The sequence below is a fragment of the Lissotriton helveticus genome, chromosome 7 (genome assembly GCF_964261635.1).
Source record: "Lissotriton helveticus chromosome 7, aLisHel1.1, whole genome shotgun sequence".
NCBI classification, from domain to species: Eukaryota; Metazoa; Chordata; class Amphibia; order Caudata; family Salamandridae; genus Lissotriton; species Lissotriton helveticus.
This window is the reverse complement of record NC_136068.1, coordinates 1,645,819,234-1,646,107,591: the sequence shown is the minus strand read 5'-3', so window position 1 is coordinate 1,646,107,591 and position 288,358 is coordinate 1,645,819,234. Positions and strand designations below refer to the sequence as shown.

Below are 288,358 nucleotides of genomic sequence, written 5' to 3'. Positions count from 1 at the left end.
TAGTTACAAAATCATTGAAACAATACATATTCACTTACAAAATCACCCAGGCACTATGAATGCAGTTCTGGAATAACCTATGCACTATGAATACACTCATGCAATAACACAGACAGTATAAAGTCAGTGCTTGAATCACCCATGCACTACCTATGCATTCTTGCAATCACCCAGGCACTACTCATACACTCCTTCGATCACTCAGGCACTACTCATCCACTCATGGAATAACCCAGGCACTACCCATGCACTGTTTCAATTACCCAAGCAATACCCATACACTTCTCTAATCACCTAGACACTACTCATTCACTTGTTCAATTACCCAGGCAATAGCCATGCACTTCTCCAATCCCCTAGATAGTACACATCCACTCATGTAATCATGCAGGCACTACCCATACACTCATGCAATCACCCAGGTACTACCCATACACTCTTCCATTCACCCAAGAAATACCCAGGTACTCATGCAGTTACCCATGCAGCACCCCTGCAATCCTCCAATCACCCAGTTAGTACCCAAGCACTCATGTAATCACTCTGTCACTATCCAAGCACTTATGAAATCACTCAAGCACTACCCGTGCACTCATCCAATCACCCAGGCACTACCCATGCATTCATACAATCACCCAGGCACTAGTTATACACTACAACTATTACTACAATTATCCACATATTACCTATAAACTTATGCAATCACCCAAGCTTTACTTATGAATTTAGAAAATCACCCAGACATTACAACAACACTGCTCCAATCACCCACGCACTATTCATCCACTGAGAAAATTATGCAGGCATTACCTATGCACTGCTGCAATGAGCCATGCACAACCCTTGCACTTCTGCAATGAACCTGCTGGTAACCATAGACTTATCCAATCACTCCACTAATACTCAAGCACTTATAAAATCACCACACACTACTCTTCCACTCGTGAAATCACCTTGACACAACCCATGCACTCATGCAATCATACACACATTACACATAAACTAATGCAATCAGTCAAGCATTTCTCATGTGCTCTTCCAATCACCAAGGCATTAACCCAGTAGTTATAAATTCACCCAAGCACTACCCATACACTTCTCGAATCACTCAGGCACTACTCGTCCACTCATACAATAACCCAAGCACTACCCATACACTTCTCGAATCACTCAGGCACTACTCGTCCACTCATACAATAACCCAGGCACTACTCATGCACTGCTTCAATCAAATATGCACTACCTATGCATTCTTCTAATCCTCCACATACTACGCATTCACTCCTTTAATTACCCAGTCAGTAAACATGCACTCCTCCAATTACCCAGTCACTACCCATGCACTTTTAAAATCAAAATGCACTATCCTTGCACTCCTCCAATCACCCAGGCACTACTCATCGACTCATGCAATAACCCCAGCACTATCCATACACTCATGCAATAACCCAGGTACTATCCATGCACTCTTCCAATCACCCAAGAACTACCTATGTACTCATGCAGTCACCATGTACTACCCAATGCAATCCTCCAATCACCCACTTAGTACCCAAGCACTCATATAATCACTCCACCACTATCCAAGCACTTATAACATCCCCCCGGCATTAACCAAGAACTTAAACAATCACTCAGACAGTAGTCATTCACTCCTTCTATTACCCAGACAGTTGCCATGCAGTGCTTCAATCACCCAGGCACTACACATGCACTAATTCAATCACCCAGCCATTACCCACACACTCATGCAATCACCCAGACACTACACATGCACTCTTCCAACACACAAGCACTACCCATGTACTCATGCAATCACCCAGGCATTACATGTGTAGTCATGCAATCACCCATGCACTACCCATGCAATCCTCCAATCACCCAGTCAGTACCCCAGCACTCATCCAATCTGTGTGAATGTCAGTATTAGTCTGTTAGTTGGTGTGTAAGCAGCTGCATGGGTTGGTGAGTAGCTACATGAGTGTCTATATGGGTTATTGATTGGTTTTCTGAGTATCTGTATGGGTGCCTGAGTGTCTGTGTGGGTGGGTATGTGACTCTGTGCATAGATGCGAGAGTAGGTGATTCACTGTGTGTATGGCTTCAAGGGTGCATCTGTGTAGGGCTGTATGGCTTGGTGAGTGTGTATACAGGTGTGTTGGTGAGTGAATGGATGTCTCAGTGGTAAATGTTTGAGTAACTAACTACACATGTGAAAGGCAGTATATGTGAGTGTTGTAGTATATAAATGACTATATGTGAGAGTGAGTGATTGTGAAAGTGTCTGTATGGATGTGTGTGTGCTAGTATCATTGTTTGTATAAGAGACTATGTATGTGTTAGTATCTGTAAGAATAAGTGAGGTGGTGTGTGTATAACAGTATAGGTGAGTAAATGGGAGTGTGATTGATTCTTTGCATGACTGACTAGGTGTGTAGGTAACTCTATGGATGAGTGGTGGTGTGTGAGTGTCTGTATAGGTGTATGAGTACATATGATAGTGTTGTATTGATGAGTGACTGCATGTATGAGGGACTGTATGGGTGAATGATTGGATGTGTGTATAGACCTAGGAATCAGTGACTGGGTATGTAGTAACTGGTATTGGAGTGTCTATGGTTTCAAAAATATGAGTGTGTATTTTAGAGAGGGTGTATCAAAGGTTATATTAGGTATGAGGAGGTGCATCAGTTTATCATGTGGATTATGTCATCAGTGATGTTATTTGCGATGTCATCAGTGATGTCATTGACCATGTCATGAATGATGTAATATGTGACATCATCAGCAGTGCTTTGCGCGAGTGCGAGTTTTAGTTAGCTCAACTAACTATAACTGTCACGCCTGCCAGTTCGCCGGACTCTCTGAGAACCCCTAGGAGCTTAATAGTTTTTCACGCTTGCACTCTCAATTTGTGCCTGTTTATCAAGTTGTGGCGTGCTCTAGGGTGTACCCTCCTTCTAGGTACTAGTAAATCAAGTGATGAGCGTGACCCTTAATTGAGTGACGTCCCCTAGTCACAGCAATATCCCAAATCAATGTGGGTTGTAGAGTTCAAATATTCCAAAGTAACAGTTCAGACTTGGTGAAATTCAAGATTCATTTATTCATATTGCAACGTTTCCAGGACTAGTTCATAACAGCATTCCAAATAATCCAGTCTTCAAAACAAAACTCCATTGTCCAAATTAATATTTCATTGTCCAATGCATTTCGGCTGGAGAACAGCCTTCATCGGGGACTGGACTCTATAAATTAAATAATCACATTAAGGATATATCAGGGATTAATTCTCAAATACATTCTAGATAATAATTTCTAGGAATATCAATCAAGTAGCGTCGCCTTTATCAGATAAGGACTTCGTGATATCATTACATGGAGAATAAGTGTATAACTAGAACCAAAGTGCCTTCAAAAGTTTGAAAAAAAAGGACGGAAACCAATAATTTATATCCCACAACCAAACGTGTAGTTCGAGTGGTTTTAAGAAAACACTCGAAATGCTTGCACCCTCTCCTCTATAAACCAACGGGTCTCTAGTACTCACTTAGTGTGGTCGTGCATAACTTCTGTTCAGAATCCCCACACACGGGAAACGTGGTTGATCCGATCGACATGTTAGGAGAAAGTTAAATCGTCTCCTATTTAGTGAAAAGTGAAAGTGGACTAGTGTATTTGTTGCATGGCGGCCATGTTGGAACAGTAATGAAATGGAAGCGAAACAACTATCTATTGTAAGGAGTGCTCCTAAATATGATAATGTGTGTATAATCAGATGAATAAAAGTTATCATATGAATCTGTGAGATAGGACTAATCACAAGTCTATAGGGAATCTGTAGAAAAAACTCCTCATGTTAATAAACAGTGAGAACAGACTAGGTTAGAGGTAACAACTCGGGGAGTCCTGATGAATACATTCGGTTTAACGTAGTTATTCAAGGGTATATATGGACATAAAATTGAAATCAAGCTGAAAAAATTAAATAAAAAATTAAATAAACAATAAATAAAAATTAGATAACAACCAACTTGGTCGACATTCATCACAAAATACTGTTTGTGCGATGCATAATAATCAGATATAGGCAATTAAAAGAAGAGACATCATGCTCAGAATTGTTCAGCGCTTAGTGGTGTTCCTCATAAGTAACAATTAAATTCAATCCGGTCATTCATTCCGGTGGGTTTCAAGCTTTCCAATTTAAAAATCCAAAAGTTTTCACGTTGTAATAGGTTCTTGTTGTTGTCAGTTCCCTCTCGTTTTGTCACAATTTCCAGCACCGTGAACCTTAGTTGACTGATGTTGTGAGAGGCCTCACAAAAATGAGAAGCAACAGTTGATTTGGATTGTTTATTACGAATGTTCGATTTATGTTCGTTCAGTCTTGTTTTTATTTTTCTCTCGGTTTTTCCCACATATCCCTGACCGCAGGGATATTTAAGTAGATATATGACGTTCATAGAGTCACAGGTAGCTGACACATGCAGTTTTATCTTGTATCCTTTACTTGGATGGGTGATGGTGTTCCCTCTGATGATACTGTTGCAATGACTGCAATTATGGCAAGGTAATGTGCCATGGAAAGTTTCTTCTGTCTTCTCCACCCTCTGTTTAATCATGCTTCCCAAGTTTATCGCCCTTTGATAGGCGAATAAAGGTGTCTCTTTAAAGATATTGTTGAAGTCGGTCTCTTGAGACAGTATTGACCAATGTCTTTTGATTATGCCCTTGAATGCTTTACTTTTAGTCGAGTACTTAGACACAACAACTATTCTGGTATTTTCCTTTTTTGGTGTTTGGATTAACAGATCCTTTCTGTTTTTAAGGGCACATCTCCGTTTGGCCTCATCCAATGTATTCTGAGGGTATCCTCTGTTCTTGAATCTTGATTCCATCTCTTTGATTCTCGTTTCTAATGTCTCCGGAGATGACACGATCCTCTTTACCCTTATCATCTGCGAGTATGGCAAATGAGTCTTTAAAGAGTTGTTGTGAAAACTGTTATGGTGTAATAGGTTGTTTCGATCTGTCAACTTGCGGTAAATATCCGTTATGAACTGTGATCCCTTTCTCTGTATTTCTACATCAAGAAATGTAATCTTGTTGGCATCAATTTCCGATGTAAATTGAATGCGTTCATCACGCATGTTGAGTTCATTAATGGCTTCCTTTAATTCAAGTTCTGAGCCGGTCCATATAATGAACATGTTGTCTATATATCTCAGGATTAGTTTAGTGTTAGACCTCCAAGGTTCTTGGTTCAAGATATATTCGGTTTCAAACCGTTCCATGAACAAATTTGCATAGGAAGGAGCTGCCGAATTTCCCATGGCAGTCCCAGTTAGTTGTAAATAAAACTGGTCCTTCCATTTAAAATAGCTGCGAAAGAGGGTAAAGTGGAGTAGTTCCATAAGAAAAACTTTAAAATCCAAATCCATATCCGTATTGAGCAAGGTCTGTTCTATTGCTTCAATTCCATCTTGGTGGGGTATCGATGTATATAAGGATTTAACATCCATACTGCATAGTATAATTTGTTCTTCTTCCTCAATTTCCACCATACTCAGTAATTCCAAAAAATGGGTCGTATCCTTCGTAAATGTTTTCATCCTCATCACGCTGGGTTGTAGATGTCTATCTAACAGTTGGCCTATGGGTTGATGTATGCTCCCGACTGTTGACACAATGGGTCGAAAAGGAGGATGTTCCAGATCCTTGTGTATTTTAGGTAGCATGTGTATTGCTGGGCTTCTAGGGTGATTTGTGATCAAAAACTTCCTCGTCCTATCATTGATCACTCCGTCATTGTATGCTTTGTTGATGATGTCCTTGAGATCCTTCGAAAATTGATCAGTGGGGTTATAATCCAAAAGCTGATAAACCTGATTATCCCTTAAGTGATTTTCCACCTCTTGTTCATAATGTGAAACATTCATAATGACTATGGCACCTCCTTTATCAGCTTTCTGACAAATGATATGTGGGTTCTTGGCAATCTTCCGAAGCACATCCATTTGTTTCTGTGTAAGATTGTTTCGCCTAGAGTTTCTTTTGTAACTCAATTTTGATAGCTCTAGTTTAACAAGGTTTTCAAATGTATCCAAAGTTTTATGTGATATAGGTGACTCATACGTGCTGTGTGGAGTTAATCCCAGCAGCTGATCTGTTTTGATGCCACTTTTATCGGTTACCACGTTGTCAAAGAAATGTTTAAGGCGTAATTTTCTCATCAATTTATAAAAGCTGACCTCCAACTCTAGTATATCTGTTTCAGTTGTGGGCACAAAAGACATCCCCTTTTGTAATGTCTCAATAGAAATCTGATCCAATTTGACATCGGAGATGTTAATAACCAAGTTATTCAGGTCATGGTTTTCTTGGGTTTGTCCTTCTTCCTTTCTGCCGTTACACTCCTGGTGTTTGGTGGATCTATTTCTTTTCCCTTTGCCCCTCCTGGGTCTTCTTTTTCTCGTTGGCCCTCCTCTAAAAAAGACTCCTCTCTGTTTCTTTGTGTCGAGTCTGGACCAGATCCCGATCTTTCTTGGAATTGTTCTTGTTGTGGTTGTTGTTGTCAGGGTCTGCCAGAGGTTTTTGGTCTTGAAGATTGGTCACTGCCGGTTGATGATGTATCCGTACTTTGAGTGTATGGTTTGTTCTGTCTGCGGCGGGGGTACACCTCTGCCCAGGTGTACACCTCCCCGAGTTTGTAATCCACAGTATCCCGTCGAAGTTTCCTGATTTTCCTGTCATTAACCTCCTGGGTGTGTTTATTCAATTGGACATTGATGTCATCCAAAATCTTTTTCCAGTCCTCTGGTGGTGTGCTCTTACTTAATTCTTCAGTTACCGTTTCAATTTCTTTTTGTAACTCTTCCAGGATGGTTGACAGTTCTTCTATAATTAGTAGGATGAGATCCAAAGAACATTTATTCAGGATAGCGAACCACTTGTCTTTGAACTTCAATGAATTTTTACCTAATGAGGGCTTGAGAGCTATCCTCAAACCCCGAGGAATTCGAAGTGCTCGGTGGTATTTAACTAATGTACTGGCATGAAGTCTTTGATTAATTGCCTTTTTCGAAAGGTAAAGTAATTGCCTGATGTTTTGTTCCTTGTTTTTGGGAGAAGTAGTCTCTGATGTATCCTCTTGGATCAGAGAGTAAATCCGACTTGCTTCACTGGCTGTAAATGCGAATGTTTCTGCTCGTTGATCAGTTATGTTTAAGATTTCATCGTACTGCATTTTCTTATAGGTGCTAAGCGTGTGGATCAGGAGAATTTATGAACAAAATAGTTTTTCACGCTTGCACTCTCAATTTGTGCCTGTTTATCAAGTTGTGGCGTGCTCTAGGGTGTACCCTCCTTCTAGGTACTAGTAAATCAAGTGATGATTGTGACCCTTAATTAAGTGACGTCCCCTAGTCACAGCAATATCCCAAATCAATGTGGGTTGTAGAGTTCAAATATTCGAAAGTAACAGTTCAGACTTGGTGAAATTCAAGATTCATTTATTCATATTGCAACGTTTCCAGGACTAGTTCATAACAGCATTCCAAATAATCCAGTCTTCAAAACAAAACTCCATTGTCCAAATTAATATTTCATTGTCCAATGCATTTCGGCTGGAGAACAGCCTTCATCGGGGACTGGACTCTATAAATTAAATAATCACATTAAGGATATAGCAGGGATTAATTCTCAAATACATTCTAGATAATAACTCTTAGGAATATCAATCAAGTAGCGTCGCCTTTATCAGATAAGGACTTCGTGATATCATTACATGGAGAATAAGTGTGTAACTAGAACCAAAGTGCCTTCAAAAGTTTGAAAAAAAAGGACGGAAACCAATAATTTATATCCCACAACCAAACGTGTAGTTCGAGTGGTTTTAAGAAAACACTCGAAATGCTTGCACCCTCTCCTCTATAAACCAACGGGTCTCTAGTACTCACTTAGTGTGGTCGTGCATAACTTCTGTTCAGAATCCCCACACACGGGAAACGTGGTTCACCCGATCGACATGTTAGGAGAAAGTTAAATCGTCTCCTATTTAGTGAACAGTGAAAGTGGACTAGTGTATTCGTTGCATGGCGGCCATGTTGGAACAGTAATGAAATGGAAGCGAAACAACTATCTATTGTAAGGAGTGCTCCTAAATATGATAATGTGTATATAATCAGATGAATAAAAGTTATCATATGAATCTGTGAGATAGGACTAATCACAAGTCTATAGGGAATCTGTAGAAAAAACTCCTCATGTTAATAAACAGCGAGAACAGACTAGGTTAGAGGTAACAACTCTGGGAGTCCTGATGAATACATTCGGTTTAACGTAGTTATTCAAGGGGATATATGGACATAAAATTGAAATCAAGCTGAAAAAATTAAATAAAAAGTAAAATAAACAATAAATAAAAATTAGATAACAACCAACTTGGTCGACATTCATCACAAAATACTGTTTGTGCGATGCATAATAATCAGATATAGGCAATTAAAAGAAGAGACATCATGCTCAGAATTGTTCAGCGCTTAGTGGTGTTCATCATAAGTAACAATTAAATTCAATCCGGTCATTCATTCGGGTGGGTTTCAAGGTTTCCAATTTAAAAATCCAAAAGTTTTCACGTTGTAATAGGTTCTTGTTGTTGTCAGTTCCCTCTCGTTTTGTCACAATTTCCAGCACCGTGAACCTTAGTTGACTGATGTTGTGAGAGGCCTCACAAAAATGAGAAGCAACAGTTGATTTGGATTGTTTATTACGAATGTTCGATTTATGTTCGTTCAGTCTTGTTTTTATTTTTCTCTCGGTTTTTCCCACATATCCCTGACCGCAGGGACATTTAAGTAGATATATGATGTTCATAGAGTCACAGGTAGCTGACACATGCAGTTTTATCTTGTATCCTTTACTTGGATGGGTGATGGTGTTCCCTCTGATGATACTGTTGCAATGACTGCAGTTATGGCAAGGTAATGTGCCATGGAAAGTTTCTTCTGTCTTCTCCACCCTCTGTTTAATCATGCTTCCCAAGTTTATCGCCCTTTGATAGGCGAATAAAGGTGTCTCTTTAAAGATATTGTTGAAGTCGGTCTCTTGAGACAGTATTGACCAATGTCTTTTGATTATGCCCTTGAATGCTTTACTTTTAGTCGAGTACTTAGACACAACAACTATTCTGGTATTTTCCTTTTTTGGTGTTTGGATTAACAGATCCTTTCTGTTTTTAAGGGCACATCTCCGTTTGGCCTCATCCAATGTATTCTGAGGGTATCCTCTGTTCTTGAATCTTGATTCCATCTCTTTGATTCTCATTTCTAATGTCTCCGGAGATGACACGATCCTCTTTACCCTTATCATCTGCGAGTATGGCAAATGAGTCTTTAAAGAGTTGTTGTGAAAACTGTTATGGTGTAATAGGTTGTTTCGATCTGTCAACTTGCGGTAAATATCCGTTATGAACTGTGATCCCTTTCTCTGTATTTCTACATCAAGAAATGTAATCTTGTTGGCATCAATTTCCGATGTAAATTGAATGCGTTCATCACGCATGTTGAGTTCATTAATGGCTTCCTTTAATTCAAGTTCTGAGCCGGTCCATATAATGAACATGTCGTCTATATATCTCAGGATTAGTTTAGTGTTAGACCTCCATGGTTCTTGGTTCAAGATATATTCGGTTTCAAACCGTTCCATGAACAAATTTGCATAGGAAGGAGCTGCCGAATTTCCCATGGCAGTCCCAGTTAGTTGTAAATAAAACTGGTCCTTCCATTTAAAACAGCTGCGAAAGAGGGTAAAGTGGAGTAGTTCCATAAGAAAAACTTTAAAATCCAAATCCATATCCGTATTGAGCAAGGTCTGTTCTATTGCTTCAATTCCATCTTGGTGGGGTATCGATGTATATAAGGATTTAACATCCATACTGCATAGTATAATTTGTTCTTCTTCCTCAATTTCCACCATACTCAGTAATTCCCAAAAATGGGTCGTATCCTTCGTAAATGTTTTCATCCTCATCACGCTGGGTTGTAGATGTCTATCAAACAGTTGGCCTATGGGTTGATGTATGCTCCCGACTGTTGACACAATGGGTCGAAAAGGAGGATGTTCCAGATCCTTGTGTATTTTAGGTAGCATGTGTATTGCTGGGCTTCTAGGGTGATTTGTGATCAAAAACTTCCTCGTCCTATCATTGATCACTCCGTCATTGTATGCTTTGTTGATGATGTCCTTGAGATCCTTCGAAAATTGATCAGTGGGGTTATAATCCAAAAGCTGATAAACCTGATTATCCCTTAAGTGATTTTCCACCTCTTGTTCATAATGTGAAACATTCATAATGACTATGGCACCTCCTTTATCAGCTTTCTGACAAATGATATGTGGGTTCTTGGCAATCTTCCGAAGCACATCCATTTGTTTCTGTGTAAGATTGTTTCGCCTAGAGTTTCTTTTGTAACTCAATTTTGATAGCTCTAGTTTAACAAGGTTTTCAAATGTATCCAAAGTTTTATGTGATATAGGTGACTCATACGTGCTGTGTGGAGTTAATCCCAGCAGCTGATCTGTTTTTATGACACTTTTATCGGTTACCACGTTGTCAAAGAAATGTCTAAGGCGTAATTTTCTCATCAATTTATAAAAGCTGACCTCCAACTCTAGTCTATCTGTTTCAGTTGTGGGCACAAAAGACATCCCCTTTTGTAATGTCTCAATAGAAATCTGATCCAATTTGACATCGGAGATGGTAATAACCAAGTTATTCAGGTCATGGTTTTCTTGGGTTTGTCCTTCTTCCTTTCTGCCGTTACACTCCTGGTGTTTGGTGGATCTATTTCTTTTCCCTTTGCCCCTCCTGGGTCTTCTTTTTCTCGTTGGCCCTCCTCTAAAAAAGACTCCTCTCTGTTTCTTTGTGTCGAGTCTGGACCAGATCCCGATCTTTCTTGGAATTGTTCTTGTTGTGGTTGTTGTTGTCGGGGTCTGCCAGAGGTTTTTGGTCTTGAAGATTGGTCACTGCCGGTTGATGATGTATCCGTACTTTGAGTGTATGATTTGTTCTGTCTGTGGCGGGCGTACACCTCTGCCCAGGTGTACACCTCCCCGAGTTTGTAATCCACAGTATCCCGTCGAAGTTTCCTGATTTTCCTGTCATTAACCTCCTGAGTGTGTTTATTCAATTGGACATTGATGTCATCCAAAATCTTTTTCCAGTCCTCTGGTGGTGTGCTCTTACTTAATTCTTCAGTTACCGTTTCAATTTCTTTTTGTAACTCTTCCAGGATGGTTGACAGTTCTTCTATAATTAGTAGGATGAGATCCAAAGAACATTTATTCAGGATAGCGAACCACTTGTCTTTGAACTTCAATGAATTTTTACATAATGAGGGATTGAGAGCTTTCCTCAAACCCCGAGGAATTCGAAGTGCTCGGTGGTATTTAACCAATGTACTGGCATGAAGTCTTTGATTAATTGCCTTTTTCGAAAGGTAAAGTAATTGCCTGATGTTTTGTTCCTTGTTTTTGGGAGAAGTAGTCTCTGATGTATCCTCTTGGATCAGAGAGTAAATGCGACTTGCTTCACTGGCTGTAAATGCGAATGTTTCTGCCCGTTGATCAGTTATGTTTAAGATTTCATCGTACTGCATTTTCTTATAGGTGCTAAGCGTGTGGATCAGGAGAATTTATGAACAAAATAGTTTTTCACGCTTGCACTCTCAATTTGTGCCTGTTTATCAAGTTGTGGCGTGCTCTAGGGTGTACCCTCCTTCTAGGTACTAGTAAATCAAGTGATGAGCGTGACCCTTAATTGAGTGACATCCCCTAGTCACAGCAATATCCCAAATCAATGTGGGTTGTAGAGTTCAAATATTCCAAAGTAACAGTTCAGACTTGGTGAAATTCAAGATTCATTTATTCATATTGCAACGTTTCCAGGACTAGTTCATAACAGCATTCCAAATAATCCAGTCTTCAAAACAAAACTCCATTGTCCAAATTAATATTTCATTGTGCAATGCATTTCGGCTGGAGAACAGCCTTCATCGGGGACTGGACTCTATAAATTAAATAATCACATTAAGGATATATCAGGGATTAATTCTCAAATACATTCTAGATAATAACTTTTAGGAATATCAATCAAGTAGCGTCGCCTTTATCAGATAAGGACTTCGTGATTACATGGAGAATAAGTGTGTAACTAGAACCAAAGTGCCTTCAAACGTTTCAAAAAAAAGGACGGAAACCAATCATTTATATCCCACAACCAAACGTGTAGTTCGAGTGGTTTTAAGAAAACACTCGAAATGCTTGCACCCTCTCCTCTATAAACCAACGGGTCTCTAGTACTCACTTAGTGTGGTCGTGCATAACTTCTGTTCAGAATCCCCACACACGGGAAACGTGGTTCACCCGATCGACATGTTAGGAGAAAGTTAAATCGTCTCCTATTTAGTGAACAGTGAAAGTGGACTAGTGTATTCGTTGCATGGCGGCCATGTTGGAACAGTAATGAAATGGAAGCGAAACAACTATCTATTGTAACGAGTGCTCCTAAATATGATAATGTGTGTATAATCAGATGAATAAAAGTTATCATATGAATCTGTGAGATAGGACTAATCACAAGTCTATAGGGAATCTGTAGAAAAAACTCCTCATGTTAATAAACAGTGAGAACAGACTAGCTTAGAGGTAACAACTCGGGGAGTCCTGATGAATACATTCGGTTTAACGTAGTTATTCAAGGGGATATATGGACATAAAATTGTACTCAAGCTGAAAAAATTAAATACAAAATTAAATAAACAATAAATAAAAACTAGATAACAACCAACTTGGTCGACATTCATCACAAAATACTGTTTGTGCGATGCATAATAATCAGATATAGGCAATCAAAAGAAGAGGCATCATGCTCAGAATTGTTCAGCGCTTAGTGGTGTTCATCATAAGTAACAATTAAATTCAATCCGGTCATTCATTCCGGTGGGTTTCAAGGTTTCCAATTTAAAAATCCAAAAGTTTTCACGTTGTAATAGGTTCTTGTTGTCGTCAGTTCCCTCTCGTTTTGTCACAATGTCCAGCACCGTGAACCTTAGTTGACTGATGTTGTGAGAGGCCTCACAAAAATGAGAAGCAACAGTTGATTTGGATTGTTTATTACGAATGTTCGATTTATGTTCGTTCAGTCTTGTTTTTATTTTTCTCTCGGTTTTTCCCACATATCCCTGACCGCAGGGACATTTAAGTAGATATATGACGTTCATAGAGTCACAGGTAGCTGACACATGCAGTTTTATCTTGTATCCTTTACTTGGATGGGTGATGGTGTTCCCTCTGATGATACTGTTGCAATGACTGCAATTATGGCAAGGTAATGTGCCATGGAAAGTTTCTTCTGTCTTCTCCACCCTCTGTTTAATCATGCTTCCCAAGTTTATCGCCCTTTGATAGGCGAATAAAGGTGTCTCTTTAAAGATATTGTTGAAGTCGGTCTCTTGAGACAGTATTGACCAATGTCTTTTGATTATGCCCTTGAATGCTTTACTTTTAGTCGAGTACTTAGACACAACAACTATTCTGGTATTTTCCTTTTTTGGTGTTTGGATTAACAGATCCTTTCTGTTTTTAAGGGCACATCTCCGTTTGGCCTCATCCAATGTATTCTGAGGGTATCCTCTGTTCTTGAATCTTGATTCCATCTCTAGGAGCTTGACAGCCCGATGGTGCGCATGCGCGAGGGAGGACAAGTAGAGCATAAAAACCAACCTCCCCTTGTACACGGCGCTTCGCGCTCTAGTGTATCTGGACTACGTCACTTCCGGGACTTCGTCGCGTCACTGCCGCTGAGCCGCCTATCTCCGCGTTCCGTTTATCCTAGCTGTCTGGACCCTTGTTGCCGTGTTGTTCATTCGCTGTTCTCCCAATTGGGGGATCCTGTTCGTTCTATTATCAGGAGCTACGTTTCCCTCAGTCCTCCTCCGTCATTCGCATTCCCGACGGACTTGGAGGCTATGTGTTCCTAGTTTTATCCAATTGCCGGCTTTCCTCTCCCTGTGTCTCCGGTGCCCCGTCTGTCTCGCGCGGTTCCGCTCACCGGCCGGACTTGCGTTCCGTCGGTTAGCCGGACCTGTTGAGGACAGGTCGAAGTTCTCGGTAGGCACAGGATTCGAGGTGGCCCGCGTGGAGGGTTCTTTTTTCTTTATTATTTTTCTTGAAATTGATTCGACTTCCCGGCCCTTTCACAACTGGCAGACATCACAGTGCTCCATTCTCGAAGACATGGTAACGCGCTTTTAGCGCCCTTTTTTTTGGCTTCATGTAGTGATTTGCCTGATATTGCTAATGCTTGTATTAATGTCTTTCAGATGAAACCGCATCTTTGAGAATCATTGTATAGACAAGTTACCTTTCCCAGTGTTAGCCCTGCCTCACCTTGTAAGAAACGCTAGAATTCAAAGCATTACTTATCACATTTGGTGCGGATAGATATTAACTAGCTGTCTTCTAAACAGGTCGGGGACAGCCCTCTTTTCGTACCATCGGTGAGAGGAGAAGCACATACATTCACATGTAGGAGTTGGAGACTCATATCCTGCATTCCTTAAAGTGATACTCTCGGCATTTCATGACTAGAGTGAGGTGAATACACATAGATTGTGCTATTCATAGTGCTTATTTGTTACTTGTTGTTTATTAACCTACACACTTTCTTTCTAGCTACTGCTTCCAGAGTGAAGGTACCAGTCCGTGGAGTCCTGTTCTTCCCTGCCTTCCCTTGTTTTGTTCCCTCCTTTCCCTCCATCTCACCATTGTGTTCTAGGGTTTGATAGACACAAGAGGTGTGGGGGGGAAGGGTTGGGCCAGTCTTCAGTTCCCGGCACTCCTGCGGAAACTACTCTGGGACCTTTACAATAACGCCCTAATTTCTCTGGTTTTGTATGAGTGAAATGTCCAACTAACTATAACGTCCCTATGGTTTTTTAAGTGAACATATATGTTCACTGAAAAAACTACAGGTTTGAGGGGTGTGAGATGTCATCAGTGATGTCACTGACCAAGTCATGAATGATGTAATATGTGACATCATCAGCAGTGGATTGCGGGCGCGCGAGTTACACTTAGTACAACTAACTAGAAGGGAAGAATTTCAATGGTTTTGCATGAGTGAAATGTCCAGCTAACTATACTACCCCTGAAACCTATGGTTTTTAGAGTGAATTTCTAATGTTTTTTTAAATGATAATTCCTAACTATAACATCCCTGAAAGTTATGTTTTTTTCAGTGAATGTCAAAGGTTTTTTAAAAGATAATTCCTTAGTATAACCTAATAATTGTTACCAATATATATTTCGAGTTTTGTAAAAAAATGAATCTGGAATTAGTATATGTCCACATTTATTTTACTGATAAATATGCACTCATGCCTGAAAAACTGACAGTTTTCCCTCATGTGAACACTCTTAGATGATAAACTATACATAACCTTCATATTCAAATGTGAAAGTTTTCTTATACGAGGATATATAATGCTCTTTAAGGCTCTTTACTAAAAGTTTTTTATTGTTTTTACCCTTTTACTTTTAGAACAACAGACCTATTGGCCTACTACTCATCATTGACAGCATTTACAAACGCTCAAAAAATAACCCAATTTCCGTATTTATCCACACTTTAAAATAAATACAGAGAGGAAAATACTTTTCTGTCTGCATTTTTCTGTAAAAATCATTAAAAACATAAATCAAGGAGCCCGACTTATAATTTAAGAATATTTTCAACTTAATTAGCAGTAATTAACATAAGTGTGATAAAAGTATGACGCAGCACCTATAATACCTGACTTTCAAGAACAGCTTTCACAGTTCGATTGCAAAGTCCATCAGCATCTTAGCCCACCACTATCTCACTGTAGGTAACACCTTGCTTAATCTTCCCAACGCCCCAAATGCCGGCACACCTTTGCAGGGTAGCTTTATGCTTTACAAATGCTGCATTTTTTTCATTAAAAAGCATAGTGATAACAAATATTATTATGTTCTTTTTTTTCTTCTATTGTAAACAATATTTTTTTTATATCTTCTATTTAGATGTTTTAAATCATGAAAATGCAAAGGACACAGTTTACCGGGTAACACTTTTTAAACTCTCCAACGTATGTAGATAATAAAGACCTTATACATGTTACCATGGAAATCGAAACTTTTACAGCTTCACAGTTTGTAACTTTTCCCAACACGTGCACAAGCAAAACAGTTAAAAAGTGAGCACGTGTAAACTGTAAAACGTGACATCTACATAGGCGGAGCCAAATCTTCCTTCAATAGACTACTTGTGACGGGGTCCCTCCGTCGGACACTGAAACACTATGCAATTGGTGGGACGCCACCCCCTTTCACCCCTTGCCTTTGGTTCCCAACAGCTGCCTGTCCCCACATGGATGGAAGAGCAAGACTCCGGTTGGCCGAGTGAGACGGCGGACGGAGGTCCCTTTAATTCTGCAGCCTGGGCTGACGAAGTCCCGCCCCACAGCCGGCCGGAAACAGGAAAAGGGAGACCGGCCCCAAGGCAGACGGACGGCGTATCCCTGGAGGAGCGAGGATGATCGAGAGTCGAGATCGGAGAAGAGGTGAAGAAGCCCGCCCCGTGGATCCGGTGAAGCAACCTGGAGCCACCGCGGAAGCCGCCCTTTGACCCCGCAGCGTTTGCACGGGAGCGGATAACTAGTAGACAGAGACGCTGTTACATAAAAATAAAACCCTCCTTAAAAGCATTGATTAAAGGCTCTGGCTCTATCGTTCCTTCTGCCCCCCTGGATAGTACCTCAATCCTCAACACTAGCTTAGAGGGTTCCCCTGACCTGGGACACTACTAAACAACCAAAAACTACATAATCCACACCTATTGTGTGATTAGTTTCATTTTCGCGAGTTATTTCTGCGTTGCCAATCTGTGATGCAGGTTCCCTTTTCTAGCATTGGATTCTTGTTTTGAGTCAACAAACATGTTCTGGAGTTGTAAGTTGTTTCATTATGGCATAGTAGATAGTTATCATTTGTGGCTATTTGTCAATATTTAAACATTTTTATCTAGAAAAAAGTGTTATTGCATGTTTTTCCCTTTTTATCTGTAACGTCAGCAGCTTGTTTTCAGAAGCAGATAGATTAAAACAAACATTGCTCCTTTTCTGGCTCCTTTCAGCCTATATATTGTGACTTTTCTATATTATAATATTGGCACTGTACTTCGCTTCAGAGGTGTTGGCGACCGGTCGGCGCAGACCCTAAACATTTACAATCAATGTCATCACCTTCCAGTTGTTAGTGTGTTTTCCTTTAGGGATTATATACTGTTAATATATATATTATAATATTAACAGTTATGCTAATCTCAGTGGAGTTCATGACCCGTCGTCACAAAGGGTAAAGATATATAAGCAACGTCATCAGCTTCTGGTTTTTAGTCTATTCCCTCTTTTGATCTTATACTATGAATATATATCTTATAATTTTCACAGTCATGATCTCAGAGGAGTGTATGACCCGTCGCCACGAAGATCAAACTTTTTGACCTCCCGGGGAAAAAAAGCTCAGAAAATAATTACCGCTCAAAAGTATTTAGTTATGGATGTTCTGTTAAATAGATAACTTTATTTTCCTTTTCTTTTTACTGTAACAATGGTATCAATCGTTATATTGTAATAGATTGTCCTATTGTTACAGGAGAGGAATATGAGATTTTTCGGCGCCATCTGTAATACAGATTAGGAAACATTAGAACGTGCTTGATCAGATATTTTTTTCAGGGAGCATATTTTACGAAATTGCAGAATAAAAAATATAGCTTTCATACATACTTTGTTACTTTAAATATTTGATAAACCGTACATTTCCGTATCTTATTTTCTAATCTCTATTCCTCTCATTTGCGGTTCCTATTCACCTTCTCCCTAAAGAATATATAGGACCAGTTCTCCATATTATAATAGTACCATCCTATATATTCTTAAGTGAGTATGTGATTTGTTAGTGGAACACTGTGCGACCTCTAATCACTACCGTAGAACTTTCCTGAATTCTATAGAATACAAATTTGAAAAATAATAATGCATATATTTCTATGTAATATGAAGTCACTTGTATTTAACAGTCTTTTACTTGTTCTCCTAAACTCAGATATTGTAGTGCGGAAGTGTTTGTTGTAGCACTTCTATTCTACTTTATCTAAAAGTAACTGATGCCCTCTTACATTATCAAGAATATGGGGCAACACTTTTACAAACTATAGCAGAAAAAAAGAGGGTATGGCCACGCTTAACTGATATTTTCTGAAATTGATTTTTAATTGTCACCCCTTTCATATATATAGCGTCAGTTTCTAAAGAAAGTTTATTTGTATTTGCTAAATAAAAATTGTTTCAAACCTAGACTGAAATGTTTGCTGCGCAACCACACCTCCCCATCAGAAAAGTAAACACCACATTATAAGTAAATAGTGCTCCTGGGAAGTATCCCACCCGCAAACTTGATAAAAAAACACCGCAAGACACTGTCATTTTTCCGCCGTGATTTGTACAGCACACGGAAATTATATAAATGGCCCTTAAAACATATAAAAACAATTTTTACCTTCATAATGCCTGTCCACCACCTTGTGACCACGGTACAGAGTTAATAGTGTTCCTAACCTCCCCTCTACTACTTTCTTTTCCCATACTCCTTTAGAAGTGCGTCACAAAATCACTGACAACAGTGAACCGTTCCCACCCAATAAAGAGCAAACTTGTGCTCGAAACACTTTAGCCAATAAAATGTCCATTTTGTTCCGCAGAGGAGGAAAGAATGACTGCCAAAACTTCTACTTTTAATGCTTCATAGCCAATGTACATTAAGCTTCATAAGATCCTGCTTGGAACACGTTACCCAATCAAAGGTCCCTATTGCTCCGCGAAGAGGGAAGAAATCGCTGACAACACTTCTACTTTCAACAGTTTACAGCCAATCAACTTTAAGCTTGGGAAAGTCCTCCTTGGAGCACGTCTCATATCAGATGTCCCTCCTACTCCGCAGAGCAGAAGTGAATGGCTGGCAACACTTCTACTTTCAATAATTCGCAACAAACCAACATAAAGCTCAGGAAAGTCCTCCTTACAACATGTAAGCCAATTAGATGTCCTTGCTACTCTCCGGAGCAGAAGTGAAATGCAGAAAACACTTCTACTTTCAATAGTTTAACAGTTCACACCCAATGAACATTAAGCTTGTTGTTGGAATACCGTATCCAATTAAACGTTAAATTTGTTCCACGCACAAATACAGAACACGCCCTCCCACATATTGATACATTTCCTGTAACAAAGTGATTCTATCCGTAACAAAAGTGAACACTGCCTAATAAATAAACATTATTCAACATTATATTAAAAGAAAAGCGGCAATAAGCCGCATTGTTGTTTTCCCGATATAATTTACACAGCCTACTGTACCCCCCTCCCAACATGAGTGAAGCCCCGGGACTGTGGGAGCTCCAGCGAACCCCGCTATTATTTTTATTATATTTTCCACTGACTTCTTCTATGACTAACAGTTCCTATGGAAAACTTTTAAAACTCCAGCACAGTAACTGTTTCGATTAGCAACATAGTGTGGTGAACTTCTAACCTCTGTGCTCACTTAAGTGTTCCATGAACTGTTAATACCTATGGCCCTGCTCGCAGGCAGGTCGCTCCCCACGCTGCTGCATGGCTCTGCCTGCATTGTTTTTGCCTAATCTTGTATTTTTCCCCTGTGCCTAACTTGCTTTCTTGCCCGGACTTGTTTTTATTCCCCTGTGCCTGTACTTCCTTTCTTGACCAGACTTGTTTTTATTCCCCTGTACCTGTACTTGCTTTCTTGCCCAGACTTGTTTTTATTCCCCTGTGCCTGTACTTGCTTTCTTGCCCAGACTTGTTCTTATTCCCCTGTGCCTAACTTGCTTTCTTGCCCAGACTTGTTTTTATTCCTCTGTGCCTGTACTTGTTTTCTTGTCTAAACTTGTTTTCCCTTCCTGTGCCCAGTTCTCCTGGGCCCCCGCCCATTTTTCCCGCCGCTGCACCCCTGTGGCCCCGCCCACCTGCAATCCCATTCGCCGCCCCGCTCCCGCCTCCCAGCTGCTCCTCCCTCCCACATCCCCTCATATGGAAGCCTCTACGTGGCCGCGCTCAGCGGGCGCGCTGCTGTCGCCCCGCTGGTGCACTGACGGCAAGCCCATCTGTGCCCATCCGTGCCTGGACCGCACCCAGCGCCAGGACCCCTGGACACCACGAACGCCACAACGTCCGACACCGCTATGATGCCAGAACCCTCCACGCACTCAACACCGGATGATCACACACCTGCTTCCTGGCCTCCCCGAAGCGCACCCACAGAGCTTTCACCTGCCGGATCTGCAGCTTCAGAAGCATCCGCCCCACCATGCTGCCGGTCAGGAAAGAACCCAATCACCTCAGATGCATCCTTCTCAACACCCGCTCTGCCCGAAAACATGCCGTTGAACTCTGGGACCTACTCGACTCAACCTCCCCAGACGTCGCCTTCCCGACGGAGACTTGGCTGAACCCCGCCTCGGCACCCGACATAGCCATAGCCGTCCCCGAAGGCTACAAGATCACCCGCAAGGACCGCACCAACAGAGCGGAAAGAGGAATCACCATCGTCCACAGGAACACTCTCAGAGTCTCGACCAACATCGACGATACCCTCAGGACCGCCGAACACCTGCACTTCCAGATCCACACTGACCCCAACACCATCCTCAGAGGAACCCTCATCTACAGACCGCCCGGACCCCGACCACAGTTCAGCGACTCCATCGCCGACTTCGTCAGCACACATGCCCTCGCCTCCACGGACTACATCCTCCTCGGGGACCTGAACTTCCACCTCGAGAACAATGACGACACCAACTCCACCACCCTGATCGACAACCTAGCCAACCTCGGACTCAGACAACTCTTCTCAATACCCACCCACTCCGCCGGTCACACGCTTGACCCCATCTTCTCCGCAAGCCCCCACGTCTCCTTCAACCATACCACCGAACTCCACTGGACCGACCACCGCTGCATCCACTTCACCTTCAAGAAACACACCACCTCACCCAACAGATGCCTCACCGCTGCTGGAGCAAAGTCACCGAAGACCAGCTAACAATCACCCTCGCCCAGAGCCCACCCGCCGACCATACTGACCCAAACACCGCCGCCCGCAACCTTAGACAGTGGATCAACGACTGCGCCAACACCCTCGCCCCAATCAAGAAACCCTCCAACAATCATACCAACAAGAAAGCCAGCTGGTTCACTGAAGGCCTCCGGGCCTCCAAGCAAACCTGCTGAAAGATCTGGCTCGTGAACGAACATCGGACAGCCACGCCGCCCACAAGAATGACACCCGCAGACACCATCACCTCATCAGATCTGCCAAAAGGGCCTCCTTCAAAGACCACCTAGACAACAACGCGCACAACAGCAAAGAGCTCTTCAAAATCGTGAAGGAACTCTCCAACCCCAGCTCCAACACCAACGACGTCCCACCCTCACAAGACCTGTGTGACTCGCTGTCCACCTTCTTCCACCGCAAAATCACAGACATCCACGACAGTTTCAACGCCACGACCGCCCCAACAACCATTGAGACCTCCACCCCCACGACCACCATCCGCACCAACCGCCTGCTCTACTGGACCAACATCAACGACGATGACACCATCAAGATCATGAATACCATCCACTCCGGATCTCAGTCAGATCCATGCCCACACCACATCTTCAACAAAGCCAGCACATGTAAATGTAAATGTAAATGTAGTATACTTGTAAAGCGCACAGCTGCCCCAGCAACGGGGCGCCCCGGCGCTGTATAACTCTGGGGAACCCGTCCTGGCTTTCCCTGTGGGATGGTCCCTTGCTGGGAGTCCCCAAGGTGGAGCCAGGCATCCCCGGAATTGGTGGGGCCGTTGTGGAGATTAGGCAAGCTAATGCCCAGAGTTGCCGAGTGGAACCCCTGATTAGAGTAAGCACCGAAGCGAGAATTATCAAGTCCGCTGACCAAGGTCCACGACCCTGCCGCGTTGGGAATTGAACCCTGGTCCCAGGCTGACTTCTGCTCTCAGGCCTGCCGCCTCTAACCAGTGAGCCACACTACTCCACTCCATCCATCGCACCCCATCTCCGGAAAGTCATCAACACCTCCTTCGAGACAGCAACCTTCCCGGAGAGCTGGAAGCACGCCGAGATCAACGCCTTACTCAAGAAACCCATGGCGGACCCCAAGGACCTCAAGAATTCCGGCCATCTCCCTGCTCCCATTCCCGGCAAAGGTCATCGAGAAGACCGTCAACTAACAACTGACCCTCTACCTCGAGGAGAACAACATCCTGGACCCTTCCCAGTCCGGGTTCCGCAGCAACCACAGCACTGAGACTGCCCTCATCGCCGCCACCGATGACATCAAGTCCCTGCCAGACAACGGAGAAATGGCGGCCCTCATCCTCCTGGACCTGTCAGCCGCCTTTGACACGGTCTGTCACCACACACTACGAACACGCCTCCACAACGCTGGGATCCAAGAGAAGGCCCTGGACTGGACCACCTCTTTCCTCTCCGGCAGAACACAGAGCGTCCACCTTCCCCCCTTCCGCCCCGAAGCCATCGAGATCATCTGCGGCGTACCCCAGGGCTCATCCCTCAGCCCAACTCTGTTTAACATCTACATGGCACCGCTCGCCCACGTCGCCCATCGGCACGACCTCAACATCCTCTCCTATGCCGATGACACCCTGCTGATACTCTCCCTCACCAAGGACCCCCACACCGCCAAAACCAACCTTCACGAAGGAATGAAAGCCGTTGCTGAATGGATGAGGAACAGCCGCTGAAGCTGAACTCGGACAAGACAGAGGTCCTCATCCTCGGATCCAACCCTTCGGCCTGGGACGACTCCTGGTGGCTGACCGCACTGGGAACCGCTCCAACACCCACCGACCACGCACGCAACCTAGGGATCATCCTCGACTTCACCCTCTCCATGACTAAACAGGTCAACGACGTCTCCTCCTCCTGCTTCAACACCCTCCGTATGCTCCGTAGGATCTACAAGTGGATCTCCACTGAAACGAGAAGAACAGTCACCCAGGCCCTTGCCAGCAGCAGGTTGGACTATAGAAACGCCCTCTACGCAGGAGCCTCGGCCAAACTCCTGAGACGGCTCCAACGCATCCAGAACGCCTCTGCACGCCTGATCCTCAACATCCCTCACCGCAACCACATCACACCCCACCTGAGAGACCTGCACTGGCTCCCGGTCAACAAGAGGATAACCTTCAAGCTTCTCACCCACGCACACAAGGCACTCCACAACACTGGACCAACGTACCTCAACAGATGACTCAGCTTCTACACCCCCACCCGCCAGCTCCGCTCTGCTGACCTCGCCCTCGCTACAGTCCCCCGCTTCCAAAGAGCGACCCCAGGCGGCAGATCGTTCTCCCACCTCGCCGCCAAGACCTGGAACACCCTCCCCATCCACCTACTGCAGACCAAAGACCTGCTGACCTTCAGAAAACTCCTCAAGACCTGGCTTTTCGAGCAGTAGCAGCATTCCCCACCCCAGTGCCTTGAGACCCTCACGGGTGAGTAGTGCGCTTTACAAATGATATGATTGATTGATTACTATGGTAACAGGCAGTAACAGTTTGAGGGTAGGGTTGAAAGGTACTGGCTGTAAAGAAACCGTTATATTTACCCAGGATCCTCTACATGACAGAAAGAAAAGCAAAGTAAGACAGAACACTGTGTAGCAGATTTACAAGCCCCTTGAGCCACTTTCACATCACTTTTCCCATCTTAAAAATGATGCAACAGTAACGCAATGAACTTGTAAATCTGCCCCTATGCACATTACGAGCAAAAGAAGTACACAACTCTTTCAATTCTTTATCGATCACAATTAGACAGTGTTGCTTCATGATTCACAATGCACTTCAAAAAATACTTCATGCCTATTTAAATGGGAGACAAGATTGTCGACATTACAAAACTTAAGAGCATATTTACAAATACGGCGTTAAAATTGTTGCCGCCTTTACGGCTGCAACCCACAACAAAAACGCCGAAAATGGACTTCAACATTCTTTGTTATCTTACCGGAAGATTTTCTCAACATTGCTGTTTGCTCTGCAACAGGGAGAGCCACCCACCAGAGCTATAAAAGAAATGTTTGGAGTGGGCTCCAAGCCCCCCCTGCAAAATTAGAAGTGGAAGGGCCTCAATGACCCCCCTCAAGCCCCGGGAACCACCACCCCCCGGGGCTTGGTGTATTGTGGGAGGGAGGCAGCGTGGCCCTCCGCCTGGAGCCCTCGAGGGCCCTGGGGACCTCCACCCACCACAGGGCCGGCTCCTGTTCTTTCTTTACGGTAAAATTAAGTCACACACCCAGGGCAGCGGTCAGTGTGGCCCCCTGGTGTGCACGTGCTGGATGCATGACTCATAATCTGTAGGGTGCGCGACTCCAGCGCCTTTGGTGCACAACTTCTACGCGTTTGGGAGCCGGCATTGCTTTTCTACATGGGGAACTACTAACATGCAGCTCCCCATGTGGAAACGCAATCTGATTTAGATTTTGAAAGAAATGACAGATTTCCTTGCTATGGGAGGGTGGGATGGACACCCCGGGACACTGCAGGAGCCGGCCCTCCCACAATACATCAAGCCCCGGGGACTGGTGATCCCCGGAGCTTTGGAGAACTTGCAGTCCCCCAGGTATTTTTTTTGTAGCCCCGGGGAGTAACGGGGCCCTCGAGTGCTCCGGGAGGGGGACCACTCAGTCCCCCTCCCACAATACATCAAGCCCCGGCGGGTGGTGGTCCCCGCGACCTTGGGGACCTTGGACCCCTCCCGCCACCAATTTTAATTTTTAGCCCCAGGGGGTGACGATCCCTGGGGTTGGGGGGCCCCTCTGGGCCCCCAACAAAACTTAATGATTTGGTCCCGGTATTTAGCCTCCCTGGGGGCTAATTATAAAGCTCAGTTTTATTTTTATTTATTTTACAGTCTAGTCCGCGCACCCTACACGCACCTGCCGGGTTTTTAAAAAAAAACCAATTGTGGGACCCCCTAAGCAGGTCTAGAGGGTAAAACTATTTCTACCCTGCACCCTTTCTACGTTTTGCACACATATTCCACTGGCTTCCTCAGCCTCACTTCTACCGAAGCACAAAATGGCTGACAACAGTTCCTGGTTTCGAATGCTGACAACCATTTGACAGCCAATTAGCATTCAGTGCGTGATCGGAAGGGTGCGCTTATGGTAGGATGACAATACACGCAGACTCCGCGCAGACTCCGCGGATCCACCGGGCCCATAGATATATAAATGACTTTAACTGTAATTTTCTCAGGAACTACTGAACAGATTGACACCATTTAAGCAAAAGGCACATGTCTGAACTAAGGACTACCTCTTTGCCAAATTTGGCGCAATTCCGTTCAGCCTTTCAGGCTGTAGCTGTGGCTAAAGGTCCTATGGGAAATTGCATCGGGAAAACACGTTTTGGGACCCGCTTGACGAATCACCCCGAAACTTTCAGGATAAAAGCGGACCAGAGCTGGCCAAAAGTTTGGAAAATTTTGCAAAGATTCATCAATCGGCGCCAAAGTTATTGGGAATAGCATGTTGCAGATTTCCTATGCATAATAGATCCTGACTATAACTACCTACTGGCGACCAGCAGTAGGTAATGCATATATATATATATATAGTTACGCACAGCCAGGAAGAGCGCCAAACTTTCCCATCAGGAACCACAAGATTCTGTCCGTGAAAGCATCAAGGGAAAGTGGCTGCCACCGAAGACTGTCTATGGTATGGCTTCAGAGCAGCTTTCAAAGTGAGTTGTCTTTGGAGCACGATTGAAGGCTGATATTGACTGCACAGAAAATAATGACTTTTAAAAAACGAAATGCACTTCCCAATGGAGGGTTTAAAAATGTGATTGCTAAAAGAACCACATGTACCAGCATGCCGTGAAATAATAACAATGTCCACTGGAGAGACAGAAATCACGAATAGAAGCAATTGATGTGAGGACTTTAATAATATTAAACAGTGCAAGACTTACCTCTGAAAAAGTTCACGTACGAACGAAATGCGTGAGGACTGCCATCGCCATTGTTAAATATAAGTGCAGGTCAGCCAATTGTGTGAGTGCGACTCCATTTCTCTACGTGTTGGAGAGTTGGGTATGATATATATATATATATATATACATATATATACATATATGTATATATTCACTGAAAAAACCATAGGTTTCAGTCACGTTATAGTTAGGAATTAGCATTTAAAAAACCTTAGAAATTCACTGAAAAAACCATAGGTTTCACACATGTTATTTAGCTGAACATTTCTCTCATATAAAACCATTGAAATTCCCCAGTTATACTTAGTTCAGCTAACTATAAATCGCACGCCCACAATGCACTGCTGATTACGTCACATATTACATCACTCAAGACATGGTTAGTGACATCACTCATGACATCACTGATGACATCTCAAATGACAGTGGGGGCAAAGTAAGGAGGTGGAGGGGGAGGGTGTTCAAGGCTTTAGCAGCGAGAAAGGAGAAGGTACGTGCTCTGACGCAGCAGCGGCGTATATGAGCGATCTGGAAAAGGGGTGTAGAGCAAAGTTTCTTGAGGGAGTGGTGGAAGAGCAGATGATGGTTCAAGCAAGTGGGCTGTAGGTCATGGAGGGCTTTGTAGGCATGAGTCAGGAGCTTTAAATGGCATCACTTCTGGACCCAGAGCTAGTAGAGGCGTTTCGGGTGCTGGGTGATGTAGGTTCTCTTGGGTAGGTTGGGGATCAGTCTGGTGGCTGCGTTCTGGTTCGTCTGGAATCTTTGCATGAGTTCGATGGTGGTGCCTGCATAGATTGAGTTGCCGTAGTCCAGTTAGCTGGTGATGAGCTCATTCATTACTGACTTCCTGGTGGTGATTGGAAGCCACTTAAAGATTTTACAAAGCATGTGGAAGCATGCTGAGGAGACACCATCGGCCTGATGTTTCAAGGAGAGTTCGCTATCTAGGATGATGCTGAGGTTGCGGTGTAGTCTTTAGGCGTGAGGGTTGGTCTAATTTCAGATGGCCACCAGGGGTTGTTCCAGAGGGTGGTGTGTTTGCAGAAGATAGGAACTTCCGTCTTGCTCATGTTGAGTTTTAAGCAGTTGTCCTATCTCCATGCTGAAATGTTCTTCATGTAGTTGTGGAAGTTAGACTTCGTTGAGGTGGGGTCAGCAGAGAATGATAGGAAGAGCTGTGTGTCGTTGGTGTAAGAAATGATGTTGATTTCATGCAATCTGACGATGTCTGTGAGTGGGTTTATGTACATGTTGAAGAGTGTTGGCCTGAGGGTAAGCCTTGGGGAACACCGCAAATGTTGTGCTTGGCTTGTGATGTGAAGAGAGGAAGGCAGACTTTCTGGGTGGGTTCTGTGAGAAAGGATGGCATCCATCTGAGCTCATTGTCTGTTATACCTATCTGGCGTAGGCGATCAATGAGTGTGTGGTGGGAGATCATGTCAAAGGCAGCTGTGAGGTCAAGCAGGATCAGGGTGGCTAATTCTCCTCTGTCAAGTAGGGTGCTGATGTTGTCTGTTACGGCGATTAGAGCTGTCTCGATGGTGTGGTTGGTTCAGAATCCTGATTGGTAGGGGTCTAGTAGGTTGTTTCTCTCTATGTGTTCGGGGAGTTGGCAGTTGATAGCCTTCTCCAGGAGTTTGATGGGGACAGGAGAAGGGAGATGGGATGGTAGTTCTGGAGATCGGTGGGGTCTGCTGGGGGTTTCTTGAGGAGGAGTCTGACCTCAGCGTGTTTTCAGGCATCAGGACAAGTGGCTGTGTTTAGGGAGGCATGGATGATGGTGGTGAGTTGGCAGCTGATCTCGGCTCTTCTGAAGTTGAAGAGTGAGTGGGGATAGGGGTTGGTGGCAGCTCCCGAGTGGATAAAGTTTAGAGGTGGATGATTGGAGGCTGAGAAGGTTGGAGGGTTGGGGATCGAAGTTCTTACAGATGGTTTCTATTTTAATGTGGAAGTGGTCGGCGAGGGTGTTGCAGAGTTCCTGTGATGAGGGGACCGAGTTTTTGGTGGCTGATGGGCAGCGGAACTCTGATGATGGTGAAGAGTTAATTGATTTGGTTTGTGCTGGTGTCTATCTAGTTGGTCAGGGCCTCCCTATTTGCCACTTTGATCTGCCGATGGCAGTCGTTCAGGGATCCTTTGAAGGTGGCTCTGTTGGTGTAGTACCTGCTGTTGCACCATCTTCTTTCAAGTTGTTTGCACCTGCATTTTGATGTACTGAGTTCCGGGGTATACCAGCTGGCTTATTTGAAGGGCCTGTGTGTTTTGGTGAGTTTGGTGGAAGTGACTTTGTGGCACTGGTGATCCAGTCGTTAAAGTTCTGTACTGTGTGGTACAAGTAGATGGTGTCCTTGCGCTGTGAGGTGTTGAGGGCATCAGTCCAGTCTTGCTGAGTGATCTTAGACCATCTGTGGAAGGGGCCTTGAGGTAGTTGGGGGCAGTGCAGGAGTCTGGTAATGGTGAAGTGTACGATAGAGCAGCAGCGGCCCGTGCATGTAAGGCCGGGTGAGGGGGGATTTCAACAGATGACAACGAGGGAAAATTAACTATTTATTTAATTTTCCCTCATCCTCTGTCGAAAACCCGCATCCAGCCCCACAGCTCTTACCTGAATAGGCTGCGGCTGCAATAGAGTGGTCGGACCTGGTGAGTTCCGAGGTGCAGTTGTAACTGATTATGTTGCTAAATGTGAAGATGTGGTCCAGCATGTGTCCTGCTTGGTGTGTGGGATCGATGACTAGTTGCTTGAAGCTGATGTTGTCCAGACTTTCCATAAGGTTGGTGGAGTTGGTGTCAGTGTAGTCGTCTAGGTGGAAGTTGAGGTCTCCCAAGAAGATGTAGTATTCAGATTTGATGGCGAGTCGGGTGATGAATTCAGCAATGGTGTTGCTGAGTCCAGTATATGGTCCTGGCGGTCTGTACACGAGGGAATCGTTGATGGTGGTGTTATCTTCGATGCAGAGCTGAAAGTTCATGTGCTCCATGATTGGCATTGTTTGGTCGTCGGTGATGGTGCAAGTGATTTATTCCTTGTGTATGATGGCAATGTCACCTCCATGTCTGTTGGTGCTGTCGCAGAGCTTTATCTTGAAGCCCATGTAAAGTAGGTTTGCACTTCCTTGCAGAAAGTAGGTTTGCACTTCCTTTGTGCTGAGTTGAGCAGCCTGGCAGTGAGGCAGCCAGCCATCACTCAGCCATACTTGTCCACTGACTTTGAGGGTGGCTGGTATTGCACTCTTTTCAATTATATTCACGCTCCAAAAAAGAAACATCAGTTTTCACTCATTCTGATGAGAAGCCACACATGGTTGCATGTCATATGACTTTAACTGCTACCTTTGATTCCCCAACTCAACATGTTGCTGGGCTTGTCTCAGACATAAATGAGACAGCATTTCAGGCATCACAACAGCTTCTGTGGAGTGCGCAGGGTTTGAAAACTCTGCTCTCTCCTTCTCATGTGTTGTTACAGGTGTGCAAACTTCTTGAAGAAATAAGGAATTAACTATCACTGGTGCCTAGGCTAATGGGATTAGATTATGTTAGTTGTTATTATCTGTTGAACCTGGCTTTCTCTGTCCGGTCACCCCAAATGCTTTGCCTTCACCCCTCCTGTTAAAAATGGGGATCTCTAGTTGGCATGTTGTTACCTTGTCCTAGTAGGGACCCTTCTTCCTAGTCAGTATAAGGGGGATACACTTCTAAAATAACCCCTGCTCACCCCTTTGGTAGCTTGGCATGAGCAGTCAAGCTTATCTCAATGGCAGTGTGTAAAGCATTTGCACATAACCAGAAGTAATAGACTGAAAAAACTACAAAAGGACACCACACCAGTTTTATAAAAATATCCAATATTTTATCTGTGCAAAACAAGACCAAAAATGATAACAAAAATCCACCATACAGTTCTTAGCAATATCAGTAAGAAAAAATAGACTTAAAATATGGCTCCTTGAAGTTGATATCTCTGTCTGGGCTATCACAGTGTCGTGAACAACAAATCCAAACAATTCTGGCTGACCGCGGTATGGCAAGCCAGCTACGGTGTCGGGAAGACCCGCAAAACAGAACCTTTAGAAATACAGGGAGACTGGGACCTCGCTGTGAGCTCCGAAGAGCCGGCGTCAGCAGGCGTCAGTTCCAGTGGTCGGTGCCAGAATCATCAGGTACTTGCTGTCACACGCGTTGCAGATCAAACTCCTTGCAGCTGAAGTTGGGAGCGCCTGCATTGGAGGACACCGGGGATGCAGTTTGCAGTGCAGTGGGGCAGCATGTTGTGCCCTCAGGTCGCGGTGCAGGCAGCGGCTCAGTGACGGGCAGCCAGCGGCATCGGTGAGACCAGGGCAGCAGTGCGAAGTTGTGCGGTGCTCATCATAGTGCATGTAGCGGCAGCATCGTTGCTGAAGCGCTGTCGTCAGCTGACGACCCAGAGTTGATGGCGCTGGTGTCGGTAGGCCAAGGCTGCGGTGTGGGACGGGGCGGTGCATTGAGTACTTTTCAAGCAGTGCCTTCAAACCACAGTGCAAGCAGTGGTGTCAATGTTGGCGTGGAGCAGCGGCCTTGGGGATACCAGGGCAGCGGTGTGAAGCGAGGTGGCGCAAAGTGCGGCACCCACAGGTCACGGTGCAAGCAGCAACTCAGTGGCGGTGGCGGGTCTCTTCGTCGGTGAGCCCAGGGTTTTGGTGCAAAGTGCAGAAGTGCCCTCTGTGGTGCCTCCAGGACATGGAGCTGGCAGCGGCGTTAGGTTGCTTTTTATTTAGTTGCAACACAAAACACAGAGTTTCCAGTGCTGGTAGCAGATGAACTTGAAGTCTTTGCTGTTACCGAGACTTCTTAAACAGGGGACAAGCTCTACTTCAAGCCCTTTGAGAAACTCATACAAAGAAGTTGTAGAAAGTTCAGTCCAGTCCTTTCTCTGCCCAAGACAGAATCAGCCACTGCAGGCCAACAGAGCAAAGCACACAGCAAAGTGGTAGTTCCGCCCCACAGCTTCTCCAGCTCTTCTTCTTGTCAGGTTCCTTGATACAAAAGAATTCTAAAGTCCTGGGGTCAGGGCCCCAATATTTATACCTCATTTTCTTTTTGTTCTCTTTGTGGGAAGGGTCTATGAGCCCAGTCCAAACCAGTTCTAGCCTCTCTGGCCCAGCTCCACTACAAGAGGTGGAGACATCATTGTGCAGAGGAGACACTGCCTATTCTGGAGCTAGGGACAACTCCTCTCACCACTCTAAATGCAGACCAGGCCTATTCAGCCCAACTATGAGTCACCCTGGAAAGGCAGGACACGCCTCAACCCCCCTTGTGACTGTGTACAGTGAATGCACATTTCCAGCCCCTGTCACTCCAAACCCAGACAGTCAATACACAAACCAGCAAAGGCACACAGAATGGTTAAACAAGAAAATGACTACTTTCTAAAAGTGGCATTTTTAAACACAGAAAAAATCTCTCTAAAAAGATGTGTTATTAAATTCTGAGTTCAGAGAGCATAAACTCCATTTCTCTATCTTGTCACAGTGGAAAGTAATACTTGTAAGATGTTACAAAGCAACTCCCATGTTAGCCTTTGGGACAGAGAGCCTTTCAATAGGGGAAAATTAAATTGCCAGTATTTCACCAACAGGTCATGTCACACACACCAGGATATGTTCTACCTCTCACATACACTGCAACCCTCAGGTAGGCCCCCTCGGGGGCACCAGGGGGGGTACCTTTGGGCCTACCTGAGGGGTGCCTTACATGTAAGAAAAGGGAAGGTCAGGGCCTGGCAAGTGGGTGCACCTGCCAGGTCGACATGGCAGTTAAAAACTGTGCGCAGACACTGCAGTGGCAGGTCCGAGACACCTTTGAAAAGGTACTTGAGTGAGTGGCACAACTAGTGCTGCAGGCCCACTGGCAGCATTTAATTTACAGCCCATAGGCACACACAGTGCACTATACTAGGGACTTAGCAGTACATCAAATAAGCAAAACATGTAAAAACCAATCCATAAACATAATTTACATGGAGCGCATATGTACTTGAGCACTGAATAGCAGCGGTAAAGTGCCCAGAATCTTAAAGCCAACACAAACAGTGTAAAAAACAGGAGGCCAAAAAGTCTGGGGGTAAACCTGTTGAAAAAGCCAAGTCTAACACCTCTTGTTCCCTGAACTCACTTTGTGTTGGCTTTATAACTCTGCACAATTTACCACTGCTAACCAGTGCTTCAGTGCTTGTGCTGTCGTCTTTAAAAATGGTAAAATTGGTGTACTCCCAATTGGCACATTTAATTTACTTGTTAGTCCCTAGTAAAGTGGTACTGCAGATACCTAGGGCCTGTACATTAACTGCTAATAGTGGGCCTGCAGCAATATTTGTGCCAACCACTTGAATTGCCATTGAATCATATCTCTGGCCTGCTATTGCAGGCTATGTTTGCAATTTTAAACTGCCATTTCGACCTGGCGAAATAAACATTTTGCCAGGCCTAAATCTTCCCTTTTTAATATGTACAAGTCTCCCCTTGGGTAGGCCTGTCATGTCCTTTAGGCTAGTCCTGTCATATATACACCTTTTTACAAACACATCCACACAACAATAACGGTTCTGAACAAGTGACCTTTAACCTAGTAGCTTGCTCCTGTGTCTTCGACACCAAGCTCTTAGTATTCTATCATAATCCCTGTACCTGATGTACATAAACATGTCCTCAGCACAGCATAATTATTCTGTATAAGGATTACCACTGATTGTTTTGCAAAACATATTGATTCTAGAAGAAACCCTGGACTGACCACTGTAGTATATAAGACCCTTATTCCCTCCTACAAATCAGAGGAGAATTTCTTCAAAGCTGACACGGGGTCCCGCATGCTGAATCTTTGACTAGCAGAGGTTTGACTTACCTTGAGGGGTGTCATCCTTGAAGCAGAGACGGGGTCTTTCATTCTCTATCATCAGGTGCGGGCTGGTTCTTCCCTATGGGGTTCTTGGCTACAGATACGCATAAAGCAAACACAAGGAGATGATGGACGGAGTGCTGGAACTTTTCAGACACTCACCCCCAGTCACAAATCTGGGTTGAATCTATCAATATTCTTTAGCTCATTTCGCCACCTCAGTTCAGACCCAGCTATATGCAAATCAGTCTTGACCCTGTGCCTCATGGGAACAGTCTAGCCCGAACTGCCAAACCAGGCCTTCCCTGAACCGGAAACAAGCATTCTGGGACCAGTTTCTGGGTAAAACCCTTCATCAGCCGGACAAGCTTGAATCCAATGGCAAAGTGAGCAAGGGACCCACATCTGGGCATACCCTGCCAACTTAGGGCGAACAAAGCAAACACAAGGAGATGAAGGACTGAGCGCTGAAACTTTTCAGACACTCACTCCCAGTCACAGATCTGGGTTGAATCCATCATATTTTTTTTGCTCACTTCGCCACCTCAGTTCAGACCCAGCTATATGCAAATCAGTCTCGACCCTGTGTCTCATGGGAACAGTCCAGCCAAACTGCCAAACCAGGTCTTCCCTAAACCGGAAACAAGCATCGTGGGACCGGTTTCTGGGAAACACCCTTCATCAGCCAGGGTAGCTTGAATCCAGTGGTAAAGTGAGCAAGGGACCAACGTCTGGGCATAACCTGCCAACCTAGGGTGCACAAAGCAAACACAAGGAGATGATGGAGGGAGCGCTGAAACTTTTCAGACACTCACCCCCAGTCATAGATCTGGGTATCGATTCTAGAAGAAACCCTGGAGTGACCACTCTAATATATAAGACTCTTATTCCCCCTACAAATCAGAGGAGAATTCCTTCAAAGCTGACACATGGTCCAGCATGCTGAATCTTTGACACGCAGAGGTCTGACATACCTTGCCGGGTGTCATCCTCAAAGCAGAGACGGGGTTCTTCCTTCTCTACCATCAGGTGAGGCAGCTGGTTCTTCCCTGGGCGTTCTTGGCTAACGATATGCATATGCATGCTACACACACAGATCTAGGCTAAGTACATTTAGGTAAATTACTTAGGGCGCACATTTTAGGAATATGCAAGTGCTACTGTTTTTATGTGAACAGCTTATGTTCATCTTAGTAGCACTATGGTAGAAATGTATCTACAATTTACTATATTGATACTTGCAATCTCTTTCGTATGCTTCTGTCTCCTGATTGTTGCAGCAAACATGTTTTACACAAAACTGATGCTGGACCAAAAAAATACTTATTGAAATGTCCTAATGGCCCTCTTGTTTGTTTTCTGAGATTAAGCAAGCACGAATGATTGAGCGAAAAGTACTGTACTATTTTCCATGATCCCTGAGGAATCAGGATTGTCATGTTCAGTGGTTGCCAGAAACTACCTACACCACTGTAAGACACAGGGGGGTGGCAGTGGCACTGTAGAGCTAGCTAGTTTAACTGCTGACATATCCGGTACAGGACACCAAGCCCTCAGTTTAGGTCACCCAAAAGGCACAGGTCCTGAGGATTCCTAGGAACTACATGACATGGCACCCAACGTTGGTTTGGTTCTTATATTAACAGTACAAATCTAAGTAGTTCAGTCTTGCTTTCTCAGAAAGCCCTACTTACACCTTTCAGAGACATCTGAGTGGGACAGGACCTGCGCCTCAGCTGAGCAGATTTACCCTGTGTATTGGCTGAAGGTTTAAACAACTTGAAAGGAAAAAGGTTCCCAGCATTGTGCAAAACTCTTAATTTATTTAAACCTTTATTTTTCTCCTTTTGAGAATGACTGAGTCTACGAGTGATGGTTCGATGTAGAAATATTGAGGTGCATAAATATGACGTCAAGAATATCAATGGTGTAAAATATCGAGGCACATTTTTTTGTTGATAAAAATTTTGATTTGTGTGTTTTAAATATATTGATTTTGAAAATATTGATGTAAAAATATTATTGTAAATAATATCAACTGTAGTTTTTTGTTTGATGTTTAATTTTTTTTTTAATTATTTTAGTCAATATTTTATATGTTTAACATTTTTTTTAATGTTAAAATGTCTGTTTTTATTGTATTTTCATTTATTTTTAGGAACAGGTTATTAGGTTTAAAGGGGATCCGGAGAGTAATTTAGAAATATTTATTTAAGCTATTATATTTTTTTCAATTTTATGTCGAATTTTAGGAGAAGGATGTTTGCTTTATAGGGGATAATGGTGGGGAGTAATTTAAAAATGTTGGTTTCAAATAAATATTAAATTTTAAAAAAAATTGAAACATTTTTATTAATTTTTATTAATTCAAAATTGAAATAAAAAAAATATATTTTAAAGGTTTTTTGGGGTGTAAATATTTTAATTTAAATTGTAAAACAATATTAAAAATGTTTTTTAAAAAGTAAAAAATATTTAAGTAAGTATATGATAGTAAAATTCTATTTTTTTTATTTATATATTATTTTTCATTGTTTTTGTTTATTTTAATGTTTTAAGTATTAGTAAAAATCCGCCCTACATCCTACCCCGCCCGCTTTTAGGGTCCCCTTGTAGGCCCCCAGAGTATTGGGGGGGGTGGGGCGTGCACATGGTCATGGACATGGTGGCAGGCACCTCGCGGTACCTGTCACCGTGTGCATGACAATGCACAGAGTGCATTCCCAGCATTGTGGCGGCGGTGCTGTGGAAAAAAAAAAGAAAATGTATTTTGTTTACATTTCCTTTTATTTTTCAGGTTTGTTGGAGCGTTTTTTCGGGCTAATTTTCTGGTTTTTGAGGGTTTCATTATTGAGAGGATTGCGATGTTGGAACCTTTTTTCTACAGTTGCATTTTTGCATTTTTTGGGGGCTTTCTTTTTGAATCGACTCGTGTTTCAGTTTATCTACTATGGATTTGTTCGTTTTTGAGTACCATCTACTGGGACATAACTGTTATTTTTTATTATTATGGGTGGGAAATGTTTTTGGTTACATTTGGTTTGTTTGTTTCTTTTTTATTTTAATAATTATATTATGTGATATATTTACATGTACATTTTTAATTTCTAAATGACATAATTATAATGATTATTAAAAAAAGTAGAATTATGTTGTTTAAATGTTTTGTCATTTTAAAATGCTTCATGGTGTTTGGTATTTATTTTTGTTCAAAGTATAGATTCAATAAAATCTTTTTATTGTGCTACCTTCTGAGTCCCGTCCTTTTCTAAACTTGGGGTGCAGGCACCACTAGAGTAACAAATCATGTCATGATGATCTGTATCAACATTGCAAAACTGTCTCAAGACTATTAAATGGAGGTATATTTGTGAAATACTCCTGTTTTTGCTCCCATTGTAATTTAAGGTTTTGAGTGGTAATTGCCAGAGATTTATATATTCAAGTGCTGTGCTGGCATGCATGGTGCACAAAGCCCTGGCTGAAGCACACAAAGATCTTGTCGATGTTTTTTCTCCATACTGGCTATTCTTCAGACTGGATAGAATTGGTAGACCAGCAGGAGATCTGGCGTTGGTTTATAAATCATGGCACCAATGTCACCTAGAAACTAACCTCTTCAGTAAATCATGTGAAACCTTTTTTCTTAAAATATAAAAACATCTCATAACAGCTCCTTTTCCAGAATGCTAAGCTACAGGCTTCCCCTGGCCATTTTTCCTGACTGAAACAGCGAAACTTATAGAGTCCTAAATGGGAAAGGGCAACATTACTATTTTGCGGGACTTTAATTTTCATCTCGAGGACAGTACTAATATTTATACTATAGCTCTTAAAGAGACCCTGGCCTGCCTTGGGCTGGCACAGATGGACAAGGTCTCCACTTACAAAGCAGTACAGACCCTTGATGGCATCTTCTCAAATTTCCCAAGTTGTCATTTCAGTCTGTGCTTCCCCTTTCTGGTCACATCATATGGCAGTCTCCTTCTCATTTACATTGGCTCCTCTCCATGGGAGGGACACTCCTTCCCACTCCAAGACCCTCAATCCTGGAAGTTATTCTTGTATACCGTCCTCCTGACTCTTCCCCCCAAGTTATACACCACGGTCGCCGACCAATCTCTTAAGCACTCTCATTTTACTATTTTAGGAGATTTTAACTTACATGTGTATGATACTTCATGCACCAAAGTGGGACTGCTCCTGGACACCATGGAGGGCCTCAATCTTACCCAGGGGGTTTGTGGCCCCACACATTGGGCCTGCCACACGCTGGACCTATTGTTCACCAATCATCCAAATCTAACCACCACGTCTCCCCTGCCTCTCAACTGGTCTGACCATTATGTAATCCCATTTAGTCTGGTTACTATCCTTCACTCCGACATTTCAGTTAAGGCCAGAGACTATGGTAGGAAATGGTTCAAAATCACTTGTGCCTCGCTAGCCCCGCACTCTCTAGTTCCACTTGGTAGTCAGTAGGGGACCTAGACGCGGATGTCTCAAAGTTTAATGCCCGGTTATTCTCAGCCATTGACGCTATTGCCCGAATGCGACCGATAGCTTCCTCTAGGCTAAAACCCTCAGCACCCTTGTTCTCCTCTGCCTTGCGTGCTGGGAAGAGTAATTGTAAAAGGCTTTAGTGGAGCTGGAGACAATCCTATGATCCAGACATTAAAGGCACCTATATATCCGCCATTAAAAAAATCCTCAAACTTAAACGTACCGTAATGAGAGAGTATTTTACAGGAAAAATCAGCTCTGCAGAAAACTCCTCTAAAACTCTGTTCAAAATAGTGAAAGAGTTTTCTAAACCCACTGTACTATCCAGTTCGACCTGCCCAGCCAAAGCCTCTGCTTTGGCTGGGCAGGTTGAACTGGATAGTACAGTGGGTTTAAAAAACCCGAAAAAAATGATAGATATTTTTGCTACATTCAATCAGCCCCTGTCAATCCCAGTTCTTGACTCCAGGGTACCCAAGGAGGAGGCTCTTACATCTTTCAACACTATCTCGACCGAAACCTCCTTGAAAAAAATGCTGGCGTGTAAATCTGGCTCCCATTTGGATCCATGTCCGGCTCGAATATTCAGCTCTCTCAACCCTCTCATCATTACCCCATTGAATTCAATCTGGAACACCTCATTACAAACTGGTCATTTCCCCACATCTTGGAAACAGGCCATGCTGATCCCAATTTAGAAAAAACCTGAAGCCGATCCTTCGGTGTTCTTAACTACTGGCCCATCTCCCTTTTACCTAAAACAGCCAAAATACTAGAGAAAGTAGTGCTAGGACAACTTTCTGACTACCTCGATTCTGGACGACTTCTTCATGATTCTCAATCCGGATTTAGGTCCGGTTACAGTACCGAGACTGCACGCTGGAGGTGACTGAGACTATTTGCGAATGCGTGGACGCAGGCGAGGCGGCTATGCTTGTGCTCCTCGACCTGTCCGCGGCTTTCGATACGGTCTCCCATGCCATATTGATAGAGGGACTATATAGTCTTCGGATTCAGGGCACCCTCTGGCATGGATTAGCTCCTTTCTAAGTGGTCGTACTCAACAGGTCCACCTTCAACCTTTTGTCTCAGAGAAAAAAAACAGTAAGTGGCGGTGTCCTGCCCTGAGTCCACTGTTTTTTAATGTCTATCTATCACCGCTGGCTACGGTGGTTGAATCATGTGGGGTCAGAGTGATCTCTTACATCGATGATACTCAACTTGTGTTTTCATTTAGAGATCACTCTGACGCTATTTTTTCCAACTTTAGACGCTGCCTGAGCAACATCTCGTCCTGGATGGCACTTAACACTCTCAGGCTCAATTCGGATAAAACCGAGGTGTTGTTTTTTAATCCACAAAATCCACCTCTAGCCTTACTTTGGTGGCCTCCTGGGTTGAACCCTCCCCCTTTACCGGTGAACTCAGCTAGGAATCTTGGTTTTCAATTTGACAATGAATTGTCTTGCAAGATTAAAAAAAATAAGGTCACCTCTGCGTGCTTTGGTAAGCTTTGCATGATTTGTAAAATTCTCCCTTCTCTGCCCATGGACACACGTAGGACCATCATTCATGCCCCCTTATAACATCACACCTGGACTATGCGAACAGTCTATATGTGGGAGCACCAGCCTATTTGATTAAACGCCTGCATATTGTTCCGAATGCGGCAGCAAGGATGATATGTAACATCCCTTATCGTCACTCAACTTCTCCTCACCTAAAATAGCTACACTGGTTGCCTGTGACTAGCCGCATGCAGTTCAAATCTCTGGTCCTGACATTTAGAGCAATAAAAGGTCAAGGGCCTGCATATCTCAGAGCCAGAATAAAGCTTGCCCAGGCTAATCGATCACTTAGATCAAATCATCTATGCCTCTTACGCTCTCCCCGATTTCGTCGCTCCAGAATGGGGGGACAGAGCCTTTGCAGTTATTACTGCTAAATCATGGAAGAGCCTGCCATTATCTCTTCGTATGATTAATCGGAATGCCTGTTTCGACGCAATTTAAAAACCTGGCTGTTTTCCAACCTATAGCCATGCTGAGATATTCACTGCTGCCCACTGTCTGTAGTGCCGGGACACTCCCATTGGGGGTAGCTGCATGCTTTAAAAGCTTCGAACATAAATAAATATACTGCAAATGGGGGCATTTCTGGGCCAATAAAACCCTGGTCCATGCGCCATTCCATACTCGGACAGGTTCAGACAGGTTTGCCTTTAGAGTGACTTTAGGCATGCTAGCAGCGTGTCCGCTGCACGCATCCTCTGAGCATTTGCGTCCTCAATCTCCTTAAATAGCATCTGTGATCAAAACGACAAGAGCGCTAACTTCCAAAATGCCCCCCTTAGCTCAACCAGGAAGTGGGCAGGGTATACCTTTCCCTCCACAACAATTGTTACCGAAATACCAAAGCAAACAGGGGAGAAGGTAGGACTAAGCAAAGTGCAAATGCGCTCACAAGTAAAACATCCCGCAATTAAATTAAAACAAAGAAATTAAAACCAGCGTAGACACTTATACAGCACAGGGACTATTGACGGTGCCAACTGTCAGTCCTAACCCCCCCAAGTGGTGCCTCTCAAGTCCTGAACCCTTAGAATTGGGGCTCTAGGTGCTCTTCCAGCCCAATAGTGGTCCCCATCCGAACCGGAGCAGTACAATGCAACCCGATGCAGCGGTCACAGATTCACATTGGAATCAACAGAGAACGCCGCAATTCAATGTTGGATGTGGCATAGCCACCCTTGCAGCTCCCCATCAGAACCAACGCAGTGCGATGCAACTCGACCCATACCTCACATCGCTCCTAGGAACGACCGCTATGTGATGCAACACCCCGCATACAAGACATAAGGTACAATTCTCAGGTGGCCCAACATGGTCTTTGCATCCAGCCCACAATCCATCGCGTTTGGCCTAAACTTGTGACTTTGCACTGGTCCAGCGTGACCAGATAACCACAGTTGGCACTTTGTGCTTCTAGGCACTATTTTTACCTAAATATTTCAAATTGAATACATAACATTTTACTCTATTATTCAAACTTCGTATGGAATTTTTCTTGTGTTGTGTTTTCACTGTATTACTGTTTGTGTGCTGCATAAATAATTTACACATTGCCTCTAAGTTCAGCCTGATTGTTTTTGTGCCAAGATACCAGAGGGTTAAGTGCAGGTTAATTTAGTGACTTTTAGTGGTTCACTTTGACCAAGATTGTGGCTGTTGCTTGAGAAGGGTTTCAAACTCCTCAACCAACCACCTTATTTCTCACAGTATCAGAATATGTAATTTGAATGTTGGGAAATTAGTGCTCAATGAAAACATTTGTAACCCAGGGCATAGCTATCAATGGTGCAGCAGCTACAACAGCGCCAGGGTTCAGAGGACTGTGGAGGCCACTGAGCCCTAGTAAAAGTTGTATTTTGCTACCCAAGTAGCCGTTTCAAGGCCAGTTTTGCCTATTCTAGGGCCACCTTTGCTTGGCCACTGTCTGGAATAACCTGAACGTAACTAGTTCAAACCCAGATCAGAGCTTCCTTCCTCCTTGAGTAAATGTAACATAAACCAATTGTAAGAACTATTTTTTACAGTGCTTGAAAAAGGCCTGAACTGACTCTACAACAACCGTACATACCTTTCAATACATCCATTGCACTTTACAGTACATCACTGTTTCAATATTTCACTCAAGAGCATTCAGAAACATCACCTACCACATTAGTCTAATGGGCTCATGACTTCATGAAAGTATCACCCTAATTGGTAAACCTAAAGGACAAGTTGTTGAGTGATGTAAGCAGAGGCTGATGGGGGTGATCTATGTGAAGCATTGGGTGGGCACTGTCTACTTGGGCAAAAACGGTGTATGAAGAAGATATGAGCTATATACACAGCTGTCAACTCACCATCAAATAGCGAGCATCCCTTTAATTTTGAAGTGGACAACCCCTTATCTGCAAAATTACTCTTTTCACCTGCAGTTTAGACAGATTTCTCCTTTTAACACTTTTGTGCTGTGTACCCTCAAATCTTTTCCTTATCAGTTTATTGCTGTCTATAAAACTTTGTGTACTTTATCCCTGCTAACCGGATTTGCATTTTCGGCTTACCTATAAATCCCTAGTATTTGAAATAATCTGAGCTTCTGTGGTCTTATAAAATTCAACTGGAAGGATGGAAGGCTGTCCTCCCCAGATACCTTCCTGGAGGCGCAGCATCGGTTGCTGATGTGATTTCCTCTACTGTGTTCGCAACTTCCAATTTTGCAGATTGTGTGGGGGATAGCCTTGGTATTTTAATGGAATTAAAAAAGCAGATTCAGTGTCTGATGCAGGATGTGTTTCAGCTGGGGAAGTGCTGGCTTGGCGACTCACCAGCAGGTGGCACGCTGAAGGCTGTATCCCTTGCTGCAGCAATGGGCGCACATGACCTCAACTGATTGTCAGCTCGTTGTTGACACAGGCCTCATAGTCAATTTAAACAGCCTAACTAGCCAGGCAGGTAATGGCCGGAGCCACACAGAAGCAGACACATACACTGGCCTATCAGTTGTGGGAGTGGCCATGACAGGGCCACATCCCATCTACTTAACCCCCTTTGCCGAGCCCAGCCCAGGGGTGCATGTGATGTAACTTAAGAATGGTGTGGACATTCCATGGCATTCTACACAAATCTCACCAATGTTGTATTGTATTTTATTGCAGAATTCATATAGCACTTACTATCCCTATTCGGGGCACTGAGGTGCTTGCCTACAAGGGTAGCATGCTACACTGCGTAGGGTATGTGGTTGGAAGGATGCTGTCTTTGGTTTGATCCTATGTGGTAAGGGTTTCCATGCTGTGCGTGATGATCACAGAGGTGCTGTAATCATGCTTTGAGATGTAGTGTGTAGCAGTGGGTATGATGATGAATTGTGAGAGACAGGTGCACAGTTTTTTTTCAGTATGCTGGTAGCTTCTTACACCTTGGCAGGTCTCTTTATGGTGTTTCATATGATGTAGTCTACTTAGCTGATTACTATGCTTGGATGTACAATATGAGATTTTGTGAATAGTTGTGGTTCTAAGCTGGCATAGTTGGAGGGAGAGAGAAGTGTAGAGGTCTTTTGGGATGGGCATTTGTATCATCCCATATCAGAGTGTCTTTGTAAGATCTAAAGAAGTGGTCAGATTGTATAGATATTTGGGGCTTGCAGTGGTGGACTATAATAAATTCCCCAGAATTATCCGGCAATCAGTGACAGATCTCTTCAGTTATTCCATGCCTGTTCATTTGGTGATGGATGACAACTAATTAGGATTAGTTTGATTTATTATAAAGCCAAAAACAACCAAACATAGAGACACCTCAATATAAGAGTGTAAAATACATCAAAATCCGCATAAAGCCAAATCTGCAGAACCAATTGAGACGATGTAGCATTAACAAAACAATTCGTTCAAGAAACAGAAAGCAGTGTCAGCATGTGAAAAGTTCCTAAGAAGTCTCTCCACCATCAATGGGACACGTAGCATTAAGTTACAGAGACAGAGCTTGTTTTCAACTGCTCTCTCTGAAGGCAGAAGAAGTGGACCCTTTCTCTACTCTCAACATCACATTATTGCAGGTAACTTTCCCAAGATTAATTGCGTATCATGCCATCTGCTCTGGATACAACCATAACAGTCGTTTTCCAAGGACAGCAGTGTCTTCCATTGCAACATTCTGTCCGTGGTTCCCAGGCCCTCTACTGTGTGAAACACACCGACCTTCCTTTATCAAGGCAAGCCACACTCTTGTAACTCCTTCTCTCCTTGCCTGACTAGTAAAACAAAGACATTATTCTAGCTAACAAGAGCACTTCTTTCACCACTTGCAACCCAGCCGTGAGAAAGAACAAATCTACATCATATGAAATTCAAACTGTTAATTCTAAAGCAAGAGTTTCCAGGGACTTGCATTTCAGGCCTACCAAGTTCAACTAACATAAGAAAGCATCATAGGAACTTTATGAAATTACATAGAAAATAAGGCACCTTTGATTAATGCGTTTAACTACATGTAAACGACACACAAATAATAAACATTTAGTACATGAATAATTGTCAGTTTCACAACACAAGTTCTTCACGTTAATGTTTTCAGCTAGTTACATTCACTTTCTACCTTAGTTCTCAATGTTACTTTCTAATGGCCTAAGCACATCACGTTTCAGGTTAATACATTCCAAAATTCTAACATTTCATGTTAATACAACAAAGGATTATATGGGAGCTCTACACATGTGATTATAATACCCCATACAAAATGTGATTTCCACTACATAAGTTCCCCCCTGATGATGTTGAGTCATCACAAAAACACTTAAATCCCTGTAGAGTAGACCGATCTAAACATACGTTGTAACTAGTCTCCTCTCTCTGAACTCCAACTGCTTCCAATTTTCATAAATGTCCATCTTGCAGTCTTTCCACCTTCTTCCTCTCTCCCTTAAGGAGTTTTCCATTTGCTTTGCTAAAAAACAAAGGAAAGGTGGAGAATCAAGATATACCGCGATTCGAGCCTTAGTACGTGAATGAGGGTTTTTACATTTTTTTTTTTTATCGGTACTAGAACGAATAACAACAAAACCCTGGTTACTCAGGACAAGTGATCCTTCCCCTGTTTGATTTTTTGCTAGGCACCGCCACCATTTTAGGGATGCAGCCAGGCAAACGGTCTTTGCTCCCGCCACGGTCCCGGTCTGAATCCTAATCTGGTGGGCGGTGAATCAGCGTTCAATGGCAGAGGGCTCGCCACCACACGGCTGGTGGTGGCGGGCCTTCCGCCATCCTAATGACTCCGTAAGTCCCCTATTTTTATCTTCTATTTAATCGACAAATGTATTTTCTATGTCTGTTAATATGCGGGTTAGGTTATGTCTAAGCGTGTAAGCAGTGTCTAATGTTACTGTGGGTGCAAAATATTTTCCCATTCTCTCTTCCTGCTTATAAATATCATATTTGTTCAGATGTCTATAGACTGGTATCTCTGAGAGCACCACATCATAATTTGAGAAGTTGAACTCGTAAAGACCTTTTCCATAAAACATGCTAATGAGAAGACATCAACTAATGTCATATGTCAAAGGTGATGGTATCTAATCCTTCCTCGACTGGAGCAGGCAATTGCATGCACACATAATAATCTCTCACATCCATAGTATTTACTTACTCATGAAGGAGCTTAGCATAATCATTCAGTATGTAATCCCTGTTAGACAAATGTACATGCAGGAAACAACTTATTTGCTCTAATAAGGTGTCGGAGGGATGGGCGGAAATGGAAACTAGGAGGCCTGAGTGAGGGTTGAATGGTGAGTTTATTACAGGGTTCACCGAAACAGTTTAGGAATTTTGTAGGATAGTGACAATGGTAGTCCAAGAGTTAGGTGGTTGGCAGGTGGTTTGCGATGGATGGTCAGGTGGTTGCGATGAATGGTGTCTTGTCTTGTTATGGGTTTTCCGTTCTTCTTCGTTCCGGTTTGGAGACAGCGGTCCCGGCAAGCTCAAAAAGAAGGAAAGAGCGGTCAGTAGACTGAAGGAGGTCTTATTAAGGTTCGCCGTCATCACACCCGAAGTGCTCAGAAAAAACCCAAAGACAATGGAATCCCAATAGGGACAAAACAAACTTAATCTTGGTTCCTCTTTTCTTTGAGGAAGTATTGTCTGCTTTCCACTCTCAAATGGGCCAGGGCAGCCAAGTTATGGGAGGACTTCCCTTTTTACCACAATGACTGGCTATTGCCTCACACACACGCTCTCCGCATCCTCCCCGACAGCACGTTCCTCGTCACTTGGCGTTTCCAGCGTCTTCTTTACTGTCTGCTCCTCAGTCGCCTCGAACTCCGCCGCGTCTTCCGGGTTCCTCCCACTGTGTGTCTCCTCTTTCCTGCGTCCACCTCCATAAAGGTAGTTGTCCCGCCTCCTCCGGGGAATGCGGGTTTCCCGATTGGCTGGCCTCCTGTTCCTTCACCTCGGCTTCCTGTAGAGGGGAAGGAGGGTTTCCCATTAACTCTTTCAGTCCCAAGTCTGTAGTCAGATGGAATATGACAGAAAGAGGTGAGTCCCCGTCTTCCTCTTGTACTTCTTCCTCACATAAGGCTTCATCAGATCCTAATGTACCCTCTTTTGTGGCAAAAGTGGTAGGTGTGGTTGTCCCATGTACCCCCACTTCATGTTCTTCAACCTTGTGGGTACTTATAATAGATTCTGTAATGACTACAGCTATTACTATAATTATTACTATAATGAGTATTCCTATAATACATTTGTGCCTACTATTCGTATTTCGAGATTCCATTTTCAAAGCGGCTGTAGCTTGTAAGGGGATCAACACACAGAGTCTCTTTTCTCCGCCTCTTATTCATGTACAACAAAAGACTTTGAGCAACTTTTCCTTTCACTCTTGGAAAGTTCTTTTAACAGTCTTGGCAAAATATTTACACAGCCTTGAAGACTTCCCTATTCCTCTTTCTTCTTCTAGATGGAAAATCCCTATTTATTCTTCTTCCACTCTGCTCTAGATTATCTTCTTTCGAGCAATTTATTTACAGTTCAAAGTTTAATTTACAACCCTTATGAGATGAGAGAATATCTTCAATGACTTGTTTTAATAGTTCGGCTCTCAATGCTACAATCTCTTCGGCTCTCAATGCTACAATCTCTTGAGGAGACTGTGGAGCTCCAAAGCGTGGGAATTCAATGTCTTCCAATATCAGAGTCCATAAACCACTGAACCTTGGTGGAAAAGGCACAGTCAATGACAGAATTGCCTTTGCCTCTATTCCAGGAACTCTCAGTAAGATCTCGACAATGTTTCAAAATCTCGGACCTCGCTCTCCCTGGCATTTGTAACCAGATAAGTCCACTAGGGAGAGGGATATCTCTGACACAGCACTCTTGCCCTCCTGGACCTCCTTACATTTCCTGTGGCTTGCTTGGACTTGTTTAAATCAGACTCGTAAGATTCATTTACTGGTGCAAGTCTCAGGTTCTATATTTTCAGTTTCACAGGCCACATTTCATTTGCGGCATCTTTCTTCCATGACTGCACATGACCAATTTCCATACCAGTCTCTTCTGTTGAGTCAAACTCTATACAACTTGCAAGGTTACTGTCTCCATCAGAGCCTATATCAGGGTGTTGTGTAGCTTACAGCCCTTCAGCCTGATCTGGTGGATATCCAGTCTCTTTAGGAACCTCCACAGCTTAGTTTTCCCTCTCCGGTGACCCCTCGGTCATGGCTGGAACTACTTCTGGGAGAGGAGCTGTTTAGTCAGAGGGACCTGTGACTCGTCAGGTACGGAAAGCATGGAACCAGTTCGGTACTGCTCCACACTTCACAGCAGTGTTTGTCACCAGTATCACCTGATATGGTCCACGCCACCAAGACTCAAGACACTTTTTCCTCACGTGTTTTTAGACAAGCACCCAATCACCTAGGCTCAGGTCATGGTAGAGGTCTTTCAAAGTCTGTGCAGTCGCTGATTCAACCTTATGAGACACAGAATGTCCCACATCAGCTAATCCTTTATAGTAGTCAAGGATCAAGTAATCTGTGATATTAATCAATGCAGTGGTGGGCACAGCAGGCGAGCACATTGCTCTTCCCATCAAGATTTTTCATGTGACGATAACCCAGTTCTCCAATCAGGAATACTACAAAAACTCATTAGAACCAAGGGCAACACATCTGACCATTACAGAGATGTTGAAGCACAAGCTTTCGCCAGTCTTGCCTTTAGGGTTCCATTAATTTGCTCACCTGTGCCAGATACCTCCGGCCTGTACCTACAATGCAGTCTTTGATCCACACTCAGGGCGGTACACAACAGTTTCATAACTTCATTGTGGAAGTGTGTTCCTCTATCCGACTCCAATGTAGTTAGAAAACGAATCTAGGAATGAGCTCCCTCAGCAATAACTGTGCTACTGTGAGACTATCACACCTTCTGGTTGGATAAGCTTCCACCCATCGAGAAATGATGCACACCACAACCAAGATGTACCTCAATCCATTACACACAGGCATCTCAACAAAGTTCATTTGGATCTGACTGAAGGGACCCCCCCCAATCTACCAATGTGGCTCAAGGCAACAAGTATTCTTCTTAGCATTCATTTGTTGACACCTCACACCCTGATGACAAACTGCTTCTGCAATCACACCAAACCTCGGATTGAATCAAGTCTGCCTGAACAATCTCACCATTGCATTTCTTCCTATGTGAGATGCTCCATGAATTTGACTTGCCATTGGATTTAACAAACATTCAGGCAACACTGCCCTGTCATCAGTTGAGACCATATGTCACTTTCTCCTTCATACAACCTGCTCCGATCCAACTCGCTGGTTCATGATCTGTTGCTTCCATTTGCATATGACTTACTTCATCCCATGTTTCTGCAACAGCTGGCATCATGCTGAGTTTGGTCTTCTCTGTACTCCCGCCAATATATTCCCCATTGAAAATACATGTGTGTCTAGCACAAAAGCGAGCAACTTCGTCAGTGCACCAATTCCTAGTTGTAACAAAGTTGTCTCCCCTCACATGGGCTGCGCACTTGAGGACAGCCACTTCCTTTGGTAATTGCAATGCTTCCAACAGTTGTCTCACGTGTTCTCCATTCCTAATGGGAGATCCAGATGACGTTAAGAACCCTCTCTGCGACCATAGCTGTCCGAAGTGATGAACCACACCAAAACCATACTGGCTATCGGTGTAGATGGTGGCTCAGGTTTGCTCAGAGACAAAATATGCATGGGCCAATACAATAATTTCAGCTACCTGTGCGGAGAGTACTACCTGTAAACAGGCAGCTTCAACCACTCCAGAGATGGTACAGAAAGCAAACGCTGCTCTCTAATTTCCATTATTGTCTCTTGGACATGAAACATAAACAAAAAGGGATTGATTGGGATCAGACAATGATTCACCGACAATGTCAGCTCTTGGCTTGGTGCAAAGCTCACATCAAGACAGTCATGGTTTCCACAATCTTCCCCATCAGCATTTGGAACAGGTAACAAGGTAGCAGGATTTAACACAGAACAGCCCTTAAGAGTCACATTCTTGACAGCGAGCAAAACCTGCTCATACCTTGTTAACCTGTTATTTGTCAAATGCTGTGTTTTGGTTCTCATCATCAGAAGCTCAACTGAATGTGGTACATATACAGTAAGTGGATGACCCACCACAATGCTCTCACATCGTTCAATACTGACACTTTGCAGCAACGGATTTGAGACATCCAGGCAACGCTGAAGCTACAGGATCTTATCTATCTGAAAAATAGGCCACTGATTTACAGCCACCGCCATGTGTCTGGGTGAGTACAGAAAGAGCACAACTTTCCCTCCTGTGACAAAATAATGGGAATGCTTTGTTGTAACCTGGCATTCCTAAAGCTGGAGCGTGCCAGGCACTCTCTCAACTCCAGGAAAGCAAGCAAGCAGTCGTTATTCCAAGGTACTCGATAATACACATCCTTGTGGGACGGCACTTGCAAAGGCTTCGCCAACAAGGAGAAATTAGGAATACATTATCGGCAGGAGCCAACCATTCCCAGGAACATCCTGACCCCTTTGTGTGTGCTAGGCGGATTCATTTTCATGACTTCCTCCACTCATTCTGGTGACACCTTCCTCTTGCCTTTTTCAATTTGATGACCCAAATACTGCACTTTGTTGAGAAAGTACTGAAGTTTACTCGGAGACACATTATGCCCAATGTCAGCTAGATGGTTCAATAAGGCAACAGTATCTTCCTTACAAGCCTCTTGCTTTCCAGACGCAATGAGGAGGTCGTCGATGTATTTGACAAGCACTGAGTTTCAGGATGAAATCAAGTCCTTAAGGTTCTTCTTCAGTACCTGGTTCAATAGGGATGGACTTTCAGTATACCCTTGAGTGATATGACACCACGTTAAGACACGATTCTCCAGAAGGAAAGTGAACAAAAATTGGCTTTCCTCATGCAATGGAATGGAGGAAAATGCCTGACATAGGTCAATCACCATGAACCACTCAGCCTCACAAGGAATCTGAAACAGGATCATAGATGGATTCGGTACCACTGGACAACATGGAATCACTATGTTATTGACCTTTCTAAGGTCCTGAATAATGCGATATTTACTGCTCAGTTTCTGCAATCCCATGATGGGCGAATTGCATGGACTTCCCATGATCTCCTTTAGAATGTCCTGCGTAATCATGGACTCAATTACAGGTGAAATTCCTGCCACCGTTTCTGGGGTTGGGTTGTACTGCATTAGGCTTGACCTGCATGTGGACTGGTTGGACTCCTCGAATTAGTCAGATCTCTTCTTCTGAGAAGTTCCATACAACTAGAGAAACGGTGTCTCTCAAATCCAGCGCCATGTCCTCTACTGTTAGCTAGGGAAACATGGCTGTGTAATGGTTCTGATTTAGCCAGTTTGAAAGCAATGTCCTCATCATTAGTCTGTAATTCAAGTCCCTTCAGTGTGCAATAGATGGTACAATTCAGTGTGCAGAAGCGGTCACTCCCTAGCAAACCGACTGGACTCGTATCACATACCACAATCTCTTCCGTCAAAGGATTTGTCATTCTTTTGGTAGAGACTCCTACAAATTACATTGATTTTCCTGAAAGGGGCAGGTTTGGAACTATTGCAGATCTCACAGTAGAACAAGTAGCACCAGTATCTATCAAGAATGTAATGGGATGACCATCTACGTCTGCTTCTACGTGTGGTCCACTCTGGTCTACCCCTAACACTGCACCTAGTGTACAGTTTTCCTCCCCCGCAGGCACCCTTATAAGGATGGGTCCTCCTCAAATCCATCCAGTGTTTCCATTAGGGTATCTGATGGTACATTCGATTTCCCTGTGAGATTCTCGGAGGTTGGGGCACTTGCACTAACTGATTCTGATTTCCTCCCGCACTAAGAGAGTCACTGTAGGTAACTGATTCACCACATCTGTCACTTCCACGAGTTCCCCTTCCTGCACCTGATTTGCAGGATTTAGATGACCCTTGCGCTTCCAATGCATGATCCTGTGACACAAATGGCAAGCAGTGGTCTTTTTCAGAGTAGTAAAATCGATCCCTGTCTTAAGATCTATGAGAAGCCCTCTTCCCAGCCCCGTGGATCCTGCGACTGATGTAACTTGGACATCTCCTGCAACATTCCCTTGACTGTGAACTACAGTTCCCCCTGTTGCCTGCACCTTCTCTCCCTTCTGTGCATGTCACATTTGAACCAGCATCAACTTCTCCTTTATTCTCCCTTTTTTGGAATCCATATCATCACTGAAACACCTGGCGTAGCTTAGAACTTAGACCACTGACTTATTTTGCCAGCATATTAAGTGTTGCTGGATCAGAAGGCTCATTTCCGGCCTAAGTCCTGTCACAAAGTTTGAGACGAATTGACCCAGGCCTTTAGGGTTGCAACAGTATCTTCCTTACAAGCCTCTTGCTTGCCAGACGCAATGTACTGTACTGCTTAAAGGCTTGCAATATCCTTTCGTAATAGGCATGCACTGACTCTTTACGTTCCTGGGTCGTTCTGTCTATCTTAACCCAATCGATGTCTTGATGGGCTATTTTGGACTGCAACTATGTGATCACCTGCTCATACTTCTTCATAACTGAGGGTGAAGGACCAGGAGCTACAGTATTCATCTCTGGCTCAGCAGCAGACCACGCAATAGCAATTATACAAACAGACCACAGATCACTAGGAACCACAATTTCAAATAGGGTATTTAAGTTAATCCACAACACCTTCGAGATCTTAACAAAGGGATCAACTTGCTTATACCAATCAGCAGGTTTCTCCCTCAACCTGGGTAAGTCATTGTGAATGCAGCTAGGTCACCCCTAATCCAAGGGACATGCACATACCCCCTCTCTGCACCTCCTGTAGTGGGTATGCCTCAACTACCGGTGTTCCCCCTTCAGGAGGTGGCGTTTCCCCTGTCACCTTCCTCACACTTTTTCAACCATCTTTCCTCCCACTTACGCACTATACTCCAAGCCCTTGTCCTATGATCAACTCTTGGATATGTGTCTTCAATCGCCGTCCCTCTCTTTTTCTCCAGCTCCTGGTCACTGTAGTGAAGCCTATGATTTTCTTGTAACATTTTCGTTTGAGACAAATCCACCCCATACCTGTTAGCTAACTCTGAATACTTCTTATGCGCTTGTGTCAGCCTGCGGGAGACATCCTTCAATAAGAATAACAGATCTTATGGCTCATAAGTCTCTATCCTATCCAAAGGTAAATTCCCACTGATGATCTTGTCTACCTTAGCCTTCAACCTCACCACATCCAATAGCTTTGTTTTCACTGCAGTCTTGATGGTAACCCGACTTGATGTATTACTCTGACTGTCCTTGCTGTTATTTCGATCACTCAACTAGGATTCGAAGTCTGAAGCATCCAAGACATGCTGATTACCAGCGACTTCCTGACTTGTACTTGCTTCTGAGGCCGCACCAATTGGTCCATTCAGTGGAATTTCCCACATAAGTAGGTCTGAACTAATGCTTGCCATAGGTATAGACTGTATAGTACTGGAACCAAAGCGTACGCCTGAAGGATCATCAGTAGCTGCTAAAGGGGTACTAGATTACCTAGGCACCAGAGATGGACAATTCCCATTTGCGCTCTTCCCAATCCAGTCCTTTCAACCTGTACGGGCTGACTCTGACTAAGGCTGACCACTGAGCTCAGGTCATACAGGGGAATAACAGGACCAATGGTGTCCGGTTCTGTATGAGCTTCCGGCAACCATGAAGCAGTGTTAGCTCTGTTCTGTTCCATATATCCAACAGTTGCAGCGCAAAGATTGGTCCTCTTAATTGATGCAATACGTCCAGACAAAATTAACCAAAGCGTGGAAATGAAAATTGAACCTCATTTTCAGTGATCTTATGCCAATTTTGAAGCCAAATTATAGTATGGAGCCCAACTTATGACACCATGTAATGTGCTGGAGTATCCTCGAGTACCAACCCCTTCACAGATCTCGCAACACACTAACAAATTGCATGATTTCAACTGCAATTTGTTCAAAATATTGTGACAGAACAATTCTTTTCCAACCACAACTTCCTGATGACTACCCACCAATCCCAGCATGGCGTTACACCAACCGACCTATCGCAACAAGACACTCTCTGATGTCATTCCTCACAGCAGTGCACCCTCCTTCACAGTTTCTCTGTACACATTCACTCACACAATCGTCTTAAAACCCAAAATTGCCTGCCACCTAAATGATCGATAGAATTCAATCATCCAAGAACATTCACACAAAGTGACCCTCGATGTGCGCTGGTCACCCGAATCAGTATAGCTCACCTCTGTACACAAGGTCCACTAAACGATTCCCATGCAGTCCATTCACAAAAGGTTCCCTGTCTTAGGTGGAACTGCTGATGACGTCTTACGACAACTCCTTAATTCTTCTGTCAGACAATCACAATCTCATTCTCGGTGTCTTCTAAACCTTTAATATATAAAACCTGGCTGTTGGACCTGGCCCTTTTGGCAGGTTCACCCTGAAACTTTTTGCTCTTGCCTATCCTGTTTCTGTAACCTGGTGTTGGTGATTTTAGGCCTCTGCGCACTTTTTCACTGTGGTACAGTGTAAAGTGCGTGAGCTCTCTGTGTATGTGTGGTGAGTGGCCTGCCCTCCCATAGGAATGCATGGGGAATATGTGTGTCCATGGTAGCTCCTGATGTGTGGGGAGTGAAGGGTCGAGTTTGGTATGTGCGAACTCGTGAGATTGAATGCTGCGCGATGATGTGTGCGGCTTTAATGTGTCTACTGTGGAAGAGCCACTTCTAGAAGTTGGTGTGTGTGCAGTGAATGTGCTGGCTTGTAATTGGTTGGAGCTGGCTGGTGTGCCTGGCTCCAGTAGTCAGGATGAGTCGGCCCCGGTGGTGAATGGGAGATCTGCATGATTGATGTGAGGGAGGAGTACACCTGGGACCTGAATAGGGCTGGGCTTTCCCCACACAATGCTGGCTCCGCCCCCTGTGGTGCGACTGATGACCCTAGCCTGACTAGTGAATGGGAAGAGGGGCTGAGAGCACCACACAGTGCTCCAAAACCAGTTGCATCTGGTTTTCCCTTCACCCTGTAGCCACAGACAAAGGGAAATGGTATATGAAAAGAGGCTGTGACTTCATTTAAAAGGTTCTTGTTTCTGACTTGAATCTGCCAGGGGCGTACTGCTGCTGGGGCCCAGGGGAAGGCTTGCCTCCCTGGGTCTTGCCCAGCCCCTGGATATCCTGGATGCGTGGAGGACTTTTCTTTGCTGAGGAGCTGGGTGCCCCATTTCCTTGCCCCAAGACCTTGCTGGATCTTCTTAGCACCCTGAAAGTGCTTTCCTCTTTATTCCAGGACCTCTGGTTACCTTTAGCGCCCTGGGAGCGCTGTGTGCATCATGCCCGCTTATTTTGATTCTCCTAAGCAGGTGCCTACCCTGCCTTATGTCCACTTGTTTTTATATTTAATTTGAGCAGGTCTAGCGAGTGCCCACCTCGCGTCACGACCGCCATACTGAATGCCTTTATTGATTTAACTTTGCACGGGTGCCACCCCGGTTATTTAATTACAGAACGGGTGCCCACCCCGTGTTGGTGTGCCTTAGCGAGTGCCCACCTCGCTTCTACATTTTAATTGCCTACCGAGGGTGCCCACCCCTCATTTGCCGACACGAGAAGCCGCCGCCGCGACAAAACCGGAAGTCCGGCCCGCGCCCGCCTGACTGTGGGCGGGACCGGGATTGTCTCACTTCCGCTACCCCCCTGCCTGGAGGAAGCCATGCCCGTTTTGCCGGTCTCCCGTAGGGAGAGGGAGACCGGGGATGCTGCCCGCCCACGCTACCTGAGGAGAAGGTGGTGCTGTGTGGGGAGGCCGGGAGCCTACCCCGCCTCCCCGAGGGGCCGCAGGAAGTCCCGGAGCCTTGCAGGCTCCATTTGAAAAAGTCCCGGTCCCGTGATGGGGACCGGGTGAAGACTGCGTGTCCAGAGGTGCCGGGCTAGCAATGGCTGCCGCCTCTGCCCCCCGCGCATTGGGAGGAGAGTCTCCCGCAACGGAGCCCGGTAAGAAGAGGGCTCGGGGGGGTTGGTTCCTAGAGCAGCCCCACTTGGCAGCGGGCTGCTCCAACAGTGATGGCTACCAGGAGGGCCCCCGCGGGGGTCCCAGTGTCGATGGCTATATCAAGGCGCATTGTCGGCGCCTGCGCGGCCCCGCTGGCGGGAGGGCCGCCCCAACGACAGGGTGGCATGTTTGCTTTAGGAGTCCCAGTGGCTCCCCCGCCCCCGTTATTTTCCCGAGGGCCAGGGGGGCCATGCTCTTTACCCTGAGGGCCCCAGTTCGAGGGGGAATATGTATTTTCAGAGCCCTGTGTGGCTCCAAGGATTGGCGCAGCTTTTTGTCCTGAGGGGCTAGCGAGAGCCCCCTGACGCAGTTTTGTCCGCAGCTGCCCAGCAAGTAGTGGGCAGCTGCACCGTTTAGGCTTTTATTTCTTTTAGGGGGACCTGTTCTTTGTGAATACAGGAGTGAGTCGCACTCCTTCGCCCCTACCTTGGCCTTTCACAGCTGCGCAGCACTTAGTGCCAGCTGCAGCGTTTAGGCCCTGTTCTTGTTCTCAGCTGCCCAGCAAGTAGTGGGCAGCTGCAACGTTTAGGTTTGCGCCGGTGGCGCACCCCTGACTGGCGCTGCGTTGGCAGCGCGCTCTGACATTCTGGACACAGGGCATTTGAGCCCTTTCTTGGACGGCCAGTTGGCCAGGGGGGCTGGTATGTGGATAGGGCGCAAGTCCCTAATGTGATTTTTGCGCAATGTGATTTTCCACTATGTTTATGATGATAATTGCCTAATGTGATTTATGGGCTAGAGTGATGTGGTGCTAGAAAATGTATTGTTTGGTATGTTTGGCGCACCCTGTATCTGATACCTCTAAAACTTTGGTTTATGATTGAGGTTGTTTTACCTTTGTAGGTTTATGCTATTGAGATGTTTTCACTCTGTGAGTTACGCCCCTAAATGTGATTTATTCTTAGGAGGCAGAGTCTAATGTGTTTAGACTAGTGAGAGATTGCCTACTGTAGTTCTACTGGTTAGGCCTAAATGTGATTGTTGCGTAATGTGCTTTGCCTTTATGCTTGTGTTATACTTCTAAATGTGCTCATGTTTAGAAGTTTACTTTGCCTAGTATGTCATACTAGTGAGTTTGTGTCCCTGCGTGATCTAGGCCTATGGTTATTAGTATTGCGTAGTGTGTACCTACCTTTACCAGTGGTTACTGGTGGTGTTCTACAATTGTCAGTTTGTGTTACAGTTATTCTAAGTGCTAATTCTGACAGTGGCCCACGTGGCCCTGTCTTGGTGTGAATAATCCCTTGTGAATATTGCCCGTGCCAGTTGGCACAATGTATATTGTGTGATTACTATCTGATGTGTTTTGACAATACAAAAGTTATTTTTATATAACCTTGTGTGGAGTTCCTTTTGTAGTGTGCCTGGGATGCTGTTGCTGTGTGCGTGTGCAAATGCTTTACACATTGCCTCCGGGATAAGCCTGTCTGCTCGTGCCAAGCTACCAAGGGGGTGAGCAGGGGTTATTTTGGCGTGTGACTCCCTTGCCCTGACTAGAATGGTGGCTTCTGCCGGGCTAAGGCGTGAGCCTTAGCCCACCGGTAATCCCAGTTCTAACACTGGGATATTAGGCCTCTTCGGACCTGAAACTCAAACCTCAGTACTTGGACCATGTCCGGCCCGAAACCACATTCACTCGAATCTCATGCAAGCTCCGCAAGACATCACACAATCAAATCATTCCCACAATCTAACACATAACATTCACCCTATTAATACTCACTTCTCTGTTCGCCTCTGATCTTGCTGCACCATCAATCTCCATCAGTCTCCGCTGGATTCTGTCGCCCTCCATTCTCCGTCATTGGGCTCTATTTTGTGACTCCAGGGTTCTAGGCTCCACTTTTCTAGACTCATTCTGAATTTTCACCTCGCTTCACGTGAATACCAAAATGAGTAAGTGCCTTCTGTGAATACTAAAATGAGTAAATGGTAGTAAGTTTAGGATTTTGTCTTAAATTAGTTCTGTGAATCGGGCCCAAGGTGTGCAGAGATTAGGATAGGCATTATAAATATTTGTAGTATTTTTACTATGTTGTCCTTATTGTGTCTGATTCTTTTGTTAAAAACACAGAAGGAAGACAATTTCTATCACAATTTAAAAGGTAAATGTTTCTGTGACCATTTTCTGAAATAAGTATCACAGTTCGGTACAACAAATGGGAAAAAATCGAGGGTCTGATTGGCAAAGCCATGTGCACACTAAGTTGGATTTATGTGTGCAAATGGTCTGTGTTACTGGTGTGAACTCTAGTTTTGTGTTCCCAAAATGTTAGTTAACATTCAGAAAATAATTTAATCAGAATAAATAATACCTGGCACAAATCATTTCTCGGGATAGGATATGGACATTTCCGAGGCAGCGATGTCTTGCAAGGTCAATGTACACTCACAAAACTGCAAGCTAGTGGTTTTTCAACTTTTAAAAGAAACATTTCCACCCTAGGTATGGTCTAAGAATCACTCTTGTCCAGGGCAAAAATAAATCTGAATCCATGGTGGAAATGCCCACAAAGACGGTTGGGGTGCAAATGAAGGGGTTTCTATACAAGGGAACATTTTAAAACACAATTTCAATTTTGTATTACGTGTACACATGTTCAAGATACAGTCCATATATAAATGGAAACCTGTGAAAGCAACATTGAAATCTAGAAAATAATTAATTGTACACCCAATCCTGGGGATTTTCAACTTGTTAGCCAGAGATGTACTCCAAATGTAGACGAAAACAAACGTTAGAACATTCCCACCTGTTTTTGCCCTAAGAATGAAAGCGTGAGAGAGAGCGTGTGCACGTTCCCTGTGTGATTTTCGTTCCCCAACCATAGCTCTGCAGACACTCTCACACTGCTAGTCACTCACTGCCTAACTGTGGAAGGCGTCCTGAAGTATGCCACTCAACGGCCCGGTTGAAGACTACAGCCTGTGCACCAGTGACGGTGCGTCCATTGGGGCGTTGCCTCACTAATCAGCATGGCCACATTCTTCCTCGTTAACTTAACGAGGACGATTAACTTCACCCGCCGGCATCCCACGGCCGGAGTCAGACGCGTCGCTGAAAGGGGTGGGCATGGGGGCGGGCCCGGGGCACCACTGCAGGGTTGGGTTTGTGTTGTACTTGTTGACTGACAGCAGCAGCAGGGCAGGCCCAGTGTGTATGTTCGGGTTTGGGCTGATCATTTTTCTGACCAGCCCGAACATGCGCACTGCAGTGCCCTGCATTAGGAAAGCGAGCGAGGGTTGCCAGTGGCCGCAGCCCCCGGTCTCCTATGGGCAGTCACAGTCCCTGCTCAAGCCAATCCTGGCGCTGCTGGAGCAGCGTCTGGATTGGCTGAGAGGGGTTGCCACCAGCCGCTCACGAAGGTGCCAACGCGGACCCCAGCCCAGGAGCACACAGCAGAAGCGGCGCGGACCGACCCGGCGGTCTGGTAAGTTTTCAAGAGTTTTTTTCTTTATTTATTTTTAAACCTCCCTCCTCCCAGCTCCCCACTGGTTAGTGATTCGATTGCCATGTTGGGCGCGCACTAGTAATCTAACCTCTAACTTTTTGCAATGCTTTCTGTTTTCATGCCCAAACAATGGCTGACATTGCAACTATGTCTTACTGCCCAGAAAAATACAAGAATCAGTGCAAAAGCTTTGCCTTAGCATTAAATATATTGGTGTCCTTCTCAGTAGGCCTATTGTAAAATGGGGACTACTTTCAGTGATAACACAACGTACTCGTGAGGCTGGAATGCTTCCATATTTAAAGTCACTACGTGTGTTTTGGCACACAGCGGCGATCGCTTTTGAGACGCCTGTGATTCGCTGGCACCAGACGGGCAAGTTTTCTGCAGCTGAAAGGAAACTTTTACGATGTAATAGACTATCATCAAACATATAGAGATAAGAACCTCTGCCTTTTATGTTATAAAGATCACGGTTTGAATTGTAAAGTTTTTTTCATGAGTGAGTCATTCCTCTGGTAATTTGTGAGAGGAAGCTGCACCTAATTCAAGCACCAGAAACAAACATCAACTCGAAGAACAAACGCTGGCAAAGCACACAGGTGTCTCTTGCGTTTTGAGGTATAAGACACACCTACTGGGATAGGCAATGCTTGTTTTAACAATGTTGGGGTAGTACCCCTCATCTACTGTCCTTCACTCAGAGGATTGCAATGACTCTCTCTAATAAAGAAAATAGACAGAATCTTCCCTGTCTATGTCCACTTGCTACTCTACGTTGTGTCTGACCCTTTGATCAGTGCTTTCATTTCAAACTAAAGGTAATGGAGGGAGGTGAAAGGGGTGTGTTGTGGGCAACATTAAATCAAATGTACAACACATATCAACATACTTCAGAGTTTACAGCTGAGCAATGGAGTAGCAGAAGTGCACTGTGCCCAACTGCATGCAAGGAACATGGGCGCCTATTCTCTAATATGATATTTAAAAATTGTTACATTCAGGGCCACCTTTAGGGTGGTGCGACCAGTGCGGCTGCCAGTGGTGGCTCCTCCACTTAGGCAGAGGAGCGTCACCTCACTGCTCTTTGAGTAGTGCAAAAAAAAAATAAATAAAAGGATAATAACAACTTGTGTCAACAACAGGTGGACAGTACACCTGTCGGCATACAGGCCGTGTATTTACAAATTTATTTTGAGCACAGAAATCTCTTGCCATGATTTAGTCCACTTTCTTTATTATCCTAAGCGATCTTTGTAAACGCTCACATGAAGATTGTAATTGTGTTTTCATATTAGAATCCGCATAATTCCTTTAACAAAATGTACATTACGTTTGTATTACAATTTGAATCTTCTACGTTGAAACTGTCTCAGTTTACATGCTGTTATCCAACTCTGCCTTTCATACTTTTGATAAAATAAATACCATTACTTCAAAAGCATGTGTTGTTTAAGGCACTGAGAGAGTGCTGAGTCTTCAGTTTATGGAGTAAGAGTGCTGTGTATTGTGTCCAAGAAGATAAGGTGCCGACTGAGTACTGATTAAGGGTGGGAGGTGTGTGAAGGAGGGGTGAGAGATCGACAAGAGAAACAAAGGGAGAGAATAGAGCGTGCAGAGGAAGAAGGAGAAAAGTAGTGGAAGAGGGGAGGAGAAAAGTGTGAACACTTGGAGGAGAGAGAAATATATGGAAAGAGTGACGGGGAGATTCAGAGGGAACAGAAAAGACAAACCACAAAGAAAGGAGAAAGGGGCCGACTAGAGTGAGGAAGCAGAGAGAGTAAGCTAGAGAAAGACAGGTAAATATTAGGAGGTGGGGAAAGAGAGAGAAAGAACAAAAAAAGAAAGAGGAAGAGAGGGGAGAGACAGAAGTGATATAGAGAAAGAATAGAAGATGAAGGTAGAGCAGGAGAGGAGCATAAAGAAAGAAAGACAGAAAGAAAGAGGAGAGTTAGAAGGATCGGGTAGGAGAGAAGAGGAGTCAGGGAAGACGAGAGAGAGAGAGAGAGACCAAGTGCTGCTATTTCAGAAATAAACACAGGATGATGGGCAGAGTGCTGAAACTTTTCAACTACTCACCCCCAGTCAAGACGGCTGGTTTTAATTCATCGTTCTTTTGGTCACCAGTCATCTGCATAGCAGCCTTGACCTGCTCCTCATGGAAACAGCCCAGCACAAACTGCCAGTTTGCTATGTTTGTCCTAAGTGGGACGGGTATGCCCAGACGAGAGTCCCATGTTCACTACCCCCACCAGATACAAGCTAGCCTGGCTGATGAGGGATGATACCCCGAAACTGGTTCTAGGGTGCCTGCTTCAGGTCCAGGGGAGACCAGGACTGGCAGTTTGGGCAGGACTGTTCACATGGGAGCAGCGTCAAGACTGATTTGCATATGGCTGGGTCTAACCTGGAATGGCGTGGCATGCAAAACAAATTGATTTAACGGAGATCTGGGACTGGGGTGAATGCTTGATTTGTTCTGCATGAAGACTGAAGGTGGGGAGCTGGTTTTGGGCGTGTTAAACATGTAATACACCCCTGTGTTTGGTTTCCAGTTACCTTGGTGAGGCAGGTATGCCCCTTAAACATGTGGGTGCTGCTGAGCTCATGTACTGGGCTGGGAAGCTTATGTTCAAGGCTATTTTTCATGTTTTTCATGTTTCCATATTGCCTCTTGGAGTCTTGGTACAGCACTGTGGCTAATAAAAAAATGCTTCCTTTGATATTACTCCGCAATGCATTGTATCTCGAAGTCTCTTATGAAGCTCTGTGGTTATACTGAATAAGTAGCTACCTAAGTTATATGACATCTGTTTAATAATATAATAACTGCACTTTCACAATTGCTTTATTAGCCTTCGTGCGTTCTCAAATTTGCTTGTAAATGCACCATTTGTCCATTCTTTTTTCAAAATGATCTCAGGGGGGAAACCACCGAACCCTCCTTAGGTTGTTTGGACTCACTCGCTCTGCTCGCTCGCTGCAGTGCAGTACGACAATAATTTTATGCATCACCACTTTCAAATGTCACCAGCCGCCACTGCTGTGCACAATTGAAATGTGCACCGTGAGGCATGTGAATCCTGCATGTTCACTGTGGCGGCATTAGAGGACAGTGAAAGCAGTCAATGTGCAAAAGAAGCCCCAAAGCAGGCTGCCAATGGACTGTCTGCAGGTCTGTGGGCCCTGCCCACACCAGCTCCTGTGTCCTTGGAAGCAGAAATTGCAGCCGTCAGTGCAGGCTTCAGCAGTTCTGTCTTTCACCTGCACACAGATCTTGATACAGAACTATTCCTTCCTCGAATACCACTCTCTTGTTGGGGGCACAGTGACTCTCCCTGTGTCACAGCATAGGTCATTATGCTGAGCTAATACCCCGGTTAGTTCAGCCTACAGCGTCGCAAGAAATGGGAAGAAGCCTGGTGTTATAGTGGAATGTAGCCTTTCATTGTGTTCTATTTCTATTACTGTAATTACTTGCCTGTCTGTATCCTTTTGAATGCTTTCATGTTCTGAAGAGCCATTCTAACTCAGTTACACTGCTGCTCTTCAGGAGGTGGATGCTCCAATAAACTACGCTTTAACTTCAAGAAAGACTTAATGGTTTTCATCCTATTACATATTGGCAACAATTTGGGATTTTCCTTACCTGTCTCAAGAAGCTGGAGCATTCACAGCGCACATTATTTGGATTGTTTTTCTCCTCAATTTCCTTGCCACCCAGCCACTCAACCCCCGCACTCCACAGTCCGCTCTCCCCAGACAACTCAGATCTTACTCTCCTCTCTACCACCCTCTGTCCCTTAATCCCTATCACTCCTTTAATACAGACTCTATCTAACATTGAAAGCCATCTCCTTACCTTGTCGTCCAAACTCTCTCAACTCAGGAAAGATCTTACCTTGTCGTCCGAACTCTCTCAACTCAGGAAAGATTTTAACTCCTTCTCCTCTGAGATCCTGCTTAACCGTGCAATCTCCCCAAACCCTGGCTCACAAAACACCACCATCCCTCAACAGTGGAGAACCTTCCCCCGCTGCAACTGTTCCCATAGATACCCACTTGCCTCGAGCCATCTCTCCCCCTCAGACCTCCTCGACCTCTGTAACTCTTACCTGCCTAAATACCCAAATGACCCTCCCGCCCCACCCCTACCATTCCCATGATCTTGGGGATGAGCAGAATCCCGTCCTCCCCTGTCTCACCTAGACCCCCAACACAACTTACCGCTATCTAATTATGCCCTCCCCCAATAAACAACCAGAAACCCCTCGCTTGCATGCTGGCTAACTGCTGCTCAGCTGTCCGGCATGCGACTGATATAGCTGAAACCATCCTCAGCGAAGACATTGCCATTGCCTTCCTTACGGAAACTTGGCTCAACGCCCACTCTACATCCATCCTTGACTTACTCCCCTCCCGGCTACTCCATACTCAGAAAAGATAGACACGATAGAGTAGGAGGTGGTCTAGCCATCATCTTTAAAAACGAACTTCAACTCTCGCTTGTTAAGAACTCTGACCCTATTACCTTTGTATACCTCGGAGCTGAACTTAAAATGCAGGGCTCTCCACCTATTCACCTACATAATATCTACCATCCTCCTGGCGAATCCCTTCCCTTAGCAGAGGAACTTTCCGACCTCCTCACCTAATCCTCACTTTCCAACTCTAAAAATCTCTTCCTTGGTGACTTCAACCTCCACTGGAATGATATTGAAGACCCTGCAGTTAATCTCCTCACAAATCTTCTGGAGATTAGTGACCTTACACACAATTGTCACTTTCCAACTCACACCAAAGGGGCCACTCTCGATGCCATCATCACTAATAATGATTTGGCCTCCCTTTCCAACATCATCCCCATCGACAGGTCCGACCATCACTTCATCCTCTTTACGATCACCACTACGGCCCCCCCTCCTCACCAAAAGCATCAAACACATGAAACTGACCAGAAACCTTCATCTTATCCCACTGGCGAACTGGAAGCTAAACTCAAAGCCCAATTTCTGCTCACTCCCCTCTCATAAAATGCTAACACCCTCACCGAACACGATCATAAATCAGTTATTGAGGTCCTAGACTTAGTAGCCCCTCCTAAACTAAAAACCCTAAGAAACATACCTTCTAAATCTCGGTTCAACTCTCATCTCAACAGCGAAAGACGCTCTCTTAGACAGTCTGAAAGAACCTGGAGGCAACACCCGTCCCCCTCCCATCTAGCCCTCCTCCGATCTGCCATGTCCAATTACAAAAAACACATCCTCAATAAAAAGTTCTCCTTATTCTGCGCACAACTTGATAGGGCCAAAAATAGACCTAGAGAATTGTTCAGCATCGTCAAAAAACAAACATCCTCTGCCCCCAAAAGCTGACTGCCTCAATTGAGAAATGCAAAGAAATTGCTAATTTCTTCTCTGATAAAATCACCAAAGTAGATCAATCCTTCCTCTTAAATCCCTTCTCTCCCAACCCACTATTTTCCTATGGCATTTCTCCTGAATCTCCATCCACACGAAACCATCTTCCGGTCCCTTCCCATCTCTCTTCCGTTACCTTCAACCCTGAATCTAACCCTTTTTCCCCCAGCAAAAAAACAATGCCTCCTGGCATAATTTTCACCCTGTTACCGAACATGAAGTCTACAACAACATCACTATGCCTAAACCATCCTCTCACATGAAAGACCCACTGCCCTCTAACCTAGTCCGAGACCTAAAACATATCATACTAGACCACCATTATAAACTCCTCCATGGCCAAGGGGTGTGTTCCTGCTTCCCTCCAACTGGGTCAAATCACACCCATCCCCAAAAATCCCAACGCAGATACCAATGACCCAAACAACCTCCGACCTATCTCTAACCTCCCTCTTCTCTCCAAAGCCCTTGAAAAATGCACCCTGCTCCAACTGGATAATCACATCAACACTTTGACCTCCTTGACTCACTGCAATCTGGCTTCAGAAAAGGATGCAGCACAGAATCTGCCATGCTCAATATTGTTGACGACATACATCACTCACTCGACAATGACGAGTCTTGCCTACTCATTCTCCTCGACCTTTCCACTGCTTTTGAAACAGTTAACCACACTGCCTTACTTAACACTCTTAAAGTCCGCTTTGGCCTCAATGGCCTTGTCCTCAACTGTTTCACCTCCTTTCTCCAACTTAGAACTCAACAAATCAAAATCGATAACTGTCTTTCCAACCCTACTCCAATCTCCCTTCGTGTCCCCCAGGGATCCATTCTCTCTCCTGCTCTCTTCAACCTCTTCAGGGAACCCCTTACCCTCATTCTCAAACAAGCAGGAATCAATTACCACTTCTATGCCGATGACACCCAACTTTACTATAAGATTAAATGCCACTCTGATGTCCTCCACCTCAATGACACCCTGACCAAGATCCAATAATGGTTCCACCACAATCATTTCAAACTCAACCCTAAAAAAACGAAATTATTCTCTTCTCCCCTAAAAACAACCCACTCCCAATACAAAACTGGATATTTGACCTAAATGCTCTCAACTGCTCTCTCACTACTTCCAACTCAGTTAAATCTCTAGGCATCACCATTGATAATAGCCTTACCCTTACTTCCCACATAACAATCTCAGCCAAAAGAACCCTCTTCACCCTCCGTCAGCTAAAGAAAATGAAACCCTTCATCACGGCTGATGACATCAAATCATTTATCCAGTCGCTGGTCCTGTTGAGAATCGACTATGGTAACGCAATCCTTGCTGGAACAGCTAAAGTCCACCTTGCTGCACTCAAATCTGTGCTCAACCTAGCTGCTAGACTTATCTTGGACCACAAACGTTTCAACTACATCTCCCCCGCCCTTAAAACCCTCAAATGGCTTCCGATTGAAGGCAGATCGACCTATAAGATTGCATGCTTCACGCACAAAGCCATTCACCAAAACACCCCACATTACCTCTCAGACAAACTCCACAAACCGGGCTGTGTCCGACCGATGAGGAGCACCAACGCCCTCATTCTTATCCCCCCTCTGCTAAAGAAGAAATGCACACAAGCTCGCTCCTTCTGCGGAAACGCTCCTTCCATCTGGAACTCCCTATCTAAAGACCTACGCTGTAACTCTTCCTCCTTCAACTTCAAAAAAGACCTTAAACTGCACCTGCTCAACAAATATTGGGGTCCTTAATACCTACCTCTGACACGGACTCCCTCTCTGCGCCCCCGTCAGGCTCCCCTCTATTGCCCTCCAATTCTCTCTCCTCCCCATTCTCCCTCCTAACTCCCCTCCCTCATGCTACTCTCGCATCTCCCCCTTAACCCCCCTCCCTGCCTCTATCTTTACATATGACATCTAGCCTTACACACAGCCTCCCGCTGTTCTCCAGTTCTCCTAACTGCTACTCTCTTTGTCCCCCCTCCTTTATCTTTTCTTTTTCTCCTTCACCCACCCAACCTAGCCTAATTACTAGCCTAATATGGCACTTCTATAAATAGCACTCGTATTTATCCGCTTCCTTTGGTATAATGGTTCTTATTGCAATGTTTTTGATCAAGTGTTCTTTGTCCCTCTCCTTTATCTTTTCTTTTTCTCCTTCACCCACCCACCCTAGCCTAATTACTCAAGGCCCTCTTTAGCTTAATATGGTACTTTTGTGAATAGCACTCGTATTTATCCGCTTCCTTTGGTATAATGGTTCTATTTGCAATGCTTGTTATCAAGTGTTTTTAGTACCGTACCTCCTCACACTCCAGTAAAGCCCTCTGATACCCCTGGGTCCAGCCAGTGCTATATAAAAGCTTTAAAATAAATAAAAAAATTAATACATTATTGTAGATAATCTATCTTCAGGTGTAGCAGCTATTACTGTAAAAGATTCTTATTTTATACCTGGTAATTTCAGAACTAAACCTAGCAAACTCTCTACATCATATAACCCTCTTAATAAACAAGTTTCAAACTCAGGTAAACTATTTTGCACTCATTGTGGTTCTAAATCTCATTCTTTCCAGTGAAGGCATTGCCCAGCAAGAGGTAAAGAGGGCTACAAATGTAAAAAGCTAGGTCATTTTGGAGCGTTATGTCAAAATAACAGGAGAGTGGCTAGTCTTGCTGATGAGAAACTGTAGATGAAGTAAATAAGGAACCAACTTTTGAAAACACCATTATTTGTATAACAGAAGATGATTCTCAACCTCATAAACTTGGTCAAGTCTCTTCCAATATTAAAAAAAATATTGATTCGGAACCTTATGTGCCTCCCATGTGTACCATTATTGTTGATGGCAAAAAGGTGGAAGTTATGGCAGATTCTGGTTCCCTCTATATAATCACTTCTGATTCATTTTTCAATAAGTCCTGGAATGACAAACTGCTTGAACCTAATGATATTCATGTTTATGGTTTTGGGGGTAAAGAAATTGAAATGCTGGGATACTTTGTTTCTGATATCTCTTTTAAACAAAAAATTATACTTGGGAAAGTTTATGTTGCTGTCGCTGAATTGCAGGTGCTACGTTGGAAATACCAAGGTAAATTTAATATTACTTTGTGTCCTAATTCTAAAGTACAATTATGCATGGTGGAAGATCTACAGGTTGTACATGATGATCTTCAAGACAATGAGAAAATGGTTCAAACTATTCTTAACAAACATAAGGAAGTTTTTTTAAAAGATTTAGGAAAAGTCAAAGGATTTTCACACAAAATGGAGTTTAAAAAATGATGTTCCGTCCAAACATGAATTGAGAAATGTTCCTTTATGTGTGAGGAATGAATTTGGCTGACATGATTAAAAAAAAATATGAACTGATGGGGTAATAGATCCTGTCATTGCTTCTGAAAGGATTTCTCCAATTGTTCTAGGTAAGAAATGGAATGGAGGACTTAGAATGTACATTGATTTGAGATCGGTAAACAAACAAATAGATATGGAATGTCACCCTTTAACTAAGGTATAAGACTTGCTAGCCAAATTGGATGGTGCAACAAGCATTGGCATAGCCAATAGGTCTCGCTTTTTGGACCCTATAAGTATTTGGTTATGCAGCAGAATATCCTTGGTGCAACAACACAAACTGTTGCATGGCTAAACACTTATAAGGTCCCAAATACGAGACCTATTGGCTATGTCAATGCTTGTTTAAGTTTGCTGGGCTTTAGAAGATCTTGTTGGTGGTCCCTGTCTAAGCTCCCACGGCAGCTCGACGAGCCACACGTCTTACATTTAGTTGAGCCGGAGAAGTCAGAGTGTTCACCTGACCTTGCATTCAGTGTCCAACATCCGAGGGAGTGGGTATCATAAAGCTGCCAGCTTGGACTATGTTACATGCACAGATATAGGCCCACGTGAACCAGTGTTGATGTGTAGTTTCTATCTAGTGCAAATGCTGATTATGATTCATTCAGAAACTGTTAGCATTGTCTGTATTTAAATAGAGTTGTTGGGGCGGAGCTGAAACTTTCGAGATAGAAAGACAATAGCGAAAAGAGAAAATGATTGTCCACATTTGAGTAAATAGCTCATGCCATGTTTCAACTTATTGATGATAACTCTAGTACCACTACTCGTGTTACTAGCACTACTAAGTATAACAATATCTTTTATGTTATGTAGCACTTCATGTTTGTAAATCAAAAATGGACTAGCCAAATTATCAAAAGAAAATAAATAAATTGTTTTAATTTATCAAGGACTCAAGTATGTTTCGTCAACGGTTGGTGGCACCTGGTAGGTGTGCTCATAAAGCCGTCACCCACCAACCTAGTTGGTGGCATGCTTCATCATCGGGCCCACCCAGTGACACCTAGCGTGTCCCGGGTGTGCTTCGACGCCTGAAGACAGCGGAGCAGGTATGTCGCTGTGTGTGCGGTGAAGACTGTTATGGAATGTGAGTTTAAAACGGCTTGGCGGGGATCCCAGTGCCCAAGGGCAAACACACTTTATTGGCTGGGTCACCGTCAGCGGTTAAAAATAAGGCTATTGGATGTTAGAGGCGAGTTACGACCTCCCACATCCTGGGGTGTGTCAACATGTTTCAGCCAGTGCCTTATGATTATGCTGGCTTTCTTCAGGACGGGTAAAAAGGGTGTGTGCAGTTAAAACTAGTGGGTGTATATCCAGACTATGTATATACACGCCCTAAAGTGTTTTTCTATGTGTGAGTGGGGGATTCCCATCTCAAGAAAACACACTAGTTTGTCAAAAGTGCTACTTCATGGTTAGAGAAGTGGCATGGGTTGACCAGAGTTCTTGGTCAGAGCCTGCCGTAGACCTGTACTGCCTCCTTCGCTGCACCGGTGCATGAAGTAGCACTTTTGACAAACTAGTGTGTTTTCTTGAGATGGGAATCCCCCACTCACACATAGAAAAACACTTTAGGGCATGTATACACATAGTCTGGATATACACCCACTAGTTTTAACTGCACACACCCTTTTTACCCGTCCTGAAGAAAGCCAGCATAATCATAAGGCACTGGCTGAAACATGTTGACACACCCCAGGATGTGGGAGGTCGTAACTCGCCTCTAACATCCAATAGCCTTATTTTTAACCGCTGACGGTGACCCAGCCAATAAAGTGTGTTTGCCCTTGGGCACTGGGATCCCCGCCAAGCCGTTTTAAACTCACATTCCATAACAGTCTTCACCGCACACACAGCGACATACCTGCTCCGCTGTCTTCAGGCGTCGAAGCACACCCGGGACACGCTAGGTGTCACTGGGTGGGCCCGATGATGAAGCATGCCACCAACTAGGTTGGTGGGTGAGGGCTTTATGAGCACACCTACCAGGTGCCACCAACCGTTGACGAAACATACTTGAGTCCTTGATAAATTAAAACAATTTATTTATTTTCTTTTGATAATTTGGCTAGTCCATTTTTGATTTACAAACATATAATCCGGGGGATAAGGACTAGCTTTCTGGTCCTCTCTCTCCATCTTGATACACGTATGTAGCACTTCATACCTCCATACCAAAACGTCATACCATATACACGGCAGCACAAAAGTATGTAAATGCCTGTATCCTTGTTGAATTTCTCTTCACATGCGACTGATATATTGTGATGCATGCGTTGGCCATGAACTGTAAGGAATTGATATCTGATAGTGAGTGTCCATATATCCACTGTGGAAAACTTGGCCATATAAACCGGCATCCGAGACTGCATTAATCACTAGCAAGATAACTCAGTGAGTTACTGTACCACCTGCAGAGCATTGTGTACAAACTGTGGGTCTTATTTTTTATAAATGATAGTCGGACCTCAGCCTTTCATCCACCTGAGATGGATGTGATGAGTACCAACAACATATCCTGTTAACTCATTATGGATTGCCTTTTCTTTTCCATTTGTGCCTCTTGTTTCTGCCATTATCTTTGTGTGTGGATATTGCAGTGTTCAAATACAATGTGAAGGAAAATAAGCATAAAGAATTTGATCAGTTTCAATAATGACAACCACTTTTAAATGCTATGTTATGGGTTCTTATGAAGCGCAGTACATACACAACAGAAATCTGGTGGTCACAAAGCTACAACGAAAAATGCAATTACTGATTATATAGCCCCCAAACAGTGTGTGACACCATATAAGTTATATGATTGAAGGTACTCCCACTGAAGTAAATTGATTTTCTCACAGTACGGGGTCTCTGAAACCTGAGTGGTTACCAGGTGAGGTGAGGCCAATACCTCGCACAGGACAGGTGAGTGTATCTGTCACTGCATTTTAATGATACGAAGTAAGAGAGATGTAATAACAGGTTTTATTGTTTACTATATTTTTTGTGTCACCATTTCTAACAGGAGTGAAGATCACCCTGCCTGTATGGAAGTATCAATTAGATAAACCACATTTTGTATAAATATGTTTATTCACTAATGCAGAAGCTCAATAAAGAAATGGTCCTGATGAAAGCCAGGGCAATAAGCCACCTTTTGGCTGAAACTAGTAGTCCAATAAGATCAGCGGCGTATTTGGTACAAACCGCTCCTGCACTATTTTAATAGGTTTGGAAGCAATACTGGAATAAAAGTGTTTGTCTGCTCCCATATCCTATTTAAATTTTCACACTAATTGCACTTTTCATTGACTGCTCTAGCATGGGATCGTAGGTTTATACTGTCTACCAAGTTGGTTACTGTCTTTTCAAAGGCTTTCCGTTCTTGAGGAATTGCCAATTACTAATACGTCATCCAATCCACATAGGCACCTTCTTTAACTATGAGGTGTTGTGGTAGGAAAGCAGGAGTTCCAGATGATGACACTGGCCACAAAGGGCAGTTGATGGAAATCATATAGCCATGTTCCTATGTTGTAGGAAGATCACACTAATGAGAGGTTATATGGTGTCACACACTGTTTGGGGACTATATAATCAGTAATTGCATTTCTAGTTGTAGCTTTATGACCACCAGATTTCTGTTGTGTATGTACTGTTATGGAACTGGGGATTGAATCTGTAGTTGGTCGGTAAACATTTCCCTTGGACCCTTGTTCTCTTGTGGAACTGTGTGTAGTGTTCTTATAAAGTGCAACAGAACTTGCTCCCATAGGAGTATCCTGGAGCTAGTGCTACATTCCAATGCACAATGTGGCGTTGCTGCCAAGCTTGCGGCTTTAGAGCGCTATGGGTTACATGTGCTACCATGTAATGTCAATTGTTTTATACCATCAATGTGTTTTCATGCTGCTGGGTGCATTTCATGTTGGTTTATGCCCTTGCTTGCACCCACACGTGTGTGATGAGATGGAACTGCCGTGCCCAGATTTCAACCCTTGCGCGTAGGAGTTTTGCTAGCTTGTGACTACCCAGCTGTCCCATGTAGGATGGAGGCATGCAGTTGTGGACATACCCCTTTTGGTGAGATCATTTCTTCAATAAGGTCCTCAGGAGAGCATGGTCTGAGTGAGTAGGCTTGATAGTAGCACTAGGTTGCTCCACCTTCAGTACTGGGCAGAATGCACGAGCCTGGGTGTCATCTTGAGACTTTCAGAACAGATACAGTGGGCAGTGGTCTGTTGCTATAGCAAAGACATGGAAGCAGAGCTCATGGGATCGCCTCACAGTTCCTTATGTATGGCCCACATACTGTTGCATGGTTGTGTGGTGTATTGAGTGGCTGCATAGTGTGTACCCTTTGTCGCTAGAAGTTACACTATCCTGACTTTTCACACTATTAGTGGAGTATGTTAAGTACAGTAAGCTAACGCAAGGAAGTGCAGCTCCTAACTTTGAACACTTGTCACACTTTTAGGCAGTCAGCGGGAGTAAGGCACCTAATGTCACGTGGAGACAGAGGACCCAGCCAGTGTTCAGGTTTCGTCCTCTTTATTGCTGTTATATAGAGCACGGCGTCATTCTTGGCTAAGCGTTTCACGTGCATATAAATATATGAAGGTACAACCTATGAGAACATTATTTTGAAAATCACGGTGGAGAAGTTTGCAAATATTATCACTTCCTTGAGTTCAAGCAGCGCTCTGGACCCTGATGATCTCCCTATTTTTTGTTATTAATGTCATTGTGGTCTCTACCCCTGAGGCGGAAAGCCGGGGGCTCGATTTACCATTTTAAACGTGTGCATTTGAATATTATTTGTGGCATTTTATTTGAAACTTTGTTCTCTTTTACCTGTGAGCCCCACCAGAAGGAAGCGCCGCTTCCCCACGCTCTTCCCAGATCAGCAGAGTACGTGCTGACGCCTGGGACTATAGCCGCCATATTGGGAGAGGGAAGGGTGGCGGTCCAGTAGCTGGACGCCTCCCGCCCTCCCAGACTATTTAAACAGCTCTGGGAGTGCAGCGCACCGACTTCATTGTGGTCTCTACCCCTGAGGCGGAAAGTCGGGGGCTCGATTTACAATTTTAAACGTGTGCATTTGAATATTATTTGTGGCATTTTATTTGAAACTTTGTTCTCTTTTACCTGTGAGCCTCACCAGAAGGAAGCGCCGCTTCCCCACGCTCTTCCCAGATCAGCAGAGTACGTGCTGACGCCTGGGACTATAGCCGCCATATTGGGAGAGGGAAGGGTGGCGGTCCAGTAGCTGGACGCCTCCCGCCCTCCCAGACTATTTAAATAGCTCTTGGAGTGCAGCGCACCGACTTCATTGTGGTCTCTACCCCTGAGGCGGAAAGCCGGGGGCTCGATTTACAATTTTAAACGTGTGCATTTGAATATTATTTGTGGCATTTTATTTGAAACTTTGTTCTCTTTTACCTGTGAGCCTCACCAGAAGGAAGCGCCGCTTCCCCACGCTCTTCCCAGATCAGCAGAGTACGTGCTGACGCCTGGGACTATAGCCGCCATATTGGGAGAGGGAAGGGTGGCGGTCCAGTAGCTGGACGCCTCCCGCCCTCCCAGACTATTTAAACAGCTCTTGGAGTGCAGCGCACCGACTTCATTGTGGTCTCTACCCCTGAGGCGGAAAGCCGGGGGCTCGATTTACAATTTTAAACGTGTGCATTTGAATATTATTTGTGGCATTTTATTTGAAACTTTGTTCTCTTTTACCTGTGAGCCTCACCAGGAGGAAGCGCCGCTTCCCCACGCTCTTCCCAGATCAGCAGAGTACGTGCTGATGCCTGGGACTATAGCCGCCATATTGGGAGAGGGAAGGGTGGCGGTCCAGTAGCTGGACGCCTCCCGCCCTCCTCAGCACTGGATAAAAAGGGATTGATGGCTCGTCCGCGCCGGCGGCGCGCCTAAGGCGCGCCAAAGGCAAGCCCGCCTGCGCCCGTCCGCGCCGGACACGCGCCCAGCGCCATGACCCCTGGTTCAGTGAAGCGACAGTGGAAGAGTTATTCCGCTGCCGATCTACACCACTTGAGACCTTGTAGGAAGCAGGGATGCCTCCAATACCAGCCCTATGATAGTGATGAAGTGAGTTTTTTCTGCTCTGGTTGTAAATACCATATGCCGCTTGTTGGTAAAAAAACTATATCATATCAAACATCAAACAACAAGCATAATGACATTATCATCTCTCTTATAAATGCACGGTCTCTGGGAAAACATAGACAGGAAATCACCGATTTAATCCAGGACAAGAAAATAGATCTTCTTTTTATTACAGAAACTTGGATGGGGGATACATCTGGCCCGGATCTTGTGGTGGCCGTTCCCAATGGGTTTTCTGTATATCGACAAGATAGACAGGGGAAACGAGGTGGGTGTTTGGCTATCATCGCCCGGAGCGACTTTTCAGTCAGAACTCTGTCCTTATCCTCGAAAACATCCGAAGCATTGCAGTTTTCCATCAAGCTCACTCCTTCATACAACCTTAAAGGAGTACTTATATATAGACCACCAGGAGCACGTGCTGAATTTTTGTCTTCTTTCCTGCCACTCATTGAACCTCTGGCAATTGATGATTCCTTCATGGTCTTGGGAGACCTGAATTTCCATTTGGAAAATATTTATGATTCCGAAACCGCTTCTCTCCTGGCTGATTTTGCTACTCTTGGTCTGACCCAGTTGGTCACAACATCTACACATGAGGCTGGTCATACCTTGGATGGCATCTTCACGAACATTAATGAGATAATAATAAAAGAAATACTACCCCTTACTTGGTCTGATCACTTTGTTATTATGAGCAGTATCAGTATTAACCAAACCAAAAAGACTAATCAACACCTCCCAATGCAAGAACCTTTTAGGGTTTGGAAGAATATTGATCAGGCTTTATTAAGAACCTCCCTTACTGACACATGGCCGAATATTTCGGAAAATGTTAATGTAGCGGTGCAACAATTCTCAGAGTGGCTAGGATCAGCGTTAGACATAGCTGTCCCCTTAAAAACATTCTCTAAAAATAGAAATACGCCGTCAGCTCCTTGGTTCACGGAAACATTAAGAAGACAAAAACAGATCTGCAGGAGCTATGAGAGAATGTGGCGAAAAACCTATGATACTGAGAGCAAAATACAATATAAACAGACACTAGTTGTCTACAAAAAAATGATTCTTGAGGCCAAAAAGAATTTTTATGAGGAACAGATAGAAACGGCAAAAAATTCCAATAGACAATTGTTTGAGATAGTAAAATTACTAGCGGGTCATTCACAGGATTTGGCTCCCCCACCCTCTCAGGCTTTTTGTAACGCCTTGGCAAATTTTTTCTTTTCCAAGGTAAATGACATCTATGTCGAATTTGCAACTATTAATAAACCAAAAGATTTGCAGTGTCATCCTCCTAATAGGCAAATTGAATGCTCCTTTACCGAATTCAAAAAGGTACATAAGGATCAACTTACACCTATCATTGGGTCAATTAGATCAGGGTCGGCCTTGGATCCATGTCCTCCCAAAATTTGTCCCCCTATAATTGACTTAATAAGTGATTTCACTATGCAAATCTGTAATACGATGTTCATATCAGGTGTTTTCCCTGATAGATTAAAAAACACTCTATTAAAACCGATCCTGAAAAAACCAGGTTTGGATAAAGAGTCATTAAAAAACTATAGGCCAATTGCCAGCCTGCCTTTCCTAGCCAAGGTGGCTGAGAAAATAATGAATATCCAGCTCTCAGAGTATATTGAACATAATGACCTACTTGATGAGTCACAGTTTGGTTTCCGGAAGATGCACGGAACTGAGACTGCACTCATCAAGGCAGCTGATGACATCAGGGCCATAAGAGACCAAGGTGGCACAGCGGTATTGGTGATGTTGCATCTGTCTGCGGCATTCGACACGGTCAATCACTCTACCTTGATTGACCGTGTCGGGGAGCTGGGTGTTCACTCTGGGGCTCGAGCATTACTCACCTCATTCCTGGCTGCAAGAACACAGGCAGTAACCCTGGGGCCCTTTAGATCGGCCAATCTAGCACTACCATGTGGAGTTCCGCAGGGCTCATCTCTAAGTCCGACCCTTTTTAACATTTATGTGTCGGACTTAGCTAGGGTGATTAAGATCTACCAGATGAGTCTCACCACGTATGCCGATGATACGCAACTGGTGCTAGCCATCAATACAGACGGAGAAGAGGTAGCAGCTCGGTTTCAGGAAGGCATGTTGGCAATTAAGGAGTGGATGGCCAGCAACTGTTTAAGGCTGAACTCAGATAAAACTGAGGTGATTATTTTTGGTAAGCTTTTTCCCATCTGGTCATCCATTTGGTGGCCTCCGCTCCTTGGAGTCTTACCATGTCCTGTGCAGAGAGTTCGAAATCTAGGAGTCATCTTCGACGAGAAATTAAATTTAGTCGATCATGCCAATCAAACAACGTCTACCGCTTTTTTTAAACTCAAAATCCTTAAAAAAATAATTCCATTTCTCTCAGAATCTGGAGGGAAAACGGTGGTGAGTGCACTTGTTTTATCAGCCTTGGATTACTGTAATGGTTTATTTCTCAATGCTCAAGCCCGTGTGATTGCCAAGCTCCAGCTTATTCAGAATGCTGCAGCGAGAGTGCTATCTGGGACTCCCAAATATAGACCAATTAAACAGGTAATCAGGAGCTACCATTGGCTGACGGTTAAAAACCGGATTAAATTCAAAACATTGTGTCTTACCTTCAAAGCAATTCAGCAGCATGGACCCCAATTCCTCAAACAAAGACTCCTGTTATATCGCCCCAATAGACATTTAAGATCAGTCAATTCCTTTCACTTGCTGGTACCACGAACCAGGACAGTTACTTGGGGAGATAGATCTTTTACTATCGCAGCAGCTAGACTCTGGAATACTCTTCCGCTAGTCATAAGATCAACCCCCACGCTGCTACAGTTTAGAAAACTAGTGAAGACATGGTTGTTTGACCAATAACCTTATCCTGTTATTAAATCCCACGATTGGAACTGTAATCGAGCATACTGAGATACCCATGAGTTTTTAGCGCCAAGACGCCCAAGGGCATACGTTGCGCTTTATAAATTTTAAAAATAAATAAATAAATAAATAAATAAATGAAATAAACAAGCATTTTCCAGCGCGGCAGGGAAATAAAATAAATACGCTGATTGCAGCAAAAAGAAGTGGATGCATGCTTGTTTTTGCTGTCAGTTCCCCCGGGACACAAGCAGGCATCCACTTCTGTCAGGACAGCTGATCGCAGCAAAAAAGACAGAAGTGGATGCCTGCTTGTGCCCTGGGGGGACTGACAAAAAAAAAAAACACGCAAAGCGTATTGGCACCAGATGGCATGCTGGGTGTTGAAAGGACTCCATAGGCGGCAGTTCTGTTTGTTTAGATATGAGTTTTCCGTCGCCATTTCACAAATGTAAAATAAACAAGGAAGTTAACCGCAGAGCCAAAGTGAAAGTGATCGCGGGGAAAAAATGCTACCACCAGCCACAGGCTTATAGTGCATGTGCGTGAGTGGTGCGCGCGCAGCAGTAATCACGCCATATGGTGCCTCAGCTAAAGCGCGCGGCCGCGCACATGCACTGCAAGCTGTAGCAGGCTGTAGCATTTTTTGAAGCCCTCTTTACTTAAGGTCTCGCCAGATCAGCGTAAGCGCTGGGTCAGGCGAGACCTAAAAATGTTTTACCACCATCGATCTCAAATCAGCGTATCATCAAATAGAGTTAACAGAGGATTTAAGAGACATCACTACTTTTATTACACCTGAGGGAGCTTTTAGATAGAATGCCCTTTGGCCTGTCACTGGCTACATTAGTGTTTCAGAGGCTTATGAATTGCTTGTTCGGAGACACTGATGGAGTGGTGGCTTTTCAGGACTATATCCTGATATTTTCTGATACTATTGAAAAACATCATGAAACAGTAGATAACATTTTATGTGTGTTGGAAGAAAAAGGTATGACCATTGGTCTAGATAAATGTAAGTTCTTTGCGTCCAATGTTGAATATTTGGGTCATCAAATTAATGGCGATGGAATTTTTTCAAAGAAGGATCTTCTTGTCTCTATTAAGAATAGGAGCAATCCTCAAGACAAAGAAAAACTTAAATCCCTCTTAAAGTTATGTGAAGGCTATTCACGGTTTGTTTCAAAATTCTCTGATATTGTTCTTCCTTTAAGACTGTTACTTAAAAAAGGAAGTACATTTATTGGGACCCCGGATCATTCAGAAGCTGTTAGTGCCATAAAATCTGCTATTATGGGGTGCAATCCCTTGTTTCCTTTTTCATCATCGGCTACCAATGTTGTCACTGTTGATGTGAGTGCCATTGGTTTTGGTGCTGTACTCAGCCAACTTAAAGCAGGCAATGAAGTCACCATTGCTTTTCCTTCAAGACCTTTGTCTATTGCTGAATCAAAGTACTCCACCATTTAAAGAGAAGACCTGGGTTGTTCCTGGGCAGTTGAAAATGGTAAAACCTATTTGTGGGGCAAGTCTTTTACACTTAACACTGACCATAAACCTTTAATCGCTCCTTTATCTAACAATGGTGTTGGGAAAGCATCTTCAAGATTAGTTCGCATTTTGGCTAAACTATATGAGTACAATTTTGAAGTCATTACATTCCTGGTACTCAAAATATGAGAGCTGATTGTTTTCAGACTCTCAAACCCAAAATCAAACAGAAGGTTTTAAAGAATGAGTTGTAGCATCTGTTGATGATATGGTCCTTTCAATGTCTCAAGCTATCTCATAAAGCGGAATGGTTGAAAGCCATGGCTGAAGATGAAGACTTAAAGATCTTACAAAAGTATATTGTTAAAGTTTGGCCACTAGAAAGAAAGTTACCCAAATAATTGCTGTATTTCGAAAAGTTAGAGAAGAGCTGCCTAACAATGAAGGTCTTATTTTAAAAGGTAATTCTTTTATAACTCCAATAGCCACAAGAAAGAAACGTATGCCTATTGCTTATTTAGGTCAGTCTAGCACTATTAAAAAGTGAGGGACCTGCTTTGGTGGCCTTATATAGACAGTTGTGTAATTAACTTTGTTAAAAATTGTCCATTGTGTGCTGATTCTGATAAAGTTTTAAAATGACTACACACAGATTTGGTGCAAGTCCAGGTTCAAGACAATCCATGAGATACAATTGCAATTGATGTCCTAGGTCCTTACGAAGGAATTTCGACTGAGAAGTTGTATATTCTAGTTGCCATTGATTACTTCTCTGAGTGGGCTGAAATCAAATGGGTCAACCAGTCTGATTCTTTATCTATTATTAAATTTCTGCAGGAAATTTTCAAAAAAAGAATGTTTACCATCAACTATTGTATCTGATAACGGACCTCAATTCACCTCATGTGTGCTTACTAATTTTCTCAAAAATGCCAATATTTTCCATGTGAAAACTGCTCTTTACCTTCCAAATATAAATGGCCATGTAGAAAGGTTATTTAGAAAGGTTTAACAAAACCTTAGTGGAGGGTATTCAATTGGCCATTAAAGCTCGTATTGATGTTAAAGCCCATGTAGCAGAACTTGTTTGGTCCTTTCTGTGCACTCCACACTGCACCGCTAAGTTTTCTCCTTTTGTGCTATTAAAAGGTAGGAAACTCAGACAAGAAGTATCCCTTTCATGGGCTAAATCTTTTGAACCTAGATTGGATATAAATAAAATACATATGTGAGTCAAATGAAATTGTAACAACTTCAAAAATCCTGATTATACTAAACAGCCTGTATTTATTATTCAAAAGGTTGGTAAAACATATGTGCTTTTTAACAATGGTTCTTGGTGGAATATTTCTAAAATTGCTAAAGTCAATGTAACCAATGCCAAAACATCTTTGTGTTCTTCCTAACCAGATTTTTCAAGTGATTCTGTAATTTTGGAAAAAGGAAGGGAATCAACATGTTCTCCGTCTTTAGTAATTGTTGATGTTAATAATGCTAATTCTCTTTCCAGTTCTTCTGCTTCCATGTCGTCTGTCACCAAGAGACAAAAATTGTTACTTAAAAAAAATTGAAGTTTTTTTATTATATTAATGGAATTTTTCCTTGTGTATTTTGTGCTTTTCTTTCTTTTGTAAGGAAGGAAGATATGTTATGGTAGAATGTTTCCTTTCATTGTGTTCTTTTTCTATGGCTGCAATTACTTTCTTGCTGTATTCTTTTGAATACTTTCATGTTGTTCCACGTTCTGAAGAGCAGTTCTAACTCAGTTACACTGCTGCTCTTCAGGAGGTGGATGCTCCAATAAACTACGCTTTAACTTCAAGGAAGACTCCGTGGTTTTCATCCTATTACGCCTGGGGCTCATCTGTGCCAGGACCCGACGGGAAACAAATGGGCAGTGAGTGTCACATCTACAAGACCAGGCCAGTTAGAGAGAACACAATGGCTTGCACATTGGCCTTGACCAAGTGATGGCACCACATTCCGGTCTGTGCACTAATGACAATCAGGTCCAGTTTCTGCCTGCCAGCACAATTTTAAAGGCGGAGGGGTAGATACACCACCCGGAGAAATGTGCCTGGTCTGAGGCAGCGGCCACAGACTGCAAAAGTTAGATGGCTATAGAAGCAACGGCAGCGACTCCTCTTTATGACTCTCCTCCACCAGCTCTGGAGGCATGGCCAGGCCGGCTCAGAGGCAGAGTATCAAGAGGGGCATGCAGCAAGGCATGCGGCTGTTAGTTTACACTGGCGCCCTGCCCTGGCTGTCTCAAAAAACATGTATTCAAAACCATTTATGTGATAAGAGTGAAACTGATGACACATTTAAACACCACTGACACAAAACTATTTACATTATCCAAGGCCAGGGAGAGCACATCTTCTACTATCGGATTGACATTTATTGGAACAATCGAACCAATCAGGCTCACATTCTGACAGGACTGAAAATACTGCGTGGTATTCTCACACTTTAGAATTCCAGATACGTCAGGTATTGTTGGTAATTCTGGAAATGGGAATACTGTGGTAATCCCGAGTGGCCTAATGGACCCGAGTGGCCTAATGGAAATAGAAAACACAGTGCGACATCAATGTTCCTGCAAAAAAATTTCAATGTCAATTCCCCATTTTCTGGCCATTTTTTACACAAAATTTGACCAACTCTTAGCAGGTGAAATGTTTTGACTGAATAGGCTGACCACAGTAGTCCCCATCTCTAGCACTCTTATTAAACCCGTCTGTGTGTTAATTTAGCGCGCACAACTAAGAGGATGTTACATTTAGCAGTACCATGAGCTGATTCACTCTATTATCAACAGTTTCTGTTGTCTTCTTTCTTCTATTTCTAGATTCTGCCATTTTATGCCCGTTCTTTTCTTTCTCTGTCAATCTTTTCTTTGTTTCTTACTCTATTTCTGCCCTCTCTTATGAACCCTATGTTATGTTATGTTAAGTTAATGTCTCTTTTATCGCGCATGACTCACCCAGGGGCATCTCAGCGCTCACCAGAGAGGGGAAGGAAATCCTGTGGTTAAAAGATTCAGAACAACCAGGTTTTTAGTTGCTTCCTGAAGATCAAGTAGGTTGGGGATTTTCGCAGTGTCACTGGAAGCGAGTTCCAGTACTTTGGAGCAATAAATGAGAAAGCTCTACCGCCTGTGCGGGTGAGCCGGATTCGAGGAATATTCAGTAGAGCAAGGGCATTTGATCTTAGATTGCACTCGCTAGTGTGCTTGACGAGTTTGTCTCTAAGATATGCTGGGCCTTCCCCTCTCAGGGCCTTAAAAGACAGACAGCAGATCTTGAACATTGCGCGCTTTTGGATTGGCAGCCAGTGCAGTTGTTTGAGCAGAGGGAGGGAGGGGATTCCGGGGGGGCAGTTCAAGACCATTCTGGCCGCGGTGTTCTGTATTACCTGCAGCTTTGATAGGGTAGAAATTCCTACCTCTGCTAGTAGGGCATTGCCATAATCCAGCCTACTTCCTATCAATGCCTGCACCACTGTTCTACGGTGCTCCAGGGGAAGATAGGGGATAATTCTGCGGTAGTAGGCGTAAATTATAATAGCAAGAGCCTGCAATGTTTTTCACATTTTCTTTCATGTCTAGTTTGGCATCCAATTGGATTCCCAGACTTTTTACTGAGGTAGAGGGTGTTGGTGCTAATCCCAATTGGGGGGGCCACCAATCTGCTGCCCAGAGGCCTGCAGACTTCCCCGGGTTGAGTTGGAGACATTGCTCCCTCATCCAATTTGCTATCGCCAGCATACCACTCATAAAACGTTGTTTCTCTTCAGTGATGTTTTTACCGATTGGGAATAGCAGCTGCGTGTCGTCGTCTTAAGAGACAATCTCAAAGCCGAACGACTGAATCACTACTATCTTCCATTGGTGTTTGTACAGTTCTTCCACCTTAAGGAGCTTATAAAATTGAGATTCTTAAATAAAGATATTTAGTCGTAGCCAGAATCACAGCCCTGCACTGCAGGAACTGCATCGGTTTAATTTAAATGTTTGATTTAACAAATTCTAGGCACCTCCACGTTATTTTAACAGTGGAACTAAGATAAAAGGGAGCTGAAGTAACTTACCAAGTATTACGCAAATTGGACGGGGAAGCAGGGATTAGCACACAAATGTTCAGATTGCACAACCGTACCAACAACTTTACATCTAGATCACATCCTGTCAAGGCAACCTCAGTCTGTAACCCACTTAACAGTTAGCTTCTTTGCTAAACAGTTAAGATAGAAACCTGCAACAGGATAAGGGTTTCAAAAGACAGATATTGTATTGTCTTAAGACCACCAAATTGTCACTTTCAAATGCAAGACTTTGAAATGAACATTTACCACCCAGCCCCAAAGAAATATTGTTTGTTTCATAAAAAAATACACTAACATTTGGAATCAGTAGAGAAGGATAACAAGCATTGGCATAGCCACTAGGTCTCGCTTTTGGGACCTTATAAGTATTTAGTTATGCGGACCAATATCCTTGATGCAACATCAACTGTTGCATGGCTAAACACTTATAAGGTCCCAAAAGCGAGACATATCGGCTATGCCAATGCTTGTTTTTATGTTGAGCAGCTGACTGGGATGTGTAAGGCAAATAGTAGGTTGTATTTAAAAATAATTGCGCAGAAAGTCAGTTCTTAGAAAGATTCTGAAATACGTTGTTACAATTCTACTCTAACGGTTCTCTCGAATAACAGGGTAACAGCCAGGACCCAGGAAACGTATTTTTACCGTAAGGAAAGTCCGTCATCCCGATGACCATGTTTTGGGGGGAGCATTTATTGGTTATAAGAGTTCTTCCGAATGTCCATTGGATATTGCTCGTCAGAAAAAATACGGGGGCTTGTGATTGGCTTAGTAAATGTCTGCTTCTTATTCATTGGTCATGGCTGGCTTTCAGAGGGGCGACCGTGCCCCCTGCGAAGAGTTTGCGTTGCTGGTCGCCTCTATCTGTTGTGAGCAGGCGGACCTTTCTTTTCAAAGGATGGATTTGGTTTTTGAGGTCAGTGAGTTGGCGCACGGGTCCGAGGGAGCTGGAAGATCCTGATGACCCTCGTGAAGCGAAGCTAGATCGGTGAGTAACCTTGTAACCAAAGCGGCCGTAGCCTGATTGGTCTCCGCCCAGCAGCAGCGCATGAGGCGCTGTTCGCCACCGAGATCCACTCGGACCATACATTTTTTCGGACGCGCATCATCTCTTCCACTGTCTCACTCTGGGGAACGGGCCGACGCCCCGCCCTGTACCGGCTGATGCCCTGCGCATCTTGGCTTTGAGGTTAGACTTACCGTGCGGCTCCATCCTTAACTATTTGTCCGCTGCCACAGGAACGTCCCCCTGCCCGGGACTCCCACCAGCGCGGTGAGTGTGGACTACAATGCAGTCCAACGAGCTGCGCGTTGTGTCCGGGCTCCCTCATCCCTTCGTGGCAGGACTGGGCACGGATGGACGTGATTTACGCCCGCTTTAGGGTAGGTCTTGCTTCAGGGCCGGCTCTTTAAGTGCCCTGGAAACGAGAGGCCATTTAAGTCTACATCTTGGGGACCTCACGCTTTCCTAAAGTGCCGTCTCATGTTTTGTTCCTCTCGGACAGCAGTTGAAGACAAAGTATTGGGGGGACCTACATTTGTGACTTGGCTGTGAGATTATTTTTCAAATACCACAAATCGCAAAGGTAGGGCTTGTGGATAGGTGTGACTTTCTATTGTTAGTACGTCTGGTTTACTCTAGAATTACAAGAGAAAGTCCGGATTACAGTTTACTCTTGAACCTGGATGTGGAAGAATGGGAGGGGGAATGTAAGCCAGCATCATAGGCCCTGGAAGTGTCGGCACGGAGTGCTGCTGAACCCCAAAAGGAGCATGCTGGAGTTACGATGGTGAATGAGTAATAAAGAGGTTTTTACATTTTTTTAATCTTGTTAAATTTGCCGTTGGTGTAAATGGAAAGCTAAGTCTTCTGTCAAATTGCTGCGATTTTTTTAACATGGACATTAGTGCTTCCTTTTCTCTAAAGTAAAGTTTTTTTTAAAGCAAGCTATTCAGGCCTGGCTCCAGGAATTTTTATTTGGGTGGGCTCGATTTGTCGCATATATGTCTAGGGAGGCCTGCTTCAGGGCCCTTCTTTATCTATTCTTAGTCTTACAAGGCCAAGTAAAACACTCTTTTCTAAATCTCTTTCTAAATATTATCTCTCTCAGAAAGTATTTTTCCATGTAATATTACTTTGAATGGAAGTGGAGGTTTCTGAGGTGGGAATATCAGGCAAGTGACACTTCACGGGCTCCCTCTGTGCGGTCCTTCAGGGAGAATCCCTCTTCATTACTACCTCCACCTGACCCTGGAGTCTGCAACACACTCCCTTACAGGCTTGATTGTCCACTACTCCTCTACAGTGCACCTTATCTCACAGCTGACCATATCGGGCTCCACTTTCATTTTTTCTGGTAAAAACATTAGTAAAATCACCTTCAAACTTAAAACATTGAATATAGCAGTAAATATAATTAGCACACACTTTAAAGTATGTTCCACAGTAGCCTTTAAGACACGTCTGCTAATTAAATAAACAAAAACAGCAGGGCCATGACGGGGCCGGCTTCAGCGCTGATGCAAAAGTCTTTTTTTGGCGCCGCACCAATAACCTCTTTCTCCGTAAATACCTTTACTACCACCATCCAACAGTGCCCCTCATCCTTCCATGGCCCCCCATTGACCTCCTCTTAGAATTCCCTCACTGCCACATGCCACAAGTGCCCCTCATCTCCATATAGCCCCTCCCCTTATGACCTCCTACTCGGATTCCCTCACTGCCACCCTCCACCAGTGACCCTCATGTCTCCCTAGCTCCCCCCTCCATCCCATGACCTCTTCCTCGGATTCCCTCACTGGCACCCTCTAACAGTGCCCCTCATCGCTCCATAGCCCCTCCCACTACCTCCTCCTGGGATTCCTTCACTGCCACCCTCCAACAGTGCCCCTCATCTTTACGTAGCCCCTCTCTCATATGCATTTTATTTGTTGTATAGTGCTACTCATATCAGTGTAGTGTGTGTCAGTACTTTACACCATGCACACATTATACAGAGACAATGAATCATACAAGTATGTAAATCAGTCTACAGGGAATGTCACATTAGCCAACGAGGATTACAAGGTGTAGGAATCACATGGCATCCATACTGGTGGGCTTTATATTTTAAAAGGGTTTGGTCTGGGGGAAACACAACCTTAGGATTTAAAGAGTATTCCATAGGGGTGAGCTTTACTGATAAAAATGTATATCTGCCCAAACATACTCATTTTAGCAACATTAGAATAATGAAAGACCGAGGAAGTTCTGACTATATCACAAAACAAAAAAAAGCGAGGTTCTTACTATACCATTCATGTTTGTATGCAGATCTTTGGTGACAGTTCATTGGTCACTGTCCTATGTTAGGATCTCTGTGACAAAGACAGTAACCCACTGAGCATCCACATACAATATAGTTCATATGCATTTCAAAACTACTAACATGCAAATGATTGCTCTCCTGCAGGATCATTATCCACCAGCATTATCTGGACATTTTGTATTGTCATATTGTTGTCCTGTATCAGCCATGATAATGATAAAAACTGTTTAAATGAAGCGCACACAAAGTGTGTCCTGCTGGGCCTGTGCAGATTTTTTAATTTTTTTTTAAAGAAAAACAAATAGTAACACATTCTCTTACTTACTACTCCATTAGTCAAACTTTGTGTTAAAGCCTGATGTGATGAGCAGCTCAGGGGTCAGGAAAGGTGAATAGGAATAAACAAACTTTTTTTCTCCTGCGCTGCATAGAAAAAGAAATATCTACACAGCAGAACAGTAGGCAAAGGTTATTCATGTCAAAGAAAGGATTTGTCGCCTTTCCCCATGTGGAGATGAAGGGGTGAGAAAATAAGCAAAGCCTCGTTAACATGTAAATGGTCTTTTAAAGACCTGTGAAGGACTCAGGTGCGGCTGCGATAATCTCAAAAAGTGTGTGTTTGAGCCTGGGAAGCTGTCTCAGCCCAGGCGCACGCACACACAGCCCTTTGAGGTTTGAGCCCAATGCCGTTGCGCACCTGCCTTCAAGCCCTCACTGTGAGAGCCAAGGCTCTTGTTTGGGTAAGCCAGGCTCATGTTTGGGTGGTCCTGGCCCACTCGCCCACCCGCTAGAACTGGGCCTGGATCTATTTGACAGTCTTGATAAGGCGCAAGGAGTGTGAAAGGAAAGGCTGCAGGCTGTCGTTTGTTTTCTAACACACATTATTTGAATACTTGTAACTGAACTGTGCAAATATTTAAAATATAGCCGCAGTTAAAGCACAGGATGCACGTTTTTCTGTCATTCTGAAGTGTGATGGAAACAAAGATTTTAATAGGATCAAGCCACTTTTCTTAGTGATGCGCAAATGATAAATGTTCACAGAAATCCGATTTCAATGCATTGTGCACTATATAATTTTCTGTGCAAATGTAGTGGCTGTTGTAATGTCAATGTCCTGTTTGCAAATTACAGTCTGCTACCACACCATGTTTTAGTAATATCATTGACAGTGTGTTCCAAAACTCTACCAGCTACATATTGAACCTGCAACTCTCACTGCTGAACAGACACAGCTCATTTGCTGCTCTTGTTCTCTGTGTGTCACTTGGGTTTTTACAGTCCTTATGACTTCAGTGATGTAACATTGATGTCAGGACTCCCACTCTGAAAATTGTTTTAGTAATAATGTAAGCCGCCAGTACAACTACAGAAATAATAACATATTAGTGAATTAGGGTCTAAGCCAACTTCTGCAGGATAATGCATTACTGTGTTGCCTCTACGAGCTTTGTTTACTATTTACGGGTAACGTGAGCATTTGTATCCTTCCTGCTTACCAATGATAGATTTTCTGAATCAGAAGTGTGCTGCAATGCTGTGATTGCTTGTTATATTTTGTAGTTTTTTTGTAGGGATAACGTCAAAATAAGTTTCACCTTACAATGGAAATCGAAATGACTGCAGGGACTAATCATACATCACATGAAGAATGTGAAACTCAAGTTGATCTCTCTGCAGGTGTCTTATGTTGTTTCCCTCCTACATTCTTACCTGAATAAAAAAAAGTGTGTGGATATATATATATATATATATATATATATATATATATATATATATATATATATATATATATATATATATACCCCTGACGTAAGTTTGCTTGAGTTCCCTGCTTGAATAAGAGTATGTGTCTGCATATGTTCGTATCTTATATTCCTGTGGCAAAGTGTAGTTGCCAGATTATTGTCATAAGAGTATTGTATTAAGATTATGTTACTTTCTCAAAGACCATCTATTTAGTTATGTGATTCTCCGTTAATCTCATAATATTTTAGTTATCACTTGTAGTACTTTATTTTTTGTTTTATTTGCTGTGTCCTCCTTTTGACGCCTGTATGGTAACATGTTATCTACATTTAAAGAAACATTGCCATGCCTTCATCCAAAAAGTGGTACAAGTGAGATTTATTTTATTTTTGTTTATTTAAAAAAAAAAAATTATTGGTACTTTCTATTTTACAACCGTAATTATAACTTCCTTGCAAAAACATTTGAAACCTTTAATAAACTCTCTGCTTTTAAATTCTAAGTAGCTCCAAAAACGCTCAAGCTTTTGCATATACATTTAATAGAGAGGTATACTGTATACAATAGTATAAAGGGCCCTATAACCACCACTCGAACTGCCAGAACACTCTGTCTGACAGTTAGTGCTTGAAGCACATGTCACTGCCTCACCATAGCAGCCGTAAATGGGTTCCTAAAATGCTACGGTTCTGGGCGTTGGTTGCTGTTCAGATTGTGTCATTATTCAGTGCAAGTTGTAGCATTTGACAGGCACGGTATTTGATGCATATTGGCCTCACTGGCTTATTAGGAACTAGCCCCTGCATATCTGACATTGTGTGCCTCGTATTCTCTGCTGCCACTGGGGCTGTGGGTATGTTGCGCTGCATGCACTTCTGCCTGGAGGGAACAGCATCATACCTGCCAGTGTGCTTTATGACCAGTGTATTACAAACCATGGTCAACAGATCTCACATTGAGTGCCTGATACTCTCTGCTACCAGTGGGTCTTTGCATACAATGATTACTGTGCACTCCTGACTCGGGGTCTAACTGTTCCAAATGGGACTTTTTCATCTATTTTTTTTAAAGCGGTTATCTGAATTGACTACTACCACATACAGCTGCCTGCGGTTTGTCTCATAAGTTCTCTTGTCATGATACACCTTGCTATTACTGAGCTAGTAGACAATTAACACCACTGATGCATGTTTGTGATTCGTGTCTGAACTGAGCCCTGGTGCATGTTTGTGTATATGTCTATTTGGAGTCTTTTGTGTAGTGGTGTGTTACCTTTCAGTCATTGTAGAGCACTAAGAATTAGGGGAAATGCAGCCTAATTGGTAGAAAGGGAAGTTACGGCCCTGCGGGTTGGATCGATAAACCGTGTCTGCTTTTCTTCAAGTACATAAAGTATTCTTTGATGAGCTGAATTGAAGGCTGTTGTGAAGAGTTTCATTTTTCAGCAGTTTTCTAAATCTCGTTTGATTGGGATCACCTCTTGGGTTGCTCCAGAGTCTGACCTTGCCCACCCAGATCTTTCACTGTGTTTCATTCTCACGAAGGAATTGGTTGACCCTCTGGGCAGACCTTCAGTGAAGTGTCTAGTAGGGATGTAGTTAAGTGTCGGTTTTTGCAGATATGGTGGATCTTTCACCTGGTGCGTTTTGTGCACAGTGCATAAGACTTTAAATATATTCCTTCCATTTACTTTAAGCTAGTGAAAGCTTTGAATGCAGGGAAGATGTTACTCATGGAATTGTCTTGTCACTTATTTTCCATACAGATAACCGAGTTAACTTAGATGGTGAACAAAACTGCTAATGTAAAAATATAGCCCCTATGGGTAAGCTGACCTACAACAATTTGAAGCGTGTGTTGTAATTTGAAAGAAGAAAATGCCTCAGATCCTTACACTGGGCAAAATCAACCGCTTATACTTTGGTCTAAGTAGTTCAATTAAATTGCTGTCCCTTTATGACCGCAAATAAGAGTATGTTAGTCAGTTCATACCATATGTGTGTTTTCGCCTAGGCTGCTACCAAAGAAGCACACAAACCTGATCAGCCACAGGAACAAGCAGCCAAGAAAAATACTACGGATTCAAGGTGAAACTTGCTGTCTACCGTGGTTGGACTCGAAGTGTAGCTCCATTTAGTATGCTCTGCCTTTTTGCTTAAAACCTTACAGACAACTAAAGGTTCTGAAAGCCACTGACACGCCTGCATCCTTCTGCTTCACCAACACATTATAGGGAGCGAATCGTCACAACTGAAGCTGAATGTGTAGACTATGAGATTAGGGTGCACATAGGGACCCATCTAAGACAACTCGTACTAATGCTGCATATCAGTAATTCTTGAACATGCCATCCTTCTTAGGAGAAAGCTTAAATACGATTTTGAGGAACCAATTGTTTTTTCTTTTTGATTAACTTTGCCCCCCCTCTCGTGAGAAGTGACAGGCTCCCTTATTAACCGGTCCGTATATGTATATTAACCACATATGAAGCAGACTCCAGCAAAATGTTTTCAGGATGCTGTCCACTTAGGTGCTTGCTGTCTTTACAATTTGTTTTTCAATTTTAATTTATAGTCTTGAGGGCGCACACTTTGTACTTTCATGTTAAATGTGTATAGCTAGTAATGAGTTTCCATACATGAAGAAGTTGGCTGCAGAGAAATTGCCCCTTTTTTGACAACTACAGCTAAGTTGTCTAGATTGTAGATCACTACACGAAATATCGACTCAAAAGTTGGTGCGTGTGATCTGCTTTGCAGGCTGGTTTCGGAACCTCAAAATGACAGTCCAGAGAAGGTGTTAGGATGTAGAAGATTTTATTGGATGGAGGCTGGATGTACATTTTAACTCTATCGATGATCTCTTTTGGAAAACATACCTTAGTAAATGTCTCTTGGGTACCCAGTTCTTTTGATTATATGTAATTTGTAACAGAAATTGGTCTTGCCCTGCATCCTCTCTCCCACAATCTGCAGTTGCATACCTCAAAGTTAAACATGTCAGTGTTGCTGAGTGCATGACACTGTATGCACACTTTTAAGCATAGTTTACCCAAGCAGAATGCTCTTAATGTGAAGGGGCTTTCTGCCAAAATCACTGGATGATGATTTAGATTACTGTTGAATGGGCATTTGGTATCCTTTGGTCTGGACTGCAGGTCCCAGGCAATTACCCAAGCAATCTGTTTTTGTTTGTCATTTAGTATAACAAGCAAGTGCTTCCAGCAGAAACTACCTTTTAAACTTGGTAAGGACAGCTTTCTGCGGTGACTAGTGTGCCAACTAATTTACACTGGCACTTCAATTGCCAATGAAGAGGGTGTGGCCAGTGTTCATTGTGCAAGAAGGTAGTGGTATGTTGAGCATGCCAGCAAACACAAGGGGGAAGGGGCGATGTGGTTATTTAATTGTGCTGGACGTTAACTGGCAACTCCTTACTGTTGGTTTTATCTTAAGTTGCTAACAAATGCCATCCTCTAGTTCGCTCATTCCTAAACCTGCCCAAGTATTGGTAGTGGGGCCTGCAACTGAGGTCTGTTATTGTCCTAAATTTGAGTTGATTTGAGGTGTTGATACTACATGGAGCAACTGCTCAAGTACTGTTCTGGTACCACTCAATTTTAGGTCTCGCCTAGGCAGCGCGCATGCGATGTTCTAGGAGGGCCTTTAGCCATCTGTCTCCACTTCTCAAGCACTGCACTTGTGCTTGTGGTGGCATCCACCTTGTGGGAGCGAGCAGTGGCATGCCACAAGCATGAGTGCAGTGCTTGAAAAGTGAAGACTGCTCTCCCAAGCGCGCGTGCGTGCACCACTCGCGGGCTCACCTCCTGCTCCCTACTTCATCTCCCTCTCCCTCTCTCTCCTCGCCCACATGTCCCGGCCACTCACTCGCTCCGCCCCCTCTGTCTCCTTTCTCTGTGGCTCACTCTGTCTGACCTCATTTCTCTGACTCTCCTTGTTTTACCGCCATCTCTTCCTCTTTGAGCTCACTTTAGTTCCTGCTCTCTGCATTTTCTGCCTTCTAAACACTCACTCTCGTGATATTTCTGTTCTCACATGCACTTTTTCTGTCACACACTTTTGATCTCTGTTGCACTCTTTTTAGCTCTCACTCTATTGTACTCTGTTTCTCCCGCCACCTTCTCATTCACTCATCCCCCATTTCCTGCCTCACTTTCTTTCTCCAGCTCTTCTGTTCCCATCCTTTGACGCTCTTCTGGGCTCCCTGGGATTGAACCTTTGACCCAGCTCTTATCCTGAAAAGTTCGATTATTTATGAATTGCATAAGGGAGGACTTGCTGACTAATGACTTACTGCTCCGCTGAGAGGATTCTCAGACCCACTGACTTTAAAAACAGTTCCTCGAAGGAATGCCAGGAATCTGTGTTTGTGCCTGATCCTGTGGGGCTTATGTGGGAGGCCTATCCTGGAGTAGAAGGAGACCGCTAATGTGAAAATCTAACGATGCTCCTGATTAATGAAAAAGTGACCCAAAGGGATAAATAGATTTGAAAGACTTGAAGAGTTAAACTAGCACCAGAGAGCTTTAAAGTGGTCTCTTCACTGAGTTCAGAAGTTGTCCTGAGGAGTCCCTGCCCTTCCCAAGCAGACTACTTGGCATTCTCACCTTCACCATGTTCTGGCCTGCTCGTTATTGTTCCCCTGGTCTCTCTGGCATGTTATATTATTTTCTAGACCCTACTCTCTGCCCTACAGTGTTTCGCTTAGTTTAACTGAGCGTATGTTGTAACGTGTTAACCTTCCAGAACAGTTGTAGTGTTCCATGTTCTGTTTCTTTGACTAGTATTTTTCTTTTTCCATTTAAAGTGGAAGGATGTGTTTTAATGTGTTAATCTCCTAGAATTGTAGAGTCCCATATTCTATTTAAAGAGCTGCTTTGCTGTGGTGTGAGGGTTCTTTTTTAGTGTAGATCTGCTTTTCTGTAATACACCGTTGTAGGCTCTGAAGTCAATAAAGGTTCTTGTGAATATCTTACTTACGTCCTGGATATTTTCACCACTGAGTGCTTCTGTTTCTCTAGTCGCTTCTCAAAACCCTTCTGTCACTCCTGTTTCTATAATGAGATATTTTGTGTTTTTTAGGTTTCGCCTGTCGAAAGCTACTTTTGTTTAGAGTATGTGTGTAGTCCCGCCCCTCTGTTCCATTGGCTAGCTCCATAAATGGAGGCTAGCCATTGGAACAGAGATCTGTCCGTCATAGCCGGAGCAGATTCGGGGGCGTTCCCGAGAATTTTAGGCTTTTGCCCACGTCATGCGGCTGTGGGCGGGGTTTTTTTTTTGTCGTCAAGGTTTGTTTTCGTCGTTTCTCTGAAGATGGCGGCCGGGCAGTAGCTTGTTTGTACAGGTCAGGACATTATTATGTTCGTGCCGTTAACCTGCCCCCCTCCCGCTGTCCGTTTGCCCCCCCTGCTGTCCGTGCTTAAGGCTTGTTTGTTGTACGTTTTTAGTAAAATAGCAAGTATTTTTACAAGCGTGGCGTCGTTGTCCTGATGACGGGTCATGTCGGCGCTTCGGCCCTTAGACAGGGGGTTTCTCTCGGTTTAATTCACTCGAGGGACAGGGGCTGTGCGGGGAGCCCTCGCAGCCTGGATCTGACAACCCGCAATGCTGGGAGCGTAGGAGGGACAGTGAGACGGGACACATGATAGATTCGTGTTACATACTCGCTGAGAATGGCTCTGAAGTTGGGATTTAGCGCCTTCTTTCGAGTTTGAAGGCTGCACATGTATGTCACATACGTGCGTTGTCGCCCATGACTCTTGTAATTGATTTCCGTAACATGTTTGTGGTTTACCATCCTCCAACCTTTAAAGAAGAGTGACCCTAAATTGTGGCATATATGTCTGCATTTTGTGCTGGATTTCATTAACCCTTGACCCTGTTAATGAATCTGCTCGGAGCGTTTGTTAAAGACGCGATACAAGGACCTCAGAGTGGCTTGGAAGGAGCTTTGAGGATTAAGAGAGGGGCTGACGCGGATAAAAGATGAATAGAAACTCACACCCATAACTGTGGATAGGCAGGGACACACGCATAGAGGTAGAGTACCATAAATAAAGACAAATGCACAACTAAAAACAAAAAAAAAACACAGACAGACGGACGGACGGACAGTAAAACAAGTGAAACGTGCAAAGTATCCAAATCCTACCTGTTCCTAACTCTGATGCTTGAATACAAAGTGATATTCATGGTCGGGTGTGTGAAATGCCGACTGCAGGCACCACATTGGCATTCTGAAGCTCCGTGGACCACTGCACAACAAAAGAGCACATACAAACAGTGTCTCTTTGTGTCGTAATTGTGATGTAGAAAGCACACCAATTGTATAGATTGCATGCACCTCCGAAGGATGAAAGTCTAAGTTGTTATAGGACCCGTGGGTTCCGTTCCACTTGAGCTCTGCCGCAGGCGCACAACCCACCAGCTCATTCACCGTCGCTCTCTGTAAATCTCCAGGTCGAAAGTTCATCTTTGGGTGAATATAGGGATAGTCTTGCCAAGAGCGCCAACTAAAGAGGGCAGCGCCTCTGGGCGCCGGTGTGGGCTGAGGGTTCGATGGAAACTCAGGTGAGATGCATGGGAGTTTGGTGCTGGGTAGGTGAACCCTTGGCAGTGGGGCAAGTTGTCCCGCGCGGTACACCCTTACTATCGCACAGTATGACCGCCATGACACGGACTTACCCACCACGGCGCCGGTAAGTCAGAGGAAGAATAGGAAATATCACCCTTCCACAGGGCTTTTTATTTTATTTTTATTTTTTTATTTAATGCGATTTTATATAGCGCGAACATTACCCGAAGGTGTCAGAGCGCTTTACATAAGAACCAGTTGCGTCATTTTCATTTACATTCATTTAATCTAACAGCCCCCACCAGAGCCCTCAATGACTCACCGATCAAATGGCTTCATTTGAATGTTTCTAGGCTGTATCGGTCAGTTGCCTTATACATCAACGTGTCCGTATATGTTGAGGAAAGGCACAGCTATTTAATAGCCCCACCTGCACGGGTGAGTGAGTATGTGTACTCAGAAAGTAGAGAACAGCTATGGTAAGAGTCAAGATTTCTGCTCTGGATGACAGGGAAGGTGGCTGTCTGTCTGTCAGTGTGTGTGTGTGTGTGTGTGGGTTCTGTCTATGTGTGTGTGTGTGGGGGTTCTGTCTATGTGTGTGGGGGGGGGTTCTGTCTGTGTGTGTGGGGGGGGGTTCTGTGTGTGTGTTCTGTCTGTGTGTGTGTGGGGGGGGGGTTCTGTGTGTGTGTGGGGTTCTGTCTGTGTGTGTGTGTGTGGGGTTCTGTGTGTGTGTGGGTGCATGTGGCTCTGTGTGTTGCGCTGTGTGTGTGTGTTTTGTGGGTGCAAATGCAATAGGTCTCGCATTTGCGAGAGATTACGCGATTGGCATTGTAAATGACAATGCCATTTATTTATTTTCAAAACCAACACATAAATAAACATTTTGTCATTTACAATGCCAATAGCTCAAACTTTTCAAAAGGCGAAACCACTGCATTGTAAATGCTTGTCTGACCTGTCCTCAGTGGCCTTTACAGAGCCTTTTCATGGCCCACTGTTCGGGGCTTTGAGCCCTCCCGTATTTTTCTGGTTCATGCTCAGCGTTTTTTCACAGTTACTTTTTTCAGAGGACTTTAATGCATATCCATTCAAAGCCCTTAAGTGTTTGTTCATTCAGAGCCTTGCAGTGTCTGTCTTCCGAGTCCTTGAGCGTTAATCCATTCAGAGCTCATCAGTCTTTCTTTGATATCTGCTGCTAGATCTCCTTTGCTTCCATGGTCAGTTGAATGACATCTTTACTCTTCTGTGGTCTCTTCTTAGAAGCATTCAGTTTGTCTGTGATCACTGCTCAGCGCCATTGCCTTTGCAGTCTCCCAGTTTTAAAAGGCCGCTGTTCTGACCTGGTTGGGATCTCTTTATGTCCTCTGCTGTGTTCCTCTTGTATTCGGTTATTATTTTGGGGCCATGTGTGTCCTCAGCAGGCTGTGCTGCCTGGCTGAGCTGTTCCCCTACTAATGGTTGATGTGCTGCCTGGCTGCAGGTGTACCCCTGGTAACGTTTGATTTGCGAGTTACTGGGAGTTTTCACCTGTGCTCTGGGGATTGGTTACTCTGTGGCGATTGGGAGAACCTCGCAGACATCTGGCAAACATGACAGACACCATGTCTGGATGTTTCTCCATCCTAGAATCTTCAGTAATGCTAACAATTTTTCTCCTTATACCAAATCCAAATAACCTTCTACTCCCAGATAAACGTCTTTAAAAAAACAAGCATAGGCATAGCCAATAGGTCTCTCCTTTGGGACCTTTATAAGTGTTTAGCCATGCAACAGTTGATGTGTTGCACCAAGGATATTATGCTGGATAAACAAACACTTCTAAGGTCCCAAAGGCGAGACCTATTGGCTATGCCAATGCTTGTTTGACAGCCCTTGGCTCAAAACTGAATACTTTGCGACGTTGGGTCGTCATTGTACACATCCCTGTGGTGTATTTGATGTAAATGTAAATGTACAGGAATTTATATAGCGCAAATCACCGAGCGGTTTCTAAGCGCTTGCTTAGGGGACCCGTCCTGGTATTCCCCTGTGAGATAACCCCGGCGGGGTATCCGCAAGGTGAAAGCCAGGCATCCCGCCGCGAGGGGCCGTTGTGGAGATTAAGCAAGCTATTGCCCAGAGTCGCAGAGTGTGAACCCGAGAATCGAGTAGGCACCGGAGCGAGAATTGTCGAGTCCATGGGCATTTTAGGACTCAAGACCCCGCCGAGCCGGGAATTGAACCCTGGTCCCGGGCTGACCTCTGCTTCCAGGTCTGCCTCCTCTAACCAGTGAGCCACACTTCTCCCACTTGATCTTGGGTCATGTAGGGTATTCTCTTTACATGGATGTAGCTATTATTTTTTTGGTTAGTCACATGTTAACTCAGTGATTGAAGAGCTTTCCAAGTTGGAGAGACCTAAGGGAGTCCATCATTATGTGCAGGGCTAATGGCCGTAGTATGTATTGCCACCTTTACAGACCATCATGCAAGTAGGGAGTGTGCTGCTGGTGTTGTTAATGTTTGACTAGATTCCCTCAGTACATGAGCTCATGTTTCACCCGGTCACTTTGATCCTGTTATGGGCCATGTGCCTCTCCATGCTGCAGTAAGTGTAAGACCATCCTGCCCAGAGCAGCTTGTGAAATATTTGAAAATTCAGTCAGAAACAGACAATTAGACATCATAAATATAATACAACATTTAAAAAATCCTGAAATTCAAGACCAGTTCTTGTTATCGCTTGCAGCCGTAGCTCTACATCAGGCACAGAGAAGGACCTCCGTTATTCAGTTGGCATCACAAAAAAGATCAACCTCCATACATTGACAACGATAACATTGCTGCAGTCTCGAATGATTGATCTTTTGCACATCGTTTAACTTGTGTAAATGCATCATTGTCTTTTTGTCTGGTGTTAGCCCAGCTCTTTTGTTTTTCCCCCAAACTGTATAAAAAAAAATGCACATGCATAGTTTGATAGGGTTTTCAGTCAACCATCTTCATATGTTGGGCTGTTGGAGTGCCATTCGTATTTTGCTTCTGCCTACCACATCATACTGCATAGGGCAGTAGGTCACACCCACTTCAGCCATTGGCTCGCATCTCTCTCAGTAAGTCATAGCATTATTCTACTTGTGCAAAGGAACCTCTTCCAGTGTCCAGGACTGGTGGCCTAATGTGTCCCTGAAGTGACCTCCTTCGTAAATAAGTCGACTTCTGAGAAGTAGAATTGTATATTTATTAGTCTTGAAGTACAGAAGATAAAAGTGCATGCAGCTGATCAAATAGGTAACCAGTATAATAATAAAACATGACATTCCACAGTCTGCAGAACACCACGAACAAGATTCTATTACATAATACAATTCCAAAAACCCTTAAAGAAATATGCAATCACTACACATCCCCCTTCTATATAAAACTAAAAGGAACAAATAAGAAAATAATACAAACGCACAAAATCATCAAATCTACTTGGGCACAGCGTTATTCTACAATACGATTTTACTAATTATCACCAAACTTTCACGATTGAAAGTTTGGTGATAATTAGTAAAATCGTATTGTAGAATAACGCTGTGCCCATGCTCGTCGTCAAATCTGAAGTGACCTCCTTCGTAAATAAGTCGACTTCTGAGAAGTAGAATTGTATATTTATTAGTCTTGAAGTACAGAAGATAAAAGTGCATGCAGCTGATCAAATAGGTAACCAGTATAATAATAAAACATGACATTCCACAGTCTGCAGAACACCACGAACAAGATTCTATTACATAATACAATTCCAATAACCCTTAAAGAAATATGCAATCACTACAGTCCCTTTTTTGTTTTTAATTTCTTTTGTAACACTTTATAATGTTTAGGTCTTGCCTACATCGTTTAGCTGGGTGTGGCAAAAAGGTTCCATGTTGCTACCCAAAATTCAGTGCCACGGGGCAAGGACGTAACAATTGTTTTTGTGAAGTGTTTGCCGTGTTTCATCACTGAAACATGTGTAACAATCACACCGCTATAAAAGATTTCAAATGTTAAAGGTAAAATTAATTTTCTTGCACTTCGACAAGATAATGTTTAGTTCCGTCCGTTCGTGCGCATTTAGCATAAAGACACGGGGGGTGGGGAGGGTGGTGAGAGGGAGGCGTTGTGCCGCTCGTAGTTAATGTATTGGTTTTCCTGTTGAACCGGTTTGTGTAATCGGGCACAATCCCGTGATGAATGTGGCAGGAGGCTGTTTCGCTGGCGAACCGCGGCGCACTTGTTGCTGCAGACGGGTCCTGCTTTGGGTAGGCATATACTAGCGAAGGCGCAGGAGCGCCTCCGACTTCAAGCTTCGAACTCGCTTTATCCTAGTGTGACCGAACCGCTCCGTGGAATGAAGGTAAACCCATGGACAGTTCGACGCTTAGCTGTGTGAATCAAAATGTTACGATGCTCTTCACGATATGTACAGGTAGTGATTGAACGGATCATATGTTTTTAAGACTCAAATTGAGTGCCTTGTGTTTTCATCATTGATGTCAGTCCAGAAGCGAACGCTAGTTTTGATTGGGGGCAATGTTGAAAGCAGAGTGTGTGCACATGTGCTTTCCGCGACCTTTGTATTCCGAGTTCTAAATCTACCATTGTCCCCGAAACATTAATATCCTTTAAGTTACTGCTTTCCATTTGGATCTTGTAGGCTGGCAAACTATGCTTTCCTGTACGTTTACTACTGTGACACACCGGACAAAGCTCCCGACAATCATAATTTGGTGTAAATGTTTTTTCTTTCTACAGGCTGGAACATCTGCTGCATTTAAACTTCATTTAATCTGCGAAGAAATCCACTTTGAAGATTCTGTGCATTGAAGCAAGCTATGAGGAATGCCCTTCCAGTGTATCTCGCCGGAACTCCTACCTGACCGCTCAAAGACAAAGTGCCTTGGATTTTCAGAACCCCCGCCTTTGTGCTCCGCGAATCTAGCGATATCTAGGGTTGCTTCCCTCCTCTCCCCCTTTCTTCGATGCTCCCAGTGTTCGGTGCTCTTACAGAAGCGGCTTTAAAAATATATATATCTTCCAACACTCGGATTGTGTCCGCCTTCTCTGAGACTGCCTTCTCAGGGTCGCTCGCACTGTCTCCGCACCAGACATCCACGCGTTTCAAGTGAAAATGGGCTTTGCCAAAGGGCGCTACTTGCTGATGTTTCTGTGTGTCCAGCTCGTGGTCATGGCCTTCCTGTACCGGGAAGGTTACCGGAAAAGGATGTCCTACTTCTTTGGAATTCTGTACAAAGGAGGTCCCCCTTCCGCAGCGGGTTCTGCAGTTGGTGCCCACCTGAACTCTTCTCACCCTGGAGATGTCTATGCCAATCTAAGCCTGATCCTGAAACCCAGCATTGGAGAGCAGGAGCTGCCGAAGTGCCCGAAGACCTCCCCGTTACTGGGTATGTAATTATTTACAGAGTATCTGTACTGTCTTCAAATGTCATTGTGTCTACGAAGGTCTCGCTTCCACGTTAGATATGCAGCCTGTAGTGCAAACAGAGTTGATTGATTAGTTCCTTGTCTGCAGATTCACTAATCCGACCGTCTGATTCAGTAGAAGCTATGTTGTGTCTAATGTGTCTGCGAGAAAGTGAATCACCCTTAGTAACTCATGTTTGTGCTGAAGCCGTTGCTGATGATGCAGTCTTCAGTGTTGGCTCATAAGTTAGTGTCACCCGAGAAAGCTGCTTAGATCTAATGCTGTTTCTGACGGTGTAAATCGTCGCATAACTTCTGTGTAGCTTAAGTAAATAAACGTTATGTACCACTGAGTGCGTCATCATTTTTTGCAGGTATTATTAGGCTGTGCAAATACAGCGTATAATTAACAAGTTTCACTTTGTTAGCAGATCAGAGCGTAACGATAGCTTTTTGCAAAATACCTAATATTTCAGGTGAAAGTAGTAGGTTCACCAGCACCTAGGATAGAGCTAATTTCAGTGTTTTTCAGCCAAAGAATCACGGCACAAGTCGAGGGGTCACGCAGGTAGATTAACTATTTTCACAGGTAGACTCCACCTACCCTGCCAAGAAGTTCCTAACGAGCAGCAAGGGGAGGAGGGGGGGGGGGGGGGTTACCAGATTCCAACTCGGCCCCTAAAGCCTGACGTTACGGGGCCTCCAGGTCTCATTTTGTCCCCGTATCCTAGCTAGGAGCTATCTGGATCTTCACACCTAGATGCAAACGCAGTGGAGGGGAAACAAAGGCTCACATCACAGCTTGGTATTACTTCACAGGTACTTAAGAGACCATGGTTCTGACTATGTTCGGTCCCTGTAAATGAGGTATGCATGCACTATAAAGCATGTCAGATGTCTTGATCTGTCACAGTGCACAACTATTTACATAACATTATTTTGTTTTATTTCTTTATAGTGCTACTCAACACCAATTAGCGTCGGAGCGCTTTACATCACATTGACTATAAATAATTTTAATGTGTAAATCAGTGTACATGGTGTGTTACAATAAGACAGTGAGGGTTACAAGGTGTAAAAGTGACATGTACTACATAGTTCACTGTGCTATATTAGGAGTATGAACTGCAAGTTACAAAATGATCTATGTGTTAACAGCAGTAACCTACTTGCCCAGCTACATAAAATAAAACTGTGCATATTATATGATGTGCTTTGTAGAAGACACTTGCTACTTTGATTAAAAACTGGGACTAGATAAAACAGCTCTCTCCCCAGTATTTGTGTTAACTTTCAGAGTTATATTTCCATTATTATCCCCATAGATTTTCTCAGCACTCGATGATCTCTGCAGCAGGTGCCATAACCTCATAAGATATTTTGAAATGCAGACTTTGCAAAAAATTAAATTGGGCAGAATGGATCAATTCTCCACGTTTTTCATTGTTGCCAATTTCTTTGTGTCGGAGTTAAAAAAACAAAAAAAAAAGTACACGTGCAAGTTGAGGTCCAGATTTTGCATCAGTTTGCATTACTTTTTATGCACAACCCTGATGCAAAATCTTATTTGTTAAATCTTGTAACCTCAGTTGTACTCATGGTAGACCTGCTGAAGGTGTGTGAGGTGTTAATATCTGAAGTCACTTGGGTCTTGAGTTGTGATGTCACTTCCTGTGATGTCACATGACGTGATGTGTGCTGTGATGTCTCTAACTTGGTTTTGTCCACCACTTCTTTTTTTAGGACCTGTACCCTGTGGTAGGGGCAGAGATAGTGTGCTAGTGGAATAAAGCGGCCTGAAGTGGATTCGGGAATACGCCGCATTGGCATTTCTTGCTCGCACATTTAATTGCTCCCGCAGAATGTGTGGGCCCTGACACTGTTTCATTGACAAATTAAGTACTGCTTACCGGTGTCTAATCTTCCAGTATGTAGCACAGTGTTGCAGTGCCATGTTATCCTAATGTCCGCTGTAGGCATTTGTTTTGTGGTGCAAATAGTCGTGTTTGTGCTACTGAAATTGTCAAATTTCAAGATGAGTTAGGTCGGCCAAAATAATGGGTTATCGGTCAAATGGATCGTCTCGAAAATGGGCTTTGAGAAGAACACATTCTGGTTTAAGGAAGAATCGTTAAAGCAAAAGTTACAATTCTATTAAGCCAACAATAATGGAAGGAAAGTGTGCTGGACACAATATTCAAACACCTCATAATCGGAGAACACAAACAAACAACCTCGTTACATGAAATATACTGTTTTTTTGGTATATATATATATATATATATATATATATATATATATATATATATATATATATATATATATATATAGCTCGTCTGCATCCGCTGGTCTCTCCAAATAACTTACTGAAAGAACTTCATTTTTGGTTTCTCAATCAAACCGTCTTTGTAGGAAAGTGCCCTTTTAGGTCTCGACCTACAGCATTGCTTTAGCAATGCTTGTTTGTCGAGATTATAGTAAGCGGTCCGAAAAGTCTACCTAGCTGCAGATCGCATACAGTTCATGTGAGCCAGGCGCGTGCATATCAAACCCCATCGGCGTCGGCATCATACTTCAAAGGAATGCACTCCCCGCTCCTATTCTCGCCTTTTAGCCTTCCCACTTCCCCAGTTAATTGCTCCCCTTCTTCTCCCTCCACCTTGCACATCCCCACACCCTCCTCCTCGTTTCACTGACTCAGGCCTCATGTTCATTGTTCCAGTCCCGTTCACCAGCGCCAGAGGCGCCGTTTTAACCGCTCCTCTAAGCGGGCCCTGCAAGACTCTTCTCCCTCACAGCCTCCCTTCCCTCGCATGCTCCTTTCGTGGCATTTCTACAGCTCCCCACCCTGTTCCTCCTTAACCACTTGGATGCTAAGGTGTTTTATGGCTTTGAATGTAATTTCCATTGAAGTCAATGGAAACTCCATGACGCGCTGGGCTCGTCATGAGCGTCGAAGGGGTTAAGGATTCCCCACGTTGCCTCTGTCTGAGGCTCACGGCTCCCTCCATTAAATGTCCACCGCTGTTTTTTCTCCCCAGCCCTGCCTTTGAGATTCCCCTCTCGCTTCTCTGAAGCCCACGCCTCCCATTATGAAATATGCCTCTTCGCTCAGGTCTAACCCTCCTCTGCCGTTTCTCTTTTCCAGACCTCGCCCCACTCTTTGTGAAGACTGCTTCATATTGTTATATCTGAACCCTCCCATCCCTAATTCCTTTGAGACATGCTTTGCCCCCACCCACATTCATTATCTTTCCCCACGCGCCATTATTCTTAACCCCTTTCCTGATTTTCCAACCCCCCTTTTCCTTTTTGGGAATCGCTGTACCCATCTCTCTCCGGTATTCACCACCTCCATCACTTCCCGTCTCCTCGGCATCTCAGCTGTGCCCTCCACTCTTATTGCCTCTCTCTTTCTATGAGGCAAGCCTTTCCCTCTCGTCTCATTTTCTCTCCCTCTGAGGCTTCCATTGCCTCTAAAAGAAGCGTGTTTTCGGCCTCCTGAACCCCTACTCTCACACTCCCTTTCTAAAGCTTACTTCTCCCTTCCTTGACTGCTCAACATGGTCTTTTTAGGTCGAGGACCTAAAGGTTGCGCTTGCGCAGTCTGGGGTCAGAGATTTATGGTTTCTTAGTAATGCTCTTTAACCCGCCTCCCTGCCCCGTCTCTCCTCCATTGGCTGGCTTCCTAAACTGAGGCCTGCCATTGGAGGAGAGATGTGTCACTCTAATTTAGCCCCGTCTTTTTCGGATTTGGGGGCGTAAGTTTTGCTGTTCTGTAGACCGTGACGTTGTCTGTCACTCAGAACAGCAAAACACGCCCCCGAATTCGAAAAATTCGGATGCTTGTGGCCGCCATTTTTCTGCTCGTTAAAGATGAGGTAGGTCGCCTGCTCCCGCGGTTCGTGGCTCCCGCCCCCTCCCGCTGTTCGTGGCTCCCGCTGTCCCCCCTCCTGCTGTTCGTGGCTCCCGCTGTCCCCCCTCCCGCCCCCTCCCGCTGTTCGTGGCTCCCGCTGTCCTCCCTCCCGCCCCCTCCAGCTGTTCGTGTCTGTCCGTGTCCTCTGTAGCTCTGGCTGCCTCGTGAGATGCACTGTGGGGGCGGCGGCAGCAGCTGAAGGGGGAGGCTGAGACCCACACGAAGCACTCCAGGCCGGGGCTCAGGGACGGAAGCAAGCACGGACCACTACGACACCCAGACCAACGACTACATGCACCCGGAGGACGTCTGGGACCGGGACCTCCTGCTGGACCCCGCCTGGGGAAGCGGAAGGTGAGCTCAGGTGGGGGCTGCGGTGTGTGGGGCCGGGGAGTGCACTCACAGCTGGCCTCGCAGACCTCCGCCTTTAATCATTGCGCCTCTCGGGTAGGAGTGGGTCTGTTTTCCACGCTGGCTGCGAGGGCGGGGGAGAGTGCTGCTAATGCAGAGAAAGTATTTCCTTCTCTGCCCCTTCCTCGTCCTCCGCAGGTCGGTGTGGCAAGAGCAGCAGTGAGTGAGTCAATCGCCGCTTCCTTTTCCCTGGTTGTGCGCTCTGGACAGCGTGTGGATTTTTTTTTGTTACCTTCCTGTTGAGAACATAAACATTTTAATGTGTTTGAACGTCCCCACCACGCCCAGTGTAAAAGAAAGGAAACACAATACGAGTGCGCGTTTCCTTTGGCAAAACTGTACTTGCATCTTTGATTCAAAGCATTCCCGGAAATTCTGAGCTTGGATTTTTTATATGACTCAATGGGTGCAGTGCAGCTCGTGGGAATCTTTGGACCGAGGGCCCAACCACTTCCTTGGCTGTGTCATTACAAAATGCACGTCAGAAAGACTGTTGCTTTGTCCTTGGTTTACTGCACCATCTCCCATCCTTTCCTTTGTCCCTTCTGGTCCAAACTCAGACCAGCCATAACTCTACCTCCCTCACTAAGGGTGTGAGGGATTTCAGTACTCCAAGCCAGACAGACTTGTGTCAGCTGGAGCACTCCCTTTCCATCGAAAACTGCAATTTCCCACGTTAAAACAAAATGACATCAACACTTACGTGGCGCCCTAGGGCCTCTGCCTTACCTCGCCTTATGAAAGAGCCCGCTCTGAATTCACGACCGGTCCCATGTGTCTGTTCCTTCTTCCCGGAGCAGTTACTTCCCTTGTTTGCGCTGCTTGACCTATGATCCAGGGTAATAACCAAAACCTCTGACCTATGACCCAGGGTAATACCCAATATTCCGCTCACTATCTGTGTAACAATGTAAAACTTTCAGAAGTGATCACTGAGCCAGGAGTTTTGCACGAAGTACAACAACAGAAATAAACAAAATAATCTACAGAATGAGGCTTAAAATGGATGCAGAAAGTTTCTTTTTCTTTTACACAATTAAAATGGCCCTCTGCTTGAATGTGTCCGAGCCTTGATTTGTGGCTGGAATCCCTCCTAGGCTGTAGAGGGGCTTTGGTGTGTTGAATTTGATGCCGAATATACTGTTCCCGTTTTTCTCCTCGACGTCCATGACTATTCCCCAGCCTGTATCTTCTCACACTGCCGCCCCAGGGGGCAGTGACCTCGGGCACTGCTGAGAGAATGAAGCTGCTGCCCACTGCCTTCCGTCACAGGGGCTTGAGAACCTGGCCCTTAGAAGCTCGGTGGAGTGAGCCCACGGACAGCAGCACTGTAGAGCTTTTATTCAGCGTACATTTATGGATGCCCATGATAAATTCTTCACCAAAACTGAAAACGTACTTCTGAAAACTCAGTCAAGATAATAGTCTCAACTCGAAAAGTGGATAATTGGTATGATGGCTCATGCCGTCAAGCTAGGAGGGAGTTGGGTCAAGCATTAAAAACTAAAGATTTTAGTGACCTAAAGGTGGCATGAGCAAATTATAGGCACAAACAGCTCGTTGCTAAAAAGCTATGGGAAGAGAGCAGGTGGAGGGACCTTAAAGCGGCATGCGAGGCCAAGAATCCCAACATTTTTGGAATCTTTTTAAATGGGACAGGGGAGGGCATCGGGAGAGCCCTCAAAATAATGTTGCCTAAAGCGATTGGGTAGATTTCTTCAAGCGCCAATACGCTAGTAGGGAAGCTGGTAATAGTGAGGGGACTTATGTGCATATTTTTTATAAAGAGGCTGCCTTCACTGTAAGAGAAGTAGATAGGGCGCTAGACTTATTGACTGAGGGACGTGCTCCAGGAATGGACTGTGTCCCCGCTGACCTATTTTTAAATGATCAAAAAAGATGGCGGCTTTATATTATGTACCTGGCTAATGCAATAGCTCAAGGGATGGAAATTCCACATTTGTGGAAAGGTGTTGAAATAGTGCCTGTTTGCAAAAAAGGGGACAAGTCGTTAGCAGGCAATTACAGACCCATCATCCTGATCAACTCCATCCAAAAAATTATGGGACGGCTGTTCTCATCATCATCCATCCAGACCTGGATGGATGATAACATCCTGAGTCACCTCCAGGCTGGTTTTAGACCCAAGACCAGCACCATAGATCAGGTCTTTCGGTTTATTATTTTATACTGGCGCACTGTAATTTTGGAAAAGGATACACTATACGCCGTTTTTGTTGACCTAAGAGCGGCCTTTGACCTGGTCCCGTAATGAATTGTGGCGAGTCCTGGAGGAGCTAGGGATGGCCCCTGAGTTGTTGAGTCTGATCGTCCGCTTACATGAGGACACATTTGCTCGGGTATGGTGGGGGCGCCAGGGAGAGGTTACGGAACCCTTCCCAGTTGAGTGGGCAGTTAGGCAAGGTTACGTTATGGCGCCAACCTTGTTCTCGCTCTCCCTGGTCCCGACCGATGCCCCTGCGATGTCTGGCGAGCGAATCCCGATCCTCATGTTCGCGGACGACACCTTGATAATCTCAAAAACGCCAAGTGGGCTTCAGAGTGCGCTAAGGCGCTTTGAGGTCTTTTGCTTGGACCGGGACCTCAAAATAAATACAGCGAAAACAAAGTTCATGGTCCTTACTGACTGTAAGCCCCTTGGGTCTGTTAAACCCTTTAGAGGGAAGATATACTTGAATAATTCCTCGCTAGAGCGGGTTGACGCCTTTACTTATCTGGGAGTGACCCTCCAGAGAGACTTGGGATGGACTAGCCAAATAGACCTAGCAGTCCTAAAACATCATCAGCAGGCAGGCATTCTTCTTAAAAAGTTTACCTCATCAGTATCTAAACCCATAAGCCCATTATTGGAGATATATGGAATGAAGGTGCTAAGTTCTGCCCTTTATGGAGCAGAACTTTGGGCGTTCAAAAATCTAGGAAATTTGACGCTAGCGGAAAATGAATTTGATAAAAGCCACCAGCGTTCCGCTAAGTACCCCGCTGACACCATTAATGTGGGACCTTGGAAAAAAATCTGTCCAAGATCTTCCTTTCGTCCGCTACTTTATTGGCGTAGGATATGGACCACAGAAGAATTACAGCACTATGCGGGGGGTCTAAAGGAAATAATTTGCAAAGATTCCTCCCACAAAATTTACTGGCTTAAGGCCATTAGGTCCTTGTTGTCCAGTCTGGGAATGGGGGAACTTTGGGACAACCCTGAAAATGCTGTATTCCCTTCTAAAACAATTCAGAAAGCAAAGTATTGGGAGATGGTTAATTTAAAAGTATGTACAAAGGGTCTCTCTTCACATCTAACAGGTCGTTTTCTGGAATTCCTCAACCGAGGCTGGAATTATATTGGGATGCCATAGAGAAGCAATATGACCGCAAACTCTATTTCCAACTTAGAGTAGGCACCCTTCCAACAAGGCCATTTACAGCTAAATGGTCAGAAGAAAAAGACAATGATAAATGCCCTAGGTGCATGGACGAGCAAGAGACTATAAGCCATCTGCTCTTTTTTTTTTGTCCTCTTTATGTTGCACAGAGATTGAAGTGGGTAAAACCTATTTGTAAAATAATTGGCATTCGTAGACATGAAGAGGCATTAAGAATCTTATATAAAGACCCCAGCCCCCCAATTGCTATAGCTGTGGCCAAGTTTCTAAAATGGGCATGGGTAATTCGGGCAAGACAATTACGGTAGTGAAATAAGAATCTAATATTTGTTTACCTATTTTAGCTGTAAATATTGGGGATGTATTAGTCAATTGAGCTTTTTGTAATAATACCCTGGACCGTATATATAAGTTTTATGGATTTTATGAATTTAAGTACATTCGATATTCGACAAAGTCCATTGTAGTTTAATTACTTTTTAGTTATTTATTGTATACATTTTTAATGGTATTTTATATATTTGGAAATGTGTATTTCTATGTTCTGCTTTTATGACTTAATTGTCGAATAAAGTTTATGATTTAATGTTTAATATATAAAGATAATTGTTATTTATGTTAAATTGGTGTGGATCTCCTTATGCAGATGTCTAATATTCCACTCTGATCAGTCTAAGGCTGCTAGACCACACTACCCCCTATAAGAGCACCTTGGAATTGCTAAAGCAAGCCCGATGTCTACTCAAAAGGGAACCTCTGGACTCTTGCATGATTCACCTAATTTTGGTATATCCTATAAAGAGCCTTCTTACTACATTGGTGGTGCAGTGGTGGGATGCAAGCCTGAACCTCTGCTGTACCACTTGGTTAATAAGCGATTCCACTAAGGAAACCAAAATTGTCATTAGTAAAAGCATTTATTTTCCCCGTTTTCGATTTGTTTATTTTTTGTTTTGTTTTTTTACATTGTTTAAAACCTAGCTGTTGGGGCCTTTTGTTAAGTCTCACAGTGAAACTGTTTGAAAAGTATAGTAATAGCTAGGCCCAAAATGTATTTTAGAATTCCCTGAAAATATCTTTGATAACGTTGGCAAGCTGATCTGTATTTTCTCCAGCCGTACTCGCTGGTGTGAGATTTTAATTCCCTTACCTTTACTGGCAGTCACGTGGGGGCCAACCGAGCGCCAGAGCACTATTTAACCACCAGAGGTTTCCTGCAGCGCGAGATCCTCAAAGACCTTTGAAAACTTGGCAAATGATATTTTTTTTTCTCTTGCTGTACTCGCTGGGTTGGGACTTCATCTGCCAGCTTTCCAGGCAGTCGCGCAGGGGTCTGCAGAGTTGTATTTAACCATCAAAGGTGTCCCTCAGTGCGGGACGTGCCCGGGCAGAGCCTGGGCATGTCTGCGCCCGTCCGTGACCAGACCAGACAAGGTGGGCTGGGCCACCCCTCTTGGGTCCATCCTGCGGAGAACCTATCATGGTACTGTGTAATCTCTCGTGTTGCTCCTTTCTGTCTTCTCCGTTTAAAGGTCATAAAACATCTTGCTCTCCTTACTCCGGTTAACCCCTTGTGCTTTATTGCCGGATTTTGATCCTGTGAATTGATAGATATGGGGAAAACGCAAAATGACCCCTGCAGCACCTGTTACCAGTTGTACCCTTGACTGTTTTTTTACAGTGGGCCATGGGTGTTATCACAAAAGATATAGAACTTGAAAAGCGAAGATTGTCTCTGTCTCCATCACCACCTCCCCATATGGCCATGGTTCAGGAGTCTGTTGACAGAGCCTAGGAGGACCGGCTAATGCCACCTCCAATAGTTCCTCTCCCTAACTTTGCTGTGATCGATTGTCCTGGTAACTGTTCCCAACTCCTTCATCAGAATGTTGGCAACGAGAGCCCAAGAGAGAGAAAAAAGAGCTTAGGCTGGCACAAAATCTAAAAAAACACCTTGCTACTCAATAACTACTGCAATATCAAAGCCAGGATGAAAATACTCCAGACAACCTTACTGGTGAAGCCATGGTTTTACCCGCATTTGAGGAGCTTCACTTTGGTACTGCGAAACTTCTCTTAAATTCATTGAAACCTATAATGACCCATTTGGGGACAATAGAAGCTCAGCTTTTGCCCTTCGTTAATATCACTAAAGAGGGGCGCCAGTCAGTCTTCTCTTAATCAGCCCTAGTAAATCGTGAATCACATCATTGACCAGCAAGAGAAACCTGTGCTATAAACTCCATCTAATGTACCTGTGGACTTGTCACAAACTCATACCCAATGACCAGCACTAGTATTACCTCATTTGTTGGCAAACAAAGCACACAGAAATACAAGGTTACTGTCCCCTCTGATGCAATTCCGGAACCCCAGCGTAATTACCCATTTTGGGTCAAAAACATAACTAACTTCCCTCAGATTACTCCCCTCTTCTCAGTTTAAAGGTGCTCCTGGAAGCTTCTATCTACCCCCTGACCGCACACAAGATGTGATGGTTTTAGTTGGAGTTGCTTCTCTGGCAGAAGGCACACATGAGAATTGTCAATGCCTTCTGAATAAAACTGCACACTGGTGCATGAAGAATGCAGATTGCTATTTAGCAGTAACTGACAAATTCATCATGGCCCTCAGAGTTAACTGGTTCGTTACCATAGTAAAATCTTCAGATTGTGTAATTTTAAATTTCAAAGATCCTGTGTGTGTCCGTCTCGTAATGTCACGGCTGACTACTTTTCCCTCTAATTTTTGCAAAATATGGACATATCCAGTAGGATATTTGTATCCATCGCTCCCAAAATACTTTTCCAATGTTCAGCGAAGTCGAACATAGAGGAACCTTCACAGACTATCCCATCCAGCATCTCTCCTGTTCAGCTTTCGGGTAACTTAAATATGGATAAGAATAACTGTGACTGTGAGCATGCAGCTTCTTTTCTGGAGTCCAGCGCAAACTCAGTGAGGATTGGGGGGCATATGTTCAAAAGTTTGACATTGTTTTCTGTCAGGAAACTTTGGCTGTTGACCCTATTACCTTAAACCGGTTTAAATCAGAGCAGTGCACGCCGGGGCATTATTGTTGTCTGAGGCCATGTTTTAGGGCCCTGCAGGAATTTTTTAGCTGGCGGTTTCATAATCTTACCACATACATTGCCTGCAGCCAGAACACTGAATGCAGTTGCTAAATACCCAAACTGCACGTCGTTAAAAATTCAAAACTGCCCAGGTGTCGGTGGACCATCAGTTGTTCTTTAGGATTCTCTAACTCTTGTTTTGGGGCCTGTGCCAATCTTGTGTCCGAGTCCCTCCTTGAGGTTACCCCACTCTGCTTACAGCACCAGGGGGCGTCTGAAGTGGAGGGACCTCGTGGGTATGTCAGACAGACTGCCACTTGTAGCAGCCCAGACAGACCGAGCAGGCCATTCTATCTCAGGGGCATGTCGGCCCAGCTGCCCACGTTGCTTACCTATAAGCACCCGTCGATCTTTCGTCCATGCCCACTTGTCCCCGCTGAGTCCGGCTTGGCGCAGGTCTGTCTCCTCCGAGCTCCGCTCCGACTCCTCTGTGCTCACCCCGCTGTTTAAGAGGGCATCGCGCTCAAATTCCAGCCTCTTCCTGGTAGGTGGCACGCCATTGCTGTTCGGGCGAAGAGGGAGTCTGGCCCAACGGGGTCTGATCAGGAGATAAGGCGAAGCTGGAATCATCGTGACCTAGGGCACTTTTCAGGGGTGTCATCTGCGTACACTCACCCGCCATGCTATGCTTCTCTCTGAATTGAAGAAAACAAAACTGAGGTATAAAATACGAACTTAAGAGTCAGACTAGTTGCAATGGTGTGATCCTGAGCAAATCCTGACAGGTCTCGCAAAGGGGACAGATGTATTGTTGTGTGACAGTAAAATGTCGGATTTACGGGCTGGGGCAGATTCTGCCAGGGGGTACTTGCGGGGGCCTCTCCCTCAGTGCCAGGTGAAACTAGCATACTTTATTACTGCATTATTAAACACTATAGAAGCAAGAGCCGCAGAGATACCCCATGGAGCTGAAGCAGTGGAAACTCGCAGCACACAAGCAGCTGACAACAAGCGCGCACGCGTGCCTCTGCAGGGGGAGGCGCGCGCTGGGCTCGCGCTGCAGCAGGGGGGCAGAGGAGGGCCTGCGCGATTCCCTTGCGGGAGCGAAAATTGCTGCCATATGGCGGCTCTCGCTAGTGAATCTCCTGACGTGCATGCGTTGCAATTGAAGACAATGGAACTCGTGCACGTTTTTGGCTGAAAAGTCAAAGCAATAAGTAAAGGTCTTTTTGCATATGCTACGCATGCGTGCTGCGTAGGCGAGACCTAAAAAGCATTGCTATTTACAATGCCAATAGCTTAAACAGTCACAAATGCGAGACCTATTGCATTGCAAATGCTTGTTTTTTCCCTTTAAGATCAACTGTGTCTCATTGTTGGCACTCAAAAAAGCTTAATTACATATGCAGCACCTTTTTTCACTTCGTGACACACTTATATGTGGCGCTTGATTTGCGAATGTACGCTGCCTTCCCATCTGTACTTAAAAGGTTCGTTCAATTTTACTGTTTATGGCAATACTGCGGCTCTGCAATGACTAGTCCCTGTCTGAATGACCCACAAATGATAGCTTCTGCGTAATGATGGTTGATTGAGAAACCTTGATTCTGTATTTTTTTGTGTGGAAGATCTAGACCGGCCTGTGCCTCTAAAACGCTTTCACCTTTGCTCAGTCTCAACCAGCTGGGTAGGACCCCTTTGATTGTGACCTGTTATGTAATGCTCGGGTACAGCCTTGCAGGAGTCCAGTTTGGAAGAGTTCAGTAGACTTCTCTTTCTCTCCACCTGTCTGATCCTGCAGAGAGGACAGGACATCTTGGGAGAACTGTTCAATCTGATTTAATTCAGCTTATTGTTTTCCAATCTAACCTCTCGTTTCAAACTGGTCAAGGCCTGTCTCCAAGGAAGGCCTCCCTAGGTGGGTCTATGCTTTTGTCTGTCTCCTGGGGAAGGACTGAACAAATTTATTGCCTTGAGCTCTGCCTTGTATGATGGCATGTACATTCGCTGTGAGTGACCATAGCCTTTTCATGGAATTTAATTTATTCAGGACATTTGCACCATTGATCTTTGAAACTCCTGCAGATACCGACTGTTCTTCCCGTATCCACTTGTGCACCTTGCAGACCTTTATTTCACCCGTCAGGCCATTCTCTTGGCTTAACTTGCATGTCCACTATACTTCCACAGAAGTACTCGTACACAAGTCCTTGTTTTCTTCCAAACAATCACTGCTTGATTTATTCACCATAATTAGCTGAGTGATGAGAAGTAGAAACAAAGAGATTAGTGTGAGCAGTAGACTTGGCTGCTGATGCGTACCCAGTGTGGCTTCTATATTAAGTTACATGGCCCCAGGAAGGGGGGAAAGTGACAGCAGTGGGAGGTGAATGGGATTGTTGAGATTAGTGCACAGACTGGTTGGAAGTCCATTGAGATGACTTTAGTTCACCTCTACACAAGATCTGCTTCAGTTGAATGCTTCATCTCTATGGAGTTGCTGTACTGAACTTGGTAAACCATTCAAAAGTGCCTAACCCCTTAACTGCTGGGCCCTTTTTTGGCTATTTGTAGTAGTTTGCGATTAGGCCTCTGTAACTTTGACCACATAAGGTATCCACGCCAAATTTGCGTCCTTTTCTTCCAACATCATGGGGATTCTAAAGGCACCCAGGGTTTGTGGATTCCCCTGGATGGGTCCCAGATGTTAGCCAAAATACGGCTAAATTTAGTTTTTTTGGTGAAAATGGGAAAAAAGTCCTGCATATGAAAATGTCTGGGTTTTTCCCTGCAAATGGTATCAAAAAAAGGTTTGTGGAGCTGGAATCTCCATTTTCCCAGCTTTTAGGGAATGACCGACTTTTGTCAGAAAACCCCAAAATTTTACAGTTTTGGCATTTTTCTGGGACGTCACATAACCTATTTTTGCTATTTTTTTCAACCTCCTTCCAGTTAATGGTAGAAGTGGGTATTAGATTGGAAATCTATACATTTTAGAAAAGTAGACAAAATGCTGAATTCAGCAAGGGGTCATTTGTGTAAATCCATCAAGTTTTTTCTTTATAGAAACTAACAGTTAAATATTGGAAAAATTGAAAATGAGTTGGAAAAAAACAGTCTTTTGTGTCGACGTTTTCGCCTGTAACTTATTTTAATTTTGACAACTCTTTGAAAGCAATCTACTGTTACATCCTCTGGACCTTACTGGTTGTGGGGATATATAGGACTTGTAGGTTCACCAAGAACCCGACGAACCCAGAGCCAAAAACTGAGCAGCATCTTGCAATGGTTTTTTATTATGTACCAGGTATATAGCATTATTCTGGAAAAAATGTATACATGGAAAATTCGGTATGAAAGACTCCTATGTATTTCTGAAATTGGAACAAAATATAGAGTTTAGAAACAGATATTTGCATATTTCCGAAATTAGGAATATTCATACTAGCATGACTTTTTTTTTTTTTACACATTGTCTTTAATTTGGAAGGCAGAAATGCATCAAAAGTCAATAGGGAAAAACAGTTGCTTTACAAATCTGAATTACCGATAAAAATGGCACCTCACTTGTGTGGGTAGGCATAGTGCCCACGACAGGAAATGGCTGAAAATGCAACGTGAACACACCACATTTTCACAATGAAAAATTACCCTGTTTTTGCAAAGTGCCTAGCTGTAGTTTTTGAACCCTAGCACTGCTGGCACCTAGGGAAACGTATCAACTCTATACATTTTTAAAATCTAGACACCCAGGGGGATCCAGGATGGGGTGACTTGACAGGCTCTCGCCAGGTTCTGTTACCCAGAATGCCTTGCAAACCTAAATAAATGTAAAAAAAACAAATTTTCCTCACATTTCTTTGGTGGAAAGTTCTGAACTCTGCGTGGAGCCACTAAATTCCACCCACCCCGTGTTTCCCAAAGTCTTCCGAGTAAAATATACCTCACTTGTGTGGGAGGCCCCCGATAGGCTAGGGCCCAACACGTATTGAGGCGACATTAAAACTGGCTATCCCAAAACGTCCTGGTTTTGCAAGGGGTGTCACCTCGGTTTCTGGCCCGGTGCTCGGCGGCCAGCTAAGGAAACCTATCAAACCTACGCATTTCTGGAAACTAGACACCCGGGGGGTTCCAGGAAGGTATGGCTTATGTGGATCCCCCAACGTTTTCTTACCCGAAATCCCCTGCAAACCTCAAATGTAGCTGAAAAAAAATCACTTTTTCCACACATTTTTGTGTGGGAAAGTTGTGGCATCGCTGGGCAGTCAAGCATTTCCTGCCACCCAGTGTTCCCCAAGGTCTCCCGATAAAAATGGTGCCTCACTCGTGTGGGAGGCCCAAGTACCCGCGACAGGCTAGGGCCCAAAACGTATTGAGGCGACTTCAAAATTGGCTATCACGAAATAACCTGGTTTTGCGAAGGGGGTCACCTTGGGCCCAAACAACCATATCACTTGCACTCACACAAACATACTGCCGCCATGCAAGGGCCCATCACATTCATATGCCACAAGACATAACGACTTTGACTATATTTTACCACCTGTCAAGTCTCCACCTCCTTCTTCCCGAACGTTACCGAATGCATGCACAGTGAACCTTTACTAATGGCTTCCATGACAGCCACACGAGGCTCGGGAAGACATGTCTTTCATGCACCTTTAGTGTACTCACTATGCTAAATCCAACTCCTTCCAGTTTGTGTATGCAATTTGGGGGGTGCTCGAGTATGCTGCAAAGCCCATTCCTCAAGCTGAGCAAGCATATCTACCTTTGAAACTAAGGCAAACATGCTGGAAATGTTCAAAAGATAACATCATGAACTATGAACGGATGAATGTGAAATAAGGGTAATCCGTGACAACGTAGCATATGTCCAATCCACCGTTATGTGCAGTGACTGTAATGCACTTATCATACAGCAAACTGACCATCTTCTAAGTTCTAACGGAGGATGAACATGGCAAGCAGCATTGGCCCATAAGTACTACAGTAAATTCAGTGTGAGTGTGGCAGCAATGGATTTGAATCATTGGGTGAGGAAGTGAGGACGTGTATCTATACTACCTTTACTATCTGCCTTCTACCGTTGCAATTTTCCTTGGAAAGGGTACCTACCGTAAGCTGTTCTTACACGTTCGTGTGTCTGTCCTCAGAGTCCTGACTAACTCTGTCCAATTGTTAAGAGACCCTATACTAATGCCTTCCATCTCTAGCTACTTGAACCTTGAGTGAACATTTCTGTCACGAGCTATCAATTCTCTCACAATGCTCTATCCAACTCCTTCCAGTTTGTGAATGCCAGTTGGGGGGTGCCGAGTATGCCGCAAAAACATTTCACGAGTTCAGCAAGCATATTTACCTTTGAAACTAAGGCAAACATGCTGGAAATTTTCAAAAACGTCCTAAAGAAAATCACATAAACAGTTGAATGTGAAACACGGGTAATCCATGACAACATGGCAGCTCTACCTCAGCCAATTTACCAGTATTTTGCTTTAGTGTAATACAACCTAAAGCAAGTAGGAAAACAGAAGGCAGGCTTACTTGGGCACTCAGGACACTATACACGAGTCTCCTGCCTCTTTCCTTGCATTGAGCACACTTTACGACAATGACCTGGTTGCTCCTTTTTGGATGTTACAGCCTTGCCACGTCCTCCAGAACACATGAGGTGGAGGCTTCTGCTTCTGTAGCAGTAAGACTTTCAATCGCAGACAACTGAAAGTCAAGGAAAGACATGAGTCTTCCTGTAGTGATCTCACGATAAACAACATATGCATTGTATGTTGCCATCTGGATCAGGTGCGTAAACAGTTCAGTTTCAAAGAACTTTATTCGGTTAAAAACAAATAACCATAAAAGTAACAAACATACAGACAAAGTACAATAATTACAACTCATAATTGTTAGTTCAGAGAGGGAGATCAAATAGAGTGTTATCCAGTGAGGTAAAATTTAGACCATTTCAGTTATCATTTGTTTTCGTGATTTAAAAACACTCTTTAAAAAATTTAAGACCACAGTTACAGTTAAAACCGTATCCATTCTCTGTCCTTCTAAAAAAGCTGGGCGGCATCTGGTTAAATTCATTTCTTTTTAAAAAAGGGACGATAATTTTTCTGCGAGGGGCACCATAAAGTCTGCAGAAAAAGAGGATATGGATATCTGATTGATTTGACATACCATCACATGGACAAGTGGGCAACATACGATTCCATGAGTTCATGCTAGGGAAGGACACCAATCTAAAAAACATACAAAATCTAAAACGAGTTAAAAGAAAGCGATCATAGTTTGACATGGGCAAGGATAAATATGGCTGTACAGAGTTAGTCTCACAAAGAATAGAAAGGTGGGAATGTACTGAATGTTTCAGGGTTTCAGCTCTCTTCCTCTTAGCCTCAAGATGGTCCAGGCAGAGGGTTTTTAGTGTCTTCCTAGGAATGCTACCCATTGAAGATGGATCCAAATAGTAAGAGAAGCATCCGATCTCAGACAGGAAACACTTTACATATCCCAACCATTCCAGTCTGTCCACGTGATCCAAACTGAGGATGTCCTGTAACAGGGCCCGGTTCATAACGCATTAATTTGTGGTCCATACCCTGTGCCACAATAGGATAGGTTGAATTTTGATAATGTATGTTATGTAAGGCTGGCCAAGTTCTACGTGACAGTTAAATGTTGCTGCACACTGTGGGACTGCAAGGACTTCCCTCAAAAATGTATTTTCCACCACCTGGATTGGATCAACATTTGCGTACCCCCACAAGCCTGAGCCATAGATAGCCACAGATATACATGTTGCTCTATATATAGTCAGCATTTCTTTTATCGGCTTCATGCCCAGTTTTCTAACAAAATTCTTTAAAGCCATGATCGTTTTCATAAATAAAAGGGTTCTAGCCTTAATTGCGCTTGTCCAAAAACCTAGCTCATGGAATAAAATACCCAGATAAGAAAAGGTTGGGGTATTATCTAGCGGGACATTGTTTAAAAACATCCGTTTCATGGGTTTGCCTGATTTTGGACCACAGTTCATTGTAAAAGTTTTGCTACAGTTTACTCGTAAGTCTAGATTCAGCATAAAATTCTCGAAACTAACTACTAGTTTTTGCAGAGCCCGAGGAGTGCGTGCTTATACTTATACTTATACTAAGTGCAAGTTTTACGACTCGCATCGTATGGCTGAAGAACCTGGTCGTTCTTGTCCACTCTGCCCATGTACTTGTTGTAATCAAGTATACAGGTGGGCTTGGGGACTTCGGCCATCTGTCCCCAAACCGTGACAGGGGAAGTGCTCTCAGCATGAATTGTAGTGCGCACGTACCGACACGCCTATCTGAGAACTTGACTGCGAGCAGTTTGTTGGAACACAACGCGGTGCTCTGGGATTTCTGGAGCTTCTTCCAAACAAGCTCTTGCGGGAATCCTTTGCGGCGACAACAAATTGTACTGCAAGCCACGGTGCCAGCTTTGTAGAGCTCACTGAATCTACTCCTGTATAGAAATTGTCCACATAAAGGTTATAACCTTTTTGAAGAAGTGGCTGGACAAGCTCTCATACGATCTTTCCTGTGACCCCCTAGCATGGGAGGGCAACCTACAGGGTTAAGAGTTGTTTCCTTCCCTTTATACACTCTCAAGCTGTACACATAACCAGTCGAGCTCTCACACAGCATGTACAGCTTGTTGCCATAGTGAGCGTGTTTGCTCGGAAAGTACTGCCTAAACAGCAGCCGCCCTTTATACAAGAGCAAGGGACTCATCAATGGCTATATTCTTTCCAGGACTATAAACCTCTGGAAACCTGGCAGACAAATGTTCCACGACAGGCCGAATTTTGAACAACCTGTCATGGTCTGGATGGTCCCAGGGCAATGCAGCAGAATTGTCATTAAAATGCAGCATGCGCTGCACTAGCAGAAAACGATCTCTGCTCATGTATGGTGCGAAAATGGGGGTTAACCAAACCGTGCGAGTAGACCAGTAGGATAGCAAGGGTGGTTTATGCACTACCCCCATTATAAGCGGGAGTCCAAAAAAATATCTTCAACTCCCCAAGAGAAGTGGGAGTCCACTTGCGCGCCCTAGAATGAGGCCGGAGAGTGCCTCCTTGCTCCCTCAGAAATTGTTCGGCACGCAAATTTGTCTGCTGCACAATTTCGTCTAGTAAGTCAACACCAAAAAAGAGATGGGAGTAATCAATTGACAAAAAATTTGCTGTATCTGCTTTACATCCAGCGTCACCAGTGAAAGGCGGAATTTGGGGCTGAACTAAATTGGGAGGCTGCCAAGACAGTACTAAGTCTGTGCTTGCGGCCGTACGTGCCTGCACTCTGGGTTGCTCTACCCTGTTACGGGTGTCCTGCTGCTTAGACTATGCTGGCAAAGGGACAGCACGACTGACATTGTCTCCTTCAGAATCGCTGGACGATGAGTCATCGGATGGAATTGCGCCGACTGAAAAGTCACTCCCAGATTCGGCTCCATTGTCCTCTCCCTCAGATGCTGTCTCAGTATCTGCTGTCTCAGTCTCTGATCCTGCCTCAGAGCTGGACTCCAGAACCAGATTTAGGGCCTGGGCAGCATTCATCCAACGATATGCCATCTCTGCTAGTGCCTAAACTATCCTTTTAAAACACTATCCTACGTATAAGGTAGATAGGTTGTTGGTGTTAAAGTGTAGGTGGGTGGGTGTGCGCGTGAGTGAAGTGTTAAAGTCAATAATGACGAAGTACCCTTACCTTTGCGAAATCCGTACACTCTTCCAAAAGACTAACATAGAAAGAAAAAAGACGCAGTATTACTTTACCTTGCCACATACCCATCATCGCAGCATTTTAGCGCTGGTGAGAGCCAGTGCGACCATCATTTTGGTGCCAAGATGCCTATGGGTGAATGTGTGCTTTACAATTGCACACTATGACCTCCTTGGATGTGCCCACTACCATCCTTGCAAACATGCCCCTCATCTCTCCATAGCTCCTCTCTCACATGCATTTAATCTGTTACAAAGTGTTTCTACTGCGTGGCTTTACAAATCCAGTTAGCTGTCTACATAATACAGATCTCTTCGTTTCAGCATACCCTTTATGACGTCAAAACTGCCACTACACAAAAGTCCGATATCTCTATCTAGCAGAAATTGTTTTATGTACTCTGCAGCAGTACCACTCTTTACTGCCTCAGGTAACTTCAAAGAGACTCATTATAGTTCTTTCAGTCTCATAATTTCAGCACTGAGAAATATCTCTCTAAAAAAATATATACATATATTGTATTGTAATTGCATTTATATAGCGCTTACTACCCTTGATGAAGCGTCAAAGCGCTTTTTCGGCGAGTAGGACGCTACTCCGTCCAAGTTTAGACCTGGTCATATGCAAATCAGGCTTGACCCTGTGTCTCATGGGAAAAGTCTAGCCCAAATCGCCAAGCCAGGTCCTCCCTGAACCGGAAACAAGCAAGCAGTTCGAGCTGGACTGTTCCCGTTGGGCGCAGGGTCAAGGCTGATTTGCATATGGCTGGGTCCAAACTGGAATGGCATGGTGAGCAAAATGGATTTAGGCCCAGATCTCTGTACTGGGGTGAATGTATGACATTGTTCTTTTTGCATTTGTCTCCCAGAGTGAGACGGGTATGCTCCGATAAGAGTCCCGTGCTCTCCATGGCACTGGACTCAAGCTATCCCGGCTGATGAGGACTGAAAGCCCGAAACCGGTCCTAGGAGGCTTGTTTCCAGTCCAGGGAGAACGTGGCCTGGCAGTTCGGGCTGGAGTGTTCCCATTGGGCACAGGGTCAAGACTGATTTGCATCTGGCTGGGTCCAAACTGGAATGGCCTGGTGAGCAAAAAAACAATGGATTTAGGCTCAAACGCAGCAGCACACTTTCTTTTTAAAAGTGCCCAAATTTGAATCTGCGAGAGGAGCCATCAGCAAGCAGAATATTTTCTTTAAGACTCTATATATGGCTTATAGGACTCTCTATGGGCATGGACCTGACTATTTTAGGAACAACTTACAGTAGTAAACTCCCAGCAGGACCCTCTGCTCAAGTCTCGCCGAGACCTGGTGGTCCTTTCTTTCAGAAGGACCACCTGGGGTGGTAGAAGCTTCTTCACAACCACACCTCTACTCTGGAATGGTTTGTCCTCTGAACTTAAAACTGCTCCTTTCATGTCTGTCTGTCTTAAGAAAAGCCCTGAAAACCTGGCACTTTGTATAAAACTAGGAACTCAGTACTACACTCCTTGTCCCTTTGTATAGCACCAAGACACCTCCGGGCAGAAGTTTGCGCTTACTAAATTTTAATTTGATTACAAAAATCCTTGGTGCAATCTTTATAGCCCTCCACCAAAATATCCCATGCCTGTGCAATAAAATATTTCATCAGACTGACTCCTTCCTCCCTATTTAACAGGGTGCTCGTAGCTCGAAACCAGGAAAGCGAGACCTTGGTCCAAACTTACAATAACCGGAGGAAGTGAATCATTCCAGATCAGTGATATGTTGGGTTTTGCTGTGGCCCTCTATCCCAGTTTAGAGTTTTATAAAAAAATATGCAAAGTGATGTATTTTTTAATAGGAGTTCTTGACTGCCTTTGGCCTTGTTAAACGTATGCTCTAAATTGAGTTTCAGTATAGGCAATCTAAACTAAAGTTCTTGTCCACGAATGTTACCACTTTCTCGCTGCCTGCAGTAACCATGTGAGATCATTGAGAGTCTAACGATTTAAGACTCAGCCTTGTCTGCATCTTTGCTCTTGTTGGACTTGGCCCTTCTGGCAGGTTCACCCCTTAACTTTTTGCCAAGTGTTAATAAATAATTATAGTGATTTCTGGTCTTTGCGCACTTTGACACTGTGGCGCAGTGTAAAGTGCGGGCGCTCCCTGAGTGCGTGTGTGAGATTGGCCAGCCCTCCCATAGGAATGCATGGGGAATGTCTGTGTCCCTGGTAGTTCCTGATGCGTGAGGTGTGCATGCTCGAATTTGGTATGTGCGAACTCGTGAGAGTGAATGCTTCGCAATGATGTATGTGGCATGATTGTGTCTTGTGCGGAATTGCCACTTCTAGGAGTTGGCATATTAGTGTAAAATATGCCTGGAGTGTGATTGGCTGGAGCTGGCTGGTGAGCCTGGCTCCAGGAAGGCTGGATGGGTCTGCCCGGTGGTGAGTGGGAGATTAGCATGCTGATGGCTGGGGAGGAGTGTACCTGTGTCCTGAATGAGGCTGGGTTTTCCCCAGACAATGCTGGCTCCGCCCCCTGTGGTGCGACTGATGGCTCAAGCCCTGCCAGTGAATAGAGAGGGTGGTTGAGCCCATCAACAGTGCTCACAGACCAGCTGCAACTGGTTCTGCCCCCACCCTGCCCGAAGACAAAGGATTTGTCTGTATAAAAAGAGGCTGTGACCTCTTGGAAAAGGTTCTTGTTCCCAACTTGAATCTGACCAGGGGCATGCTGCTGCTGGGGCCCGGGGGAAGGCTTGCCTCCCTGGGCCCTGCCAGCCCCTGGACTCTTAAAGGACTTTGCTGGACTGTGGAATTCCCTAAAGCGCCTGGGAGCGCCTTTTCTTTGCTCTAGCGCTGTGGAGCGCGGTGTCTTGCCCTTCTAGCGCCTGAGAGCGCTGGATTGCCTACTAAGCGCTTGGGAGCGCTTCCCTTCTGCTACAGCGCGCTGAGAGCGCTTCATTTGTGAAGCCGGTGCCCACCCGGCCTTTCTTTGCACGCATTTTGCGTGAGGATCGGCGCGGGAGCCCACTCCGCTATTTTGCCGACTTTCGCAATCTACAGCCGGTGCCCACCCGGCATTTCCCAGAGATTGGGAGCTCATCCCAGGTCGCCCAAAACTCTGCAGCGAGGCTACTTACGGGTACTAGCTACCGCACATCAGCTAGACCCGCGTTGAGCACTTTGCATTGGCTTCCGATAAGGGAGCGGGTTCACTTCAAAACCCTTTGTACGGTCCACAAAACACTCTATGGGAAAGGCCCCCCCATCCTGGATGACATGATTAGGCCATATAAACCATCTAGGAATCTTCGCTCCAATCAGCAAAACCTTTTAGCAATTCCCAGGATTAATAGGGCCCGCACATGGGGCCGTCTTTTCTCGTATAATGCGGCTAAGTTATGGAATGCTCTTCCTCCATCCCTCCGACAAGAGCCTAACTTACTTGCATTTCGAAGGAAGCTAAAAACTGTCCTGTTTCCCAGGATCTAGACGAGTCTGGGTTTCCGCATCTTCTGCAATCCATTTCCCTTTGGTCAGTCCTAAGCGCTGGGATGCTTCTGAGTAGCTATGCGCTATAGAAGAGCCTTTACAATTACAATTACAATCCCCGTTATCCTTTCACTCAAGGGAGCCCACCCCTCAGTTAATTATCCTCCAACCTCTGCGTGTTTAAAAACGGGCCGCCGCGCTGCCTGCGGCGACCCGGAAGTGTTGGGCCGGCTGGCGAATTGCAGCGCGACAACGAGCCGGAAGTCCCGCCCTGCAGCCACAGAGCGAGAAAGAGCCGGCGCCTGGTCTTCCCCCCTCCGGGCTCCCAAGAGCGAGGGAGAGCCCCGGGGAGAGAGAGGGAGAAGTATGGAGAGAGAGCCCCCGAGGAGCGGGAGCTCTCGTGAAGGCCCGCTAAGGAGAATCGCCCCCGCTGCAAAGAGCTGGTAAGTGAAGCCGGCCGGAGGGGGCGGTGGAGAGGCAGAATCAGAGCGGCCCCGTCTGGCAGCGGGCCGCTCCAACGTTGTTGAGCCTCCCCTCAGAAGCCCACGTGGGGCCCACAGTTTATCAGGGGGCATGTGCGCTAGTAGTGACTTGCTGAGCCCCGTGGCCACAACAAAGCCCCCCAGTATTTGCAGAGCCTAGATGGCTCCTGGGGATACAGTATTTCGAGAGCCAGATGGCTCAATGGGGCGCAGTGTTCCTGAGGGGCTAGTGAGAGCCCCTGGCGAGATTTGTTCCCCAGCTGCCCAGCAATTAGTGGGTAGCTGCACCGTTTAGGTCTTTCTCTTTTAGGGACATGTACTCTGGACTTTAGGAGTGAGTCACACTCCTTCATCCCTACCCTGGCCTTCCCCAGCTGCGCAGCACTTGGTGCCAGCTGCAGCGTTTAGGCCCTGTTCTGTCCCTCAGCTGCCCAGCAAGTAGTGGGCAGCTGCTACGTTTAGGTGTTGGCGCAGTGGTGCAACCTGGACTATAAAGTGATTCATGTGCTATTATGATTCCTGCGCTAACTGTGGTTTAGATGCTGTTATGATCTATGTCCTATTGCTTTTGGGTGTTAGGAAATGTACTGCGTGTTGAATGTTTTACGCACCCTGTGTCCTGCACCTCTGAATGGGTTGTTGATGCATCATGTGCCTTGTTCCTTACACCGCTGAACGTGTGTTGATGCGTCATGTGTTTTCCTTCCTTACACCGCTGAATGTATGTTTATGCATCATGTGTTATGTGCTTACACCCCTACAGGTATTGTAATACTTAGGTGGTTGTTTTTCTCCTAGTGCAGGTGGTGCTAGTGAGGTCCTGGTTACCAGTGGTTACTGGTTGTGTGCTACAGTGATTTTACATTCTATTTTTTTTTATATTCTAAGGGCTATTTTTAAAAGTGTTACTTCTAAAAGTGCTGATTCCTGACAGTGGTCCAGGTGGCCCTGTCTTGTACATATCCCCTGTAAATTCTGCCCGTGCCTGTTGGCACATTGTAAAGTGTGTGTTTTTATTAGGTCTCGTGACCTACAATGCGCGCAAGCGCATTGAGGGATCGAGAATTCAAGTGCTCGAAATCCTCGTCAAACTAAGGGCTTCTTGCACTGCGGTTTTCTTGAAGTTCACGTGAATCACGTGAGCAAAACAAGCACGCACATTCACGTAGCACAGCACATCAAAGGGCTTCTCCTCCCCTAATTATTCATGGCCGGCCGCAGGCCGGCCGTACTTTCAGTTTCCCGGCCGCTAACAGCACATCAAAGGGCTTCGCCCAGCGTGCGCTCTGCAGCTTCTCCTCCCCTATGCCTGTTTATCTGCACTTCTCCCCTTTCTTCGCTTCATGCTTACATTCTTCTCTGCCGCCCTCGCACCATTATTTTCCTGACTGCGTCTTTTAAAGTGGTGAGCGTATCACAGATTAGTATTGGTGAAAGCTGCAGTAATTGGTGAACGTGTATCGCCCATGATCTTCGATGTACCCTGTCAAAATTCACCAGTTCCGATATGTTGCTTGTGAGCGTATCACCGATGAGCCTTCATGCACGCTGTGGCGTAAACCGCCTCTGCATACACTCAAACTGCCAATCAAAGTCACTTGCTATCCCTACCTTTGAAAAAATTACTTTGTTCTTCATCAAACCACGTCGGATATGCTTGAATCATGGCCGGCCGGCCGTACTTTCAGTTTCCCGGCCGGCCGCTCTTAACGCTTGTTTATTCACGCCCCCCCACCAGGCTCTCCCGCCCCCATCCGGCTTCCCTCCTAACTGTACGGAAATAAACAGAGAGAGCTCGCGGCATCCTCGTGCTGTCCTCTCTAACCGACAGCCCCTCAAAATCTTCAGCATCTTGCATGGTCTCATGTACTGGAGTCAGTGCCTGATTTATGTACCCTGCTGCTGGCATGCCGGGCGGCTGCGGTGCCGGGCTCGAGAAGCCGAGTTTGGCAGCGCTGCAACTTTATTTACCGTGACAGATTTAGTGTCTCTCCTGGGCCCTCATCCGCTGCGCCCCCGTCCGCCTCCCTTCACTTCCCTTTTGGCTGCTAATTGCTTCTCGAGCACGCCTGGCTTCGGACTAGCACCCCCCCCCCCCCTTCTGAGGAGGCGAGTGTATTTTTAACCTCGGGCGATTTCCTTTTGTTTCACTTGCGATGACTGCATTCGTCCTCTACTTTCACACGATGCATTTTGTTTTTGTTGTGCTTTGTTTCAGTTGCCATGTTTAAATGTGCCATTTAATACAGCAGCTCTGAGACAGTATTGATTATTTCCTTCCTTTACCCGGCCTTCTTTCAGATTTAGCAGCTTTCCACTCTTACAGCCTTCCGATTCACCGTGGATTGAACACAAAAAAAAAAGGTTGTAACTTGTAATGTTGATGTTGTGGCTCAGCGAGTTGATGCACATGGTGCGGAAAACTGTGTGCAACTTTAGGACCCTGGAGTCGGAAGTGTTTTGATCAAACATTTTCTTATAGTGCCATTGAGGTGGACAACACCCACCTCTCATTCGCAGTGCAACAACTGTGGGAATGTAGCGGCAAGCCCTCCTTGGAAAGCAGGGTTTCGGATAAATGGGGAGGGAACAAATGGTAAGCCTATACATGTAACTAGATACTTTGAATAGATGTGAATCTTTGCTGCAAGCGCAAGTATCCGTGCAAGCAGCGATAGTTTTATTTGCATTGAGAGTGATCCGTTTGTTTATTTTCAGGTGGTGCATATCCTCATTTAGCTTTGGTGTTGACCGTGTTTGCCTCCATCTTCTGTAAGACGCTCTGTTGCTTTGTGGTGTTTGGCCAGCAGTATAATAAACGAAGTATTCCCTCACTCATTGCATTCAGCATTAAGGACACGAGTATAAAGAACGCATTCACGAGGAGTCGCTGATACCAAAGTGGTTGGGAGCACTGCACGACAGCATTATTAAAACTAAGTGATATACTACTGCGATTCGACGTCAATGCGCACCGTGGGAACTGAACTGTTTAACCTTTCTTGAACCCTTTCTTTCCTACTACGAGAAGACGTTTATAAACACTGTCATTTCACTACTAAGCAACTAAGGCACAGGGACATCATCTTATCTCATGGTTTGAAACTGTTATGCCACTGCTGAAACCAGAAGTGTTTTTTCACAAACATTCAAATCATGATTTTAAAGGGAAATTCACCTCACACACACACACCGTCACCATAACAGCCTCTACATCATACAAAGGCACACGCCCACACCTTCATCCTCACAACACCGCACACCATCGGAATACACACACCCCCTCCCCCTCACACCACCTCACACACACCCTCACACACAATTACACTCAAAGACCCTTACACACCCTCAATAACCTTCTCAAAAATCACACACACTAACACACTCACACACACTATCAGCATCACACATCATATCACAATCAATCACCCTTTTCAAACTCACTCACACTCTCTCACATTAAACAAATGTCACTAAAAGACGTTAATATTTCACTTCTGTTTTTATTTTCCTCACAATAAAATACACTGAACATAATCTTCACAAAAGGTATTGACAACAGTTTAAGCTATTGCCATTATAAATTACAATAACTTTTATTTAAGTATTAATTATTTAAAAAATTTCATAACCATTGTTATTTGTAATATCAATACATCTAACTCACGTAAATACAAAAAATTTGCATTACAAATACTATGAGTGTCACATTTGCAAAAGTTAAAAGTATTGGCATTGTAAATGACAAAACTATTAATTTCGCGATTTTCAAAACCAACACATAAATATAAAATGTGTCATTTACAAAACCAATAGCTCCAACTTTCCTACTGCGAGACCTATTGGCAACGCCAGTGCTTGTCTAATGTGTTTTGGTGTAATACAAAGGCTATTTTTACATATAACCTTGTGTGGAGTTTCCTTTGTGGTGGGCCTGGGTGTTGTTGCTGGGGTGCGTGTGCAAATACTTAACTCACATCGCCTCCAAGTTTAGCCTTGCTGCTCGCGCCACGTTACCTAGAGGGTGAGCAGGGGTTATCTTGGCGTGTAACTCCCTTGCCCTGACTTAGAAGTGGTGGTCTCTGACTGACTTTGGCGAAAGCCCTCGCCAGCCAGGGATCCCATTTCTAACAGCTCTTAATTGAAAAAAGGAATACAAGTTTTTATTCTAAGAGCACAGGATGCCAGAGAAAGTTGGGAGTTGGTGATCGAAGCGTGACTAACCCTCACTCCCACTTTACCTGTAGAATGTTCGCACTGCTGTCCTAGTCAGAATAGAATCTTGCATTTACACTTTTTGCAGTAAAGGTATCTTTATATGTCTGGCCAGCTCTTAAAACCTGATTCCTAGGTATCCGGTTTACTCTGTGCCCTGTGGCACTGTTGCAGTCAGCACTTTAAAAAAAAATATTATTGGAGTAGAACAACGAACTTTAAAATTCAGCTAAGAAATCAGACTAGGAAAATAGATTGGAATGCTTATGTTCTGTAAAGAGAATGTTGTTGATTAGATAATAAGTTTATTTTGCTACAAGACTGCACATAATGGCTTCTACCGGTTTTAGGCATTTTAATGCAATTTCACAAGTGTCGCCGAAGTTCCCAAAATGTTAGCGGCTGGAATTATTGCAGGTACAGATGTGCTAATTACCCTGCAAACTGTTTGTAGACTACTTTAACTTTAAACCTTATGAGGACAAGTTCGCTCTACACAATAGCGGGCCCGAATTCCATTAGCCATTGTTCTGGTGATGCCCAAGCCTTCTGACATCCTAGTTAAGTACCCACTGTACCTTGCCCTGGCTGTAATCCCTCCCCTTCAGAAAGGCAGCACCACAGAGGGGGCATATCTCCAATTGATGTGCCTCCCGTTGTCCATCTCTAATAAGAACACAAGAGTTCATTAGTTTTAAAGGATGGGATTCTCGTCTAAAATCATTCTGGTATTAGACTTGAAGCTTGCAAAGTTACATTTATGCTTTCTTTTGTTAGGAGGACCTTTCAGAGTAACCTTTCCCACTGCATTGACCACAGCTGATATAGTAAGGAAAAACCCTTATGTGACCAAAGGTGGACGATACAGACCCCCAGATTGCATTTCCAGTCACAAAACGGCTGTCATCATTCCACACAGAAACCGAGAAGTACATCTGAAATACCTCCTCTACTACATGCACCCCTTTCTGCAGCGACAGCAGCTGAACTATGGAATATACATCATCCACCAGGTGAGTTTCTACTTCTATTAACAAATTGTTGAATTATTACTTTTATGGGTGTTTGCATAAGAATCTTTGTGTATGGGATCATTTACTGGAGCAGTTACTTTTAATACCGGGGAAAGCGCACGGCAGCCATTCCCACCATTGCTTTTTGAAGGACAGCAGTGATTGTACATGCCATTCATTATAAGAGACAAAGGGAAATCTGCATGTGGAGGTTTCGTCAACTATAGATTTCCTCCTACCACTGGCTGGAGATTGCCACCTTCGTGATATTCACTAATTCCAGGCAGAAATCTCCACCTAGTAGTTAAATGTACAAGTCTCCAATCTCTTAAGAGAAATTACACTCCAGAAGTTACTGGTAGTAACTTCACAACCAGATTTCAGATTTACACCTGTCGGGGTAGGAGGATATATCAACTTCTGCTGTGGAAAGCTCCTGATTAAAATAACATTCACCCTACCACAATCATGAACTCTTGATTCACAATTACACTGTAGACACATACATTCAGTCCATAGCTTGGACTCTTCCTTTTTCCTCCTGGACTACGTGACCCTGCGGACAGCAGTAGCCTGATCCATCCTTGAGAATAAGGACCAAATACTCCAGAGGAAGAGTACGCTGACTGAGGGGGGGGGACTGACCTAGTAGTTAACTTTGTTGTAGAGCATTAAAGGAAACTTCTGTGTGAGCCTGCATCTAGTGTGAGTGGGGCAGAGAAGCTGGCCATGTGGCTGGCGGTGGCACTCCTTGAGTACATTAAGGAGGGAGGTACAAACTTTGGGAACCTGAAAAAAGTGTCAGGACACGGGGAGGTGAGTAAAAAGAGACACTCTGTGATTCAGGTGGCAAGTCTCTTCCTGGAGGTAGTCTTGGATCCTGCCTTAGTTTCACCCCCTCATTCACACCCCTTCCTATTTCAACATATCTTCTTCACTATGGGGAGGCAGAACCCAGAGTGTCCGCCTTCCCCCTTTCCGGTCCGTAGCCTCAGAGATCATCTGCAGCGTACCCCAAGGATCATCCCTTAGCCTGACATTGTTCAACGTCTACATGGCACCGCTCGCCCGCGTCGCCCGACTGCACAACCTCAACATCATCTCTTATGCCAACGACACCAGCTGATCCTCTCCCTCACCAAGGACCCCCTCACCGCCAAAACCAACCTCCACGAAGGAATGAAGGCCGTCGCCGAGTGGATGAAGAACAGCCGTCTGAAGCTGAACTCTGACAAAACGGAGGTCCTCATCCTCGGCTCCACCCCCTCAGCCTGGGACGACTCCTGGTGGCCGACCGCACTGGGAGCAGCACCGACACCCACCAACCACACACGTAACCTGTGGGTCATCCTCGACTCAACACTCTCCATGACCGATTTAGTCAACGCCGTCTCATCCTCCTGCTTCAACACCCTCCGCAAGATCTACAGGTGGATCCCCACCGGAACAAGAAGAACGGTCACCCAGGCCCTCGTCAGCAACAGGCTGGATTACGGAAAGGAGCCTCGGCCAAACTCCTGAAACGACTTCAAAGCATACAGAATGCCTCTGCATGCCTGATCCTCGACATACCTCCCCACAGCCACATCACATCCAACCTGAGAGACCTGCACTTGTGTCAACAAGAGAATCCCCTTCAAACTCCTCACCCATGCACACAAAGCACTCCACAACATCGGACCGGCATACCTCAACAGATGACTCACCTTCTACACCCCAAATCGCCAGCTCCGCTCTGCCGAACTCGCCTTCGCCACCGTCCCCCGCATCCGAAGAGCGACCACCGGCGGCAGATCGTTCTCCCACCTCTCCACCAAGAGGGCACTGCCGTCGCTGAGCGCCCGCTAACTCAGAACCATGGAATCTTTCTTTGCTGAACCTGTGCGGGCTGCAGCAGATCAGAGGGAACTGCTGCTGCCGAGCGCCTGCCTAACTCTGAACCTTTCTTTGCTGAACCTGTGCGGGACATGGCAGCTAAGACGAGAGCCGCCGCTGAGGGCCTGCCTAAATCTGCACCCTCCAACCTTCCGCAGGATCTGTGTGGGCTGCTGCAGCTGAGGGAGAGCTGTCGCCGCTGAGAGCTGCCGAAACCTGCACGTAACGCTGCAAGATGCGAAAAAGTACGCCCACCTGCCCTGCTCTTACTGATTCTTTTAGTCTCGGTTAACGCTAGAGATCTTGACCTCTTAACCTGTCCGGGATGTAGAATTTGATTATATTTTGGAGAATCTTTTGGCCTGTACGATGGAGCACACTGTGTGCATGTGCTAAGAGCTTTAAATCTTGCACTTTGGCACATGGGCAGCCAGTGGAGTTGGCCGCTGCATTTTGTATCACTTGCAGGCGTTTGAAAAGGTAGTGTGGCATCCCAACGAAAAGTGCATTTCCATAGTCTAACCTACTGACAAGCAGGGCCTCCTGCTTTCCTGCCTAGCCTAGCCTGCTGACGTCTGATTCTATAACAAGATCTGGAGCGGAACCGAAAATCTCGCGGCCGTTCCAGGCCTCCATATGGTCCAGCCACCACTGGATCTCCTCCCAGGCTTCGCTGAACAGGGAGACCTTGTGGGAGTAAGGGTAACCCTTGCAAAGAAAATATGCCTTGAGGCTCTGAAGAGCCCAGTAGTGTAGCGGGCCTGGATAAATGGCCTGGATGGATGCCGACAGGAGGCCCACCACCGAGCCAGCTGGCGGAGGGATACTTGTGGTCTGGAAAGGACACGTCTCATTTTGTGGCGGATCTTGGCCACCTTCCTGGAAGGCAGACCGAGTAGACGCGGTGGAGTCTCTAACGAACCCCAAAACGGTAACGGACTGAGCAGGTTGAAACCGATTTCTGCTAATCTTAGGTCCCGAAGCAAGTCCTCTGCCATCCGAAGGTGAGCTGTTAATTGACTGGGGCAAGAACCCATAAGGAGTAGATCGTCTGGATACATGAATATCCGGATACCTCGGGCTCTCAGGAACTCCATCACGGACTTGAGCACCTTGGTGAAGCACCAGAGAGCCGAGGAGAGCCTGAAAGGGAGTGCTGTGAACTCGCAAGTTTGCTGGCGCCAGACAAACTGGTGGAAGCATCTGTGGGGAGGATAAATCGTGATCACCAGATAGGCGTCCGTGAGGTCTAAGCGGACCATCCAATCTTGTAGACGTAGGACATCCCGGAGAAGGTGAATCCCCTCCATTTTGAAATGGCGAAAAAACAGCCATTCATTGAACTTGCTTAAGTTAATAACTGGTCTTCGACCGCAATCGGTCTTGTAGACCAAAAGTAAATTGCTTAGGGACCACCTGGGGTGAGGGGCAGATAGGGAGATGGCACCCCTGTTGAGAGGGATCTGACTTCCTCGTCGACCAGGGCGGCGTCTTGGGTAGAGAACTGAATGGGACACGGTGTGGCCCGTTGGACTGGATTCTCCATATATTCTATATGAAACACCTACCCAAGCGTCTTGCGTGATGGACAACCAAGCCTGGGAAAAATTTGCCAGCCTCCCCCCTATTTTTAGTTGGTGGAAAAATGGAGAACACTCACCGGGGCTTGAGGTGGCTGCTCCTCCTCTGAAATCTCTCCCGTTGCTGCGGCGCCCGCTCGTTGGATAAAAGTTCCCGAAGTGGGACTGGTGCTGGTATTGTCTTGAGTCTCTTTGTGAGTTCTGATGGGGTTGAGGTTGGCGAGTGGCTGAGTGGCCCCTGCCTCGGCCGGTCTCGTGAACCGGGCCTTGTCCAACGACGTGAAAGTGTTAACAAACTTTCGGAGCTCTGTTACAAAATGTTTGCCTAATAGACCTCCCTGGGCAATGGTGCCCCCCCCCCCCCCCCATCTTGATAAGGAGGGAGGGGCGGCGCTCGATGGAAAAGGCCCAGTTCGCGTGCCCAAAAATAGTACGGCCCTCTGAGCCTATCCTGACAAAAGTTCCGGTTATGGCGCCTGATTCCTTGGCTTCCTCTGCCATGTCAAGGATTTTTGTAATGGGGCTGAGGGCGTCCAGGAGCTTATCCTGACATGCCCTCCAAGATCGGTCGATCCCTTTTTTAGAGTCCATGATAAATTTATGAAGAAGAGTGGCCATGTGGGGGTCAATTTCTGGGGTAAGGGCCACTTCCCCTCTAGCGATGGGCGGGGACATTCTCCACGTAAACTATCAATAAATCAATCAGTGAACTTGTAGAGCGTGCTACTTACCCGTAAGGGTCTCAAGGGGCTGGGTCGGGGGGGGGGGGGGGGTGTATCTGCTACTGCTCAAAGAGCCAGGTCTTGAGGAGCCTTCTGAAGGTGAGCAGGTCTTGGGTCTGTCGTAGCTGGGTGGGGAGGGTGTTCCAGGTCTTGGCGGCTAGGAAGGAGAAGGATCCGCCGCCGGAGGTCGTTCGTTGGATGCACAGCAGCAAGGGCAAGGCTGGCGGAGCGGAGCTGGCGAGAGGGGGGTGTAGAAGTTGAGTCTGTCGTTCAGGTAGACTGGTCCGGTGTTGTGGAGTGTTTTGTGTGCGTGGGTGAAGAGTTTGAAGGTGATCCTTTTGTTGACGGGGAGCCAGTGCAGGTCTCGGAGGTGGGGGTGATGTGGCTATGGCGGGGAATGTTGAGGATTAGTCGGGCAGAGGCGTTCTGGATGCGTTGTAGTCGGAGGTGTTTGGCCGGAATTCCTGCGTAGAGTGCGTTGCTGTAGTCCAGCCTGCTGCTGACGAGGGCTTGGGTCACTGTTTTTCTTGTTTCGTTCGGGATCCACTTGTAGATCCTGCGAAGCATGCAGAGGGGGTTGTAGCAGGAGGAGGAAACGGCGTTGACCTGCTTCACCATGGAGAGGTAGGAGTTGAGGATGAATCCTAGGTTGCATGCGTGGTCCGTGGGTGTGGGGGCTGCTCCCAGTGTGGTCGGCCACCAGGAGTCGTCCCATGCAGAGGGGGTGGAGCCTAGGATGAGGACCTCCGTTTTGTCCAAGTTCAGTTTCAGGCGGCTGCTTCTCATCCACTCAGCGACGGCCTTCATTCTCTCGTGGAGGTTGGTTTTGGCAGTGTGCGGGTCCTTGGTGAGGGAGAGGATGAGCTGGGTGTCGTCGGAATAGGAGATGATGACCAGGTCGTGTTGGCGGGCCACTTGTGCGAGGGGGCCATGTAGATGTTGAACGGGGTCGGGCTGAGAGATGAACCCTGGGGTAAGGCCGCAGATGATGTCGGTGGCTTTGGAGAGGTAGGGCTTAAGGCGGACTCTCTGGGTTCTGCCTCAGAGGAAGGACGTGGTCCAGTCCAGGGACTTTGTCTGGATACCAGCTTTTTGGAGGCGTGTTCTTAGTGTGCGGTGGCAGACCGTGTCGAAGGCGGCTGACAGGTCCAGGAGGATGAGGGCTGAAGTTTCGCCGTTGTCTAGCTGGCGCCTGATGTCATCTGTGGCAGCGATGAGGGCAGTCTCGGTGCTGTGGTTGCGTCTGGATCCGGACTGGGTTGGGTCTAGGATGGTATTGTCCGCGAGGTGGCGGGTCAGCTGCATGTTTGCGATTTTCTCGATTACCTTCGCCGGGAAGGGGAACAGGGAGATGGGCCGGAGGTTCTTAAGGTTTTTGGGGTCCGCTTTGGGCTTCTTGAGGAGGGCGTTGATTTCGGCGTGCTTCCAGCTTTCCGGGAATGTTGCTGTGTGGAAGGAGATGTTGATATCTTCCGCAATTGGGGTGCGATGGTTGCGTCCGCTTTGTAGAAAACGTGGTGTGGGCAGGGGTCTGTTGGAGATCCTGAGTGGATGGAGTTTATGACCTTGCGTGTCTCTTCGTCGTTGACGTGGGACCAGGAGGTCAGCTGGTTGGTGCAGGTGGCGTTCGGGGTGTGGTTTGTTGTGGTCGGGGCGGATGAGGAGTTAAAGCTGTCATGGATGTCTGCCATCTTGCGATGGAAGAAGGTGGCCAGCGAGTCGCACAGATTTTGTGAGGGTGGGATATCGTTGGTATTGGCGCTGGGGTTGGAGAGTTCCTTCACTATGTTGAACAGTTCTTTGCTGTTGTGTGCGTTGTTGTCCAGTCTGGCTTTAAAGGAGGATCTCCTGGCTGTTCTGATGAGTTGGTGATGTCTGCGAATGGCGTCCTTGTTGGCTTTGTGGTTGTCTGGTGAGTGGTCGTGAAGCCATTTCTTCTCTAGCTTCCGGCATGTCCGTTTGGAGATCTGGAGTTCTTTGGTGAACCAGGCGGCTTTCTTGCTGGGGTGGTTGACGGAGGGTTTCTTGATTGGGGCGAGGGCGTTGGCGCAGTCGTCGATCCACTGTCTGAAGTTTCGGGCGGCGGCGTCTGTGTCAGTGGGGTCAGTAGGTGAGTTCTGGGTGAGGGTGGAGGTCAGCTGGTCCTCGGTGACTTTGCTCCAGCAGCGGCGAGGCAGCTGTTGGGTGCGGTGGTGCGTGGCTGGTTTCCTTGAAGATGAAGTGGATGCATCGGTGGTCAGTCCGGTGGAGTTCGGTGGTGTGGTTGAAGGCGACGTGGGTGCTTGTGGAGAACAGGGGGTCGAGCGTGTGGTCGGCGGCGTAGGTGGGTTCAGTGACGAGTTGTCAGAGGCCGAGGTTGTCGATCAGGGCGGTTGAGTTGGCGTCGCCGTTGTTCTCGAGGTGGAAGTTCAGGTCTACGAGAAGGATGTAGCCAGTGGAGACGAGTGCGTGGGTGCTGGCTGTGAGAAGTTGGCCTGATATGCAGTGCTCACTATTCTAGTGATCACTATGTATCAGTCCAAACGACCCTTATTGATGATTGGTTGTAAGTCAACCTGATAGACCAGCTATCCTAGTAGCATGGACAAGAGCAGTCTTTAGGCTAAACTCTAGAGGGCGTGTTAAGCCAGCTGTTTTACCATCACATTTACCCCTTGAACACCAAGTGAAAGGACACCACACAAGTTGTTATGAAAATAAAGTATATTTATTTATAACAAGACTACCCTGAACTCTTTATGAGTTAGGGAGCTAAGCACAATACAAAACTCTTAAGAAAACACTTTAAGTTGCACAATTTACACAAATGCCCGAGGGGCACGAAAAACCATATACTACAAAAGTGGAATGCGAATTACTAGCAGGTAAGTAACTATTCTCAGAGGCTTTGGGATCGCTAGGACTAGACTACTGAACCTTTAGATTACGAGCAGGAGGCCTAGGGAGATCGGGTGCAGAGTGTGCACTCTCACGCGGGATGCGGAACAAAGTCTATGGAGGCTAGTAAATGCAAAGTTAGTGTTATCGGACGAATCCGACTAGGTAGAGCTGAAACGAAAAAGGATCTGGACACTTAGATAGTTAAACTATGCTGGAGCACCGAAATGCTTAGGTTACCTAGCCCAGGGGCTGCGGCTGCATAGGTCTGAAAAGACGTCGGGAATCCTCGTTGCAGTCTATGGAGCCTGAAAGAAGAAGTTGCTGGCAGGCGACCAGTGATGAAGTTCGATGTGATCCAAGCCTGGATCGATGAAGATGGAGACCTGTAAGCAGAGGGGACCAAGCCCTGAATCACTAGCCAGTGATTAGGTGGGCACCAGGATGGCACCGGGCGAAGTCACCTCGACCAGGTGAGTGGGCGACGCTGGGCTCTGCAGTCTCTCGGACCAGGAGGCGTTGTCGGAGACCAGGATGGAGGTGCGAGCTGTCCCACGGTGGTATCTGCTGTCGACATCGCTGGACCCAGGATTGGGGCAACAACTCTTGGCAAATGCAAGCCCACGCGGTGGACTCAAAATGGCGTCTGGAGTGGACCAGGAGGGTCCGGGGTGCTCCTCTGTTGGAGGGGAGCAAGGGCCAGCAGTCTGGAGCAACCAGACCAGCGGTGTTGTCGTCGTGGTTCGTCGTCAGAAGGGCCACTAGCCAACGGGCAAGTGTCCTGGACAACGCGGTGAGCAGCAAAGAGCAGAAGGGCCCCACGCAGATCTCGTGGATGCTGGAGGGCTGGACTTCGGTGCTGGAGCTGCTCAGGGTCGGGGCTTCTCAAACCCCAAAGCACTCACTCAATGATCCCTCGGTGGTCGTGCTGGGCAAGCGTTGTGCAGTCTTGAAGATGGCTGGTCCCTCGAGGTCTCGTCACACCCACGAATCTCAGCTGGGCTGATGATGCAGTTAGAGGTCAGAGGTGCCAGGGAAGCCGGTTCTCGTCGAGCTGGGCAGTCTTGATCCTGAGGAGAGACTTACAGCAAACCGCGATGCTTGGATGGTGCCTGCGGGTGCAGGGTGACTACTCCTTAGTCACAAGGGAGAAATCTTAGGAAGAAGTCTTGAGTTCCTTTCGTAGAAAGTAGTTTCAGGATTCAAAGATCTAATTTGGAAGGGGGCCTGCTCCTACCTTTATCCTGAGAAAAGGGGCTGGCACGCGACTAAGTCCTGCCCTATGGGTGGGACTAGGAGGGGGGTGGTTACACCCCTCTCCTTTGTCCGGTCTCTCCCCAGCTCAGGGGCTGGTGTGCCCCAGGAACTGGTTTGAGCCGGCATATGCACAGTGAGCACCGGGGTGCCACTTGCAGTCACCTTCCTCTATAGCCCTGCCTACCTGGGATACACAAAACCCTGTCTGGGATGGTGCTAGCACCGCCCCTGACAGGAAACCCTTTGTCCAAGCACTCCTCGCTGGAAGGACTCCCAGCAGCAGGAGGTCAGACTTGTGTCTCGGTGGCAGGATCCATTTTGTGGAGCTGAGGCTATGTTCAACTTTAACCGGGGTTACAGGCTACCAACATGTCTTCTCCCTCTAGAGGGGTGGAATGCTACCCCCGTCGCCAGAACTGGCGAGGGGGTAGTATTCCAAAGCGTATGACACCTTACACGACATGTTTAGATATTGTCAGACCAAAGTTACCATAACCGCGAGGATTATAAGGCACTTAAGAGTATATGGTCTGACGCTATCATGGAAACGGCTAAGGGATAGATCCCGAAAGCCGCAGACAGGCTCAGCTCATGCCACAGCACCATCTCACACGATTCCAAGCACTCTGCCTTCAGGATTGTTAAGGCCTGCCATAGGAGTGACTGATAGGAGATCTGTGTGCCCATTCTAGGTTTAGATATAGGTATACTATATCTAAAGCAAAGGGTGATTACACCACCTTGCTCCCAGCTGTCAGGCAGCCAGTTGTGTCTGTTTAGTTAGTCAGCCCAGGGGTGGCATAATACATGCTGCAGCCCCTGGGAGACTCCTGGGTGCACCTCTGCCCTGGTTACAGGGACTTGGAGAGGGCCCAGTGCCAATTCAGTACCTGGGTACAATTTGGAATAGAGAGAACAGCTAGGCTGTGGGTCTGATTAGCAGGCCCACAGCCAGGGAAAGTCGTAAACCAGTGAAGCAAAAAGCAAAAATCTGGGTGATCATAGGATTGCAGACCCTACTCTCCTACACTGGCGAGGTCAGCGACAGAGTCGCTGAAGAGGGTCCGGGGGGTCTGTAGTTGAGTATTCCTCTGAGTGTGGTGGTGGTGTTGGGGTCGGTGTGGATCCGCAAGTGAAGGTGTTCGGCGGAATTGAGGGAGTAGTCTGCGAGGGTGTGGACCTGGAGGGTGGACTTGTGGACTATGGCTATTCATCCTCCCATCCCGTTGGTGTGGTCTCTGCGTGAGATCTTGTAGCCGTCTGTGATGGCTATGACGATGTCAGGAGCCGAGGAGTCGTTCCACCAGGTTTCGGTCAGAAAGGCAATGTCCGGGCCGTTGGTGTCGAGCAGGTCCCAGAGCTCAAACGGCGTGTTTGCATGCGGAGCGGGTGTTGAGGAGGTTAGGCCCGGTCCTTGGGGGTTTGGTGGTTCTGTCGTAGGTGAAGTTGCAGCAGTGGCCTGGAAGCAGCGGTGGTCTCGGCCGATGTTGAGTGCGTGGTGGGAATTGGTGTCGTATCGCAATCTGGCCGTATGGGGGGATGCGGGGTCCAGGGGTTCTGGTGCTGGGCGCGGTCCACGCGCGGACAGGTGCAGACGGGCTTGCCCCTGGCGCGGCGCCCGGTCAGTGGTCGCCATTAAGGATCGAACCTGTGCTGGGGCGGCAGCAGCGGGGGTGAACGCGCTCAGGTGGCGGTGATCAGCGGCAGGGGAGCGACTCGGCCCTGAAGCAGGGTCAGAGGTCACCCCTACCGTCGGGCAGGGAGGTGGGAGCGCGGCGGCGAGGGGGCGTGGCTGCGGGGAGCGGCGGCGGGAAAACACAGCGGTCAGGGAAGCAAAGAGGGGGGTGGGGGGGCCGCACTGGGGGCTTAACAGGGAAACCAGGCAGAGACTGACTAATAAGCAACAGGCAAGGATGGCAAGAGTTAACAAAATACACAAGAACAAACCACAGTCCTGGGCACAGGAGGATCGAACCTATGCTAGGAGTGGCAGCAGCGGGGGTGAACGCGCTCAGGTGGCGCTGTTCGGCGGCAGGGGAGCGACTCTGCCCTGAAGCAGTGTCTGCGGGCCTTCAGATGTGCCTTGCAACGTAAGAGACAGCCTTATCGGCTGGGGCCCACTGTGAAGAGCGTGGAAGGATATAGTTTGGGTCAAGGGTCTAGAGGGGCCCAGATTGGAGTCTGCATCTCCTGCCGCAGCAGGGTCACTTGGGGGTGACTGGCAGAGAAGCGGGGCGGGGGCGGGTTGGTCCCCGCTGGTAGGGCAGACTTGACTGTTTAAAAAGGCTTGTTTGAGCTGTGCAAAATGCATCCAGGTCCATCTCAGAGTACCGGGGCAGCTTAAGTGGCGGCGCACCAAGATCTCCTGTGCCCACGGGCTCCGGGGCTGGAGGGGGTGCGGTCAAGGGGGACGTGAGTCTGTCAAATGCCTGTGATATCTGGCTGGAGAGGAGTTATCAACCGCCCGGTAAATCGAAGTGTCAACCGCCTCATAGAAGGCGTTCCTCCCCCCCCCCCCCCCCCCCCCCCCCCAAAGCAAATCAGAGGATCTTCCTCCTCCTGGATGGCAGTTCGAAAATATGGGGCAGATTTACCGTAATTTTAATGGGGTACTAGCCCCAGGGGACGTGGTATGCTGGTAGAGGGAATGGTACAAGATTGACTTTTTGTCCAGGGAACTGGCCTGGGAAATGTCTCCAACAAGGCCTTCAGGCCCGATACAGACCCAAAAGTGTGTTTGCTTTTGCATTAATACAGACGCTGTTCCCCGTGTACGTTATCTGAGGAAGGAACAGAGCGTGGATAATAAATAGTACGTTGGTCGGCCACTAATGCGATAGCCTCTCACCACCTACACACCCAACGAAGGGCGTCTCCCTCTGGCCAGAGGCTCCAGAATGCGCGTGCGGTGCTTGAACTGTGATAATAGTAGTTCAAGCAGGGCGCCGCACTCTCCGCTGCCTCCCATGCCTCCTGGCAGTGGGATGGCCACATCGCTGAGCCAGACACCAGCAATTAAAGGCATAGGAACGGAAAGCCATTCCTGTGGAAGCTTCCAAGGTAAAAATGAGCTAACGCGCCTAGTGACGCCGAGCACACGGACGTGCGAGTACAATCCCATATTTGTTCTTAAAGAAACATGGAACAAGAGCAAAATGCTCACCAGTCTCAACAATGTCATTAACACAATCGTAGCCAATACATTATAAAATCGAGTACATTAACAGTGAAAAATAACACCAAAAAGAGAACAAAGTCTGAAGGGTACTTATCTGGCTGCGTATCAGCGAAGAAAGAGGACGAAGGGACACTAACAAAGGACTATGTTGGGCTAGGAGGCCCCTGATTGGACACTGTTATCCTGACTTGATTGGATGTTACTATGTGTTTTTCCTGGGAAATGTAGTCTTTGTTAAATATTTAATGTGCCATGTCTGAACTGGGGTGGCTTGGTGAGCAAAATAACGATGGATTAAACCCAGATCTGTGACAGGGTGTGAATGTTTTGCCATTGTGCAACATTCCGTCCATCATCTTGTTTGTTTTGCTGTTCACCCTATGTGGGAAGGGTATGCCCAGATGTGGGTCCCTTGCTCACAACGCCACTGGAGTCAAGCTATCCTGGCTGAAGACGGTTGATAGCCAGAAACTGGTCCTAGGATGCTTGATTCCGGTCCAGGGAAGACATGGCTTAGCAGTTCGGTCTGGATTGTTCCCATGACGCACAGGGTCAAGACTGATTGGTATATGGCCATGTCTGAACTGGGGTGGCTTGGTGAGCAAAATAACGATGGATTAAACAGATCTATGACTGGGGGTGAATGTTTTGCCATTGTGCAACATTCCGTCCATCATCTTGTTTGTTTTGCTATTCAAATAAAGCAAAGAGAGAAGGTATAATCCTCGCCTCCAGTCCTGACATAGAATTCAAAGTGCTGGCTTTGGAGTTTGAGATATTGGATGAGTAGGCCGAACAGAAATCTGGATGAACACACATCCCTTCCTTACAAATATTACCTGATGTGTTTAAAGCTTACGTACAGTGGATACAGCTAATATTTGAATGTGTTCTATAGTGTCTGCTGTACACATTTAGGTCGAGTGTTTTTGTGAATATTTCGACTAATAAGTATGATTATATTGTATTGACCCTGGGAACTTAATTTTCATTTTACTTGGTGTTTTCATAACTCATGTGTAAATTAGTTCTGTAAAGAATACATTTAAAACTTTGATCCGTGTTGTATTTAGCTGTGCATAAAAATACTGCTTTAAACTCCAACTTTCTGAGACTATGTGACCTTTTTTTTCTTTCGAAATCTGCTCCACTCCACAGGCTGGGAATTACACATTCAATAGAGCAAAGTTGCTGAACGTGGGCTTCAAAGAAGCAATGAAGGAGGAAGACTGGGATTGTATGTTCTTCCATGACGTAGACCTTATTCCAGAGGATGACCGCAATATCTACACATGCGATAAGTTTCCCAAGCATGCTTCTATTGCCATGGACAAATTTTTATACAAGTAAATTGTTTTCTATTTATTTATCTAAATGTAAAATATTTTAATGACTACTCCGGTTTATCCTGCACAGTTTCATCCCATTTCAAGAACAGTTAGCAAAAAAAAAGTCTGATCTCTCATAAGATGATCTCCAAGCTGGTGAAACTGAGCGAGAATTTTGGGAGCTTTTGATAATAATTTTATAGAGAACACATCTTCTGTAAGTTTGTGCAGTTAACTCGTTAGTTGTTTTAAACAATGTGACAAGAAGCTTTGTTCTCAGTGACGGGATCCTCAATGTATAATAACCTGCGGACTAATTAATTACTGTGGGTTCAGCTGCATCCCAGAGCACTGACAAATACAAAAATTATGCAGCCAGCCTTTTTTTTTTTTTTTTTTGCATAGTGTTGTGCAAAGGTACACTGCCCCTTTTAAGATCTGCAGTACGTACATTGCTTCACTCTAGCCAGTTACATCATCTCCCTTAACCACTCAGCCACAGAGGACCCTGGGAACAGTTTCACACTGTTTGGGCCTCTTTAAATTTTTTTTTTAAACTGCCCAGATTGTGATTTTTCGATTTCTGTTCTGCAGTTTCTTATGTATTTCTGTGGTGATGATGTAGTAGGCAAATAATACAAAGTGCCTGTTTTTGGACAATAGAACACAAGTTGCTTACCTAAAGCTATAGTTTTCCAGTGTTGGTATATCTTCTAGATTAACATGCAACCCACATTCCTCCCTGACAAAGGCTCCCTTTCAAGCAACATCTATTAACACTTGTGCTACAAAATCTTATGTATGGTGGTCTCTGGAGAGGGTGATGTCCATTTTTCTGTCACGCCATTTGCTGAACTTTTAAATTAAGTTGTTGTGCTTTAAAAGTGAATGTTTATCCTAAAGGCTCTGTTTAGTTTTCCTCTGCTATTTAAGAATTACCATGGGATTCCCCAGCTCAGCAGCTGAAAAGGATTAAAGCATGTTCATCTATGAAAGATAACTATGTTGGAATACTGCAATTTCCGGTAAATAGCTGTTTGTAACATGTGCTGCGGTAGATGCACATGCTCTACATACTTCGGCCACCTAACGTTGGGTGCAGAAGTTCGTAATTTGTTTGGAGAGGTGTGGCGCCGCGGCCAGGGCGACTGACGCTGGAAGCTGGGGACCACGGTTCGATCCCCGGCTCCGGCGGCAGGTTAGCCCAGCACCATGTGACTCTGGGCAATAGCTCGCTTAATCTTCCCGACGGCCCCCCAGCGCCTAGAGACCCTTACGGGTGATTGTGCGCTTTACAAATGTGGACTTTCTTCAGATGTTTTTGGAGTCACAAGATATCGATTGACTCCTTCCTTTCCTGGCAATGCACATGGGCATCAACTACATGCTAATTATTTTTTTTCTCCTTCACTGAGCAGCCTTCACTACCTTTCCTTTGGGATGACATCTTCTAGAGACCGATCCGCCATCGACTTAGGAGCCACCAGGGCCTAGGCCTTCTTCAGGATTGCCTGTCTCTCTTCAGCTTGCTGGTAGACAGTGTCCTTAGGGTGATGCAGCAGACTCCTATCAAACTGTCCTCGGCGTTGCACAAAGTTCTCTTCCAGGGTATACTCCTCAATAGTCCTAAGCGCTAAATAGTCCTGCCCACGTGCTGGTACCCCAGAGCAATTACAAATTATATGCATATACCTACATATATCCAAACACTCCTCTTCAAAAAAGAATTGACAACACCATGTTGTGACAAATAACAGGTTTTATTTGTCGGCTGATTGGAGGCGTTTCGCCTGAACCAGCAGGCTTGTTCACCACCACCGTTAATGCGAAAACCAACCATTTTAAAATTTTGTGCATGTGACATATCACGTGATAAACACAGACACCTTGCTGTAGTAAAAATACTCGTAGTTTTGCAGATACATTCATCAAAACCAATGTTCACTTTCTTGTTTTTTGCTACACTATTACAATTTATTTTGCGGTCAACAAATTACAAAAATAAACATGATAAACGCTATAACTTTCTGTCGTTGACAATTTCATCTTTGACAAATCCTTAGTTTCTGCATTGTGTGTTACTTAAGAGTTTGTATCTACACTCCGCACTACTTAATTATGTTAAGAGAAAATATAATTCTTCTACAATTCAATTAACATTCACACGCTCCCTTATTTGAATCGCACAAGTGATTGTCTTCATTTAAATTTGTCACATCTCCTTGACATAATTTACCATAATTAGTGTATTGCCCCAGTGGGCTAAAGTCCACATATTAAACTGAGACTGAAATAAGAAACTGTTCATCTGACAATATATTTTATGTCATGCCCAAGTGGGCAAACCCAAATGCAAAACCATGGTTCTCAACAATTATACATTGTGCCAAAATACGTGTAAACAAAAGTACAAGTGTTGAAAAAAACTAAATTAATTAAAACAGAGAATCAAAAGGAGTTTCTTACTTCATACAGTTTTGGCTTTTCATCAATTTTTTGGGGAGGTTAATAAAGATGTGTATATAAATCCTCCATATTTAATCCATTCGGAACTCGTGTATCTAATTCTACAATAAAGCACGATTCCAATGTTCTCAATTTCTTCTAGCTCCTCCTCGTATCAAAGGAGGGATAGAATCAATGACAAAACATGACAAGCCTTCTTCGTTCTTATTGTGGAATTTCTAAATATGGCACGCTATTGGATATGTCTTGTCACCATTTTTAATTGCTCTGAGGTGCTGTAGCACTCTTTTATGAACAGTCAGAATAGTACTCCCCACATACTTAAGTTTGCATGGGCATTCAAGCACATATGTCGCATAATCGGTCTTACAATCATAGTATCCCTTTATTTTTTTTTGATTTTGAGATAACCCTGGGGTGTATGTGCTTGTGTTCTTACCATGCCTACATGCCTTGCATTTCATACATTTAAGGAAGCCTTCCTTCTGTTGCAGCTTGTAGCTTTGGGTTTTACCATGTTGGAATTGTGCACCATGTTACTAACCCACATCTGTTTGAATTATTTAGCCTTACGAAATGTAACTAAAGGTCTCCTTGGCACTAGTTTTCCCAAAATAGGGTCCTTTCAAATGATGTGCCAATCTTTGGTTAAGATCTTTCTAACCTGCCCATGCTTGTTGTGATATGTTATCCTTCTACACTCATTTGTGGGGGGGTCTCGCCTGCTTTAACATGTTCAGTTGGATTCTGTTTAAACAATATTTCCTCTGTTGTTTTTTTCTGACTTTGTGGATTGCCGATTGTATACATCCATCATCATAGCCTGTGGATCTAAAATGTGCTTGTAAAGTTGATAGTTCTCTCTCAAAGACTTCTGGCTAACTACAGTTTCTTATAGTGCGTAGGCAGTCACCATACGGTATACTTCTCACTAAATTGTTAGGATGGAAGCTAGTTGCGTGAAGCAACGTACTTCCTGCTGTAGGTTTCCGATAAAGATTTGTTTCTAGTGGTGAATTTCAAATTGAGGTCATTTACTTTAAGATCCTTTATAAATTGCTGAGCTGTTTCAATGGCACCCCTGCGTACAATGAATAAGTCCTCTATAAAACGACTCTAGTGAAGAATGTTATTTTGCCATATTTCACAATACCGCTTCCGGACCACCTGCTCCTCCCGCCAGCCCATATGCAAATTAGCATAGCTGGGGGCGAAGCAGCTGCCCATCGCAGTTCCACAGATTTGATGCGAGTTTCCCATTAAAGAGAAAAAAGTTATTTTCTAAACAAGTTTCAGTCATAGAAATGAGCATTTGTGTGTGCGACCATAATGAAATCGGCCTGTTTCCTAGAAAATGTTTTATGGCGTTGAGACCGTCCTTGTGCCTAATACTCGTGTAGTAAAATACGACAGGAGTATGACCCATAAACCACGTTGGGATCTGGGTAGAAGATCAGAATAAACAAACAATATACTCTTCTGTCACTCCAGGAACCGGGCCGGAGAAAAAACAGCGTCCGTCGACGACGAAAACATCAGGTACGTCGACGACGATTGCTTCTGTGAAACTTCCCGCTGTTTCCTTGGATCCGTCGACGGGCTCGTCGTCGATAGCGATCTCCACGTCGACGACTTCGTCGTCATTCAAGGTTCCCGGTTCGTCGACGATAGCTTCTTCCACGTCGACGACGTTGAGCTCCGGTAAGGTGCTGTCGACGGCCTAGTCGACGACAAAAAGTACGTTGACGACGACAACTTCGACGCTGATGGTGATGACGACGAGTTCGTCTACGAAACCGTCAACGATCATTCCGTCGACGACCAAGATTTCGTCGACGAAGGCCGCTGTACCGTCGACTATTCCATCGACAATACCGTCTACGACTGCTGCACCGTCGACGACGGCTCAGTCGACGAGACCGTCGATGGGTCAAAAAATGCATTCTCCACTGCAGAAGATGAAAATTACACGGGAAGTGACGTCTCCGCAACGAGTTTCGTCGCATCCGCCGACCATGCTTCTGGATGATGAGTCGGAGGATGATGAGGATGAGAGTGGCCATTATGGGGATGCCTACAGTCCCTCAGACTTGAATGTGAAGTTGCAGGAGACGGACACGGAGGAATATTACGAGCATACAGGTGGACAACAGTTGCATCGCTATGTTCCACAAGAGCGACATCCGCCTGGTTTAGGGCAGGACATGGTGGCCATGCCCGCCTCTCATCTCTGATCTACAGATGATGCTGCAGGACTATCGTAACAGGTTTCCTTCGGAACCTTCAATGCAGTCTGCGCAACCTTCACCTCAGTTGTTGTCACAAGCACAGCCAGTTATCAGTCTGCCTCCTTTGCCAGTGGGGCCCCTCACGCCACCACCGGTGATACCTATGGTCCGTTCCCGGACACTGGATCCCGAACCAGCCAATACTGTCCAGCAGGATACCTCTTCCAACGATGAGGCTGTACAGGTGGATCCCTTGACTGATCCATTGCAAGACCCAGACTTGGATCAGGGTGACAGTGGGCTACAAGATCCAGACGCCACTGGTCGTGATACTTCTATCTCCCCTCCAGTTGATATAGGGGGTTCCATAACCCGATGGAGAGAGCGTCAAAGAGGTTTGGACTGCCGATTACGAGAGAAGAGTCTGAATGTTTCCTCTATGACTTCAAGGAACAATACAGAAGATCTGTCAAGTCCATTCCCATAATTGAACATGTGTGGGAGGAAGGTATGAAGATCATGCAAAATCCAGCCACTGTTATTCCGGTTCTCCCCAGAGTGGAAAAGAAGTATAAGGCCCCAGAAGGCAGTCCAGCTTGTCTTCTTGGACAGCCGAAGCCTGATTCGGTGATCTCACAGGCCGCCCAAAGCAAGTCCAAAAACCCGTCAACACCTTTGACTACGCCTTTGACTACGCCTCCGGACAAGGACGGTAGGCGTCTGGATAACGTGGGGAAGAGGTTTTCTTCCATGGCCAGCTTGCTTGTTAGAGCAGCAAATGCTCTCGCCATTCTAGGCAGATACGATCGCCAGATGTGGTGTGACATGGAACCGTTTGTGGAACAACTACCAGACTCCACAAGGGATGAGGCCAAGAGAGTGCTGATGGAGGTAGAGAAATCCTCCTCTGAAGTTATCGACTGTGCTATGGATATAGCTTCCACGACTTTTCGGGCCTTAGCAGGGTCAGCGGTGCTACGTCGCCAGGGCTGGTTGAGAGCCACCTGGTTTCGTCAGGAGGTCCAAAATAAGATCCTGGATCTCCCATTTGATGGAGAGATGCTTTTCGGTAAGCATGTTGATGATGCCCTGCAAAATATATAAAAGGATACAGACACGGCGAAGTCCTTGGGATCACTCAACCACCGTAAGGTCCCATTTAAAGGCGCTCGTGGCAGAGGTTTCTCTTCGTATAGAGGCAACACCCAACAGAGATATTCCTCGCAATCTTCGCAGTTTTATAAGACCCAATACTCAAATCAACGGCAGGGACAATCGGCGTCTTACTCTCGCCAACCTCCGCGAGGCCGTCAGAACCGTCAGGGACGTGACAACGCCAAGCGGCAATAGCGGCCTCTGGCTCTACCTACTGTTCCTTCCCTCCCAGTCACATCAGTGGGGGGCAGGATATCATTTTGTCTGAACAGCTGGAAGTCTATAACATCGGACCAGTGGGTCCTGAATATTGTAGAGTGGCCATACGTTGGAATTCCAAGATCTTCCTCCAACAAGAGCTCCGGGCGCCACCCGCACAAAACATCTGGGACTGCTCCATCTCGAAGCCCATCAATTGATTCTCAAGGGGGCAATAGAACCGGTACCTCTCTCTCAGAGGGGCAGAGGTTTTTATTCCAGGTTCTTCCTGGTGCGAAAGACGGCAGAGACTTGGCGCCCCATACTAGACCTACGAGAGCTCAACACTCATCTCATCAAACTCTCTTTCTGGATGGTCACTCTCCAAGAAATTCTTCCTCTTTTGAACCCAGGCGACTATTTGGCGTCTCTAGATTTAGAAGATGCGTATTACCATATTCCGATACACCCAGCTCACAGACAATATCTGCGCTTCACAGTGGGCCATTTCCAATTCAAGGTGCTTCCGTTTGGCCTTCGGTCTGCACCACGGGTATTCACCGAAGTGTTAGCACCAGTTGCGGCTTTCCTACGAAAACAATCCCTGGAAGTTTTCCCTTACTTGGACGACTGGCTCGTCAAGGCTCCATCTTTCAAGAAAACTTCTCAAGCCGTTTCAACTTGCATCCTGTTGTTCAGTCACCTGGGCCTTCAGCTAAACAAACACAAGTCAGTTCTGCAACCCTCCAGATCCACAAGATTCCTGGGGGCCATTTTGGACACAAAGCAATGCACGGCTCGTCCTTCGGAGGAGCGTCAACAAAAGTTGAGCGTATCAGCTCGTCAGGTGTTCCACAAGAAATGCCTTTCAGTCCGTCAATACAAGTCCCTTCTCGGGTCGATGTCCTCCTGCATACCATTAATACCGCATTGCAGGCTGCAAATGCTTCCTCTGCAGGAAGAACTAGACAAACAATGGTGCCAAGCAGAGGGATCATTCAACGACAAGGTGTTGGTGACATCAGCAATGAGAAGGGCATGCGAATGGTGGCTAGTACAAGACAATATCGCACAAGGTCTGACGTTCAGAATTTCACCATCCCCCCTGATCATGACCATGGATGCCTCTTTGGAAGGCTGGGGAGCAGTGCTCCGAGAGCTTCAAGTCAGCGGGCACTGGAGTCCAGAGCAACGCCGGTGCCATATCAATTTTTTGGAGCTGACTGCCATTCGGTTGGCCTTGCAGGCTTTCCTTCCCAGAGTTCGCAACCATACAGTGCTGGTACGGACGGACAATACGACGGCCATGCACTACGTCAACAAGCAAGGGGGAGCGAGGTCGCAAACTCTATCCACAGAAGCTCAGAGGATCTGGGATTATGCATTTCTTCACAGCATCAGTCTGAGAGCCGAACACCTGGCAGGCTCGCTCAATGTCAAGGCGGATGCCCTGAGTCGCCAGACAGAGGTGACTCACGAATGGGAATTGAATCAGTCCATTCTGGAGAGTGTGTTCTAGGTTTGGGGGACACCAACCATCGACCTTTTTGCCTCTCCAGTGAACGCTAAATGATGGTTTTACGCAAACAAGGTTCACCATCAGGGATCCCTGGGGAACGCCCTTTCGATGGCCTGGTACAGCGTATTCTTTTACGCTTTTCCTCCAATTCCCCTCATTCCTCGAGTACTCAGGAAAATGAAGGCGGAACCATGCAAGATGATTCTCATTGCACCAGCCTGGCCTCGCCAATTTTCGTACACAGAACTCCTGCGGCTCTCCCAGGCTCCTCCAATTCGCTTACAACCACTTCCGTCCCTGTTGTCCAGGAATCGGGGACAGGTTTACCATCCGGATCCGAAATCGCTACACTTGACAGCGTGGCTCCTGAACACAGAGAGTTCCGTCATCTGAATCTCTCCCAGGAATGTAGAGAAGTTTTGTCACAGGCTCGAGCACTAATAAAACTTACAAGGCAAAATGGAAGAGGTTCTGCCTATGGTATCAAAGACAAGGTCTCCATCCTTACAAGTCGCTGCCTCATCAACTATTGCCATATATACTATCATTGGCTAAGTCTGGGTTGGCGCATTCGTCTGTGAAGGTACATCTTACAGCCATATCAAGGTTTCGGCGAAGTTCTTCAGGCCCTTCCTTATGGTCCTCTAGGATTGTTAAACAATTCTTAAAAGGCTTGTTCCGGATGTATTCTCCAGTTCGACCTCCTCCACCAGTTTGGCAGCTCAATCTTGTCCTGGCTCAACTCATGAAAGCTCCGTTTGAGCCTGTGCACAAGGCGGACTTGAAGTTCCTGTCTTGGAAACTTGCCCTCCTCTTAGCTCTGTCATCAGCGAGAAGAGTTAGTGAGCTTCAAGCCCTCTCCATAGTGCATCCATTCCTTCAATTCAAAAAGGATTTTCTTATTCTTCGCACCAATCCGAAGTTTATTCCGAAGGTGCCGTCTGAATTCCACTTGAATGAACCTTTGATTTTAAAGTCTTTCTTTCCGCGCCCTTCTACGCCTGCGGAACGCACATTACATTCTTTGGACGTTCAGAGATGCTTGAAATTCTACTTAGAGCGCACACGACCCTTTCGGAAATCATCCCAGTTGTTTGTGTCCTACAGCGCACCACGGAAGGGGGTTTCCTTTGGCAAAGAGTGGCATTTCCCGCTGGATCTCCAGTGCAATTCAATTCTGCCATCAGGAGGCGGGCAAGCCACTGGACAGGAAAGTCCGTGCACATTCCACAAGGTCTGTGGCATCGTCTGTGGCTCTCTTCTCTGGAGTCGCCATTAAGGACATATGCAGGGCAGCAACGTGGAGTAGTACTCATACCTTCACGAAACACTACTGCCTGGAGTCTGCAGGACGAGACGACGCGGCTGTTGGTCAAGCAGTTCTGCGAAATCTTTTTCATTGAGAGGTGAGCTTTCCCTACAATCCCTCCATCCTGGTGAGCACATTTTGTTTATTGTTTTGCTATGCTATAAGTATTGCTAATATGGTTATGTGATGCCATGTATCTACAAAATGTGTCTTTGTGATTTACTGCTAGCTACTCTGATACAAAGCATGGGAATCTATGAAAGTTCCAATACTGGGGCAAGAAAACAAGTTACTTAGCTGTAACTTTGGTTCCCCAGTATTGGTAACTCACTGAGTAAATCTCTTTGCCACGAGGATTGTCCCCGATCGGCTGAATCCTGCCTGCATCTCGAGGCTGTTCCAGCTTGTTCTACCTTTCGCGACACCCGCTCCGCGGGTGCCGCTCATTGACCAACTCTGCTGCTACGAGGATTGTGCTTGCTCGACTGTTTTCTGCCTGCTCCCTGAGGCTGCTCGAGCTGGAGCGGCTCCGCAGTCGGCGGATACCACACTCGCTCCCAGTGAGTAGCAGCCCAGGTTGAGGACTTTGGAGTGAATGCAGCGCTAGGAGCCTACCGGGGGACTGCGAGGACCAGCATTCTCCACTTTGCACAGCTGGTGCCTCTTCCCCCGGCGGCCACGCCCCCAGCCTTCACGTACTTTACTGGCGCATTCTCCACCGCGACGCGGGACGGAGCTCGGGGCGGAGCTCGGGGCGAAGACCGGGCAAAGAGCGGGCCGTTTGAGGCCATTCGAGTACGGGAGAGTCCGGTCCGGGCCCTCCCCTCTTTGCCATATTTGTTCCCCTAACCAACGGAGCTATGTGCACTAGAGAAACCAGAAGCAAAACTTCTCTAGCTGCGGCCGGAGCCGCTAAGGGCACCATTGACAATTATTTTGTCAAAGCCGGATCACTCCTGATTGAGGAAATAGAGGTTCTGGAGAGAAGAATTTCCCAGGAAATTGACTGGGTTAGGAGATCCTCATTGGGGCCAATGGCTCAAGCTAGAACCCCGGAGGGGAGGCTCGAACCTACAAACTGTGTAATGAGTGATCCGGGAGTAATTCAACCACCTACTGTTTTAATAACTGACCCCGATTTTACAATCGAGGCTCCCAGTGACCTCGAGGACATGAGTTTAATGGCCCTCCCTAACACCCAAACGCATCAAAACTCATCAGGAATCCTTGCCCCAACACTTGAACCCAATATAGCGGCAGCTAATGACAAAGAGTCTAGCTCTGACAGAGACAGGGGGGTCAGGGAAGGTGCAATACAAAAAAAGAAGAGGGGGGGACAAAACAAAGAAGATACTAGGGCAAAGTCTCCAAAATCCAAATCATCGAGGGGAAAAGGTGCGAAAGGAGGCACTACAGTTATTAACTTAGAGATGTTGGGCACTACAAATTCCCCAATAGTTCAGTCAAACGGTACCATCACCGGTTACAAACATCACTCTAGTGGACAATTCCAGCGATATCACATCACACTGGAGGATATTGGCACCCTTCTTAGGTCGCTACTGAGCCCTCTTGAAGCTCGCTTGATCAAGATCGAAGCTAGGTTAGTTAACATCGAAAAATCTACAGTACAACTAGCTGATTCGATGAAACTTGATCTAAATGGAGCTAAAGGAGCAAAAGGGGGCCCGGATGTAAAGTGTAAAAAGGGCAGTGAACCCACTTCAGTCCTAAAGAACAAGCTACCCACTATTGACTCCCAAAACTCACAAGCCAATTCAAATAAGACACTGCAACCCCCGGTCAACTCCAACACCAATAATGCCCCTCTAAAAACTCAGCTGACATCAATTCAGACCCCAACTACTATTCCCCCATCTAAGGACTCTGCTCCTATCCTGACTGATACTAAGGGTGATTCAACACTTATGGGAGAGAAACCCCACCCTATCCATAAACCAAAACCTGCCAACCTTCCTCCAGAGGCTGCCCCCTATACCCTGATCCTGGTAGGGGTTCCTGAATTAAAATCTATGGCAATCGAATCAACATCTTCACTTAGGAACAAAGTTATCAGCTGGTTATCCACATATAGACCACTCCCGAGAGGTATAACCAGTGACATTTCCATGGTCAGACGGGTCCCCTGGGTGGGATATTCTAGGAAATCAATTAGGGGAGACTGTGTTCTGGTCACTTTCAGAGAGCCGGGCACAGCTGCTTACATTTGCGCCTGGGCTTCTGATGACCAAGGCAGTAACATCCAAGCCCTTCCCCTTTCATTCTTTTATCCCTCAAGCTTATATAACTCGGAGGATCAGAGATGGGGGCATCATCAAGAGTTGCTGGACGACTGGGAAAGCTGTCGTAGGGAGAGAAGTGTTCCATTTCATCATAGGGGAAGACCTATTGACCACTTTTTACCGTACAGGGAGGAGGCAGGTTGGGAGACTATTACCAGGAGGAGGGGCGGAGGGGGAGGAATTATGAGAGGAATTCCGGGGCCCCACAGAATGCATTACCCAGCCCACTTTCCTACCTATAACAGATATAGTAGTCTGGAAATGGTAGATTGACGCTCTGACACTGAGGGGAGTGAACTGCTCGCATCCGATTGGATAGGGAATAGCACGCTCCCGGAACCAACTCCTCATACAAGGGCTCAACATGAATTAAAATCGAATTTAGCTCTGGAGCCTACTCTAGTGGACCCAATTGTGACTCATACCGATACAAGATTGGCTCTGAGCCATCCACCCCCAATCCAGATGGTTACCTCGGAGAGTAGCGGTCTTAACACCTCCATTAAATGCCCATCTACTACCAAATTACATCCCATGACTCTGATTTCATGGAACGTCGCAGGATTAGCCAGTAAAATTGATTGTCAAGAGTGGGGTTCTTTTATCAGTTCAAAAAACATATTACTCTTCCAGGAGACCTGGGCGCGTGAGGAACTCTCATTTCAGGGATACGCAGTCTTCTCCAAACCCGCTAAGTGGGGGGGGGGGAAGAGGCAGGCCATCGGGAGGACCCGCGACATGGGTAGCATCGGATCTAGGTTGCCAGGCTACCTGCTTGGAGACAGACTCCGACGACATTTTGGCCGTCCTATTAGAGTGGCCAAATTCCACGAAATTGGTGGTCGTCAACATATACTCTAGACCGGTACCCATGTCAAAAGAATCTAATACCATAGAGGAACTCTCTGCGTTCCTAGATGGCATTCCTTGGGAACTCCATTTCCTGGTGGGAGACGATCTAAACTCACAGTATGAACCACTACCAGTCTTACGCAATGGCCCCTCTCTTGAGGAAGATTCGCGTTGGTGTGTTCCTGCGATGGAGGTGCCCCCTCCTAGAGCCTGGACTCCTCTGGCCTTGCAGATAACTGCCCTTACTCTAACGGGCGTTGCAAATCAGACACACCAAGTACTTGCACCTACAATAAACCTGGTAGTGAATCGAGACTGGATTACATCCATGCCAAATTATCAATGTGGTCACAAATAGTTGATTTTAAAGTTATTGAGAGAAGGGATAGTGATCACAATGCCCTGGAACTCTCTTATTCCTTACCGGGGAATGAAGATACAATGCTTGGCCCGTATAAAGATAAGTCAGGACTCCTACTAGAAAACAACCGGAGAAAAGTTAGGTGGGAGAAACTGGCTACTAGCGGTGATAAATTACCTAAATTATACGGAAGGATTATCCCGCTTTTAGAGAAGGCTTTTCAGTTAGGGAGGGATGTGGAAGGAGTGGCAATTAGAGAAAAGCTGGCCCAGACACATGCAGATTTAATTAGTATTCTACAGCTAGATCTGTTCTCAAAAGCAGGGGGAAAAAAAGGACCTATAGCTAAGACGACCTGGTATAATGACACCTGCAGGGAGTCTAAGGCCAAATTGCTCCTCGCAATAAAGGGACGCAAAAGCAGGGAGGAAATCCAAGCCAGGAGAAGGTCCTATAGAAAACTCCTGGTGAATGCGAGGGCTGAGTGGGATCAAGAATATTGGGAAAACCTCTCAAGATCACTAGCCATTAAAGACTCGCGCAAATTCTGGCGAATAGTCTCCAATGGTACAGAGGACTTATCGTCAGCAATAGAGCCTAATATAGCTCCCAGCCTATGGCAGAGTCACTTTCAGGCACTCTATTCAATGGAGGAAGGATATCCGAATATAACAAGCAGTATGATAGTCCCAGGTCCAATTGGAGAACCTTTCACAGAAAAAGAGGTGAGGGTGGCCATAGCTGGGTTGTCCTCAGGGAAAGCCCCTGGTCTTGATGGGGTACCCGGGGACCTATTTAAGCAGGAACCAGGGATATGGGCCCCATACCTTACATTGATATTTAACGCTATCCTGGGGGGAATGGAGGTGCCGGATACTTGGTTGGGAGCAGAGGTGGTTCCAATCTACAAAAAGGGGTCCCCTCTGCTCCCAGCCAACTATCGTCCAATCAGTCTTATTGATATATCCCAAAAGCTTTTTGGAAGACTGATTTTGGACCGGCTACAGGATTGGATAGAGGAGAAGGGTATCCTGACTCCCTACCAGGCGGGATTCAGACAGGGGGTCTCTACAATAGATCAAATTTTTAGGCTGAACCTCGTATATTGGAGGACAGCATTAATTGAGGGCGGTACCTTGTATACTGTCTTTGTAGACTTGCGTGCCGCCTTTGATTTGGTACCTAGAGTAAAACTATGGAAAGTTATGGAGGAGTTGAATGTCCCGGGAGACATCTTGGCAATCCTGATGAGATTACATCATAACAACTATGCCCGCGTTAGGTGTGGCAGAGGTGGCAATCTAACCGAAAGGTTCCCCGTTCGCAGAGGGGTAAGACAGGGTTGTGTGCTTGCACCGACCCTGTTTTGCCTCTTCGTGAACGGGGTAATTGCCCACCTGACCAGGATTCCCAACACTGATGCCCCAAAACTGACTGGCAGCAGGGTGCCTGCAATTATGTTTGCCGACGACACCCTGCTGCTGTCCAAATCCCCAATGGGCATTCAACGTATCCTGGATGGGTTTATGCAGTTCTGTTCAGAGCGGGGACTCGAAATTAACCCACAGAAAACTAAATACATGATTCTCAACCCCAAGCCCCATAACCGCGCACCACCCAAGCTGGGAACAGTTCAATTGGAACGGGTGCATACAATTGAATATCTGGGGATCACTCTCAACGAAAATTTAACGTCGTCGGCCCACCAGTCAAAAGTAAACATCAAACTGGCACAGTTGGTGGGTGGTACAATGAGACTAGTAAACAAATCTCCCTACCGGCCACTTACCCCCATTATTCATATTTATAAAGCACAGGCACGGGGGGGTGTCACATACGGGGACGAGCTGTGGGGCCATATCCCATCATCCAAACTATTAACAATTGAGAACAAATTCCTGTGACAGATTGTTGCTCTTCCACAGAGTACTCCATTACTCCCTCTCAGACTGGATATGGGCCTTCGGCCAATAACGGAGGAGCTGGGCCTCAAGCCTTTGGCATTCTGGTGGCGTCTATGGAGTAGCCCAGACCTTTCAAATTACAGAGCTGAGCTGCAGGAATTTCTACAGTTACCCAACGCCATAAGAATACCGTGGCTGACTTACATCAAGGGAACTCTGGAGGCAATTGGACTCCCGGATCTATGGTTGGACCCATTAAACACCAGTACTAAGATCCCGAAAAAGGCACTCGTGAGAGCTTACTATGAACACATGCTCTTTAGAGCTACCGAAGGCACCCGGGACGGATCATTATCCAACCAGTTCATAAAAACTAAAGATTCCTATCAACTAGAAAGTGTCTTAGACGCCATGACCCCGGCATTAACTAGGAAACTATTCCTCCAATGGAGATATGGAACTCTTCCTCTGGCATCATTTACAGCATCATGGTCTTGTCGCTCCTCCTCAGAAAGTTGCCCGGCATGTGCCCATCCTAAGGAGAACGACGTTCACGTGGTTTTCTTTTGCCGGGGTTACGAGAGGAGCAGGAATTACTGGATAGTCCCGCTGCTCAGGAACTTGGGATTTAGAACTTTTCTACCCGCTTACAGAGTCCTAAAGATAGATCTATCTCCTACTTTAGTTTTTGCTTTATCCAAATTTTTAACTTCAATGTGGTATGCCCGAAGCCGTTGTGTAAAGAGACTTGGAGACTTGAAGACTCGAGATAGACTTGAATTGTGGCACATCTCTCTTGTTACCTTTTTTAAATACTTTGATCACTAATGTTGTTTAATGCGTTTTTAATTTTGCAATGTACATCTTTTATGATCATGTGATCGAAATAAAGATTTTTCAAATCGAATCGGTAACTTTCATAGATTCCCATGAGCCCACCCTCCTCCCCTGGGAAAGCTCAGTCTTTTGACGAGGGATAGTGGCGGTTTGCACAACGGCTACGAAAATCTGAGGCTCTGAGCTCTCTCAGGAAGGTTCTATGGGGTGAGGCTGCTCTGATTGGTCCCGACAAAAGTTTGGTCTCTTTTACAAAAAGAGGGTGATAGGATACAAAATGAGATGAGGCCTAGGCCTATTTTTCTCTTTTGTTTCTATGGTTGTGATACTACCGAGGCTCCCATTCCGAAGACGGGGAATGATACAAAGCACTGGAATCTATGAAAGTTACCAATACTGGGGAACCAAAGTTACAGGTAAGTAACTTGTTTTCTTCTCTGTGAATTAACGTACTTTGGTTTTATTCATAAAAGTAAACCAGTGACTGGACACTAATGTATTGTTTTTTAGCTATGTTATGAGTTTCTAGCTCACGCTACCTTGCTGTACTGAGTCAAGTGCTAAACTAACTGAGTACAGCAAGCAGTTTGGGCTGCTTTTGTACAGTGGCCGCCGTACACTATTGATATACTAACCAGGCTGTGAAAGTTAGGGCCCAGTAAACTCTGATTGCCCTAGGGTGCCTAAACTAGGTATTCAAACAAGTGTATTTTAAGTATTACTATTACTGTGTGAGAAGGGTCTTTCTATTTTCTCGTGTAGTTTGTACACCCATATTTGTTTTTCTACTACCATTGTGTTTTGGGAGTGTTCACTCATGGCTGCTGCATAAAAATATCTTCAGGGTATTTGAGATTTATTGTAATTTATCATTTGCAGGTTGCCGTACAAGTCCTACTTTGGAGGTGTCTCCGCACTGACACCTGAACAGTACATGAAGATGAATGGATTTCCTAACAACTACTGGGGTTGGGGAGGAGAGGATGATGACATTGCTGTAAGGTAAAGTAATAATCTTGACTCTGTTTTTAGGCAGCTATACTTGGTTAATTACATTTAAAAGTAAATACAAGTATGTATCACGAGTGAGCAAAAACAAACTTCACTTCAATCTTCCTCATGGCTTGTTAGGAGGACTTGACTAAATAATACTGGCCACTTTAGCTATCCTTCCTGCAAGCATATATTTTACAAACAGACCACATACCTTGAGACAATAGCATATGTACCTCTATCAAGGGCATTGCTGTTTTTGGGAGTTAATTTAAAGCATCTACCTCGCTACCAAAGCATTAACATTACTCATCGTTTTACTTTGAAGAGTGTTGAAGTGCCCCAACAGATATGCAGTTTTCTTAAGAGGTGTGGCGCCGCGGCCAGGGCGACTGACGCTGGAATCTGGGGACCACGGTTCGATCCCCGGCTCCGGCGGCAGGTCAGCCCAGCACCATGTGACTCTGGGCAATAGCTCGCTTAATCTTCCCGACGGCCCCCCAGCGCCTAGAGACCCTTACGGGTGATTGTGCGCTTTACAAATGTGGACTTTACTTTTAATAAAGCATAATTAAAAGCTATTTTTGTAGGCGCCACACATGCACATCTTATCAGTATTCATCTAAAGAGTAGTCTCTTAAATTAATTTTTTAAGACAGCAAGTGCCTACTTCAATTGTCATCTGGCAGTCTACAATGGTGTGCTTGCAGAAGGGTATGCTTAGGTGAGATTTGTCCCCATCCTGCCTTTCAAAATCTAGCAAGAGGGCTCATGGGCATCATGATAATGATCGCACTTCCAAGATTTTTTTTTTCTGCCTTTGGGTCTGAAAACAATAGCTGAAGCTCTACGGACGTTGAAGGGATCACCAAACATAATGCATCGGATCGTCGAAGGAAAGACAAAAAAAAAAGAAATATAGAGCACCGGAAATCACAGAAAGTGACCGAGGATCACTGAAGAAAGGAACTGGATTGCGTAAGCCGTCGTCCATGTGGTTGGAGAATGCATGGAAGGGGTGAGGGAGCAACCTAGGAAAATAGAAAGCCTTGCTTTTATAGATTCTGCCGCAAGTGCCACCGAAAGTTTTTCCCAAAATTACAAGCACAAGATATGCAAACTCTGCCTGTTGGAGGAATTTGACACAAAGAACTGTGAAGCGCATTCAGTGTTTCGAACAAAAACTCAGAGCAAGGCAGAGGGAGAAGCATGAATACAAAAGAACTATGCAGACGCAAAAGAAAGTGAGCACCTCTACCTGTTGATTGAGATGAAGGACAACGTCAAAGGTAGAAGTTGCTCAATCAGAATGTTCCAATGTCAAGGTGGAAAAGATCCACGAACAGCTAACAAACCCAGGTATGGGGAAACTCAAACACCAGTGGATGCCATAGCACAATCTGGAATAAGAACTATTGATGGACAGAATGCAGAACAAGGTCATACATTCACCCCAGTACAGAGATCTATGCCTAAATCCATAGTTTTTTTGCTCACCATGCCAGTCCAGGTTGGACCCATGTCTGAGCATGCCCGTCCCACTCGGGTGGACTGTTCCCATGAGGCACCGGGTCAAGACTGATTTGCATATGGCCAGGGCTAAACTGGGGTGCCATGGTGAGCAAAAGAATGATGGATTTAACCCAGATCTTTTGACTTGGGGTGAATTTTTTGATTTGTTCTGCACTCGGTCCATCAATTGTGTGTCTTTTATAATACAATCTGGGGCCGATCCAAAGACTTCAGACTTGAAGTCTTCTCAAGAATACCTCAACGACGACACCCTCTGCGGCTGAAGGGAGGTCAAAACTTTTTTTTTTTTTTAAAACACAGCTCCCGAAAGAGACTCTGATGGCGGTTGCCCCTTGGAGAAAACTTAAATAAGGCATCGAAAGGTGATCAAGAGTTTGAGAGGGCCAGAGAATGCTCGGCGGAAGGACCCGACTCGAAGAAAAATGAGTTGGAGCTTCTCCACACTGAAGAGCAGGCAATTGAAATTGAATTAAAGAACAGAAGGCACAAGGCTGACTTGGCAGTGATCAAGCGAAAAGAGATTTTGAAGCTTTGATGAAAATTTCCTCAAAAGCATCAGGGGTAAAGGGTGGGAGGAACTAGCACTGAGAGCTTGATCTTCCACCAATCCCTGAATTGCAAGATGAGGGGCATGAGAAGTTCCTCAATGAGGAGGAAACAGAGGACCAGGGGATCTCGCAGGGAGAAACGAGGGATGAGCAATAGCAAGACTTTGACACTGACTCACCTGAGGAAGCCAACGACTCCTATCCTTCCAGACCATCGCCGCTCGACTACATCACAATGTTCAATGCTGTGGTGAAGAGTGCAAAACCAACAGTTGATGGACAGAATGCAGAACAACGTCATACATTCACCCCAGTACAGAGATCTGGGCCTAAATCCATCGTTTTTTGCACTCCACACCACCCCAGTTCGGACATGGCCATATGCAAATCAGCCTTGACCCGGTGCCTCATGGGAACAGTCCAGCCAAACTACCAAGCCATGTCTTTCCTGGACCGGAATAAAGCATACTAGGACCGGTTTCTGGCTATCAGCCGTCTTCAGCCAGGATAGCTTGACTCCAGTGGTGTGGAGAGCATGGGACTCACGTCTGAGCATACCCATCCCACTCGGGGTGACAAATGCAAAACCAACAGTTGATGGACAGAGAAGTATAGGCCTGTTTCCTCCTTGAAACACTCCTACCACCCCAGTGCAAAAGCCAATACATCCCCATGCGTCTGCGCATCCGAGATCAACGTACGGAAGCCTTTAGAGAGCCAGCGTCCTGCAAGGTGTTAACACAGGGGATCAGCAAAAAAAGTGTTATTCGAAGGATCCCGTCTACAACTAAGACAATAAAACTGGAGCCCTAATCTGTAGTGTGTGCTAAACCTCCTACACAGAGAAAAGGTGAAGTTTTTTTTGTGTAACCCTGAACCACCAGGGTTAACCCTGGGTTAGATGCTTCTTCATAGGGTTTTTCTTATTCTACTGCAAAACTGGGCGCGCTGCTACCTACGAGGTGCACGGGTATTCTCCAAATGATGGTAAATAGCAGTTGGAGGATTTCTATTATGAATTATAAATACCTGAAGGTAGGAAAGCTATGCTTTATTCTGTCCTCCAGACTGTATGATTAAAAGGCGAAGAAATGTGGAAAGTATGTGTGTTTTTAATTACCCTTTGTACATGTTTCACAGACACAGCAGGTGATAACTGGTAACAGGAAAATCTATGAGGAGACACGCCTGGCTACGGGTGTCTGTATTTAAAAATCAACTTCAGGGGAACACCACAATACGACAAAAAAAGAGAATGGTACACCAATGACCATTGGGGCATTGCTATTCGCGGTCAATCAAGGAGGTGACTGACGAATGATGCCAGTGAGGTCTGCATGCTGTGGAAGCTTTCATGGCGCAACTTCAAGTTGTCCTTTCTGCAGCCAGCTCTACACCAGGGAGAGCTGCAGCAATGGCAGTTAATGTCCCGAGTCCCTTTTCGAGCAGAGCCAGAGGAAGGGGACAACCTTCCAAGGGAGCCAGCTCGACAAAGTGCCTAGCTGCAGTGCTGGTCCAATTTAGACTGTAGGGAATATGTGTCTACCTGTAACTAGACAACTGGCTAATATAAGCAAGTTGGCACGCACAGTGCGAAGAGGATACAAGGACAGGCTCTGCAGACAAGGTTTCACAATCAACCTTCAAAAATCCTCCACGAAACTGGAGCGAGAAAAGGTTTTCATGATCATCGACACAGTGGTGGAAAGAGGATTCCCTACCCTTGAGAGGATTAAGGCAATCGCAGATCAGGCTTGATGCTACCAGAACAGTCAATCTCTGACAGTGAGTATTGTTCGGAAGAGGATGATCATGACTGGCCTTGTGCATTCCACTATCCCACATGCAAGGGTACTCATTAAACCACTGCATGAGTTTAGCCAGAGCCAATGGTCACAGGCGATGGGGAGTTGGGAAGATATAATGGTTGTAATACAGGAAGAGATGACATGCTGAAATGTGAACAACATAACAGTGGGCAGGTCCTTCATACAATCAGCCCAGCAGTGATCATCATCACGCATGCGTCTCACATGGGCTGGGGCAGGCATGCACATGGGATAACTAGGAGTCTGAGAACTATGGAGAGCAAAGTAGCTATCCAACATATCAGTTTCCTGGCATTAAAGACAGTTGTCCTGGCCTTAAAGACCTTTCAGGCACCATTGAAGGGGAAGACAGTGCATATCTACAAGGGACAACACAACCACGATGTTCTATCTGAACAAACAAGGAGGGGCAAGATCACGTGGTGTCCAAACTGCCCCAAGATATCTGCATGGGCCATCCAGTGAGGAATAGAACACCTGCTGAGTGAAGAGAACGGAGAAGCAGACAGATTAAGCAGATGAGAGAAGCAGTCAGACTAAACAGATGAGCATCTGCATCACACAAATGGAATTTAAACCACATAATACTCCAAGTGGTCTTCCGGCGTTAGGGCACACCAGACATTGACCTGTTTGCAACACTAGAAAACTGAAAACGCCAAGAGCGTGCATCCAGCCACCTACACTGCCTCTCCCAGGGGTATGTTGATAAACAGGTCAGGAAAATGTGTGTACACGTTTCCACCAATTTCCCCCCCTTATTCCTTTAGAGATAAACAAGTGCATCAGTCTCAAATGACACTGATCCTAATTGATGCACAATGGGGAAAACCAAACTTGGTTCTCAGAACTGGTTGAGTGGCGCTGGGAAATGAAAGACTGCTGGGAAAGCACAACCCTCTCTTCATGCAGGGAGGCAAGATCCACCCCTTGCAAGTAAACATCCTAAGTCTAGTGGTCTGGCTCCTGAGGACATTGTTTGGATACCCAAACTTTCAAAAACATACAGTGGAAGTTCTAAAGGGAGCAAAGCAGAGCACAAAGAAATGCTATGCTGCACAATGGTAGCAATATGTCCTTTGGTGCAGAGACAAGAGATTGCTCCTCAGCTAAACTGAAGACACTAAAATGATCAGGCACCTTACCCACCTGCTAGACAATAGCCTGACTCATGCCTCTTTAAAGTTGCACTTAGCAGCAATAGCAGCCATCACACAAGGCCACATAGGAAGGAGCTTCTTTACAGCACTGGTTATTAAAAGGTTCCCAAAAAGAATAGCTCCACCCAGTTTGACGCCAATGTGGAACCTCAACCCGGTACTAACGCAACTTATGAAGGCATCGTTTGTACCTCTACATAAGACAGAACTACTGTTCCTACCTAAACACCACCTTCTTAATCGCAGGCATGTTGCTGTGCAGGGAGTTTGAACTGCAGGCACAAACCACTGAAGAACCTTACTTACAAATACACAAGTATGGGACTTTCTCCCAAAGATCATATCACATTTCCACGTGAACCAGGAAATAGAGCTGCCAGGATTCTTCTAATGACCAAAATCACAAGCTGATAGAAAACTATACACACCAGACGTGTGTATAGCGTGTAGACGTGTGATGTACTACCTAGAAAGTACAAAGGAGTTCAAGAAGGTATTCCAACTCCTGGTATCATTTGTAAACCCAAACAGGGGCTCACCAGTAGCGATTGTATCATTCATTACTAAAACAATCCAATTATGCTACCAGCCAGCAGGTGTTCACTTGGTGACAGAGACCACTCCACAAGGAAGAAAGGAGCCACTCTGGCCTTTCTAACAAACATGCCCATAAACGGCATATGTAAGGCAGCCACATGGTCATCAGTCCGCACCTTCACAAACACTATTCTGTGGACATCCAAATAAACAAGAAGTCACAAGTGGAGTAGAGCACTGAAGCATCTGTTCGCAAGCGCAACCTCATTTTAATACCATCTCCAAGAGTGACCTGTAAAACCTCTAGAAACTCAGTACATAGAATCCAGAGTGAAAATCCAGAAAAGGATTCATGCTGTAAAACGAAATGGTTACTTACCAGTAGGAGTAGTTGTAGCTTGAAGAATTTTCTTGATTCTCATGTAACCCTCTTTCTCCCTAGGAAATGAGGCGAGAAAAGGACCTAAAACTGAAAGGAAGCCAGCAAGAACCGGAGTAGTCCATTAAAAAAAAGGGGGGGGAATACGAATCTAAAGATGGCCACCTCACACTGGCTTTCGGGGCACACATCTGACGTCATAAGACGAATGACATAGCACCAAATGGCTACAGACCCCCTAAATAAAAAATAAAGGGGGGGGGGGGTGGACAGCAGACAAGCAAGAAGATTTTGGACCCAACCACTAAACGGCATAATAATGTACAGCATGTGAATCCAGAAGATTCTTCAAGCTGTAAAACTACTACTGTTAAGTAACCATTTCATTATGATGGTCCCTTTCTTTCCTTCGTACTTCACATACATTCTACACCAGAATACCTCTTGAGGGGCATTCCACTGTTCTGATGCAGGAGGTTCACCCTCTCTTCTCTAAAATGGTCATTGAGAGGGCACCAGACTCTGCGATTAGGAAGGATTCTATTTGTATTACTTACTCCGAACATATGAGGTCCCGGGCCGATTTTGGAACTAGGATGGTTTAATGTCTTTTTAATATACGGTCGGTTGACAATGCTGACTCTGTTTCTGATCAGCTTTGGGTGTAGGGCATTGGCTAGCATCCTTGGATTCACTGGATGACTATTTCCATATGCCGTTCCTGCAATGTGAAAGGAATTACCTGCGTTTCAAGGTAGGCCCTGAGCAATTTCAATCTATCATTCTCCTATTTAGCCTCTGCCCCATGGTGTTAACGAAAGTGAGGTGGTGGTGGTCACTGCCCATTTTAGCAGTACAGGATATGCATATTCCCATAACTTGACGGCGCTGCTAAACGCAGGCTCACTGTACTTAGTCATGACCAACTGACATCATTGGTTTTTATCATCAATGAGCCAAAGTCCAACCTGAGCCCCATGCTGAAGATTGTTTATTGGGGCAATCATGGGCTTGGTAGTATTTAAGGCCTTTCCTCCACCTCAGCAAGTCCAAGACATTTGGTATACGATCCAAATATTTCGGGATCAGAACTGGCTTTTGGTGAGAACGGCTTTGAAACGTCTTGGCCTCCTTGTATGCTCCTCGATCCAAATGCCAGGTGGCACATTCGTGCCTTTCAGTGCATTTTCTGATTCCAGTGGACCCAGTATCAGGGCTGGTTCTCCAACTCCATTTAATTCTCGAGGAAGGCAGAGCTGGATCAGCAGATGTGGCTGGTAGGTGCCAGCCTAACATGTGGTAAGCCACTTTAACTCCCTCACAGTATGGACAGACTCATTGCTGTAATGTTTGGGGGAGCCATCTGGGAGAGTTGGAGTTCAGAAGCCTCTGGTCTCCGGTGGAGAGCCTGCTCCATATGAGTTTGTTTGCTGCTTCTGACAATCTGTCCGTCATTGAAAGCCTTTGCTATCCATCAAAGGAAGGGGGTAAAAAATATCACAAACAGTGCAACACCATGTGGCACTGCAGCAAGCGGTAGAGGGGTGTCCTGAATCCTCTGCCAGTAAGATCTGTGCTTCTGGAGTTGGCTAGTCATCAACCATGTAGCCTGGTTTCTGAATGCCAGAGCATATGAACTGAGCAGGTGGCATCTGGCAGACCACAGGTGGCATCTCCATCCTGAAGGGTTTCTTCTATTAATTGGACATGCTCTTGCTAGATCTATACACCTTGCTAGATCTATACACCTTCATCAAGAACTCAGTATGTCAATACTGCCTGTGGATTTTCCTCCGAGGCTTTTGTTATACTCATTCCAGCTGGAATGGAAGGACTGAATTCTGTACCCATTTCCACTGCTACATCTCCTGCCTCTGGTTCTGAAGAAGTTAAGGACAGATCAGGCAAGGCATTCTTAACGCTCTTGGTTGGGCCAGTTAAATATGCTCTTGTTTGAGCCCTTGTCCTCCAATCAGGCTTAGAGTGATGTCCTACATCAGAGTCTCCACAACCTATACCTATGTGGGTGGAGACTCTGCAACACTTACAAGGCAAACTTTCTGATGTTCTATTGTTAGCCCAGTAACGCCATACGGTGAGCACAGTCAAAGCTTAGATTTGTAGCACGCGGTGCTGTAGATACACATGCTCTGCATACTCTATCTAGTGTTGGGCTTGGATATTTGTAGGTTGTTTTTCTTAGAAGAAAAGCTTTAGAATCACAGAATGACATGAGACTCCACCCCTAGATGGCAATGCGCTTGGCACCTGACTTTGTTAGATTGTTTCTTTTGCACTATCAGGTTCAAATGAGTAACAACTGAGCTCTGAGACTCAACATGTTCCACATTTCCTTTCAGTTGTGCACGTTTGAACTCAGCGCACATAAACTGAGAAAACCTTAGTTGTCTGCGTTTTACTCTTCGTCACACTACAGAGAATGACTCCTGTCAATCGACTTCCAACCGTCAGCGCCCAGGGGTCTCTTCGTCCCCTCGTCGTCTTCAGTTCTTTGCAGAGAATCCCCTTTCAGTATTGTTCCTAGTGTTGCCAGTATATGTGGTCTGACCTTCACACGGTCTGTATCCTCTTTTTCGACCACGCTGTGTGCAAACCTAAGACCCTCCAGTGTATATACAGGAGAGGAGTTCATTGGGCCAGATAATGCAAAGCAGACCCCGACAATACAGTCAACATCTTTGCAGAACAATGCCGTATTGTTATTGAGGAAGCTGTCATCGGGCATTCTGCGCTTCCAATTTCACCTAGTGCTGGAGCTGTCTTCTTCAGCGCTCCAGCCAGGAGGAAGAAGGGTTCGGTTCCCCGACCTCCACAACCAGGTGTCCCATACAAAGACCTCTGCCAAGGCTGTGAGTAAGGTTAGCGCTGACACACCCTAAGCCTCAGAAGAGGCCTCACATAGATGTAGAGCACTTCCCATAATTGGAGTGGGGGTTGCAGGGGGGGGAAGCTGGTGACCTTCCCTATGTCAGAATCATCACAGCCTCTTAAGGCCTCTACTGTCTTTGGACCACTTAACAGTGGCATCATTCCTTTGATGTGAATGAGGCCCAAGATCCTGCAAATGCCTCCAGTTTCCTCAAAACTGAAAGCCCCTTAGACACTGGCGCTCAAGCTGCTTTTAACTCAAAGGCCACCATCGAAATTGAAGACCACCTCCAACACCTCAGAGCAGCTGAGCCGCAAGACTGCAGGAAAAGCTGGTTGTGAAGCAGAAAATACTTAACGCCTCCCCTGACTGGGATGATTTTGGCAAAGCCACCTCCACCAAAACCCATTGAGACTCTGTTTCAGAAAAGGAGTTTTGCCTTTGAGGACACATCTGTATCTGCTTATGTGACCAGGCATAAGAAACAGAGTAGGAAATAGAAGGAAGCTCCAGCCCTCCCCCTATGTTACTCCTTCTCTACCTCAACCTCAACCACTGTTGTTTGTTGATGTTTTGTAAAGGGCATGGCTACCCGAGGGCTTCGCAGTGCTGGTGAGCGCTTTGCTGAGGATTAGGCCTATGGTGCGTTTACGGGGAAACAACAAAGACTTGATTTTCTTCCTACAAACAAGTTTATTTTCCAGTGCTCTGAGACTGGGTGGAAGAACGTTCCACAATTTAGTATGGTACGAAGTGTGAAAACTATTGTCCTCCCCATCTCATCCTTTTCATCCTGTCCACTCCCCTCTTCCTCCATCTCCTCCAAGGCCAATGTCCCCATCTCCACTGCCTCCTTCACAATGGTCAGAGGAATCTCCAGATTCCTTTTATGACTCAGGAAGCCCCTTTGCCCCTTCAAACTCTTATGAGGCACCTTTTGAGCCAGGGCCCACAGACCACTATAACCCTGACCCTGATCTGACTCTGTTACAGCATCTCCCCCAAATGACACCGCAGCATAATATTTATGACAACAAAAAACATGTTTTGTAAACATTGAAAAACAGTGTTTGAGGCATATGAGCTGCAGAATACATACTTGTGCATAAATCGCCATCTGGTGTTGGGCTCTGATGTTTGCAGTTTGTTGTTGTCTTGGAAGAAGTCTTCGTAGTCCCGACATAGGTGACTCCTCCCTTGGACAATAGTGCGCATGGGCATCTACTTCATCCTCAGATTGTTTTTTTCTGCCATCTGGTTCGGATGGGACTTGCTGCGCTCCGGTTCTGTACCGTGTTTCCAAACCTCTTTCGACGTGCAAACTATTTCACTCAATGGTATTTTTTCGTTTGCGTGCCTTTTGACGCGCTAACTCCCAAATCCTCGATTCCAGTCGTCTACTCAGGCCACTGGGCCTATCTGCGCCATTCAGGCCTACGGCTAATGGAAAGTACACCATTTAAAAAATGCCCCCAGTGTGGAGCTACATTTCCACACTGTGACCACCACAAGCTCTGTAACCTTTGTCAATCACCAGAGCATGAAGAAAGGGATTGCCAAGCCTGGGCCTCTTTTCGATCCAAGAAAACCATCCATGATCGCCGGCCTCGACCGGCTCAACCACCCGTTACGGCGCAACATGCTGCACCGGTGCCAGAAGAAATTTTCAAGGCCCGACGTTCCAGAGGCAGAGGATTTGGAAGAGCTTGAGATTGTCTCTGAAGCAAACGACGTAGACTCTGATGACCACATCACTCTAGGGCAACAAGTGAGTACAAATATCCCTGCCTCTACACCACCCGAAAAACAGAAGGCTCTGGTCAAAACTTCGCCTCAAGGCCTTAGTCAAGACTGAAAGAAAAGTTCAGAAGTCCTGCTTCCGGGCCCGGCACGGAAAACAAAAGAAATGCCTTCCCGCAGCTCGGGACCAAGCAAGCCGCATATCAGTACCCAGAAAACACCTTTTGGTAAGTAAGGGATACACACCTCCATTACGCTCAAAAAGGCCTCGACGCCAAACCCTTCGGCACCGAAACACCATAAGGCCTTGGAACTGGAAAAGCACCAATCTTCGGATCCGAAGAAAAGTTCTGACTCGGCTCTGACTTCGAAGCCAAAGGAGCACAAGGCTCCTCCTACAGCTAAAGAGACCAAATCAAAGGCACGCTCGAACCGAAAAAATCGGCACCGAAAGAAGACAAGCAGGAAGAACTGTTTCAGCCAGAACCTCTCGATCTTAAACAAAAAACATTACATGTGGACCCTAAAACAGGCCATGTTGTCAGTCTTCCAACAAAGAAGAGGAACTCTGATACCTCACCCACACCTGAGGTACCTGCAAAGAAGATCGACTTTGCAACTTCACCCATAAGACCCTCTTCTCCTATCCTTCCTACTAAACCTTTATCTCCTATCAACTCTCCTATACCCTCTTAGGTTTTCTCCATGCCCACCCTTACCACCACAGGATGAGGATGATTTAGGGGTTGGGGGTGGACACAATAAGGATCCCTTAGATGACCCTTATAACAATACTACCCTACCACAAGATACATGGGACGATTACAATGATCCCACAGTTCCTCCAGACCTTCCTGATCCAGACCCATACCCATCTAAGCCATCCCCCTAGATGATAGTATAGGATTTAGTCAGCTCATTAATAGAGCTGCGCAATATCAATGCATGGAACTACATTCCGACCCTATGGAAGAACACTTCCTAATGGTCACTTTTACCCAATCACAAAAAGCAATACACACATTGCCCATTCTCAAGAGTGTCATTAAACATGCACCAGACATATTTAAAGACCCTGTCAGGATCGATTAAAAAAAAATTATGAGTCTGCCCCTAAAGATCCAGTATACAATAAAGGACAACTTCCCTTAGATTCTTTAGTAGTGTCCAATGCAAGAAAACGTGCAAATTCCCAAACTTCTGGTGATGCACCACCCGCCAGACAGGGAATCTAAATTGCTGGATGCATCAGGTAAACGAGATGCCTCCCAAGCAGCTATCGCTGGAGGATAGGTAAAGCGCAATCACTACTTGCCAGATATGACAGGGCTCACTACATTGAGCTTGAAAATCTTATCCAACACTTAACAGACCAGTAGAAGGCCAAAGCCAATGATCTGGTCCAGGAGGGCAAGTTAGTTACAAATGCATCCATCAAATGTGCCCTCGATGCAGCAGACACTTTATCTAGATCTATTACCTTCAGTGTCTTACTACGCAGACATGCATGGTTAGGCATTTCCGGGTTAAAACAGGTAGTGCAAACAACTATTTTAAATCAGCCGTTCGATCAAGAACACCGGTTTGGCCCAGCTGTGGACACAACTCTAGAAACAAGCATTTGCAATGCAATAGGTCTCACATATACGCAAGTTTAAGCTATCGGCATTGTAAATGACAATACCTTTTATTTATGTATTAAAAATTAAAACAAAAATAAAAAGCATTGTTCTCTTCCAGGGGATCCTCATCAAAGTCATAAGCATTAGAATATTCCCGCCCATGCGCAGGACCCCGGAAACACTAAATTATATGTGCCCCACATATATATATATATATATATATATATATATATATATATATATATATATATATATATATATATATATATATATATATATATATATATATATTGCAGTACAAATTGCCCTTGAGCAGCGGGAGGGCACTCGACAGCGTTCTCACATTATCAGCCTCGCTGCAGCTCTCTTCTCTGCGCCCTGTAATGGTTGTACAAAGCCGACGCGTTTCGAGGCATTGCGCCTCTTCTTCTTGGGCAGACAAAGCAAACACTGTGAGGCTCACCATTCACTTTCTTTTATTTCATATCATCACACTTAGTAGTGGGCGTGGCAACAACGACCCGCCGGGATTTCTGGGACTTGTAGTCATCATGGTGAGTATCATTCACATCCTTTAGTAGGTACAGTGCTTGAAAGTCAAATGTAGTCCGTGTATTTTCCTTAGTAGGATGGGTTCCAGAGAAACAGGCTTCCATTAATGCAAGAGAGCGCTGTGCCTTTCTTTGTGGAGGGTATTTTGGATATATATATATATATATATATATATATATATATAGTTATAGTTATATATAACTATATATATATATATATATATATATATATATATATATATATATATATAACTATATATATATATATATATATATATATATATATATAGTTATAGGGATTTTTATTTGGATGAAAATGTGTGGTTTGATCACTTTGTTGGCTTGTATGATGAGGTAGGGTCACCCTCTGAGTACAATAATTCCGTTTTTTTACCACAGGATATAGATACAGTGAAGTTTAGTACCAAAGAAACTTTGTGTGCAATACAGGCAATAAAGGCAGGCAAGGCCCCAGGCCCTGACAAATTACCTGTTGATTTATTCTCTCATAACGTTGAAGTATGGTGCCCCTATATAAATTTTTTATGTAATTCTATTTTACTGGGAACCCCGATCCCAGAATCATGGAAGGGAGCAGAAATTGTGACAATCTACAAAAAAGGGGATCGTTACAATCCGGGTAACTACAGACCAATTAGTTTAATTGATATTTTACAGAAAATATTTGCCAGACATATTTTAAATCGGCTTTTAAACTGGATTGAGGAATCCGAAATTCTTTCTAAATTCCAAGCTGGATTCAGAATAAAGACAAGCACGGTAGATCAGGTGTATAGGTTTATGTGTATATGCTGGAAATACATTAAGATAAAAAAGTGTAGTATCTATGTTGCATTTGTAGATCTACGCTCAGCGTTTGATCTTGTTCCCCGCAATTTATTATGGGATTGTTTAAAGAAAATGGGTGTCCCGGATGAATTATTGGTTAATCTTATAAGACTCCATACGGGTAATTTTGCTAAAGTTAGGTGGGGAAGGAATGGCGAACTTACTCGAGCCATCCCAGTAAAAAGGGGGGTAAGGCAAGGGTGCGTATTGGCCCCAACCCTTTTCTCCCTATTTGTAAACGACATTCCCCACTACTTAGCTCAATGTAACCATGAATCTCCTAAATTGTGCAATGAGGCAGTCACAGCATTGCTATTTGCGGATGACACCATCCTAATATCCCAAACGCCAAAAGGTTTGCAAAACCTAATAAATAAATTTAACAGTTACTGTGAGTTAAAAGGGTTAGAAATTAACTCATCTAAAACTAAATATATGGCTATTAACCCCTCTAAAACATTCAAGAAGAATTTAGTCTTAAACAGCACCAAACTTGACTATGTGGATTCATTTGATTATCTGGGCATCAGGCTGGATAGTAGACTGTCTTGGATAAACCAACTGTCAAAAAGTAGGTTAATATTGAAGCAGAATTCCCTCCCTATTTTAAAAATACATGGTGTGAGCACTTCAAAAGCCATAACCCCGGCTATTGAAGTATTCAAAGCCAAAGCACAATCCGCCACCTTATATGGTGCCGAGATTTGGGGACCCTACACAAAAAAATCATTTGACATAGAGGAAAATATATTCTTTAGACGTCTATTAAGAATCCCAGTAAGAACACCACTAGTGCCAGTCTATCTGGACATTAATTTAAAACGCACAGGTTACTTGTGCTGGCTAAGACCATTGCTTTATTGGGTGAGATTATGGTCTACCCCGGAACTGGCTGATTATAGAGCAGGTTTAGTGGAAGTAAGGGAGTTGGATACTTTTAACTCAATTAAGTGGTTGAGACATGTTTCCCATTGGCTGATAAAAATTGGCTTATCACATTTTTGGGAATCACCAGCATTGTCAATCACCTCACCAAATATCTGTAAGGAACAAGTGAAATCTGCTTATTGGTATTATGTGAATATTAATGTATACGGACAAGCTACTGGTATTTTAACTCAAAAGTTTTTGCAATTTAAGGACCATCCCTCGTTTGAATATTTTATGGATGGAATTGAGCCACCTCTGGCCAAATCTGTTTATTTGCAATTTAGATACGGGGTCTTGCAAATTAATGCTAATACGTATCGGTGGGGTGGGGTAAGTAAAGACCGAAATTGCAAATTGTGTGACTTAAAATGTAAAGAAGACGAGGCTCATATTCTCTTTTTTTGTCCGTTATATGTATCACTACGCAAGAAATGGATTATACCACTTTGTAGAGATATGGGTACAAGGTCATTCAAAGAGGCAGAGCGTATACTTAGATCTTCTACTACGAAACTATTAATATTTGGTTTAAGTAGGTATCTCCATGGTGTTTGCATAACTAGAAAGAAACTTGGAATGTTATTATAAGATTGTTTTATCTGGCATTTTTTAATTATTTATAAAGTTTTATTCGTTTTTAAATTATGGTCTTGTAAGATACCCGGATTGAAGATTGTTTATAAATGTATGAAATCACGTTATGAATTTTTGTAAATAATGGCACTGGACCTGCACTTTATGTATACTTGTACCTATTGAATTTGCACATTAGTATGGTCGATAATGTATTACTAATTTTAACCAAAACACTTTTTCTTTTTTTTAATGATGACTAAATTGTATGTATTATATGTGTGTGTTGGCTTTATGACAAAGTGTCGAATAAAAGCTTTACAACAACAATATATATATAGTTATATATATATATATATATATATAGTTATATATATATATATATAGTTATATATATATATATATATATATATATATATATATATAGTTATATATATATATATATAGTTATATATATATATATATATATATAGTTATATATATAGTTATATATATATATATATATATATATAGTTATATATATAGTTATATATATATATATAGTTATATATATATATAGTTATATATATATATAGTTATATATATATAGTTATATATACATATATATATAGTTATATATATACAAATAAGCAACTGCAACCTAATAAATATCAGAGCTGAATATGAAGTAAAGAATTTCCAACATACGTGAAAGAAATGCATTAGAAACATGAGAAACAACAGCCAAGCTTGTTTAGAAACTGTTTTAATGCTCAGAAAACAGTAGAAATTCTCATAAACCACTGAAAGCATAGAAATCTCCCAGGCTGCATTGCAAATACCCAGTCTAAAAAGACTGAACAGCTAACCTGTAGCTGCATAGCAGTAAACTGACACTGTGCCTTTAAGGCACTCCTGACCCCCAGCTTCCCATCATGCCTCAGGAGAGACAGTTAGGTCAGTTGTTCTTTCCGGCTCCTTCTAGAAGGATCCTGGCAACACAGCTCCACTCTTTTTCTGATTTCTGTCAGAAAATTCATTCTTTTTCACAACTTTTATTACTAACTTCGACGTCTTTTGACACTTGAAGTCAGTAGCTGTCCTTTTTTGGCAGTTTAGAGCTTTTTCTGGCTTTGAAAATGCCTTGTCTTTTTTACTCTTGTCCCTCTTGTGGGGAAAAAGAAGGCCAAGTCAGAATCACATGAGGTCTGTATTTTCTGTCTTCCTGAGGATCATGATTCCAAGACCTGTCCTCTTTGTCAGACCCTTACCAGCAGGACTTTGAAGGAAAGGGCGAGGATTCGCCTATATGGTCTGGCAAGTCAATCTAGAGGTAGGTCCCCTGTAAAGAAGGGATCCAATAGGCCTAGATCCACTTCTAGGCACACGTCCTTGCGTCCCTCTGCTTCAGCGTCGTGCTCGGCGCTGAGAAAAGACATTCAAGAGAGATATTCGTCGAAAAAAAGAGCGTCAACGGCGGGCTTGCCGTCGAAAAAAGAGTCGCCGAAGATTCAGGATCATCCGCCGCCGTCGTCAACTGGGCGACGATCGGCGTCGACTGACAAGTCTCCACCGCGGTTGTCAACCCGGCGACGATCAGCGTCGAGGACAAGAGACCCTCCGCCATCTTCAACCAGGCGACTATCGGCGTCGAGAACAAGTGAACCTCCGCCGTCGTCAACCCGGCGACGATCGGCGTCGAGAACCCGAGACCCTCCGCCATCGTCATCTCGACGATGTTCGGCATCTAGGGGTAAAGACCTTCCGTCGGCGAGACACTCAACGTCGAGGGCAGGATCTCGACGATCATCGCAGTCCCACCAGCGATTGGCGTCGAGCGCACGGACCCCTCCGCCGTCGCCTTCACACCGGCGACCGGCCTCGAGGCATGGGTCTTCAGCGTCGTCTCGACGGCGCTCGGCGTCTAGGGATAGACGAACCCCTCCGCAGCCTGCTAGAACGTGCAGGAGGCGTTCAACGTCGACGGACAGACGCCGTTCGACGTCGAAGGAGCGTTCACCAGCTCACCGCAGGTCGCCGTCCAGGCGACGCTCGACGTCGAGCAGGCGGCGGGATCATCGACAGCACGGATCGCCGTCGAGAGCACGCTCAACGTCGATGCTCGGCGAGGTCGAGGGAGGCTTCAGTGGTGATGGTAACTGAGTCAGCTTTGCGCCACTCGTCTTCCAGAAGCGGATCTGCCTCACCGAAAGTGCCTGCACGCGCCCGAAAGTCTCCCTCAAGGTCCAAAGAGGTCCAGACGGCTGCTAGGGTGTCCCCAAGATGGCAATTACCGTTGAGTCACTGGCGGGACTCTGGTGCTACCAAATGCATGCAGGAGTATGCCAGCTCAGTGCATCGTTCACCTCTTCAGAGGCTGGTTGAGAGGCAGACAGGGAAAGTCCTCCCAGACGCACATCTCCTGAGAGAAGAGTCGTGAGATCGCGTTCTCCGAGGCGAGAGGAACGCGTCGGAAAGTCGCAAGAACGAAGGCGCAAGGAGCATAAGTGAAGGAGAAGGACAGCTTCTACCTCCTCTTCTTCATCCACCCGCTCCTCAAGAAGAAATTACTCTCCCACGCTATCGGACAGCCCAATTTTCAGGGTCTCTCCCATAGATGATATAAACACCTATCATGATGTCCTACAGAGAGGTGCAAAGAAACTCAATATTGAGATGTCAGTCCCGCAAGTCACGTCTACGGTGATTTTGGAGACTCTCCACCAGAAAACGGCATCTAGACCTCTGCTTTCGTTAATCTTGGACCCCGTTCTGGACACTTTTCTGACACCAGCGACTATAAAATCAGTGCCAGCGCGTCACCTCAAGAAGTACAAACCGGCTTCATCGGATCCTGTCTTTCTCAGAACGGATCCACCTGCAAACTCCGTGTTTGTGGCGGTTGCCAAAAAGACTCATGCGGTGTCAGCATCCTCTTCTGTGCCACCTGACAAAGAGAGCAGATCCCAGAACTCTTCGAATTCTAAACAAGTTTATAATAAAGGAGAAGTTTCGCATGTTGGCCCTTCACCAAATATGTCCACATCTTCAAGTCGGAGATTGGATGTGCTCGGTGGACCTCCAAGATGCGTACTTCCACATCGCCATTGCAAAACACCACCGCAAGTACCTGAGGTTTGTGGTCGGCCACAAGCACTACCAATTCAAGGTTCTGCCCTTCGGCCTCAAGTCAGCGGCGAGAGTCTTCACCAAGTGTATGGCGGTGGTGGCGGCGTTCCTACACAAAAAAGGTCTCTTTGTCTATCCATATCTGGACGACTGGCTGCTGAAAGGTCCATCTCCGCAGCAAGTGAATAACGACCTTCAGACTTGCCTGCGGCATGATTTATTGTCCGAGAATACATCAAACAAAAGAGGTAAGTGTCTTTGAGGTTATCTGGATGAAGGGTGTCCTTCTTTCCTTCCTCTTCCAGGCAAGTGGTGACTACGTCCCCGGGTACCGAGGGAGAAAAAAATTGAAGGTTGTAAGTTTGACTGTCCGGAATGCGCTGGGTTTAGAAAAGGAGAGGATAACAGTCACCAGTTCCAGAAGTGAAGTAAAAAGAAACACGGTGTGCACTAGGTTTAAAAACAATAATACCACCAAGGATTCCTCCTGCCCCAGTCTGGAATCTCAACATTTTCCTCACACGGCGCATGGGTCCACCTTTTGAACCATTACACAAATGCCCTTTACAGTTCCTCTCATGGGAAGTTGCTTTCCTCATTGCTATCACATCACGGAGGAGAGTAGGTGAGTTACAGGCATCAACACTGAAAGAAACTTTCTTTCAGCTACACAAAGACAGGATAGTTCTCCGTACCAATCCCAAATTCCTTCCCAAAGTAGTTTCTGCTTTTCATATAAACCAATCAGTTGAATTACCAGTCTTCTTTCCTCAACCTGATTCCGTAGCAGAATGTGCTCTTCACACTCTAGACGTTTAAAAGAGCTTTATTGTACTACATAGATAGAAAAAAAGGACTTCCGCAAAACAACTATTGGTAGCATTTGCTCCACCTCTTTTTTTTTTTAATTAATTTTTTTAAACAAACTATTCATTTTCCTCATTTCACATGGATGCAACACTCATGTGGTCATATAGAACATATTATAAGCGCGCAGCTCAGTAGTCAATTGTGTCCACATCAAGTCATAGCCCCGTATGACATTAGCTCATCCAGCCCGTCGCCCTCGTCGTCCTTTATTTTGTAAGGAGTGAGGTACACCCGATGAAACACATAGAATTGTATGAGCTGGAATCTCGCATTTCGAGAGCATTTCCATGCCCGTTCCTGTAGCATCTCCCAGGGCCTTGCGGCTATAGTCGTTCCCAAGCCAGTCTCCCATTTAGTGCGCAGTTCCTTCAGAGGAGCCCTTATACCCTGCGTCAGTCTCTGGTACAGACTCGTAACCTCCTTGATCTTACCCGCAGAGGTGACCACGTATTGACAAGGGAGGAAGACCTGTGGTTCCTCCATCCCTTTCTTCCAGTGCTTGCTCACAGCAGCAGTCACTGCCACATGCAGAAGGAAGTCTTGAGGAGGCAGTTTGTGCCTTTCCATAAGGTCCTGAAATGGTAAGAGGGTACCATCTTCGTATAGATCCCCAATCGAAGAGATCCCCCAGCTCCCCCCATTCCTGCAGTCTGCCAATCCCCTCCGTGAGGCAACTCCTCACAGAACCACACCGGAATCTCAGGCGCATACGCAGGGCTTGTTTTATTTCGTCATAGAGCCATATTCCAGCACTGCCGTAGCACCCAGAGATCTCAGGGCGCCTCCTTTTCACGCACCGGGAGCTGGAACAGTATTCGAGTCAGGTGACGAAGCCCCAGATCCCTACCTCTCTGATCCACCTTGGCTCCCAGTTTCCCCGTGCGAACCATTGGAATTGGTAGGAGTGGTAGTAAGCCTCAAAATCAGGCACTGCGAAGCCCCCTTCTTGTCTGGGACGCATCATAGTATTCAACGCCACTCTACGCCTCCCTGATCCCCATAGAAAGCTCAAACCATTCAGTTTAGTTGGGCAAAACACTTCCCAGGGACCCAAAGAGGCAGCGTAACAAAGTAATAAAGTAAACGGGGCAGGGTTATCATTTTTAGTAACGCTACTCGCCCCACAACCGATAAAGGTAGAGACCTCCAGAATTCAAGATTGCTCTTGGTAGTTCGCAGAGCCCTCCCTACATTACCCTCAAATAAATCAGCAGCCTCCTGATAGATTCAGACCCCTAAATAAGGCAAACATTTTCGTTCCCATCGTACATCGTGCCCCTCAGGAGGATCTCCTCGCCCCCCACGCACCGGAAAGATGCAGGTCTTGGCCCAATTGACTTTGAGTCCTGCCACTCGCCCCAGCCTCTCCAGCAATTCCCGAGTGCCCCGTAGCTCATCAGTAGTATTGGCAAGGAACATTAACAAATCGGCATAGAGCGCAATGTAGTGCATCTGTCCCATCCCCTCTAGGCCCCTGTAGTGTCTCCTTTCCTTGCGCGAACTGCCAGTGGCTCCATTGCCAGGGCAAACAGAAGGGCAGACAGCGGGCAGCCCTGCCTCGTCCCCCTGCCTACGTCACAAGCCGCATAAATCGCCCCGCCCTCCCCCATCTGAACGTTGGCCGTCGAGCGAGCGTACAGAATCTTCGTCCAGGCCACAAATCCCTTACCTAAGCCAAAGGCCCTCAAAACCCGATACGGCTACGCTAAGCTATCGAAGGGTTTTTCAATGTCTATCGATAGTACACACGCCTCATCACCCCCTGCTGCCGCCTTGTGTAGCAATTGACACAATCTCCGAATATTCTTGGCCGTGTTCCGGGTAGGAATGAGCCCCACCTGGTCCCCGTGCACCAGACTTGTCATATGTACCATCGGGCGACTGGCCAAGATACCACTCAGGATCTTATAATCAGTGTTTAACATCGCCAGGGGGTGATACGCTGTACGGTCTCACTCCGGCTTAAGGTGTGGCATGATTATTGCCTCCCTTGTCGAGCTAGGTAAGCAGCCATCCTGCTTCGATCAGTTATAAAGGGTCACGAGCTGTGGGGCCAGCACGTCGATATAAGTAACATAGAACTCCAATGGCAACCCATCAGTACCCGGCGTTTTGTTCTTGGCCATGCGCTTGATAGCTCCCCTGGCCTCACCCAATTCTACAGGTCGGCCCAGGCTCTCTGCCTCTTCCGCCTAATTCTGGAGTAACTCTATGTCAAGGAAATCCCCTTCCTCTAGATCTCTAGGGTCCAACTTGCTGGAATAAAGGGTGGAATAGTATTCTAGGAACTGCGTATTAATGACCTGTTGTCCGTAATGGACCGTCCACCCATCGTCCCGCAATTCAAGGATCGGAGTGCCTCTGCGCGCTGGATTTGCCAACCAAGCTAGGAGCACCCCGGACTGATCTCTTTCCACATGCGCCTGCACCATATATGCCCTGTAATCAAAGCACCTCAGTCTCTCCACTTGCGTTGCCTACTCATCCTTTACCCTCACCAACCCTTCTTGTATGTACTCCCGTCCCGGTCTCTCCCTTTCTTTCACTAGAAGAAGTGCGCACGTTATGCTGAAAATAGTCCTCTATGACAGTACCTTTGGTGGTTCGAAAGACCTGGTCCTCCAGTACTTCAGTTCAGAGGCACCAATTAGGGATCGCCGTTCTGAGTCGAACCCAGTTCAGGTCCACCAAGAGGGGGTTATGGTCAGAGTTTGTCCTAGCCAGGTATTCACTCTTCATGGTCAGTATGTGGACATCAGGGGAACACAACACAGCGTCCAGCCTAACGTGCAACTCATGGACCGCTGAAAAATAAGAGTAGTCTCGGTCCCCAGCGTGGTGAGCCCTGCAAGTGTCCGTAAGCCCCCAGCGCTGCTGCCAGTCTCGTCTGATGTCTGCAATCGTACGAGCAGGGGTGTCAGGGAGTGGTGGATGGGAGTGGTCTAGGTCCATGTCAGTCACACAGTTAAAGTCCCCCCCCCCCTCGAAGAACCGGGCCCGTTGACTCCCCCCGCCAATTTCTGGGAAAGCTGTGCAAAAAAGGTGGACTGTTCAACATTGGGGGCATATATGCTACCTAGTGTAATGTCCCGCCCATCCAGTCGCCCCATGACCACAGTAAACCTGCCCTCTGGATCAACCACCTGCCTCACACATTGAAATGGTACCCCTGCCCGCACCCAGATCAATGTCCCCCTGGCATAGGCCGGGTAGGTAGTGTGGAAGACCTGCCCCCTCCAGCGACATTGTAATGCCATTCCCTCTGCCTTCGTCAAGTGAGTTTCTTGGAGCAGTGCAATTTGCACTCCCCGCCGTATCAAGTATGCATGTATTTATGTGGTGCCGACACAGTGTGCATCCCCCGAATATTCCAAGACATAACTTTAAGGCCTATGGAGGTGCCCATGGATCCAACTCATGTACGCGCTCCTCTAAAGCCCCCCCTAGCGACATGTCTGACCCTCCCCATCCCACCCAACCTTCAAACTTCACCCAACTCCCACACCCCAGGACTGGCACACAAAAACAGGTTCCCATCCAAACCAAACTGCTCATACAAAGAACCGTAACTGGGAGGTAACGTGTGACTCGCGCACAATGCCCCCAGACCCCCCCCCTTGGCCATCACCCTCCTTTTTAGGAATTTATATAGCCAGTTGGGTCCCCGACATTCCTGGAGAGTCCTCTTCCGCTGTGCTGCCCCACAGCTAACTGGCCCCTGGGCCTGATAAGCGCAATAGACCTTTTACCATGTGCCCCGCATACCCTCTACAGCCCCATCACCCAAGCATTCCATCGGCAGTCTGCGGGGTAACGTCTGGCATCTCCATATCCAAGAGTCCTTGGGCACTACCAGATCGTGGGCTCTCCGTTCCGCTCTTCTCATTGTCTGTATCGTTACTCGCTGGGCTGATCACTCCTCGACTGAAGGCCGCGACCGCCCGCACCGTGCTATCTCTCTCCTGATGTTGATCCCCCGGAGAAGTAGCCCTCCCTCTTGGCGGTGTAGTCGCCTGCCGTTCTCGTGGCAAAGGTGCCCGTGAGGTGCGCTCAGCTGCACCACCGCTACCCTCCAGCCAGTCCCATGCCGCCTGCGGCGTAAGGAAGAAGTGGGTCTTCTCGTCTGCTGTCAACCGCAGGCGTGCCGGAAAGAGAATGGCGTAGGGGAGCTGAAGCTGGTGCAGCTTTCTCTTCGCAGCCAGAAAGGATGACCGTTGGCGCTGAACCTCCCTGGTGTAATCTGGGAGTATCAGCACCTTGCTGTTCCCTATTTGAAAATTCTGTTGTTCTCGAGCCCACTGCAGGATAAAGTCCCGGTCGCGATAATGCAACAGTCTCGCCACCATTGGTCATGGTGGAGCTCCAGGTTTAGGTGAGCGAGCTGGGACCCTATGCGTCCGCTCCAGCGCATAGAATGGAGATAGGCCTTCTGGTGCTACCTCCGCCCGTAGCCAGGTTTCTATGAATCGGACCGCATCAGTACCCTCCTTGCACTCCGGTACCCCCACAATGCGGAGCTTGTTGTGCCGCGAACGCCCCTCACCGTCCTCCGCTCTCATTTCCAGGACTTTGACTCTATGCGTCACCTCATTCAATGAGTGGCGCAGGGCAGCCACTGTGTCCGGGATGTCCTTCATAGCAGTTACGTGGGTCGCCGCTTTCTCCTTGAGCTTCCGATGGTCATCCTTCAGCAAGGTGAGATCAGAGCCAATGGCGTCCATCCTTTTCTCGAGTGCTTCCTTTGAGGCCACAATGGCCTGCATGATTTCTCCCAGGGTAGGGTCCCCAGGTCTTCCCGGTCTCCGTCTTCCAACGTCTCCATCCTCATCCTCCGTGTGCTGCTCTTGCTCGTCTAAGCGTAGGACCTCAAAACCCTTTTTCTACGAGACCCTGCCAATTGTGTTAGGCACACCCGGCTGAAACTAGCAGTGCTTGAGAGCTCAAGGACCCACTCCACACCAGCAAGGCACCACCTGCCCTAGGCAGCTTCTCCGGAAATCGCAGCCCCAGTCGCCCCTCCGACCATGTGCGGGACCTGCCTGTCCGTCGCCAGTCTACCTCAGCCAGGTCCCCCATGTCCTTCGCAGATATGTGCTACGCCCCTGTCAAGCAATGCAAGGCTCCCAGAGCCAGAGCGCCACTCCTGTAGTAGTTCTCCGGGCCGACGCTGGCCCTCACTGCCGGCGCGGGTAGTGGGGTCAGGATGGCCGGTAATCGCCGTCCAACCACCCTCCGTCTGTCGTATGTTATCACCCCCAGAGAAGGTTCACAGTGGGGCTGCTGGGCATCAAGCAGGAAGTCTTTCTGCAGCGTCTCTGACAAAGCGCCTGCCAGGGGGTGGCCCAGCTCGCTACCGGTCCAAGCCCACCCCAAGTCTGCCACAGGCGCAGCAGCACCAAGACACTCCACCAGCACTGCGCGAGGCACGTTGTCCCATAGGCTGCAGCCGTCTCGCATGGTTGTCTTCAAGAGCCACCTGACAGTGGGTCCCCCAGCCAGGGGTGCCAACCTCCTCCTCACTGCCACCGTCCTCCCGCCAAGAAGGATGCAGGGAAGTCCCACCTCACGCTCCCCCTCCGCCGGTCAAGCCAGGCAGTCCGTGGGAAATTCACCCACCTCTATAACAGCAGCCACCGATCGCGGCCACCCGCCTGAGCCCCCTCCGCCGCAGGCAGACACAGGGGGGAATGAGCAGCCTCCTCCGTAGGGCCAAGCAGCAGTACCACCAGAGTCACACAGAGGCCCAACTGGCAGCTAGGGCGGTGCAGCATCGGGGCGAGGTAAGAGTAGTCAAGGGCACACCCCACCGCACCACTCCGGAGATGCCCACAGCGGAGGCCCGGGCAGCAGAGGCAGTAAGAACAGGTAAGGCGGCAGGGACAGCCGAAGCAGGAAAGGCGGCAGAGGCGGCAAAGATGTAGGCCTGTGTCTCAAACTCCGCCCCCTCTACAAGTCCGGGCCGCTCCACTCCTGCTCCAGGCCGCCCCGGGCCATCAGTCAGCAGGCGCCAATCTCCGGGCCAGGTCCAGTGCCTCCGCGCGCACAGGTGTGCGGTTTTCCACCCAGCGAGCGGGTTACCAGCTCGTGCCAAACCCCAAACGGCGCCGTCTATGTCCCGGGCTCCGCCAATGTCCCGGGCGCCGCCATTTTGGAATCGGGCATCCGCTCCCAACCGGCCGGGATATAATAGTCCACACCCGCCATTGGGTGCGGTCTCCTCACCGCCAAGGCCAAGGAAGCTGCAACCTCCACTCCGGTGGCGTCGGCAGGGACGTAGACACCCCTGGGGCCTCCCTCGACCACAGCAAGCTTCCCCGCAGTCGGGCGCCAGACCCTCCACGTGGGGCCGCCATTTTAAGTCCCGTCTCAGCAGCCTGCAGCAATAAGGGGAATTAACTCTCCTGTCGCTGATCGCCCTCGCTGATGTCTCAAACACAGTTCAGGGTGAGCACCGACTATTCCGCTATAAAATGGGGTGCCGGGGCCTTAGGTTTCATAGCATTCAGGGGAGCTCCGGAGTCCGCCGCTGTTCACATCGGCGACTAAGCCATGCCCCCTCGTATTTGCTCCACCTCATAAAGGCAATGCTATCTCTAAAATCTGTTATTGCGAGATGGATTGTTAAAGGCATTCAAATAGGCATTCCACTCGCAAAATAGGGGCTTCTGTGTCCTTTTTAGGTAACATCCCGCTAGCTGACATATGTAAAGCAGTTACATGGGCTTCACCACACACATTTACCAAACACTATTGTGTAGATGTGTTAGCATGACAACAGGCTAATGTAGGCCAAGCAGTATTTAAAACACTATTCCAAACAAATGCAACATTTACAGGTTAGCCACCGCTTTGGGAGTTCTCCATCTGAATCTTATATTTAATATGTATGAATACATTACAAAATTATTTTTAAAGTTTTTTTTCTACTTGCCCAATTAATCTCCTCCAGCTGGAACATATAACCTCTAGGTCACAATATTATTCCAGTCCTCTTTCAAAAGACCATGGTTTTACTTTGACAAATGTGTTAGAACCCATTCTTTCCAATGCCTTGCAGGCTTGGTTTTCACAGTCAAGGCATGGGTGCCCATTTTGTTTTTGGCCTATTTGTGTTGGTGTATTAACTGACTTGCTGTCCCCCTCTATCCCTCTTGGATCTGAAGATGGCGCCCCCTTCCCAGGGCTCGATGCTTGGCAGGGCATGGATTTAGAAAGGTGCCTGCCCCTCTTCCAACCTATGGCGGCCATCTTGGAATGGGCACTCACTACCTATACTCCCACACTCACTTATAGTGGCCATCTTCTTGTGGGTCACTCAATCACCATATATGACCACTCCGGGCCCGGCTATATATTCCCCAATGCCACTTATTATGCAGTGGTTTTCTCATCCCATTTGTTGGTTCTTGAACTGCCTGCCGTGCCTGCTTCCCAAGTGGTAATTCCACTCTATAGGCTGCCTTTTTTCATCATGGTCCTACCCATTCCCTTGACTGCTGAGACCTAGCCATTTTGACTGATGCCCGGTAGAGCTACCTTGCGAGCTAAAGGGGAGATGGGCTATGGATTCCCTCCTTGACCATCACCTACCCAGCCGGTCTTTGGGCAAACCCTCCAGCATCTCTCCTGACCTTGTCTCATCCCTACCCCTCTCCGCTCTCACCTGCCCTTGCCCTTAGCCCCTACCCTGTTTATCTGTTAACGTTTCCTAGTCAATTGAGACCTAGCTATTTTGACTGATGCCCTATGGAGCTACCTTGTTTAGCTAAAGGGAAGACGGGCTGTGGATTCACCTACCCGTCACCTACCCAGTCGGTCTTTAGACAGACTTCCTTTCATCTCTCCTGTCGTCTCTGCCCTCATCCTCCCTCTTCACACTTCCCCTTCCCCCTTCCACTATTTGTCTCTCCTTCTCTCCTCTCTCAATGTATTGCTAATTTTTTGACATAATGTGTAATTATCATTTTCTGTTACTCTGATACCTTCGGGTCTAGCCAGCGCTATATAAATCTCTTTAAATAAATAAAATAAAATAAGGATGCAAAATGTGCATATTTAGTGAAGAATGGAGCACATTAATCATTAAGCCATGTGGGAATACTTGAATTCTCTCATGGAGTCTTTATAATGGGTTCTCAATATTTTTAATAGCTTATTAACAGTTAAATATTTAGTAAGTTCATAAACTTTGCTTTTTCTTGCTCTTTAGGGTTGCTCTTGGAGGTATGTTGATTTCTCGACCATCAGTTCTTCATGGCCGCTACAAAATGATTAAACATGGACATGACAAAGGCAATGAGCAAAATCCTAAGAGGTACCTGCAATTAGTCTTTTCTAGTGATAGTCTGTTTTTTTATATCTTGGTTGCACTGTAACTATTCTTTAGATGTTTAACTGACGTTTGCATGCATCTCGGAATACAGTTAAATTCTGATAGCAGTCTAAATGTCTTCATTCTGATCAATAATTTTAAGTGCGGATTCCTTACCTTTTCAATATTCCCCAGGCATCAGACTAGATCTAGAAAATCCTGCATGCTGCTCTGGGCCTAGATTGTTCTGCTCCAAAATGTATGAACGGAGACAGGTATAAGTGCCACCCATGTACAAGGATGTCGGTTCCTTTCTTTCCCCACAGATCCAGAGCTACAGCTAGTCTCTTCACAAGATTATTTCCTAACAAATGTATCTTCAAATACCAGTGTGCAAAGGAAATGTCAACCACCCTACTATAGCGTTTAAACCTTGTAGGGGCTGTTGCGAACAAATGTCTGTGACAGATTCCCATTAAGTTTTCCTTTGGGTCTTGAGTTCAGAACATGGCTCAAAGGCCTGCAGTGACTGCACCTTGATGTATCTGAAGGCTGTCTGGGACTGGGAAGCAAAGCTCTGTTGCCAAACATTGCAATGCCCCACGCAATGTCTGGTCAAATTTGAAAGAAATGTCCCATTCCTGTTCCCAAAGCAGGTCATCCTTGTGGTCGAAGTCTTTGCCCAAGTCAAAGGAAAAGCTGTAGTCCAAGCCAGACTCTGCCCCTTTTCACTGCTCTCCAACTCCTGAGAAGGCCAGACAGCCTCAAAGTGCATCCCAGTCTTTCTCCCGAAACTGCTCCCCTTTTGAACTAATTCCTACCTTCTATCGAGGACACCCAAATTTCCATGGCTATCGGCGAGGCTTAAGCAAACCAAAGAATTCTGTGACGCCATGTTGCTGTTCTGTGGCACACTACCGACTCTCTCTGGCAAACTTGGCCCCCCCAAGTAACCGCAAGTAAGTACCTCCACTTGGGACCTGTGGTCTGGACACTTCACTGGGCTGGTTTCTTCACCTGTCCCTTTCACGAATGAAAGGGCCTCATTTGCAATAGTAATGTGAAAGGTGGCGGAGGTATTGAACCTCCAGTTGCCCACCATGAAAATGAAAACTAACATCCTAACTGAGATGCCTCTGCCAAGACAAACTTGTACCGAATCCTTTCTGCCATTTAATAAAGCCCTCACAGACCCTATTCATGGGCTCTGGCTGACAGGCAGATATATCCAGCTTTCCTAGTGCAGCATCCGCCTTCAGTAAGCCTGGTGGTACAGGCATCCACAAGCTGAATAAACTTCAATGCCTTCCTTACCACTCCACCAGTTAGAGAATCTAATCGCATTAAAACATTTGGAAAGTGCATGCTATTTTCCACTAGTTTGGTATTATGCTACGTTAACGCTGATGCCTGCTGAATATACCTGTGCCCTTTTGGTCTCCGTCGCTCAGGTCTTACCTACAATGACAGAAGATCTACTTTCCATCCTTACACAAGCCATTCAAGCAAGATGACCGTCATGGTGTGGTTCTGTGACCTCGCCATGTTAGGACTCTGAGGTTTGTTTTTCAAACCATCAGCTCAACCCTGGGTAACTGTGGCTCGTGGCTGCACAACCTACACAAAGTACCAATTGTAAAGCATTTAAACAACACCAAAATAATTGAAGAGTAAATCGACAAGACTCCAAAGAATTCAAACACCAAATTATAAAAATAGACTGTATTTTTATATATTTTTAGATCCTACAATGAAAAAGATCCACCATCAGGGTTCGGGAGATGTAGAATTTACAAGGTATAGTAAATCAAAGCATTTCACTCAGCAGTGTACAAACATTGGCAAATTCAATCAATTTGACACTTGAAAACTTTCTCTACAAAAAGTTTAGGCTATCTCTTGTGCGTGCAAAAGGGCAGTCCTTCTTCCAGTCCAGACGAGATCTGAGTTTGGGGTGCCCTACTTATGCTCAGGAAAGGCCCTCCGGACAGGATGGTGTTGGTAGCCAATGGGATACCAGGCTCCCTCCCACCTGATAACCACTTCCTGCGAATTGTGGAATCTAGGCATCCAAGGATGCACCATTATGTCTACATCCAATATGCAGGACACCTCTCATGGCGTGTGGAGCGCCCTAACCCAACTCAGTGGGCCTACAGGCACCTGAAAAAGAGGGTTTGCAAGTGTTTTCCCCTCTCCTGTCTCTAGTGCCAATCTGTCTGGCTAAAAAGTGGAGCAGCCCTTCTCCGAAATGTTACCCATTTGCCCTTCAAAGGCAGCTTGTCCTTTGAAGCTCGTCTTTTGGACCAACACCCGTGTGGCTTCCTGCAGGAGGAGGCTGACCCCTTCTTCCTGAGCATTCCCCTATTCTATCCGTTCCTGAGAGTAGTTAGGACGTCTTTCCAGGAGGGCAGAACAGGTATGGGCACCGGGGACTAAAGGCAACAAAGTGGAAACTTTGCTAAAGTTGTTCACTGCTGTTTATTACATACATTTCAACCTGGAAATCAAGTCTGGCTTAATGTAACGTGTGGTTTGATACCTTGGATGGCCAACTTTGGTTGCACCATCCCAGAGCTGGCACAGCTTGAGGGGTCAGCTTGTAAATCTGTGCTCAATTGGGCGACCAAGTCTTTCTACAGTAAAAACGAAAGTTGCCCATCTTTGCTATCAGAACTTGTAAAATTGCATGTTCTACCTGTGAGCTATCTTACACCCTGCCGTAGAGCTCATTAGACCAGCCTTAGGGAAGATATGTAGATATACCCGGGCGAAGTCTGGCTTTGCCATTACTTTAAATGGCAAAGTCGTGTCAGTAGTTCTTACTGTTTCAGCCTGCAGTGGTGGGCTAGGCTTTTGTTTTACTCTTGTCACACCCAGGGTAGCGCAACTACTGCTGCAGGCCCTGGGGTGACCTTCTAACTTACATGCCCTGGGTATCCTCTACTAGAGGCTTATAGGCAAGTTAACTCAGCTAGTTTGACATACCAGTTTAAGGATAAGGGCACAGACACTAAAGCTTGGCTAGCAGACCCAAGTCAAACCTAGCAGCATCAGTCTTAAAACCTCGGGGTTAACTATACAAAAAGAGGCATTCTCTTACCAAGCGCATCAAATATAGTATCTGCAAAGTGCTCCTTGGGCCGGACTGCCTCACGCTAGCTCTTAGGTCCCCTCAGTGACTATGGTAGGGGTTTTTCCATACCCCCAACAACATACAAAGCAGGCCCAGCAGACTCAGCAGCCTTTAATGGCCAAGGCTGCAGAGCCCACAGGCAACCGGGGACACAGGCATCCCAAATCACCACTCTTTCTACTCCCACAGGTGCAAAACCTTTTTGGTGCTCCTTTAGAGGCAGACAGCTACCATGTAGGAGGCAAGGTACGATATTTTCTGTCAAGCAATCATTTTGGAAAAGTTGGTCCTGCAAATTGTTTAGCAGGGCTAATCTCTTCCTTTTCTTGTCACCCCTACAAAGCTTCCACCACCCTCATCTATGCAGCTTGCGATACCAAATGCAGGCACCTTTGGCCAAAGAAGCCATAGAGAGGTTGCCGGCATCAGAAGTAGGTACTGGCTGCTACTCCAGCTACGTTGTGGTGCCTGAGAAAGATGAGGGCATCTTTCTTGTCTTGGATCTTCTCCCTCACAAATCATTCACACATAAGAACAAATTCAAGATCCCCCTCCTGGCACTGGTCTTGTCTGCTCTTGATCTTACCAATGGACCTACAGAACACTTATGTTCGAGGCATATGAGCTGCAGATTGGACACTATGCATATATTGCCACCTAGTGTTGGGCCCGGATGTTTGCAGTTTGTTTTGTAGAAAAGTCTTTGTAAGTCACGGAATAGGTGACTCCTCCTTTGGATGATACTGCGCATGGTCATCGGCTCCATCCCCAGATTGTTTTTTTCCGCCACCGGGCTCGGGTGTGTTTCCAGCGATCCGTGTTGAAACCGAATTCCTTTGGCGCGCAATCCTCACCAACTTTCAGAAAATAAGTGTCGACCGCTTCTCCACTCGACGCTACTCTTCAACGTTGAATACCTCGATTCCCGGTCGTCGTCGACTGCCTTCGGGCCTAGCTAGGCCTCGACTCCAGCTCATGGAAAGGACTCCCTTCAAAAAGTGTCCTCAATGTGGGTCGAAGTTTCCCCACACCGACCTCCACGGGGTGTGTAGCCTCTGCCTTTGTCCGGAGCACGAGGCAAAGGACTGCTCAGCTTGTGCCTCTTTCCACTCCAAAAAGACTATCCGGGACCGAAGAGCGAGAAGAACAATGTCTCGATTTTCAACTTCCATTCAGGACGACATCTTTGAGGAAGGCGTCGACGTCCCAGAACAACAAGACGTCGACAGCGGTTCCAACAGGAAGAAGATTCGGATGTCGAGGACATCACTCCAGCGCAACGGGTCGTAAGTAAGACCGTCGACTCCGACCCTTCCTCGACACCCCTAAAGAAGGCCCAGGTCACACCCTCGCCCTCGGGCTCGGGTGCACACCGACACTCCGCTTCTACTGCCCCACCTTCGGGCCCGGCAAAGAAGCCAATTAAGCCTTCGTGTGACTCGGGCTCGAGTCAGCCTTCGCATGGTGCCGCGCCAACTTACCGGCACCAAAAAAGACATAGACGCTGGCTATGCCGACGCCCAAACCATCGGCACCGAAACCCAGGTCGGAACCAAGTAAACCTTCGGATTCCAAAAAACAACGGAACCGAAAGAAACCACCGGATCCGAAGAAACCACCGGATCCGAAGAAACCACCGGATCCGAAGAAACCACCGGATCCGAAGAAACCACCGGATCCGAAGAAACCACCGGATCCGAAGAAACCACCGGATCCGAAGAAACCACCGGATCCGAAGAAACCACCGGATCCGAAGAAACCACCGGAACTGAAGAAACCACCGGAACTGAAGAAACCACCGGAACTGAAGAAACCACCGGAACTGAAGAAACCACCGGAACTGAAGAAACCACCGGAACTGAAGAAACCACCGGAACTGAAGAAACCACCGGAACTGAAGAAACCACCGGAACTGAAGAAACCACCGGAACCGAAGAAACCACCGGAACCGAGAAAACATTCGGAGCCGAGAGACTCCTGCCTCCCCGATAAAGGACATAGTCAAAAAACAAAAGCAAGCAGCTTCGGTGTCAAAACATTCTCCAGCACCTACAGATCGGCCTCCGGCAGAAGACTTATATTATCCAGACCCTGCTCAAAAGACTCTGGCTAAAGACCCAATCACTGGACAGTTTATTTTGGCCTCGAAAAAGGACATGGCTACCTCGGCTTTAAGACCGCCTACCCCTTCTCCTCCACCTATGCCATCACTACAAACTCCCATACCACAGCATTCCCCGGCATCCTCTCATAGGGATGATAGTTCTGATGATATGGGGGGTAACATGCCTGATCCATAGACACCTGCAGGATCACCCGACCCATGGAATGATTACACCACTCCAGATGTCCCAAATGTCCCTCCGGATGACTTGTACCCCTCACGTCCTTCCCCACCGGAAGATACCATAGGGTTTAACGAATTGATACATAGGGCTGCATAATATCACGGGGTAGACTTGCACACAGACCCTGTAGACGAGGACTTCCTGATGGATACCTTTGATAACGCACAAAGGTCTACATCCACCTTACCAATGCTCAAAGGAGTAATTAAACATGCTTCTGAAGTCTTCAAAGATCCAGTCAGAACTAGAATCATTAATCCTCGTATAGAGAAGAAATATAAAGCCGCCCCTTCAGATCCAACATACATTAAGGGACCAGTACCACTAGACTCGCCTGTAGTTTCCAACGCACGCAAAAGAGCAAACTCGCAAACATCAGGTGATGCTGCTACACCAGATAAAGAGTCCAAGTTATTAGACGCATCAGGAAAGAGAACTGCGTCTCAAGCAGGAAACATGTAGCGTATCGCCAACACACAGGCATTGCTAGCTAGATATGTTAGAGCACATTATGACGAATTCGAGTCAATAATGACACACCTCCCTGATAAGTACAGGGATAGGGCACACAAACTCATCCAAGAGGGTAAAAACATTACAAATACCTCCATCAGGTGTGCCCTCGACTCAGCAGATACTGCGTCTAGAGCAGTCAACACCAGCGTCTTACTACGCAGACACGCCTGGCTACGTAAATCAGGATTCAAACCTGAGGTACAAACTGCCATTCTTAATCAACCTTTTGATGAGCAACACCTATTTGGACCCAATGTGGATGTATCTCTTGAAAAAATGAAAAAAGATACAGACACCGCCAAACCTATGGGAGCCCTGCAGTCGCAGGCTCCCAGACATTTATTTAGTCGCTCATCCTATAGAAGTACCACCAGAGGATACTCCTCAGACACAGCCTCAGCCTCATACAAAGCCCCTACACAATCCACTTATGGCAAGGGCTACCAAAGGGGTGGATACAGGGGTAACCACAACAAGGGCAGAGGTAAAAAATACCAATTCCCGCTCTGCCTCTACCCCTGCCCAATGACTCCCTTCCTCTTCCCCCGCCCCACTCCACTCCTGTCGGGGGAAGATTCCAACAATACCTGCCAGCCTGGGAAAACATCACATCAGACAGGTGGGTGTTACAAATTATTCAATCAGGTTATTGTCTGGAACTAAAATCTACCCCCCCCAAACATACCACTCAGGCAGCGCCCAATCACACAGGAACGTTTAACATTGCTCAGACAAGAGGTAATATCCCTCCTGCAGAAAAATGCAATAGAGATAGTTCCAGAGCACCACAAAAAAAGGAGTATACTCACTGTATTTCCTGATACCAAAAAAGGACGGATCACTAAGACCCATGTCTAGACCTCAGACCTCTAAACGTTTACATTCAGTCGGACATTTCCATATGGTCACACTTCAACAGGTCTTTCCACTACTGGTGCTGAACGACTTCCTTGCCACTTTAGATCTCAAGGACGCCAACTTCCATATTCCCATCCACGCGGTGCACAAGAAATATCTCAGATTCGTGCTAGACGGGCAGCACTACCAGTTCAAAGTGCTCCTATTCGGAGTCACAACAGCGCCAAGGGTGTTTGCCAAATGCCTAGCAGTAGTAGCAGCACACTTAAGAAGACAGCACATACATGTCTTCCCATATCTGGACGACTGGCTCATAAAAGCCAGCTCATACAGCCAGTGTGTACAACACACCCACGCTACCATTCAGCTGCTTCACAACTTGGGATTCACAATAAATCACACCAAGACGCATCTATAATCCTCACACATGCAACAGTATCTCGGCGCTACAATAAACACCCAACTAACACTAGCGTATCCCTCTCCAGCAAGGATAACAAATGTACAAACTCTTCTAACTAAATTCAAGCCGCAACACTCACTACCAGCTCGAGTGTTAATGCATCTCATAGGAATGATGGCATCTTGCATATTCGTAGTTCCTCATGCAAGATTGCAAATGCGTCCACTGCAAGAGTGCCTAGCACAACAATGGAACCAGGCTCAAGGTCAACTAACAGACCTAGTGTTGGTAGATGGTCGGACTCATCGTTCTCTGCAATGGTGGAACACCAAAAACCTTTCCAAAGGGCGACCGTTTCTAGAGCCAGCTGGGGAGCCCACCTTCTGCATCACACCATGCAAGGCAGGTTGACACTGCAACAAAAGCTATTGCACATCAACCACCCAGAGTTACTGGCTGTGTTTCTAGCCCTAAAAGCTTTTCAAACTCAAGTGTCAGGCAAATCTGTCTTAGTCCGCACAGACAATATGACCGCTATGTATTACATAAACAAACAAGGAGGGACACACTCTCTGCAGCTCTCTGTTAGCACAGCAGATATGGAGATGGGCTATACCACTAAACATCTTCCTAATAGCCCAACACGTCCCAGGAGTACAAAACACCATGGCAGATCTACTAAGTCGACAAACTCGGCAAATCCACGAATGGGAACTTCATCCACAAGTTCTTCATCCGTTCTTTCAAATGTGGGGACAACCTCACATGGACCTCTTTGCCACCCACGAAAATGCAAAATGCCCAAACTTTGCCGCCAGATACCCAAACCCATTGTCCAAAGGCAATACGATATGGATGAATTGGTCAGAACTATTTGCGTACGCTTTTCCTCCTCTCCCACTACTTCTGTTAGTGGTTCGCAAACTGCAACAACCTTCCCTGGCGCTCATTCTAGTCGCTCCAACTTGGGCCAGACAACCCTGGTACACCACACTGTTGCAGATGTCTGTGGTACCACACCAAAAACTAAACCGATCTCCACCCCTATTAACACAGAACCATGGAGAGATCAGATACCCGGAACAAGCTCAGCTCAACGTAGCGATCTGGCTCCTGAGGTCATAGAGTCTGGTTACCTCAACCTTCCCCCAGAATGTATGAACGTTATTAAAGAAGCTAGACGTCCCACCAATAGAGCGTTCTACGCTGCTAAGTGGAAAAGGTTTGTCATACACTGTCAAAACAACCAAATTAATCCTTTAGATGTGTCTATTCAACACATCATTGGATATTTATTGCACCTTCAAAAGTGTAACTTAGCCTACACGTCTATCAGGTTACACCTTGCAGCCATTGCAGCATATTTGCAAAATAGACAACATCTATCTCTTTTTAGAGTGCCAGCTATTAAAGCTTTTATGGAAGGACTCAAAAGAATAATTCCTCCCAGAACTCCACCTGCACCAGTGTGGAATCTAAATGTGGTTCTCACAAGATTAATGGGACCTCCCTTCGAACCATTACATGAATGCGAATTGCAATTTCGAACCTGGAAAGTAGCTTTCCTAGTAGCCATCGCATCTCTCAGTAGGGTTAGTGAACTGCAAGCATTTACCATTCAGGAACCCTTTCTGCAAATGCATCATAACAAAGTGGTTCTTCCGACTAATCCAAAATTCCTTCCAGAAGTCATTTCCCCTTTTCATCTAAATCAATCTGTTGAGCTGCCAGTATTTTTCTCTCAGCCTAAAACTGTCGCAGAAAGAGCTCTGCACACTTTAGATGTCAAGAGAGCATTACTGTACTACATTGAAAGGACACAAACTTTTCGTAAAACAAAACTTTTGTGTCTTTCCACCGTCACATAAAGGTAATCCCATTTTAAATATAAGGGATCGCAAGGTGGATTGTTAAATGTATACAAATATGTTATCAAAAAGCCAAACATTAACAATCCCACCAAAAGCCCATTCTACCAGGAAAATAGGGGCTTCAATGGCATTCTTAGGAAATATCCCCCTAGATGACATATGCAAAGCAGCCACATGGACTACACCGCACACTTTCACAAAGCACTATTGTGTTGATGTGCAAACTAAACAGCAAGCCACGGTGGGCCAGGCTGTACTGAAAACTCTGTTTCAAACAACTGCAACAGACACTGGTGGTCGCCGCTAGGTGTGGGAACTGCTATATAATCTATGCATAGTGTGCAATCTGCAGCTCATATGCCTCGAACGGAAAATGCTACTTACCAGTATGTATCTGTTCTTGGCATGTAGAGCTGCAGAGTTGCCCACGCCTACCTGGCCTCTTTCTGTTCCAGTATTATCTCAATTAGATACATATTGCATATCACATGGACATCACTATCTCTTATACAGCTCCGTCACTTCCCTAATGGCAAAAAACAATCTGGGGATGGAGCCTATGACCATGCGCACCTATCCCGTGACTTCCAAAGACTTTTCTACAAAACAAACTGCAAACATCCGGGCCCAACACTAGGTGGCAATCTATGCATAGTGTGCAACTCTGCAGCTCTACATGCCAAGAACAGATGCATACTGGTAAGTAGCATTTTCCTTTCACTACTTTGTCCTGCAGGTCCACAGGTGCTATCTGTGTTTCACGGTGGGGCAGGAGCACTTTAATTTCACTGTGTTCCCTTTTGACATCCCCAGTGTCCCACAGATGATTACAAAAGTAATGATGGTGGTTTCATTATATCATAGAAACAAAGAATAGTGGTGGGTCAAAACAACAAGAAATGCCTGACTATGCAACCGTCAAAATTATATATTTTTCAACTATGTCCCTGACCTAACTTAACTCAAGTCAAGATGGTACTTCATTCATGTTTGAAGAAAATACCCATCAGTATTCGACCTGTACCGCCCTTTTCATCATGTGGGTTCCTTCATACCACGAAGGAAGGTGGTCTTCTGAGGTTCGGCGTTCCACTCTTCCCCTAACTTGATGATTGTCTGCTGAAGACGGCAGTTGTCGCCCACCTCCAGACTACATTGAACCTTTTAACATTGCTGGGGTTCACTATCAGCTTGCTTTGCTCACACCTGACTCCATATGCTCCCTTTCATCCAAGCTATTCTGAACACTGTGGAGTACTGCGCCTTCCACCCTGTGCATAGAGTCCAGGGCATTCAGGCTATGATACTGTAGTTTCAGCCTCCGGCCTAGATCTCAGTGCAGATGTTATTGAGGCTGTTGGGACTTATTACCTTCTGCGTCCTTTTGGTGAAGCATGCCAGGTTGCATGTGTGGACTCTGCATTGTGATCTGAAGTTCCAGTGGGCTCAACATCAGGGAGGCCTCTCCAATTGCATCCAGATTTCGGAGGAGCATTAAAAAGATCTGCAATTGTGGCTACTGTCCAGCGATGGGGTCAACAGCATACCCCTTTCCTTACATTACCGAGAGCGGACAGTGGTCTAGTTTAGGAATTACCATTATGGATGCCTCAACATCATGGGTAGTAGTGCTCTGTCACTGGCAAAGACGTTTTAAAAAAGACCAGACCGGAGAGGGCCGAGTGTCGGGCTGAAGGTTTTATAAAAGAAAAAGAGTGCACTAGTTTGGTCCTGGGGATAAAGCAACCTCATCTGGAGAGATTGGGCTCTCAAGGTACTCTGAGTACTCTGGGTCTCATTATGGCAGTGGGATCCGGTCGAGGGAGCTCTACACCATATCATAAGGCAAGTCCTGGGCTTCATACAATTTCTCTTAAAACCTCCTAAAGTCTGCTATTTGTGTGTCCTTTGTTGCCTCCTCCCCCTAGGTATGTGTCTTTAAACGTTTGAACTCTAAGCCTGTGGGCCAGGATTTCCCTGTTTTTTCCCCTCCCATAGTATCTGTTGTAGACTAATCAGGAAGTAAGCTGCCTTATCCAGGTTGAGCTTTTGTAGTTGAGACCTGACAATAGCTTGATGCCAGACCCAAGGGGTTTGTCAATCAGTTCCAGTTAGAGTATGCCTTCTCCAGGTCTTGCCTCTGTTCTCGCCTGATTCTTTTGTCATTCCGAGATATGGCAACTAATTCGCCCCTCACCACTGCCTTTATTGCCTCCCACAGGGTGGATTGGAAAACTGAACTTAAGTTTTCATGTAGCGATCAAGGACTTGTCTGTATGGCTGTGTAGTGTGTGGTGTCAGAAGTACGCTGACTTGAAGTTGGTAAAGACGTTTATGGATAAGAGTATCCCCAAGAGTAAAGGAGTTTCTGACAGGCGCATGGTCTGATGGAGAGATTGCCCCAATATCTGAAGATGAGTTTTTTTGTTAATCAGGGAGGTAGGTTCCTAGGAAAACAAATCTATGCATGTACAAGTTTTGTATGAGGCGAACAAGAAGTGTAGTCTTTTTGTGTTGGGTGAGATGACCTTCGCAGATCCTCTAGACCATTATCTTGCTGCCACTCCAGACCTTGTTTAGTGAGAGCACCTGTTTGGCCCTAGTGCTGCCCTGATGTATCTAGGCCGTTGTCCTGAAGCCCGTTGAAATCTCCACTGAGGAGAATGCCGTAGTCTGGGGTTTTGAAGAACTTTATTGCCTCTTTAGAAAATGGTCTTTACTGATGTCTGCATAGATTTTTGCTAGGGTGAAGGATTCAGTTACTTCAGTATTGGAACTTTCATAGATTCCCATAGCTTCTAGCATTCCCAGTCGTCGGAATGGGAGTCTCAGTAAATAAAAACTAACATAGCAGTAGGTACAAAAGAGAAAGAAAAGGCCTAGTCCTCATCTCTTTTTGTAGCCTATCCACCTCTTTTTGTAAAAGACACCAAACTAATGCAACAATCAATCGGATCAGCCTCACTCCTTAGAACCTACCCGAGAGCCGCAGAGCCTCAAATTTTCTACCGCATGTTGTGCTAGGGAGTCTCCACTGGGCTCTGCTCAGATTTCTGTACAACTTCTGTGTTTCATCTGATTCCTACAGTTTTCTCTTCAGGATGTCGGACAAGGAGAAGAAGGCTTTGTTTAAAGCTTTTGCCACCTGTTCAAAGAAGAGGCTTTATACGGAGAACAAGCATAAAGATTGTATTTATTGCTTGTACCCTGATTACAAGGCCACTGACTGCAAGATCTGTAGGACCTTCTCTTCAAAGACCTTGAGAGACCGCGTGGGACGTTTACTTACCTGGCTACAAACGTTAGTCACGAAAGAAGCCAATATCCAATGACCGTGATGATGCCTCCTCTGCGACATCTTCGAGGAGATCTCAAAAAAGGGGTAGGTCGACTCCTTCTACTTCGGCTGACACCCCTGCTAAGGCCTTGCAAAAGACCTCTGATTTGGTCTGACAGGCGCAGCCCCATCAAATGTCCTCATCGAGGTGTAAAGGCGAGGGAAGGACTGGTTTCTGAGGTACTTTCTATTCAGAAGGCGAGCCATGGGCCTTCTATGTCTCCTCCACCCTCTGAGAAGCCAAAACTGTTCAAAAAACCAGCTTCAGTACCTCCTGAGGGAAAATCTGATAGATTAGACAACGACGACATCAGGTATGGCGTCAAAGATTCAATTGACATTGATTTCAGCTCCGTCTACGGGCTCGTTGACGAGAGCTTCGTCGTCTTCAGTGCCTTCGTCGTCGACAACTTCATCGATGCTACAATCTGAGGTGCCAGTTACAATGTCGTCGACGAGGATGACTATGATCGTGTTGACTATGTCGACGCCAACATCTACAGTGGTACTGACGATGAGCTCATCGACGGTTCCGTCGACAATCATTCCTCCGACGACGACTTCGTCAACGATGTTATTGACGATACAAAAAGTGCAAAATTCAATAAATAGACGCCAGATTACCCCGGAGATGACACCTTTTGGATGAGGAATTTTTAGACGAGGATGGGGGTGCTTATGGGGATGCATACAGCCCATCCCAATTGCGGGTAAAATACCAGGACTCATACTCAGAGGACCATTATATGGACCAGCAGCAATACCTGCCACAAACAAAATCTCAAGAACAGTTGCAGCAGGGCATGATAGCCATGCCGTCTTTACTTATTAATGATCTACAATACATGTTGTTGGATTACAGGAGAAGATTTCCATCACAAGCCTCTGTCCAACAGACAATGCAGGTACCTCCACCTCCACCTCAACAAAAAGAGGTGGATACAAACTATTCTTTTGACATGGTAGTTCCTCAACTTCCGCAAGCTCCGGACCCGGACCCAACAGATCGTCACCAGAATGTTGTCACAGTGCATGATGACTCATCAGATGATGGCCAGAGCATAGAAAAAAATCCCAGATCCAGATAGGGAATGGGATGACTACGTTTTTCCGGATACCGCTTAACCATCACCGGATCCGGTGGATTCTCCTTTAGCGGACATTGGAGACTTCCACAATTTAATGGAAAGGGCTTCCAAACGGTTTGATCGTCCCATATCAACAGTACAGTTGGAATGTTTTATTTATGATTTTAAAGAGCCTGACAGAAAGTCTGTCTGTTCTATTCCGATTGTGGAACATGTATGGAGTGAGGGGATAAAGGTGATGCAGTCTACAGCTACCTTCATCCCTGTTTTTCCTCGGCTGGAGAAAAAATACAAGGCTCCAGAGGATAGTCCCGCTTTCCTGGTTGGCCAACCAAAGCCGGACTCTGTGATCTCTCAAGCAGCCCAGAAGAAGTCCAATAATCCGTCGGCCTCCCTTACCGCACCACCGGATAAGGAGGGTAGGCGATTAGATAATGTGGGAAAGAGGTTCTCCTGGTCAGGTCTGCTAATGCCTTAGCAATTTTGGGACGATATGATCGCCAAATGTGGTGCGACTTATCTCCATATTTGGACCAGCTGCCAGAGGGATCAAAGGCGGACGCAAAGAAGATCCTGGAGGAAGGAGAGCATTCTTCTTCAGAAATTATAGATTGCGCATTTGACATTGCTACCACTGCTTTCCGCTCTTTGGCGGGGGCTGCTGTCCTTAGATGACAAGGTTGGCGTGGGGTCACCTGGTTTCGCCCGGAAGTTCAAAATAAGATCCTAGATCTGCCATTTGATGGAGAAATGCTTTTTGGAAAGCATGTGGACGACACACTACAGGATGTAAAGGACACGGAAACTGCGAAGTCCCTTGGGACTTTGCAATACCGCAAAGTACCTTTCCGTGGAGCAAGAGGGAGAGGATTTTCTTCATACAGGGGTGGATACCAGGAGCAGCGCTATTCCTCCTATTCGCAGCAATCGCAGTCTTACAAACCCCAGTATTCTCAGAGACAGGGCCAATCTCATTTCTCTCGACAACCTTCAAGAGGACGACAAGGGCGCCAGGTGAGAGATTCCTCGAAGCACCAATAGCGGCTTCCCGGCTCAGTCTACTGTTCCTTCACCCCCTGTAACACCAGTGGGGGGCAGGATATCACAACACCTCCACAGCGGGGATATCATAACATCAGATTGGTAGGTCCTCAATATCATCCGGTTTGGCCACACACTAGAGTTTCAACACCTTTTCACCCACCAGGGCCCCTCACACCACTGAATCCAAACATCTACACCTTCTACGTCTAGAAGCTCACCAACTGCTTTTCAAAGGAGTGATAGAACAGGTTCCTCCGTCCCAATGAGGCAAAGGATTCTATTCCCGGTTCTTCCTCGTTCGCAAGACAGTAGAAAAATGGCACCCAATCTTAGACCTGAGGGAGCTCAACACCTATCTCATAAAACAATCGTTTTGGATGGTATCCCTTCAGGACATTTTATGGCTTCTCAATCCAGGCGATTACATGGCCACTCTGGATCTCGAGAACGCATATTTCCATTTTCCTATCCACCCGGCCCACAGGAGGTTTCTACGCTTTACAGTGGCCAAGAGCCACTTTCAATTCAAGGTCCTGCCTTTTCGGACTCAGATCCGCGCCGCGGATATTCACGAAGGTATTGGCCCCAGTTGCAGCGTTTCTCAGAAAACAATCGCTAGAAGTTTTCCCTTACCTAGACGATTGGTTGATAAAAGCATCGCCTTCTCAAGCAACTACAAGAGCAGTCGAAAGTTGCATTCAACTTTTCAATCATCTGGGACTTCAATTCAACAAGGACAAATCAGTCATCTGTCCTTCCAGGTTGGCCAAGTTTTTGATGGCCATTCTGGATACAACTTGTTGCAAGGCTTTTTCATCAGAAGAAAGACCGAAAAGACTGATTTCCTCCGCCCGTTGATTACAAATAAGATGGTCTCTGTCTGTTCGCCTATGCATATCTCTTCTAGGATCAATCTCATCTTGCATTTCCTTAATTCCGCAATGCAGGCTTCGTATGCGCCCGCTCTAGGAGCCACTTGACATGCAGTGGTGACAAGCGGAAGGCTCGTTCGACAAGATAATCATCACTCCTCTTATGAAAGAGGCGGCCAGTTGGTGGATGATCAAGGACTATCTCAAAGGGTCTCACTTTCACAGTTACTCCATCTCCTTTGATACTTACCATGGACACCTCTCTAGTAGGCTGGGGGGCGGTCTTGCAAGACCTTCAAGTGAGCGGCCACTGTAGGCCGTAACCACGCATTCTCCACATCAACCTTCTGGAGCTCAAGGTGATTCGTCTGGCGTTACAGGCTTTCCTTCCATGACTACGGAATTCCACCATCCTGGTCCGTACGGACAACACAACGGCCACGCACTATGTGAACAAACAGGGCGGAACGAGGCCTCCGCTACTCTCCAAAGAGGCACAAAAGATTTGGGAGTGGGTGATTCATCACCAAGGTGGAACATCTTCTGGGTACCCTCAACATGACAGCAGATACATTGAGTCGTCTGAAGCTGGTCTGTCACGAATGGGAATTGGACCAGGGCACTCTCAAGGAGGTTTTAAATCGTTGGGGCACTCCATCCATAGACCTGTTTAAAACCCCAGAGAACAGGTAATGCCACTTTTACGCAAGCAGGGAACACCATCAAGGGCCGTTGGGGAATGCACTTTCGATGGCCTAGTTAGGCGCATTTGTTTACGCCTTTCCTCCAATACCCCTATTTCCAAGACTGCTCAAGAAGCTCAAAGCAGAACCCTGCACAATAATTCTAGTAGCACTGGCGTGGCCGTGCCAGTTTTGGTTCAAAGAGCTTCTCCTGCTCTTCCAAGATCATCCAATTCATCTGCGGCCAACTTCCTCTCTATTGACTATGTCCCAGGGACATGTGGTACATTTGGATCCGAGCTCACTATACTTGACAGCGTGGCTCCTGAGCACCGAAAGTTTCAAAACTTAGATCTCCCTCAAGAATGTAAAGAGGTGCTAGCTCAGGCCCGTGCACCAAGTACGAATAAGTCCTATTGTTCGAAATGGAAACGTTTCTGCTTGTGGTACCGCGGAGAGGGCATTCATCCTTTCTCTTCTGCTCCTCATCAGATCTAACCTTACATTTTGTCTCTGGCCAAGTCTGGTCTCGCCCATTCTTCTATCAAAGTACACCTGGGCGCTATCTCTAGATTCAGACAGACTTCTTCTGGTCCTTCCCTCTGGTCGGCAAGAATTGTCCATTAATTTTTAAATGGACTCTTTAGGGTTTTCCCTCCGGTTAGACCTCTGCCTCCCATGTGGTAACTAAATTTGGTTCTTTCTCAGCTCATGAGACCTCCATTTGAGCCTATTCATAGAGCGGATCTTATGTTTCTTTCATGGAAAATGGCCCTCCTTCTCGCTTTAACATCAGCCAGGAGGGTTGGGGAACTTCAAGCTCTCACTATTAAATATCCATTCTTACAGTTTAAGAAAGACACTTCTTCTGAGGACAAATCCGAAATTCATTCCGAAGGCCCCTTCGGATTTTCATTTGAATGAGCCGATCATTTTTCCCTCGACCTACAGCTCCAGCGGAGAGGTCTCTTCATTCCTTGGATTTCCAAAGATGTTTAAAATTCTATCTCCAGCGCACCATGGACTTCAGGAAATCTACTCAAGTCTTTGTCGCTTTTAGTGCACCTCGCAAAGGTTTTGAGTTGCAGGTTGGATTGCCAGCGCGATCCACTACTGCCATCAAGCGGCTGGTAAGCCCCTAGAAAAACGAGTCAGGGCGCACTCCACAAGATCATTTTCATCGTCTGCTGCTCTTTTTGCTGGAGTACCGATCAAGGACATTTGCAGGGCGGCTACTTGGAGCAGTGCCCATACCTTCACGAAGCATTACTGCTTGGACTCTTCCACATGGAGTGAGGCAGCAGTGGGGCAGGTAGTCCTGAGGAACCTCTTCCAGTGAGCAGTGAGCTTTCCCTTCTAACCCTCCTTCCTGTTATTGGTATTGCACATTTTGTATTTAGTGTTGTTTTCTGACTAATGTTTGAATATCTGCTTATTACTTGTGAGAATATAGATACAAAGTTATTCCCGTATTTATTTCACAAAATGTGCATTGTTGCTAACTACTCTGACACAAGCTATGGAAATCTATGAAAATTCCAATACTGGAGTAAGAAAACAAGTTACTTACCTGTAACTTTGGTTCTCCAATATTGGTAACTTTCATAGATTCCCATGTGCCCACCCTTCTCCCCTGGGAAAGCTCAGCCTTCAGCATATTTGGTTATATTGTTACACAAAGGCTACGAAAATCTGAGGCTCTCTCAGTAAGGTTCTATGGGGTGAGGCTGATCTGATTGGTTGTTGCATTAGTTTCATCTCTTTTGCAAAAGGAGGTGGATATGCTACAAAATTAGATGAGGCCTAGGCCTTTTCTTTCTCTTTTGTACATACTGCTGTGTTATTTTTTAATTACCGAGACTCCCATTCCGACGACGGGGAATGATACAAGCTATGGGAATCTAGGAAAGTTACCAATACTGGAGAACCAAAGTTACAGGTAAGTAACTTGTTTTCTTCCTACCCTTATTTCTTAGACAAGCAACCTTTCCTTGATTTACAGAATCTTGTCACCCAGTTCCACTTTTAAAGAGACTGGACAGGAGAATTCTGACTCCTCCTTTCCTATTTGGACTTGAAGATGGGTATTATCAGGGGAACCAGAGAGAGCTTAGATGTTTACAATCTCTTGGCATCGGTGGGTCTCCTGCAGTAGATACATTTTGCAGTCCAGGTTTTCGAATATTAGTAAGACAGCTATGCTCTTTGCTGCATTGTTGAAGCCTCATGCACTAAACTATTTTAAAAGTGGGGGTCATGAGTACTATAAAATAGTGCCTGGGTATGTCCATACTATGTGACCCACGACACTTGTATCAAGCCCCGCCCCTCCCTTCTAAAGAATGCCTTGTGGTGCTTCATGTGTTTAATTCCCTCAAACAAGTTAGCCAAACAATTAAACCATAAACTAACAAACCGTGGTCCAAAGTCTTTTGCGTAGTCTAATGTTCATCCTTGATAAACCACCCGGACCTGATGGGAGTGCGAGAACATCAGCTGTGAAATGGTTACGTATGAGCCACCTCCTCCTGTGCCACCCATAATTACATACAAGAATCTAGGCCCTTACAATGGTAGGATTTATGTAGTTTACCCTATTTCAGTCTTGGGAGGTGGCGAGGATTTAATTGGGCTGCAGGGTTCATGCAGGGAGGCCTGTAATGCCTGCCTTTCTTGAGTTCTGATTGAGAGGTCATATTCCAGGCAATCTTGTTTTCTGCCAATTCTCCCACTGCTTCGCTCTTGCGGGCGGAACTCCAGTTTAAGGTGTCCACGTTGTCCAGATCTACTCTTCCTAGCAGTCGTTTTGCTTTCGGAGAGGGCTCCGATCTGCAAAATTCGGCTGATGATCTGGAAGGGGTAGCCCAAGCCATATTTTATGCTTTTTTCTTGGGGAAAGTCTCTGGCTGGTTAAAATTCCCTTTGTTTCCTCAAAGTGAAGGTTGATAGATCTTAATATAGGGACACTTTCTCTCCAAGGTACATTTCTCTAGCTACCTCAAGAATCCTTCCCTTTTGCATGCAGTCATGGAGCTCAGGATGTTGGAAGGTTTCTTATTTGCACTCCTAGGGAGCACGTTCTCTGGACCATGTCTAGTGTGAAATTTTCAGGGATGACGTCTGAAACAAGTGATGAAGCGTTTTTGTACAAAGGCCCTGCTGCCATCTCCTTGGTTGGTTGTGTGAACCCCACCCATCTGCACGTTTTGTCTTCGGGAGGGGTTTTCCAAATCTTCCATGTGTAGATGAAGTTTGGTATACTCTCTCTGAGCGTCAATATTTCATGGCCCAGCATTTCTTGAACTTATAGAGAGAGTCCTGTGTCTTCCGAGTTGCCATTCTATTCTGAATGTCCATGAGGTGTTGCCAGACATCTTTGTTACTTGAAGTGGTTGGTTTTCAGTGTTGGCAGGTCAGACCTGATGGAGTTGCACAGCGATTCCATGAACTCTCTGGTTGGGGACATGGTGGTCTTCGTGTGAACCCAAGCTTGTGTTGTCCTTGGAAATTGAGTCGGGCTTGGTTTGTACTGTTGTAGTCCATGCACTCGGACATTCAATTGTTTTTCATGTTTGGACTTGGCCATAGTGAGAACAAGCATGCTGCAGTAAAGAGTACAATGGGCCTGGAGCCTGTATTGTAACTGCTACGGCGATCCCTCACCACATGCTCAGGGCAAGGCTTATTGAGGCTTGTATGATCAGGTGGGCAAATGAGTCTGTTTAGGGCGTCTTAGGATGCTCAAAGCTAAAGAAGTCAAGGCTTGTTAAAGTGGCCCTGTTTGTGCAGAAGTCCTCAAAATGGCACAGTGTAGGACCGGAGAACGTGCCGTCTGGTGCTAAACACCATGGGCACTATCAGTGAAGTCACATTACTTTCAGAACTTGTTGTATTCTTAGGGCGCAGGTTTGCTTCACCTCTGATTGGTCAGTAGGCTTGAGGGCCCTAAACGGAAGGCTCAAAGGTGGCACCTGGAGAGGCACCTCTGATAAAATGTGCCCCGGTGCTGAGTGAGTTATCAATGCCGCTAGGTCCCCTGCCCCAGAGTAGGGGAGCACTCTTGATTTGAGTACCCCTGGACTCACTGTGCTGTTGTAGCTGCCTTGCCTTCTGGGTGGCATCTTATTCTGGTGTTGATCGGAACTGTCCTGCCATTGTGTTTCAACAGTCTGCTCAGACATCTGAGAGAGCCATTCCAGGCTGCAGTCCTGTATTAAACACGAGACACTATCAAAAGGGAAAGCCGCTTCAGGGTTCCTGACCTGCCGCTATCTCTCATGGTAACCAAATAGTGCGGCATGGGTAGCCCCACAGCTTCAGTGGGCGGCACTACAGGATAATGTAGGTGTCTGGCGGGATCCCCTTGTCACGGCTCACCAGCAATAAAAATGCTCAGCGCGGACCACATTAGGTAACGGCACATCGCTATGCTACGAGGCCATGTTCGTCCAGCGTCAGATTATGTTGTGCGACGTGCTCCATTCTGGGCAGTGTGGATGGTAGGTGCAGGTCCAAAAGTCCAAGCCCCTAACCTCCCTATGGGCATAGCTGGCTCTTTCAGTACTGTGCATGAGCAGCAAGGAATAACAGCCTGTCACTTTGTTTCCAGGCTGCCTTATGATGTGCGGCCTGCTGCGATGACCACTACAATTTCGGCAGGACAGGTTGTCCCGAGATTTGTGAGGCTGGAGTCCGGGCTGATGGGGAACTGCTTGAGGTCCTGAAATTCGAGCCGGCGGAGCCACTCCGACAGACTCGTTCTTCGATTTTTCAAAGAGTGTAATTATCTATAATTAATGTGCAAATGCACAGTAATGAATATTATTTGTCACTGCATGTTATATAAATGTATATTATCAGTTATTAATTGGTAGAAGCTCGACTTTTTTATAAGCTTACCTGCTAAATCACTTTAAAGAAAGAAGCATAGGAATATTTGGTGTCGTTTTATATACCCCACCCCAGTGTCTAAATAGTGGGGGGTTCCTCTGTGTATTTTCTTTGTGTTTCACACATGCTAGTTTCAGAAACTTTACGGTGGGATAGGACTGTCCTCTTTCACAGTGTTCAGTTGTGTTCCCTCAGCCCTCAATATCCAAATGCTAATCATGTGTGGGTGCATGTGTGCGCAAACACCTAGACCTGTCTCTTGAAAAGAGAGAGGTCCTGTGCCTGGAAGGGTGCTCAAATTGTACATTCATTTATTTGACAATGGGCAATTGTCCATGTCATGGGTTAGCATGCAGAGCGGTGGTGGCGGTGTACTCTGTGTTTAGTGAATCAGTAGTTGTGACCAGACCTTTTATCAGGGTCAAGGGAGTGAAGGCCTGCTTAGTCAACCCATGTAAAGTTGTGCACTTACATGCTAACCCAGGTCCCAGCGTTCACATCCCAGTGCGTATTTGCTTGTATGCATTTATATGGCCCGCATAGTGCATACTTTGTGTGTATGAGTCAACCAGAGTAATGGAGGCCCATAGGGTCCATAATTTAAGCCTCTAACCCAGTGGTTCCCAAACTTTTTTGACCCGTGGCTCCCTTGACCTAATTGGCAGTTGGCCGTGACTCCCCACCATTTCTTTTTTTTGCGGGTGGGGGAGGATGTAAGCCCGACCTCGGGAGTACTTCCTGTTGTTTTCCTTAAATTAATTGGGATGCAATGAGGGTATAATAATCATATTTGTAAAAAAATAAGATAAGTTGTTTAATAAAAACTCGTTAAGTATGAAACGTACAAGATTAATACGCAAATATGTTTCCATGCAACTTTTTTCAACCACACAATAGTTCAAAAACTTTTGTATAATAAAATCTTTTCAATGAACAGGTAAAACAGAGTCCGAAATTTACCTTAAAAATCCTAGTGAGATGGGTGCTCTTATTTTTCCAACTTTGATTTATTTTATTTATTTATTTATTTGAAACGTTTTATATAGCGCTGGCTAGACCCGGAGGTATCAGACAATATAAGATAATTAGCACGTAGGCCAGACTAATGACCAACAAAAGCTTGATTGCTATGTCAAACTGTCAGTGTAAGCATTATCGCAGATTAGTACCCCATGGTTTTTGGTGTCACTTCTTACTTACATGCAATAGTTTAGGTGCCAGTTTTCCACCAATGGCAATCTAGGTTGGAAGACTTGTGTATAGTGCAAAACACCTACATAGTGTGTCTTTACACCTTCAAAACTGCCATAATTTGCTAATATGGGCACGCTTTTTAGCAATCCGATTCGCTAAAGGGGGTCGTATATATTTTGGTTCCTGTGCCTATTTTCTCTCAGTCCGATCCTGAAGACGGCCATGCTGCTATGTTTAATGTAATTTTTGAACAGTAATTGAATACCTTACAGGTTTATATGGTGGCATGTTTTTTTTACACTTTAATTCTTTTAGTTTATGTTCCAAGTGCTTATGTTTGTGTGTCTGTTTATTGCAGGTGGGTACATGGATGAATACATGAGTGGGTCATTGGGTGGATGAATAAGAGTGCAGAGATAAGTGACAGTGTTTGTAGGTTGACTTATTGAGTGTCTAAATTCATCAGTGACTGAAGAGGCATTTCAGTCTTAATCTATGCCTATTGGAATTGCCAGTTCTTGGCTCTTAATGTCTCTTTCCTCCCTTTTCTTCTGTATCCTTTCTCCATTTTGCATTGCACTTTCTTTTGCTGCTCCTTCCTTACTCTTCTGTCTTTTCTCGCGTTCATCTGTTTATTCTTCTGCTTTTTATGTCTCTTGCTCGCTCTTATCTTTATCTCTCTTTCCCTGCTTTCATTTTCAACTGCTCCGTTTCATCCTCTGGCTCTTGCTCACACCCTCGTACTTCTTTCTTTTGCCAAATGTCACCTTGTTCTTTCAGCTATGACGCCTCTGTTTTCCTTTTTCATTTTGACTCACTACCACTTGTAGATCTTGTGTTCTCCTTATCCATTTCTGTTCTTACCCTACCATCACCTCCCTCCGCCTAATTTGTGTTCTCTTATACCTCTCTCACTCCGAATATGCTCCCACCCATTCACCCTTCCATATTTCCATTCATCATCCCTTCCTTGCATTTGTTCAGCACCAGGCATCTATCTGATGGCGGCCAATCTATCGATCTAATCTCTTTCTCACTCCACTGTGCTCTTTTGTTTTTCTGTCTTTCCCTCCCATGCTCGTGTTCTCGTCCTCTCTGTTAGTATATCTCCCTGCCTACATTTCACTCTGACGCTCTGATACCTTACAGTTCCCAAATTCATCCTCGGAAACACTCTGTTTTCTCCCAGTAACCAGACTCCCGTAAAGTGGTCGCAAGATATATCAGTTTCAACTAAGAAAGCGAAAAGCTCACAGGAGCCTGTGAGGGGAAATAGAGCGTCCGTCTGACGCCTGCTCTGCGGCTGCGGTAACCGGAGGTCCGACCTATGGACAATTGACTTCCTGCATTTTAAACACTAAGTCTATTTACCTTCTTAGTCCGACCATTTCCCCACTGTGGTCGCGACGCTCCTGGCTCATCATTATGGCGCACCGGTGTGCCGCGGCGCACAGTTTGGGAACCACGGCTCTAACCTGTTAATGTCAACAAGTTGGATACAAGGCTTTTTCACAGATGGTGTATTCCTGAAGGTGGCGAGGAGATGTGGACACTGAGGGGAGAGGCTCCTTTAATCCTTTTGTATCTAGATGTTCATTAGTCTTCCTCCGCATTGCCATTTGGTAGATGGTCAGTTTATGGAAATGGGGTGTATTATAGGGTGTGGCTGTGTGACCTCACCGTGTAATACATTTACCAGCCCCCTTTAGAACCAGTAGGTTCGGTTTGGTAAACCTTTAGCTCAACCCTGTGTAGCTGTGGCTCTGAACAGACAGATAGGTTTACACACAGGAAAGAGTTTTAAGCGTTTAAACTACACCAAAACAATTAAGGAAGAAATACACAAGACACTTAAAGCAGACGCCAATTTATAAAACAAAACACTAATTTTATGAATTTTTGGACACCACAACCAAAAAGATTGGTTGTAGTGTTCTGAACTTACAGAATTTACAAGATATAGTAAATCAACACTTTTTTTTACTTGACCATAAACAAGCATTCGCAAATGCAATAAATTTGACACTTCGAAACCTTTTCAAGATAACTTGTTTATATGACTCGTTTGCTTAGAGTTACTTTAGGTAATGAACTCCTACGGGGAGCCAGTCAGAGGAACAGCAAAGTCCACAGAAATGGTTACCTTTTCAAGCAAAGCAGTCTTCAGTTTCAGTGTAGGTGGCTCCTTGACATTGACGTCCATGGATTGGTCCTGATGCTAAGGGTACAGGATGCTGAAGATGCTGTGTGGTGGACAGGGGTCTTCCTGGGGATACTCGTCGGTCCAAGGGCTGGGTGAGGCGTTCCCAGAGGCAGAGTTTGACGTCCCTTGAAGTCCTCTCGAGCTGGGGAGAAGTCCTGTTGCCACTGGGCTACCATTCGCCCGGTATAGTGGTTACAGCGGGTTTCTTCTGATGGTAACTTGCCTTCTGAGCGACCTAGCTTCACATTGAGGAATCTCCTGGTCCAGCAGATGAGGTGGGGCATCTAATTTTGGTGCCTTAGGTTGCTCAAGGGCACGGAGCTGCAATTCGGGAATCTGGGCTACCAAATCACCCCAGTGGGCTTCTTCAGCTGTTGGGGCTCTGTGCTGCGAGTATGAGATCAGACAACTGACCCCAGAAGTATCTAGCTTGGGCTGGGAAACAACTTCTCAAACAGGACACAGGCACAGTCCCTTCTCCTTTACTAGCTACACACTATAACAGGTCCAGTCAATGTCCCTGCAGCAAATCTTCGCTGGGTCCTTGGTGCAGCAGGGCAGTCCTCCTTCGGTCCTCTTCTCCAGTCCAAGATCGGATGTCTTTTTCTTATGCCCAGAAAATCCTCCGGGGATGTTGCGGTCACTAGTCTATGGGCTACCAGGTTCCTTCCTGCCTGATAATGACTTCATGTGAAGTGTGGCAAGTCTATTCTGCCCACTCTCAAAAAGCAGAACTCCATAGATCAACCCAGAGGTGGGGCTACATGCCCCTGAAAAAAACAGTTTAATGACTGATTCTCCCTCTGTCCCCAGTGCCAGCCTGTTTGCCTAACCAAAACAATAGATCCTCTCCGAAATGTTACCTGTTTACCCTTCAAAGGCAACTTCTTCTTTGAAGCTCGCCTTTTGGGCTAATGCCTGTGTGGCGTCTTGCCAGGGAGAGGTAACACCTCTCCTCCCACACAGGCTCTCATTGTGTCCTTTCCAGATTCTTTTGCAAGTCTCACAAGGGCAAAAGCTGTCTCAGGGAAAAGACCTCATGTCCACTTGTGTACGGGCACAGGAGGCTTTGTGTAACAGAGGCAATTTTGTAAAAGTTGCACACTGCAACAAATTACATTAATTCCAACTTGGCAATCAAGTTGGGCTTAATGAAACAAGTTGTTTGATACCCTATTGTATCGACCTCGGCTGTCCAAGTCAGACGTTAGCAAGGCTGAAGTGTCAGCTTCTAATTCTGCACCCGCCAGTGGGGCTGCAAACCTTTTCCACATTATAAACAACAATTGCAGCTTTTTATTGGTGGACAATTCAAAAGTACATTTTCCACAGTCTAATATACAGCACACTGCATTAGGGCTCGATAGGCCTACCTTAGGGGTGACTTATGTTTATTACTAAGCATTGGCAAAGCCAATAAGTCTCCCCCTCCGTGAGATCTGTTGGCTTTGTCAATTATTTTATTTTATTTTTTTAGAAGTCCGCAAAGAAGAGTAACAATGACAGTAAAGACAATGAATGGTAAGCAATGGGCGGGCTCCAAGACTCTTACTGTACAATATACCTGTCGCAGCAATGTGGCATGCACAGTCAGCAAGCGGGACATTATCATGGGCCACTGCTATCTCCCAGTGATCTTGAGATCATTGCTGTAGGGAAGATAATAGTAAGAAGGTAGGATCTCTAAGAAATTGATGTAATTTAGGATCTTCTTTGAAGTGAATCCAAACATCTCAAATGTTCCTGACATAGATGTAATCTTGGAGTAAGAGAAATGCATCCTGGAAATGTAAGTAAAATATTTGATTTTTATTTTTACAGTATTACATAGTGCAAGCTGGCCCTAGTGGTATTTGATCGCTTTGAGCGGCAGTTACATTAGAGAGTCAGATTCATTTTATTTGACATAAAATAGCACTTGGAGTCAAGTGCCGGCTATGGAACTCTGCATTAAGCAGACTGTCACAAGTGTTTTTACTCGTGCATGAAACCTTACTTTAATGAAGTTGTGGAGATGAGTGTCTTTTTTAAAAATATTTTTATTTTATTTAAAGCAAGCAGCCCTCTGATACTGTTTTTTATGAGTCAGTATTTAAGTTGAGAAGCAAAACGACATATTCCTTAATAGAAAGTGCTCCCCACCTATTGTGTCACAAATTACACTTGTTCGCTTGAATTATAAATGAAACCGAAATTTCTGTGCACTAAGCAAGTTTAGTATTCGATTTTCCTGAACCTCTCTGATTGCCATCTCCCTCTCTTCAGCACTGCAGCCACCAACGAACTGGAAGTCCTCAGGGGGGTGGTGGTGGGGGGCCCCCCTCTCACTGTATCCCACTTTAGAGCTCTAACGCCAAGGCCTCAGGCCTGGCTAAAACAGGTTCATCGGTCATATTAGGGGCTGTTGGTTAGAATTGTGGCCTCTGAGAGGGACAGAGAAGATTGAAAAAGTGCAAGGTGGGAGGTAGGGAGAGGAGGAGGAGGAGGAAAGAATGATTGTGGGGAGAGATTGAGCGATGAAGGATGGAGGAAAGGACCAACCCGAGCGATAGACTGCACATAAAGGTTCATCCTCCATGCGCTTAGCAGAAGTCTGAATTGGTATAGTGAAACCAATAAAGGAAATCAAAATCACCCAGGTGACTTCTCTTGAAAATCCATGCTGCTGCAACCATTATGTGGCATGACCCAGATTTACTTGAAGAGGTTCAAGCTCCTTGCCACACTCTGTGTGATCCTCAGCAAGTCTCTGCGTTGGAATTGGAATTGGAAGGTTCTTATATAGCGCATGGCTACTCGGGAGCATCCCAGCGCTTAAAGAAAGATGGAAGTTGATGCAGAGACTAGGAAAAAGAGAAGGATGGTTTATGGCCTGGGAAACAATGATGTTTTTAGTTGTTTTCGGAACATCAGAAGGCTGGGTTCTAGACGGAGTGATAATGGTAGGGCGTTCCATAGTTTTGCTGCATTTCGGGAGAAAAGGCGGTCCCCAGACCGGGCTTTATTGGTCCTGGGCGTTATGAGGAGGTTTTGATGGTTGGACCGAAGGTGCCTGGTTGGAATGTATGGTTTGATCATATCCTTCAAAATGGGGGGGCCGTTCCCCTGAAGTGTTTTGTGGACCAGACAGAGGGTCTTGAAATGGATTCGCTCCTTTATGGGGAGCCAATGTAAGGCCCTTAATGCAGGGGCTGCGGTGATACGACGGCTGGTTCCGGTGAGTAGTCTTGCTGCAGAGTTTTGAGCTATCTGCAGTTGGCGGATCACTGAGGCGGGGGCTCCTAGGTAGAGAGCATTCCCATAGTCCAGCCTAGAAAGAATGAGGGACTGGACTATGGTTTTCTTCGCAGTTTCCGGCAACTGGGGAAGAATTTTCCGGATTGTTTTTATTAGACCGAAGCACGTGGCCACTGTCTTTTTCGCCTGAGTTTTAAAGGAGAGCTCTGTGTCAAGCCAGAACCCTAGGCTTTTTATCTCCGCTTTGGGGGTGGGCCCGGGTCCCATACAGGGAGGCCACATGGAGGGGGTGTCAAAGGAGGCCTTTCTTCCGAGCAACATCAGCTCGGTCTTTCCTCCATTCAGTTTTAATTGAGAGGCATCCATCCATCCTGCGACTTCAACCAGGCAGCTACAGAGATTGTTTTGAGGGGGGTCTGCCTGGGTGAGTGAGACTACCAGCTGGGTATCGTCAGCGTAGCTCACCAATTGGATTCCGAAAGGGGCTACTACCTCTGCCAAGGGTGCCATGTACACATTAAACAGTGTGGGGCTGAGGGAAGAACCCTGTGGCACCCCACACTGCAATGGTATTGGGAGGGAGCAGTTGGTGTCTGAGAAGACTTTAAAGAATCTGTTACTGAGAAAAGATTCAAGCCATGCGAGAGCTTTGCCTGTAACTCCAATTCTCTCTAGGCGGGCGAGTAGGACACGGTGATTAACCGTGTCGAAGGCGGCGCTGAGGTCCAGGAGGATAATGGCCGCACTGCCACCTGCGTCCAGAATCCTCCTGGATACCTCAACCACCCTCAGCAAGGCTGTCTCCGTTCCCTGTCCCTTTCGGAAGCCTGTTTGTGTAGGATGGAGCAGGTTTTGAGACTCCAAGTATGATGCCAGTTGTTTGTTGACCCACTTTTCGGCCAGCTTGCTAATGCCGGGGAGAAGGGAAATGGGGCGGTAATTAGAGAAATCTTCAGGGTTGAGGTTTGGTTTTTTTAACAAGGCCTTTACCATGGCTAGTTTCCAATCTTGAGGGACTATCCCAGAGTCCAAGGAGATGTTAACAAGATCAATGATGTTTCTACTGACATAGGGAAGGACCAGTTTCAAGATGGACATAGGAGCGGGATCAAGAGGGGAGCCACTCTTTATGGAGTAGAAAAGGGAGGGGAAAAGTTCGTCACTGAGGGGGTGAAAAAATGCTAAACGGGGTGAGGTGGGATTAGTATCGTCCCTCGATGGAGGGTTGGGCTCTACTTCTGAGGGTGGGGGGAGGGAAAGTAGAATTGTTTCAATTTTCGTGGCAAAGAAATTTGCTAAATCATTACAACGAGCACCGGATTCTTCCGGGGAGAAGTCGGATGTAGGGGGGTCAGGGGCCTTGATCAACGTTTTTACAATTTGAAACATTTCTCTCGGAGCATTGGCAGATTTCTCAACTTTTTCGGCGTAAAAGGTGGATTTGGCTTCATTGAGTGCCCTCTTGTATTTCTTGATAGTGAGTTTGTACTTGATTTTGTTCTCCTCATTAAAAAGTTTCCGCCATTGTCTTTCTTCTCGTTTACACTCCTGTTTAAGGAGTCTCAGCTCTGGATTGAACCAGGGCTGTTTATTCGGACCTTTTTTCTTAGCGATGCGTGTTTTAGGAAGTACACTGTCTAATGATTGTTCTATCCATTGATTGAAATCAGTGTTGGCTTTGTCGATATTTTGACCATTTATGGGTTCGTTCTGTTTCAATGAGTCTATCCAATCGCTAGGCTCTAACTTTGTCCAGCGCCTACCTAGAATTTTATGGAGGGGCTGATTGGTACAAGGTCTGTTCATTTTCCATATGAATGGTACTACCATGTGGTCTGACCAGGGGATAGAAAAAGGTGCGGATGTGGATCTGTGAAACGTCTAATCAGTCACTATACCAAAGCAGTGGCACATATCTTTTACGTCATCTGTACAATCTGATCCCCATTGAGATAGCAGCATACATAGTTTCAAAGCACTAGATCTTATTGGGCCTGGAACCTCCTTCCTGGATACCTTGATCTCCAGCTTCTATGTAGACAGAAGGTGCCACGGTCCATAGAAAAGTGCCTGTAACGTCTGAGAGAAGCTCTTGCCTGAAGGCCATGCTGCAAATATTGGGTGGATACCGGATGGACGGCTCTGCAGAGTGTGGAATGGGCCAGGAAGGTTGGTTAAACCAGATATCTAATGCCTAGTTACTACAAAGCATCAACAAACAAAAATGCCAGGGCTCAAGTTCAGCTCACAACCGCTTTTTATTTAGCTGGTGTGTACCTTCTTTTCATTGATTCCGAAGGTTTTTATTTTCATTTCAACATTTTCAAAATTCAAAATTATTCACATTAAGATTATGCTACAGAGGATTAAACATTCCTTAAACAGTCAGAACGATACAAACATGAGTCATAGATAGCAATACTTTCAAAAAATGAACAAATCATCACATTCATTAATAGTTGCACTTTCACTATTTAAACAAGAAAACAAACTCAATTTTGTACACCTTAAAGTATTCTGGTACAGGTCCTTGTGACCAAGCAAATTTAATTGTTAGGACCAAACACATTGGGCCATATGACTTTGGTGAATCGCCCTATGTTCGTGTGCAAACCCTTGAAATTTAGGTTGCCTTTGAAACAGCCGAACAGCCGACGCGTTTCCAAACCCTTTGTTCAGTTAATAGGGTTCTTCCTCAGGGCTGAGCTGTGTACCTATGGTGTAAGATTGGGGGACATTTAGTATCTCCTATTCTCAAGTATTCATTTGACCAGTATTGCCAAAGTAAAACATGCGAGATTTACCTCTTATTATGTGTTGGTATTCACTGTGATTTTTTGGACACAGGGCATCTGGTTTCCTTAGTTATCACCCTTTCCTAAACGATAAAATTAAAGGATGGTGTTCTTGTAAGTTTTTGTCTTGAAATGTATCTTTGTACATCTCGTGTGCGTGTTTACGCTATGCCAGCACTTACTTGTTTTGAGATTTGGTGCGCCCACTGGGTTAGGGTGCCCGTTGGTAGAAATCTTTGGGAGTTCTGCGGTGTTTAAATCTGCTGGAATGAAGGTTTGAATCAGTACAATATTCCGATGACCAATTTGTTCGTTACCCGGTCTAAAGCAGTAGGACTTACATTTTATGGCGAGGAAAAAGTCTCATGTAAGGCTCCACTATCTGCTGGGGGTCGCGTGTATATTGGCTTGTTGCTTCCTTTCTTTCTAGCGGTTCGAGGTTCTACGGAATTAAAACAACCTTTAAGTATATTTTCTAGAAGCGGTCATGGTTCTGTTTAACTGCATGCGCGTGTTAAAGCTTCTTACCTTTGCCGCTAGCTCTCTAATCAGTTGCGAAATTCTCCGTGAAGCCACATGTGAGTCGTTGCCTTCGCTGGGAATCGAATGTGATTTACCGACACCCGGCAGAACTCATTTCCTGTTTAAGTATTCGGCTAAGCATTGTGGGACTTGTAGTGTTCCGTGTCTTACTATGTACAGTGCTGAACAACGTTGTGTTAACGGAGTGACTGGCACAATCAATTACAAAATAGTGCATATTTGCTGGGGGTGGTGTAAAGGGGGCTCAGTAATTAGATCTTTGTAATTCCGACATTTCATTCAACCCATCCACCACACAGTTGAATTTTAAAATTAAATAAGCTTCTTTTTTCAACAACATGGCATCAATGTTTCCTCCTCTAGGGGGAACTTTCATGGCTGATAGTACTGTCCATTTAAAGTCTGTCTCGGTGTGTTGTTCCACAAAGTGTTGTACCATTGGGGCAGTCAACACTCTGTGTCTGATTCTGGATCTGTGTTGTGCTACTCGCTGGTTTACTTTTTGAGTAGTTTTCCCAATGTACAGCTTGGGACACGGGCACATAATTGCGTATATTACGTTGCTTGTTTTGCAATTCGAGAATTCTTTATGCGTCCAACGCATTTTGTTGAATTGAAATTCCTCCCCTTCCAGTGTATTTGGGCAAGACACGCACGAGCCACATTTGTGATGACCCGTTATTGGTGGTAGTTTCCATAGCGTGCGCAAGTCTGCTTTGGCTTGGCTGACTCCCAAATCAGCTCTTACAATGTATTGGGCAATGCTTTTGTTCTTCTTTAAAGCAAACAATGGTTTCTCCATTGGAACTTCCGAATTCATGATCAAGTGCCAGTTCTTTAAAATGATGGACTTCAGTTTGTTCGTATATGGGCCGAATGTTGTCACACAGACCGGCCTTTCAAGAGGTTTGGTCTCTTTCCTTCTCAATAGTTCTTCTCGTGGCGTGTACCAAGCCCGTGTAGTTGAATGTTTCAATAATTTCGAGGGATAACCTCTATCCCTTAATTGTTCACTGAGTATTTGGGAGTGTATTATGAAGTCTTCCTTTCGAGAACAGTTGCGGCGAATTCTCAGCATTTGTCCATACGGTAGATTGGATTTTAAACTTTTGGGGTGATAACTTGCATAATGTAAGATGGTGTTTTTGTCCGTGTTTTTTCGATGTAAAGTAGTTGTCAATTTGTTTTCATTGGGAAAGACTACTACGTCAAGAAAGGTAAGAGATGTTCTGCTGTGTGTCATTGTGAACTTTATGTCTGGGTGTCTGGTGTTGAGCCACTGATGGAATTGGGCCAACATTTCTTCAGACCCTTTCCATTGACACCAGATATCGTCAATGAAACGATACCATGTTGTTATGTTTTGTTTAAATGGGTTGTTCTGGTAGATGTAGCGTTCCTCATACAGGGCCATGAAGAGGACCGCCATTTCCGGGGCATAAGGACACCCCATGGCGGTCCCCTTCACCTGCACGTAGAACGTGTCCATGAACCTAAAGTAGTTTCTTTTGAGGGCGATCCTCGCCAAGTCAATAATAAAGTCCGTGGGGACTCTTTGTGGTCGAGGGCGTGTATCCAAGTAGTACTCCATTGCTTCCAATCCCTCTTCCTGAGGGATTTGGGTGTAGAGGGAGGTGACATCGAAGGATACCATCAGTTCTTGATTGTCATCAAATGGGACCCCTTCAACCCTGTTTATAAAGTCCGTAGTATCTTTGAGGTACGATGTCACTTTCGGCAGAAAAGGTTTTAGGAACACATCCACATATTTGGCCAGTGGTTCTAGTAAGGAATCACACACGGAGACTATTGGTCTTCCGGGTGGTTCAGTTAAGTTCTTGTGTATTTTCGGTAGAAAATAAATAACTGGAATGCGTGAACTTTTTTTATCCAAATATTGAAACTCCTTTGTTCCTAGTATCCCCTTATCACGACCCTCTGAGTTTTGTTTGGATCTCTGCTCTTATTTGTGAAGTTGGGTCTTCTTTTACTTCTCTATACCATTCAGTGTTCTTAATATGGCTATTCGCTTCCGCAATGTATTTTTCCTTAGCCCAGACCACCAGTGCGCCCCCCTTGTCAGCGGGTTTAACCACTATGGAATCGTCATTGCGGAGATTGTTCAGTGCTGTTTGTTGCTCTCTGGTAATGTTCCTCTTCAGGAACATTTTTTTGTTGACTCAACTGTGTGATGGAGGATAGAACGATTTGTTCAAAGGCTATTATTTCCTTAGGTATTGTGTATGTGGGGGGAACAAATGTAGATTTGTTAGAAAGATTCGAGGGTTCTGCTACTCTCGTGTCCTCTCTGTTATGGAAAAATGCCTTTAATCTCAGTTTACGGCAAAACTCTAATGCTTCTATTTTCAAATTTGTTAGGTCGGTATTGGTTGTTGGCACAAATTTGAGACCTAATTCTAGAACAGACTTTTCATGTATAGTTAATTCTTTGTTCGATATATTTACTATGGAGGTGAGGTTTACGTTTTGTACTGAGTTCTTCGTGTTCTCATTTCCCATGGTTGGGGCTGTGGTTTGAATCTGACTCTGCCTCTGCCTTTCTCTAAAAAAGGATTATTGCGTTTGGACGGGCCCTCTCTTGGGTCTGAATCACTTGCAGATTCCGAAGATGAACTCTCTGAAAAAGTTGTGAACTTATTTTTGGACCTCCCTTGGTATTGTGATAATGCTCGTCGTGATTCTATTTGAGTGTAGTAATCCTCTTTAAGGTATGGGTAAACTGACTCAATTTTGAAGGCCTTGACGTCTTTATCAAATTTGTTGGACCTGAAGTTAATGGTGTTGTCTCTAAATGTTGCGATTTCCTTATCAATTTTTTCAAGTAGAGCTTTTGCTTTTGTCACAGTGTGGTTGTCTTCTATTGCCTTGATTAATGCCTCGATTTCTTCCTGTTCTTTTTGACAAATTCTCTAAGCTGTTTCAACGGTATGGACCATGAGGTCCCTACTACATTTTGTCGCTATATAGCTAAAACCCTTTTTATATACTGGGTCCTCTGTGAACACCACCGGTACGTTTTTTACTTGAAGACCCCAAGGGATGGTGCCTGCCTTGAGGTGTTCAAACAAGAAATGCCCGTGTAGTTCTGTGCGTGTGTGTTTCTTGTGTAGTCTTAGTAACTTATCACTTTCGTTTTGTTGCTGTGCATTTGTACTGAGTTTGATTGAGGAGAATGGAGATGGTCCCGAAATTAAATTTTTTATGTGGTCTTCAGAAAAGGAAAGTGATTCCTCCTCTGACATGTTCCAACAGGTTATATTCTATAACCCGTTGTCCAGATAGCTGGAATGTTGCTTTGGCTTGATTGCCGAAAAACTCGTGCAGGCTTAGCCTGCTCTTTTTACTTTTATCACAAGGAGGGTTTTGTCCTACGAGTCCTGGCTGGACAATATATATAGTATCAACAAACAAAAATGCCAGGGCTCAAGTTCAGCTCACAACCGCTTTTTATTTAGCTGGTGTGTACCTTCTTTTCATTGATTCCGAAGGTTTTTATTTTCATTTCAACATTTTCAAAATTCAAAATTATTCACATTAAGATTATGCTACAGAGGATTAAACATTCCTTAAACAGTCAGAACGATACAAACATGAGTCATAGATAGCAATACTTTCAAAAAATGAACAAATCATCACATTCATTAATAGTTGCACTTTCACTATTTAAACAAGAAAACAAACTCAATTTTGTACACCTTAAAGTATTCTGGTACAGGTCCTTGTGACCAAGCAAATTTAATTGTTAGGACCAAACACATTGGGCCATATGACTTTGGTGAATCGCCCTATGTTCGTGTGCAAACCCTTGAAATTTAGGTTGCCTTTGAAACAGCCAACGCGTTTCCAAACCCTTTGTTCAGTTAATAGGGTTCTTCCTCAGGGCTGAGCTGTGTACCTATGGTGTAAGATTGGGGGACATTTAGTATCTCCTATTCTCAAGTATTCATTTGACCAGTATTGCCAAAGTAAAACATGCGAGATTTACCTCTTATTATGTGTTGGTATTCACTGTGATTTTTTGGACACAGGGCATCTGGTTTCCTTAGTTATCACCCTTTCCTAAACGATAAAATTAAAGGATGGTGTTCTTGTAAGTTTTTGTCTTGAAATGTATCTTTGTACATCTCGTGTGCGTGTTTACGCTATGCCAGCACTTACTTGTTTTGAGATTTGGTGCGCCCACTGGGTTAGGGTGCCCGTTGGTAGAAATCTTTGGGAGTTCTGCGGTGTTTAAATCTGCTGGAATGAAGGTTTGAATCAGTACAATATTCCGATGACCAATTTGTTCGTTACCCGGTCTAAAGCAGTAGGACTTACATTTTATGGCGAGGAAAAAGTCTCATGTAAGGCTCCACTATCTGCTGGGGGTCGCGTGTATATTGGCTTGTTGCTTCCTTTCTTTCTAGCGGTTCGAGGTTCTACGGAATTAAAACAACCTTTAAGTATATTTTCTAGAAGCGGTCATGGTTCTGTTTAACTGCATGTGCGTGTTAAAGCTTCTTACCTTTGCCGCTAGCTCTCTAATCGGTTGCGAAATTCTCCGTGAAGCCACATGTGAGTCGTTGCCTTCGCTGGGAATCGAATGTGATTTACCGACACCCGGCAGAACTCATTTCCTGTTTAAGTATTCGGCTAAGCATTGTGGGACTTGTAGTGTTCCGTGTCTTACTATGTACAGTGCTGAACAACGTTGTGTTAACGGAGTGACTGGCACAATCAATTACAAAATAGTGCATATTTGCTGGGGGTGGTGTAAAGGGGGCTCAGTAATTAGATCTTTGTAATTCCGACATTTCATTCAACCCATCCACCACACAGTTGAATTTTAAAATTAAATAAGCTTCTTTTTTCAACAACATGGCATCAATGTTTCCTCCTCTAGGGGGAACTTTCATGGCTGATAGTACTGTCCATTTAAAGTCTGTCTCGGTGTGTTGTTGTTCCACAAAGTGTTGTACCATTGGGGCAGTCAACACTCTGTGTCTGATTCTGGATCTGTTTTGTGCTACTCGTTGTGCGTCATCTGTACAATCTGATCCCCATTGAGATAGCAGCATACATAGTTTCAAAGCACTAGATCTTATTGGGCCTGGAACCTCCTTCCTGGATACCTTGATCTCCAGCTTCTATGTAGACAGAAGGTGCCACGGTCCATAGAAAAGTGCCTATAACGTCTGAGAGAAGCTCTTGCCTGAAGGCCATGCTGCAAATATTGGGTGGGTACCGGATGGACGGCTCTGCAGAGTGTGGAATGGGCCAGGAAGGTTGGTTAAACCAGATATCTAATGCCTAGTTACTACAAAGCAAGCACACCAGAAGTACAACTCCCAGAGTTCTCCAAGATCGGACGACGCTGCAAACCTTGCTATAATCAGGTAACGAGGTATGTTTTTTTACCATGATTTTCTTATCTGATCTACACCACCCCACCCCATCCCATTGTATGGAGTTAGGAATGGGTTAAACTAGCAGCCATTTGCACATTGACCCACTGGAGACAAGCCACCAACATTTAAAACAAATTGCTCTTAGGATCCCCAGTGACACTGATCCAGAGCTCAAAGGGAACCGTAGTGAAAACGGCGATGCAAACCATTCAGCAAGAGTACTACAAAGGAGCAATTCATATGTGAAGATATTGACAAATTATCATGATAGTTTTTCATTTCCAAACAAAAAAATGCAAATACTACTAAACCTTAAAATTATTTTAGGTCATTAAAAGCACTGCAGTACTGGACATATTGTGTCAATATACTTGATGTTTTTAAAAGGTGTACACTGTTTTCCCTACAGTTTCATCTTACTTATGCTAGAAGAAAACGCAAAAAGCATCATTCTCTATCATGACTTCATTAGTCACGTAAACCTTTAAAGGGTTCTAAAATTATGGGAGGTGGGTGGAAGGCTAAAACCAATGGTGGTACTGATCATTGGATGCCTATAGTCCTATGAATTACAAACAGTATATGACCAATAACTATTATTGGATGACAGGAAGTCAGCAAGGAGGCTGAAAAATATCCAATCTACTGAAATTAAACCATTGTTAACATCAATATAAACTTGTAGGTGAAGTACCTCAAATGTCACAAACTTGAAGAGGAGGAGTTAGAAATGGGATTTTTGGTAGGGTAGAGCTTGGGCCAAAGACAGGCAGACACCACCTATCTAGTCAGGATAAGGGAGTTACACTCCTAAAATAAGCCATGCTCACTTTCTTGGTAGCTTGGCACGAGCAGTCAGGCTTATCTTAGAGGCAGTGTCTAAAGCATTTGCACATAACCAACAGAAATACACTGAAAGCACTACAAAAGGACACCACACCAGTTTAGAAAAAGATCCAATATTTGTATATACTTAAGACAAGACCAAAATCGATAAAAATCCACAATACAGTACTTTAAAATCTTTGGTAATCAAAGTGGGCTTGGAAAACAGTTCCACGATGTCGATAGCTCCATCCGAGGCTATCACGGCGTCGTGAGCCAACAGATCCGAACAATTCTGGCTGACTGCGGTGTCGCGGGCCAGCTACAGTGTCTGGAAGACCCACAACAGTACCTTTTAGAAATGCAGGCTGTCGGCGACCGCCCGTTGAGCTTCCGAAAGCACGGCCTCCACAGGCGTCTGTTCCAGAGGTCAGTGCAGGAGTCGTCGGGGCCCTCGAAGTCACATGTGTTGCACATCTCCTCTCTGTTGGAGTCAGGAGCGCTGGCGTCAGCAGGCGTAGAGTGCTGAGGTGTGAAGTGCAGCTGTGCGGCGTACGCTGCACTCCGGTCTCAGTGCAGGCAGCGGCTCGGTGGCGGCATCAGATGGCAGCGTTAATCCGAACTGAATGCACTGCTCGTCGCGGTGCTGGCAGGTCGCGGTGCAAGCAGCGGCGTCCTCTGTGCTGAAGCGCTGTCGTCGGCTGACAAACTGGAGTCGCTAGGCCAAGGTTGCGGTGTGGAATGAAAGCGGTGCGTCGTGTAACTTTGCGAGCGGTGCTCTTGTACCACAGTGCAAGCAGCGGCGTCTATTTAGGCGTGGAGCTGCATTGTCTGGGGTACCAAGGCGTCGTTGTGAAGCGAGGCAGTGCGTGGCTCACAGGTCGTGGTGCGAGCAGCGGCTTGGTGGCGGCGTCAGCAGGCGGCGTCTGTGAGACCAGTGTCACGTTGCCACGGTGCCTTCAGGACACGGAGTTGGCAGCTGCGGCGTCTGTCGCCGGGTTGCTTTTTCTTCTGTTGCAGCACGAAACACACAGTTTCTAGTGCTGAGGGCAGAAGAGCTTGAAGTCTTTGCTGTTTGAGACTTCTTGAACAGGGGGCAAGCTCAACCTCAAGCCCTTGGAGAAACTCACTAAAGCAGATTGCAGAAAGTTCAGTCCAGTCCTTTCCTTGCCCAAGACAGAAGGAGCCACTGCAGGCCAACACAGCAAAGCACACAGCAATATGGTAATACCTCCTTGTGAGAAGTTGGCCTGATATGCAGTGCTCACTATTCTAGTGATCACTATGTATCAGTCCAAACAACCCTTATTGATGATTGGTTGTAAGTCAACCTTATAGACCAGCTATCCTAGTAGCATGGATACGAGCAGTCTAAGGCTAAGACTCTAGAGGGCGTGTTAAGCCAGCTGTTTCACCATCACATTACCCCTTGAACACCAAGTGAAAGGACACCACACAAGTTGTTATGAAAATAAACAGATATTTATTTATAACAAGACTACCCTGAACTCTTTATGAGTCAGGGAGCTAAGCACACAACAAAACTCTTACGAAAATACTTTAAGTCGCACAATTTACACAGATGCCCTAGGGGCACGAAAAACCATATACACAGTAAGTGGAATGCGAACTTGCTAGCAGGTAAGTAATACTTTTCTAGACTTAGGAATCGCTAGGCCTACAATTCTAAACACTGGGATTAGATGCAGGAGGCCTGTGGACGTCGTGTGCAGAGTGGGAACTCTCACGCGTAAGGCGGGAAAAAGTCTATGGAGGCTAGCAGTTACAAAGTTACTGTTCTCGGGCGAACCCGACTAGGTGGGCCGAAAACAAGAGTGGATCCGAACACTTAGGGTGTTGGGCTATGCTGGAGCACCGGAGTACTCAGGTTACCTAGCCCAGGGGCTGCGGCTGCATAGGGTTGAAGTTGCGTCGGAAACCCTCGTTGAAGATCCAGGAGCCTGAAGAAAGAGTTGCTGGCAGGCGGCCAGTGAAGAAAGTTCGGAGTGATCCAAGCCTGGATCAGGGAAGAAGAAACCTGTAAGCAGAGGGGACCAAGTTCTGAATCACTAGCCAGTGATTTAGGTGGGCACCAGGATGGCACCGGACGAAGTCACCTCAGCCAGGTGAGTGGGCGCTGCTGGGCTCTGCAGTCTCTCGGACCAGGAGGCGTTGTCGGCGACCAGGATGGAGGTGCGAGCTGTCCCACGAAGGTTCTTGCTGTCGACGTCGCTGGACCCAGGATTGGGCAACAAGTCTTGGCAAATGCAAGGCCCACGCGGTGGACCTAAAATGGCGTCTTGAGTGGACCAGGAGGGTCCAGGGTGCTCCTCTGTTGGAGGGGAGCAAGGGCTAGTCTGGAGCAACCAGACCAGCAGTAGTTGTCGTCGTGGAGCGTCGTGAAGGGGTCACTAGCCAACGGGCAAGTGACCTGGACAACGCGGTTGGCAGCAAAGAGCAGAAGGGCCCCACGCAGATCTCGTGGATGCAGGGGGGCTGAACTTCGGTGCTGGAGCTGCTCAGGGTCGGGGCTTCTCTTACCCCAAAGCACTCAGTCGAGGGTCACTCGGGAGTCGTGCTGGACAAGCGTCGTGCAGTTCTGAAGATGGCCGGTCCCTCGAGGTCTCGTCGCACCCACGGATCACAGCTGGGCTGATGATGTAGGTTGAGGTCAGAGGTGCCAGGGAAGCCGGTTCTCGTCGTGCTGGAGCAGTCTTGATCCGAAGGAGAGACTGGCAACAAACCGCGATGCTTGGTTGGTGCCTGCTGCTGCAGGGTGACTACTCCTTAGTCACAAGGGAGAATCTTGGGAAGAGTCTTGAGTTCCTTTCGTGGAAAGTAGTTTCAGGATTCAAAGATGATCTGATTTGGAAGGGGGCCAGGTCCTACCTTTATCCTGCAAAAAGGGGCTGGCACGCGACTAAGTCCTGCCCTATGGGTGGGACTAGGAGGGGGGTGGTTACACCCCTCTCCTTTGGCGGGCTTTCCCCAGGCCAGGGGCTGGAGTGCCCCTGGAACTGGTTCCAGCCGGCCTATGCACAGTGAGCACCGGGGTGCCACTTGCAGTCACCTTCCTCTAAAGCCCTGCCTACCTAGAATACACAAAATCCTGTCTGGGACGGTGCTGGCACCGCCCCTGGCAGGAAATCCTTTGTCCTTGCCTCCTGGGCTGGGAGGACTCCCAGCAGCAGGAGGGCAGACTTGTGTCTCGGTGGCAGCATCCATTATGTGGAGCTAAGGCTCTGTCTGACTTTAACCGGGGTTACAGGTTACATACATGTCGTGTCCCTCTAGAAGGGTGGAATTGGCGAGGGGTTAGTATTCCAATTCGTATGACACCTTACTCGACATGTTTTGATAAAGCGATACCAGAGTTTGCATATAACCGCGAGGATTATAATGCACTTAATGCACTTAAGAGTATATGGTATGCGATATCATGGAAACGGCTAAGGGATGGATCCCGAAAGCCGCAGACAGGCTCAGCTCATGCCAGAGCACTATCTCACACGATTCCAAGCACTCTGCCTTCAGGATTGTCAAGGCCTGCCATAGGAGTGACTGATAGGAGATCTGTGTGTCCATTTTAGGGTTAGATATAGGTATACTATATCTAAAGCAAAGGGTGATTACACCACCTTGCCCCAGCTGTCGTGCAGCCAGTTGTGTCAGATTTGGATGGCCAGCCAGGGGTGGCATAATACATGCTGCAGCCCCTGGTAGGCCCTGGGTACACCTATGCCCTGGGTACATAAGGTACACTGTACAGGGACTGATAAGGTGACTCAGTATCCAATTAGATATGTACCTAGGGTACATGGAATCCATTTTACAGAGAGAGCAGTAGGCCTGGGGTCCTGAATAGCAGGGCCCCAGGTCAACTAAGTCAGAAAACCAGCAAAACACCAGGCAAAAAGTTGGGGGCAACCATAGTCAGGGATCTACCTTCCTACACTCCTCAAACAGCTTCTCCAGCTCTTCTTGGCAGTCTTCTTGTTTCACAAGAGTTCTCAAGTTCCGGGGTCTGGGCCCCAATATTTATATCCCAAAATCCTTTGATCTCTAAGGCACAGAGTGTCTGTGCCCAGCCAGAACCAGTGTTGCCTTCTCTGGTGTGACTTCCTGGCAGGAGGTGGAGACAGCATAGTCAGAGGCAGACCAGGTCCTTTGAGGTGCAAGGAGATCTCCTCTCCATTCCCCAATTGCAGCCCAGGTCTTTTTCGCCCTTTCTTGACCCACCTAGACTATCTGGAGTCACTCCTGCTCCCCAGCCTTCTGTCACTATAAGGACATGCCACACACACCAGGCCATGTCCTAGCTTTCACATACACTTCACCCAGTCCACAGGGGTACCTTGGGCCTCCCTTAGGGGTGGCCGACATGTAAGAAAAGGGAAGATGAGGGACTGCAAGTGTGTGCACGGGCCAAGTCGACATGGCAGTTACAAACTGCGTGCGGACTCCACAATGGCGGCTCCGAGTTACCTTTTCAGGGCTACTCCCATGGGTGGCACAGTCAGTGCTGCAGGCCCACTAGTAGGATTTGATTCAGAGTCCCTGGCACACTCAGTACACTTTACTAGGGACTAAAAAGTAAATCAAATATCCAATCATGGAAACACCAATCCATAACACAATTTCCCACAGGAGCAATTGCACTTTACCTCTGATCAGCAGTAAGAAAAGTACGCAGAAACACTACGCCAGCAAAAACAGAGTAAAAACCGGGAGGTCACAAAGCAAAAACTCTGGGGAAACTCGCCAAAAGATGCCAAGTCTAACAGGAGTATAAAGGAGCGGACTGCCCAGTTAGAACATCAGGGCTGCCCAGTTCGAACATCGGTAGGTTTCAGGATAGTGTGAGGTTTGTAAAAGCTCAGCTGGCCTGGAAAAGTCAGTCCAAAGACAGGCCTTACATATCTATTATCTCTGCACTAGGCATACGGTCATTAACAGGCATGACCAATCCATCTAGCTGACTTGTGCCCCGTTCCTACCAGACTTTTATAACCACAGTCCTGTCCATGTGATTGATGATGCCCCAGCCTAAGTGGTAAAGCAGCTGGTCTGTGCATGAGGCTGACATTTCTTCAGCCCTACCAGCAATACTGAAGCATGGGACTGTCTTAAAGCCCACTATCATTATCGTATCTGTCTGTTGAAAATGTAATTACTTACTTTTTTTTTTTTTTTTTAAAGAACCTTTATTGTCATGTCAAGTAAATACAGGCATGGGCCTACAACCATCCCGGCCGGCCGCTAGTCAAGTCACAAGTGCAGCAAGCAGTATAGAAGGATACAGCAGCACGAAAATCGGAATCCGAGAAGTGTCCAGAGTACAACTTGTAGTCAAGCATACTGCGTATGATGCAGGATTCAAATAGGTTCATTTTACAGTAAAGAAAGAAAAGTCAGAATCAATGCCATATGGTCATACATGTTCCTACAATAGCAAGCATGAAGCGAGAATTCGCAAAGAGTGCGAACACAGGTGAAAAAATGGGGGTAAGGTACACGAGGCAGGATAAATGTAAAGAGCACATACACCACTTGGCGAACTGCACCCCTCCCCCGAAAACGAAACAGACTGTAGGAAACATGAAAAAAACAGCGACCCCAAAAAAGAAAAGAGGGACAAAGGGCCATAGAGACAAAGAAGGAACAAAACAACAAGCCCCGTCCCCCAACCCCCCACCCTGCACCCCTGCAGAAGGCTACGGCCTACCCCCCCCCCACCCCCCCCGCAGCGTGCCTATCGCCCTAAATGAGAGACCCGAAATATAGAAGAAGAGAAAAAGGAAAAAGAGGAAAAAAGTGGAGAAGGGCCATCGATCTAGCTACCCGAGCCCTCCCCCCCCCCCCCCCCCCCTCACCCACCGCGCACAGTAAACATCCCAAAAGCAGGATCAGGACAGCCACATTAAACAGTAAGCAGCAATAGCGCAACCAATAACATCCCCGCTGAGTGTCCCCCTGAGCACCAGCAGCCAACAATGAGTTCCACTATATCCTAGACGATCTCACCCCTGGCCTTGTCTATCAACAGTACCAACATACGTCCATCCAGCAATCGGCATCCTGAGCAGTGCGGATGGACCAACCGATCCGAGCGGACCGGGCAGCGCCGTCACTCTATGGGGCTGTGGCCCCCAAAACCCAGCCGAATATGTATGGCGGAAATCCGTCTGTGTCAGTATCGACACCGGAAACAACCTCCAGTCCGCGCACCATCTCACCAGCCAGGAAGAAAGAGTCACACAATTCAGTAAGCGTTGAAACGCCGCCGGGGCAGTCCAAACCATAGATCGATGGTGTTTATTCAGCCGCCGAACAGATAATGGCCCTGACGAGTCACTCACATACACAACAGATCCAGCCAAAGCGGTATCATGAACCGGGTCTATTGGCTTCTCCACAAACGCAGGCGTAGCTGGAGCAGTCATCGCTGACGCAGAAGCGGGCACACCGGCACTTCCTTGAGAACGAACCACGCCGACGTGGAGCGGTGGGGCAACAATGGCGGCCATCCTCCTTCCCAGATCCTGGGCGTCCCGGATCAGGGTCATTTGCAGAGTTGTTAACGCAGCCAGTATATCTCTGGACGTGGGCTCTTTCTCGTGGTGCCAGACCCCAGGACTCCCACACACAGCGGCTTCTCTGCCCGCATGAGGTGTGCGTAAGAGGGTACTATCCGCCATCTTAGCTGATCCGGCCTCGTCCTTCTCCACCTCACCTCGGGACCGGGCCCCACACCAGGGAGGAACAGGATTCACCACGGGGATCCCGAAAGTCAAGGCAGGTTTCTCGTCGGAGGGTCACCAAAGGGCTAAACAAAATCTCCGTCGCTCCCTGGGAGCCGCCCGCCGACTCCGAAAAAAGTCAGTAGTACGCCCGGACAAAACACTGGAATGGGGGGCCAAGTGCCGCGCACACCCCTCAATCCTGCAGTATCGCACCGCCCACAAAGCTCTCCGCTAGTTGAACTAGGTCGGCACTGTCGCCATCGGCCATCAAGTCTGCGTTTCCCACCGGCCGACTCCTCACCATCGCAGAGGCCGCTGTTGTCGCAGTCGCGGCCGGCCACTCCCTTCACTCGAGACCCCGGTCCCAGCTACGTGAAGGCCGCAAAACCGTCGGGGACATTGCAACGGGTCCGCCGCACGTAGAAGCCTCGGGAGCAAACGGTAAGTGAGAGTTGTCCTTCGCCTACTTAAATATGCCGTTGCGGCTCAGGATAATTGCCAGGATGTATGCGCGGGGTGAGAAGGCTCACGGAGCCAAGCGTTTACGCAGCCATCTCGGTCGCCATCTTGGCTCCTCCTCCAATTACTTTCTTTTTAAGGATAGCTAGTTTTCAGTGCTGCATACCCTAATATAAACACTTTAAGAAAAAGTACATATTTTCTAATCCGCGTCTTTCGACAAAACCTGCATTATGTTCTTCTTATAATAAAGCAAATGTTATAGTGTTTTATTGTAAGTATTGTAAAAATCGAAGCACATTCATGGAATAATTTAGATTTGAACAATATCTTTAAAAGGCTGCCATTTTGTCGAGAATGGACTACGCCAGCTCGCTCTACTTGAGGACCAACCAGTCCGAGATCTTAAAATTACAGAGGGTACAGAATTCTGCGGCCACAACTGTTCTTGGCCTCCAGAGGACTTGCTCTACCTCTGCTGCCATTCCCCGACTACAAGCAGCCAGGCTAATCCATGCCCAGCCGAAGTCCAGCCATACAAAGCCCCTTCTTAGGAGCCTTCACTGGCTCCAAGTGACCCAGCATAGTCTCTTCAAACTTGGCTGCCTGATCCATAGAGCCCTCTCATCCCATGGACCCTCTTTCATTGCTTCCCTAATTCATCGCTATGTCCCTCCCCGCGACCTACGTGCCTCCTGTCTGAACCTCTTGTCCCCTTGCACTTTCAAACGAAAGAAACATGGCGGTCTGAGATTTTCCACCCAAGCACCGCTCCTCTGGAATTCTCTCCCTCCAGAACTCCGTCAAACACCCTCCTACCCTCAATTTAGGAAGTCGCTTAAAACCTGGCTTTTCTCCCAAGTGTACAACTAATTCGTACACTGCCTCTGTCTTCAGCCCCTCCACCCAAGTGCCAAGAAACCGTTGGTGATTGTGCGCTCTAAAAATAACTCATATCATATCATACATACCGGTGGCTAGACGCATGGAATTTAAGTCCCTTTGCATCGCTTTCAAGATCCTGAACTCCTCTTCCCCTGCCATTCTGGCCACCCTGCTCCCGCCCTACATTCCCCCACCAACTACGCTCTATGGGCCAACATTTGGCGATTGTTCCTAGGGTAAGGAGAGCACAGGCGGGTGGGGGGATATGGGTGGGCAGGAGGGGGGTGGAGTGGAGGTGGCCCGGGGGCGTGCCTTCTGCACACTGGCAGCCAACATTTGGAACTCTCCCACTGCCTATTCGCAGCCTAAATAATTACCTGCCATTCCGTAAGGCAACTAGGACTCATCTCTTCCCTTCACTGTAGGTCCCTGTGCCTTCTTTGGTGGTCCTCTCCATTTAACTGTTATTAGCGGCGGAATGCCCCTTTGCTGGGGCCGCCGTGCGCTCTATAAACTAAATACCATAACATAAAAATTACACAGGATTATGAGAATGTCAAGCCTTTTACACAGCACTTGTGTGGGCTTCACAGAACTACAGATTGTTTGTCACTGTCATCCAATATACTCTTTGTAGACGTTAAAAAGATTTTGCATTTTAACTGCAGGTAAAACTCTGATATTTGCATCAAGAGCTTAGTCCCCTCACCAGAAACCATCCTTAAAAAGAAGGTGCTGTGAATTTTTCTTCCATCCATGTTTCAGTTTTTCTATAAAAAAAAGTAGTGTTCTTTCTAGCAAGAGTGTGTTGCTGTTCTCTAAATACATATAATGTACTCCGCTCCTCTTTGTAATCTGACGAGCCTCTCTTTAAGAAATTAAGCGTTTCTTAGCCCAACATACAGAAGAAATATCTAACTGTCGAGTCTCATTGTAAATTACAAGTGCAAAGATCACCACATGTTCTTTTAGTAATCTGCTGGCAAATTAAAGAAGCAAGGAGGAGGTAAGCATCGGTGAGTCAGGGGTTGAGGGGACTGATTCTCACTCTTTGAAGTCAGACAAATAAAAGTAAGCTGGTGCCCTCGAGGAAACTGCTTCTGACATTTGAGCTCGGTCTTTGAATGAACAGCAAATGTGACAAGATAGAAAAAATAATTTTATCCCGGTTTACAGGAAAAGCTCTGAGCGAGTGAAAACACCAGCACTCCTTTGAAGTGTTCTTAGACAAAGAAAAAATAAGTTTCTTAATCAGTTGCTAAAATGGACCGAGTGTAAGGCTGCAAGTAAAGGGGCCGTGCTCCGGGGGAGGGAACAAGCCACGAAAAGGATGGACAAATAGGAAAGATTAACCACTTGGAAGCAAGAATTGTTAAAAGACACTCAAAGAAGCAAATGAAGAGCATTGGGCAGGCTATCAGTCCACAAAGTATATACAACATGTCTCGCAGAGACAATGCAAGTCCTGTCTAGGCGAGACCTAAAAAGGAAGGATTGGATTCTGCCATCGCTTTAAATGGCAAAGTCGAATTAGCAGTTTAAAAACTGTCCTTCCAGTCCGCTGTGACCATGTTTTACCTTTGTCACATCTTGAGTGTCACAAATTGTGCTGCAGTCCTTGCAGTGACCCTCAAATTTACAGACCATATTAGGCACTTACAAGTAAGTTAGCATGTAAATTGGATATAAGCCAATCAACCACACCTTAACGTCAAGGCACGGGTACGGAGGTCTGGTTGGCAAGCCTCAGTTAAATCTCTGAGTCGAAAAACCAGCTGCATGAGTTACAAGCTTTGAGGGTGATCCGCATTATCTGCTGGATGAAGCGCAACTCACTTAAGATAAATGCTGAGAAGAATAAGGTACTGATATTGTGCTTGCAGAATTCCATCTGGTCAAATGCTTGGTGGCCGACAGACTGTGATCCCCTCCCTGTCCATGTTAGGACTGCAAAAAATCTGGGGGTCACTTTCGACGAGGGTCTGACCTTTGATGCTCAGATCAGCCGAACTGTCAGCACTTGTTTCTATATCTTGAACCTTTTGAAAGGTGCTGCCATATATTCCGTCTGAACTGCATTGGTCCATCATCATTGCCCTAATTGCCTCCCGGCTTGACTACTTCAACGCTCGGTACCTTAACATCAACGTTTCATCCCTGGACAAGCTTCAGATTGTACAGAACGCGTGGGCCAGCAGACCCTTAACATTCTGAAGCACCAATCCGCCAGGGAGGGGATTTGTGCCTTGCACTGGCTCCCCATCAGGAAACTCATTTCCTTCAAGATCCTGAGCGTGGTATATAAGTAAAGTAAAGGCTCGCCGCAGTTGAAAACCATGTTCCAATGGTATACCCCCGGGAAGACCTTGAGATCCTCAACTCAGGAAAAAATTGATCTCCCGAGATATCGCAGGGCCAGATGTGGTGGTCACTCCTTTTTGTTAGAGGCCACCAAACTCTGGAGCTACTTGCCTTCCTCCATTTCCAACTCTGAATCTCTTCGGGTGTTTAGAAAATTGCTGATAACAATGGCTATTCTCATCCTAGTTGGCTGTTCCGTGCTTCTCTCTACTCTCCTCTGTCTGCCCAGCGCATTGACACCCTTGGGTATAAGTGCGCTTTATAAGTTTTATTCCATAATTAAAAATTAGGCATTTCCTTAAAGTAGGCTGAGACTATAGTCTGTGTTCAGTGTGTGTATGTTTTATTAGGAGAGGCCAGCCTTTTGTCCCTTTTTCTGATCACATTTAGGGGTGGCTGTTGATAACCCGTTGTAGAAAGCTCACACCTCTTTGTGCCTCTTTGTGCCTGGAAACCACCCTGCTTTGAGGACCATCAATTTACAGCTGCCCAGAGTGACTCAAGAAAGTTCACCTGACATGCTCCCAGATTAAAGCGTTGATTTTCTGGCCTGCAAATGGCCTGTACTGTGGCAATCCAAATGATGCAGCCTACATCAAGGTTCATGTCCCATCAGACTCGCTGGTCATCCATTTAAGCCAGCTTCTGCTCAGGCCAGGTTGTTGCCCCTACCCCCAACTGATAAGGAGAGCAAAAGGTTGGATGCTGCAGATAAGAGGGTAAGGGCCAGGACTACTACCTACTTGAAGGATAGCCAACTCCATTGGCCTCCTTTTCCTCTGACAGCTAGGCACAATAAGAAAAGATGCAAGAGCTAGTCCAGCATCTCCCCCCAAAATTTAAAAAGATGGGGGAGACGCTTATGGTAGAGGGAAAAACGATCTACAATGCCACCATCTTCTACACCTTTCACGCTGTAGACACCATATTGTGGGGGGGGGGGGGGGGGTGGTGGGAGGGAGGTCAACACCTGTATCCTTATCTGACATGTCTTATTCCGCATCTCTGACTTCAAGCCAGCAAAATCTCTTCACCGTGCTCTTTGGTACAAACATCTTTTTGTCCCATAGGTTGAATAGACATTAGAATAAATAAAAAATAACACACTGCAAATATCGTGTGTGTTCTTCAATCCTCCTTATCTACAACTCCTTTTGGATACCACAGTACAGGACAGGCTACATAGCTGTTTTCCCCACAGCCTATTCCCTCATGCCACAAGCAGCAACAGGCATGGGCAAACTAGGAAGAAAATTAACAGGGGCAGGAGCAACGGAGGTTCTGATAAAGGAGTCTACAACTGAAAACATTTGCTCAGATCCTTCCTATCACACTACACCTGTTGGGAGGGAGACTGCGGGATTTTCTCCTTTGCTGGCAGGAAATCACATCAGACAAGTGGGTATTAAAGGTATTTTTGGTACGTCTACAGCGGCAACTTTTTTCTCCATACTCCTCTTAGACGTCAGTCCCCTCTGCAGTTTAGCCATGCTACTCCAGAGGTTTGGCATATCTGCAACTCCAGGCCAACCACCCAAACAACGGGGCCCCCAGTCCTTTTGGGGTGACGATGAAGCTATCAGGGAAAGCGCACTTTAGTTTTCACTTAGTGGTGCACTTCCACCCTGTAGGAGGCTTGATCAGGCATTTCCTCCAAGGGTGGCAAAATAGAACATCTGATAGACTGTGTCCTTCAGATCATTCATCAGTGGGGCTTTGCCCTGTCATTCCTTTTTGACCTGCCACTTTGCCCGTCCACGTCATAGTAGCTTTCATGGGAGCACCGTTCCAGCTTGCTTCAGGAGGTTACAGTCTCTTTTGGCCAAAGTTGCCGTATAGAGAGAGTACCACTCCAGGAAGTGGATACTGGCTATTACTCCAGCTAGTTCCTCTGCCGAAGAAGGGTGAAGGCCTTCATCCTATTTTAGATTTCTGCAGAATAAAAAGCTTCCTATAAAAGGATAAATCCAAGATGCTTACTTTGGCCCTGATTCTATCTGCCCTGGATCCAAGGGACTGGATGATGCCTTTGGACCTGCAAGACACCTACTTTCATGTACCCGTCCTGCAGTCCCACAGATGCTACTTGCTTCACAAGGTATGCCATAAGTATTTTTAATTTGTTGTTCTCTTCTCCTGCTTAACTGCAGCCTTACCAGTGCATCCACGAAAGTGATGGCAGTGATAACAGCAAACCGTCTTAAGGTTGGGCATCCAGTCATCCATTATGACTGGTTGCTGAAGACTGGCTCATCACAGTCAGTAAATCGTAGACCACCTTCAGACAAAAAAGAACCTTCTGTCATTGTCCTGGTTCACTATAAACTTGTTGAAGTCGCACCAGATTCTTTCATAGGGACTCCCATTCATTGGAGCTATTCTTGATTCTGTGCAATTTGGGTTTACTCTCCATCACGACGTGTCAAGGACATTCGGGATATGATCCCAGTGTATGAGGCTTCTGGGCCATTTGGCCTCATGCATTTTGCATTCTGCTCGTCAACTATGCTGTGTTGCTTTAAAGTGGATCCTGATGCATCAGTGGCCCCAGGAGAACCTATAAAATTCTATCCAGGTTTCAGGCGAGGCAGAGATAGTTGCCCAACTACATTTACACCAGGGACTCACCTCTCCCCTTTCCCCAATCAAAGCTGATCGGATTTTTGGCCGCCAACAAACGTTCCTGGATTTTTTTTATTGTTGCACTGAACTATAAGTTGATCTCTAATCAACTCATCCGTCATGTTGTCAAACTTACACTATACCGACATTTCGCGAAGTCTGGACACAGTCATCAATTGACTCACCCACTCTTTGTGTAAAACTTATACCTATTCATAACTAGGTTTTCCTCTTTAGAATACCTCACTTCCAAACTAGAAATAGCTTCTTTATATTCATCTAAAGAAGCTTGTGCACCAGCTTGAAGAACCTGTGGTAAAACCTTAAAGACAGGCTGACCTTCTTTCCCAAGTGAGCTTAATAAAAGAGCCTTTTTGCGTTTGGCAGAATATTCTTGTGCATCTAAGGCATCCAAGTAGTTGTCAAACATGGGAAACCAATCTTCCCAAGATATGGTAGGCTGACCTGGGCTTGGAAGAAAGCTGGGTGGTAATATAACAGAACAGTTTTGAGAAACAGCTAGATCAGACATACTGAAATGATATGCACACTGAAACCAAAAAGAACTGAAGTAATAATTGTGAGATAAAACTAATGAAGTGATATCGGCAAACTACTAAACAACGATGGTCTTAAAGTTTGATATTTTTCACAAAGTACCTGAGATTGACGTGTATATCGTCGTAGACATACACTGACAGATTGGAGTCAAGTGCGCGTGAAATTGCAAGCTGGTGAATTCACAAATCTCCGATGAAAAATGCGTGACAACGAAGCGAAAATGGCATCTAGATAAACTTTGTCAAAGAGTAAGATGTGAAAATAGGTACACAACTGGCGTGTGTATCGCCGAATTAATCCACAAACTTAAGTGCACCACAGACGTGTGGATCGTCGGAGAAGATTGCGTTACTGGAGGTGATTTCGTCGGGTTTTCACAGCACCCCAAAATGGCTTCCTTACGGCTGCGTTGCGCGGTGACGTGTCTTCTGTTTTATCAGAGTTAAGCCTTGAACGCTACAAGCGAACTGGAGCGTGAACTTCAAGGCGATGATTGGATGGTAACCCAAGCGTCATCCAAGGATCTGCCAACTCCCACTGCGCATTCTAATACGTCATCAGAGCATTGCGGGGAGAGACGAAGGCAGAGCAGCCAGACAGACACCGAAGACTTGAAGGGCAGAGTGAGGTAAGCGGGTGGAAGAAAGTTACTAGAAGGATTCCAACATAGAATGAGAGTCACTGTTGTCCGGTGATAACATTCAAATCCACACTCTCAAAGTATGAAAGTCACCGTACGGACAGAAAGTTCTTTAAAAACGCAGAGGTTGGTCAAACTATAATGAAGAGGTTCTACACCCTAGAATAAAACAAGGTACTCACTCAGTCGAGGGAAGTAGACTTCAAATAGCTTGAAAAGAACTCGACAGTCACTCTGCCATCAGAAGTCACAGGATAAAGGCAGGAAAATAAACACCTCAGTTTATTCCGCTCTTGGTTTCAAAGGTTTGCACAACTGTCATGGGTTCGAGTAGACGTCCCCAAAAAGTTGTAGTAAATGAATTCCAATGGCCAAGTAGGTAAATTTTGAAGGGTTCTTTATTTGAGATAAATAGTGGAACAAGAGCGGACCCTTCACTGCAGCAGCAGCCAGTAAACTGCCACATAGTAGAATACAGAACATACAAAGCACAGAATATAGAATACAAAATACCACACATTGGAAGCACAAGTGAGAGGTCGCGTTGGCGGGCGAGAGCTTTACCCTTCTCGGCCCCTCTGCCTCTCCTTGCTGAACATCTGCCTGCTGTACCCTGTTGCCCCACCGCCCCCCCCCCCCCCCGTGCAGTGAAGTGCGGAGCACGAGTGGTGCGAGCGCAGGAGGCCGCCTGTCCTCACAGTTTATTTGGCAGCTGCGCCGGGCAAAAAACGAACAAAAACGGGAGCGGCCCGGTAGCGGCGGAAGCCGCTGTGAGGCGCGAGGCTCTTACAGACGGCTGCAGGCAGGTGGCTGGGGCAGCGGAAACTCTTGGGAAAACTCTTGGGAAAGCTTTGAGGCAGCCTGGAAGGCAGTGAGGGGCTGCAACCTTGGTTTGTTTGGGGCACGGTTTGTTTGGGGCGGAGCTACAACGGGAGACAGCAGAAAGCCAGCGCCAGAGGAGCAGGAACATCTGGGGGTGCCTGTGTTGTGCCTGTGTTGTGTGTGAGCCCCACTCACATTTACCTTCTCCTCCTCCCGCCCCAGTCTGAGGGAGCCAGTCTGAGGGAGCCAGAGAGCTGCAGATCGCCAGTCGCCAGAACCTCCGGAACGCCATTCCAAGCGTGCTGCTGAAGAGACTTGAAATCAATTTGCCAAATCCGTGCCCGCCGAATCTGCCGAATCTGTGCTGCCCTGAGGTGACCCCTTGAAGCCTTCGGAAGCCCACGGAACCCCCCGCGAGCTGACGGATTGCTGACGGATAGCTGATAGCTGACGAACATCTAGCCCATCTAGCCCACAAACGCAGCGGCAGTGTGCAAATTTCCCCGACTGCTTCGTCTTAATCTGCTAAGCACCTCTCTGCCTTCGATCAGCCAAGCCACGCTACGCCAAACAGGTCTGTGCTGTGCTGTGTTGGGGGTGGCTACGGAATCCCGGGGAGGCAGTGGCTTCAGGGGGGTATCAGGAGGTGTGCCTCTGGATTGGATCTGCCACCCCACCCACATCACTGGCAGTGCAGTAGGGGGGAGGAGGCTGGAGGCGGCTTGAAGTAGGCATAGTGCATAGTACATACAGACTGAGAATCGGAAGTTAACTATGCCATCCCCCCGCAACACTGACATCTCACTAGTGCAGCGCATTGCAGTAAGTGGCACCCGGAGTAAGAATCAATTGAATCAGGAACAACAACCCGCACCACGGGTGCCTTGGTTATCCTTAGCAGCAGCAGCAAGACAGTAGCCGACAGCAGCTGAGCCAATTGACACTAGTCATCAATTGCCTGATATACAAGCCAAGAATCTGTCAGCAGTGTAATAACAAGCTCACACCATTGGGATAGAACTCTACTAAAACTCCATTAAATCCCTAGCGAAATTAAAAGAAAAAAAAAAAACAAGCACTTTTCAACTGTTTAACTTTTCAACGCCAGAGTGAGTAGTCGCCACTCAACGCCACATACGCAATAGCTACGCTGTTTCTCCCTGACGGCAGCTGCTCCAACCTAGAGGGGCAGACAGGCTTGGGAGGATGAGTGGAAAATTGAGCGGAGGTGGTGAGGTTTTGCGCTTACAGAGACTAGGAAGCACCAGGTTGTTAAAGAGAGCTGCAAAACCGAACGCAAGCTCACGAACTCAAAAGATCTCAAAAGAGAAGAGGAGGTGCTGAGTGGAGTGGTCCTTGTGTGATCTTGTGCGTTTCATGATGAGGTCTGGTCTCCAGCGTGGAGCCCCGCAAAACTCTAAACGAATCAAGTCGACTGAGGTGAAATCAGAAGTGATGGTAGGGATTGGAGAAGACCCTGCTGGACTTAGCTGGCATAAGGGAAATGGAGAACAGGAGGGAGATGTGTTTATCCCAGCTGAGGAAAGGGCTTTATCCGCTTCTCTAAGTAAAGACTATGTTCATATGAAGTCTCCATGTGTGGCGCAGTAGTCTATAAAGAACTACTTCTTTAAGTACCATCCAATACAGTCAGATAAAGATATTCACAAAGAAAACCATAAAAGAAAGTTCTCTGAGAGGGACGAAACTAGCGGGGGGTTTAGTGAGTGCACATTATCCTCTCCCCTGTCCTCCCCATTGTGTAAAAAAGAAAAATAAAGTTGCCCTGTTAATCTGACCAAAACTAAGCTGCCCGAAAAATTGGATGTTGTATTGGTTAAGCAGGACAGGAAAATTCCAGTCGAAGAGGTTGTGACAGAAAAATCGCTGACACCCGCACTCGCACCCTCATCCTCACCCCATCCCTTAATTGTAGCAGGGCGGTTACAAGCTCAGGCGCAAATTCATGTCTGACTCTACAGCCTGACTCTACTGACACCCTTTCTCCCTCAGTATTAACATCCCGGCTGAGGGAGATTGGGGTGCGAGGTGCAGCCCTGGACCTACTCACGTCTTTTCTCACCCACCGAGTTCAAAGAGTGAAGCTGGGGGAGTTTCTATCTCCATCCCTCCCTGTGCAATGTGGGGTCCCTCAGGGGTCGGCACTCAGTCCGACCCTATTTAACATCTATGTGACCCCACTTGCCAGGCTTATTAGATCTTATGGGATGGAGATAGTCTCCTATGCGGACGACACCCAGATCCTTGTCTCTCTCTCCCAGGCTAGCGCCCCGACTGCCTCCAATTTTAGATCTTGTATGGAGGCAGTCGGTCAATGGATGATCCTTAATTCGCTTAAACTAAACGGAGAGAAGACGGAGGTGATGGTGTTCGGAGGGAGAGAGGACATATGGTCATCCTGTTGGTGGCCAGACTCACTAGGAGCCTGTCTCACCCCTACCTCCTCCGCAAAAAATCTGGGGGTGGTGATTGACCCTTCCCTTGATATGGGTAAGCAGGTCAGCCGTACCATCTCCACTTGTTGAGGCATCATCCATGTCCTGAGGAGGATCAGACATTATTTATCCTTACAGGCAAGGAAACAGCTCGCTGTTGCCCTCATCGGCTCCAGGATGGACTACTGTAATGCGCTGTATGCGGGCATAAATAGGAGCCTACTGCAGCGCTTACAGGTAGTCCAGAATGCCGCTGCCAGGTTTGTCTTGGATCTTCCCAGGCGCACCTCAGCTACAGCGGCCAGAAAGCTGCTGCACTGGCTTCCTGTCGAGTCCCGCATTCACTTCAAGACCCTTTGTATGACTTACAGGGCCTTGGCTAGAAACAGTCCCACTGGTGTAGGATCTATCTTGTCCCGCTACACCCCTGTAAGGGATCTGCGGTCCTCGGGCAGACTTCTGCTATCTGCCCCCCGTTTCAGGAGAGTGAAATGGGGTGGCAGGGCCTTTTCCACTCTTGCGCCCAAGTGGTGGAATGCTCTCCCTTTGGAAATAAGATCCTTACCTACTCTTCAGGCTTTCAAAAGGGCTTTAAAAACATACCTCTTTGTGCAAGCGTATCTGCAGTGATCTAGCGCTTTTCTTTTTTGATCTGTTTTGTTAGGCGCCTTGATGCCTTCGGGTTACTGTTTGCGCGGTATAAATTTTATTATTATTATTATTATTATTACAGCGCAGGTGGAGCCTCGGCCGGCTAATGATTCTCAAATGGCCAGTCGAGAGTTGAGTTTTGAGGGGGTGAATGTAGGGTGTCATCTGTCTCCGCTGAAGGCACTGATTGAAAATAAATATGAAAGTATGCTCGATAATACGTATGTACAAGGAGCTGAAGCTGGAGATGGAGTTGATGTAGGAATTCCTGCTCTTAAAGAGGGATCCAGCGAATCCATTCTAGTTACAGAGGTCTTACAGCCTGTCCCAAATAGTTGTTTAATTAAAGATGGTAATGCCAGCTTGATTAATCTGGATCAATCAAGTATAGAAATGGAGAATAGCTTTAATAGCCTCACTATTAATAAATCATTGTTCGATCAAGATGTTGGTAGCACTGAGAAGAATATTAGTACAATCGATCAATGTAGCTCAGACCTTAAAGAGAATATACCGTCACCATCTAAAGTTGAGGCCAATAAAAAAAAGTGAGGTTAGCACAGAGCAGGGATTTTGGGACTGTTTAATACATACCATGGGCTCAATTACTAATGCGCTAAATTTCCACTCAGACAAATTGGATGTTCAGATGGATATATTAAACACTCTAGCAAACCACGTGGCGGGTAAAACACAAAACTCTTGCATTTAACCAATCTCATTATGAAAGTTCAAGCGGATAAGGATACTTCATATATAACCTGCACATGCGCACAGTTGATTGATAAGATCTCGGATCTGCCTTCAGTAGTCAGTTCCATGGTGCAAGAAGTAAAATCGTTGTCGGTAGAAATGGGCAAGGTAGGGATGCAATGACTGCACCTTCTAATATTCTAGGCAAACTGAGTGATGATGTTACACCTCAATCTGTAAAAGATGTTAGCAATACACAAGCTCACACTGAAGTCCATCATTTAGTTTCTTTAGAAGACAGCTTGTCAATAGAAGGGGGGAGCTTTGATGTCTCTGGTGGAATCAATGACACAAGTAATCTGGAAAAAGCATGTTCGAAACAAAGCAAAGAAACAAGGGTCCCACCAAAACTGACAAATCTGTCAAAAAGGGCTAGGAAAAGGCTAAGGAAAACTCGCAATAAACAATCATCTGAACTGCAAACGCTTAGTAAAAAAGTGAGTGTAGACTCAGTCATTGAAAGTAAAGGGATCTGAAATAAATTCATACTTTCCGATCTTTGGCCCCAATAAAAAATCAGGACTAATTGTAAATGTAAACCAATTATTGGAGTGTTGTACAAAAAAACCAGGGGAGGTAGAGGGGACATCCGGTTCAGTCCCCATAGGGGATGCACCAATAATAAAGGAAAAAGTATCCGAAAAAATAAGTGTAAGGGCAGAAGTCCAAAATTTGCAATATGGGCAAATTAAGAATCCAGCTAAGTCTAACAGTCATTTAACAAGCCTGAGTAATGATCTAGGGATTGAATTAAGTCGTAAATCAAGTAATGAACTAGTGGTCGACCAAGGAGCTCAAAACAACATTGTTAATCAGATACTAGCAAATCACAGTCCAGCAAGGTGATAATAGAACTATTCAAGGGGCCCATTTAGGGACACGAGCGATTAATCAAGGAAGTCGAAGAAGGTAATTTGCCGATGGAAAAAGATGGGTCGCCAGTTATGGAAAATATATGCCCCCCCTGTTATTATGGAGAAAGAGAATACCGAGTATTTTAACCTGTCACCCGAAACAAGGAAAGTAGCCTTCAGCCCCCAATATATATCTAGAGGCCCACACGATATTTTAAACCGTGGTAATATTTTGAAATTACTACGTGTTATTACAGATCTTAAAGATGTGGTAACTACGGATCTGGATTCAGTGGAATTTAAGTAAGAAGATGCACACTCCGATAAGGAGATAACAATTACAACTTGGCTAAACAGGGACATTGCAGACAAAATAATGGCGAATGTTAGTGTATTTGAGAATTGGGGTATTAAAGTTTGGAGACCACAAGAATCTTGTTATCCAATGGTGTTGATTCCAAAAGAGCCCCTTGATATAATGCAGCAAAAAAGTGATGAGAATAAAATATGTATGGCTAGTCAAAAACGTGATGATAAAAAAACTGCCAGAATAGAACAGGTTAGAGTTTTAAAAAATGCATCAGGCGCATCTAAGGAATTAAACATAGCATACGGCATTAAGATAAGGAGTAGCCAATCCGGTTTGCGAACCTGTGAAGCATTGAAGAAAGTCCCAGAGTTACAAGACGATTGGAGTTGGCTCCCAGGAATATTAATTAAGCAAAATCTTGAAAAGAAGGATTGATGTAGTTCAAATCCTCTGACTCTTTGTTCCTGGAACACCAATGGCTTAAAATCGTTAATTGAACACCAAGGGGTAATGGATTTCCTGAAAGCTTCCAGTATAATAATGTTGCAGGAAACCTGGTCGACGTCTAATGAACCCCTTATCGGCTATATTAACCACTTCAGCGCTAATGACAAGGGTAACTCGTCATGGACTTTCCATTGATTTCAATGGAAAGTCAATGGAAGCTCATCAGGTGCCTTAGCAGCCAAGTGGTTAAATACTGTAATAATTGCAACACATGAAGCCAACTCAGGTCGCCCACGTGGTGGTCTTTGTATATATATTTCTGCAAATCTTAAAGCATCTCACTTTGAAATTGACCTCCATGTAAAATGGCTCCAGTGTGTTAAACTAATAACCAATCACTCAATTATCTTATTAAATGTGTATTTAAGTTGTAAAAAGAAAGTTAGATCTTCTCAAATAATCCTGCTTTGGGGAATGGTAAAAACTTTATATTATGAGCATTTGGATTCAGTATTTATTATTTCAGGTGATTTTAATATGCACTTTGATCCTTTTAATGGGCAGATTCTTGACTTAAAACGGTTAGCTCAATGGACAGAATATGAGTTCAAAAAATACAACCTAAAGATTTTGCATGATTCTGATAATATTCCTACATTTAACAAAGCTGAATGTTCCTCTGTAATAGACTATACTATACTGTCTGAGAAATTATATAATTTAGTAAAAAATTACGAGATTGTCCCAAGGATCGAAAGCGATCACAATCCACAAGTCTTTCTCCTTGACATTGATCCGGAGTATCTGCCAGAAACTAGGACTATGATAAAAGCTCCAACAGCCTTTAATCTTAAAAGGTTAATTTGGAATGGAAAAACTGAGGATAAAATCTTGGGCGTTCTTGGCTGTTTAATTCAGGATTCGCACTCTGCTTATGCTAAAAGGCAGTCTATGGTTGAGCTTTGGTCCCATTTGTGTGATAAATTAGTAGCTAAATTTGCTAGAGACGAGCCCTGTAAGGGTATAACACTAAATCCCAGGAGACCAGGATGGTATTCTTTCCACTTAGTTTATCAAAAAAGAAAACTTAATAAAGAAATAATAACAGGCTACCGCGTCTCAATATATCATGTAAAATTAGAGAGTTAAAACAGAGATACAAGAAGGAAATATGGATAGCAAAACAAGCCTATTATGAATCAACTTGGGCAAAAGTCCATCATGCATGTAAATCCAAAGACCTTTGGTTATTCTGGAGTATCATTAATGATATTGAGAATGGTAATAATAGAGGTAGCAGTGCTAATGTTGATGAAGCGAGTTGGGTGAGTTTTTTTTAATGAAAAAATTGATACAGAATATTTAGAAAATGATAAATATAGTAATAATAGATTAGTTGACATGCATAAAGTAAAAGATAGGGTGAGTGGGGGCGGCACCTCTCCTCCTCATTGTAGAGTGGATATGGTACCCTGGTCGCTCAACAAAGTAAAAAAAGGCGATAAAAAGGATCAAATCCAACGGAGCACCGGGTCCAAATGGTATCCTGAATGCAATATTTAAGGCTGAAGTGAGTAATTGGCCGGAGTTATTAATGCTTGTATTTAATGAAATTCTTAAATCAGGTCTTCTTCCGTTATCCTGGCACAGGAGTATTATACAGCCGATTTACAAATGTGGCCCGCAGGATAATCCGGCTAATTACCGTTTGTTAGAAATGGGATCCCTGGCTGGCCAGGGCTTGCGCCAAAGTCAGTCAGAGATCACCACTCCTAAGTCAGGGCAAGGGAGTTACACGCCAAGATAACCCCTGCTCACCCTCTCGGTAACGTGGCGCGAGCAGCAAGGCTAAACTTGGAGGCAATGTGAGTTAAGTATTTGCGCACGCACCCCAGCAACAACACCCAAAGGCCCACCACAAAGGAAACTCAACACAAGGTTATATAAAAATAGCCTTTGTATTACACCAAAACACATTAGATAAAAACACACACTTTACAATGTGCCAGAGGCACGGGCAGAATTTACAGGGGATATGTACAAGACAGGGCCACCAGGACCACTGTCAGGAATCAGCACTTTTAGAAGTAACACTTTTAGAAATAGCACTTAGAACATAGCATAGAAAAGGTAAAATCACTGTAGTACACAACCAGTAACTACTGGTAACCAGGACCTCACTAGTACCACCTGCACTAGGAGAAAAACCACCACCTAAGTATCACAATACAAGTAGGGGCATAGGCATATCACACATGATGTATCACAACACATTCAGAGGTGTAGGGAAGGAAAACACATGATGCAGAAACCTACATTCAGCGGTGTAAGGAACACATGGCGCATCAACACACGTTCAGGGGTGTAAGGAACAAGGCACATGATGCATCAACAACACATTCAGAGGTGCAGGACACAGGGTGCGCAAAACATACAACACGCGGTACATTTCCTAACACCCAAAAGCAATAGGACATAGATCATAACAGCATCTAAACCACAGTTAGCGCAGGAATCATAATAGTACATGAACTTACATCAAGTCCAGGGTCCAGGTTGCGCCACTGCGCCAAGGCCTAAACGTAGCAGCTGCCCACAAAGTGCTGGGCAGCTGTAGAGGATGATGAGGGGCATCGTGGGAGCCTCACAGGCCCTGAGCAAAAGCACTGTCCCCCAAGAGCATCTTTGGGGCTCTACCTCAACTGTGGGCTGGGAGCCTCGCAGGGCTCAACAAATATGCCCACACGAGCCTCACTGGGCTCGCACTTCAAGGAATGCCCGGAGCCTCACAGGCTCGAAATAGGGATGCCGTTAAGAGCCTCTCTGGCTCCAAATATGCACTGCCGTCGGAGTCCCCCTCTCTGGGGACTCGAAGTGAACAAACTGCATCAACCAAGAGCCCCTCGGGCCCGGGAAACAAGTGGGGCGCCTGGAGCCTTCTCGGGCTCCAAAACAACTAACTCCGCGGAAGGGAGGGGGCGGGCACCGGCCATGTGCCCCGACGCCCCTCCTCTCTTTAGCACACACACGGTCCCCACTCACCGGTCTGCCCTCACAGGGTCGTCTTCTCTCTGCGGCAGGCTCTCGGTGTCCGGGCGGCGGTAGCGCTCGGCGGGGCTCTCTCTCCTCATGGGAGCCCCGCCTTCCTCATGCGCCCGCTTCGCTGGTCACCCGGTCCCCCATCTCGGGACCGGGCCTTCATCGGTTCGCGCTTGGCTTGGTTAGCGGCCCCGGGGCTCTCCCCAGCTCACGGGAGCCCCGGGCCGCGGAGGGAACTTCACTTCCTCACTTTCCTCGGGTACTCGAGGAGGCGGGACTTCCGGCTGGGCCGCGCTGCCATTGGGCGGCCGGCCAACCACTTCCGGGTCGTCGCGGGCAGCGCAGCGGCCCGGCTGGGCATTGTAGGCAGGGGTTGAACTCACCGAGGGGTAGGCTCTCTCGAGGGAATTCGTAACCGGGGCAAGCAGCGGCAACTGAAGATGGCAATGAGCGGGGTGGCACCCGCGCCGCTCGGCCACCACTCGGGGTGACAAATGCCGGGTGGGCACCGGCTAAGGCACATGGAGCGCTCTCAAGCGCTTAGCGACAATGCAGCGCTTCTAGGCGCTATAGGTGAAAGAAAAGAGCTCCCAAGTGCTAGGGCAGAGGATCACAGCGCTCCCAAGCGCTAGAGATCGAAGGAAAGCGCTAGGCACGCAGAAAACAGCAAAGTCCTTCAGGGGTCCATCAGCAAGCCAGGGGCTGGGCAGGGCCCAGCGGGGGGGCAAGCCTTCCCCTGGGCCCAAGCAGCAGCACGCCCCTGGTAGATTCAAGTCGGCAACCAGAACAAGAACATTTTTCAAGAGGTCACAGCCTCTTTTTATACAGACAAATCCTTTGTCTTTGGGCAGGGTGGGGGCAGAACCAGTCGCAGCTGGTCTGTGAGCACTGTTGATGGGCTCAACCACCCTCTCTATTCACTGGCAGGGCTTGGGTCATCAGTCACACCACAGGGGGGCGGAGCCAGCATTGTCTGGGGAAAACCCAGCCTCATTCAGGACACAGGTACACCCCCCCATCCCCCCCCCCCCGGCCATCAGCATGCTAATCTCCACACTCACCACCGGGCAGACCCATCATGACTCATGGAGCCTGGCATCCCAGCCAGCTCCAGCCAATCACACGCCAGCACCTTCACAACACATACACAGCCATGTCTAGAAGTGGCACTTCCGCACAAGACACAATCATGCCACATGCATCATTGCGAAGCATTCAATCAGAGGGAGAGGTGTGGCGCCGCGGCCAGGGCGACTGACGCTGGAATCTGGGGATCAGGGTTCGATCCCCGGCTCCGGCGGCGGATTAGCCCAGCACCATGAGACTCTGGGCAATAGCTCGCTTAATCTTCCCGACGGCCCCCAGCGCCTAGAGACCCTTACGGGTGATTGTGCGCTTTACAAATGTGGACTTTACTTACCTTTACTAATCACACGAGTTTGCACATACCAAACTCGAGCATGCACACCTCACGCATCAGGAACTACCAGGGACACAGACATTCCCCATGCATTCCTATGGGAGGGCAGGCCAATCTCACACACGCACTCAGGGAGAGCACGCACTTCACACTGCGCCACAGTGCGCAAAGGCCAGAAGTCACTATAATTCAAGGCAAAAAGTTCAGGGGTGAACCTGCTAGAAGGGCCAAGTCCAACACCATTTAATTACACTCACTGACGTAGAGGCAAAAATATTTGCTAGTTGCTTGCTGGATGAGTTACAGACTTGGGCCTCACAGGAGGAGCTGATTCCTAAATTTCAAACCTGGTTTAGAAGGGGCGAATCAACCCATACGAATTTGATTTTATTAACGTTATTAGGTAAGAGAGCCAAAAGTAGGAAGCAAAGATTATATGTTTGTTTTATTGATTTAAAAGCCGCTTTCGATTCTGTACCACGAAATAGTCTTTGGAGGAAGCTACCGAATTGGGGTATACCAGAGTCTCTATTAAAAATGATTATACTGTTATACTCCAACACCTGGGTGCAAATCAAAATAGGCGATGGTAAACACGTGACCCAACGTTTAGCTACAAATGTGGGACTAAAACAGGGGTGTGTTTTGGCTCCTTGCCTTTTTAATCTTTTCATGGCTGATTTACCAGCCCATTTTAAAAATATAAATTTGCATTCGCCGTTTATTCATGGTCAGGAAATTAAATATATGCAATATGCAGATGACACGATTTTAATGAGCCAAACAGAAATAGGATTAAAAAGGTTAATTAACGGGGGGCGTGGCTTCGCGGGCAAAGATGGTGGACGCAGCTTTCTAGAGCTCCCACCAGCCCGACTATTATCCGGCGATTTATCCTGGCTCCCGGACCCGCCTTGTAGCCCACACCTGCAGCGATTGTGGCGGAGGGCAGGAGGTGTTGCCCGGTGCACTATTCGGCGCTCCCGGGCCCTTTGAAGCGGAGACAGCAGCAGCGGCGGCTTGCGGCCTGGTCCCGGGGAGTGAAGCCGGGGCCTCGATTTTGGCGCCTCCCGGTCGGGAGATCTCCGCGCCGGCCGGCCGTGCCTGCATCCATCCTGGGCCCAGTGCCCTCATTAGCGGGGGGGCTGTGGGCGGGTCCTCGGACCTGTCCGCTGCAGAGGCAGTGACGACCTGTGCTGGGAGGACGTCCGGAGGGAGCTGAGGCCTACTTCGGAGCCGCGAGACCGGGACCTCGAGTTTAGAGGCTCCCGGCTGCGAGTGCTGGTGACTTGCGGTGGCCTAGGTACCGACTGGAGAGACCGACGGTGCGGTGACCCCCGAGGTGGGACCCCGCCCAACGAGACTGGCGTAGCGCGATTGTGCCTCCTGGGCCCATGAGCTGGTGGGCGGCCTGAGTCTCCGGCGAGTGTTGTGATCGAACCTGGGGGGGCCCAGTGGCGGCGCCAGGAGGGACGGCGTGAAAGGCGTCGGTGACTCCGTGTGGCCCCATCCTCGTGTCTAACTACAAGGCGACAAGGGGCCGTGACCGGCACCTGCAGCGCCGGTGGGTGCCCAGAGCAATTGGACTGTGTGGCAGAGGGGCTCCTCCGTCCGAGTCTGACAGCTGGTCGCTAAGTGGCCTGGTGCGGGGACGCGGGGCCCCCCCTTGAGGTGCGGAGATCGGCCAGGGGCCTCACGGAGCAGGGGCTGGGCCCGGCCAGAACAGCATTGTACATCTTGCATTGGGGAGCAGCCTTGTGGAACCCGGTGTACCCCCTGGCAGCAGACGACAGTGTGGGGGAGCTGTGTACCCAGAGACATTCGCGTGGTGTACCCTTGGTCGTGATTGGTGGTGTGGGGTGTCGGCACTGAGGCAATCTACAAACAATCCGGAGACAGTAGCCTCCAGGTGTGCCGCGGACATGACCAGAGGCGGAGGGGGCAGCGGGTCCGCCAAACAGGGGCCCATCGATAAATTCACGGGGCCGAGTGGGGTTCCCGGAGCATCAGGTGGTGGCCAAGGGACGGGCCCTGACAATGCAGCGCTCATGGCAGCGATTACCCAGTCCAGGGACATGCTGGACGCCAAAATAGGGGCAGTTGGAGCAGACGTGACCCTTATGCGTCAGGACCTGCGAAATGCGGTGCCGCGTATCACTGAGGCGGAATCCAGGATATCGGTGGAGGATGACATTGGGACCCTGAAGCGGAAAATGGCGGCAATGGAAAGCGTCCAGAAGGGCCTTGCGCTCCGTGTGGAGGATGCCGAAGGGCGGGCACGCAGGAACAACCTTCGCTTTGTGGGGTTTCCGGAAGGATGTGAGAAAGGGAATATGGAACTCTTCTTGTCCCAGTGGTTGGAGAGTTGGCTTCCTCCGGATGTTCTGTCGCGCTGTTTTGTGATAGAACGCGCACATAGAGCCCTGACGCAGAAGCCGCCGGCGGGGGAGCGGCCCAGGCCGGTGATAGCTAAAATCCTGAATTTCCATGACAGGGACACTATCTTACGACAGGCAAGGGCCAAAGACTCTCTTCTATTTGAGAATCAGAAGATCATGATCTTTCCGGACTATACCAGAATCGTGCAACAACGTCACTCGTTTATTGCCGCCAAGGCGAAGCTACGAGGTCTGAAGATCCAATACTCCTTACTTTATCCGGCCCTCCTGCGGGTAGTCTTCCAGTCGCGAACCCATTTCTTTGATACTCCAGAAGATGTCTTTAAATGGACGGATGAGACCGTGAGGGTCAGGCCACATGCCCAACCGGGACTGAACCCGGGCCACTCGAGAGGCCTGTCGCAGGAACGGGAGGACCAAAGTGCCAGGGGCAAGAGGAATAGGAGGTCTAGATCGCGGAAACGCTCCTTCACGCAGTGGGAAACAAGATGGCGCGCCCACTGACTCCGACCACTCTGGCAAGGATCATTGAGGGGCCTCAGGGGACTGAACTTGTCTGCATATATCACAGGCTCCCGCTGGGAGGAGGTGTTTTACTGTGTCCTCTTGGACTGCCGCTTGCTAACTGAATATATAGCCACTGCTAGTTTTTTCTTCTTTTGGGATTGTGTGGGGCTGCGGGGTGGGGTTCAGGATGCTCTTCTACAGGGGCTCTTTGCCTCCTACACGAGTTGGAGTTGCTGGGGGGGGGGGGTCTGTTGGTTGAGTGGGTAGTTGGGATCCATTGGTATGGTTGGCCTTGGGCGCTCTGTTTTGGGCCCGAGGTTGCCAATGCCGCGACAGATACTTCAGAGTTCTGTGAGGTATTGGGGTGGGGGGCAGGGGGTTGAGCGGAGTGTTGGGGGGACATGTGGATTGGGGGGCTGGGGGTTGCTGGGGGGGTGCACGTGATTTCTAAGGCCTTGTTATTGACTGTGCTGTGCGCCTGGGCCTGGTGCTGGGGGCGTTTGTGTTGGGTCCCATTAGATTATGGCTGATACGTCAAGTCTGGGGCTTCCCAGGGAGTCCATGCGTATACTGAGTTGGAATGTTAGGGGGATGCTAGATAAAATCAAGAGGGGGCGATTTTACGGTGGGGGAAGAGGGAGGCGGCTGACGTCTTACTGCTCCAAGAGACGCACATGATGGGGACAAAAGTGCTCAGCCTGCAGAGATTTGGTTACCAGCAGGTCTTCCACGCTGGGTTTTCCAGGGGCTCCAGGGGGGTTGCCGTGTTGGTCCATCGTAGGTTGGCTTATGTCCACGAGAGGCAGTGGGTTGACCCGCAGGGCGATACATCTTTGTTAAAGGGATGGTGGGTACGGAATCGGTTGTATTTGGTAGTGTGTATGCCCCCCCCCCCCCCGTTGCAGTGGTCCCTGGCTGAACGATTGTTTGCGGTGTGGACGGAAATCCCGGAGTCCCTAGCGGTGCTGGGTGGGGATTGGAACGACGTGATAGATGTGCATGTGGATCGTGGGAGGTTGCGGGAAACGTCGACTGCTACCGCCCCTACCCGACTGAATGCAATGGTGGACGGATTGGGCTGGGTGGATGCTTGGCGACACATGCATGCTGGGGCCCGAGAGTATACATATGTCTCTGCTGTGCATGGTTCCTTCTCGCGGCTGGATTATGTCTTTGTGCCCTGTGTGTTTCTGAGTAGAGTGCGGGAGGCTAGCATCTTGCCTAGGGGGCTGTCTGACCATTCCCCAGTGGCCGTGGTGGTTGACTTGCATAGGCAGAAACAACCGTTCCGATGGAGGATGTCTTCGTGGCACCTTCAGCAAGCTGACTATGTACAACACATGCGGGGTGCGATTGCTCACTATTGGAGGGAAAATTTAGTAGCAGATACGGATGTGATGGTGGTCTGGGAAGCCATGAAGCCTACTTTGAGGGGCATTGACCTTGCGTGGTGTGTGGCGGCCCGTCGCCGGCGTCGGGAGGCCATAGTTGCGGCGGCGGCTCGTGTGGAGACCCTGGAGCAGCGGTGTCAGGGAACGGGAGATGAGGTGGCGGTGCGGCTTCTCCTGCAGGCGCAACAATCCTATGCATCCGTTTTGCTTGACGAGGCCCGACTGGCGTGGCTGGCCACACGGAGCCGGCTATATCAGTGGGGAGACAAGTCCTGTACTGTGCTCCACAGGCTGTGCCAGCTCACGCTGCAGCCACTTGCCCTGCCTGGCCTCACGGACGGGGATGGTGTTACCATAACGGCCCCGGCTGAACTCGCAGCTAGTTTTGCTCGTTATTACGCGGGGCAGTATGCACCGCAGGATTGCCTTCCAGCCGATGCGGTGGACAAATTTATTGCCTACCTGCCCCCGAGGGCTGTCTCCGTAGAGACGCGAGCGGCGTTGGACCTCCCCCTCACAGCAGAGGAGCTGGGAGACGCGCTGGGACAGCTCAACACTGGGAAGGCGCCCGGACCGAGCGGCTTCCCGTGTGAGTTCTATAAGACGTTCCATCTCCAATTGGGGTCCCATTACAGGATTGTGCTGGAGGTGGCGCGTGAGATGGGTCGGCTGCCAGCTGACTGGCGCCACGCTGAGGTGGTGGTTTTTCAGAAGCCAAGTAGGCCCCCCGATCGCCATGACTCATATCGCCCTATATCCTTGCTTAATTTTGAAGCTAAGCTGCTGGCTAACCGTCTTCTCCCCTATGTGGCCGATCTAGTCCACCTTTAGGGCGACGCGGCACAATATAGGACGGGTGCAGACGGCTGCGGCCGCAATGGGGGCCACTGGAGAACGGGCTGCCCTACTGCTGGCAGATATAGATAGGGCCTTTGATTCAGTGAGTTGGACTTATCTATTCGCGCTCCTACCTCGTCTTAATCTAGGCCCGGTGTTTATTTCATATGTCAAGCTGTTGTATACCGACATTACGGCGTCCGTGCGTGTCTCCGGAGTGGTCTTGGAGAGGTTTCCCGTCGGCCGGGGGACCCATCAGGGGTGCCCGCTGTCCCCGTATCTGTTTGCACTGGCCATGGAGCCCCTGGCCTCCTGGGTGCGCATAGACGCGCAGCTGCGGGGCTTTGTGTGGGATCGGGGACTCACGGATAGGATCGCGCTCTATGCGGATGATGTCCTCTTCTTTCTCACGAATTTAGATAGATCAGGCCCCCGAGTGCTGGAAATCATGCGTGTATTTGGCGAGGTATTGGGCCTCTATCTTAACCCACGTAAGTCCACCCTATGGGTACTGGGAGACGGGGCGAGTGCGGGCTCGTGGGCGTTAGCCTTGCAGGTGGCGGCCGGGGGCATACTGTATCTTGGAGTATTCTTGTCCGAGTCCGCGATGACACCGTGGGAGCGCAACGTGATACCGGTGTGGGAAAGGGTCCAAGCGGATATTAAAACATGGTCCCGGATGCCTCTCACTATCTATGGACGGTCTGCGATCTTTAAAATGGTCGCACTTCCACGCCTCCTGTATCAGTTGCAGAACCATCCGCACCTGATCGCACCTCAGTGGTTCCGGCAGGTCAATTCTATCCTGGGCCGCTTCTTGTGGGCCGGGGGTGCAGCCAGAGTGGCGATGCGCACGTGCTTTCTATCCACGTATTGTGGTGGCATGGCTACGTCGGACCTGCTGTCATATTACCAAGCCTCCCATTTGCTAGTATTGAATGAATGGTGATACGGTGATGGAGGAGACCCGGCGTACGCTCTGGAGCGCTCACTGATGGGGGACAGCACGCTACACACAATATTATACTCAGCCAGACTCCGGAGGCAGCTGCCGTGTGCCACACAAGTAGTCTTTGCGGTTTGGCGACAGGTGCTGCGTCGCATGGGCTGGTGGGGTAGACTGACGGCGGAGACCCCATTGTGGCATAATGGTCCGCTCCCCGCGCTGCAGGGGTTTGGCGGATGGGATTCTATCGGGATCTCATCGCTTAGAGATGTTATGTCCGACGTAACTATCAAGTCATTCCAGGAGTTGCGGGATGAATTCCACATGCCCAAGACCCAATTCTTCAGGTACCTACAGTTCCGCCATGCACTCGCGCCTAGTCTGGTTGGATTGGAGTCGCTGCCGGAATTCAGCCCCGTGGAAGCGAAGGTTTTCATGGGAGACCTCGGGGATAAAAAGGTGTCCCGTATCTATCAAACGCTAGTCACCCACTGTTCCTGCTCCCTACTTCCGTTAAAAGACGCCTGGGAAGGGGATGTCGGACCCCTAGATGAGGATGATTGGAGGGAGGCATTGGAGTCCCCGCGTGGGACCGCTATTGCGGTACGACTGCGTCTGATCCAATTCAAATATTTGCATAGGGCTTACTATACACGGGAGCGGCTGTGGAAAGCGGGCCTCATTGTGTCCCCGGAGTGCCTGCGATGTGGAGCCGAAATGGGTACCCTGCTGCATACCGTATGGTCTTGTGCTGGCTTGACTCGGTTCTGGAATGGTGTATGGAGCTGTCTGTCGGAGGTGCTGGTGTGGGACCTCCCCCGTACCCCTCGCTTGGGTCTTCTCCATGTGCTGGAGGGTGTGGGAGGGAATGCTTACAAACGTCATCTTTTGTTGTTGGGCTTAGTGGTGGCCAAGGGGGACTTGGCATGGAAGAATGAACGAGCCCCCCCTGAATGCGTGGAAGGCTGGAATGGATTATTTTATGGAGCTGGAACGCCCAGTGTTCGAAGCCAGAGGATGCCCACGGAAACATTACAAGATCTGGAAAAGGTGGGCTGAGTATAGGGGGTTGACTCTGGAGCCTCCAGCAGATCCCGACGACGGTCCAGATTTGAACGATGGGCTTCGGGCCTAGAGGGACGCACGGCGCCTGGCTTAGTGTCATCCCCCCCTAACCCAGTGCACGTGATCACAGTAAGCCCCCGTAGGTGCTAAGGGTGGGTAGTGGGGTTGTTTGGGTGGCTGTGGGTGGTGGGAGGAGGTAGGGGGAGTTGTTCCTTTTCTTGATTGGGTTTTCCAGTTATTGCGACATGTGCTGCTATTGGGCAGTGATCTCCTGACTGTGGGGAACTGCATATTTGCTTTTACCTGCTCAATCAATAAAATTTGTTGTGAAGAAAAAAAAGGTTAATTAACTCTTTTAATGGTTGTTACACAAAACGGTCTGACAATGAATATAAAAAAGACAAAGATAATGACTATGGGAAAAGGGAAGCCTAGGATTAAAGAGTGGATTATTAACGGTATGGTAATTGAAAATGTGAAATTATACAAATACCTTGGAATCACGTTTGACGATGGTTTGATTTTTAGACAGCATTTTAACAATCTTGAATTCAGGGGTTGCTCACTTGCATTTGCTTTTAGAAAATTAAGAGACAAACTATTATGCCCCAATTACGACCATCTGATAAAGGTGATGCGAGCAAAATTAATGCCATCTTTGGAATATTGCTCAGTCATCTTTAGGGGCAAAGACGCGAAAGTGCTCGACGACATAGAGATTAGAATATATAAAACTGTTTTTAAAATCCCCAAATATATTAGTCGAGCAAACATAAGACTGGAATTTGGTTTGAAAAACCAATTTCTGGCGCGTCAATCTACATTCTTGAAGTCTCTTTTAACATTCTTCCGTTCAGAGGAAGGTTCACTGGCAAAGTTATGCTGGCTTGAAATCTCAGAAGGGGAATATTCAAAAAATTGGCAGCTGTATTTTAATGAATGCATAAGTGATTTTGACTCCTCTAATTTGGCTGATGAATTGAGGAGCAGGATAGTATTTAAAAAAGAAATGAATCAAATGGCCGCATTATTAACGACTATAGCGGACATGGAGGAATTAAGGAAAATAAGTCATTTCTGGACAGTTGCTAACTCTTTCGGTAGGCTGTCACCTCAATCTTACTTGTCGTATTATTTAAAACCTAGGCTTAAGAATAAATGTATGTATTTAAGGCTGGGAAGATATCCGACAAAGGATGGTATACCAAAATGGGAAAATCAATGGGCATCGAGCATTTGCAGGCTTTGTAGTCAAAGGGAGGAAACACTAACACACATCGTAACCTTATGTCCAGCTTTGGCAGAGGCTCGGAAGTTGATCCTAAAACCAATTTTTAATGAACTAGGAATTAGAACATGCAGGCAAGCAATTATTACCTGTTTGAGTGGGGCCAATATAAAACTTACTTACCACTTTAAGTTCATTATTATTGTTGAGAAGAAACTCAAAGACGAAGAACAAGTAAATAACTGTTTATCGTGATCCAAAGTAAAAAAAGAAACTTATTTCAGGAATTGTTTAACTCAAAATGTATGCCAGTTGAAGGGTCTATTAGAATAATCTACTATAGTTATGCACATTGCACTTTACTATAGCTAGTAAATGGAAAACAGCAAAAAATGTATTATACTAGTATTTCCTACTGCCAACACTGTCACTTTAAGTTAAATGCTGCTATAACAGTGATTGCTGCTAATATATTGTACTCTAGTTAATACCTGTATTTTAAACAGTGTGTAAACGTTTAAACATTATTATGGAATTGACTGTATTAATGCAATTTTAGATGATCATTTTAATATGATTATAACTTTGTGCATAGTATATGTTTGTTTATGTAGGTTGCTTTTATCTATTCTTGTTTGTAATTATTTTAATTAATCAACAAATAAATACTTACTCAACTCAAAAAAACTAGAAAGATAACTTGTAATGTACTACACATCACTGATGGGATTGGGGATGTCAGTTGGGAAAGGTTGGGATCAGAGAACTCTGGTCGCTGGCAGAGGTTCCCCTCCAGATCAACCTTTTGGAGGTGAGAATTATTCGTCTGGCTGGGAAAGTCTTCCTGCTGTCCATCAAGGGGAGGCTGATTCTGGTTTTCATGGGTAACGCCACAGCTATGTGGCACTTCAACAAGTAGGGCAACGTGGAGTCCTGTGTCTTGTGCCAAGAGACTTAGTCATTGGAGCTGGCTCACGCATCAGGGAATTTCTCTGGTTGTGAACCACCTGGAGGGATATGTGAATTCCATAGTGGAAAAACTCACTCAGCAGCACCTGGTAGATCATATTTGGTGATTACATCCAGAAAGAGAACAGGGCGTCTTCAGCAATGGAGAGAACCACGGCTAGATATGTTTGCTTTTCAAAATCTCTCCGAATGTCAAAACCTTTGTGTGCTGGAGTTTCCAAGAAGGCTTTCTCTTGAGGATGCATTCCAGCTAGAGTGGAGCACAAGAATCCTTTATGCCTTCCCCCCTCTTCTATCCCAAGTTCTGAAGATCCAGAACAACAGGGTCCAAGTCATCCTTGTGCCTATGGATTGGGCTAGGACTGTGTGATGCACTGAACTACGTTACATGAACCTCTTAATAGGCTACAGCTTCAGGAGTGTTCTTTGTGACAGTAGCAGAGCTCTGCACCCTTGCCTGCATGATCTACACCTAGATCTGTGGAGATTAAGTGTCGCCAGTTGATTGCATTCAATCTCCCTCTGAAGTTGGGGATTTCATCCTTGCTGCTAGTCCTCATGCAAAGTCTATCTGTGCCGTGAGCTGGGACAAATTTGTGGCCTTGTGTGACACCCACAATACAGACATCTAAAAAGTCAAACTCACAGATGTCTTGTTTGTTTTATTTGTCACCCAGCAAGGAATTGCAATGGCCATTGGTGAAGGTTATTTGTTAGTCCTTTTGGCATTATTTTGTTATCTGGACCAGCCATCTTTATTTCAGTCACCGGTTGTGGTGAGGTTTCTAAAAGCTACATGCTTTCCCTCCCAAACCATTTATGATGCAACAGTGGGATCTTAATTTAGTCCTCTATTTCCTCATGTGAACTCCCTTCGAGCCATTGCACAGCTGTCGTCTACGTTTTCTGACTTTGAAGACTGCCTTCCTAGCGATAACATAAGCTTGTCTCTTGAGTGAGCTTCAGGCACTCTTGGTGCAGTTGTCCTAAACCACCTTTTTTCCAGACAAGCTGAGGTTGAGGACTAGAGCAGGCTTTTTACCAAAAGTTGTGACTCCTTTTCATGTCACACAATCCATTACCCAACCAACATTCTCTGCTCCGCCTCACCCCTTAAAAGAGGAGAGACTTTATCCACTGGACCCCAAGAGAACCTTGAATTTTTATATTGATCACACCAAAAACCAATAGGCGGAGGTTCAGCTCTTTGTGGGGATTTTCAAAAAAGAAAAGCAAAGTGGTCCAGGAAAGGAGTTAGTCAAAATAGATAGTTCTCTCCATTAGGATCCGCTACTCTTTGGCAAAGAAACAGCTTCCAGAATGAGAGACCGCATTTCACCATGGCCAAGATGGTTACCACTTTGACACACAGCTTGCTTGTTCTTGATCAAACCGCGACTTTGACATCATTACACATGCACATTAAGTATACTGCCTTCACAGCCTGGTCCGAGGGGAAGGAGCTCCAGTACTGTTTAATCTGAACAATTTTACAGTCCCAGCACCTTGGAAGGTATTACTCTGGTATCTATTCTAAAGGTGAGGAATCTGCGGTTAGAAATATCCATCAAAAGAAAGAGTCATTTACCTTTGGTGATGCTGTTTCTGGTGGATTGTATGTCCAAACGCAGATTCCTCACTACCCACCCACCACCCAGCTCTGTGGAATGGTCTCTTTTCTATCTAATAAATCCCCAGCTCAAGATCTGTATTCTGGTACCACTGAGTTTTGTTAGGCTCTGTGTCTGAGGGCGTGGACAGAGTAATAAAAGACCATTGTAGAAGCGCAGGGGATTGAGCTTGTATGCAGCTTCATTGTCACTTCCAAAGCGGATGTCCACACAGAGCGTCACAGCAGCACTGTGTTGGAGTAATGCAATTTTAAATCTCCTTGACCTAGTCGTCTAGTGCTATTCTAAAGGCGAGGAACCTGCAGTTGGAATATTCACCAAAAGGGGCATGTACCAAAGGTAAGGCATTGTTCATTTTGATTTGTGTTGAAAATAAAAGCAGCATTGTTGACTCCTATACTAAAGGCAAGTTCGAAGATTAATTAAAAAAATGAAGATTTTGATTATTAGAATGCTTTTTGCGATTTCGAATTCAGGGGTAGAAATCCTTGCCTGACAAATAGAAGTACATGTAAATAACTTTTCTTTCCTCATCTCAGGCTGGCTCAATCTTTTCAACTTTACTGACTGTGTGCAAGAGCTTGCACAGTACAGGTATTCCAGCTCTGAATGGTTGAAGAAAAGTATCCTATAATCTGCAGTTCAGGAATGTGTTGGATCTTCTCGAAGCATTGAAATACCTTATTATGATGCCTACTGCAATTCATCAGTTAAGTTGTTTAAAGTTCCAAATCATTGTCTCCTCCAAAAGGGAAATATTACTTTCTGGAACTTTTTGAGCGTAACCTTTTCGCAAGTGTGCCCCATTTGAAAAACTTGGTGGGTGTCATCAAACATAAACGCGCACCATTCTTTGAGGGCGTAGATGATGGTGTGTGACTTATTGGAAAGGAGTAAATACGGACGACATGGGGAAAGGGCAGGAGGCTGGATGCGGGGGGTTTCGATAAGTTTGGCAGTCCTCTGCAAGGTGAGCATAGATTATAGCCTTTGCTGGCAGGCTACCTGGCAGGGTCTGAATGGTCTTAGTATTACAATTCTCCCAGATATATTCATTTTGAGGGATGCATACAGTAAACACACAAAGAAAAATTATCAAGAAGTTTCTGTCACACGTATGTACTCCAGATCTTTGATGCTTAATTTGATAACCAAATGTCTTATCAGTTTGTTCTTTTTAGGTCTCGGCTTGGTAGCGCGCATGCGCTGTCTCGTCGAGAGATGCTGTATACAGTATTGTGGGGGGAAGCTCCGCCCACTTTCCATCAAGGTTTTCTAGGTTTTTGATTGGCTTAATTTTTAAATGTTGCCTTCTGATTAGTTTTCCACTCGTTGGTCCCTCCTCCTGACGGCCATGGCGTAATTTGTGCACATCCGAGGCTATTGGCCCCTTCACTCAAACATTATTTTACGCCCTATATCCTCTCCCTGCCTCCTCCCGCAGTTCGACACTTCTCGCCCCCCCATCATCCCCTCCACTCCCGTTCTTGCTTTTTTATATGCCCGCAGTCCCATTTGTAATGCAATACGTCTCGCGTAAATGCGATTCGTATTGCATTGCATTGCAAATGCTTGTTTTAAAGTAGTGCCTGACGAAGCCGTAGTATACAGGAAGAGAACCCTCGTTTGCTCCAGAAGTCTTGTTTCGGTGGAGATTGAGCCTGCACGCTAGCGCTGCTCTGCCGCTGTTTTTTTTTCCGTTTGGTGCGGAGGTAGACCCGGAAACAGGATTGAGAGCCCCAAAATGGTGGAAGGAGACCTAATCGTGGACAGTCATCACCTGGTTGCTGGAGGGTGAGTCACGGATGTTAGTGCACGGAGGCTTTATGGAGTGGGAGGCTTGCTTTTGTTTTCGTTTTTGCTACGGCATTTGTCACACCGCATTAATAGTGCTCTGTGTCTCTGCATCAACCCCTCTTGTAGATGGTTGATGTCAGCGCGACTGGCGCGCACCCCTGGCTCGGGCCTTGGATTCTGTGGAGGGGGCAGGGGTCTTGCAGCATTTGTCACACCGCATTTCCCTGGATCCGGCTCAGACAGAGGTCACCTGGTTACTAGGATCAAGTTCCACATCACATGAGGATGATGGGATTGCTGGGCCTGGAAGCTGATGGTACCGGGGGAGTGTAATGATGAGTAATTCCGGCCGAGCATGGTGCTGAGCAGCGCTACATTAGTCAGCAGCACAGCACTGTACCCAGCGGGGACAGGGCCTCGGCAGCAGAGTCGGAGGGAGAAACCGAGCTCCAAGGCCGCTCTTTCCAGTGTTAAACGACTTCTCCTGCGGGCCTGTCTTTTCTGGTGAAGTTCTAAAAACATAACTTTGCCTTTTCCCCTAGCACGCATTTATTTTATAGTTTCATTAGACATAACTACCGTGAATGTGCCAGGAGGCTGTACAGAGTAACAATATAGAGATGCAGGCATACTTTCCAGAGCACCATCATTTACAATATTGTGAACATAACAGCGAACAGAGAGGACAAGGAAACGTACTAAGGGACATTAAAGAGGGGGAACAGAGGTAGGAGGGAAGTAGAGAGGTGTGGATACTATGAAGTGTAGTCAAGCTTTACAAAACAATTGAATTCGCCAATGCTTGTTGAACCGTTCAAGGAATCTCAGCGTCTCCTGCAGAGTGCAATAATCTTCTTTTTTAGGCCATGGAGGCTTAATTGCACATTTGTGCTAGTGTCTCCCGGAAAGTATTTCAGCAAGTATGCTTTCAGAATCGCCCTGAAGTCTGCTGTCCGCTTCGGACTTGCGAACGTACTGCAGTGCATGGCAGAATGTACATAATAAGAATATTATTTGATTCACAATTGCGTAAGTGCAAGCCATGATTGTGTAACTTTTTTTTTAGCTAATTAAGCCCGTGCTCCTCTATGCCCCAGGGAGCGTGATCTCCTCTGCCTATTAGGAGGCATAACCCCTTCTCTTTTCATAGCCGTCAGAAAGATTGCTTGTCTTCGGCAAAACGGATGCATTCATTTGACAGGGCACAGCCTTTGCCCGGGCATAGGGGAGGCTGTGTGTCTGTTTTGCTATAATCATGACCTTCGCCGCCCCTCACTTCCATCGGAGGGCGCAGCAGGAAAAGCACCTTCCCAGTGTCCGCAGGAGCTGTTGCTAGGATTCCCAGGGGCACAGGTCTGTCCCGGGCCCCTGGCATCTAATGACAAGCGTTGCTCCCTCAGACTTTACCACATGGACGCCTCCTCCCCACAGAACCCGAAGGACTAGGGTAGAGGTGGAACGCAAAACGATGGGGTCTTCCAACCGAGGAGCTTTGCACTCACATACATCTCAGCGTGTGCTGTGGCGCGAGGCAGTTGTTGCATCTGACTCATGTGGCCCCGTGCGCACACTGTCATTTTTGGGCTTCTTTGTGTCCCTGCGAGGACACAGTCCCACCTGCAATGGCACCGAGCGGTCAGCTGATGACTCAAGTGGGAGCCTATCACTACCCCCGGCCTGTCGGAGCCTGCCTTGGTGGACTAAAGAAAGAAACCTTTGTTGGAATGACTTCTGACCTCAAAGCTCTCCTCCTTCAAAGACACTTCCAAATGTAATTCACACCCTCTCTGCTATCTGAAGGAAGACGCCCCATCATGTTAAGTAAGGTGACAGCAGCCATCACCCCAAAACCGGCCCTTTGTTACAGCTCCATACTTCATCCTTTCACGAGACTACCCTTTTACCTAACTGAGCTAGATTGGGCAAAACATGGGAAACTGACACTGGAACTAACTCGCATAACATGGATCAGCTGAACATTTATTCCATTGATTGTTCAGAAATCGTTAGAAGATTGCCCTGTAAAGTGAAAGATATAACGCGTGAATATATGTCCCGATAGGGACACGTTTCATTATCCGTTGTAAAATACCACGGGGTCAGAGACCCAGAAGGACCTGTCCCACTTAAAACCAGGCCTCCCAAATGCAGATTGCCTAGGTGGCTCGGTCTACCCTGGATTCCCCAAAGTGTCTTTCAAACCCCTCCCGCCCCCTTTGCTATGTATACTGTCTCTTTACTTCTTTCACAATGGAGGTTCCTCTTCCTTATACCTTTTTCACCATTTTCCCGCTTTTATCTTCCTTCCATTTTCTGTCTTCATCTCCAGTTCAGAATGGGCCAAATTCGAATCCTAAAATATAAATGCCAAATACACAATGTTGTGCTCGGGTGGGCCCTGCCAACATTTATCCACTTAAAGTAAACCCTGTATCAATCCAGCCACGGGGAACGAACCACCTTGAGAAGCAGAACCACAACCAGAAGTCTACGCCAAGCACTAAGAGGCCAACCCATGGGCAAGCTGCTCCACAAAATACCCTTAACCAAGGAAAAGGTCTTCTGTCTGCATGCTCATTCACCAGCTCTTGGCCTCTCTGTGAGCACGCCCCACTACGTATGTGACAATGGTACAGAGTCTGTAATGAAACAGGACTTGTGGAAGTGATGGAGGAAGGGGGATGAAGTAGCGGGGAGCTCCCGTACTCTCCCAGTAATGCATACGGTGCGGTGGCACCGGGCCACAGCAGGAGTGAGGGGTCCTCTGCAAACCAATGGGGGTGTTCTTTACTAAAGCCAAGGAATAGGGGACCCGACTTCCTTGCTAACCACTAGAATGGTGAATTTATGGCCCCACCTCTATAACCCCCGTTGTCCCCCCCCCTCTGCAGGGGCAGCCTCGGCCTCACACTACTATAACTGCTGTTTTACTAACACTACTATTAATGCTCTCTTGCAAACTTTTATCACCTCTCTCCTGGTAACTTAACTGTTATCACTACTCTATTGCTCACGCTTACTGCTTTACTAGTAAAACTGCTGCATTACTATTCTGCTACTTCTGAAGTCATTGCTAACCTGCTAACTTATTCATCTGATACTAAAAACAGTATATTAATACATTTATAATGGCAACTACACCACTAAGTTCATTAATATGCCGAGACCAATTGGCATGGCCAATGCTTGTTTAATCCTATTAGGTCATTCTTAGACACTGCTTTTTTGTGGTAGCTACTATGAATTTTCCAGGGTAGAGTACCTGGAATTCGGCCACACATACCACGGATTTAAAAGATTAAATGTTTTAGATAATCACAGGCTGTAATGAAGATCACCATCTTCCAAGCTTTGCAACAGAACTCATGAGGGAAACAACAGGAGATATTCTGCATTCGCTTGCAAAAGAATGCCCTGCTGTCACCAAGAGAATATTTTTTTTAATCTTTTGTGGTCCAGTCTGTAATCTACGATTTGACCTTACCGGTGTTTGTTTTAAATACAACAAAATGTTCTGTTATATCAGAGTGGATATGTTTTTCTCATGGTCTAATAATTTTAGGAGCTACACTTAAATATTAACTGTTGGCAAACATTAGATATCTGATTTCATAGCTGCAACCAACTAGTTAAAGGAACGATTTTGAAAAATTGCAATTAAAACTTTTGTTGTTTTGTCTTTTCTAGATTCAATTTACTGGCCAAAACTCGTCGAACGTGGAAACAAGATGGAATGAATTCATTAGAGTACAAACTGCTAGCTAAAGAGCATCTCCCACTTTATACAAATATCACAGTGGACATCGGTTTTGACAGTATGGCTAAGCGCCCCTCGTGATACCCATTGAGAAAGAACTACATAATTTGGGGATTAAATAAGACATATAGCTCTGCAATGCAGGGAAATATACATTTTCCTGGAATCCAGACTGTGTACACAGCTTTCCAGTTACTTGATTTGAAGAACAATAATGTGCTAAAACTGGAAACCAAAGAATTACAAGGACTTGGATGTATGCCTACTTGTGGCAAAAGAACAGGCAATTGAAGGCTGCTAACTGTACAGTTCAGTAACAGTGTTGTCTTGGTTCCTACAATCAGCACCTGATGATCTCATTGTAACACAGGAATATTTGAAGTTGGGCTGAATTTTATGCGGATTTAAAATACGGTGATTTTAATTGAAATTCTCTCAGGAACAATACTAAACCAGCCACACAAAATATGCTCCAGACTGTGGGAACTTCAATCATTCCATCCTCTTCAGGAATTATCAGCATAGGAGCGTGACATTGAGCCTGCTCATGCTGGTTTTAACAGTATTCTTTTATTCTTTTCATCTTGAATTACACGTGGTGTTTTAAAGTGGCAAGCATTAGAGCATGGTCACAGTCTCCTGAACCTCCGGTTGATCTGTGGTTAAAACCCTTGTACAACAGGTCACATAAAAGTGCAATTTTTTTCATTTTTTTAAAGAAATCTTTCTACACTGCTTAGGTAAATTTTTTCAGTGTTTTGTAAGATGCATCTAATCACAAATGGTTACTTTTTTAAAATGAGGATTTGATGAATAATTGCGATAAATCGCTCTGGAAGATCCTGTGTTTTTTAAAGCCATCACATTCCTCCATAAATAGTGAACCTAATGTTCTATAATGGTAGCACTGCTTCAGGAATATATACCTGTCTGTAAGGTCTGGCTAATATTTAAATGTCCATTTCCTGGCTGTGGAAGTCTTTAATTCTCTCTGTGCTGCAGCATCCTTCATGCCTTAAAGTTTTTATTATCGCTTGCAGTGGGTACCTGTGAAAGATTGTGTTCTAATGTCCTAGGGCCCTTTAGCTAGCCAGTTGAAGTAAATCAATAGTGGCTCAGAAAATTGGGTGCTTACAAGTTAGTAATGATATTGATGTGCATGGGATTTTCTTTCTTATTCTGCCTTGGAATGTAAAACTTTTTTCACAGTGGGCTGTTTACCATATTATTTTGTACACTGACAGCACTTTAGGGAGAATTTTAGCAAAACATGTGGAATGTCAGAAGTCCCTAATAATATTATTGATAGTTCTAAAGCCATCTGGCTAGTGCACTCAGTTTAAGATAAGTGACAGTTTATATACTCCCATAAACACTACCACACGCTGTTTACAGATGCATGCATTCTTCTAGAAATTCTCAGTGAAAGCATTGGAATTTTGAATGTCCTGAATATAAATGAAAGGGCTATTGAACTGCTGGCATGGTCTTGTGAAGCTGCGTAAGTTCCATAACCAGTTCTGAATGTAAAACTACCCTGATTGACAGAGCTATTTCTCCTCATCTTTGTGGTTTGTGCGGCTGTTGATGGGGGCGTGGGGGTGTTACAACAGTGGAAGCAAATTGGGACCATAGTACCATCTGATATTGTGATCTATGAAGCACCTGCTCATCAGCCCACTGTGACACAATATGCCCAGAAATTTACCCTGGTTTGCTTTCAGTTGCCAAATAAGTCTGTGGTGATGTTTTGATTGTTTAAATATTATTAGGTTGAGTGATGGATGGCTGGTTGGTTTGATCATGGGTTTAGTTACTTCACAGTGCCTAGTTTCACCATCATTGCCATGTTTGTGATTACTTTTTTCTTTGGATGAAATCAAATGTGGCTGCAGGAATTAAATTGATTATCATTGACAGTCATTTTAGTTTCTAAACCTGTCCGAATGTAGAGGGCTTTGACTAATGTATATCCTGTTGGCAAGCACACCAAGATTGTATGATGTTTAATGGGACGATAAAAGAAATAAAGATTTCACTTCATGTCATGCCTAAATAATGGTGAGCATTTTCCAGCTTGTGGTTTATTGGCATTTTGTTTATTCATCCTATTATTCTCCAATATCCTTAAAATGCACAACTTTGCACCTTTCCAGGAAACAACTTTTTGATATGTTAGTGTGAAAATCATGGAAATAACAATGCCTAGAAGTGGCAGCATAATTTCTTTAATGTTTATGAGGTACATTTATCTGAAAACACCAATTTCAAACAGCATTTTACAGCTAAAAAATAAAGCTGAAACTGTCTCCTGATTGTAAATCTGTTATGAGGCCTTGTTTCTCCACAGTCTGCTCTGAGAACAAAGGTGACCAAGAAAACTGTGTCATTGAAGGCTACTTTTTACAGAAAGACCCGCCACTTCTTTGTGAGGGGATTTTTTTTTTGTTTTCCTCAACATTTTACGGGAATCTATTATTTAAGGGGTTTGTGATGATGTGATTTCTTTCTCCTGGTTTGTTAGAGTGACTGCTTGTCAGTAAATTATGTTGGATCATTTTTTTGCACAAGAGCTTTTCTTGTGGAGGGAAGAAGCCATGGAAGGATGGTCACAATGTTTGAGTCGTATGCCTTTTTGATGCACCACGTAAGGGAGTGTAAAATGTTATTAATAATATAGAAGCGGAGGGACACACAGGAAGTTCTGTAGTAGGGGATCTCTGTGTATAGTCATAATCTAGTGAACAGTCCCGCTTATGTGCGGGGACCCCGGAGCAATCAAAAATAATCTCTTAAGCTGTCTTTGCAGTAGTGCATAGACACAAGAGCGCATTAAGGACAGAAATGCAAAGGATATTCCACCAATATCACATTTAAACCTGTCTGCCAGGTTTTACCATGGAAAACACTTCCCCCCCCCCCTTCCCCAAATCCTTGGAATGATAGAGAGGAAGGACAGGACAGACAAGCCTCCCATAGGCTGCCATTATGTGTCTTAAAAAGGGATACCGTGCCTTTAAGGAAACTTTCCAGAACTCTCCTGGTATCCTAGAATGCACAGCAACTCCCTCCACTTTCAGTTCTTTTTTCCGGCTCCTGCTAGCAGGACACTGGAGCATTGAGCTCTCCCTTTTTTGTTTTTTTTTTCTACAAATTGTGCACTTTTAAAGTGTTAGTGTGTTCACTCGACGTGTTTTGCCTCTTCTCATCTTTGCTGGAGTTTCTCTGGTGTCTTGGGCTGCTCTTTTATCAAATATGCCTGCCTTATTTGATAAATGTCCTGAGTGCTCCAGGAAAAAGGCAAAATCTGATCCTCACAGGGTTTGCATCCTGTGCCTGCCTTCTCATGTTCCTGAGGGGTGTGATATCTGTCTGCAGTTCCCTAAAAGGACCCTGAAAAACCGGGAGAAGACCAGGCTCCAAGGTTTGGAACAGAGAAGGCAGCAAGGACAAGGTGGGTCTGGGCATGACGGGGCTCCTTCCTCTGCCCGTGCGTCGGCCTCTGGGGGGCTCCCCAGTAAGGAAAAGGCCAGAAAACACCACCGGTCTTTGTCTACGTCGATAGCCTCTGCGTCGAAAGGAATGACCACAGTCTGTTCCCCGTCTCCCCGCGGCTCTGGGTCGAGGGGACTGACGTCGAGACCTCAGACGAGGTCGACGTCGAGGACTGATTCATCGTCGAGCCATCATGAGAGAGGTCAAGACGCCAGCGCTTGTCGTCGAGGCGACACCGCCGGTCACAGTCGACGGCTTTCACGTACGAGACGCAGATCAGCGTCGAAACGGAGGTCGTCGACGCCGAGAAGATCGCAGTCGTCGAGGAGACGATCGACGTCGAGGCCACAGAGCGTCGACGTTTAAGCGACGGCCATCGACGCCGAGCAGACCCGAGGCGACGTCAAGGAGACGCTCAGCGTCGAAGAGGAAGCCTAGACGTTCTAGGACCAGGACGGAGTCCTCGGCTTCAGCGAACACACGGTTGCGGCGGCGCCGTCGCTAGTCTGAGGGGTAGGGCCTCAAGATTGCCCCCCTCTGGTCAGAAGAAGAAGAAAAGGAGAGTAGGACAGTCTCTGGGCTCAGAGTACTCTCAAGTTTACTCACCCTCTAAACCGAGGTCGCCTACACCACTTCCTTTGCCCGTGGATCCTCCTCCGCGGACCCTGACTCCTCCTCCACTGCCTCAACCTCCTACTCCACCACCTCCGGTTCCTCCTCACCGTCCTCCTCCACCGGCTCCGCCAAGGTCGGCCTCGTTGCCTCTTTTGCCGACGCCGCCAATGGGGCCTCCGCAACCTAGGCTCCCGGTTCAGCCTCCACAGCGCCCTCCTCTCAGGCCCGCGGAACGCCCGAGGCCGCGGAGGTCGAGGTCTCGCTATAGACTGAGAGATAGGTCCAGGTGTCGCCGTCTCTCGTCTACGAGGTCCAGACGGCGCCGTAGGAGGGACAGGTCTAGATCCTGCCACACGGATTCGTCCAGTGCCAGGGACTACTCGCCGACGCTGACTGACTCCCCTCGGACGAGGGTGTCCCCGATCGACGACACTGTCTCCTTCCAGGAGGTTTTACTACAAGGAGCGGCCAAGCTGGGCATCACACTCACGGTGCCCGCGCCCCTGACGTCTGTCATCTTTGAAACACTGCAAAAGAAGCAGTTGTCTCGCCCATTGTTGCCGTTGGTGCCAGGGTTGGTGGAACCCGCCATGGAACTCTTCCTCACCCCTGCGGTTCCGAAGTCAGCGCCCTCAAGGCTACAACAAAAAGTATCGGGCCCCCGACTCAGACCCAGCGTTTCTGTGCTTGGACCCTGCACCGGACTCAGTGATTGTGACGGCGGCGAGGAAACAACACGCCAACACCCAGTCATCGACAGTGCCTCCTGACAAGGAGAGCCGCTGGATGGATTCAGCGGGCAGGAAGGTCTGCGGGACGGCCACCACGTCTATGAAGGCCGCGAGTGCCTCAGCCTTGTTGGGACGTTATGATCGGTCTCTATGGGAGTCCCTCACACTGTTCGTGGAACTCCTTCCCTGGGAGAACAGGGAGGATTTCCAAGAGATCATGAATCAAGGACTCATGGTTTCCAACCAAGTGATCGGCGCTGCTGCGGATTCCTCCCACCTGGCAGCCCATGGGTACTGTCATGGGGTCTGGCTGCGTCTGACGTCCTTTGTAGCCCGAGGCGCAGCATAGGGTTGCCATTCTACCCTTCTCTGGTGAGACACTTTTTGGGAACTATGCAGACGAGGAGATGGCCCGCAAGAAAGAGGAGGCTGAGACCTTGACGGCTGTCGGGTTGGAAAAAAGCCGAAGGAACAGAATAAGACCTTCCGCTCATTCCAGAGACGGTGCGTTTCGGAAGGTAGAGGGCAAGGTCGACCGGCTGGGCAGCAACAACAGCCGCAGCAGCAACAGTTCCAACGACGCCCGTTCCAAAAGCGCCAGAGGGGCCGCGGTGGTCAGCAGTCTTTATCCGCGACCAAAGGCCCGGCTGGGTCTAGGCCCTGAGGTGCTTCTTCCTCCTTATCCGTTACCCGCTCCGGTGGGGGGAAGCATCCAACATTACCTGGCAGAGTGGAGAAACATTACTCAAGACAAGTGGGTGCTGAATATTGTTTGCAATGGATACAGTCTTCGGTTCACCAGTCCGCCTCCAGCAATTCCACCGGTTGCCTCGCAGTTCCAGCTACGCGAGCTCCAGGCGGAGGCCGACACCCTGTTAAGAAAAAGGGAGATATAAGACGTCCCGTTGTCTCAAAGGGGAAAGGGCCTTTATTCTTGTTTCTTCCTGGTTTGTCCAGATCTTGTTCCTGGACTGGCTTTGCGCAATAGATCTGCAAGATGTGTACTTCCATGTGCCCATTGCACGTAAACACCGGAAGTTCCTGCGCTTCCTCGTCGGCACCAATCACTACCAGTACACCGTACTACCGTTTGGACTGAAGTCTGCACCCAGGACGTTTTCAAAGTACATGGCTGTGGTGGCAGCACACCTGCGAAAGAACAAGGTGTTTGTCTACCCGTACGACTGGTTGATCAAGGCCTCCACCTTCCAGGAAGCACAACTGCACTTCAACAGGACGGCCATCCTGCTGAATCAGCTGGGGTTGCAAATAAATGTACAAGTCCGTTCCGATGCTGGTCCAGTGCCAGCAGTACTTGGGAGCCTCCATCAAAACGCTGTCAGCAAGCGTGTCTCCTTCAGAGGAGAGACGCTTATCACTCCTTCGGAAGGCTCAGGCTCTCATAGCTGCTCCATCTACAACAGTGTGGACGGTGTCTTCTCTACTAGGGTCGATGGCCTCTTGTATCTTCCTCACCCCACATGCGTGTCTGCACATGAGGCTGCTGCAGGAATGCTTGGAGGATCAATGGGACCAGAGGAAAGGGTCCTGGGACGACAGGATCCAGTTGTCTCTTCATGCCCAACAGTCCCTTAGGTGGTGGTGCTCGGCAGAGAATCTGCTCCGGGGGGTTCCTTTCCACAAGGATATCCCGACTCAGACTATCGTGACGGATGCATCTCTCCAGGGCTGGGGAGCGCATTCAGACCATCTACAAATCCAGGGAACGTGGTCTCCAGCGGAGTCCACGTATCACATCAATTTCCTGGAACTCAGAGCGGTTCACTTTGCATTGAAGGCCTTTCATCTGTCCTTCCAGACCAACTCCTTGCTTGTACAGACGGACAATACGACCACGATGTATTACCTAACAAGCAGGGGGGCTCAAGATCGCGCACACTGTCACAGGAAACGCAGACGATCTGGCACTGGCTGCAAGCCAGATGACTGATGATAACGGCGACTCATCTACCAGGTGCGCAGAATGTTCAGGCGGCCGCCCTCAGCAGACTGCTTCAGGAAACCCACAAGTGTGTCATAATCGACGAGGTGCTCGGCGACGTCTTCACCATATGGGGCACTCCAGACGTGGAACTATTCGCCACCACCGAAAACAGCAAATGCCGCGACTTCGCCTCGAGGTATTATCAGCCGGGGACTCTGGGGAGCGCGTTATGGATCAGCTGGTCGAACAGCTTTCTGTACGCTTTTCCACCCATTCCCCTGATTCCGGCGGTGCTCATCAAGCTGGGCCAATCCCGGGCGCGGATGATACTCATTGCTCCGGAATGGCCCAGGCAGTGGTGGTTCACGGACCTGCTTCACCGGTCGATCCTGCCTCATCAGCGGCTGCCGTGTCGGCCGGACCTTCTCACGAAGTTCGGGGGGCAGATGGTGCACCCCAACCTCTCGTCGTTGAGTTTGGCGGCAAGGCTCCTGAGATAGTGCAATATGGCCACTTGAATCTTCCTGAGGATTGCATGGACATATTGAAGGAGGTTAAGAGGCCTTCTACTAGGACCTCTTATGCTTACAAATGGAAGAGATTCTGCATCTGGTGCATGTCTAAGAACTATGATCCGACGTCCTGCAAGGAGGATGTTATCCTTCCATACATTCTGCATTTAGCTCAGTCTGGACTTAATTTCCATTCCATTAAGGTACATCTGGCTGCGTTGACTGCATACAGGAAATGCCCTTCGCAGACGTCCTTCTTCCAGATTCCTGTGATCAAGGATTTTTTGGAAGGGTTGAAGGTGTTCCCTCCTGTTCGGCTTCCTTCACCTGCATGGGCACTGAATGTGGTGCTGTCCAGGCTGATGAAGGAACCTTTCGAGCCTATTCTCAAGGCTTCACTGCAGAACCAGGCAGCCAGGTTGGTCTATGGACTGCCTAAATCCACTCACACTAAGCCCCTGTTAAAGAGCCTTCATTGGCTTCCAGTGGCTCAGCGCAGCCTTTTCAAACTTGGCTGCCTGATTGATAAAGCTCTTTCTTCTCGGGGACCTTCTTTAATTTATTCTCTTTTGCATTGATCTGTCCCTCAGCGCGACCTCCGCTCATCCACTCACAATCTCCTCACTCCCTGCCCCTTTAGGCGGAAAAAACATGGGGGATTGCCGCTTTCTACACAGGCTCCTCTTTTTTGGAACTCCCTTCCCCCTGCACTGCGTCTTCTTCCCTCCTATGTTCACTAGAAAATCCTTGAAAAATTGGCTCTTTTCGTTTGCATACAACTGAGTTCCTCAGACCAGTTTTAGACAGCTCTCTCACCTCAGCGCCAAGATACCGTAGGTGAACGTGCGCTTGACAAATATCATTTATCATATATCATATCATATCACCTGTTTTGGAAGGCGGCGTTCCTCGTGGCCATTACATCGGCCCGCAGGGTGAGTGAGATTCAGGCATTGTGTTGCCAAGAACCTTATACTGTGTTTCATGCTGCTAAGGTTGTTATGCGTACTCATCCTAAGTTCCTTCCCAAGGTGATTTCTGATTTTCATGTGAATCAGACTATAACTTTACTGACTTTTTTCCAGAATCCTTCCACTCCAGCAGAAAGGTCTCTTCATTCCCTGGATGTCAGAAGGGTGTTGAAATTCTATCTGGATAAAACCAGACATTCGCAGGTCCGACCAATTGTTTGTCAACTATGGGCCGGTTAGGACTGGTCTGGCTACTTCGAAACAGTCCATCTCTAGGTGGATTGTGTCTTGTATCCAGCTCTTTTATCAGAAAGCGAATAAGACCTTAGGAGGTAAGCATAAGGCTCATTCCACCAGGGGCAAAGCGGCTACAACAGCTTTGCTTCGTAATGTTCCCATTGCAGAGATCTGCAAGGCTGTCACTTGGAAGTCGGTCCATACCTTCGCTAAGCATTACTGTCTGAACTCTGATGCCAGGGCAAATGCTCAGTTTTGGCAGGCTTCATTGAGAAATCTGTTTGCACAGTAGTGGTGTTGCCTTATTTTTCTCCACCGCCGGGTTATTTTTGGATGGGCTTGCCATTCTATTCACTAGATTATGACTACACACAGAGCTCCCCTACTACAGAAGGAGTAGTTTCTTACCTGTAACTCCAGTTCTGTAGTAGGGGTATCTCTGTTCTAGTCATAAGCACCGCCCCTCCTCCCCGGTGGAGAAAAGGATAAAATGATGAATGCTACAGGTCTAGCTGTATACACCTCCAAAAAGAACTGAAAGTGGAGGGAGTTGCTGTGCATTCTGGGATACCAGGAGAGTTCTGGAAAGTTTCCTAAAGGCACGGTATCCCTTTTTAAGCCACATAATGGCAGCTTATGGGGGCTTGTCTGTCCTGTCCTTCCTCTCTATTATTCCAAGGATTTGGTGAAGGGGAGAAAGTGTTTTCCGTGGAGAAACCTGGCAGACAGGTTTAAATGTGATATTGGTGGAATATCCTTTGCATTTCTAGTTGAAATACTGGACAGTGTAGCCTTGCATGTATAGGCTGCATTATCTGTCTTTAATTCTCTCTTAAGTGTATATGCACTACTGCAAAGAAGACAGTTTAAGAGATTATTTTTGATTGCTCCGAGGTCACTGCACATGAGCGAGACTATTCACTAGATTATGACTATAACAGAGATACCCCTACTACAGAACTGGAGTTACAGGTAAGAAACTACTCCTTATCCTCCGGGCTGAGCTTGGAGAGGTCAGAAAAGTGGCTTGTTGATGTTGCAGAGACAAGTCTCTTTCAGACCTCAATGGTATGGTTCAGAGCATAAACCCCCAGCCTTTTATTCTTGCACCTCAAAGCACTGCAATACTATCAATTGGCCAAGATTTTTTGCTAAGGCCGCACACGGATACTCCCAAGTGGGCTTCCTCTCCCAAAGATACCTTTGCACACACAAAACATAAAAAGCAAAATATGAAAGAAGTCTTCTCCATCAAGGAAACTGTCCCATTCCATTAACCTTTCAGTGGTTTGATGTTATTTCTCTGCGCCAGATATGTGGCAACTCTCGCCACCTAAGATGTTGAGACTAAACTTCCCAGTCATTTGGCTGACCCTATGCAGGTATACGCTTTCCAGCTTAAAATGATCGCTTTTTTCACAGCTGCTCCATAACTTATTGGGATGTACCTAAGGGGAAATTGGGGTGGGGGCTGGGCTAGATTCCTACAGCTTTGGTGGCTCCAGTGCTTCACCTTCACAGGATTCGGCCCTGGTGCCTGCGGCGAAGTCGAAACCGGCCTGAGTGACTTTCCCTGTTCACTTGGGCCCTTCTTAATCAAGGATTTCTAAGCCAGTGGTTACGCTGCCCACTCTGGTACCAAGGCGTTCATGGAAGAAAGCATCCTCTGTGTGGCATGGATGAAAGCATCCTCTGTGTGGCAACACAGAAGGTCAGGGCTAACTTTAACAATGAAATCTGTTGTGAGCATCACGTAGGCCTCAGGGCACAAAGGTTTGCTTGCTTGTAGGAGATGTCATTTCTGTGGAGTATGAGGAATGTGGCCAGACAGAAGATGATTTGAGTGGCTGATTTCTCCCTGCCCACCCCAACTAACTTAATAGACCGGTACTAACATCTAGTTGGATTTTTCAACTTTCAGTTGCTTGGATGCTTCTTCAAAAACATTTCATACCCCTCTTGCTGTGCTTTGGTGGATCTCTTATCTTTGTCATTTGTAAGGCAGTGGTGATCTTTGGGTTGTCTTTATCTTCTGTGGAAAGGTGTAACATTCTGAAATAAATTTGCAGTCCAGCACAGCTTCTGTGGAGCCCTTGATTCTGTTTAAAGAGACCATCTAAACCCCTCAATGGTTGCTTTTAGGAAACACCAAGAAACCTTCTGGCGTACATGCGCTTAACCAGCTCTTATAACTTAATCCTTTGCTTGGCTGACAGTCCACAGGCAGATTGCTAGACGCCAAAGGCCTGTGCTCCAACTTGCTGCTGGTCACCAGAAAGTCTGGTGGTTCAAACTTATTCTTTAAAACAGAACCTAAATGCCTTCCCTACGAGTTCCAGAGACAGGAAATCAAAGAGTGGCTACTTGGCTTTACATATGCCAAATGCCACCTGCCTTTTAGACTGCTATGTCCTAGGAAGCTAATAAAACCTGTGACTTTCATCCTGCCAAAACATTGAAAGAGCCTTATGAGTGATTGCCTATATGCATCAGAACAGACCCTGAAGTGTGTCTTTGAGACTGCAGACACCACTGCTTGGTGTATGGATATGGCTGCTGCACTTCTTTGGATAGCCAGATGCATTCTGCTGGCTTTTTCGAAGATGTCCAGGCAGCAATGTTCCCTTTGACAGTCAGCTGGTATTCAGTGAGAAGGCTGGCTGCATTTTAGAATGTTTACAGAACAAGAGGACTGTGAGTCCACAGCACAGGCGTGGCCTTCCTTACAATGGCAATTTCACCAACAGTACTGAGTTTAATGGTGTAGGGCTGTGCGGTCCCAATAATGACATCCGCTTCAGCTCCTCTTAAAATGCGTATGGACCCGGACGGCATTAACAGCAGCACATCGATTTCCATACGGTTTTCTGCAAGGTCTGTCCAGCCAACGCTCCCTTTTCTAACCCCAAACAAAGCATTTCTTGGGAACATTACTGTCTTCTCTCATGTTTTTGTCACTCAATGAAAGATCATTACGGCAAACCAATGGGTGCTACAGCTGTTCTGCCAGGGTTGTGCCATTCCTTTCAATCCATCCTGCACACCACCCCCTATAATTCAGATCATGCTTGCCTGCCCATGCTACGATTTGAGAAATGCAAAAAGAGCAATTGATGGACAGAATGTTGAACTATGTCAAACATTCACCCCAGTACAGAGATATGGGCCTAAATCCATCGTTTTTGCTCCCCATGCCATTCCAGTTTAACCCCAACCATATGCAAATCAGTCTTGACCCTGCTCCCTATGGGAACAGTCCAGCCTGAACTGCCGGGCCAGGTCCTCCCTGGACCAGATACAAGCATCCTGGGACTGGTTTCGGGATTTCACCCCTCACCAGCCAGGCTTTTTCGACATTTTGACGACGATTTTTGGTGTGAAGGTTTTCCCTTGATGTCAAAGTAGACTTCTGGATTCAAACCGTGTGGTGCCTGCCACTGCGCCATGCCGGTGACAAATCCGCACTTAATTTGTCTCTGGTTCCTGGAGCATATTTGTCTCTGGTTCCTGGAGCATGACCACAATTATACGTTGTGTTCCAACTGCTGGGACATGGTTCCGAAGGCTTTGAGGGAGCGGTCTCTAAAGCTGCATGCCGGAGGCTATCCACTCCCTGTCGCACGTCCTGGATGTTTAGTTTCCGATTGAGAGGAACATCTGGGAGTCCTAAGACCTCATCCCCCGCTCAAACTCGTCCAGCCGGTCTGCTAAGAGGCATTAAAAATGCAAGAAGTCTGTGTGCTTCTTCTTCACGTCAGTCTGCCAACATGATGGAAGGGCCTCTAGTTTCTAGGGCTCATCCTATGGAACCTTTGCCTAGGTCGGCTCTGTACTTAGCCAGAGTGACCCTGCCCAGTGTAAAGATTTCCATGACCCCATGTGTCTCCTGTTTGGACGATGCAACGCTCCCGATGTGCCTACTGGCCCTGGAGGTTCAGAAGGGGCTCCATTGGGTTCCGTGCCGGCGGCTCCAGCATTACCCCAGTGGCCTTACCCAGCGTGAGCTCCCATACCGAGACTCCTGGCGGCAACAGTCCCATCCTTATCCCCGATGACCCAGAGCCGGATTGGTGCCTTTTGACAATGTTCCTTCATCAGCGGCACCCTTGGGTCCTAGGTCTGTTCCTCTGCCTTATTTTGAGAGTTCGCTGAACCCTTTACAAGACCAGCACAAAATGGACTGGTTTGAGGAACTGCATGAGGCCCGTGAACAGGATACCACCTCTGGATCTGGCCTACTTTTTTCCCCTCCATGGCTCTGGTGGCGGGAGCTTCATATGATATGATGGTGAGCAGGGTAACCGAGGTCCTTTGGTGAACATCAAGACTAACATCTTGACAGAGGTCAAGCAGCTGGGTGTCTCCTCTTCTGAACCCCTCCTGCCTTTCAATGAGGCCTTGACTGATGTACTTCTGGGAACATGGTCGAAGCCCTGTGAGTAGGATCATTGCCCACGCCATTGCCCTGCACTGGGCTATCCGAAATTCCTCACAAATCACAAGGCTCATTCCCTTCCTCATCCCCAGACAGGGAACCTAAGAGGCTGGATAGTTGAGGCAACAAAGATTATCTCTCTCCCAACAGCCTTTCGTTATGGTCAGCGAATGCTGCATGCCTATTGGGACGTTTGCGCAGGTGCTGCTACAGGTTCTGGAGAAGACCCGGGCCTTTCTCTCCAAAGCAGTATCGGACGGGTGAGATGCTGTCAAGTTCACCATTGGTTGTGGGCTTGACACCACTGACTTGCTGGGCAGAGCAATGTCATCCATGATGGGTAGTCAATGCCATGTCTGGCTGAGGACTTCTGGCTTCTCTGAGGATGTTGAGGTTTCCCTTATGGACATGCCGTTTGGCACCTGTCTCTTTGGAGACATGGCATTCGAACGCTTTAAGAATCGGAGGGGTGGAGATAATCATGGCGGGGGGGGACTATTGAAAAGTCCTTGGGTCTTTTGGTAATCACCCATCTCCCATCTGCTTTTCATCACTTTCATAGCCACTGAGAGGCTTTCAGTCATGCCATGCATTTCCCAGCCACAAGCCAACGCAAGTTCAGCAACCTCTGCGCGTCTCCTTTCGACCATGTGGGGCAGGCAGCCAGATGCCCAATCAGTCCGCCTTCCCCTGCAGACTCTTAACTTCCTGGTCCGTCGCTTCAGGATCATGAGCGGCCGGTTGGTGGCAGGTTCAGCCATCCACTCCACAACTGGCAAAACATCACATCGGACAAGTGGTTTCTTCATATAGTCCAGTAGGGCTAATTCCTACCTTTCAAGACTGCCCCTCCCGCCTTACATCCGACTTATGATTGGCTGATGGAGGACCATCTGAACTTGCTTCAGGAGGAAGTCCGGGCTCCCTTGGCCAAGGGAGACATATAGAGGGTTGTGGCGCCTGAAGTAGGCTGTGGTTACTATTCCTGCTATTTTCTGGTCCCGAAAAAGGACAAGGGCCTTCGTTGTATCCTAGATCTGAGAGTCCTCAACTACTTCTAAAAAGAAAAGTCCAATATATTCCCTGTGGCTCAGGTCTTGTTTGCCCTAGACCCTGGTGAATGGACGGTAGCGTTGGACTTGCAGGACGCCTATTTTCACATTCCTGTCCTGCCTGTTTCAGTGTTACCTGCGGATCACGGTAGACCACAAGCACTTTCAGTTCGTCCTTTGGCCTTTCCAGCACCACTTGGGTGTTCAAAGCGATGGCGCAGGTCATCTGCACAGATCAGGAGTGTCAGTCTTACCCTATCTTGACGACTGGCTGTTGATTGCGAGCTTGCTCCAGGCTGTCGTTTCCTACCTCCAGACTACTGCAAGCCTCCTGCTTTCCCTGACGTTCACTATCAACGTGCCAAAGTCACACCTGACACCCTCTCATATGCTCCCTTTCATCAGAGATGTTCTGGACACAGTGCAGTTTCAAGCCTATCCTCCAGAGCACTGAATGTTGGATAGTGAGGCTATGATATAGATGGTTCAGCCTCTATCCTGGATTTTGGAGAGACTGACTCTGAGGCTGCTGGGCCTCATGGCCTCCTGCATCCTACTAGTGAAACATGCCATATTGGCATATGCGGGCTCTGTGGGCACAGCATTAGGGGTATCTCTTTGACATTGTCCAGATCTTGGAGAGAACTGCACAGGACCTGCGGTGGTGGCTGACCAAACGAGATTGGGTTAGGTGCAGACCCCTTTCCCTTCCCCAGCTAGACCACACATTAGTGACAGGTACGTCACTCTTGGGATGGGGCGGCCATCCTGTAGAGATGGAAATCAGAGGACTCTATCGGTGGAATCTGGACTCTACATAAACTTGCTGCAGCTCCGAGCTATTAGCTTGTCATTGAAAGCTTTTCTTTCTTCTATCAAGGGAAAGCTGGTTCAGGTGTTCATGGACAACATCACCGCCATGTGGTACTGCAACAAACATGGTGGGGGTCTTGGACCCTTTGACAGGATGCCCTTCGTCTCAAGATATGGCTGAAACAGCAGGGCATATCCCTGGTGATTCAACACCGGACAGGTTTCCTGAACGACAGGGTGAACACATAGCCATCGATGCCTAGCCGATCACAAATGGCCTCTCCATCCGGAGATGGCGCAAGGCCCATTTCAGAATTTGGGGAGAGCTTTGGCTAGATTTGTTCACCGCGCAATGTCGGCAGTTTTGCACGCTGGAGTTTCCTAGGTGCCACTCGCTCAGTGACTCTTTTCATCTCAAGTGGAGCTCTGGCCTCCTGTATACCTTTCCGCCAATACCACTCCTGCCCAAAGTGCTCAAGAAGATCAGGAGTGACTAGGCCAAAGTCATTCACGTGGCACCGGACTGGGCACGGAGAGTCTGGTATCTCGAGCTTCTTCTACTGAGCATTGATCCTTCGATCACGCTGCACATTCAGAAGGATCTTCGCTTGCAGCAGTATGGGAGGGTCCTCCATCCGAAAGTGTCAACTCTATTATTTCTTGCATGATGATTGAACAGTGGCAAATGATAGTATTCAGCCTTCCTCCTGTAGTCTGCAATGTTAATTTGACAGCCAGGCGTTCTTCTACCAAGACCGCGTATGCATGCAGATGGCAAAAATGTGTAAAATATTGCACAGAAAGATCTATATTTCTGCTTCCCTTTCCCAAGTCCTTCTCTTTATTTTTACCCTTGCCCAGCAGGGCTATGCTCTGAGCACTATCAAAGGGTGCCTTTTGGCCCCGTCTGCCTTCTTGAGGCTGCCAGACCAACCCTCCTTATTCAAATCCTCTATTGTAAATAGGTTTCTTATGGGGCTTGGACATAGGTTTTCTCCTGCTCCTTTCATCATGCCTCAGTGGGGCCTTATTTTGATTCTCACTTTCCTGATGTGTGCTCCATTTGAACCTCTGCACACCGGGCCCCCTCCGGCTGCTTACCATAAAACCAGCCTTGCTGGTAGCCATAAATTCTGCCAGGCGGTTGAGTGAATTGCAGGCTCGGTCATCCAGGCCTCCTTACCTGACCAATCTTCCCTGGTAAGTTGATGCTTCGCACTAGGGCATCTTTCTTACCAAAAGTAATAAAACACTTCCACGTGGGACAATCCCTCATCTTCAAACAAAATGCGGAGCAGCGTTTTACTCCGACGCCAGGTGCACAGCTTTGCGTTTCAGTTTTTACTGTTTCTTAACCTTCGGTTATCCCAATTTTAAACAAACTTGTGACATCTACTCCAAAGTGTATTTCATCTGGATTTAGTTGCTTCATTGTTGGATTCACACACATGAGACGGTTACAGTTATGGCAGCTTCATATGCCTCAGGTATGCCCCTCCGAGCCTTTTCCTGGGCACGTGCATAATCGTAAAACATTCTCAGATGCAACTCATGTACTACCCAATGCATTTTGGGCTCTGAAAAGCCCTTCTTCGGGGGTTTGCTACAGATAAAAGAACGAAGCAATTAGTCTATGGCTACAAACAACACTGATTAACATTGTAAATTGTTTAAAAACGAATCCGTATTTAGATATTAGTATCACCCCATGATTGCGCTTTCCCTCTAAATACATGTTCCGTAAGGCTCCCCTGTGCACAGCTTTAAAACCTCCCATTTTTTATCCTTATGGTGACTCACCCACGGTACTAAGATGTACCCATCTACTCTCCAGATTAATTCCCCATAACCTTAAATCCTGTTTTGCATCGTTTTAGTTAACATACCTTCATTGCTACTTCGTACGTGGATCCTGTCTCAAACAGTTCCAAAGGTAAACTGGTGGTCTCACCCTTTCTCCACTATGTTTAAACTCAGGTGTTAGTGTCCCACCTCTAATGCCTCAACCAATCGTCTACAACCACCTCGCTGTGCGCTTCCAAGAGACTTCACATCCCATAATGCATCAAATCTAACAAAATGCATGCATCAACTTTCCGAGCCCAATGTTTCCCAACAAATATTTAGAATGCCCCGCCCGCCCTTCAGCTATTAATTTTAGCGCAAACAATACCCAACTGCTGATTCGTTTAAAAAACATGCGTATGAATTGCAACAAAACTCATCAGGTTTAAATCAATATTAAAACGATGTCATTACAATAGACAAGTTCTTTTCATACGTGGTGTTCGTCACACACATGAGACGGTTACAGTTATGGCAGCTTCACAATCCCTCACCTTGCCCACTTTCTATGCTTCTTCGCACAACCTCTAAAGAGGAGCAGCAACTCTGTCTGGACCCAAAAAGTATTTGTTCTACCTTGGCCTCACTAAAGAATTCCGGGTGGATGACCAACTCTTCATGAGGTACGTTGGATCAAAGGTTGTGTGGTGCAGAAGAGGACTATCCTCCGGTGGGTAATCCTCTGCATCAAAATTTGCTATGCTGTGGCCAAGAAACAGCCTTTTGAAGACTTAAAAGCGAATTCCTCCAGAGCTAAGACTGCGACGACAGCGTGGTGTTCCAGTTCTTAAACTTTGTAAGGCAGCAACGTGGGCATCACTGCACATGTTCACTAAGTACGACTGCCTGACAGTCAAGGCTGCAGGGACAGAGTTTTTGGCTGCTCTCTCCTGCCGGATTTCCTGGTCCTAACTTGTCCGCAGTCTCTCCTCCAGGGATGGTATTGCTGGGGTATTTATTCTAGGGTAAGGAATCTGCATCTAGATGTCTCTATCAGAAAGACAAGTTACTTACCTGCTGACTTGTCTGGTAGAGACATAATCTTTCCGCAGATTTCTTATCTAACCTACCCGACCTGTAGATAGTGCTCCCTTTCAGGGCGCCGATTCTATTACCACCACTCTCTCTGACCTTCCTGGCTCCGCTCTACTGGCATGGAAAGTCGTGAAAAGTAACTGACGTCAGTGCATTGAGGTGCTGCCTGTTTAGGTGATGCCGACATCCTTTCTGACGTGGACGATGCTGACAACATAACGCGGAGCCGACCGACGCCACCTATCGATGTGCAAGTGCATTGCTCAAGCAAAAGTTTCCGGATCCAGGCTGATGCCTGCGATATTCTAAGGACAGGAATCAGCGGCTAAATTTTGTCTCTACCAGATATGGCATTACCGAAGGTAAGCACCTTGTCCTTTACATTATGCATGGGACATGTCACCTCCCAAAATGACAGGTTTTAAGCACTTTAAGGACTATCGCAAAACAATGTCGGTGCCAGATCTTCATCAGATTTGCCTGTGGCTCTTGAGATTGAGCCACGCTCGAAGGCCAAGAGTGACTATGCGTTAATGAACCTGAAGGCCATTTAAAACCGCAAGGCAAATGTTTGAATATCGCCAAGCACCGTAAGACTGCAACAAGACTGGTCCAAGTCGAAAGTTTGCTCCCTGTCATATTCGAGATCCAGAAATTGATGTCTCATTCCGGACGCTGGCCTTGGACTCTATCAAAGTCTTCAGGTAAATCAAAGGAGAAACAAAATAAATCTAAGCAGAACATGGCCTAACCAGGGACGGTGCAGCAGCAGCACCATGCGTCTTGATCACCCTTCTAAAGTTGTATGACTTTGGAGCTGATCCTGCAACTTGTTCCAGCACAACCCCTAAGTTCCACGAGGCCATGCTATGAATCTTTGGATCCTTGCTGACTCAGTCTGGTGATTTTGTAGGACCCACACAGCTGATAGGTTCTCCTCCCCCTGCCATCGGTGGGTTTCCCCCTCTATGCTAGCTAGACCATCCCAGGTTCCCTACAGGGATGCCTCAGGCTCCAGTCTCAACTCTGCCTCTAATCACACTGGTTCCCAGTAAGTCAAAATCAATACAGACACCATCATTGTGGAGTTGTCATTTCTGATGCTGTGCCGGTGGCAGTTGAATCTTGACTGAGACCGTGTTTGGCCTAAGTAGAAGTCTTACTTTCTCTGCTAGATCTGACTCCACCAAGACACACACCTTGCATTCCCTGTTCAACACAGATTCGAACGATTGCGATGGTGATGAGTGGCTAATTTTATCATGAGAAGAATTGGTATGATGACCTGCAGGATGCCAGTGGCCTTCATACCACTGAGTCGGTCCCATCCACCTAGGAGAGTGCTTCTTATGCCATGGTAATCAGACCCCCCAGGATATTGCAGCATGGATTAGCAAATTTAGCGGTGCAAATATGGAAATGTAGGGGCACAAATATGGAAATTCAGCAGCATTTTTGCAGCACTTTATTTTACTCATAATCATTCATTTTCAGCCTGAAATCAATGGAAACTGTTTTAGCAGAGTATTCCACTTCGAAATAGGTATGTTTAAAGTGTCTGCACATCTTTGGAAGCACATCTCCAGTGCTAACCACGTAGGAGGCAGCTGTATTTCTTCCTGGGATTTTCACACTTGGCCAGGCAGACAGCAACTGTGATTTAGTCATTCACTAATACACCAAGCCCCTGCCCAAAAAAAATCAAAGTCCAATATGCACCCAGGGCACTACCTCGGGGTATGCCACGCCATCCTCCTCTGGAGATCCAGCCTGCCTCCCCTCTGTCTCTTGCTAGTCGCATAGCCCCCCCAAAGCATCTCCCCGTGACCCACCACAACATCTGCCACTGGCTATCCTCAGCAGTCTTCTAAGACTGCCATATTTTTTAAAATTTTCAAGGACTGCCCGGGCTTTGTACATCAGCTCATTGGGCCGCATGCACCAATCCAGATAAATTTCGTACTCTTACAATGTGGGTGCAGTGGGACTCTCCCATTTCCAAATAACTTCCCGCCGTGCTACAGCCAGGGACACATTGCAGAAGAGAAGCATATACCTTTCTAGTGTCTGCTCCCCCTGCATACCCAGGGTAATCTGTGAGGCTTAAGGGCTTAAGTTGTATCTGCACCTCTGTCACTTCTAACAGATGTACCTTCTCCAAGAATCTTCTCACCAGTGGTGTAAACTCGCTCGTATTGCCAGCCCAAGCGTCTTCCTCCGGACTACACAGGTCCCGCTCCCACCTGTCCATTACTGTATCCAGTGGGGGACAACTATGGGCCAACAATGTTGTGTAGTTCTGGGAGATAGCATGTGCATGTAGGGGGAAGCCAGTATCTGGAACTCCAGAGGGGATTCCTCCTGTAGATCTGCAAAAATAAGCCTAGTGCTTTCCAATGATGTGCTGCATCTGCACATATCTTGGATATTGACCCACTGAGAGATCATACTCCACCAGAAGCTCCGGGAAAGAAATCGGCCCCGTCCTTCCAGACCTCCCTCACCACCGAGATTCCCAGTAAATCCTAGCATCTGTGACCCTCAATCTCTCTCAGTTCCCTGACTGTCTAGGACTCCCACAAAGGCGTGGCCAGTGTAAGACTCCCCTCACAACTAATAAGCACTATAGCCTTCTGCCATGTATCTACCATGAGTGCAGTCAGTGAGGGCAGCAAACATATTTTCCCCTGGTCTTACTGATGCCTCAGGCCAGATTCCCTTTGGTTGGTGAAGACCCAGTCATTCACTACCAATGAGTGAGCTGCCCAGTAATACAGTTTCAGATTTGGCAGGGCGATACCCCTGTCCCACCCTTTCCTAGTCCGCATCGCCAGGGCAATTCTGGGAGGGTTCCTATTCCATAGCAAAGCTCTGGTAACCTTGTCTACCTGAATGAAGAACCCTCTGGCACAACGTATGGAATGTTCTGGAGGGTGTACGAAACTTGGGCAGATATGTAATTTTGTAGTGCGCTGCCCTGCACATCAACGACAAAGGCAGGAAGTGCCAGTGGCCTATATCTCTCTTTTAGGCCTCCAAGATCTTCCCCAAGTTTCTCGCAGGTAGTTACTTAAATTTCCAGACACCCAAACCCCTGAGGCTCTCAGCGTACTGGTGGTAGTGTGGCAGGGGGGTTGCCCGGTCTGACCGGGGTAATACCACTGATTTGCTCCAGTTGATACGGAGCCCTGTATAAACCCCAAAGTCATTCAGGATTTTCAGTATGTGCTGGAGCAGAGGTCTGGGTCTGCCAAGTACAGGAGGATAGTGCATCCTCCCACTCCCTTTTCCACCGCAGAGCCCGATTCTGAGCATCACTCCATACCCATTTCCAGAGTGGCTCAAGTACCATCACAAATAATAATCGAGATAACTGGCAGCCCTGTCTGGTGCCTCGCCCAATTTAAAGTTCCTCTGACAAAACACCATTCACCTGTATGTAGGCGACAGGGCCTGATCCGTATTTTTGCACCTCAGGTCTGATGTATCCTTAGACAAGCTCTAATCCGGCCTGACCCATGGGCTTGGTATGGCTGACGTGTGCTGCTGCTGGGATGCCCATGAGGCTAAGCTGTCTGGCGTGTGTGTGTGTGGTCCCCTCTGGGCGGGACGCTGGGGTCTGTACTACAGCACCACCTTAGACCTGCACCCTATCTATGTCTACCCTAGTTTGGGATGAAGTGGTCGGGGCCTAACCAACTTCACCATTTCAAGCCCTGTTGCAGCCTAGACTGCTTGCCTACCTGGCTTTAGATGGCAATGCTGAATTGCAATGGGGCCTCATGATGCCCCTCCAAAGGCCCTGAGCGAAATTGAGTCACTTGTGGCACCTAATACCGAGCCCATAGCTGCCCATGGCACATGACAGTAACTGGAGACGTTCTGGAGGCCACGACCGGACAGTGTAAGTATATACTCTTAAGTCAATGCATTACACTACTGATGTGCCCACCTCAGTTTCTCACTATGACATGGTACTCTGTCGGAATCCATGAATCCCAGCATGGGCCCCGAGGATATACAATAATGTATGACAAGACACCTTATTTAAAAACAAGTATTTGCAATGCAATAGGTCTCGCATTTGCAAGCATGTAAGCTATTTGCATTTTAAATGACAATGCCTTTTATTTATGTTTTAAAAACTAACACCTAAATAAAAGGCATTGTCATTTAACAATACTAGTAGCTCAAAGTCTCGCAAATGCGAAATCTATTGCATCACAAATACTTGTTAATCCTGCAATAATATTGGGACATCATAAAATGGCCACAAGAGGTCCTCGTTTCCTAAACGTTAGGAATGGAATGGTGAAAATATCTGTTGTTTTCAGCCTCATAAAAAAAAGTTCACAATTTCACGTGTTCCAAATTTCGCGGGCAGTTTTGTAAAAATCACGGTATTTTTACAAAACTGCAGATTTCACAATTTCTTTTGCAAACCTCGAAATCCTGGAGGGTCTGGGTAATATGTAGGATGGCCAAAGTCCTTAATCTCCACCTTCACTACTTTGTAGGTCAAGACTAGTGTTCTTACAGAAGTCTTTTTGTTGGGGTAAACATCCACTCAGCCCCTCTTGCCTTTTAACAAGGTTCTTGTGGACACTTTGTAGGGGGCAAGGGCCAAACCTTGCTCTGGCCCCCTGGTCAGCGGCCAGATTGCATTACACTACCACCTGGCCTTGTGTGACCCTGCATTTTCATCTCTGTACCCCTCTTCTGAAAGCTTATTAATGTAGGTATCTGCAAGTATACCAACCCTAACATGTTCCTTACTAACCACTGTCCCCCGATCGGGAGTCAAAACTGGTGGAGACATTTGGGAAATAGGGTTTCTCGTTCACCGGCCTGGTGCTTCGATTTTTGAGTGTCAGCTGTCTGACTGGGCGCTGTTCTCATGCCCTTTTGTAGTCTGTGGCTCATGTCCTGCTAAGGGTCTCTGAAGATCTTCAAATTGTCCTTGCCCATGCCAAACAGGACAGTTGTGACAGCCAAGTTCACAATTATTTGTGGCTTGGACACCACCGGTTTCATTGGGCGGGCTATTGGCACCAATGTCATCGTTCGCTGCGGTTCACTTTTTTTTCTCCTCTGTTGATGTTCAGTTGTCTGTTGTGGACATGCCGTTGGAAGGGAATAGGCTGTTTTGGGACAAAGCAGACTCCGCTCTCGAGCAGTTCAAGGAGAGCAGGGCCATGGCATGCTCTCTTGGCTTGATGCCCCAACTTGCCAACCAGCCCTACTGCTCCTTTACAGAGGTGCCCCGTAACGCCAGCTAATTCAACTTCTACAAGATGTGAAATAGTTTCGCGGTCAATGCTGTGGTGCCCACTGCCCTGCAGAACATGTCGAACAGTCCAACACCACCTCTGCAACCACACCTGCTAAACCCCTTCAGTTTGGCTTTCGCAAAGTACAGCTACCCAGTGGGAGGCTGAATTTGATGATTTTTGCCAGATTGCAAGCCATATTGTCGGACAGGTGGGTCCTGCAAATGGTTCCCCTTTCTATCAGACTGCCACACCTTTTGCTATCCTCCCTGCGACTAAGAGAGAACCACCTCTCTATTTTCAGGCAAGACGTGCAAGCCCTTTTGGCCAAAGAGGATATCCAGAGGGTGTCAGCACCAGAAGTAGGGAGTGGTCGTTATTCCTGCTACTTTTTTTGGTGCTCAAGAAGGACTGAGAATTTTGGTCCATTATAGATCTGTTCACTATGGAAGGAGAAATTCAAAATGCTCACCTTGACCAAGGTTCTTGTTTGCCCTAGACCCTGTATTCTGGATGGTTGCACTGGACCTGCAGGACTCCTATTTTCATATTCCCGTCTTGCCAGCCCATCAGCACTACCTGCAGTGTTCATGAAAGTGATGGTGGTGACAGCATACCTGTAGGAAATTGGCTTCTGGTTGGGGTGGGGGATGAAACCCTACTCGAGCAGAAACCACAGCGCTTGCAATGGTGAAACAAAAGTAACTCCCAAATTAACCTGTGCTCAACCCTCTGGTAGCTTAGCACAGAACCATCAGGCTTAACTTACTGTCAATATGTAAATTATTTATGCAGCCCTTCAAAAATTAATAAAGTCGAAGCACACCACAAGAAAACCACACCAATTTAGAAAAGTAGACAAAAATGTAATAAATCATGCAATCAATAGAATGGAGATATGCAGTTTTAAATTGTTGCGTAAAAATTGTGTCTAGCGCATGGGTACTCACAAACTTTCTCACGGGGGCCAAATGTACAGTTTGGTTTGTGTCCGAGGGCCGCACCGGTGGGGGCGGGGGGAGGGGGTGGGGCTAGAACAACAAAAACAACTGTGACCATGAGGTTAATCACAGGTCCCTGCAGCGGACACCTTCGTCCACTGAGCCACCAGACCCAGCATACACATCTCTCTCTCTCTCTCTGTCTCTCTCTCTGTCTCCCTCCCTTTCTCTCTCTCTCTCTCTCTTTCTCTCTCTCTCTCTCTCTCTCTCTCTCTCTCTCTCTCTCTCTCTCTCTCTCTCTCTCTCTCTCTCTCTCTCTCTCCCCCTCCCCCTCTCCCTCTCCCTCTCCCTCTCTGTCTTACTCACTCTGACTGTCTCACTCCCTCTGACTGTCTCACTCCCTCTCTCTGTCTCCCCCTCTCTCTCTATCTTAGTCTCCCTCTCTCCTTCACTCTGTCGACCTCTCTCTGTCTCCCTCCTCCCTCTGTCTGTCTCCCTCCCTCTGTCTCCTCCTCCCTCTGTCCCCTCCTCCCTCGGTCTGTATCCCTCTCCCTCCTCTCTCTCTCTCCCTCTGTCTCCCTCCCTCCTCCCTCTGTCTCCCTCCCTCCTCCCTCTGTTTCCCTCCTCCCTCTGTCTGTCTCCCTCCCTCAGTCTGTATCCCTCTGTCTCTCTCTCCCTCTCACTCTCTCTCTGTCTCCATCTGTTTGTCTCCCTCCCTCTCTCCCTCCCTCTCCCTTTCTGTCTCTCTTTCTGTCTTCCTCTCCCTGTTTCCCTCTCCCTCTTTGTCTCCCTCCCTTTCCCTCTCCCTTCCTCTCCCTCTGTCTCCCTCTCTGCCTCTCCTTCTGTCTCCCTCAGTTTCCCTCTCTGTCTCCCTCCCTTTCCTGGCCTCTCCCTCTGTCTCCCTCTCTTTCTCTCCCTTCCTACCTCTCCCTCTGTCTCCCTCCCTCTCCATTTTCCGGTCTCCCTCCCTCCCCTCTGTCTCCCTCCCTCTCCCTTCCTCTACCTCCCTCTGTCACCTCACCCTGCGTGTGTGTCAGCCCGGGATGAGACCGCTTCCCGGGCACACACACACAGCCCCACCCGAGCACTTCGCAGGTCTTTAAAAGACCATTCGCATGTTAATGAGGCTTTGATGTATTTCACCTCTTCTTAAGCCCCTGCAGCTCCACTCTGGCTATCACTACAATCGCCTGGCCCCCACAGAGCAGCAGAGTTTCTGATTTGCGCTGCTGCAGACACTCTTCAAAAAAAATTTTTAAAACACGGGTACTATGTCAGCATGGCCCTTTGAGTGTGTGGTCAGGAAGAGCCTATATGATGTGCAATTGTGGTAGGTGACATCTCCTCCCTCTAATCAAGTTCGAGATGGCCCATCCTGCCCTCACCTATCTCCCCGTTGTCACTATCTGGGAGTAATACACAAAGACCAACTGCCAGCTACATCTAGTCATGTGACCCATGCTGCAGGCACCAAATGGTTAGTACAAGAACATGCAAACTTTCTAAAATCAGCATTTTCAGAATTTTGACTTAAAAACTGACTTTACCATCAAAGAGGGTTTTAAAATACAATTCTATAGACCCCAAACCAGACATTCCTGTCTGCTTCCATTTGAAGGTTACCACTTATTGAATTTAATAAGGGAACCCAATGTTATCCTATGGGAGAGGTGGGCTTCACTGTAGTGAAAAACCGCTTTAGGAGTTTTTCACTACAAGGACATTTAAATCTTAAAAGTACATGTCCAACTTTTCAAATACATTGCACCTTGCCCTCTAGGCTGTTTAGGGCCCACCCTAGGGGTGATATATATTAAAAATGGAGGATTGGGCTTGGCAAGAGGTTTATCCTACGAGCTAG

The 288,358-nt window shown here is 46.2% G+C and overlaps 1 protein-coding gene across 7 annotated transcripts; it reads left to right on the top strand.

Annotated features, from left to right (window-relative positions):
* The first annotated feature begins 82,416 nt into the window (after positions 1–82,416).
* LOC144770635 (beta-1,4-galactosyltransferase 3-like) lies at positions 82,417–264,659 on the top strand. 7 transcript variants are annotated; one of them, XM_078655326.1, is made up of 7 exons: positions 82,417–82,592; positions 98,017–98,666; positions 127,192–127,427; positions 140,075–140,262; positions 156,256–156,378; positions 183,698–183,802; positions 262,531–264,659. In XM_078655326.1, the coding sequence occupies exons 2-7, from the start codon at positions 98,393–98,395 to the stop codon at positions 262,679–262,681; spliced, it is 1,077 nt and encodes a 358-aa protein (XP_078511452.1). In that variant the 5' UTR covers positions 82,417–82,592; positions 98,017–98,392; the 3' UTR covers positions 262,682–264,659. The 7 variants fall into 7 exon arrangements, with proteins under 7 accessions (XP_078511452.1, XP_078511451.1, XP_078511454.1 ...); XM_078655325.1 differs by lacking the exon at positions 82,417–82,592 and adding an exon at positions 82,712–82,987; XM_078655328.1 differs by lacking the exon at positions 82,417–82,592 and adding an exon at positions 82,724–83,190.
* The last annotated feature ends 23,699 nt before the right edge of the window (positions 264,660–288,358 follow it).

Coding starts and splice junctions, on each gene's coding strand:
- LOC144770635 (XM_078655326.1), top strand. CDS start 98,393: ATGGGCTTTGCCAAAGGGCGCTACTTGCTGATGTTTCTGTGTGTCCAG. Junction 98,667..127,191: donor GAAGACCTCCCCGTTACTGG/GTATGTAATTAT, acceptor TTCTTTTGTTAG/GAGGACCTTTCAGAGTAACC. Junction 183,803..262,530: donor AATGAGCAAAATCCTAAGAG/GTACCTGCAATT, acceptor TGTCTTTTCTAG/ATTCAATTTACTGGCCAAAA.